Source organism: Canis lupus, chromosome X (assembly GCF_011100685.1).
Source record: "Canis lupus familiaris isolate Mischka breed German Shepherd chromosome X, alternate assembly UU_Cfam_GSD_1.0, whole genome shotgun sequence".
Lineage (NCBI taxonomy): Eukaryota > Metazoa > Chordata > Mammalia > Carnivora > Canidae > Canis > Canis lupus.
Window position 1 is genome coordinate 102042594 of NC_049260.1, and position 288358 is coordinate 102330951.

Consider the following 288358-nt stretch of genomic DNA (forward strand, 5'->3'; position numbering starts at 1 on the left):
CTGTGAAAGAAGCCAAAAACAAAAAGCCACAGATATATGATTTTGCTCAAATGAAATATCCAGAATAGGTAAATCCATAAAAATAGAAAGCAGATAGGAGGTTGCCAGAGGCTAGAGGTAGGGAACAAAGAGGAACAACTGCTTAACAGGTATGGAGTTTCATTTTGGGGTGATGAAAAACAACCGTAAAAGGGGGGAAATAATAGCACTTAGCTTATGAGATCGTTAAGAGTATTAAACACGTTACTATTTGTAAAATCTTCCGAACAGTGCCTGGTACATACTGAGCCATATATAACTGTGTTTAATGGGATCCACGAGGGGAGAGACGTAATCAAACCCTTGCAAGTAATAAGTTTGGTGATCCCTGGTGAAGATGAAAGAGGAAAAGTGCTCCATGTGTTTCAGTGTATAGTCCAAGAGCCCGCTGTTTTCTAATTCCCAGTAGACATTGCTGGAAATTCTGAGTAGGAGGCACCACCCAGACCTATTCAGGAAGATCCTGGGTGGAAGGGTGCCTTGGAATTTGAATTTTAACAAGCTCCTCCCAGTGATTCTTATGTATATTAAAGTTTGAGAACATTTGGTGTGAGAGTTTAGGCTGAATGTATGTGACAGGCAGAACACTGTTCTCTGAATTTTTCAAAAACTTAAATCCCAGGTCTCAACTTATTTTTTGATCATCTTGGGACTTTCTTCCCAAAATGGACAATTCTTCCTCTAGAGCCCCTTGCAGTTTAATGAGCAAGAACAAGACACACAGGAATACATATAAACACACACGCCCGAAATAAGAATGGTATATTTACCAAGTTATCTATAGCAGCAAAACTATGTGCTTCATTCGGTGAATGTTGGAAGTGCTATGCTGGGCTGTGTGGACACAGTAAAACGTGGCCCTTGCCTTCTGGATGCTGACAAACTCTTGCATACAAGATGGCTACTGAAAAGGCTGGGACGTCATGTGAGAGCTGGATTTGAGAAGTGGTGTGTAAGTGGGGAATGGGGGGTTGGAAAACTGCATGCTGGGCAATACTTGAGGGGACCCATGCCCCCATTGAACGCTTACTGTCAATCACTCCCCAAGTATTCATGGAGTGCTGTCTGCTCAAACACTGCCAGGCATTGTGGGGGATGCTGCTTTCTGTGGCAAAGTGCCTGCCCTCAGATGGGTGTGTGTGTGTGTGTGTAGAACTAAGTCACACAGCACAGAAAATCACTAAGTGCTAAGCAGTACTTACCAGGCAAAAGCCTTCAGAGACAGCTCTGTGGAAGTGGGGCTTGAAGTATTTGGCCAGGTGGAACAGAACTCAAGTGTAGGCAAATGGAGAGGAGTGAGCATCGAGATGTGTAAGTTCAATAGGGTATCTCGGTCCCATGCCAACATCTCTGAGCCTACAAAGAATTACCACCATAGCCAGAGGAAGTGGAATTGAGTGAGCCCCCATAGAATGTGGGCTACTGAACTGGGTGCTATTCTCAATATCCTTTAGCCTCTTTGGGGGAAGAGAGAATAGTTTCGCTGAAAGGTCTTGCTAAATTTTATTCCATTCCCCTTGCCAAAAATACACCTTTTTTTCCTTTATGTTTGGGTTGTGCTTTTTTCCCCAGGCTTGAATTAAGCAGGTGCTCCCAAGTTCTGGACTCAAAAAACTCCTTGTGCTTGGGGTGCCTGGCTGGCTCAGTTGGTAGAGTGTGCAACGCTCCATCTCAGGGTAGCGAGTTCAAGTGCTGCATTGGACATGGAGCCTACTTAAAGTAAAAATTAAAAAAATAAATAAAAATAAAAACTCTCATGCTTAAAAAAAAAAAAAAAAACCTACTGCAGGGTATCCACTAGGTGCCAGGCACTGTTCTAAGTGCTTAACATCCAAGAACTCATCTGATCTTTGTAATATTTTCGGGAAGTATTTATTAGCCCCCATTTTATAAGTGAGAAAACTGAGGCTCAGATAGAAATTAAGGGTCTAAAGTAACATCACTAGGAAATGGCAGGGCCAGGATTCCAACCATGTCTGTCTAACTTTAGAGACTGTGTGTCGGCGCTAAATGGGAAGAGAAAGACTAAAGGAAGCTAACACTCAGAATTGAGTCTTTAATGTGCAAGAAGAGAAGCCAGGTCTGGGCCTCAGTTTCCCCACTATGGAATAAGAGGATTAGATTAAATCATCCATCTATTCATTCACTGACAAATTACTTGTAGAAGGCCTACCCCATGCCATAGTAAGAGATTTTGGCAGGAGAGAAAGGAGGCTGTGATAGACAGTTGAGAAATATTGGGTCCCTTCATCCAAGGAAGTGGGAATATTGTTGGAGAGTCAGCAAGCAGACTGTAGAAGTGCTTAATAAAGAGCCAACCAAGCTCAGTCTGTTGGGGGAAACCCCCAGGAGCAGTTAACTTCCATGGGGAGGGAGTGGGGACCAGGGAAAATGCATGGAAGAACCAGCTTGAGTAATGTTTGAATGGGATTTCAACAAGCCCAGAAGGGCATAGAAAATGCTGAAGGAGCAGTCAAGAAAGCGCTTATCTTGTCTGAGGAATGGTGAGAGGGCTGGTTTGGTGGTAACAGAGACTTTGTGAGGGACATGGATGAGAAGGAGGCTGGAACAAGATCAGGAAGGGCCATGGAAGCTAGGTGAAGGCTTATGGAGTTGATTTTGTTGGCGGTGGGCAGCCACCGCTGGTTTTCCAGGAGGCAGATGATATCTTAGTTTCTTCCACCTCTAACACTGTCTGTTTGATTAAAAACCTTGTTAAGGGCCTAGGAGTCTTAGGGAAGCAGGGAGGCTTGACCTCAAGAGGCCTCTGGGGTGATTTTAGCCCCCTTCCTCATTTTCCCCCCTTTGGCTATAAAATCCAGAAAGGCTGTTAGTTGTTTACAGAGTTAAGTTTAACCAGACATGCTGTCTCCCCATCTAAACCTAGGGCTCTTAGGGGGCAGAGAATAGGCTTTCCTCAGCATGCAGTGGGCTGTTGGAATGCATCTCTAGCAGCAACCTGCTGCAGTAGGGTTTGTGCATGAGAGATATATGAAGAGTGAACAGGGTCAAGGACTTCTCCCCCACGGCCCTTCCCAGGGCATAAAGGGAAACACTACCCAGCACATAGTGTGTGTAACTCTCAGTCAGCCCTGCTAACTTAGTACCATCCTCACTCTTTCTTTTCTGAACTTGCAAGGCTCTTTCTGTACCCTTCTCTCCCCTAGTCTGCTTTCAACTAAGGTGGCTTAAAATGAGCCCTTTGACAGTCCTGAAACTGAGTTCCAAATCTGACTTCACGTTCAACTGACTGGGGCCGGCAGGGGACAAAGAGATGACCAGAAGCTTCAAATTCGTTTCCTTCTGACACTCTAATGAATCTAAACCACTGAAATTGTTGTCATTGTTGTTGCTGTCCTTGTCACAGGACTGGGCTGTTTTACCAGAGACACAAGGAAGGCCTCTGATTTCAGAACAAAGCAGAGAATTGGAGCACTTATCCTATGAATTAAGTCAGAGGTTGGTTTGAGGTCTAAATTACCCGAGGGAACCCCAAATGCCCTGTTTTGTCTGGTTGGCTTCAGGAGGGCAGAGCCCAGGCCTGTGTCACCCCTAGATCTCTGCTCTAGGGAGGCTGGTGATGCTGATTCTGATAATAGTAACACTTGCTTGAGTCCAGTAGTTTATGGTGCACAAAATTCTTTCCCATACACTATCACATTGTATGCTCAGGGGTGCGCTTGTGAGAGAGGCGGGGCAGACACATTGATTTCCATATTTTAGAATTGAGAGGAAGACCCAAAACATAGTATCTGGCATTAAGCTAGCACTACTCCAATGTTGGGTCTTGCTTGAGGTCCTACTGCTAGCCATCAACAAGACAGAACTAGGATTTGGTTCTCAGAACTCTCTAAACAGTCCTCTTTCCGTTACACCATGCTGACTCTCTGAGAGTCCAGGCCAGTAGCTGTTATTGATGGAAGAAACAATTATTTAAAAATCTGCATGAAAAGGAACATTTTGGCATGACATGGGGGTGCTATGCCATGTTGAAAAGAACTCTGGATGTGGGATCAGGATTGCTGGGATTGAGTCCTGGTTCAGGAACTCACTAGCTATGTGACTTAATTTTATTTTTAAAAAATTTTATTTATTTATTCATGAGAGACATAGAGCGAGAGACACAGGCAGAGGGAGAAGCAGGCTCCATGCAGGGAGCCTGATGTGAGACTTGATCCTGGGCCTCCAGGATCACAACTTGGGCCTAATGCAGTGCTAAACCACTGAGCCACCCGGGCTGCCCCACCATATGACTTAAATAAGCCACTCATAGATGCTCAAAGACTCAGTTTTCTCAATTACAAAATCAAGAGTTGTAGTGAGAAACAAATGAAATAACACAAGTGGAAGGGCTTTGTAGACATCCTGACATTGTACAAGGGTATTATTATGATTGTGTTGTGGTTCTAGCCTCAAATAAAATAATCATTAATCTCTACTCTTTACAAGGTTTCCCACAGCTCTCCCTACCCTGCTCCTTGATTTCCCATCACCTCCCATAGGGCAGGAAGTGTGGCCCCCAACAGGAAGGGCTCAGAGAAGCTGGAGCTTGAGCCAGGAAATAACCATCTTGCCCCAATGTTCATTTCACCAGATAAATGATGCAGCCAAATGGTGAGATACAGATGAATGGAGAACAGAGGTGTCCAGAATCCATTTCAGCCTCAAAGCAAAGAAAAAAGTAGCCCCAGGGCCCCAAGACCCTTAAGAGAAGTGGAAATTTAGTAATTACCAGATGAATTAAAATCAGCAAAGACAGCTAATTTAAATCAAAGCAGAATCGGTGGGGCCTGCATTATTAGGCCCAATAGAGGTGATCCCTCCGACCTTAATAATACCTTTAGAATTTGTATGTTGATTAGTTTAAAGGAATCTTTTTCAAATTTTCACTTTCCCTTGGTGCAACTTAGGTCAAACATTTTTTAAAGTGTGTGTGTGTTGGGGGCGGAGTATGTACAGGAGGGTGGGAATGACCAAGTAAGACAGCTAGGGAAGAAGTTCCCAAAGCAAGCAAAATGGCAAGTGATATGTTCACGTTGCTGGCAGTACATTTTGAGGCTGTTGAGGACAATCCAGAGGGGTCACAGAACACCAGGCCTTAGACAACAGAAAAGCCACTGCTACCTTTGTGGCTTACCCTCCTCCACAATACTCCTCCTTTAAACCAGGTGAGGGAGACATAACCGGCAAGTCTCACCTGCCATCTCTAAAGTCCTTTCAACAGAAAGAAGACACCCCATAGCTTAGAGATGGAACCTCTGTGGGCCTGGGACAAAAGAGGGGGGCAGGGAGGAGGAGGAGGAGGAAGACATTAATCCATCAGGGCTTCCTTCTAGTCCAAATGACCCTCTGGCTTCCTTAGTATAGATAAATATATAATAAATAATATCAATATATCTGCACATAAAGATTTTTTTTTCAAATTCCTGCTATTCATTTTGCATTCCGTGTTTACAAAGCCCTGAACCCTCCAGGAACTGCTGGGCACCTCCCCGAATACCCTCTATGCTGAGGCGATGCCTTTGAAGTCCCAACCACGGGTTCAGGGTTGGAGCTGCTAAGAAACACCCTAATACTGAAAGCAAGTCTGCCGTTAGCTTCAGCTCCTTCGCAAGCTACTCTCCTCCTCGGAGTTAATGTAAAGCCATCAGAGTTCCAATGTGGACCGCAGGCTTTTCAGCTCTTCAGTCCTGGGGTTGGCAGGATGGCCTGGGATGTAAACACATATGAGGATTTATTCCTTTGGCCAGGCGGGGAGTCATTAGAGTAAAGGGTAAGGGTCAAGGGGGCTCGGTTTGGTGACTGAGGAACCTGGGAGGGTGGGGGGGGGGGAGCGGGCAGAAGCCAAGAGTTTTCCTCGAGCCAGGTTTTCGGCCCCAAGTCGTTCAGGCTTCCCCATTTACAGACCTTTCATCCCCCTCCTCCTCCCTCCTCCCTCCTCCCTCCTCCCTCGGGCCTCTCGCTCCAGGCACCCCCTCCCCAAAGGTGCCTCCACGCTCGGGCCAGGGGCTATCCTTTGAAAGCAGCCCAGAGGGTTTGCAGCACCGAAGGTTGCCACGAAGGGTGGGCCGCTCGGGAGACGCGAGGCAAGGCAGCGAGCCCCGGCATTTCCCCTTCCCCGGCACCTGTCCCACTTCGGCGCCGGGGCTGGGGCTGCGCCCGCGGGCGGCCTCGGTGCACGAGCGCCAGAGCCTTGCACCGAGGTCGCCCGGGTTAGGGAAGTGGGGGGCCGGGGAAGGGGCGGGGCGTCCGGCGGGCGCGCGCCGCCCCTTGCATGCAAGACCCCACGCCCCCCCATATACGGAGGCTAAACGGAGATAGAGAGTCACACATAAAGCACGAGCGAAAACGCTCGCTCTCCGACCCCGAGCGGCGTTGCTCTCCGCCCCCCCCTTCCTGGAGCTGGGGGCTGGCCGGGGAAGGTGGCTCCGTTCTTCCCTCGTGGCCAGTGCGGGGTCTGTGGCTGCCCGGAGAGGTTCCGGCTTCCCCGGGGCTGGCAGGGGGAGCCCCGAGAACTGCAGGCCCGCCCCCCCTTCCTCCTCCTCCTCCTTCCCCTCCTCCCCCACGTGTCCTCCCGGAGCCCAGAGGCCTGATCCCAGCACCCCCCCGCCACCTCCCTCCTCCTCTCGCTTCGCCCGCTTCCCCGGCGGCGTGGAGAAGAGCAAAGTTGCGACAGCGGCCGGGGGGGCTCTGCCCAGGTGAAGGGGCGCCGTGGGGGGTGGGGGATGGCGCGGCCCTGCGGCGGGGGCGGAGGGAAGATAAAGAAACTTGCTTTCCGCGGCCCCCACCCCGCGCGGGTTCAGATCTTGCGTGGACCGAGCCCTCGTGGCGAGACGCGGCAACGCCGCTGGGACCGAGGCCGGCACCGGGAGCCAGACCCGGACCGCGCGCCTGGGCCGGCTCGGCGGGCGCAGGCAGCGGGCCAGGCCGGCACCCAGGCAAGGGCGGGGTGGGTGGCCGTACACTGGACCGAACCAGAGACTCCAGTGGCCTGGGCGCGGGCCGAACCCGGACCGGGCCGAGTTGGGTGGCGAAGTAGGACGTGGATTCGGGGGCGGGGCGCGGCGGGAGGGGGAAACCAGGCCCCGCCGGACTGGCCTGGGCGTGGGGGCGGGGGGCGAGTTCGGGGCACTTGCTGGGCTGGGGACCGAGCGGTAGGGCGGGGCGGCGCTAGGGGCTGGGCCGGACCCGCGGGGAGAGGGCGAAGGGGGGAGCCGGGGGTGGAGTAGGGGCGTGGAGTTGCGAGCGGGGTCTGGCCTCGGCCGGGGGCGAAGGTAGATCCGCGGGGCCGACAGCGGAGGGAGGGAGGCCCGCAGCGGCGCGGCGGCGGCGAAGGCCAGCTTCCGCGGAGTTTGTGCCCGGGCTTCCCGGGCTCCGGCCGCCTCACGCGCACAAATGGGGCTAGGGGACTGACTGGTAAGCAACTACGAGTGTTAGACGGTGTTTGGCGGCGATTCAGGGAAAAGCAAGGAAAGACACCGTCTGCATTTATGCCGCACCCCCCACCCACCTCCTAGCATCTGGATTTTGCTCTCAGGGGGCCGCGGACCCTCCTTACCACAACCCTTTCACTCTCCTGCACTCCCACCGGCTCCCCCCACTTCCTAGGCCATCTGACTCCCCTAGGGGTGTGTGTTTGAGGGTGGACGACGGCGTGGCGGGGGCGGCAGTATACTCTCCCTCCCGCGGCAGCAGCCTAGTTCGTATCTTATTCCTATATGTAGCGTCGCTTCGAGTCGTGTGGACATTTGGGTTAAGATAACGTACCCCCTTTTCCCCCTCAAGCGATTTGATGGCTTCTAAGGAAAGGGAGGAATCCCTGGGTTTCCACGCCTACAGCGAGGTTTGAGGATTGAGATTCACCCCCAGCTCACTTCCACTACCAACCCCACTTTCCTTGTAAGCCTTTTCCCCGGGGATCTGAACTTTGGGGGGGGGGCGGTATTAATGTGCTTCTCTTCTCTACACAGGGTCGGCGTGGCCAAGGACGGCTAGTCTCTGAGAGAAAGTAGCCACCAATCCAACTTGGGTCGCCCCCACTATTACTTCGGTGAGGGGGGCAACGCTAAGGAGATACTGGTGGGTAGCGACCCAGTATAAAGGAGGGGGCTGGGTAGTCGCCCCCGGAGGGACTCCGTTTCTTGTGAGGTAGGAAGAAGCGAGCCCAGGCTTCAGGGGAGGGTTCTGGAGAGGGGCATGGGGGGTGGCGACGACCGGGGCGGGGAAGAAGGGGGAGTCACGCCCTGCCAGCAAGGGGGCTTCCCTCAGGTCCCTGGGAGAAGGGGACTGAATGTCTGTTTTGTGCTGCCCGACAGGGGAGATCTGGGGTCTCTGGATTTGCACATTGGATCGGGCACCAGTGGCCTGAGAAAGTCAGGTCGGGGCATATGGTGGAGAGCCTTGGGGGGAAAGAAACAGAAACCCCTGGCCTTAGCGCCCTGATCTTTTCCTTTCCTCAATCTTCTCATTCGAGGGGCATTGAGGGCTGGGGGCGTGGGGCTCTTGCAGCCCCTAGGATTGAGCGCCTCCGCCTCTCCTGGGAGTCTAGCTTTTTGCCCGGCTTGCTGCAGCCACTGCTGCTGCCTCCCTCTCCGGAATCCGCTTGGTCCTCGCAGCGATCCCCTCCTCCTCCCCTCCCCTCCCAGTGTCACCGGGGCTGCTTGGCTCTGCCCCCTTCGCCGCCGCTTGCTCCCTGCTTTCGTCCCTCCCTCTCTCGCTCGCTCCCTCCCTTCGCCTCCACCTCCCCATTCCTCCCCCCCGACAGGTGGCATTCTGGGAGTTGTAGTCCCGTGGAGCGGCGGCTGGCGCCGCCCGCGAACCCCGCCGGACTCCACTTCCCGTCGAGCCCTGCGACCGGCACCCACTCCACCAGGCTTCGCTCGCACACACAGACACACACACACACCGCTCTCCCCCTCACTCTTTCGCTTGCCGCGGCTGCTGCCAGTGTGTGGCTCTGTCTCTCCTCCGCTTTGCCGAGCCCTCCCTTCTTCCTCTCAGTTCCTAGAGTCCGACCGCCGCCGCCGCCGAGAGAGAGGAGAAGGAGGTCGGTGGCGATAAGGGGCGGAAGGGGGGCATCAGATCGGGGCAGTATTAGGCGGGTGGAGGCTCAGAGTGGGTGAGAGGGAGCCCGGGTGGCGGCCTGAGCCTCCCCGCGGAGCCGACCCGGGAACAGGTGCGTCTTTTTTTTCTCTCCCCCAATCCCTCCACCCCTTTTGACTCCCCGGCTTTTTCGTATCCCCCCACCCGCTTCTTTCTATCTTAAGCCTTTCCTCAACCCTGTCCCTTCTTCGCCCCGCGGCCGCTCCGCTTGCCCCCCGGGGGCGCCGTCCTCTTCGTGTCCCCGGACGTAGCGCTCCCTGGAGCTCGCTCTGCCCTCGCCCCTCCCTTCGGGACAGCTCCCCTCCACTTCCACCTTCGTACCCCGTCCCTGCCCTACCCTACCCCCTCCTCACCCCCTTCTCCCTTAGCCAGGTGAGACTTGTTCGCCACGATCTGAGAGTCTTCTTCCTGGCTGGGCGGGGGTCTCCATGGAAACGGGGGTCGGGTTGATCCTGGGGGGGAACCATTGGAATTACCCCACTCCTCAGAAAGGGAGGTGGAGGCTACGGTCTTGTTAACTACCTGGCCCTAACAGCACCCCCCCACCTCGCCATCCAAGGATCCAGTGATCCGAAGGGAGGCTGGCCAGGAGGGCAGGGCGAGAAAGGGCTTGTTTTTTTGGGGGGGCGGCTGTCCGTGATGAAGTCTTGAAGAGACCTGGAGAAAATACCCTCCAACCTCTGAGGGGAGGTGCGACGGTTGCTCTTCAGGGCTGCTTTCTCCTCAGTGTTGGGGTGCGGAAACCATAGGGTAAGGGGTACCCCTAGGTGGCGGCGGGGCCTGGGTTCGGGAGTGGGAGTGCTGTGATGGGGGCAGGGGCAATTATCCGAGTCCCTGGAAAAAAGGCGGGGGATGACTTCGGAGCACCCTGGCTCCGCTGCCCTCGCTGTAGGGGCGGGGGCCGCCGGGCCGGGCGCGGCGGGGAGGGGGCTTAAATTGAAGGAGGATGAGATGGGGGCAATTCATACTAGCCCCGGCAAGCCAGGGGGAGATTCGGCGTTCAAGCTCTCCACCCGCTCCGCGCCAGGCCTGAGGCAAGGGGTCTGAGAGCGAAGCCGAGGGGTGGAAGGAGGGAGGCTCCGGTTACGGGGCCGGGTTTCGGGATCAGGGGCAATCCCTCAGCCCTTGAAGGAGGGAGAGGGATGGCCGCGAACCCCAGGGCTCCCCACCCCGGGTCCTAAGGGGCGTGAGGAACAGACAGCAGGCCCAGCGGAGCTGGATTCGAACGGATCGCGGCTGGGAAGTGGGGGGGGCTCACTGGTGGGCTTCGGGGGGAGCAGTCCGGCGGCGGGGCGGGCGGGCGGGGCGTGGGGCTCCGGCGGGCGGCGGGGCGGGGCCGGGGCGGCGCTGCTGCCGCCGCCGCCGCTGCCGCCGCCGCTGCTGCTCCTGCTGGGGCCGCCGCAGCCGTTGCTGCCGCCGCCGCCGCCGCTTCTGGGCGGGGAACGGAGGCCAAAGGGAGTCCCGTGCCGGGGCAGAGGGCGCAGGCGGTGCGTGGTGGGGAGGGGGCCGTCCTGGGGGCGGGGGCAGGCGGGGGGTGGAGCCCCCGACGGGGGGCGGTACGAGCCCGGACGACGACGACGAAGAGCCCCGGGGGCCGGGTGCATGGAGGACGAGGTGCTGGGAGAAGGAAGGGGGGGTGGGTCCCGCGACGGGCCTCGTGGGCTTGGCTCCTTGAGGTTCTGCTTCGGGACAGAGCCCTGCAGGGGCGCCCAGAGGCCCGGGAAGGAACAGGGAGGTGAATTGGACGGTGGAGGGGGCCCTCCTCGCCGGGGTCCCGCCGAGGGGAAGGCTGGGCCAGAGGGACGTCCGGGGTAGGGCTGGGAGGAGCCGACCGCACCTCGGCTGGGGATTTCGTGTTATGGAGGGGCGGGAGATTTTTGTAGGGAAAGATGTGATCGAGGGGAAAGGCGAGAGGGAAGCACACCGCAAGCCGGGAGGCCAACAGCCCAGGCCATTGGAGGTGCCCTTCTGTTCCGCCCGCACCTCCCCCCTTCCCCAGGGCCAGCACTATGTTTTTGTTTTATTGTTTTGAAATTTTCAGTGTTGGCTGTAGGAAGCTGTCGATGTGGTGATACTTATTCATTATTGGTGTCTCCTAGAGTAGACAGTAAGGACAGGCGTCGCTTGGCGAGGATGCGTCTAGCCCGGGGTTTAGGGGCTCTTTACGCGAGAGCGGGAAGGGGGCTTGCTAACTTCGTGCTGGAGCTGAATACTCTCAAGGCAGTTTGGAGATTGTCCCCGTGGCACAGAGGTGGAGTACAATTGCAAAAATCTTTGATGAGACTTCTGGGGGTGCAGTTGTACGTTAGTGTTATCCTGGTTGGCCACATGGCTCTTTCAGCTTAGAAGGGGATTTCTCAAAGTCTGGCCCCTGACAAACGTTGGGAAAATGAACAGGGGACGAATTTGGTGTTGGAAGTGGACTAGGTTTGTAATAAAATCCCAAGGTTGGAAGGGACTTTAAAGGTCATCTCATTCTCTGTTTACCTAACCTGTCCTTGAATGTTGGGATAGAGGGAGCTTTATTTTAGGGGAGATGGAGCAGAGTTTAGGGTTACTCAAATTGGATGGCCATGTCAGCATGTGGTACTAAAGAAATTTGGAGGATCCCACTGGGGATTAAATGGGATAACCCAATCCCCAAAATCACCCAGAGGCTCCAAATAGAAGCAAAAGTTTGGGGGAGGAACCTGTAAAATTTTTATGGAAAAGCAAAGTTAGTAAGAAGGACTAGGGGAGCTAGCAGGAGCAGGGGACTTAGTGACTCAAGTTAAGAGAATCTGAAGGTTGATAGAGTTTAAGAGGGACATGGTCGTTTTACGTAAGCCGCTATGTGGCCATTGATAGGCAGACTCATCTCTTGATAAAGCAACTGAGGCAGCCACCTTTGGGATAGATGGGGAGGATAAGAGGCACAGGCCATTGGGCACAGAGCCTTACTCAAATTGACTTTAAGAGGGCTGACCCTGTTACCAGCTATGCAGCAAGGGTAGGTTTCTTTCTATTCTGGCTCCCGGTGTCTTAGATGGAGGAGGAGGTTAAGAAGGACTGTTTCCTTAGAATAGGCCATAAGGAAAATACAGCAAATTATTGGGATAGAGCAGAAGAAAGCTAAGTCCCTGGCGAGTTCTGTTGTTGGAGTCTGAATTGGGCAGAATGGAGGGGAGTTCCAGAGGAAATGGTGGCAGCAGCAAGGACACACAGCGATCTGGCTGTTTTGATGACCTAGAGCTGGTAAGGCATAAACTCCCTGTGGCCTAGACTTTTTGGGGAAGCAAGAGGGTTTCCTTCAGGGGTCTGTTTGCTTTATTCATGCTGTAGTTCACTACATAGGAAAAAAAAGTTTAGTACAGGTGCCAGAGAACCTCACATGATGAGTTTGGATTATGGGTTTCAGAGAGGGGCTTCTTTTAGGGGAACAGAATTATGGGAGGAAATGATTTGAATACTAGAAAGAAGGAAGACAAAAGGAAAAGTCAAGAGGAGGTTGTTTAGGCAGTGAAGGGGGAAGAAAAGTGATCATCACTGGCTTCATGTTAGGGCCAACTAAGGAAAAAGTGGAACCCTGAAATTTCCAGGCTAAGGTTTTCCAAAGTAAAAAGTTTGAAGAACCTTGAAGGCTCTTTACACTTTCATGCTAGAATCATTAAGGTTGGTGCAAGACAGAGGACGATCTTGAGTAACAATAGGGTTGGAGAGAAACTGGCTTATAGGAAGAAATATACATGTATACCCATAGGGAAATAGAGAATTTAGAGATAGTATATAGGCTAAAAAATGCAGAATGTGAAAGAGGGTGGAATAAGGAGCCAAAGGGGGAAGATGTTTGTTTGCTCACATGTCATGTAGAGCTAGTGTCAGGGAAAGTAAAAAGTTGCCTTGGATAGCTGTTGTCCTGGGAGAGCCCAGGAAGTAGAGGTTAGCTGAGATCCAGGGCTCACAAGTCTAAGCATTAGTTAGAAAATTTAGACTAAAATAAGGGTACTGGATGGGGTAAGGAATTCACTGACCTAAGTAGAATGGCCTTAAAAGAAGGAGAATGTGGGAATACACCAGTTTTTCCATCTGCAAGTGGAAGGAATCCTAGATATAGGGAGGTGAATTATGGAAATTCCAGAGTGAAACAGGATAAAGAACAGCGGCCCTAGAGCCTTGGGCCAGAATTGAGGGGTGGGGTGGGTGTATGGAGGAGAGGTGCTAATCAAGGGTTGGGCATCTGGACTGGTTCATTGATTACAAGCTGAGCTCAATTTGAGAAGGAATAGAACGGCCACAGTAGGGTAGAGAGCTGTTTTCCAGCACCAGCCACCATCTGGGATTGAGAGAGGAGGAGTTCATGGTTAAGATTGGTGGGAAAATGAACACTAACTAGAGTGGCACAGAGAGAGCACGGGGAAAGTGGACATTGTTGGTATAAAGCAGATGGGAAAGGGGAGAAGCCACTGATGATTACGTAAGTGGGGAAGGAAGACCCTAGACCTTCGAGTTTTCAGAAGGAAAGGAAATTTCTTAATGCTGGAGTTCCAGTGAGGTATGAGTCTGTGCTTGCCAGAAGGTTTAGTGTCAGGATGGCCAAAGAGGGAGGTAATAAGAGGTAATCTATCTTTTGGCCACTAGGATGCTAGTACAGTATTTTACATAATCTTACATACTAACTGGGATTTCTTAATGCCAGTTTTTGAATGGTTATCCTTTAAGTAATGTAGAAACTGTTCTTTTTCTAAATTGTACCCTTTCCCACTGTTCATAACTTGAAAGCAGTCTTTCATGACAAAAACTTTCTTTGGTGAACTGAAGTTGAATTTTGGTCAAGAGTAAAATTTAACTCTGCCTTCAATCCCCATAATTCAAATATGCTGTTCTTTTTCCCTCTCCCCCCCCTTTTTAAAAAGATTTTATTTATTTATTCATGAAAGACACAGAGAGAGGCAGAGACATACATAGGCAGAGGGAGAAGCAGGCTCTCCGAGGGGAAGCAATGTGGGACTTGATCCCAGGACCCTGGGATCAGGCCCTGAGTGTGAAGGCAGAGGCTTAACCACTGAGCCACCAGGCATTCCCCCACCCCTTTTTAAGCAGAAGCCATCCTTTCCCCATAAAACATTTAAAAATGGATAATTGTTTAAAAAGTGGCTGCAGGCTGCATGTCAAGGTCATATTTTCCCTGGTCAATGAATTGTGATGAATTTGAAGAGTGATGATTTATTATTTGTAAAATGTGGTGATTTTCAGATTTATTCGTTGAGAGTATGTGAGGCGGGATATGTCTTCATTTGGATTTTAAGAAGATCTTAAGTTAAGTGTCCGTGAAGAATTGAGAGTACTGAGGGGCAGCAAAGTTTTGTGTTTCAGGATTCTTTACCAACTGTCGGCTAAGGAACAAAATTTGTTACCTCATTGCTAAGGTATGCCTAGAAATCTTAGTGCCATTTAAGGGTATAGTCAAGTTTTGCTATAATGTTTGTGTCCCGGGACCAGGAAAACAAGCAGGCTTTCATTTTTCCAAGTTCTATAGAGAAGTGCACTGTACATGACTCTGATCCCCAGGATGAGTCAGTGCACTCTATACCTGGATCCATGAGGTGATTAGATGTCTCATGATGATGAGGCTTTACTCAGTTTAACTTGGTCGCACCTCATATAGGTTAGTGTCTTGCAGTGGTTCTCAAACTTTAGCATGTCTCAGAATCACCTGGAGGGCTTCGGAGACATACTGCCTTAAGTTAGAGTCCTTGCTGTTGTACTCCCTAACCGTGTGACAGGAAGCAAATCACTTAACTTTCTTGAGCCTCAGTTTTCTCATCTATAAAATGAGGATGATAACCCCAGTTTCACGGTACTCTGAGGATTGCACAAGATGATATCTACATAGCAGACCAGGTCCATAGCAGGAGCCCAATAAATGGCATCTATTATTATATTATAATCTAGTTTTTCTTATTCCGTTGAGTCCTATGACCTTTTATATTACTCTATGGTAAACATGGTGGCAGAATAAAAACCATAAATGGCTCTTGAGCACTCCCCATATATCTTGATTCTCTGTGCTCTTTCTCCATATTCCTGTTGTATTAGTACATATTTAGCATTTACAGTGTGATAGGAAGAAATAGCTTGGCTCATCACTCCATTATTGCATCCACCTTTGAGGTGGAAGTGGCAGCTTCTTTAGCAGCTGTGCTGTAACACTGCTCAGTATTTCAGGGCAGGAACTGAAGACTGTATATCCAGTTGAAACTTTAGGGGACATTTTGGGCTATGCTTAAAAAATGACCCAAGCCTAGTTTACTAGGGTGACATTTTAAACAACCATTGCTTTCTGAAAAGGGCTGCTGTATTTAATTATGACTGGTTGGGCTTTCCAGATGTCTCTGACATCTGGAAGTTCTACAAAGGCTGGTAGATAGAGCCTGGGTCTCTTATGGCTCTATGACAAGGATGTTCATCAGTGATTGGATGGTTGAAAACGTGTTTCAAATACTTCAGGTATCACCAAACCAAACTTCTCAACACTGAAAAAAGATGGACTATAATATAGAGATCCTTTCTGCAACCAGAGTGGACTTTGATGCCAACAGTCAGCTATGCCAATATAGGGAGAGAGTGATAGCAGGCCAATTTCAAACAATAGATTAGTTCACAAATTAATAAATTTTTTTTGGCTTGGAAATGTGTTATTATTCTCTACCTGTCCCCCTACCCAGCAGATTTACCTTCCAATTTATATTCTGCTCAGGCAGACATTAAAATGCGTTGTTCCCTGAGTACACATCTACTATAAGTAGCAGAAGGCAGTCCATCAATTGGCTGGGTTTAAAAATTAGCTGCGGCTAAACCACGCTCAGATAACTGGAAGTTGACTTTGTTTTGCCCTGGCCTGATTGTATTTCTGTGACTGTCTTTATTGTGGAAGCAAGGAAAAGAAGGAAGAGAAAGTGTATGTGAGAGTAAGGGAAGTAAAAGGCATCCACAGACCCAGTGCTTTTTACAGGGATTCTTGGTTTCCATATGACCTAGAGAGGATTTCAGTTTTTCCCAGTAGTTTAGTAAGTATTCACTGAGCACATACTATATGCCTTGTATTATGCTAGACACTATTGGGAGTGGTGATTAAAAGAAATAGAAAATATTCTTTCTAGCCTTGGGGAACCTGTAGATTGGTAAGAGGTTGAGTCAATACTGAGAGTTCGAAACTCTGTGAGGTAATTGTGTGTGTGTACCCACATACTATATATATATACTATATGTTATTATATACACATACACATTACATATACACTATGTGTATGCATATATATTATATAATATATATGCATACATTATATGTATGCGTATATATTATATAATATATATGCATACATTATATGTATGTACTATATATTATATATACACATACACATAATGTGTATAAATACTATATACTGTATATACACATACATGTGCATTATATGTATATACTCTATCGTATATATACTATGATAAGTATATATGTGTATATATACTATATATGTATGTGTATATATTTATATATATGAGTAATTTATATAAAATGAGTTGGTGAGAGTAGAAAAAATAGTCTGATAATGGCTTTTCCAAATATTTGTGTGGGAGGTCCAGGAGACAAAAAAAGGCAAAAGTTTGTTGAGGAGGAATCCTCTTTAGATGAAAAATTCCATATCATGAATGCAGTATATTGAAATGGAGATGCCCAAGGGCCACTGTCAAAGTCCGTGGCATGGAAGACACAGAAGCTCCCAAAAGGGATTCAGGTCTCAGATGGCAATGATCCAACTTTCAAGTGTGAAAGACACACCAAATATTCACATGGTTCTTCTGAAGACCGAGACTGAGGAAAGCCAACTCTTATTTTTCATCTAGGAGAAATGAGAAGTGCTAAAAAAAAAAATGACCATAGTTACTTAAAGTGCCATTTTGAGGTGGCTTTGCATTTTGAAAAGGACTGATGAATTTCATGGTGATCGCTTAGGTTTTCTAGCAATTGGTGATATCTAGAAGTGGCATAAAGTCTTGTGGCTAGATCCTAGGTCTAGCTAGTATAAAGCTATGATGAGATGTTTTCCTTAAATGGGGTAAAATTATTTCCTTACAGCAGGAGATGGAAGTACTATTTGAATAATAGGGAAAAAGTACGGCAGTGGGTAGAAAAGCTAAACAAACTGGTGGTATGAAAATGGTGAGAGATAAAAAAGAAAATGGTGAGAGATGAAAACTTTTGCTTTTTTCCTCCTTTATTGTTGGAATTGATTACCTTTGGTCCTTCAACTTTATTTTTTTAAAGCAAGCTCCACACCTAACATGCGGCTTGAACTCATGACCCTCAGATCAAGAGTCACACACTCTCCTGACTGACCCAGCCCGGTGTCTCCTATTCTCAACTTGAAGTAGGGACTCATTTATTCCCATTTTGCAGATGATGCAGTAAATGGACATAATGGGGGACTAGAGAGGCTGGCAGGTAGGGGCTGAAAATGCTCTCCCCAACCACCCTCCAACACACACACAGTACAGGCTCTGGATAATAGACTATATCACTCTTCAGCAGTGTTGCTACTGTGTGACTAGATCTAGGCTCTGAATGGATTTTGGCAGGGTTGTTTTGTTTTGTTTTGTTTAAGATTTTATTTATTTATTCATGAGAGACACAGAGAGAGAGAGAGGCAGAGACACAGGCAGAGGGAGAAGCAGGCTCCAGGAAGAGAGCCTGACATGGGACTCAATCCCGGGTCTCCAGGATCACACCCTGGGCTGAAGGCGGTGCTAAACCACTGAGCCACCTGGGCTGCCCGATTTTGGCAGTTTTTAAACATCAAATTGCCTCTGAATGAGTGGGGATCCAGCACTAGTGAGGCAATTGAGAAAGAGTATGGTTGGGATTGGAAAGGGTTAGGATGGTAATAGTAATCTCCGAAGCGTGCAGGGAGATTGCAAGCCCTGGCCAGTCAAGGTAACTACATTCATTTGAATGAGTAAGCTCTTGTATGTTTGTTTGTTTGTTTGTTTATTTATTTAAATTTTTATTTATTTATGATAGTCACACACACACACACACACAGAGGCAGAGACACAGGCAGAGGGAGGAGAAGTGGGCTCCATGCAGGGAGCCCAATGCAGGACTCGATCCCAGGACTCCAGGATCACACCCTGAGCCAAAGGCAAACGCTCAACCACTGAGCCACCCAGGCGTCCCAAACTCTTGTATGTTTAACAGATAGTTAAAATAGTTTTGTATCCAACAGTCTCATAAATGTTTATGGGCCAGGTTTTTAAACATGGAAGTAGCAAGGAGTCTATGAAGGTGTTCATGCTATAGCCGCATGCGGGCAACTACTTAGTCTTCTCAGTAAATAGAGGAATTAAATGTATCTGGGAACAAGATGCAGTGTCTCCTATAAGACTTATCCCTTGGGGTAGAACCAGTAGAAATATTTGGGTAGAAAAAACCCCCCAGGGGAACTAGAAAGTGCTACAGTAGATTAGTCAGGCAGAAGGCTGGGATGAACAGTGCAGAGGGCCCCTTCCTCCTTTCAGTTGCCCAGCAGATTATTTCTAGTTGATTGTGTGTGTGTGTGTGTGTGTGTGTGTGTGTGTGTGTGTATTTGTGTATGGTGGTGTGTAGTGATAGAGGAATCTATTTGCATGAAGGGAAGCAAAGTAAAGTGATTGGGGCATGTATAAGGGACTCTCGAGTTTCAGGGAATGATATTTGGTTAATGGTAGGGAAAGGTAAGGGGATGTAGATATTGGAGGGAAAGCCTGTGGAAGATATTAGAATATCTTTCTATGGGAAATCATTAAATTAGGACAATTTACATTGGGAGAACTTCCTCATGAGGGGATGAGGTTTGGGATATACGATTAAGTAGGGAAAACAGGAACACTAGTCTCCTGTTGAGTACACATGGAAGAAGGCAAAGCAACAGGGAGAGTCAGATCTGTGGTAGGGGTTCCATATCTAAAGGCAGGTAAAGTTATCCTTATTAGGTATGGGTACACTTTCCTGTTGAAAACACTGATTTTGAGACATTTTGACCTCTCTCTAAAGGCACTTCAATGACTAGACGGAAGTCCTAGCCTCTTCCCTTCAGCCCTTGGATCTAAATGCCAATGGTCTCTTGGATCTCCTTGGGGGTGTCTTAGAGGCCACTTTTTCCAAAGTGGGGTAATGGGCTGGCTTCTCCTTTGATTTTGTGAGGTTTGAAGGTGGATGTCTCTGTCTTATGGGAGCTGTGCCCAGAGCTCTGAATTTCTGCTGGAGCAATAGGTCCCAAAGTTGGTTTTCGTTACACATTAGTCATCACTGACCCAACCCTCCTTCTTAAACATCTACTGGCCCCGCCTATTCTCTTGAGAACAGATTCAGGGCCAGGCTTCAAGAAGAATATTTTCCGGCTCTTTCATTTTTTAAAATCATAATTGCTTCCAGGTCACCAGACAATATGAACCAAAAGAAGCCTGGAGGAGTACTACCAGATTTAGTTAACTGAGACCTTAATCTTGAATTTCTAATGTATTGGCTAGGTGGTAAGAGTCCAGCCATGAATAAACGGGCAGGTTTCGTGCTATATGTAAGGGGCCTAGTTGTATTGCATATGTTACCAGCGCCCAATTGTTCTGCACATAGAGGGTCTTTGGTTACCAAGAAATCTACGTGATTCTGGGGAACTCACTGGAGAAACACCCTGTCCAGCCATGTTCAAGGTTAACGTTTTACCAAGGTAAAGACATTTTGTCAGATAGATGCTGTGTTACCACCTTTCATGCCCTTCTCTTCCTCATACGCATGATGACCATACTTTTGCTTGTAGTTGTTGTGAAATATGCTTGTTTTGGCATCTTCATTTCAAAACAAAACAAAAAATGTCCACCCAATCTGTAAAATCTCCTTTGAGATTTTTGTGCTGCCCATCTCCTGTTACCAGCTCCCCTAACCCTGACTTGGATTATAATTTGATGTTCTTCCCCTTTTGATAACATATTCTATCTAAACTTTTCTAAAATGTCTGTGTTCAGTGCTTCCCCATAGTGTTTCAGTTTGGCCCATGATGGTGAAATATCTCAGGTTCCCCTATTTCATTTTTTCTCTTTTAGTTGTTATATTCTGTGGGCTTCTCTTTTATGCCTTCCACACCTGCCCTTGTCTTCTAGTGTTTTTTTCTTTTCTTTTGGATTTTCTGGGGGAAAGATCTCTGCTTCATTATGGTTTGTCTTCTACTACCTGCTCGCCCTTAGCTTAGCTGCTATTTTCACCGTTTTAAAGTTATTGCTCTCCTGTTAGTCCATTTTCTTTTTGGCTTCCCCTGTTTTGTGGTGTGCCAATTATGTCTGACTGCTTACTTTCTGCTGTTGGCTTGCTAGATTCATCCCCTTGGATCTTGGTCGGTCCCTCTACTTAAGGTGTGTGCATGTGCCTGCTAAATCGAAACGGTGCATGTCTTTATTTTTTCAGCCAGTGCTTTATCCCGTCGGGTTGGTGGAGCATGTGCTCTCCTTTGTTCTCACTGTGAGTTGGATGTGCCTTTTGAGTTTTTCCCTCCAAAGTGGGGATAGCTCACAGTGGTCCCACTGCCTTCCAGGCAGTGACCAGCATTTGAGTCTGGGGCCATGCAGCTGTTCATTTCTTAACAATTACATGGTTGTGATATCTGGGAAAGTCCTTTGAGGTATTTTGTATCCTTGTGCCTGTGCTTCCTGAGCCACTCGGGATTACCAGGTTTCTTCGAAGTTCCTTTTAGGAGCTTTGCCTTCAGCCTTTCATGTGATGGTTCCCATCGGAAAGAGCAAGAGAGACATTGAGAAAGCATACCACATGTCAGTCGGGCTCTGTGAGCAGAAGCAAGTCGGTACCTAAGTGTGTACACCAGCAGAATCTACCAAGTGTGGTATGTCTGTAGGGTTTTTCCTTTTTTCTTACCTCTCCTGAGAAGTAGTGTACAGTAGAATGGTTACTAATTTGATTGGATATGATAAGGACGAAACAAAACACTAGGCCTACTGAACCAGAATCTCCAGGGCTGAAACTTACGAACCTCTAGTTTGAACAAGTACCTTGGTGATTCTGGCTTAGGAAACATTGGTGTACATTAGCCATTTTGACTCCTCCTGTGCTGTGTGGACATTGACACCAGTCAGTGCTTCTTTGGAAGTTCCCTTTGCTTGTTCTCTGACTCAGGAGGACTAGTCTTGTCTTCTTATGTAGACCATTTAGCTCAGTGCCCTCTTGTCTGTGAGTTCTACCCCTCTCCTCCCCTCCTCTGCAAAGGCTACTGTTAATAGCAGCAGTGGGCTCTACATAGGAAGAGAGGTTGCCCTAAGAAATTCCTAACAGAAGATTGGGAAGCCAAGGTGAAGGAAATATTCTGTCTTTAGGATCTTGTGAAAATGACGGTGCCTCCAGGTAGTGCTAAAATGTGTGGTTTTGTCTAGTAATTACTTTGGTTTTTGCTTGGTTTTCTTTTTGTTGTTGTTGTTGTTATTGTGGTTTTGGGGGATCTAAAAACTCCTTTATCTAGGTGGAGATATTTTGTATGTTCTGTTTTCAAGTGCCAGGATTCATTCCCTGCCTGCCTCTGATTCCTGTCCCAGGCCCTACAAACTACCAATCCTCTCTAAATAGAACAAAAATAAGCCCAAGAGTGAAAAAGCAATGGTGACTGACTTATATCTGCTGCCTACAGGTATTCAGATAGATACTAAAACTTATACTTTGTGTTAAAATTCATTTTATGCAAGTATGACCCCTTTTATTGCTTGATTCTTCTAATGCTTCATAGGGAAAAAAGATTTTTTAAAAGTACCTGGCATATCAGTCAGTAGGCTGAACTGTTGTTGTGTTTTGGTTTTTTATTTAAAGTAGGCTCCATGCCCAGCATGGAGCCCCAACATGGGCTCAAGCTCACTACCAACCATGAGATTAAGACTTGCGCTGAGATCAAGAGTTGGACATTTATCTGACTGAGCCACCCAGGTGCCCCTGAGCTGTTGTTGAGCTAGGATATTCCAAGATATTCTAAGAAAAAGTTAAAACTTGATTGACCAGGAGGCTCAGTGATGGGATGGGGTCCTGGTAAACTGATGTGAAACAGGGGGGACAGTCAATCCATTTGTCTTACCCTTTGTTGAAATCTTTCTAAAATTATGTGTTAACCCACATAACTGTCTTAGGAATGTTAAGGATAATTGTCAGAAAAAGGTAAAACCATGAGTCTTGTACAGATATAAAAATGAACATGCGTTGAAGATTTTATTTTACTCATTAATCAACAAGGGAACCAGATAGATGTTAGAGCTGGTTCAAAGAAAAAGTCCAAAAGCACAAATTTATATGGAGTAAAGGAATTGAATTGCAAATGGAGGCAAAACTGGTTTTTCCACAATGGGGAGGGAAGTCAATCCAAACTCTATGGGACAAGACAGAGTTTGCATATCCATCAGTTACCTGCAATTTACAGAGGTGCAAAATAGCTCAGAGACAATGAACTATGCTGGAATGGCGTAGCTGCCAGGGGTGAGCTATGGGCAATGCATGGTGCTTTCAGGGAAATACAGCATTCTTGTCTACAGTAACTAAGCCTGGTGGACACTTTTAGGGGGGGTTGATTTTGCTTCTTGTAATTTCTCAGGGTCACCACCTCAATTTCTCATCCAGGATTCAGTTCCACATAACACTCATTTACTGAGTACTTACTATCTGCAAGACATTGCAGAGAAACCAGAGACAGAAAAGACAGAATTTCTTACCTTAAGTAGCTTGATTGGTGGAGACACATGCCACACCCCTGGCTAACCACACTGCAGAGTAAGAATCAGTGCCGTGAGGAGAACCAGAGAGGGAAGAGTTAACCGATCAGGGGCCGGGGAGATGACACGATGACATTTAAGCCAGGCTTTGAGGGGTGACAGAGGAGGAGGGGCGCAGAAGAGGCCATTTCAGGGTTAGTGAGGAAACAGCAAAGTCCTGAAACTGGATGATCTATTCAGGGAAGGGTCAGGAGCTGGGACGGCAGAGGCAGCAGGAAAATAGCAGGATGTGGCCAAAGAGGAGACCAGAGGAGGTTTGAGGCCAGGTCAGGGAGGCTTCTTAGCCCACGTTGCTGTGCTAAGAAATTTGGGCTTGATTCTGAAGACAGGAAAGCTACTGAAAGCTTTTGAGGAGGGAGGGGGTGACGTGATCGAACTGGTGCTTTAGAAGATGAATTGATTGTAAAATCAAGAAATTGGAGGCAGAGGGACCAGTTAAGAGGCTATTGTAATATTCTGGGTGAGAGATGATGAGGGCCTACATCAGGGTGGTGGCAAGAAGGGGCAGAAGGAGAGGATGGAGATGGCATTATTAAGGCTCGACTCCTGATTGGCTGTGGGCAGCGATGGAGTTGAAGACAAGCCGCTGAAATTTCCAGGCGGGGGGATAGTGGTGCCATTAACTAAGATAGGAAACATGCTGGGCGTGGGGGGTGGGGAGCAGGTTTATGAGAACAGATAATGAGTTCGGTTTGAGACACATTGAGTTTGAGGGGCTTGGTGGACATCCAATTAACAGCGAGTTGCTGGCAGCTGGAAATTCTGGTCTGGGTCTAAGGAGAGAGGTCAGGGCTAGAGATACAGATTTGGGAGTCTTTGGTGGGGGGGGTGGAAAGGGAGAGTTACAACTAGGGGAGCTCAGGAGCTGGAGAGAAGGAGGGACAGGGTTCACACACCCACCTGCCCCCACACACACTCATGAAGAGAGGTGGGGTAGGGGAGGGGTAGGGGAGAGCCAGGCTGAGCTAAGAGAGACAGAAAGAGGCAGAAAAAGGGCAAAGGAGACAGAAGGAGACTGAAAGACTAGAGAGGGAGACTGAAGGCTGTGGCGGGGACAAAGAGTAGAGGGGAGGAGGCGCAGGGGGAGGAAAAAGGGAAGGAGGAGGAGGAGAGGGAGGAGAGAGGGGAGCCTGGAGGGAAAACAAGGATGAGGAAAGAAAGGAGGAAAGGATGGGCAAGAAAGGTGGGAAGGGGAAGAAGGTGGGGGTGCGCCAATTGTGCCAAGAGAAATGGGAGAGGGAAAGGAGGAGCAAGGAAGAGGGGGGGCTAGGAGAATAATAGGGGGAAGAGGGAGGTGAGGAGGAGCAATAGAGGGGACTAGAAAGAGAAATTGAGAGGAAAAGGGGAAGGGAAAGAGAGAGAAAGTGAGATGGAGGTAGGGAAAAAAAGAGGCAAAGGGAAGAGATGGGGCCTGGCAGAGGTGAGGAGAGACAAGCAGGACTCAGGCTAGGGTTCTGGGGAGGGAGGAGAGAGAGAAATCCCTGGAGAAGCAAGCAGGCACCAGGTCAGGAAAACCAAGAGATGGGCAAGTACAAAGACAGGCAAGGGCAGCAGTATCCTATGCTGTGGAGAGAGGAAGCAGGATATGGACAAGGACGAGAATGGGGGGCTGTGGCTCTACTGTCCCCATATTGCCTCCCTCCCTTGCTTGGAGCCTCTGCACCAGCCATCTGGCCTACTGGCTCTTTCTTGATCTTGGCACATAGCCTCCTGCCCTAGGACCTTTGCATAGATTATTCCCTCTATGGGAATGCTCTTCCCCCAGATATGCACATGGCTCACCCCTTCGCTTCCTTCAGGATGTTTATTTGTTTGTTTATTTATTTTCTTTAGGATGCTTAAATGTCTCCTCAGCCAGGCCTACGCTGATTACCCCCCTCTGAAAACCATAGCCCATTCTGTGCGCCCCCACCATCGCCATGCCCCTTAGTGTGTGTTACACCACCTTCTAACATCCTATAATAGGAATCATTTAACATGTGTATTGTCCGTCTCATCCCGCTAGAATATAAATTCCATGAAGGCAGGGGTTTGGGGTCTTTTTGGGTAATGGTTGACTCCCCAGTGCCTAGGAGAGTGCTGGCACATAGTAGGAGTTCAATAAATGTTGAATGAATAAGTGCTCTTATGTTGAACATGGACAATCTCTGAAAATTATATAGAGAATAAGTGAAACAAACCCCTGATGTGACTGTATTGTACTGATTTACTTCTTGGGAAAGTGGAGAACAGCAGAAAATTCTGATCACTGTAGGGTTCTGTTCAGTCGAGCTTTGATGAAGAAGACTTTTAGCTAACTTGGGAGTTAAAGGGTCTCAAGACAAGCTCATTGGGTAAACCTCTTTTTCCCCGATGCGTCTTTCTCTAGGTGAATTGGCTGTGCAGTGGTTGTCAACAGCGACAGCTGGACATTAGCTGCTGAAGGGGGTGGTAGGTCACAGGGATGACAAGGCTGATAGGGACAAGGACAGAAATGTGTGGTTTGTGATGGAACATTGTTTTTTGTTTGTTTGCTTGTTTGTGGTCAGAGTAGAAGGAGTATTGCATCTGATTTTGAGGGAGCTTTAAACCCGCTTAAATATGTGTGTTAGATCTATAGAATTCCCAAGTCAAAATCAGAACAGTATTTTTGAAGGACTTATAAAGAAAGTGTGTGCTTCCTCTGGAGAACTTAAATTGGTACGTCACTCAAATACTTCAGTACCCATGGATTAGAGAGTTGACGAGAAAAAGATCCCCAGTAGTCTTTCAATGCATTGTTCATATATGGGAACAACCCTCTAATTGTAGTTGGTTAGGCTAAATGTGTGTGGAAAAATATACTGTCATCTCATTTGTCTGGAATAGATTGAATTTCCTTGAACACTCTAGCATATCTGTCTTTAAGATAATTTTAAAAATCGCTCTAGGTGATTAACAGCACCCTTGTCTCCATCCTGAAACCTATGGATTCCTGGAAAGCTGGTGTGGCCTCATCCTCATTTGGACCTTAATTTTCCATAGCAGGCTGGCTTGTGGGAGAGACTGCTTTGCCATTTTGGTGCTATTATTGCCTTTATTTCAATGTTTCCCCAATAAAGGTGGTTCAAGCAGCTGTCCCTGTCAGGAGTTTTGATTTTTTGGAGTTCTTTTTCCTCAGGGGGAGCGGCCACAGCAGGTCCTATCTGGTGGTGAGTGGCTGTCATGATCTCGACAGCACCACTCTACAGCGGCGTGCACAACTGGACCAGTTCTGACCGGATTCGCATGTGTGGCATCAACGAGGAGAGGTGAGGAGGCTGGGAAGGTGGCCGTTCTGGCTCCCTGTGAGCTGTACCTACTCACCAGAGGGCCAGCTGCGGCAAGGTCCTGGGAGGGACCCTGGGGCAGAGCTTTCCGGTTGTTTCTAACTCCCCTGGGATGGGATGGAGCTGGGGCCGTGTGAATGGCTTGCCCTGCCTTGCTGTCCCTGTTCAGATGAAGGTGAGGAGGCCAACATATGACCTTTTGCCAACTAACATTTGTCTACTCATTAAGGACTGTCAGGCTGTAGAGTAAGGGGAAGCTCAGGCGATTGCAATTTTTATTTGCTGCATCCATGTTCGGTGCTCAAGGATACGCATAAGATATTTTTGGTCCTTGATCTAAGCCTGGAAGAAAGGCAGTTTTATTATTCAGCTGTATACTGGGAGCTGTTAGTGGGTATTCTGGTGATCAGCGCTTTCCTGCCTCACGAGGCTAATGACGATTCGCAGTACGATCCTTATGAAGTATCTCAGGAAGATCCAACCGCTTAATATAGTTGTCATACGAAATTGAGAGTTGGTGATGCCTGCCTAATCCGCGTGTGTTTTAAATGTTCTGTTCACCAGGATATTTGGTTGGCCAAGCTATGCCATTTACTGATCATGCCCTGTAGGAAGGACACTCAAAATGGCCTTCAGATTTTATATTTGACTTTCATGACCTTTGGCCAAAGCAAGAGCTATGTGTGATAGTTGCATTGTCTCTCTCATTTTTAGAAAAGGCACACTTGCTGGTGTTTAGCTGTTGTTTCAGTCCATCGACTGTTTATTTTTTTTAAAGAATTTTATTTATTTACTCATGAGAGACACAGAGAGAGGTAGAGACACAGGCTGAGGGAGAAGCAGGCTCCATGTGGGAAGCCTGATGTGAGACTCGATCCCAGGACTCCAGGATCATGACCTGAGCTGAAGGCAGATGTTCAACCACTGAGCCACCCAGGCATCCCTCATCGACTGTTTAAATCCAAATGCATCAGATCAATCCCTTAGAACACGGAACATTTATGGCTTTTCCTGGGATTCAAATCCGGTGTTTCCTTGGGTGAATCTCGGAAGTGTGCATGGCTGTGTATGCACATGGGGGATGTTGGCAATTTTGAAGGGTAAAGGAATGTGTGTCTTTGTGCGTATCTTCTTTTTTCTTCTGCTCTCCACAGGAGAAGTGTGTACTTGTCTGAGGTTCAGGTTAGGAGAATAGACCTTTTTATTTTTTTTAAAGCCATTAGTGCCTAATAGTTTAATGTTCTCTATACTGAGGAACAGGTTAGAGATGGACTTAAAAGGAATTTTATTTTAGAATATAAAAGTCAGGACTAAAGAAAATAAGACAGAATTCTTCTCAGATCTGCAGAAGAAAGATATTTTCCTTTGCATGTGAGGTATGTCCTTAGATAATTACCAAGAGGCTGACTGGGGGAAGACAGGGTGGTGGTACTGATTTGCGTAAGCATTCACTGGCCACTTGTTCTAGGCAGTTGAGCCTTGGGTGCAGAGATCTAGATTAGAGCCTTTAACAGATCAGTGTACAGGTTGCCTTGGTTCACTCTCCATTCTAAATCCCTGCTGAAAAAGGAACCAGAAGTGAGCCCCAAACTTGCTTTTCCCTCTTTATGGACCTTTCTTGGGATGTTAAATTACCAAATATGCCTACTAGTTAAGATGACCTTTTAAGCATTGTCACTTCTGATCTCATCTACCCTTTATTGTTGCCTTCCTCTACAGTCTAGGCTGAGCTAGAGCTGCATTCCGAAATGTGATCTCACTTTATTTAAAAACCATCTTCCTCAGCCCTTTACAACTTGTAGAACTTATAAATTTTGGCTATCAGGCTGTACAAGGGGGTCAGCTCTTAAAAGTGTTTGAGAAACCTGCCCATCTTCACCAGAGGCATTTGACTACAGGAACAGGGACAGGGGCTTCCTATGGGCCCTAGGGGGCTGACTGTAATTAGACCTCCAGCTAACTCTCTGTCTCCTCGCTTTGCTTGCTTGCTTCCTTTCTCGTATCCATTCACTTCTTCATTGGACACACATCTATTAAGAGCAAACCAGCAGCAGTAATGGGGCACTGATGGCGAGTGCTGTAGCGCGACACGTACAGGTCCTGTGGGCATCTAGATGCAAGAACAGCTGGCTTCCTGGGGGGAATAAGAGAAGGCTTTCCAGAGGTGGTGGTATCTGAGCTGGGGCTTGAGGGATGAGTAGGAGTTTGAGGTGAGGGTTGGTATTTCCCACATGGTTTGTTTGGGGAAGACCCTGGCTGGCATGAAGGTGGTCTTGGGGTGTGGTGGGACTCAGGCAGGGAAAGTCTGCAGGGGCTGGAATATGAGGAGCCTAATGATGTGTGTGGTGAGGTCAGGACCCAACGGGAATGAGAAAAGGTCTGGTTTAACAGTGGTGCTAGCCCTTCCTAATTAGGAAAACAACCCTGATAGGTTATGGACATTTCTGGTTTAAGTTCAACAAAGCCTTGAGCGCAATAGCCTGGGGTCATCTCTACTGGGAAGAAACATAGGGATTGATTTTCAGGCCTGACCAGAGCCTGCTTTGACCCTTGCTCCCTCCTCCCTGCCCGCCTGCACCCTCCTAACCTTGCCTGGCTGACCCACTTCTCTTTGTGCACCCCTCCTCTGTAAAAGCTATTCCTGTCCCAGGCTCTTCTCTCCATGGAGCAATTTAATGTTTGCTTAGCTTTGCATACCCCTCTCCTCAGAGAATTTGAAACATGGCCACATGATGATTTCCCAGAGCCTTGGGGACTGGCACTCAGGCTTGGGTATGGCTAGAGTAGCCAGGACTGCTGCTTTCACTGCTGCTGCCACCTCCAGAGTCCCCAGGCCTGGCCGGCTGTGCTGGTCTGCCTTTGAGGGCAGGTGGCTGCCTCTGAGGGTGGGGTTTCTGCCTTCAGTTCAAGGTGATTTTATGTGGGGTGGGGGCCTGGCAAGGGCAGGGGGCGAGTATGCAGCTGGCTCCCTCTTTGAATGGTCAGGACAGGACAGGATGGAAAGAAATAACATCTTTCCCCTGCAGTTGTCAGGTGGAGTTAGTGAAGGGAGGTGGTGTCACTTGTTTCCCCTTGCTGCTGTCCTCCCCAAACCATCACTGGCCAGGCTAATTGGAATGCGCTTCTCCCTGGCCCAAGGCTGAGTGTAGGCCTCGCTTTTCTGGTCTCCCGAGAGCTGATGTCCAAGTGTGTTTTCCCTTTCCCTTAGGGCCCCCTGCCCCTTGCCCCCTCCCCTGCCTCAAGACCCCTGACTGCTTCTCCAGCCCTTGCCTGTCCTTACAGTCATTTCTGTTTGTCACCAGCAGTCATTGCCAGCAGTGGAACCCTCCCACTTCTGCCAGCCTAGCTTCCTTTTAAAGGGAACAGATCTCCCCCCGACCCCAGTTAGCCCCCTCCAAAGCCTTGAACCGATGGGGAGAGGCCTATGGTGACCTCCCTTGCCTTTTTTTGCTTCTCTTGCCCCAGGTACAATTTTGGATCCATCAGTGATGGCCTCTTCCAGTGAAAGGGAAGGGGTTAGCAGGACCTTCCCCATTTTTGTGGAGGTTGGCTGTGGGCTCCCTGACCGTCCTAGGCTGGGGTGGCTGGTGAGGTGGATGCTGGCTTCTTCCTGGGCTGTTGTAGAGCTGAGGGAAAAGAAGAGGGGCAAACTCCAGGGCAGTCCCCCTTCCCAGAGGGCTACAGAGCATTCCTGTGCTTCTCCCTCTCAGAACTGCACCACAGCACTTCTGCTGGAGCTTTATTCTTATACTGGGACCTTCTGCTCAGCCACTCACCTGGGCTCTTGCCCCATCAGTGTCCTCCCTTGGGCAGACAGTGGTAGGTTTCTGCTATACCCAAAAAAACTAAACTTCTAGTGGGTGTTTGTCCTGTCTTCAACTTCACCCTCCTAGTCTTTAGTTTTTTCCCCTAAGGTTCTTGCTGAAAATCTGGAGAAGACTTTTTGTGTAGCTTGGGGTTCAGTTAGGTTTTCCTCCTTTGTGACCCAGCTCTCTGTCCTTGAGCCCTTCTCTTTACAACCTGCTGCATTGAATTTGGGGTATGTGGCCTTGAAGGCCTTCCTTTAGGATAGGAAAGAATGTGGTGGTGTGCTGGGAGAACCGAGGGAGAGTGAAGAGCTGGTCAGACATGGGATGCAGGAAAGGATAGAAAGGTAGGAAGTCAGGCACTGGCTGGAGCTTGGTGGTACCCTGGAGGGAAAGAAGTCCTGCCCTTGAAATGCTCCTCAGCACCCAGTGACCTGGTGGCCTCGAATCAGTAGCATTATATTGCACTAATAAATGGGTATCTGCTCTAGGTAACCCCATCGGCTGAATAGGTGATGATTCAGATTTAGAACATGACACACAATGGAGGTGGTTATTTGTTTTAGAAAAGGATTACCCTTATAATACCAGCAGCCAGCTTCCCATATAGACTTAAAATAAGATTGCACTTAAGAAAAAACTGGTTTGCATATGCCTTTTGAGATCTTCTGTGATTCACCTATCCCTTTTTGGCCATGCCCCATAACTCCTGGTTGGTCACCTTGACGGGTAAGCTCTGGGGACAAGGCAAAAGGGCTGGGCTATTCCCCACACTTCTGGTGAGAGCCCCAGAGAACAGGATACACAGCCCAATAAGGGTAGTCTAGTCAGATTGAGCTCCTTTGCAGGAATTTGCAAAGCTGGGTTTGGAGGCTCTGGCTTGCAACCTGCTTCCCCACCCCTGATTCCTTATGCTTTCGTCCAAGTCACCCAGGGCAGTGAGACAGTAAGGTTTCATGGGAACCCAGGCAGGCAGGAGGCATTCTGCCGAAGGTGGTGGTGGCCGAAAGACTAGGCCTCATGGCCCTTCTCTGGTTGTGTCTTCCATACTAGAAGAGCACCTCTTTCTGATGAGGAGTCCACGACAGGTGACTGCCAGCGCTTTGGATCTCAGGAGTTTTGTGTCAGCAGCAGTTTTTCCAAGGTAAGGGGCCACGTGGAGCCACATGTCACCCGCCAAAGGGCGGAGCTGAACTGTCCGGGCGATGTGCCCAGTCTGCCATCCCAAGAAGGGGGGCAGGAAGGAACAGGGTATTTCCCGAGTTGCTGTATGTGAGACAGAAATTGGCCAGCTGCTCTTTGCTTCTGCCGAGACCCGGTTGGTCGAGTTGCAAAGAGGACCCGCAGTCGCCTCTCCTGGGCCTCGGGACACTTGCACCATCCACAGAGAGCTAGCTAAGACGGGCACGCTGCTCTGTCGTTACAGGTGGAGCTCACGGCAGTTGGAAGTGGCAGCAATGCCCGGGGGGCAGACCCAGATGGCAGTGCAGCAGAAAAACTTGGGCACAAGTCAGAAGACAAGCCTGACGACCCCCAGCCGCAAATGGACTATGCTGGGAATGTGGCGGAGGCTGAGGGCCTGTTGGTGCCGCTGAGCGGCCCAGGGGACGGGCTCAAACTGCCTGCTCCTGACGGCACTGAGGCTGGCGACAGCCGGGCCAACTGCTCCTGGGCTCCCCTCGGCACCCAAATGAGCAAGCAGGTGGACTGCTCAGCAGCTGGGGTGAAGGCTTTGGACTCTCGGCATGGCGTAGGGGAGAAGAATACTTTCATTCTGGCAACTCTGGGAACTGGAGTCCCCGTGGAGGGAAGCCTGCCTCTGGTTACCACTAACTTCAGTCAGCTGCCTGCCCCCATCTGCCCCCCTGCTCCCAGTTCGGCTTCGGTGCCCCCATCTGTTCCAGATCCGTTCCAGGTTCCCCTTTCTGTCCCCACCCCGGTGCCCCACTCTGGGCTAGTTCCCGTCCAGGTCGCCACTTCGGTTCCGGCCCCTTCCCCTCCCTTAGCACCGGTCCCGGCACTGGCCCCAGCACCACCGTCAGTGCCCACGCTCATCTCTGACTCGAACCCCCTTTCAGTTTCAGCCTCCGTCTTGGTGCCCGTGCCAGCTTCGGCTCCCCCCTCAGGTCCTGTTCCCCTGTCGGCTCCAGCTCCAACTCCCCTCTCAGTGCCTGTTTCAGCTCCTCCCTTGGCTCTGATCCAGGCCTCTGTGCCCCCTTCAGCCCCAACCCTGGTCCTCGCACCTGTCCCCACTCCGGTTCTGGCTCCCATGCCGGCATCCACACCTCCAGCAGCCCCTGCCCCTCCGTCAGTGCCGATGCCAGCCCCAACTCCATCTTCCGGCCCACCCTCTACCCCCACCCTCATCCCTGCCTTTGCTCCTGCGCCGGTGCCTGCACCCACCCCAGCCCCAATCTTTACTCCGGCCCCCACGCCCATGCCAGCGGCCACACCAACTGCCATTCCCACTTCTGCACCCATCCCAGCCTCCTTTAGTTTGAGTCGAGTGTGTTTTCCTGCAGCTCAGACACCAGCTATGCAAAAAGTCCCCCTGTCATTTCAGCCAGGGACAGTACTAACCCCAAGCCAGCCGCTGGTCTACATCCCGCCTCCGAGCTGTGGGCAGCCACTCAGTGTGGCCACACTGCCGACCACCTTGGGGGTCTCCTCCACTCTTACACTGCCTGTCCTGCCTTCCTACCTTCAGGACAGGTGTCTCCCTGGTGTGCTGGCCTCCCCAGAGCTACGATCTTACCCATACGCATTTTCTGTGGCCCGGCCTCTGACTTCAGATTCCAAGCTGGTCTCTCTGGAGGTGAACAGGCTTCCCTGCGCATCCCCATCCGGCAGTACCAGCACCCAGCCTGCACCCGATGGGGTCCCGGGGCCTTTGGCAGATACTTCCCTCTCTACTGCTTCTGCCAAGGTGCTTCCAACCCCACAGCCTTTGCTGCCAGCCCCCAGCGTGAGCTCGGCCCCACCGCACCCCACCAAGATGCCAGGTGGTGGTGAGCAGCAAACAGAAGGGACTTCCGTCACCTTCTCTCCCCTCAAGTCACCTCCACAGCTGGAGCGAGAGATGGCCTCTCCACCTGAGTGCAGCGAGATGCCCCTCGACCTCTCCTCCAAGTCCAACCGCCAAAAGCTTCCATTGCCGAACCAACGCAAGACGCCTCCCATGCCTGTGTTGACCCCCGTGCACACCAGCAGCAAGGCCCTCCTCTCCACGGTCTTATCTAGGTCACAGCGCACAACCCAGGCTGCCGGTAGCAATGTCACCTCATGCCTGGGCTCCACTTCCTCGCCCTTTGTCATCTTTCCTGAGATCGTGAGGAATGGGGACCCAAGCACCTGGGTGAAGAACTCAACCGCACTGATCAGCACCATTCCTGGCACCTATGTGGGAGTGGCCAACCCAGTGCCTGCATCCCTGCTGCTGAACAAAGACCCTAACCTGGGCCTCAACCGAGACCCCCGCCATCTTCCCAAGCAGGAGCCCATCTCCATCATCGATCAAGGAGAGCCTAAGAGCACCGGTGCCCCCTGTGGCAAGAAGAGCAGCCAGGCTGGGACTGAGGGACAGCCAAGCACAGTTAAACGATACACCCCAGCCCGCATTGCCCCTGGGCTGCCGGGGTGCCAAACCAAGGAGCTCTCTCTGTGGAAGCCTACTGGGCCAGCAAATATTTACCCCCGGTGTTCAGTTAATGGGAAACCCACCAGCACCCAGGTCCTGCCTGTTGGCTGGTCACCATACCACCAGGCGTCTCTGCTTTCCATTGGCATTTCCAGTGCTGGGCAGCTCACCCCGAGTCAAGGGGTTCCCATCAGGCCCACCAACGTCGTTTCTGAGTTTTCGGGTGTGCCCCCACTTGGCCCCAGTGAAGCTGTGCATGGACTTCCTGAGGGGCAGCCACGGCCTGGGGGCACCTTTGCTCCAGAGCAGGACACTGGCAACAAGGGCAAAACCTGCCGGATTGCTGCGAAGCCTTACGAAGAGCAAGTCAACCCTGTCCTCCTGACCCTCAGCCCTCAGACAGGGACCTTGGCGCTGTCTGTCCAGCCTAGCAGTGGGGACATAAAAGTGAATCAGGGGCCCGAGGAGTCAGAGAGCCACCTCTGCCCTGACAGCACTCCTAAGATAGAAGGTCCCCAGGGGGCTTGTGGCCTGAAGCTGGCAGGAGACACGAAGCCTAAAAACCAAGTGCTGGCCACCTACATGTCCCATGAGCTGGTCCTGGCTACCCCCCAGAACCTGCACAAGATACCTGAGCTGCCTTTGCTACCTCATGACAACCGCCCCAAGGAACTCATCTTGGATGTGGTCCCGAGCAGCAAGAGGGGCTCCAGCACAGAGCTTTCACAGCTTGGAACCCAGGTGGACCTGGGGCGGGTGAAAATGGAAAAGGTGGAAGGTGATGTGGTCTTCAATTTAGCCACCTGCTTCCGGGCCGATGGCCTCCCAGCAGCTCCCCAGAGGGGCCAAGCTGAAGTTCGGAATAAGGCCGGGCAGGCTCGAGTGAAACAGGAAAGTGTAGGTATCTTTGCTTGCAAGAACAAGTGGCAGCCAGACTCAGTGGTGACCGATGGGGTGACCGAATCTCTGCCGCCCAAGAAAATGAAGTATGGCAAAGAGAAGGATGGTGAGGAGCAGCCACCACAAGCCAAGGTCATAGCCCGGAGTTCCCATGGACCCAAGGTGAGTACCGGGTAGAGGTCGAGGGCAGGGCCAGGACACTAGAGGTCTGCTTTATCCTGCAGATGTCAACCTCCCCATGGCGGTGTTCTTGAGTAGCTCTGTGAACTGAACTGATTGGAAGGCTTGTGTAACGTGAATAATGACCTGCTGTCCCCTTTTTTGAGTCACGTTGTCCGTATATGGTATTGTAGCAGGGAGGGGCTGGCTTGGATTTGTAGGATGTGGGAAATGATTTGGTCCCTGAGGCCAGGGAAGCCATTGTCCCAGATGAGAGGTTGGAAAGCGGAAGAAGGGATTGACGAGGGAAATCAATTAATAACAGGCCCTTCCCCCATAACCATTCTTCCTTTTCCTTTTCTGAGATAACTGCTGGCCTTGAGAACTGGGGATTCTCAAGGGGAGGCAAGGGGCCTTTGACAGGGTTGTTCTCTGTACCACTGGGGGAACCTGCTCGGGGTATGCTTGGAGTTTTGTGGGGGCTGAAGCCAATTTGGCTTCTGTGCTCATCTGCCAGTTTCCTGTCCACCCAGGGCTTGGGGTGGAAGCCTTGTGTTTAGGCCCATGGGGAATTTAGTGTGCAAGGCAGGTGGGCATCTGAGTCTGGGTTCTTTTTTTTTTTTTTTAGATTTTATTTATTTATTCATGAGACACACACAGAGAAAGGCAGAGACACAGGCAGAGGGAGATGCAGGCTTCCCGCAGGGAGCCCGACATGGGACTCGATCCTGGGTCTCCAGGATCACGCCCTGGACCAAAGGCGGCGCTAAACTGCTGAGCCACCCGGGCTGCCCCATGGGTCTGGGTTCTTTTTTTTTTTTTTTTGGGTCTGGGTTCTTAATGGTGGCAGGGATCTAGGAAAAAAGGTGGACCAGGAGGACCTGACTTGAATCCGTTGGTGCTCCAGAGGGGGCCCAGAAGCCACTGGTGATCCAAAGAGATTCTCAAAAACGTGGAGTGTTTTAGGGGCTCCTGGCCAGCTTAGTCAGAAGAGCACGTGACTCTTGATCTCGGGGTCATGAGTTCGAGTCCTGCATTGGATTTAGAGATTATTTTAAGTAAATAAAAAAACTTAAAAAAAATGGAGCAATTTGAAATTATGTTAAATCTTTAAATTGAATGTTTTTTTTAAATGTATTTATTTATTTGCTGGCGGGGGGACACAGAGAAGCAGACTTCCTGCTGAACAGAGAGCCTGGCGTGGGGCTGGACCAGGACCCCAACATCATGACCTTAGCTGAAGACAGATGCTTAACTGACTGAGCCACCCAGGCACTCTGCTTTTTTTTTCGGGCTGCTGGTTGCAATATTGTAAATTTCATTTTATTATTTTTTTATAAAGTTTTATTGGAATGCAGCCATGCTCTTTTTTTTTTTAAGATTTTTCATTTTCAAATTGAATGTTGACATACACTAGTAACAGATTTCTAGCCAGAGTACCATGAATTCGGGTTTGTGGCAGAAGCTTTTTCTTTTCTTTTTTTTTTAGATGCCCTCCCCAAAGGAAGGAGCTGTGAAAAGTCCCACTTATTTTTTTTAAGATGTTTTTATTTATTCATGAGAGACAGAGAGACAGAGAAGCAGAGACACAGGCAGAAGGAGAAGCAGGCTCCCTGCAGGGAGCCCAATGTGGGACTTAATCCCAGGACTCCAGGATCACGCCCTGGGCCCGAAGGCAGGCACTAAACTACTGAGCCACCCAGGGATCCCCCAGAAGATTTTTCTTAATCTTTTTTGGATCATAGAGTGTTTGAGAAGCTCATAAGACCCTGTCCACAGAAACATGACCTCAGAATTTTGCTAGTAATTTTAAGGAATTCATGGGCCCTCCCCCTCCACAAAGCCCGCCCATGGGCTCCAAATTAAGAACCCCAGGGATAGAGTTTGGGTGGGTTTTCTCAATGACCTCACAGCCACCTCTCTATGGCAGAGACATGCCAAGTAGGAACATAGGTCATGACATAATCATAGTTACTTTGCTCAAGTAACTGATTTGGCTTTGGTGGTAATAGGAATAACAATTCATGTCATTAGTACTGTATGCTATACACGCACACGTGCACACACATATATACAGCATATATACTGCATGCCAAGTGCTTTCTACAGATGTCCTCTAACTTAATCCTTACAATAACCCTATGAAGTGAGTGCTGTACCCAATTTACAGATAAGAAAATGAAGGAAACCGACTGAATGGGTAAGCTACCGAAAGTTGCACAGCTACTAAATGGCAGAGCTGGAACTCAGACGCTGGTCATTGGCTCCAAAGTTGACATTCATCTTCAGCTATCTTCTACTGTCCTTAGGCACAACTGTTTCACTGACCATTTGGCAAGTGTTTATTGAGTGGTTACTACATGCTAGCCCCTCCCAGGCTATATCTTTAGGAGGGCAGTACAACATTGTGGTGAGGAGTATGCTTTCCAGAGCCAGGTGCAGTGCCCAAGTTCAAATCTCAGTCCTACTTTTTCTTAACTGTGTGCTGTCAGTCACATGACTTAATCTCACTAGCCCTCAGTTTTCTCATCTGTACAACAAGACAGTAATAGCATCTCTTCACAGGGCTGTGTCAAGATTAAATGAGATGGGGATCCCTGGGTGGCTCAGTGGTTTATTTATTTATTTATTTATTTATTTATTTATTTATTTATTTATTTATTTTTTATTTATGATAGTCACAGAGAGAGAGAGAGAGAGAGAGGCAGAGACACAGGCAGAGGGAGAAGCAGGCTCCATGCACCGGGAGCCCGACGTGGGATTCGATCCCGGGTCTCCAGGATCGCGCCCTCGGCCAAAGGCAGGTGCCAAACCGCTGCGCCACCCAGGGATCCCTGGCTCAGTGGTTTAATGCTGCCTTCAGCCCAGGGCGTGATCCTGAAGACCTGGGATCGAGTCCCATGTCGGGGCATGGAGCCTGCTTCTCCCTCTGCCTGTGTCTCTGCCTCTCTCTCGGTGTCTCTCATGAATAAATAAAATCTTTAAAAAAAAAAGATTAAATGAGATGATGTGAAGTGTACAGAATAGGCAAATCGATAGAAACAGAAAGTAGAATCGTGGTTGCCAAGGGCTAGAGGAGATGGGGAAATGGGTGAGGTTTCCATTTGGGGCAGTAGAAAAGTTCTGGGAACTAAATCATGGTTATACGACTCTGCAACTGTACCAAAAGCAATTGACTTGTAAACTGAATCAAATTAATTGTATGGTATAGGGATCCCTGGGTGGCGCAGCGGTTTGGCGCCTGCCTTTGGCCCAGGGCGCGATCCTGGAGACCCGGGATCGAATCCCACATCAGGCTCCCGGTGCATGGAGCCTGCTTCTCCCTCTGCCTGTGTCTCTGCCTCTCTCTCTCTCTCTCCCTCTGTGACTATCATAAATAAATAAAAAAAAAATTAAAAAAAATTGTATGGTATATCTCAAAAAAAATTACATATCAATAAAGCTGATGTTAAAAAAAAGCAAATGAGGTGATACATATGAATGCTTAGAACAGTGCCTGGCACATAGCACGTGAGTGCTCAGTAAATTTTCATGGATGCTGGTTGTTATTGTTAGTATTACTAACTAAATAGATGTGCTCCCTGCTCTCGTGGAGCTTATGTCTTACAGGCCACCAGCCCTTTCCTATAATAAAGCAAGCAGGCACTGCCCCTTGCTATATTAGATGACCAGTTCACTGGGCCCACCAACAGATGCCAAGAGCAGAGAATAAAGTTAGAAGATCAGGGTGTCTTGCAGCAGCTCTGAGCAGCTTCCTGGAAGGATTTAGCAACTGTCCATTTTTGGGGAGAGAGTAAATAACTTTGATCTTTTGTTTCTTATCTTCCATTTTTCCCAAGAAAGAAACTGTTGATAAGCAAAATAAGATCAGTGTTTAATTGCAAATAACCCCTTTCAGGGTATGGCCTAGAATCAGAATAGTCTCCAGTCCCCTACACCACCTGCCTCAAGGCCTCATGGAATCCTGAAGGGCTGGCTGAATCATCCACAGAGCAAGAAAGAGTTCTGCTTCATCTGGCACTGGGTGTATCTTATTGTCTTCTCATCCTTTGGAAAATTCTTTGGAAAACCTTTCAAAACTCAGTTAACCAGAACATTCGTCTTACATGGTCTCCCCATCCGCCCAACTTTTTGCCTAAGTTGGAGCATGCAAATACATTTTTCCTTTCGGTGCTGCCCTTGCAGAACATACAGACAGAAATCCCTTCTAGATGTTCTGTTTTACTTGTTTATCTGAGGAAATAAAACTTAATGATCTGCACTTGAAAGAGCTAGCTAAAAGTGGTATTCAGAAATAAATAGGACATGTTCAGATTCATGTGCATTTAACTTTTCCCCCCTGACTTTAAGTGGTCTCTCTCTGGCCATTCCTGAAGGTGAGATTTTAAGCAACAGTTCCCCATATTTCTCTCCCCCCATCACAGTTCTTTCTTTTTCCTAGCACTTTGGTGCTAGGAACCAGCAGCAAGCCAAGGGGGAAAGTGAACTTGAATTTTTAGCTCAGCCCTCTGCTGAGTAAGAAGCAGGAGTTCATGGGATAGTAGGAGTCCCGGGAATTTGATGGGGAACAGTCACTCCCTATCCCTGGAGAATTGAGAAAAAAACTCCACCCACCCACACAACACCCAGAAAAGTGTTTCATTGATAAGACATCTGCTATCCCCTTAGTTGGAACTAGACAGTGATAACCTTCTAGAAGGTACACGTGGGTCTGCTTAGGGGAAAGACAACTCTTCCTTTCTTCCTAGGGCCCACTTTCATTGTTAAAACATTTTTCTTATTCTACACTCCCTGGATGCTAGAATAATGGAAATCCCTACTTTGCCCTATTTCTTGTTTGGTGGCGTGGAGAAACCTCAAAGTTTGGGAGCATATGCCACTGCTAGGCTGCAAGTGTCCTTATGCTGCATAAGCATGGCCATTGTGCCTATCCAAGTGAGCAGGCCTGAGCACAAACAGTAGAGGACAGAGTAGGGAAGGAGAAGAGTAAGAGCTGCTGCAGAGGGCGGCCCAGGCGGGGAGCCAGGAGTCCTGGGTCTCAGTCCCACCTCGGCCACTTGCTCACTGCATGCACAAATGAGCTTATTTGCAGATTTGCCTGGTAAGCGGCAGCTGCCCTCAAGTGAGTGGACGCCCAGGGTAGTATGTTGCCCCAGACAAAGCATTTAAGCTCTTGTCTTGGAGCCTCAGTTTCCTTGTCTGTTCAGTAGAGATGATATTAGCTTTTCCTTTTGGAGTTGTCAGGAAGATCAAATCAAATAACAGAGAAGAGGACATTTTGAAGTGTCAAAGATACTGCAGAGTATAAAGTGGCATCATTAACGATGCCTCGGCCATTTCCTTGTCTTCCATACATACAGGGAGATATGAATTGTTCCCGTGTCATGCCTTTCCTCTCGCCTTCACTGAATCTGTTACACATGGAGATAGGCCATTTCTTGAGTGGGCCCGGATGAAGAATTGTTTTCAGTTGTTGGTGTCTGTATCACTTGCAGTGAAGTTATTTGACCAGTGTGGTTACCTGACTTGCCAAGGAGGCATTTTTGTTCTCTGCCAGTCTCTCTTACTGTTTGGATAGAGAGCATGGGCGTAACTTTGCATCTTCGAAAATGACTTTGGAGGTCGATGTGGCTTGTGAATGCATCCTCCATAGACCTGTAAAAATAATGGTGTATGGATGTCCATGGGGGTTAGTTAGACCATGGGGTTCAGGCCCAGAAAGCCTTGGTAGCCCACAGTGGTGGGCAGTAGGCAGTCCCTTCCCCTGTACCCCCCTGTTTCCCCCACCCAGCAGCTCCTGTCTGTATCAGAATGGGGCACCAGACTTACCAGTGGCAAAGTTTTCTTAGGACAGCCAAACTGATCTCAGACTTGACTCTCTCTCTACCTTTCCACAGTGCCGGAAGCCACCTAGTGACCCCCAGGAACCCACCAAGAAAAGCCCCAGGGGGGCTTCAGATTCAGGAAAAGAGCACAATGGAGTCAGGGTAAAGCACAAGCACCGGAAGCCAGCAAAGCCAGATTCCCAGTCTCCAGGAAAACGAGCCGATGGCCACGAGGAAGGTAGGCTCCACAGGTCCTTGCCCTTTGGACTGGGCTGGAGAGGTCCCTGTGGCAGGTCGGTGGCAGGTTGTGGGGAGTGGAGATGGCTCTGGACTGCCCAGAAAAGTGAGACTTCCTCAGTATGGAAGGAAGATATAATTGACACCTCTGAAATCCAAGGGAAGGGATAAGGGGCTGATTCTCTTCACCCTGGTCACTAAGGATAAGGGACACCCTGAAAGCCAAAGAAGGCGGTTTTCAGACAAAAGTCAGTCCTACAGTGGAGGAGCTGACCCATTACCCTGCAATGGGTCTAGGCTCAGAGAAGAAACAGTTCGCGGGGATTGGGACTAAAACAGCAGGACGGGGTTCGTTATTACACCTTTTTTTCCTACCTTGGTATATCTGAAAACTCCTATTATAAAAAGTTAAAAATTAATACCCAGCTAGCTAGCCAGAAGTGCTTAGGGAAATCTTGAACCCTTACTATTGAGGGACACACAGTCTGTTTGGAGTAGGGAGGTGTGTACTTAACCTGTACGCTCTACCACTACCAGTTCCTTGGTGCCCTCATCTGAGAGAGACACCCCAGTGTTCCTGTGCATGGTAGCCTGTTTTCATGGCCTTGCCTGTCTGACATGACCTGCCTTTTTCTAGTCTGTTCTTATACAGTAGTTTTCCTTTGTCCACCACTCCCTCCTCCCATCTTCCTGCCTCGCTCGGTGCTCTACAATCCATTGAGGTTGCCCTTGTCTGGGACCTGCCACAGCTTAGTTCTAACCTCGTAGAGGTGCTGTGGCCTTGTAGTCAGACAGGCAGCCAGGCCTTCAGCTTTTGGGCATGCGGCAAATCGATTCTGTACATAGTCTTTTCTTGGGGTCATCAAAAAAGACTCAACTCCCAGTTTTCGAAAACCACCGGGGAGTGCTCCTCCTTCTCCAGGAGATGTACAGAGGTGAGAGCAGCATCAGGAGAGCTAATAAATGTGATCCAGGGAAAACACAAACCCTCCCTTGATTTTTCCACCCAAGCCTCTCCAGCGGGGCTTTCAGTTCTTGGACTCCTGATTGTGATATTTCTGCCTTCTGCCCTAAAACCACACATCGCTCCAGGTTCCTTGGAGAAGAAAGCAAAGAGCAGTTTCCGTGACTTCATCCCCGTGGTTCTGAGCACGCGGACGCGCAGTCAGTCTGGTGAGTGAGGCGGAAGCCGTGGCCCATCTTGGCTCTTCTCTGCAGAGAGAGGTAGAAGTCCGGTCAAGCAATTTTGCTGTTGGCCCAGGTGGAGAGTTGAGAATTGGACCAACTGTGCTTAGATGCTCAGCTCCTTGCAGAGTCAAGAGAGCCCAGGGTGGGGAGGGGAGACATGGCCCAGAATTGTAGGACTGCTTGCTTAGCTTTTCCAAGCAGGGCTTTTCCGAACAGAGATTTGACATCTCTGGTTGGCAGCCAGTGGTGGAAAGAGGAAGGGCCTGTGCCACTTGGGTAAATGTGCCTACTCCAAGCTTTGGCACCTCCTGATTATCAGGGCCAGTCTCATGCACAGATACACAGCCTTTGGACTTACTGCCCTATGTGACAGGTATCAACAAAATAAGAAATGGTCATTGAGTTGTCAGGGCCCATAGAATCACATTTGGTTCCCTGGTTTTGTATTCAGTGTCTAAAAAAAGATAGTTCTCTCTAGCCACCACTGTTGTCTGCTAGTTTCCACATTGGTATGTAGCACTAGAAGTGGTTGCCCTGGTTCACCCGTATTTCCATGCAAAGTGGATAGAATGGGGAAGCAGGGCATGGTGTAAACTCGGCTATCTGACATTCTATTAACTGGCATCTCAGCACATGGAAAGCGCAGTGGTAATTGGGGCTCGTAATGATGGCCTGGAGGCCTTGCAAAATCCTGAAGTGTCTTCTGAATCATCAAAGAGTGATTACATTATGCCCAGTCCCGTTTTACTGTTAAACACATTGTACTGTATTTGATTCTTTGGAAATTGGTGATCCCTGTGTGATCTCTATGGTGATTCCGCATTAACCAGAATATTAGATTAACCAGAACACTTCGTTCCCTGCCCGGTCTGTATATGGAAATTTTACTGGATATTTGCTGTCTTTTAAACAATCTGACTGACTTCAAGCTTTGGTTAAGGGCTGCTCTGTTTGCCTTGAAACCATTTCTTTCTTCTGCTGACCTCGCTTGTGTTTGGGGATTGTCGAGTTAATAGCAAGTCCTTGGGAGAAAGATGGTGGTGTCTCAGAGCTACTTCTGAAGAAGATTGTCAGATCTGCTGTTGTGCTAAACTGGGCCAATTTAGGGTCATATTTTTGTGGTTAGCAGAGTTGAAGGAGGGAGTGGGGATGAAATGGCCTCTGGGCAAGATGATGGAGGTGGGCAGGAAGGGTACCATGACACTAGGGTCCTGGGGAGAGGGGAGAGCAGTGCCTGCCCAGTGGCAGTGAGTAACAGCTGCAGTGGGGAGGAGGGGGCATGCAGGGAGGGAGCTCCACCCCTGGACTCTTGGCCACTTAATAGGAGGTGGGGTCAATGAAAGGGAAGAGGGCCTGGCTGGAGGAGCTTTTGAGTGGGACTAACCCAGGCTGTGTCACATGAAAGGGACTCCTGGCTTCGATCTTCCTGAGACTCTTTTGTGACGATTCTGCTTGTCCAGAGTAGCTCTTTCAGTGAGACTGGTGGTCACATAGTGAGCAGGGGTGGGGGTGCCCTGCTGATCTGCCCTCCCTCACCTACTGCTGAACCCTAATTTCCCGAAGGGCAGGGACCTATGACCCCCTCTTGCTCCTCACATAATGCTGGGCAACTTGTAAGCCACTAAGTCAGAGTTTGTGCAATGAATTAAAGTCATGGCAACATGGATAAGGAAGGGCATGTGGCTTGGATTCTCAATATTTGTGTGGTATACTGGACTCTGTAAAGTGCTTATGGGCTGATTATCTCATTTGAGCCTCATAACAGTCCTGTGAGGCCAGTAAGGCAGAGAACAGTGTCCCTGTTTTATAGAGAAGGAAACAGAAGTGAAGGAACTTTCCCAGAGCACACAACTAATAACTGGCAGAGCCTGAACTTGAACCCAGACCTTCAAGCTTCTAATCCAGGGCACTTGCTTCGACATCGTACTCTTTGTCCTTTGAAGAGGTACCTGACCGTCCTCTGTACATCCCGTCCACAGGAAGCATCTGTAGCTCCTTTGCTGGTATGGCAGACAGTGACATGGGAAGCCAGGAGGTCTTCCCCACAGAGGAGGAAGAAGATGTGACCCCCACCCCAGCTAAGCGTCGAAAGGTGAGGAAGACCCAACGGGACACCCAGTATCGCAGCCACCATGCCCAGGACAAAACTCTGCTGAGCCAGGGCCGCCGGCATCTATGGCGAGCCCGAGAAATGCCCTGGAGGACAGAGGCTGCCCGTCAAATGTGGGACACCAATGAGGAGGAGGAGGAAGAAGAGGAGGAAGGCCTGGTGAAGAGGAAGAAGCGGAGACGACAGAAGAGCCGAAAATATCAGACTGGAGAGTACCTGACAGAGCAAGAAGAAGAGCAGCAGCGGAAAGGGAGAGCAGGTAAGGCAGGCTGGGGGCTTGTGCCCCAGTGAGCTGCTGTCACTCGTCCCCAAACCACAGTGATGTTGGCCTCTGGGGACCCTCGGGCATTCTGGGTGTTCCCATCTCTGCCTTCTCTTCGCCAGCCAAAGGCCTCTGCACCCATAGAAACCTGGTGCTATGAGCTCCAGCTGCCAGAGGGGGTCACTCAACTCCAGTCCCAAGGTTTTGGCTTGGGGTTCAGATCGAATGAGTCTGGACTGACCTGCAGGTGAGCGGAGGACATGAAGGCCCGAGCCCTCGTATAAGAGTCTGAACCTGTGGGCAAGGCCACAGTGGCATCCTTGGCCTAGAACAACTCGTTACCAGGGAGTTCTCTGGTTGGCTTGAGGGGAGCTGGGTCTTGGGAGGTTGGATTCTCTCTCCTAGAATCCTGGGTTCAAGAAGAAAGAGGCATTGGCTGCCTTTCCTGGGATGCCTCCAGCCCCTACACTAAAAAGAAGTACAAAGTTTCCTCAAGTTAACAGAAGAACTTCAAGTAGAAGCGGGCACAACTTTGCTTTCTCAATTAAAGCTACAAAGGTTATTAAGAGGCAGAGTGAAGCTTTGAGGTGACCTGAGGTGGCATCATTTTTTGTTGGACCTGAGTTGGAAAAGCAGGCAGACCAAGGAGAAACCCAGGCTTTCTTTGGCTACATCAGATGCATCATATGTAATCGTGGAGGCACAGACTGTCACCAAAGTTAATTTATCAGTGTATCAGTATGTTCGGCTAAGTACTGTTTGGGCCCATTCCTCATGGTTTTTTTTTTTGGGGGGGGGCACATTTCTGTAGTGGATTTCTAGATGAGCAAAAAGTGTGTCTCTGGGTTCCATAAGAGCACATCTGTCTCTTGCTCTCTCCCTCTGACCTCTGCCCTTGAAGCAACAATTGATTGTCTCTGATAATGTATGTATCTTGAGCCACTGGGAAATATCTACAGTCTCCCTTTTCTTGAAAACTGAATAACTGCGTTCTGAGGGGGTAGTAGATTCTGGCTTTGCTGCAATGCAAAGACGGCTAAACCTCATTTCCAGTTCTGTTTAAGTAGAGATGTATACGATGCCATCCCTACACTGCAGAGGACAATGGAGCTCATTTTCATCAACTGTATGAGAGAATGGAAATAATTTTCCCTTTTTCCTGCCAGAGCCATAAGGGATCGGTCAGGAATGAGGTGTCAAGCCATTGGTCTCAGCCACTTGTGTTAGGATGAAGAGGAACTTTTGTGTCACCCAGTCTTCTCTAAGGAGAGCTGGTTTCCTACAAGCTTGGACGCTTCCTGTGGAACTTACTGGTTTTGGAATCAGAAGGACCTTCGAGGTTACCTGGTTCTGTTTTCCACCCAAAGCAGAGATCTCTGGAACACTGCACTGTTGACAGGTGGCCTTTACTTAAACACCTCCAGGATCATGGAGAACACTGCTTAGCAAGGCATCCTGTTTGATTTGGGGGCAGCTTCAATTGTTGGAACGCAGGTTATTATCCCTCCACGCACATGTCTAAGGGTCTTGAGTCAAGGCTGTTGGCTTTGGCTTATGGTTTGGTTATCTTTCTCCAGACTGATGGTGACACCTTCATGAAGAGATTGCCTGGCAAACATCTCTCTTCTCAGGAAAGCTCGGATCCTTCCTATTACTACCTATCTTTGAGGTTGACATCAGGTAGTCAGGCAGAGGCCAAACTATAGATAGGTCACCCTACTTCTGTCTGAATCTCATGGCCTTTTCGTTTTTTTTTTTTTTAAGGATTTTATTTATTTATTTATTTGAGAGAGAGAGAGAGAGCATGTTGTGCACTAGTAGGTGGGGAGGGGCAAAAGGAGAGGGAAAAGCAGACTCCCTGCTGAGCGTGAAGCCCAACGCTCCTCCATCCCAGGATCCCGAGATCATGACCTGAGCTGAAGTCAGACGCTTAACCGCTTAACCGGCTGAGCCACCCAGGCACCCTCATGACCTTTTGTTTTGTCCTGGACTTTGGTATCTCCCTCCTTGACCTGCAGAGGGGATAGGAAGAGCCACTTCCACTCACACACCTACTACTTCCACTCTGTTTCTTTCCGTGCTACTCTGAAGTTCTTGCTCCACTGCAATTGAATAAACTCTAGAGCCTGCCCTGCCCTGGGTAAACGGTGTAGGGAGCTACTGCTTTTCCTGTGGTGGTGAATGCTGTAATATGGCTTCCCCATGTTTCCTGAGGTCCTCCCTCACAAGGCATAGTTCTGTTCCTTCCTCTTTTGCCTCAGCCCAGACTTGCATCAAAAGCCCTGGTTTAGAATGTTCTGGTTGGAATTGCCATTAGAAGCCATGTAACACAACAGTTATTGGACAGATGTGGGGACCCACTGGTGGGTTGGGGCTAGTTGGGAGAAAGGACTGGTATGACAGCTGGCCTTCTAAGAGCTGTATGTAACCTAGAGCCAATTCCTCATACTCTAGTGATGGCTCCAACATCTGGATTTGCCCTTGGTAATGTCATATGTAAGAATACATGCCATAGTCGAAGGAGGCGAGTTAAGAACTCTTGGATCTTGCTTAACCCCCTTGGTTCACAAATTGGAGAAACTGAGGCTGCAGTTATTCATTTCCTAGACATCCTGATCTTTTGCCATCTGTTCAGTTCTGTGGGGGAAATAAAGAACACATGGGCAAGGCCCTCCCTAAGTAGCTTGCACTGTGATAATACGATAAGGATGACTTCTTTATAGCACCTTATAAAGGGGTTTTGTATATGTTACTTCATTTAATTCTCACACCAATCCTCTGAGGTGGAATGTATCTTCTCCATTTTACAGACATAGAAACTGAGGCTGTAGGAGATTATGACTTGCCTCCAGCCAATCATACAGTAGTGGCCAAGCCATGTAACACTAATATTAGTTAAGAGATGAGGGTAAACCCAATCTATCCCCTCTATACATGGGGTTTAGGACTGACCTGTGAGATGAGGCTGTTGGCACTGAAGCTCCCAGTGCCACTCAGGGATCTGTGCTCTGCATGTGGAAAGAGCTATAAGAATCACAGCACACTTTCTCTTTCATTGTTTTTTTTTTTTTTTACAAAAGATTTTATTTATTTATTGTAGACAACAAGAGTATATGTGAGTATGTGTGCCAGGCAAGTTGGGGGAGGAGCAGACTGTGAGGGAGAGAGAAGGGGAAAGAATCTCCAGCAGACTCCATGCTGAGCTTGGAGCCTGACTCGGGGCTCAATCCTACCACTCTAAGATCATGACCTGAGCTGAAACCAAGAGTCAGCCACTCAACTGACTGAGCCACCCAGGGGCCCCTTGAATCGCAGCCATGCTTTTTGAATCCAGAAAGTGCTTTGTCTAGTGAGCTGTGGCTGAGATGTTGTCCAGTGTATTCCAGTGACTTGATTTTCAACCAGGGCAGACAGCAGCTTTCTGTGACTGCCCACCAGCTAAGTAGGCCCATGGCACCTTATGGTTTCAGGGAATTTTTGTGGCTTCGATCTTGGTATCCTCAGAGAGTGACCAACCAGGCAGTCAGGTAGGAGAGCTGAGGCAATGAAGGAAGACTTCTCCATTTACGCCCCACCCTAGTATACTTCATACTTTGCTTCAGCAGAGCTGCTAAATTTGTTTTCACACTGGAATGGAGAGAGAGACCAAAGCGATGGGGGAAGAGCTGAAAAGAAAGCTCTGATTTGCTCTGGGCTACGGGGGAAATCCTTTTAAAATTACCCTCATCTTGGGGACAGTTAGATGGGCTGCCCCCTGCTGGCAGGGCTGGGAGTCATCACCAGCTTGGAGAGAAGGGATTTTGATACTGAGGTAGTGTCCACTTGAGAGACATTTAGTGGAATTGTTGGCACCACACTAGACACTGGTAGCTGATAGACAACTTGGCATTGAGATTCTAATCCCCAAAACCTTCTGATTCATCTTAGAGGAAGGCATTGCTTTTCTGTGTTCCATTTCCCTGATACCCATTTTTTCCTGTTTCTTGCCTTCAGATTTAAAGGCCCGTAAGCAGAAGACTTCCTCCCAAAGTTCGGAGCACCGCCTCAGGAACAGGAACCTTCTCTTGCCCAACAAAGCCCAGGGGATCTCAGATTCACCAAATGGTTTCCTCCCAAATAACCTGGAGGAGCCAGCCTGCCTTGAAAATTCAGAAAAGCCATCGGGAAAACGAAAGTGCAAGACCAAGCACATGGCAAATGTCTCAGAAGAGGCAAAGGTACCGTTGCCATTGAGGGGAGTTGATGGGAAGGGAGCAGGCTAGGATGGCGGGCTTTCTAGAGGCTCCCCGATCCATAGTCCTCTGAGTGAGTGAGTGAGTGGATGGGGAGGACCAAATTAACTCATATATTGTTTTAAGATTTTATCTCTTTATTTCAGAGAGAGAGAGAGAGAGAGAGAGACAAGCATAAGCATCAACAGTGGGAAGGGCAGAGAGAGAAGCAGACTCCCTGCTAAGCAAGGAGCCAGACACAGGATTCAATCCCAGGACCCAGACACAGGACTCAATCCCAGGACCCTGGGATCATGACCTAAGCTGAAGGCAGCTAGTTTACTTGACTGACTGAGCCACCCAGGCACCCCTTAACTCATATTTATTAAAGTATTTTGAAGTGGTTCTAGAAGAGTTGGGGGTTGCATTTGAAGAATGGAAACTAAAGTTATAGTTAACAAGAGTCTGCAAGCTCTCAGGTTTGGTTCTTAATGGCTTTTCCTCAACAGTCCTTGGATCTCCTTTGAGTTAAGAAAGAGTTGAAGAATATGGCAGGATGTTAGCCTGAATAGCTTGTTAACATCCAATCAAGAAGCTTTTGTCTGAGCTTAACTCCCTGGAAACCAGTCAGAGTTTTCTGAATCAATCAAGGTAGAAAACAACTTGTAGAAGCAAGGATGTTGATGTCCAGACAAAGGTTACTTGAGGGTAGAGCTGAAGGAGTTATAGCTGCCCTTCCCCATCCCCAGCTCACCAGTTCTTTGCTTCTACAGGAAGCAGAGGAACAGGCAAGTGGGCACTCACCAATCAGTAGCCAGGCCAGCATTCTAGAATCCCTGTTCATAATTGACATCTTTTTGGGGGTCTGATGTTCACATCATGGGTTTCGGGTTCTACATTGTACCATTTGAAAAAAAAAATCACATAGTCCTCAGTCCTCAGTAAGCTTTACATTTGAGAGAATCAAAGATCCAGGCTCAAATGTCATTGGCGACCCCCCCCCAAAAAAAAAGATCATACTGGGTTTGTTTGGTGGTTGGATTTTTCTAGCTCTTTCCAGCTCCAGAGCAGGGATCCCTGGGTGGCACTGGCAAAAGGTGGGAGACCCAGGTGTTCATCTCCCCCTCTTTTTTCCCTTCCTCCTAGAATCTGGTTCTAGCTCAGACAAGGTATTCAAGCTTATTTCCTCATCCTTAAAAATGGAGATGATACTTCACATCCTTTCTATCTCACAAGGGTGCTTGGAGGAACAAAGGAGGCAATGGACTTAAAAGGCTTTGATAACTGTAAAGTGCTCTTTGAGGTTGGTGTACACTCTTGAGCTTCAGGTCAAGGCAAGGATGAGAGAACAGAGGCATGGAGTGGCAAGATAGTAGTGACCATTCCCTCAGACCCCCGGGGCGGGGGAGGAAGAAAGAACTCTGCTTTGTGCTGAGAGCTCCGTTCACATGGTTGTCCTTAATTCCCACAACAGCTGTTAGAGGTGGGCATTGTTGTCCTCATTTTATGATGAGGAAACTGAGGCTCTGGGAGGCTAGGGGTCTTGCACGAGGTCACCCAGTGGTTCTAAGTGACAGAGTGGGGACACGAAACAGACCTGACTGCCCAGGCTCTTTCTATGGGCCTCCACCCTATGAATGGGTGGCTTCTGTCTGTATCTGGGAGACATCGGGGGTGGGGGCGGCCAGTCAGGGACACACTGCAATGCTGAGCAGCTCTGGTGAAAGGTGGGTGTCCCCCTCCTCTTCCCCTGCTACTCCTCCCCAGACACTCAGATGGCCCTGTCCCACACAAAGGTGACCAGCCTCCTGACATTCAGCGGCACACGCTGATAGTTGTGTCTGGTTATTCCGCCTGGCACTGTGTCTGCTGAAATGTTCCTCCGAGAGAGGTTCTGTCCCTTCACAGAACCTCCCTTTCTCCCTCCTGCCTTTCTTTCTTTCCCAGTCACCACCACCTGCTCTGGATGCCCCCATGGCACGGTGCTTTGTAGTGGGAAGTGAGGTGGGGGGAGGGTGGGGGATGTGCCTGCAACACTAAAGCTGGGGCACTGGCCAAAGACTTCTTCCCACAGGGGCTCTTAGCCAGGGGGGATGAAGGGAGGGGCGGGGCCCCCCATTTATCCTTGCTCCTCCCCTTCTCAGGCAGCTTCCGTTGTCTCTGGCAGCTCTTGCCCCCAGAAGGAGTGTTACCCTTTGGCTCCTGACTTGGCTTAGCAAAAACCTGGGAACTTTACCCTGCATTCTCCAGTATTGCCATTATCTACCTCTGTCCTCGTGGCAGTAGAGCAAAACTCTACACTCATAGGCAGTGCCTTCCTGCTAGTGACTGGGCCTCTCCTCCCTTTAGGAACAGGGATGGATAGCAGCTCTGGTTGTCTTGGGATTTACTAGAGGAGACAAATGCCCTGGGCTCTGGTCTTTTCCCTGCTGCCATTACTTTCTGGACTTTATGATTTTCTAGGTAACTTTTCTGTCTGCCCAGGGCTCTGCACAGAGATGGCTTGAATCAAGTCAACAAATATTTGTTGTGATGATGTGTCCAGCCCCGAGAAAAGTGTGTAAGGAACAAAAGAGAAGATGACAATATAAAACCAACCCTGAAGGAGCTTCAAATCTAGAAGGGGAGACCAGACTTGTCCATGAAATAGTGGAAGGAAGTTAAAAGCCTGGCACCAGGCACCAGATTGTTGTAGGCTAGGTGTTCTGAGTATGCGGAGAAGAAGGCTAGAGTGTTGTAGAATGTTATAGAAGACATAGGATTTTCATGAGATTTGGATAAGTGGTATGTATGAGTTGATTATTGTGGTCTGACAGATTACCCTCAAACTTAGCAGCTCAACACAACAAACATACTATCTTCCACAGCTACTAGGGTTCAGGGACTCATGAGCAGCTTAGTTGGGTCTGGCTTAGGGTCTCCCATGAGGTTGCAGTCAGGGTATCATCCAGGGCTCCATTAAACCAAAGGCTTGACTGGGGCAGGAAAGTCCACTTCCAGAGGGGCTCTCCCACATGGCTGGTCATTGGCAGGAGACACCTTCTCTCCTTGCCCTGTGGGCATCTCCAAAGGACTGCTTGAGTGTCCTCGTGATGTGGCAGCTGGTTTCCCCCAGAACAAGTGATTCAAAAGAGAGTGAGGCCGAAGTCACATTGTCTTTTAGGAAATGGCTTTGGGAGTCACACACTGTCACCCTTGCACTCTCCTGTTGGCTACACCAGTCAGTCCTGTCCAGTGGGGCGGCAGGGGGTGCTATGTAAGAGCACAAATATCAAGAGGGGTCATCAGGGACCATATTAGTAGCTGGTGAGGGCAAAGTCTGCCCCCTGGGTGCCTAATGATTCATGTCCCTCCCACATGCAAGGCTGACCCACCTCTCCCCAAGGCCCCCTGAAGTTTTGTCCAGTTAGGATGTCAGCTCCCAGTTTATTTATTTTTATTTTTTAAATTTTATTTATCTGAGAGAGAGAGAGAGAGAGAGAGAGAGAGAGAGCATGAACAAAGGCAGAGGCAGAGAGAGAAGCAGACTCTCTATTAAGTGGGGAGCCCGACACAGGGCTCCATCCCAAGACCCTGAGATCATGACCTGAGCTGGAGGCAGATGCTTAATGGACTGAGCCACCTAGGTGCCCCCAGTTCCCAATTTAGAATCTCATCATCTAAATTAGGTCCAGGTGCAGATGAGGCTCCTTGGGTCTGGTTACTTGAGTACAGTTGCTAGAACACAGTACTTCCTCATCTGATGAGCCCATGAGGGAGAAAGTGAAGCTCAGAGAGGTTAGGCCTTAACCCAGGTCTTGTAGCTAGTGGGTGGCATAGGCAAGATTCCAGACCTAGGTCTGTCTGACTCTTGAGCCTGAGTGCTTTCTACTACCCGATGTGGGCATGAATGTGATCTAGGGCTGTGGTACAGAGGAAGGTGGGAAGAGGCTGGGGCAGGTTATTAAAATTTTATTTATTTATTTATTTTTAAAGATTTCATTTATTTATCCATGAGAGACAGAGAGAGAGAGAGAGAGAGAGAGAGAGAGAGGCAGAGACACAGGCAGAGGGAGAAGCAAGCTCCACGCAGGAAGCCCGATGTGGGACTCGATCCCCGGTCTCCAGGATCATGCCCTGGACTGAAGGTGGCACTAAACCACTGAGCCACCCGGGCTGCCCAGAAGGTAGGCTTTTGCAACAAGAGTGAAGGCCTTAGCAGCTATGCCTCTCCAGTCAAAGATACCTGTCTCCGCTTCTCTATTCTCAGTTCACTTCGATGATTTAGAAATAGGACTTGTAAAAACAAATGGAAATTGAGGCAGGTAAAGAAGGCACGCAGGGTCCTTGGGGGAAGCTGGGATGTCTCCTCCGTCTCTGATTTCCAATCCCTTGATCATTTGCTGGCGTATGTGATTGAGGAGTTGAGTCCCTTGGCATCTACTCCTTGGGTAGGAATAGATGGGAATCTGCGCTGATCCAGGACCCCATTTCTGCTTTCCAGGGCAAAGGTCGTTGGAGCCAGCAGAAGACACGATCTCCCAAATCTCCCACTCCAGCAAAACCCACGGAACCATGCACACCCTCTAAGTCCCGAAGTGCCGGCCCAGAGGAGGCCTCTGAGTCACCTACAGCCCGGCAGATCCCCCCAGAGGCACGTCGGCTCATAGTGAACAAAAATGCAGGCGAGACTCTCCTGCAGCGGGCGGCCCGTCTTGGCTATAAGGTAGGGAAATCCCCCAGTGGCATGATGCCACTGCCCTGGCATCTGCAGAGAAGCTTCCATGACTCTTCTGGGGCTTGGGCAGGGCTTTGTTTGGGGCTTCAGCCTCCACTGGACTCTCTTCTACTGCCCACATGGCCTCTGGGGCCACCTGGCTGCCCTCATGGAGTATGGGAATGCAGGCTCGTTTGAATATCAATTGGGAATGAAAATAATTGAAAAATTGCTAATCCAACACATTCTTAGACCAGAAATGGGATTTTGATGTTGTCTTGAATTTTTCTTTGTGGTGCTTCCCACCCTACTCAGAGAGGAACAGGGGCTCCTGCTTACTCTTCATACCCTCTGGCTCCCCCTCATTTCGGCTTCCAATAGCAGACGAGTCAGTAGTGCTTCGGAGGGCCAGGGCTGGGCTCCACTTCCGAGAGGCTACTTCCCTGTGGGTTGGAAAGAAAGCAGGAAAGGAAGCTGGCATTTGTCAAGCATCACTTTTGTCCCATTAAGAGCTCTGAATTCTTCATATCATTTTATCTTTACCACTGACCTATGGAGATAGGTTTTATTAGCCCCGTTTTACACACAAGAACATCAAGGCTTAGCACTACTAAATGATGTGTCCAAGACCATTCAACTAGTCTGAGTTCACACCAGGGTGTTTTTGATTCCCACATGCCAGGGTAGGGTGGAAGCCTACTCCAAGACCATAATTCAATTTTGTTGTCAGATATTTTTGTTGATATGAACTCCTTGACCAGGAATCTTTGCCCACCACACTGATGAGTTCCTAAGGATTTGCCCTTAAGGGTAGAGCTGCTGGGTTTTAGAGCAGGCCTTGATTTCTTTAAGGCTTCCAATACATATAACTGACTCACTTAAAGATGGTTGCACTCCCAGCCAGGCTGGTCGGCACAGGAGAACTGCCTTGACAGTGTCTCACTGGCAAGCTGCCCATCTTTCTTGAGCACCTAGTGTGGGGGCCGGGATAGGTGCCGAGGGAGATCTAAGGAGAAAAGATGACCAACCCCTGCCCTCAAGTTTAATCTTCTTTTACCTGGGGCCAAACCAGCAAGTAAGAGACCACAGCAGAGAGAACCAACCAAGACAGGCCAGGAGCGGGTTGGGCAGCCTGCCACGGGAGGGAGGAGTAGTCTGAGGCCTGAGGGAATAGGTGAACGCTGTCTGCATTGGTGCGGGTAGGGGGCCTTGCACTCTCCCGGGTACAGGGAGCATGATAGTTCCTATATCCAAGAGATGGCAGCTCCAGCACAAGCGCACACTCCCTTGCATGTTCGCTCATTTCCTCACTCACCCGTTCTAGCCGACCAGCCTGTGAGCTAGCTGTCAGACAGGATGCTTAAGCCACCCATGTTGCCCAGGCCTGGGAGAAGGCTGGTAATGGGCCCCTGGTCCTGCTGCCCACTTCTTCCCCTCCCCCTCAGCTTATCCACTGACTTCATGCCAGACTAGCTGGGGTGCTTGCTTCTAGTCCTGGAGTCCTGCCTCAGGTCCTATGCTGTAGCCCAGGGAAACTAATCACTAGTATATGAATGAATGGCCACACTGGATTATTCTCAGAGCAATCCCGATTTGAGGGGAGGGCTAGAACTGGGACAGCGCTTGAAACAATTAAAACCAGCATCCATGGATAGCACTCAAACCAATTCTTTCCTCCTTGTACTCCAATTACCATCAGAGGCTGTGCTTGCCACCACCTGCCTTATCTCTGGTCTTCTGCTGCCTTGCAAAGCCCCAGACTAGGGAACCAGTGCTCAGGGAGTTGAGGCCTGAGAGTTTGAGCTCTGGGCGGGCAGGTGAGTCTCTCTGCGGACCTCACAACAACAACTCACACCAGATCAGTGAGTATTCTTGGTCAAAAGAAATGTCTCCCCACTGCTAAGGAAATAGCCCAGAATGGAGACCCTGGCCATGGCATCTCAAGACTGACTTTGTCGACAAAAGATTTCAAGACATGCCCCTTAGTCCCTGGAATAAAGTGCAGGCCCTACGACTTCCTCTTTGGACATTTGGAGACCTTCGAACCTACTTGGGGTGATTTCAAGAATTTAGGCCTCTCTTTGCTCACGGAGCCATCCCTGTCCCTATAGGACGTCGTGCTCTACTGCCTCCAGAAGGACAGTGAAGACGTGAATCACCGCGACAACGCTGGCTACACGGCCCTGCATGAGGCCTGCTCCAGGGGCTGGACTGACATCCTGAACATCCTGCTGGAGCACGGGGCCAATGTGAACTGCAGCGCGCAGGATGGCACAAGGCAAGAAGGCCACTCCCCCCCCCTCCTGTCGTGTCCCGTCCGTCCGTCCGTCCCCCCGACCTCTCTCCAAAGAATCTGCTGCAGCCTGGACCTTCCCAGCACACCAGGCCTCGTCAGGAAGTATTTCTTGGGAAGACCCTGGACTGCAGGGGGAGGCAGTTTAGGGCAGGAGGTGGGGGGAATATATTCCTAGCTGGCCAGTCCACACTGGCAACTAAAGGGAGGTGAGGGTTATCCAGGGATCATCCTATCAAATGTAGCTTTACCAGAAACAGCACTCAGGTGTCCCTCCCAATCCTCCCGGTGGTGCATCTGTCTCAGGTAGTGTCTTGGGCTCTAGGAAATGGGAGACTGACGTAGGGTATAACATCCCAGATTTGACTCTTGATTTGATGTCTGTATGCTTTAAAAAAAAAAAAGATACCTGCTGTGTCTTCAAGAAATCACACTCATTCCCCTCTGTCAGAGGACCTACTTCCTGGGCAAAATTGAGACATGAGCTGCTTACCAAGCAGGGGCACTTGGGTTAGAAGATGCAGGTTTTGCTTCACTGCCACCTGGCATGTGGAGTCACTCTGCTCAACCCTGCTCCTGGGTGGTCATTCAGATCTTTCTGTTCATACCCCTAGCATCTGCTTTAAGTTTATTTTCAGGTTATCCTGAACTCCAGAGCTTCCAGTGGAGCTACATTGTTACCTTAGGGACTGTCCCAAAATATCGAGGGAACCTAAGAGAGAGAGATGGGAGAGAGGAGAAAAGAGGCAGAGGAGAAGGAAGTGGGGAGATCTGAGTAAGGGGTGCAGTTCAGAGGTGGTTCTTCCACACTGACTTACCCATATGATTCTGGGCTCATCTTATTTGGCTTTTCCCTGATAAAGTAGCTCGGGGCTAGACATCCACGTTCCCACTTGGGCCCTGTTGTCCTCACCCTGTATCACCTCCACAGGCCAGTTCATGATGCGGTGGTCAATGACAACCTGGAGACCATCTGGCTCTTGCTGTCCTATGGGGCTGATCCCACACTGGCTACCTACTCGGGACAGACAGCCATGAAGTTGGCCAGCAGTGACACCATGAAGCGCTTTCTCAGCGGTAAGCACAGCCCGGGCTTGAAGCCATCATCCTTGGGGCTGGCCTCTGATTCCTGAACTCCTGAGGAGATTATCTTTCATCTCCCTCCATCTCAAACAGCTCCCATGAGGGGCGTCAGCCCTCTTTACAGGCTTTCCTTGAAGTGTCTCAGAAATCTCTATACACTTTGAAAAGCCCAGAGGTCCACTTCCTCTTGTTCCTGTGCCATGAGCATCCATATCGCATGCATCTTCTTCAGGAACATGGCAGCCCACAGGGACCTGTTTCCCAGCGAGATATGTGGGGTAGGTGTGGCCCCACTGATAGATTGAGCTGGGGCAAAATGTGTTGACCCCAGTTCTGAGTGGGATGTTAGCTACAAAGAAATGACACTTGGCATTTACCTTTGTCTTTGTACTTTCTCCTTTTTGGTGATCAGAGTGGAACCCTTGGGACCCATCCTGATGCGTTTCTTTTTTTTTAAGATTTTATTTGTTTAGAGCAGCCCAGGTGGCTCAGCGGTTTAACGCCGCCTTCAGCCCAGGGTGTGGTCCTGGAGACCCAGGATCCAGTCCCACGTTGGGCTCCCTGCATGGAGCCTGCTTCTCCCTCTGCCTGTGTCTCTGCTTCTCTGTGTGTGTGTGTGTCTTTCATGAATAAATAAATAAAATCTTTAAAAAAAAAGATTTTATTTATTTATTTGAGAGAAAGAGAGCAAGCATGAGCAGCGGGGAGGGGCAGAGGGAGAGGGAGAAGCAGGCTCCCCACTGAGCAGGGAGCCTGACTCCAGGGGCTTGATCTCAGGACCCCAGGATCATGACCCAAGCTAAAAGCAGATGCTTAACCCCCTGAGCCTCCCAGGTGCCCCTTGATGCTCAATTTCTCACAGCCCCTACCTATGGTCACTGATGTTGCCTCTGCACCCCCGTTCCTTTTTCTTCCTCCCTCACCTGGCCTCTCTAGAAAAGTACCTTATATTTAGGCCCATGGCAAGGGCCACAAGCCAACATGCATTTATCTTCTCATTAGTGGAGAGCCACTGTTTGTCTACAGTTAGATAGCTCTACTGAGCCGGGCAGCAGGGCAGAGGGCAGGACGGACGTCTAGTATGGGCATGCTCACTGGGATTCTCCTCAGACTTGATCTGATAAAGGAACCCCCCCTCCTTAGTGACATCACAACTCGGCCCTTGCTCTAGCAGTTTCTTCTTCAGACTGCCAGAGTGCTGGACAGATGAAGCAGCTGGCTGTTGTCTCATTGACCCTGTGTGGAGGGTCCCGTGTTTGTGGTGGAACCCCTCTTAGACCGGGAGCCCATAGGACCAAGGGTTTGCCCAAGGCCACTCACTCTGACCTAGGCTGTGGCCCTCATTAGTCCTGGATTCCTACCTCCCCGAAGATCCAATTCAGGGCTCCCAACCAGGGGATCATTTATTTACTGAACAAAGATTAACTAGATAGCTGATGATGGAGGGAGAAACAAAGGAATGTGAACTAAAGGTCCCATGGAAGGAGGACTAGGTGAGAAGCACCACTTCGATACTAATAAAAACTGAGGGAAAGTGATGGGAGGCTGTGGAGGGAGGCCTTGACTCCTGCTCAGCCAGCCTTCATCTAGTCTCCAGTCAACCTGACTAAACCCTATAGTCACCGTCTACAGGCCTCAGGCTTCCTTTGGGACCCAGTCCCTGCTTAGGGGCAGAACTGCCTTTTTCTTCCTCCCAGCTCTGAGGTCCGAGGCCCCTGTCCGTGAAGGGCAGAGCAGTTTGGGGATGCTCATTCAGTCATTTGTCCTGGGCTAGTGATGACTTTTGTTTACTTTGGGTGCACCATCATGAGAGCGCAGGCTCAGGGCAAGCCACACTTTGTGGCCTTTTCTCACATACCATGTGCCGCACGGACTGTTTTTACACACACACACACACACACACACACACACACACACACACACACACACTTTGTGGCCTTTTCTCATATACCATGTGCCGCACGGACTGTTTTACACACACACACACACACACACACACACACACACACACACACATTTACATTCAACTTGATTCCCAGGAGAAGCTGGCACTGAGGAACACCTAGAACTTCTCTACATGATAAAAGTACTGCATGAAGCTCTGTCTCTGATCAACAGATTTCATCCAGGAGCCTCTCTTGGGGCTAGAAACTGTCCTCCTGGGGGTCTTGGGCTGCTCTGGATCCAAAAAGAGCCATCTCTGACCACATTAGTAAGCAGACAAACTCTTTTCTTCCCTGACCCGTTCTCCAAAATCCCAAAGGAATTCAAATGTTGAAACCATTTTCAGTAGTTAAAAATTTAGAAACACGTTTTTTCCTACTCTCATTTCTGTTAGTTAATTCCAACTACTAGCCAGCCTTTTGATGCCTCTTTAAGCTAACCCGAATGCCAGCCCACGTTGCAGAGTTAAGAAAAGACTTTTTTCTTTTTTTTAAGATTGTATTTTTAAGTAATCTCTGTAACCAATGTAGGATTCGAACTCACAACTCCAGGATCAAGAGTTGCATGCTCTACCAACAGAGCCAGCCAGGTGCCCCAAGAGAAGACTTTTCTTAATTCTGGCACTTGGTAGCCTGTCCAGGCCAAACACCTTCATTCAAATCTTAACATTGCTTCTCGACTTCATAGGCACTGAGCTATAGCCTCCTAGTGGGGGCCAGGAAATGAAAGGAGTGTTAGAACAGGGCCACCTCTCGACCATGTAAATATCAAGTGCTGGTCAAAGGCAGACCTCTGGCTGGCTGTTTGGGAAAGTGCTAACAAGCCAGGCTAGGGCCTTGGCTCCACACTCCAGGGAGACAGTCACTGGCAGGAGTCAGCTGGCTCCTGCGAGAGGGCACTTGGGGCCCAAAGTCTGTTTTGGGGGAATGAGAAGACAATACTCAGGTTTTTTTTAATTGAGGTGAAATCCACCTAGTATAACCATTTGAAAGTGAATGGTTCAGTGGCACTAAGTATTCACAATATCATATACACATCATTAGGAGCTTAATTCCTTGAACAGAGTATTTTCTTCTCTTTTTGAATCCCGGTAGCCCCCCACACACAAACCAAATCTCACAGAACCACTGGATAGGGCCGCATAGTGGCTGTAGGAGGCACCATGGGGTTGGAAGTTTGGGAGGCGTTTCCCTCACTGCCCCACCTCACCAACCCCTAAACCTGGATGCATTTGGGTGGACTTCTGGATTTATTTTTTTTTAACCTTGCCTGTCTGGCTGAGGTATTTAAAAAGGTTTTTGCTTTCCATCCCCAAGCATTTGCCTGACCAGACTCTCTGTAGATTAATTGTCTTCTTCCTCCCCTGGTGGAGATCCCACTGGGCAGAAGATGAAGGCAAATCGCTGTAGGGTGCAAAGGGCTCCATTTTCTGCAGGTGGAAAAGCTGAGCAAGAGCCTCTGTGTTGCTCCTGCTGTAGAGCTCCCCTCTCTTTTGTGTGAGGCCGCTGTTTTGGAAAAGTCTGGGAATCGAATCCTCTTTTAAAATACACAAAGGAATGTCACTATTTACAAGTATCCTGTAGTGAATCCTTTTGCAAAGCAGAAGATGCTGGCAATTCATCTGGGTCGTAAGTGTGGGTTTTTCTGTATTGAGTTGGCTTAAAGTTTCTCATTTCTTTCCCTCTCATTTCTCCTGAGACCAGGAACTGTGTGGTGACACCCCTCATCCATTCATTCATCTGTGTGGTTAGTGAACCCCTGCTGGGTTTTGGGTACAGCACTGGGTACCGGAGGTCAGGCAGTGGACCCTTTCTCTCTTGTCCTCAGGCTGGAAGCACTAAGCCATCCAGACCCTTGGGGAGGTCTTTGAAAGACCTCCTCCTTGAGCCAAATTACAGGCAGGCATGTGATTGATTTGCCTTTGACCCTTTGAAGAAATGAATAATATCCACACTAGTCAAGGGAAAACAGATTTGTGTCCCTCTTCTGTCAGAGAATGTGGGGGCTGAGGGAAGTTGCCGCCGTTTAGTTTGAGGCCTCCAGGGAAGTATCGGGACTGCTTTTCCTTTCACCGACGAAAGGGTTAGTAGGATACCCCTTGGGGTCACTGCATCACAAGTTCTGTTTTTCCTGCCGGAGACCTCTGCCATGTGACCCCATGTCGAAGACCAATTGTTTTTGGTTTTGGCCTCCTTTCATGTCCCTTGGGCTGGTGACTTGCTTGGTGACACAAGGAGTGGTATGGTGGGACTGTGAGGAAGAGCGAATCCCTGATGACTAGGGGGCCGCTCCACAGTGAGTACTTAAACATTTTCTTTTGTCAAGGTGAAATTCACAGAATGTAAAATCAGCCACTTAAGGGAGCAATTGAGTGGCATTTAGTGCCTTCACAACGTCCTACAGCCACTGCCACTCTCTGGTTCCAAAACCTTTTCATCAGCCCCAAAACAAAACCACAGCCCATGAGCAGTTGCTCTCCATTCCCTCCAGCCCCCCAACAACCACCCATCTACTTCCTATCTGTGAATTTGTCCCCTCTGGACATGGCACACAAGGGAATCACACACCGTGGGGCCTTGCGCCTCTGACCTCTTCCACGTAGAGTCACGTTTTCAAGGTCCATCCACGTGGTGGCACATCTCAGTACTTCCTGCCTTCTGATAGCTGAATAGTATGCCGTCGTCCGGCTCTGCCACATTCTCTATATCCATTCATCAGCTGGTGGACATTTGGGTTGTATCTGCCTTTCAGCTATTGCGACTAGTGCTGCTGGGAACACAGTCTGTCAGGGAATGGTGTGAGTGCCTGTTTTCCATTCTTTTGGATAAATACCCAGGGGGTGGGGCTGCTGGGCTGAGGGCCTGTATTGAAGAAGGGGAAAAGTAAAGGACTGAACATTGTGAGAGGGCGAGTCAAGTTTCTTGTGTGTGGCTTGTGGGCCTGCTCCTGCGTCTGCATCTCTGCTCCTGCCCACTCATGTTGGGCTGTTTCCAGAAGGCAGATCCACCTGCAGATGACAAAGATTCACTGGCAGGAGCATTAAGGCATGTGCTGGGGAGGTGGGGCAGGCAGGGGTGCTCCGAAGGCAGGCCCTAGAGAAGAGCCCCAGGAATGTGGTGAGCTAGGGTTGCTGTGATGGAGTTGTCGTGTGGCCTCCCAGCAGTTGGGGGTGGGGTCAGCAGTCATCAGGACCACGTGTTCTGGCCCGTGCTGCTGAAGCGAGTATATTACTTTTTGGTGTCGCCTTGTAGTCATTCCTCCCTCCCTCTTTTCCCTGTGTAGTTATTACACTCCTACTACGTGCCAGGCACCCGGGTTTAGGCCATGGGGAGATCATGATGAACAAGACAGGCATGGTCTGTGTGTCTTGGCAACTTACGATCTTGTGCCACTGTCTCCCAGGACACCTAGCACAAGGCCAGGTACAGAATGGGCATCTGCCTAACTGATGCTTTTGGAAGAAACCCCTTCCAACTCCCAAGGGACATGGGGTACAGAAAAGCACATAAACTGGCAGTCATGACCTCCAGAGTTTTTTTTGCGGAGTACATAAAAAAGATCTCTTGTACGTGACTAAAGGTTTTCCACTGTAGCTGCTCAGCCATTATTTTGAAAGCTCTCTCTGGCGGCTTTTTCCTACGAGAAGAAACCCTTCATCTCCTAGAAGGTTGCTAAAAAGTTACTTCTTTCAGTAGCTCACAATAGCTAATAGGCATTTTTGCTGATAGCATGTGTGACCCAAAAGGAGAGGAAATAGCGCAGCGGCACCTTTCACCGGGGGAAACTAGCTTTGTGCCTTGAGGAGCGGCCACCACGTACCTGCTGGGGTTTGGCTTCCCGAGGGCACCCTCACATCACCTGTACACTTTGGACTCTCGCCTGTCCTTTCTCCCAGGTGTCACTTGAGGGCACGTAGCAACCACACAGAGCTCAGTCAGCTTGCCAGCCGTGCGAGGTGGCATATTGGCAACCACCAGGCCATGTGCCCCCAGATGACACAGTTGAATTTGTCAGGAAAACCTGCTTCTTGCCCATGTGGGGCTGCACGGTGAGACAACAGCCTAGGTGCTGTTGAGCCAGGAAATGAGGAGGCGAGGGGGCAACCTGCTGTCTGTCCTCAGGCCAAGTAAGAGAAGGTGGTTAAAAATGTGTTTATTGCGGCAAAATACTTATGGCAAAAAATGCATTATTTTTAACCATCTTCAAGTGCATAATTGAGTGACATTAAGTGCATTCATCACCCCAAACGGAAACCCTGCACCTATTAGGCAGTCACTTCCTGTTCCCTTCCAACTACCAGTCTTTCTGTCTCTCTAGATTTAACTATTCTGGACGTTTTATATACATGAAATCATACAGTATATGGCCTTTTGTATCTGGCTTCTTTCATTTAGTGTAATGGTTTGTTCATGTTGTAGCACACGTCAGTACTTTTTTTTGTTTTTGTTTTTGTTTTTGTTTTTTACAACTGAACAGCACTCCATTATATGGCTAGACCGTGTTTTGTTTATCCCTTCATCAGCTTAACAACATTTGGGTCGTTTCCACTTTTTTTTTTTTTTTTTTTTTGGCTATTGTGAGTAGACCTGCTATGAACATTCATTTGTGTATAACTTTTTGTTTGAACACCTGTTTTCAATTCTTTTGGGTATATACCTAGGAGTGGAAGCAAAAGGTTTTTATGAGGATAAACTTGGCCCTCTCCCCCATGTTTTTCAAAGATGAAACAGAAGGAATTATGCTCCCTTATCTTACTTTGAATTGGAGAGATCCTGATTGGCTCTGTGAACATTGTAACCTGCGGGAAATTGAAATCTTGGGATAGGTCTAAGATTCTGCTGGCAGAGTCCATTCCCTACACCACTGAAAGTAGGGATCACAGACCTAAATGCCTTTAGGCTGATCATGTAAGAGAGCAGAGCAGGCTGGGTGGGGACTGTTGAAGCAGAGCACGCACATGTCGCTTCTGCCTCCAGCCAACTGTTGACATGCAGGAATGTGGGACGCAGTGTTGCCAGATTTTCTGATTTTTTTTTCAAGAAAAGTTGGAAATCTGGATTTTTAAGTGAAATCTCTCAATTTTAAAATCTTTGACGTTAATTAACTTTTTTTGGGGGGGGGTTAAAACACTGGGCCACACCCCAGGTGGTCAGTGGGCTAGATTTGGCTCCTATTTGCTGTTTAGCAACCTCTAATCAATAGCAGGAAACATCTCTCTCTGGTAGCTCCCAGGACTTCTTGTGGTCCTTCCTTCCCTTCTCCCATCCTCCTAGCCCCCTATGGACACAATTTGTTTCTAGATTCTTCTGCAGCCTACCCTCCTTGTCTCACTGCCTTCTCTTCTTTCATCAGATCACCTCTCAGATCTTCAGGGCCGGGCAGAGGGTGACCCTGGCGTGTCCTGGGACTTTTACAGCAGTTCTGTGTTGGGTAAGCTTGGAGTCAGATTCCTCCCATGCCTCCCATGCTTGTCTATGGCTCAGAGGCTCAGAGATAGGGGGTGGCTTTGGGTTTCCTGGATTCTTCTCAAAGACAGGAGTGACCCTGTGGAGGCAGCCTTTCTCCACCTGTTGGTAACTTACAGACCCTTTCAACGCAAACCCTAGCCCATGCTTCCCCCCGGACTCTGATGCCACAAAGTCACCCCTCAGTAGCCCTCTCCCACTTCTGCTCTGGGTATTGTTTTCATTCTCTGTCCCCCAGGTGCCCTCCTCCTCCCTTGTTTTGTCTTAACACTGCCAGAAGCCCCTGTGTGCATCATCCTCTCTTTTGGCGTTGTTTACAAGAGCCCCAACCCCTCACCTGGCCGCTCTCAAGCCCTCCCTGCCCTGCCCCCACCACACACGCTTTCTGAGGCAGCTGCTGTCTCCGGAGCCCTAGCCCCTGATCCAGGCTTTCCTCTCTTGGGAGAATCTTTATCTGTGACCGTCAGCTAGCACTCATCCCTTGGGCCAGGGCCGCAGATTGGGGGAGGTGCCCACCCCGAGCCCCTGGGAGGCTGGAGTGGGAGAAGGTTGGGATGGAATGAACTGAACCACACCCAGACATGCCGGCTGGAGAAGAGAACTGGCTGAGGGGCCCCTCCGGGCTTCTGAGAGCCCAGCAGGCTGGGCAGGTGTTTCTACCTTGCCTTTGACTGCTGGTTATATCGGCAGGCTTCATCTCCAACAGCCGAGCAACTCACCCTTTACATCACCTGGCTTTTTTCCAACTGAAAGGTGGAGGAGGATAATGAATTTCTGGCCACAAAATAATGTCTTCCAGGGATAGAACTTTCATGTGCCCTCCCACCCTTGGGATCAGCCGTGGGATCAGCAAAACTGGGCCCCGACCAGGGGTGTGTGGGTTTGGCGTCTAAATCCTAATCACCCACCTTCACATCTCTTTTCTTGTTGGAGCATTTCTTTTTAGTTTTGTGCATGTAGCGAAGTCCTAATATCCTATGTGCTCTCCTTACAGAGGAAAAAGATGGCTTTGCCTGTGACCTCCTGCATAACCCTCCTGGGAACTCTGATCAAGAAGGAGATGATGTGGAAGAGGATGATTTTATGTTTGAGCTCTCAGACAAGCCTCTTCTCCCTTGCTACAACCTCCAAGTGTCAGTGTCCCGCGGGTAAGTGTCTAAGAGATCTCGAGGGACCGAGTGCCAGGATCCTGGCAACTCCTGGCCTGCCTCCCTGGGAAGGATGGAGTTCTCCAGAAGGAAGCAGCCACCTGGTGAACAAACGCTGGAGCTTGGGAAAGATGCCCTATGACCAAAGCCAGCCTGGCTTTCCCACCCCGGTCAGTTATGTTCAGAACAGAGGCTGTAAACTTTAGATATACTGACTATATGTATTTCCCAAACCCTAAAGCTAGATTCGCTCTCTGAGGGATCCTGTGCTGTTCCTGGGTGTAAGAGATGATATGGGAGATATTTGGGCTGATGAACTATTAGAATCTCTGGAACGTTTTTGTGGTTTCTGGGAACAGCCAGACAGAATATTTGAAATTGAGATTCTTGGAAAAGCCACAACATATGGTTGCCATAGCTAAGGGGCTGCTGGGGTCCTTAAGTAATCCACAGGCTGCTTCCTCATAGCCTTCATGTTGGTGAGGTGATGGCACCAGCACTGTCCTCTCAGATTACTGTGTATGTTATTAATGGGTGTCACCCAGCTTCGGGGACTAGACTATACCTGACACCATTAGATGGAACCCGGTCTAATCTGTGTTTGATAGTCCAGAAAGGGATCGGACAGCCTGCAGGGCCATGGTTCTGGCCGGCTTTCACCGGGTGGCAGAGCGTGGCAGTGCTGCTTGGGAGGATGTTGGATGGACTGTCCTCTTGTTCTTGGCATCCATCATCAAGTGTTTTCTTCTCCTTGCTGTCTTCACATAGTTTAAATACCTTTGTAAACACTCTTAAGGAGACTTTTTCTTTGATATCTATTTTTAAAATATCAGACCCTGTTTTTTTCAAAAAATGAAAGCACATAAAGCGCGCACGGGTTGGAGAGGGGTGGGCAAGGGGTTAGGAGCCCTTCCTGTGAGTCCCTCCCAATCTGACAACTCTAACCATTGGGCCACCAGTTTCTGTGCATCCCTTCCCCCAGGGCCTGATAAGAATAAAAATAGCCTATATGATGATACTAGTTGGCTTCAAGTTTCAGGGGCTTTTGGTCCTTATTCTTCTGGGCATCAGTTGATCCCTGAGGGCAGGGCGGGGCCTCTGGGATATAGTATTGCACAGTTAATTAATTCCTCCAGAGTATTCAGCACCTCCTTCTCTGAAACAGGATCTTGGGACCCAGGCAGTAAAAGGACCAGGGTAGTGTGCATTAGGTGTGGATGGAACACAGAGCAACCGAAAGCCACTTGCCACTCAGCAAGCCAGGCAGCAAGCAGCTTTTCAGTTGAGATCTTGGCACAGGCAGAGCTGGTTCTCCTGATGTTAAGTCCTCCCATGCCTCTTCTGAATCTGTCCTTCCCCACAGCTGCAGCACAATGGGAAATGTAGGTTCTTCAAGAAGTAGGGAGGGTGTAGGAGCGCCTGGGTGACTCAGTCGGTTGAGCTCCTCACTCTCGTTTTTTGGGTCATGAGATTGATCTCCCAGTTGGGTTGTGCACTCAGCCCCTGAGTCTGGTTAGGATTCTTCCCCCCACCTCCGCTCCTCCCCCCACTCCTCACTCCTGTGTTGGTAGGTGTGCACACGTGTGTGTGTGCACACTCTGTCATAAACAAAATCTTAAAAGAAGTAGGGAGGGTGTAGAATGATGACCTTGAGGCCCTGCAGAGTTCGGAACTGCCTTCGGAATCATCAAAGCAAAGCTGAATTCTGATTACCAACTGTTAATGTTCAGGGGCTTCTTTTCCACTGTTTGAAAGTGATGGTCCAAATGTATGGTATCTGTAGTCCTTTTCTCTGAACCCAGAGCACCCCATTTCCTGATGGTGTGAGAAGAGCATTTACTGTCACTGGGGAGAGTGTTGCATTTTAGGGAGAAGGGGTGTGGGTCTGGGTAGAAGTGGTATGTGTCTTGCAAGACACTCGCTTCTATAACTGTCTTCAGCAGGCACACCAGGTCAAACCATGAGGGCCAAAATACAGCCTTAAAAAAATCTCCAGTCTAGTGGAGGATACAGACAAGTATGTAATCAGCTCTAATAAAAGACAAAATTTCCAAAGCAGATTTATTATTATAAAAGTGTCACACAGTTCAGAAAGGTATCGGGCAAATAGTAGAAGTTCCAGTCTACCCTACGCCACGGAGAGAACCGCAGTTTACATGGCTTTTGTATCCTTTCTGAAACAAGCTGTGTTAGAAGTATGATAAAAGGGATGTGAACCAAGTGCCATGAGACTATGGAAGATGGGATGAGCGACCAGTTTCATGGGGAAAGGCTTCACAGGTGATCCAGCATCTAAACTGGGCTGAGGATATGGATGGAGGGCACGGGACAAGCAAAGGCTTACAAGTTTGGAAAGTTTAGATAGCAGGGCTTATCCATCAAATGGCTGGCACTTGAGAGGTGGGGGATACACTGTGTGTGTGACCATGAGTGTGTGTGTATGTTATGGGGGGAGATTGGGCTGAAGAGGTTGAATGGGGTCATGTTTGAAAGATCTTATAGGGGCATCTGCCCTAGGCTTACTTAGGTCATGATCCCAGGGTCCTGGGATCGAGTCCCACGTTGGGCTCCCTGCTCGGTGGGGAGCCTGCATCTCCCTCTCCCTCTGCTGCTCCCCCTGCTTGTGCTTGTTTTTTCTCTCTGTGTCAAATAAAAAAAAAGGTCTTGTAATAATATCGTGGTAAAGAATTCGGATGGTTTTTTGGTCTTGGTTTTTTGGTCTTGGTTTTTGGTTTTTATTGCTGGAGGTACTGGGGATCCATCGAAAGCAGTTCAGAGAGTGAGAAGGTCAGATTTTCTTTGTAGAAAACAAATAGTAACAGAGGATCCAGTGAGGGTGGGTGGGGGTGCAGCAGAGTGACTCTTGGCAGAGGGGAACCAGTTTGGAGGCCGATGGGGACGCTGGGAGCAGGACAGTGCAATGGGAGGAGGGAACGCCTTGGAATGGAGACTGTTAACATGGGGATGCAGTATGTCTTCCTGGTTTGGTCAAAGGGAGCGCGTGGCCCCTAAACGGCCTCCCCAGCACCCCTCCCAGCTGTCCCCAGGCCGCCACCGCCACCGGGCTGGTGTGCTCAGCAAAGTCAGCCTGGCTGTAACGTGAGCTCTGGCCCTGCAGAAAGGACGGTGCTGCCGCTGGAGAAAAAACTTGTCTAATGCATTCCAGAGCCAAAGAGAAATGCCTTTTAGATTACCCACAGTTTAGGCCTTTCTCCACGGCTCCCCGTCTGTTGGGGAAGGTCTTGGAGAACAAGGGGAGGCAGGGGAAGCAGGAGTGAGAACAGGAAAAAGAGACCAGGTGGGGGTAGCCGGGGTTGGTTGCGGGGGGGGGGGGGGGGGGGGGGGGGGGGGGGGGGGGGGGGGGAAGAACTGGCCCAGATGGTGAATTCCAGGTTGTGGGGTGTGGTGGAAGGCCTGGGGATGCCTGCTCTGACTTAGGTTCTGGAAGGTCCCTTTCCCTCCTGCTCTCCCACTTTTTGGGGAGAGGTCAGTCATGGGGTTGAGGGCCTGTGACTGGGCTGAAAGATGGTTCGGCCACTGTAGGGAAAGGGAGAGTTTGCCTCAGCAACATGCCAGGCACCTTGGTTGAGTTTGGTGGGGAGTAGCCGGACTGGCAACCTGCCCCGGCATTATAGCACCCCACTGCTTCCCCCCAACCCCTTTCCCTAACTCCCACTCTTGCCTCTTCCAGGCCCTGCAACTGGTTCCTTTTTACCGACGTCCTGAAGAGGCTGAAGCTTTCCTCCAGGATCTTTCAGGCTCGGTTCCCGCACTTTGAAATTGCCACCTTGCCCAAGGCTGAGTTCTACCGGCAGGTGGCCTCCAGTCAGCTTCTGACCCCAGCCGAGAGGCCCGGAGGCATGGACGACAGATCCGCTCCAGGCTCCTCTGAGACTGTGGAGCTGGTGCGGTACGAGCCCGAGCTCCTTCGGCTCCTGGGGTCCGAGGTGGAATTCCAGCCTTGGAACAGTTGACGGGGACACAGCCCCTCCCTTTTCTTTCTCCTCCCAAGTTCGCCCTTCCCCACCTCCCATGTCTTTCACCCCCACCGAGCACCAGACTGCAGAATGAGGCAATAATACGGACCAACAAGAAGCCGCCTTATCAATGCCAGCATTAGTGACTGGATTTTGTTCTTTCCGGTTATGATTAGTTCTCATCTCCCTGTCATCGTCTTTGTTGTTGTGGTTGGTGATGGGGGTGGAAAGTTGAACTTCACGTCTGAGGGCAAGAGGTCCTGGGGATATTTGGGAGGTGGCGCCAGGGTCCCTTGGACTGGCCTCCTGGTGTATGAACAGGACCACACGTGGGCCCTGGGTGGCCTTGGCCTGTCCGGAGGAGAAATGAGCAAAGCCCAAATCTCTGAGCGCCCCCTCCATTCCCCTGTGTTCTTCTGTCTTCCATAGTATTTATTTTATTAGTATTTAATTTGTATTGTTTCATTGGTTTCTGATAAGTCTGTATCACTGTGACGATTTGAGACAACTTGTTGTATTGAGGGACTTTCTTCACCTCCTTTCTTTGTCTTTCTTGATCAGCTCTGGAACTGCCCCTTTCCTCTGACAAAGTGATGCCCAGGTTTGTTTTCACCCCACTGGGGAGGGGGCAGGAGAGGTGGGGGGGGCTCCCCCCCCAGGACCCATGACTAATGAAGGTGGCTGGTGCTGGCCTGGGGCTGGGGGGTGAGGGTAATCCTGAGGCTTTGGTGCTTCCCTCCCCCCCCATTTTTTTTCTTGTTTCACCACTTGCCCTTTGCAGCAGCCCTACTATATTGAGATGAGTGTTTCTGGGGAGGGGTGGGTTGTGAGGGGGAGGGGTTCATGGGTTACTGTATTTGGGGAGAGTCAAGAATGGGCCCAAAGGCTGAGGTCTCCCCCTCCTCACACTTCCTTCACTGCTCCCCTCAGAGGGCACAATATGGGTTTGTTCCCACATCTCCCCCCACCCGCCGCCTCCTCCAGCCACCTTGCCCCTTTCTGCCTTCACCCTTTCTGGATGCTGAGCCTCTCAGCCCCAGCCCTTGACCCTCACCTCTCCCCGTTGCCAGACTCAGCAACCCCTTCCTCCCTGCTCCCTGCTTCTCCTGCCCCCATCCTCCTGTGGAATGTGCAGAGGGCTCAGGGATGGATTGCCAGATGTGAGATCCAGGCCTCAGCTGTTTCCTGGGCGAGGGCAGGAGGCAGAGCTCCAGCTGGGCTCCACTTCCACCTAGGGACCCGGGGGCTGATTGTGTGGCCCTGGTGGGCCTCCCTTTTGGCCTCCAGTGCTGGGTTTGTTCTGGGAGAGAGAGGGTGAGAGGGAGGAGCTTGGGCCCTTTCCCTGTCCCTGCCCCCTCTGTGGCATTGTCTTTCCTACTCTTGTTCTTATTTTTCTACCAATTGCTATTTTTTCCAAACAATCCTTGTAGAGAGTATGTACCATCCAAAGGCAGGAGGGCCTCGCTGTGGCCGGCTCTGGTTGGAGATGGTACAGTTTTATTGTACAGGTGCTAAAACAACAACAACAAAAGAAGAAAATGGAAAAAAAAGACAAAAAAAAAGGCAAAAAAAAAAAGCCAGTTTGAGGATGGGACAATCTGTTCTCTGGAGACTCCTGACCCATGCAGGAGCATTGGTGGTTATTTTCTTTGTATTGTGTTTGTTCTTTGTTCCCAGGGGGATGTTCTCGGCCCCCTTCTGTAGGACTGCTCCCCACCCCCACCATACTGCCCAGTTGGTTTTGAACAGTTGTTCTCCCTTTTTAAAAAAAAATATATATATATAAAGTTGAGGGGTTTTGGGTTTTAATTTTTTGGTTTTGTGGGGGTTCATGGTATCGTGTGGTTTATTTTATGTTTGCCTTTACCTTTTTGCATTTGGGTGTGTATTCTGGCTGCCCTTTATGTTTCATTTTAAGCAACTGGCTGTGGAGTCAAAAACACTTGCATACTGAAAAACTTGTGTCAGGGCTTCTGTCTCCTGTCTTTACTCTGCTCCCCGTATTGGATTCTCTGTGGTTAAAACAGACGGGTGTCCTGATGAAGTCGTGGGAAACCTCCTGATCCTGCCTTGCAGTTTGGGTACGACGAAGGAGGACAAGGTGACAGGGCTGGTAAACATTTGGGCCACTGGGGCAAGATCTGGAAAGAAAGGACAAGGCAGGGGCACATCCTGAGGAGAGGGGAGCGGTGGAGAGAATTTGACCTGTATCCGTTCAGGCACACGTGTGTGTGCATGTGTGTGCACGTGTGCGTGCATGTGTGTGTGTTGCTTGTTTGCTGTAGGAGTAGCAAGACTGGAAGGAGGAGCCCTTTTAGGTGACTATACGGAATGATCCTCTTTAAGTCAATCACTTGCCTGCTGGTTCTCTTGCCCTGGGCCACCCACATCGGCATCTGACCACAGTCTTATTACCGCCCTCACTGTTGTGCTCCCCCTGCTCACCAGCACAGGTTTTCCACTTATGAAAAACAGTGGTAGAAACTCCAATTCCTTCTGACTCCTGCCTCCAGAATGTACCCATTACTGGTTGAGGGGAAGGGGATGTTCGACAAGTCTGGAATGTTTCAGCTATATTCCTAGGACCTCTCCCTGGGGCTTAACTCTCTGGAGAGCCCTGTGAGTGTACAGGTGAGGGGATCTATGGGTCTGGCCAACTGTAGTCTAGCCAACCCCAGGAGTGAACTGTGAGCTGCCCTTTACCCAGGCCCCAAGGAGCATGCTTCGAGCCAGGTCTTTCTGCCTAGACGGAGGAACATGTATTCGTTCTTTGAGCCACAGCATTAATTTTCCTTTTTGGCCTTTGCTTACCCACTTTCTGATCTTGTTCCCCTGGAATAATTGTTTTCTCATGTTCCCAAACAACCTCACAACACTGATTTTAGCTCAGTCCTCTGTAACTTGCAGTCAAGAAATCCGCCGTGTCAAAAGGTCATGAAAGCTATGTGGTGAGTGCAAGGATTCAGTTCAAAGGGATGAGCAAGAGCACTGGGGTGGTTGGAAGGAATTCCGGGAGAGAGGCTGCCCAGTTGACACTTTAGTAGAAACACAGGAATTAGGGGTAGCCAGGAAGAGTCCCTGAACTGAGGGGACAATCGGGGAAAAGGTTTAGAGACAAGAGGGTAGTGTGTGCAGGGAACTCCAACCCACTTGAGTGTCACTGCAGTTGGAAGGGACAGATGTGGAGGGAGGGGCATGAGTCCTGCCAGGCGTGCCAAGGAGCACAGCTTGGACTTTTGCCTTAGGTGATGGGGAACCATGGGAAAACTTTAAACTGGGTAATGAGAGGGGTTTTGTTTTTGTTTTAATAAACTGGTAAAAATGTGTTAGAGGTGGGTCAGATGGAGAGGAAGAAAGGAAAGGCTTGAGATTCACAAGAAAGGCTGAAGGGAGAGTGGTGAGGGTACTCAGGCTTCCATTTAAGAGAGAGCGAGATGCCATGGGCAGTGTCACAGTGACCCCAGGGGATTAGGCCAGGGTCCTTTGGGGAGCCGTGGACAGCCATGGGCATCTGGGTTCAGGTGTGTGGGCACACAAGCCCCTTCATTTCCCTGCAGAAAGGAGGCAAGTTAAATGCAAAACCAACCAGCAGTTCCTTGTTTTCTTGCCTTCGGGCTCATGTCCCCACACCTTTCCTTAGAGCATCTCACTGCCCCTCTGCCAATGTGGGAAGATCAGGATACTAAGCCTGCATCCCTGCTCCAGACTGGGGTGAGGGCAGTGGCCTCTTTTCCAATAAATCTCTTCATCCTTCCGGTGAGGCCAAGGGGAAGGGGCCAGCTCCAGCTCAGCACCTACCACCTAGGCTGACCTCCGGTGAGAACCTAACTGTTCTGTTTTCCTTGCTCCATCTGGCAAACAGGGCTCCGTTTACCCACCAAGGAAGAGACTCCTACCGAGCAAACAGCGTTGTTTAGCTGAAGTTAGTTCCTCCTGCGCACCGAGGTCGCGGGCCTACAGTTAATGATGGTTTTACCAGAATGTTCCTCTTTGGGGTGCAGGGTTAAAGGGAGGCCCTGTTCAAGTCTCCGTACTTCCGGGGACAGGACCATCGGCTTTCCTTGCGTCCCCACCTGGGCTGGAGGGGGGTTGATTTGGGCAGTATAGTGTCCGTTCCATAATCTAACCTGCAACAGGGAAGACTGCTGAGTGTTCTGTTGTGTCCCGCCCCCGCTAGGACGAGAGTGTGTGTTGGGGGGGGGTGTTTAGGGAGAATGGGGTCCGCCCTTGGGGCGGCCTGCTTAGCGGCCCGGGGGAGGTAGCTGCTCGGGCTTTCGGACCCCGCAGCGGGGCGGGCCGGGACCGCTCGTGCTCCCCAGACCCCGGGGGCCACCGCGAGGGGAGCTGGCACGCCGCGGGGCGCCCGGGCTCACGCCGCCGGCGGTCGGGGCCCTCCGCCCGCAAACGGACGCCGCGCTCGCTCTCTGATCTCAAGGTGGAAAGCGGCGCCTCGCGGATGTGCAGCTAAGGCGGCCCCGTGGGGAGGCGGGGAGCGGCGCTGGCCGGGGCCGCCGCGTGCTCACCTGCGGGTCCAGGAGGCTGGGGGAGGGGACCGCCGCGGGGGGCGCGCGCGACCGGCCAATGGGGAGAAGGCATTCGGCCCCAGCTAAATGCTCCCTGGAAAGTGGAGGGGTGGGGTCCGGGAGGGGAAGTTCGAAGCTCGGGAGCACTGGAAGGCCTGGGTGGGGGCTGGAGCCACCCAGGGACGGTCGGGGGCGCAGTCAGGCGGGAGGGGCGGGAAGACGGCGGCCCCACCCCAGCCGCCTCTCCCTTCCCGGGCCCTGCTGGGCCGTCAGCCCCCCATCGCCAGCTCGACAGCGCCACCTGCTGGACATTGGTCCCTACGCCCGGCGCCCCTGGGGCCGAGGCTCTCGGAGGCTGCGACCTTCTGGGCCTCTCGGCCTTGGGAGAGGGGAATGAGCTCACCCACCCCGGGTCACGGCTTTGGAAACAGCGACAACCGCCTCTTGAAAAATACGTGATGGGGTCAGAGAGAGGCACAGCTGATAGCGGTCTAGGGCTCCCCGTGGACCCCGTTGCGGGGGGAGCGTAAGCCTGGGCAAGGAAGAAGGAAGCAGCTGCCTGCAGTGTTACACGAAGGGCCAAAAAGCTGTGAAAGCTCTCAAGTGTGGCTTGCCTTGCTCCTCCCCCTTTTGTCTGTCACAGTCTAGGGCTGAAATCCCCATGATTAGAGACAAAATTCATTCGTTCTTTCAATAAACATTTATTGAGCACCTACTGTGTGCCAGGCACTGTGCTAGGCGCTGGGGATACATCAGTGACTAACACACAGTCCCTGTCCTTGAGGAGCTCACAGTCTATTGGAGGGGAAACGTACATAAACACATAGCTAAGGAGCTACCATGTGCTAAGTGCTACAATAAGAGGTATACACAAAGTGCTGTGGGAGCCCAGAGGAAGAGTAATACATCGGCTGCTAGCAGGTGAGGAGTGTGTCTCCTGACTCCATTACACACCATCACAAAGGCAAGGATGTTGTTGCCCCGTGGCTCTGGTGCAAATGCACCTGTCTCCTGAGGGTCTCCTCCAGCCCTCTCCCATAACTTGATCAGCACAGGTTAGTCGACCAGATTAGCTAATTTAACACTTTGAATTAGGAAAGAAACTGGACAGGGAAGTTTCTTTAGGGGCAGGGGACGTTCAAAGTAGTAACAACTCTTGGGTGCCAGGCTGGGGGGTGGGAGTGAGGATACTATGAGGGCACTGAGCCAGGGAGGCCTGGCCCTGGGCAGTGGAGCACCTAGGGTGAGTGTCTATGCAGAGGGAAGGTCAGACAGAGGTCACCAGCCTCAAACTTTGGTCCCCGTCTCTCACCAGCTTAGTTCAACCCATGATATCTGCTGGTGCTCACTAGATGCTTCATAGCGCGCCCTGCTCTGTGGGTGATACAGCCCCCCTGCCCTCAGAAGGTAACACACTAACTGCGGAGACAAAATAGGTCCAGGTCATGGAGATTTAAGTAACAGTTTGTGATCTTAACACAGGAGATGTCACAGGCTGTTCTTGATCAGTTGCCAAAAGTGGCAATTTGCTACAAATCTAAAAAGACTTCATGTAAGGGTAGGCTGGTCTGGGGAAGCAGCTTCCACAGCGTCTTAGAGGATGGATATGATTGAATTGGTACCAGCAAGGTGTGAGGAGCATCCTGGTCGAGTATAACCAAGTAAAGCGAAACCACAAAAGTGAGAAACTTGGAACAGAGGCCCGCTCGGAGGACAGCAAATCCCTGACTCTGACTGAAGCACTACTTTGGGGGTCAGGGAAACGAAGTGAGAGATGACGGGGGACTTCATGGGGAAGGGCCTTGTCAGGTCAACGACTTGAAATGAAAGCCTTGAGTCCTCCTCCCAGACCCCTGGACTGCATCGAGATTCAGCAAATACGGGGTTAATGCCCAGCTGCCCAGAACAGCCTGGCAGCTCCCTATCTTGAGCATCACCTCCACCGATGGGCTATGGGGTGCCACCGGAGGCTTTTTAGAAGAGAAAAGAACAGAACTGGTGCCCTGGCAGATCGGAGGGGGTGAAACAGGTCACGGTGCAGGGCGTGTTGATGTGTCTGGGAGCGGGGACGAGCTCCGGGTGTAAGCCAGGTTGGAGGCTCTGGGAATGTGGAAGAAAGGCTAGATGTCAGAGATGTGGCAAACAGTCTGACTTCAGGAGCCGGGGGAGGGGACAGGGTCACACGAAGGCGGCCATCAGATGGCTCTGAAATGTCAAGCTTAGAAGGTCAGGAAAATGGTGGTATGATTCATAGAAGTAGGCAAGTCATGAAAGCTTTTCCTTTGGCTTTTTGAGGGGAAAGGTGGTGTGTGTGTGTGTGTGTGTGTGTGTGTGTGTGTGTGTGTGTGTAAGGAAAGACTCTAAAGTCCAGTATGTAGGGACGCCTGGGTGGCTCAGCTGTTGAGCATCTGCCTTCAGCTCAAGGCGTGATCCTGGGGTTCCAGGATCGAGTCCCGCATTGGGCTCCCTGCATGGAGCCTGCTTCTCCCTCTGCCTATGCCTTTGCCTATCTCTTTGTCTCTCATGAATAAATAAAATCTTAAAAAAATAAGGTCCAGGATGTATATAAAGACTTCACAATCCATTTCTGATAGAGGGGCTGGCTTTGGGGCACAACAGGAGTCTGGATGGAAATGTCCAGCAGGCAGGAGCCGAGGACAGTAGTAGGGGCTGCTGCTCTCAACTCCAGACCCATTCCCAAAGAGCCAAGCTAGAGCCAGGAGAACGGGTGAAACCCTTCGGGGGCGCACCCACATTCACGGTGGCAAGTGGCAGACATGGAGCCACCCCAGGCACAGGGAGCAGAGCAGGCAGCGGGGGAAGCACAAGAGCCCAGCTAGTGCGGGAGGGGGTAGTAAGTAGTGTCATGAGCCGTGAAGGCTCATGGGGACCCAGAACCGTGAAGAAGACATCTGACGTCACTGTGAGGGTATCAATGACCTTCAGCTGATGAGTTCTGTGGAATTGGGGGAGGCAGGGCCACCCCTAACCCTAACCATCGTGCAAATTTTTTACAGGTGACTCTTGTGGGATGTTTCCCTTTCCACCATCAGCAATTTGTCTTGATAAACTGATTATATTAGAAAAAAGCGTTTTGATACCAAGTGCTGGAGACATGTGATAAATGCACGTGCATGCCCATAAATGGTTCCTTCCCAAGGAGGGAAAGGGGAAGAACAAGAAGAGGGTGGGAGAAGACTTCAGAGGCTTGGCAGTGACCCGAAGGAGAGAAAAATCTGGGGAGGTAGTTGGTCAAGTGGATGGTTTTTTTACTGAGGACGTAGCAAAGGGCCCGAGGCACCAATTCACACTAACCAGATTCACCAGATAACAGAATTGTTTCTGAGGCTGATGTGTCCTAGCTCTTAGCCTTGCCCCCAAATTTGGCTTGAGAGAGGTGAGCTAACTCAAAGGGGAAGGAGAACTTAAGCAGAGAGAGGTTCACCTAAGAGAGGATTGGCTGATGCTTCCTCAGGAGGAGGAAGGAGAGAAGCAAGGAGCCAGGTAGAGACAGGAGAAGTGGCAGGGGCGCTCACATCCGCTGGCTCCTGTCTTCCTGGCGTAAGAGTCAGGGCTAGGTGCGAAAGTTGGAGATGAGGGCCAACGGTCCACTTGAGATCTGCGGGAGCCATCGTGTAGGTAGGTGGGCTGGTAAACCTACAAGGTGAGTAGAAGGCAGGCTGAACAGCAGGCACGCACAAGCACGAAGGGAAGCAGCCCTGGTGTGCATCGCTACACGACTACCCCAGCCAGGCCAGAGAGCAGGGAGCTAGTGGGGCAACACGGACCGGCAGCGATCCCCGGCTCGGGGGGATAGGCTGGTATTACGGCCCAGGCCCTTGTCCCTTTGAACACCATCTTCCCCAGCACACATGCCCACTGAAATTCTCCTACCCTGGACCTGCTCCAGCTGTGACATCTCACCCAGTTGGGGGGATCCAGCCTGTACCCTGTAGCCTCAGAGCGACTGAATGGTTTGTACAAAGGGAACTAGAGAATGCTTTCTCTTCAAAACAAATCCTCATCTCTGCAGCTGACCTGTGGAGACACACACCCTCGAAGATCTCACAGCTACACCCCCATCCTCCCCAAAGAAACAGAGATACAGACCCACGAGTACACACAAATACATACAGAGATATTCACATATGGGATAGGAGGTTCCCCTCGGAGCCCCTGCATCGGCCCTGGCCACAAACTTCTCAGGAGGTTCTCCCTCCGTCACCAAGTCAGCCCACTACCCTGACAAGAGCATATCCCCTAGTGCTCTTGAAGGCCATGGTCTGACACCAGGGGTGCTCCAGCTGGGCATGGCTGGGCCATGGTGACACCGGGCAGGGGTCGGGGACAGGGGATCCGGCGGACTGAGATCCCATGGGAAAAGAAGGGCAGGTGTGCTGCTTCAGTCTCTGCTATAGAAAGTCCATATAAAAATGCTGCTCAACTTTGCCTGGTGAGGCATACTGCCCTCAACCCCTTTGCTTACAGGTCATGGGGCTCCATCTTAATAAGAGAAGTGGGGTTGAATGGGGAGAAGGGGGCTGGGGTCGGGGATCTGGTCAGCAGGTTCCCAGATGTGGTCACGCCAGGCTCAGTCATGAACAGGGACCCTGAGCCTGAGGAGAGCTCAAGTTCAGCCACTGGGGTCAGCCCAACAGTGGGGCAGCTGGGAGAAGAGAAAGTCTGGTTCCCCAGAAGGCTCGGATTGTGGGAACCCCTTGAAACCACCTGGGTTGGAAGTGGCTGAAGGTGAGCCCGATCCCTCAGGAGCTCCCTCAGGGTCTCTTCAGGAACCAGCAACCCCTCCATGGGGGCCCCAGTTACCATCCCCTGCATGTACGAGGAGGGCCTCAGCGGCCCCTCCTTGCCCCCAGAGGCTGCCGTGGCACCGGAAGTCCTGATGAAGGCAGCGATGACAGTCCCAGGAGGCTGAGAGCTGGGCCCGGCCGGTCCGGCCCCAGTGACGGAGGATGGCACCGGGTTGGTTGGACGGTTGGCCCCGGCCAGAAGCTGGGGGAGACCACTAAGAATCAGCGGAGCCCCCGGTGCTGCCACCTGACTTTCTTGGAAACTTGTGTTCAGGGGGAAGGAGGCCTGCAAAGTGAAGGTGTCCTTGAAGGTCGAAGCAGGCGGAACGCTCTGGAGGACAAGCTGGGTTGAGGCAGTAGTACTGGCAGGAGGCCCGTTGGTCAGCACTGTGGTCAGTGGAATTGTCTGCAGGGTCAAGGCTGAGCCTGACCCCACTGGGGCCACTCCTAGGTGGATGTTGCTGGGCACTGAAGTACTGAGAAGAGAGGAAACAGATTTGATTAAGGCAAGAGGCATCTCCCAATTGGCCAGGAAGGAGCACCTGTGAGGAACAGAGCCAGCTGAAGGTGTTCGGTTCCTCTGTGGTTGGATCAGTGAACATCTACCGAGTACCTAGTAGAGTTTGGGAATCATCCTAAAGGACTGGCATGCACTATTTTGAGCCATCTTCCCAATAGCCCACATGCTGAGTAAGATTAATAACCTAACTTTACAGCTTGCGGAAACAGAAGCCCAGAGAGGTTATGCAACTTGCCCTAGACCACACAGCTAGTTGCAGGGACCCACATCTAGGCCTTCTGACCCCAGAACCCATGTTCCTCACCACTCTGCTCTATTGCCTTCCGTCCCCAGAAGGGCACATCGCCCATGCCAGTATAGTGAGAGCAACATACACATATCTCACAGCCCAGCCTTCTCAAGGAGAATCTGGAGACATGTGGCATGGATAAGAAGTAGCAAGAGCTTGCCTAGAGGGCCCAAGGAATGCAGAACAGGCATCTCTGTAACATTCTCTGTTGCCTCTTTTCCAGAGTGGAGGAGGCTTGGGGAGATGGGCTCAGATGTGGAGGTCCCTGGTGGCTGCTGGGGGAGCACTCAGAGATAACTGGCACAGCCCGAGCTGGTGACAGATGCCACCTAGGCCAAGTGCTGGCTTTGCCATTCTTTTGGTATATGACCGTGGGCAGGTCACTTTTCCCTTCTTGACCAACAAGTGCCCCAGGGGCTTCCCAGGGATTCTGTGAGGTTCCCACGAGACTGGAGACATAGCAGAACTTTGCAAGATGTTGAAAACTCTCCCCACTAACTGCCCCCGCCCCACCAACACAGGTATGATGGGAAGACGTGTACTTTGGGGCCCTTACCTCACGGTTTTGGCGAGTTTGGGCTGGCTCTCAGGTAGAGAGGCAAGCACACTGGAGGTAGTGGGGGTCTCCTCATCTACAGACAGTCCCAGTTCCAGATTCGCAGATGGCTGTAAGCCAACATTCTGAACCTTTGGCTTTTCCCAGGAAGGGCCTCCCTTGCCCTGGGGAGCAGCTCTGGCGGAGACCCTGGAGCTGGCTCGGCGGGTGGTGCTGGTGGAGGACGTGGAGGGAGTGGAGGCCTGAGGGGAGGCCGCCGTGACTTCACTTCTCTCCTCATCATCTTCAATCACCACCAGGTCCTTGGGCATCTCCTTAAACTGGTACACCAGCCTCTGCCCTTCCACTTTGGCAAGGATGCCTCTCTGGTAGTAATATCTGGGGGACAAGGGGCACAGAGTGGGGAGTTAGGCAGGGCGGGCAGTAGGAGGAGGCTGGCTAGGTGGCCAAATGGGAGCCCCAAGGTCAAAGGAAGGGGTAAGGTCAACTCTTGGACTTAGAAGGCTTTTATGAAATTTCTAAGGTTTCCCCCTGAGGACACCAAGGGCCATGAAAAGGGGTCTCAAATGCTAGCCATGCCCTGCTTTGGGGAGAAGGACAATGGGTGAGCAAGGGATGGGAGGGGATTGCTGATGGGGAACTCCGCTGTCCCCCAGCCTGAGAGATCCCTGATGGGTAACTCGGGCCTGTCTCCCTAGGTCTCTGGCGGGCAGAATGCCCTTCGTGGGGACGAAAGGCCCTAAAGGCTCTTCTGCTATAAAAAGAGGAAAAAGCTAGGACACAGCTATTCAAGGGAGGGAATTGTGCCTCCCAGGAGGGGCCAGGGGATGGGCATAGGGGCAAGAACAGGGGAGAGTTAGGAGACCCTAAAGCAGGAGAGACTTCTGGGCCCCCAGGGCAGGCACCAGGTGCCCCAGCATCCCCTACCTTAGTGCCCGCCCCATTGTCTCATAGTTCATGTCAGGCTTGTTTTTCTGCTTCCCCCACAGCTTGGACACAGCTTTGGAGTCCACCAGCTTGAAGATGCCTTTCTCTCGCTGGGTCCACTTGATGTATTTGGGGCAGGTGTTCCTGTCTTGCAGAAGCGCGAGGAGGAACTCCCAGAGATAGATGGTGCTGCCTGCGGGGGAGGGGGAGGAAGCAGGTGGTAAGGCACAGCCTGGGGCCCTGGGCCCCCTTCCCACCCAGCTGGCCTCCCAGCTGTACCTTTGCCATCCTTAGACTTCTTCCGTATGGGGATGCTGGGGTCAGTGACTGGTGAGGTACTGCGGTTGCCCTTGGTCTTCCGGACTGTGAGGGGAAGGGAGGCGGGGTGCAGGATGAGAATAAGGCCACACCCAGTCCTCCAGGGCAGGCTCCCGGGAGGGAGGGCCCCAGGGATCACTGGAGTGGGTGCCATGCCAGAAGGCAGAGTGGGGGAGAGCCAGGTCACTAGGCCCAGAGGCCTGAGATCCGTCTCTGCCACCACAGCCCTCAGGTTCCTGCACCTGCCCAACGGCCTGCTGTCATTTTCAGGCTCCCAAAGCACAGCAGAACCCTCCTGCTGATGCGGGGCAAGGAATGTAGTGTTTACAAATGAGTCACCTCTAGAAGAACCCAATGGGCCCAGCCCAATTTTGGAAACGAAAAGGTAGCCTAAAGGTGTAGCTGTTGTTCAAGTAAGTGTGGCACTGGGGGTTTGGCTGCCACACTAGCAAGGCACTATCAACCAGTCATTGCCTGAGTAAATCAATAACACTGGGGCTTGGGAAAGCCCAAAGTCCTCTCCCACAGATGGCCCCAGTTCCACGAGTTCGGAGAAGGAAGATAAGCACGCAGCCTAAGGTGTCTTTTACAGGCAGAGGGCACTCTCCAACCCCCACAGAGGGCCAGGGACTGGCCAGGGGGCCAAGCCTGGTGTCCGAAACACCTAGACTAGGATTCAACCCATGTGGGGTCATTGGCATTTCTGCACGATTTTCCGTACATGCCAGGCTGACAGGAGTGGCATGGGAAATGTCAGGCTTTGGGCAGGCCAACCTATGAGGCCAGGTTTTACAGGAGGGAGGACTTTTCATCCATCCCTGTCACACCAGAAAGCTGTCCCCTTAATGTGTCTATGATCCTTGACCCACTCATCCCTTATGGTCTCCCTGACCTGCCCCCCTTCCTACTACGCGCCCCCCCAAGCCATGTGCGCGCGCGCGCACACACACACACACACACACACACCCTCCTTACTTCTCTTCTTTGATTTTCCAGTCTTCTTGGCACCTTCCTCTCTGGGGACTGTCTCCTCCAGACAACGCCCCTCCTGGTCATCAGTGTCACCTGCCCTGTTCAGGGCATCAGGCTCAGAGACAGGAAACAGGTAGTTGGGCAGAGTGGCAGCCGGAGCAGGGTCTGAGTCTGGAAGCATCTCGGAGGCGGAGGCGCTGACTGCAAGGAGAAAGGCCTGAGGCGCCCACCCGAGGCCCAGTGCTGGGCGAGTGTATGATCCACCCTCCACCCAGCACTTCAGAGGATGGCACGCTCCCGGGGAAGGCTGAGGAGCCGTTCCCCATAGCCCCAGATACAGGATACACCTGAAAATGCCTCCTGCATCTCACACCATGAGGAGAGGAAACATCTGCAGGGCTGTGGGCATGAGCTGGCCCCAATCACAGCTGCCACATTCACAGCCCCCTGCTGGGAGTGGGGAGTTCCAGGCAACACCCAGGGTAAAAGGCCACCTTGATTTAGTCATTCACTTGTTTTACAACTGGAAGGTGCCTTAGATATCATTTAGCCCAATTCCTCTGCTTTCCTGATAAGAAAACTGAGATCCAGAGATGGCAGGGCATGTGTCCAAGGTCACACAGCAAGTCAGTATCAAGTGATTCATCAAGTATTTGCTGAAGCCCGAGGGAACATGAGTGACAGGATTGGAATAGAAGTGCTAGGACGCTTAACTGGCAGCTGCAGGCTCTCTTCCCCCTTGCCGGATCCTAGCATCCCCTTGGGAAGGGGCAGTTAGGGCCAGGAGTCCTTGTGTCCATGAATCAGGGAAAGGCCTCAGAGGGAGCTGGGGCAGGAGCCTCCCTTGGGGGCCTTCTGGGGTGATGGGAGGCCAAGCTCCGAGCCTGGCACATTTCTAGATAAGCCATCCCCTGCATAGTCTTCCTGAGGGCCCGGCAAGAGAGCAGAGAGGACCGAAGAGTCACCCTGGCCAACAGTAGTCAGCCTTAAAAAGGAAGGCAATTCAGACATACGTGACAACATGGACAGACCCTGACGTCATTATGGTAAACGAAATAAACCAGTCCCCAGAGACCACTACTTCGTGATTACACTCATGTAAGGTCCCCAGAATAGTCCAATTCATGGCGACAGAAAGTAGAGTGGTGGCTGCCAGGGGCTGAGGGGAGGAGGAAATGGGGAATTAGTGTGTAATGGGCACATAGTCTCTGTTTTGCAACATGGAAGGTTCTGGAGGTGGATGGTGGCGATGGCTGCCCAACAATATAAATGTACTTGATACCACTGAACTAGTCACTGAAAAATGGTTAAGGCAGTCAATTCAGTCAATTTTATGTTATATGTGTTTTGCAACAATTTAAAAATTGGAAAAGGGAAGTCCCCCTGGCCACCTTTCCCTTGTCTACAGTGCCCCTCTGCCCTCTCCCATCCTGTCACAGCTCAAGAGCACGTTGACATGTGTCAATGCCCGTGTGCACAGGTGCCTGGGACTCTAGTACACAATGTGATATTTTTAAATGGCGTTTTTTTGTTCCCTTGAGTTAAGGCACCAGGGTTCAGACTTACAGATCTGCTTCTCATCCAGGATGTCGTTGGGAGACTCGACATTGAGCAAGACTTCAGTGGTTGACATGGTTTGTGAGGTTGCTTCATTGTCATCTGGTTCCAAGTTCCATGGTGTGGGGTGGGGGAGTGAGCAGAAAAAAAGTTCCCTCAGGATATATAGGGCAGGGGTATAGCTATCACCAGGGCCAACCCAGAGGATAGTGTTAAGGAGCCAAGGGACCCCTGGAAGGGGCTCGTGTGCCACCTACTATAACTCTCCAGCTTTTCTCTACACTCACCCCAGCTGATCTCCACTCCTCCTTGTCCCACTCCATCCTGAAAGACCACAGATCCATTTGGATGGTTTCCTCCTCTACCACCTTTTGCTTATCCTAACCACCCTATCTATAATCTCCAACTCTTGCGGCCTGGCTCTTGCTGCATGGGGTCACTGAAAGCCATCGTGGGCTACTATAGTTCCTGAAGGCACAATCCCTTTCTCTTCCCACACTTCCCTGCTCAGGAAAGAAACAAACCTGCCAGCAAAATACTGCCCTCCAGGATCTGATCCTGTGTCATGCACAAGGTTCCATCTGTTATGATGCCATTGTGAACGTCGTCTAGCTCCAGTCCTGAGTACAGATGCAGTAATTCGGGGTAGGGCACCTGCTCCACGATCACAGCTGGGAACACTGAGGGGTCTTCCAGCTATGGACAAGAGAGGGATCCGGTTTAAGGCTCACCTGCCTCTCCCAAGAACCCCTCCCTACCAGAATCTGGCCCTTCTTGCAATTCCTAAATCTTGGAGCCCTCAGGGTTGTCTTTTGTATGGGATGACATTGCTCTGGGTCCAACCTCACTAGGTGATGCTTTGAGTGGATTCTTGATTAACAGAGACATGCTAGCTCTGTGCCACTTGCACTCAGTCAAGAGCAGACATTTTTAATTGGTTGTAGTTTTCGGGCTCAGTCTCTGGCAATGAAGACAGAACAGAGGCATTATAGAGGTAAGGTGAGGGCCCAGTCCCTGTCTGGATGGAGGAGAGGGTTCCAATTTCCAGCTTGATTCACTGGGTGCATAGGGACACTGCTCATGTGGAGGAGGAGAAACAGGTTTTTGGAGAAAGAGAAGGGGAACAGTGTCTGGATATTGTGAGTTTGATATTTAACACAGAAATACCTATCAGTGGGTCAAAAATACGTGTCCAAGAGCTTAAAAGGGTGGTTGCTAAATCCCTTAGAGCGGATAACAATGATCAGGATGAGAATTTGACCCCTGGAAGACGTAGCTGCTCTCAAATCAAACAAAGCTAAATGAAAAAGGAGTGTGATTGGGGCGACTGGGTGGCTCAATTGGTTTGGTATCTGACTCTTGGTTTCAGCTCAGGTAGTGACAACCTCAGGGTCATGGGATAGGGCCCTGAGTAGAGATTATCTCCCTCTCCCTCTGCTCCTCCCCTGCTCATGCTCTCTCTCTCTCAAGTGAATAAATAAAAGCTTTTTTTAAAAAAGGAATGTGATTGCAACTGTCTTCATTCATTCATTCATTCATTCACTCATTCATGGGAGACACAGAGAGGCAGAGACATAGGCAGAGGGAGAAGCAGGCTCCCTGCAGGAATCCCAGGATCATGCCCTGAGCCAAAGGCAGTTGCTAAACCACTGAGCCACCCAGGCTGTCTTTAAAAAAAAACAACGGTCTTTAAAAAAAAAAAGTTATTTATTCATTTATTTGAGAGAGCGAGAGAGAGTACGCTTGAGCAAGCATGGGGGGAGGAGGGGCAGAGTGAGAGGGAGAAGCAGACTCCCAACTGAGCAGGGAGCCCAACTTGGGCTTGATCCCAGGACCCTGGGACTATGACCTGAGTCAAAGGCACACGCTTAACCAACTGAGCCACCCAGGTACCCTACAAACTCTTTAAAAATTATGTAGAGAAAGGATTATATCAGGAGCAACTTTGGGTGACTTTTTTCCCTTTCTTTCAAATTTTCTGTATTTTGCAAATTTTATTTCATGGGGCTGTTAATTCTTTTTTCATGAAAAAAGAATGAGAATGCTCAGTTCTGCCTAATGTTTCTGAACAATCCAGAAAAATAAAAATTGATAAACCGCCATTGGGTTCGGCCAGTGGGCAATCAACCCGGCTAGAACACTTTCAGGGGACACTTTACAATGGATCTCAGAGAGGCTGGACTGAGTGCCGTCCTACTACACCACTACTGGGGTGTTGTGATGAAGGCCATGGAGTTGAGGGCCATCTGCCCAATATGGTACCCACTAGGCATGGGTGACTATTTAAATGTAAATGTAAACATTTTTCAAAATTAAAAGTCCAGTCCTCCAACTGCATTAGCCATAGTTCAAGTGCTCCATAGTCTCTTGTAACTAGTGGCCCCATAACTGGACAGGGCAAATATAGAACACTTCTAGTGTCTCAGAAAATTCCATTGATTTGTCCTAATCTAGAGCCAGACAGCCTGGGCTTGAAAACAAGCTCTGCTACTTACTAGCAGTGGGGCCTTGGGCAAGCTACCTAATCTTGCTGTGCATTGCTTTCCTCATTTATAAAATTGGGGTGGTCATATTAACCCCATAGGGTTGTGTGAACAGATCAATGCACATAAAGCCCACAGAACAGGCTCGGTGTAGAGTAGGCTCTCATCGAGTGTTTTAGGTATCAGGGATTTCTGGGATACTAGTAATGCTTTATTTCTTAACATGGGTGGTGTGTGCATGGGTGTTCGTTTTATAATTATTCTTTAATATATATATGTATACACCCTTCTGTATTAATGACACATTTTTCAATACAAACAGTTTCCTGAAAAGGGAGAGAAAGGAGGTAAGAATGTAAGCACAGAGTGTGGAGACCATACTGATGAAGAGAAAGGAGTTAAGGAGGCAGTGTTTTGAAGGAGGTAGGTAGAAAGGAAAGAAGGGTTTCTTCCAGGGTTGGGGAGATGTTCTAGGTTGAGGAAAAAGGTCTGGAAGGTCTTAAGGACTTATGAGAGAGATGTTGGAAGTGACCATTGGGTTGAGTTCTTGGAGGCAAGAGAGAAGTATAGGTAGGAGATATTGCTGGAAGGAAGAGGGACAGTTCTTTCTCCTGGGCCCACGGGAAGGAAACTGTTCTTGTTATTTCCTTATCAGTAAAAGGAAGAAGGGAGGGAGACAGAGGGTGTCCTTGGCTTTGAGCTTCTCTGTGAATTGGAGGAGAAGCTGGCTGAGGGCAGAGGGGCAAGTGTGAATGTGGAAGGGAACAGCCTCCATGAAGCACAGTAACAGCGGCTAAGCAGACCAGAAACAGGAAAAAATGACTAGCAGTATTGAGAACACAGAGATGGTTAGATTTTTCTTCCCTTTCCCTTTTCTTCCCATGATACCTTCCACAAGGGAAGGCATAGCCCAGGTGTTGGATCAGACTGAGCGCTTCTAGGTGAAGACCCAGGACAGAACATGCAATGCGCTCAAGGCCCGCTAGGGGGCAGCCCTCGGTAGGCCGCTAGAGAGAGGACAAAGTTTTCTGTCCTCAAAAGGATTTAGCACAGAGAATGGCAGTATTAAGCTGGGATGCCCTTAGAGATAATCCAACTGGATCTCTTCTTGGTGAAGATGGGGAGATATCAGCCAGATAGGGTAGGGGATGGGACTTGCCCACGTGACTCTGTGGCCAAACTGGGATGAGAACCCAGGACTCCTGACTCTTAGCCTTCTGTTCCTTCTACCATACCTGGCTGCCTCCAGTTTGTGGAAGGAGAGGAGTTGAAGGGGCCAATGAGTGTGCCAAGACACCATCCAGTGGGTACAGTCAAGCGCCTGGAAAGCATGCTCTCTTAGCCTCAGCACATAGCAAGATACAGAGCGGTGGGGCCTAAGTGCCGAAATTCTGTCCTATTTTTCTTTCACCTTTCCCCCACCAAAGAAACTCATTTCCAGATCTGAATCCTCCGATTGAGGCTGAAAAGATGGTTATGGAAGGGCCCATCAACCAGGCTAGACAAATGAGTCTGAAGGGACTGGGGGTTGGTCTTTGCCCTGTGGGTCCAGCTGGCAGCGCTCACTCTTGCTATGTGGGTGTCCCAGCAGCTTTCTCACTGTGACATTACAGGTGAGGGGAAGGGGATGGACATGCACGTGAGGGTCCATGTGCACCGGTGCATTCAGCCCACATTGCTGCCTGCCCGACAGCTCGGCTGCTGTGTTTAATAGCTGCACAGCTGGCTTGGTGACTGTTCTCTGGGGCCATACCTGGTGGATATCATCCATCCCGTTGCTTGCAAACTCAAAGATCAGGTCACTGGGCTGCAAGGTAATAGCCATGCTGTCTCCTCAGAGAGATGACAGCAGGATTCGCAGGGCCCTCTGGAGCTGCAGGGGGTATCCTTGACGAAGAAATGCTGCTCAGGTACCTTGGAGCTTAGAGCCTATACCCCGAGCCACAGTAAAATAGGGGGTGTGGAGAGCTGGAGTAGGTGGTGGCCTAGGCCAGGTTCAAGGCTGCATGCTGGGCTGGGCAAACCGCAGGAGTGACCTAAGGAGAAGGGAGAGATGGGCAATGAGCAAGTCACCTTCCTTGAGATTTGTTCCCAGGACAGCTAGCCAACTACAGGGACCCCACTGCCCGGGGGCAGACTGCCATCTAGCCTGGGAGGGATGGGAGAAGAAAGGGGAAGAAGAAAGGAAGCAGGTAAAAAAAAAAAAAGGGAAAAAGAGGAAGTGAATTGAGCTGCGTCCAGTGGGAAGTGGAAGCCTGTCACCAGCATCTGCCCCTGAGCTGGCCCTCCCTTCCTTCTCTCCTGCCTCCTCTGGAGGTGACAGAGGGACTCTAGGCTCTCTCCACCCTGAAGATTAATCCCCAGGGTGTGGCCACTGGGGAAATCAGGGCACCCCATACGTCCCTATAGATGGGACAGCAGCATGAAGAATCCATAAGATTTCCTTGGCTTAGAAAGAATCTTGTGTAAATGGGTGTGGGTTAGGGATACATGGGTGGACCAGGTGCGCTTCCAGACTCTGCCTGGCTCAGTCTACCTTGGAACTGGAGGCCAGTTAGCTCTGAGGGACAGAGTCTATAGAGGAAGAAATATCTCACCATGTGGGGGGCGGGGGGGGGGGAGGTTGTCGCCAGGACCAGTGCTGATCTGACTCTGCTCCTGAGGAGGGGACTCTCGGAATTGGCCATGCCCCCAGACAGCCCTGAGCTGGAGGGACAGGTGGGCCTAAGGCTCTGTGCCCTTAGCCCTTATCGCTGCCTGGCACCCTTGCTAACCGCAGGAGAGGGTGGCTTCTGTGCCTTGTGTGGGTTCACGCTCTTGGTTCAGCTTTGCTTTCAGTTTCAAGACTGAACTGTCACCCTGGGAACTTGAGAGGAGAGCCCCAGCTTGGGGAGGGGCCCCCAGAATCTTCTCTATCCTCCAGGGCTGGCTCTGGCCCCCCTCCCTTTCCAGGAAACCTGTGTGCTGCAGCCCACATGCCTCTCCAGGCCCCAACTGGCCCCAAAGCCTCTGGTACTCCCAGTCTGCACCTCAGGTGCTCACTCACTCGACACCAGGCCTCCAATTGTTTCCTGTGTTTGCTGCGTGGTCACACCCACGCCTCCCTCCCCCGTGTGTGTCCCTCCCACCAGCCCACTCTGCTCCTCTACTCCTGAACACTCAGACCTCGCCCCGTCCAGGTACCACAGCTTCGGTCCTTGGGCTTGTTTTTGATGGTATCCTCATGCTGCCTCCATGCAGTGGGTCTGCGAATGGCCTGGTTCAGCCACCAATGCCTGAGGAACTGGGTCCACGGCCCACAGTAGGAGCAACACATCTGACTCCTATCTCTCTGACAACACCTTTACCGGTGCCAGGGTGGCCAACCCTTCTCCTGGCCCCGAAAGAAAGGAGGAACTGCAGAGAGGGGCAAAGGGGAGGAAAGGGAGGAGGACCACGGGTGACCTCTGTGATGACCGCTCCCCCCACAGGAGACACCCAGGCCTCTCCCACTTCCTTTCCGTTAGCCCACAGGGCTGGCTCCGCCCGCTCACCCCCCCCCCCCCGCTCACCCCCACACCTTTCCACCCACCCTGAACACAAAACTTCAAGACTGTCACCCAACTCAACCTGTCAGGTCTGAGTTTCCCTTGGGCAGAAGGAGACCGCCCTGCTAGGACGAAGAGGAGGCCCTGGGGAAAATACGGTCTACAGTCGGGGCCTGAGTCCCCCCTACCCCCACCCCACCCCACCCCACCCCCACCGGGGCCTGCCGGTGACCCGGTCTCCTGTGACCCGCTGGAGAAGCCTCCCAGGACCATTTATGCTTGGAAGGTCTGTCTCTGCTAGCCCCAGCGCCCCGAGGCCCCGCATTCCGCAGCTCCCCGCCCTCCCTCAGGCCGGCTGTCTGCCCCCAGGAAGCATTCTCATACTAATCAAATGAAAGGGATCACTTTCACCTAATCCCACTTTGTCTAAACACGAAACTCCAGTGTCTACCCCCCCACACACAAGGTCATTCTGCCGCAGCCCTTCCCTCCAGGTTTGCTCATCTCTTAAGGCTTCTCTTCACAGATCAGCACCTCACGTTTGCGAGTTCACTGGTGCTCTCTGCCTACGACCTCCCTTCCGTGCACCTTCCCGACCTCCCCCATTAGGCAGTGGCTTCCTGGAGGGCAGGGACAACTGTGCTGGTCATCAGTGAAACAGGAGCACCTCACACTGTGCTGCCTGTAGCAGACACTCAATTTATTTTTGCAGAACAAACACATGAATGAACAAACGAACGAACTAATGAATGATATTGGTTGGTCAGTACCGGTGAGGTGTATTTTCTGGGCAAGAAGTATTTCCACGTGGGGCGCCTGGGTGGCTCAGTCAGTTAAGTGTCTGACTTTTTTTTAAGATTTTATTTATTTATTCATGAGAGAGAGAGAGAGAGAGAGGCAGAGACAGGCAGAGGGAGAAGCAGGGTTCCCCGTGGGGAACTTGATGCAGGACTCAATCCCTGGACCCTGAGATCATGACCTGAGCCAAAGGCAGAAGCTCAAACACTGAGCCACCCAGATGCCCTAAGTGTCTGACTCTTGATGTCCGCTCAGGTCACTATCTCAAGGCTGTGGGCTGTGAGATAGAGCTCTGTGAGTCTGGCTCTGTGGGGAGTCTGCTTGAGAGTCTCTCTCTCTCTCTCTCTCTCTGCCTCTCCTCCCTCCCCCTCCCTAAAAAAATATATCCATGTATACATTGGTTGTGGGGTGGGTGTTGTGTACTCAGGTTTATGAGAGAGAGAGAGAGAAATGTGTGCTCTGTGCATGTTAGTTACATCTGTGTATTTTTGCACTGTAATTTACAATGGGAGCTCTCACTGTGGGTGTGCAAGCACACCACAGATGTACTTGTGTGCAGGGTGTGCTGGTGTGTCCCCAGTGTGGGGATGTGTGCCTGAGGGCCTCTGTGTGTCAGAGGGCTGCCCTGGTTGGACCAGCAGCGCCACAAGCTTGCTTGTGGGTTCCTCCTCCAGGCCTGCCTTCTCCAGAATAAGAATGAAGAGCCTGGGCTAATGCTGGCTCCAGCAGGCTGTGGCAAACAGGGCTGGAATGGGCTGCCACCGCTAGCACCCCCCTCCACCCCAGCTACCGAAAATTCAAAGTCCTATGCTTCCTGGGAAGAAAATGCCAGCCGCAGTATATGGAGGTGGTGGGAGAAGGAAGGCAGCCCCACAGAATATTGGATGGAATCCTTGGCCATTGATGTAGAGAGGTTTGAAATAAAGGAAGAGACTAATCCAATTGCATTCTTTAAGTGTCTAAATGTCTAAGTATCTAAATTCAGGACTTGGTTGGTGCAGGTTCTGCTGACCCAGGGTTGGGGGGCATTGTGAGGCTGCTGCACTCAGCACCCAAGGCTGATCCTGGTTGTCTGGAGCTCCAGCCTACAGCTAGGAAGGTGAAGGGGTTGTGGGGGGAGGAAGTAGCCGTCCTACTTTTCGGCCAAGGCTAAGAAAACTCCCATCCCAGCCCCACCACGGAACCTTCCAGTCCAGAAAGTTTCTCCCCTCCCCCCTCAGATGTTTGAGGATTTGAAAGTGAGAGGTGGGGAGAGGCTCATTTGCATGTTCACTCACTCTCCCCAGCAGAGGAGTGAACCACCCCCTCCCCAGTCCCTCAAAATAACCTCCCTCTCCCAGGAACCTGAAACCAAAAAAACCACCACCCCAGAAGGCCCGCCCTGCTGGAGGCCAGAGAGGCCCACACCAGGGGCACTCCTCCCTGCTGTCCTTACAGACACTGAGACACGATGGGGAGTGGGGCACTAGGTGGGTACACACAGATACTTGGCTAGACGCGCTTGGGAAGCTCCCCACCCGCCCCATCATTGTACAGATCACAGCTGGCTCCAGGCAGAGCCTGCTCCCAGGGTGGCAAGAGCTCTACTCCCTTCACTCCCCTGGAGGCCACTGTAGGATCCCTTGCTCCCAGGGCCTGTCCTACTTGCACAGAAAGCAAAGCGTCTGGAGAGCATATGGCCCCGGACACCATGTGTGAGCGAATGAGTGCCACAGGAGGGAGCAAGCAAGCGAGGGCGCCTGCATCCCCAGCCTGTGAATGCACACCTTTGGCTCACTGTGGTTCTGAGTGCATTTCAAAACCAAAAGCGCTAAATAGAAGTGGTTTGGGCTGCTCCTGCGTCATCACAGCTGGGCCCCCTTCAGACGTACAGACCCTTTCTGAGGTTGTCACTGGAGCGAGTCAAGCGGTGTCCAGCGCCCACCCCTGCGGGCCTCCTCTGTATACAGGAAGCAGCCCCTATGTGAAAGCCACATCCACAGGCTCTGTGGAGCTACTTTAAATCTACAGCTGTTCAGCTGAGCCAATGGCTCTCACAAAATTGCTGGTAACACCCGTGGCATTTTCACGCACGCCAGGAAACATGGGAGCCAGATGGTCAGCCAGGCCACAAAGCAGAGTTCTCCTTCTCCGGTTCCTCATCCTCTCAGAGCCAGCCTTCACTCCCGAAATACCCAGGACTCCATGAAACCTTTCTGGAATTCTCTGGAAAGGAAGTGACAATTTCCTTCATGCCATTTCCCACTCTCTCAACGCCCCTCCCCCACAACCACAAACAAAATGGAAACTACCCCAGGAACAGCTGTACCCTCCACTTAAAAACAGCCCCTCCTCTGGCTAATAGTCATCCAGAAGCAAATTTGCATGCGGCACCACGTGACCAGTGGTGTGTATTTAAGAACCAGAGGGCCAGAGTCAGGGGTCCAGTCTGTAGTCATGGTCTGAGCAGAAGTAATCCGTCCATGGGACTCCCCCACAGCCTTGACTCCCATCAGCAAGCAGAGCCCTCCTCCTTGAGCAAATGTCCAACAAAGGGGCCCCAGCCACAACTATTTGGTCAGCTCCTTCTCCTCTATCCCTTTCTTTTCACCACCCCCTCCATTTGAGAGAAATCAGGAAGAGGGAGGAAAAAAATAAAGGTTTTGCAAGCTCTGTTGGTTGGGGTTTCTCTTTGCTTATTTACAAGAAACCCAGTTTCCTTCCTTGGCCCTGGGTCACTGCCTGCTTCCAGTGTAGAGTTTGCCACAACTCCAATGGCGAGGGAGGTCCAGAGCTCATCTCCAATTGCCCTTTCTTTGCCTTTTCATAGTTCTAGCCTAGCCTCTACCTTCCCAGGCCCTGAGCTCTCCCAGTGGAGGGACCATTAGGGCCGCAGGAGGTGACGGGTCTCCCCTTTCTCCAGGAGTCTCATAAGCTCACCCCACGGTGTGCGCTGCCCCGTCCCAGGGAGGAGGAATGATGTATCCCAAGCAGATGTGAGACCCTGGAAAAGTCGGCCATCTTTCTGGGTTGTGGTTTCTGTCACCCTTACTGTGGGGGAGGGCTGAGGGTAAGCCAGCTTTAGCAGATGCTCACTGGGGAGTCTCGGGTGAATGAAGATGGTGGTGGGAAAGCACTTTGGAAATTAAAAATCAGTCATCCATAAGATGAGTTTCAGGTGACCTCCCGGAGAGCAAAGGGGGCTTGGCCCCCCCACCCCGTGAAGCCCCCGGAAGTCCCCTGTTGGCTCCAGAACATAGACAGGGCAGGGCTGGAGGCTTCCAGTTGTTGACTTTGAAGGGGCTGGCTCCTCGAGGGGGTTGGGGGCCCCCCCGCGGGGAGAGGCAGGCTGCTTTGGTCAAAGAGGTGTTCCCAGTCTGCTGTCCTCACCACCTTCACCCCGCCCCAGCCCTTGGGGTTGTGGTTATGTGGCAAGAAGAGCTCTACAGAAGCCCCAGTACGGGAGGAGGGTCAGGGGGGGAAGGGTTACTGACAAAGCGAACCTATTTCTCCAGGCGTCCTGACTCCCAGGGGCCTTGTCTGAGAAAGCCAAAAGAGCACCCCCTGGAGGTGCCTGCGGCCTCCACATCTTTATCTCTACCGCTCCAGGGACCCACCAAGGGGTCACTAGGCTCTTCTGGGAAGTGAAGGACAAGCCAATTGCAAGGAGAACACATTACAGGAAAGAAAGCAAAACCTAGTCCAGAGCAGCTACCGAAACCCAGTACTGTGGGCTGCCAGTACAGTCTAGGAGGGGACCCCAGAAGTCCCTGCAGACCATAAGGGCATGAGCCTCCCAGTGAGAAGATCTAGCCTTGCCTTGAGGTTTGGCTAGGTCACCTTTTGCCTCTGTGAAATGGGGACATCCTTCCTAGCTCACAGGGTTGTCGTGCAAGGCCAGTGAGTTAATGTAGGTGAAAACCCTTTGTTATGTCCCAAACATGTTTTTTCAATTTCCTAATCTGATTTGTGTCGTTTTGGCTACAGTCACTCATCAAATATTCAGTATATCTTTACCTAGACAGACGGGAAGACAGCGACATGGAGATGATGGGGTGAGCCGAAGGTGAGGGAGGACATAACCGACAACCACAAACCTCATGGAACAGAGAGGAAACCAGCCTGGCTATGGGGAAGACAGACTTGCTGGGAGGTCTGGGAAATCAGAGGGATAAGTGCATAGGCCCAAGATCCACCAGTTGGTGGAACTTGAACTTAACATAGACAGCTACTGAGAGTTCCTGGAGATTCTTGAGCAAGGGAGCGGCCTAAGGCAAGCAGTTCTTTAGGCAGATCCGTTCAGTCTGAGTGTAGGGGTGGAGTAGATGGAAGGAGACCTGGTGATGAGGCAGCTGGAACCCAGGAGGTGAAGCCCAGAGCCACCCTGAGGAAATAAAATGACAGAGTGTAGGGCAATACAGTAGTGATAGGGCCCCCAAGATGTGGAGCTTGTTCTTATTGTAAACAATGTTAAAAAATAAGAAGTGATTGGGGCAGGAAAGATGGCAAGAAGATAAACTCACCTTGGACATTCTGAAGTTGGGATTATCTTGAAAAACCCAGGTGAAAAAAGAGGACCTGGAGAGTCATTTTGCTACACACACACCCACCCACACACACACACTTACGCGCACGCAGATGCACACACCCCATAGGCAGGAAGGATCTCTACAGGCCTTCAGTGGCCAAAGGAGCAGGCCTGGCCCCGTGAGGCTGGGAACCCAGATACAATACTGTGGTAGAAAGTAGCATGTGATGAATGAAAGGTGGCCTCAAATGGCACACACCTCACCCCTGCCCCCAGGAAGGCCTGCTTGCTTCCATTGGTGGGGGGAGGGGGATAATAGAAACATTGACCAGAGACTTAATTAAATTCATTAGTTGGTTTTTTAGAAGCTGGGGTAATCTGTGACTCGGCACCAACAGGATATTAAGTCAGATAACTTTGATTGAAGGGACAGTGTTCTTTGTCAAGGCCCGTGCCAGCCCGTGTCCTAGAAACTGATGCGGAGGCTCCTTGCTCAGCTCTGGGACTCCTTCAGATGGCAGGGGCTGGGCTGGGTTCTCTGCTTGCTCGGGTGCCCCTTCCAAATGCCCAGTACCCTACCCCACCCACCTACCCTTGGGACCCGGCTGCTTCCCAGGCCAGCAAAAGCAAAGGGTAGTCCAATGTTGCTTGCACAGAGGGGAGGGTGGAAGCAGAGGTAGAAAGACAGCCTATTAGGATACAGGCAGACAGGGAGGGCAGCTTCAGCTCTGATGTCACCATGAACTCTTGGGGTTCCTCCTCCCCCACTCCACCCCCACTGCTCAAAGCCTCTTCCTGACTCAGAGTTCCAGGGTATCAAAGTTAAAAGGGACCTGAAAGATCATGGCATCTACCCATCCTATCATCCAACTGCAGACACCAAACCCCTGAGGGAGGATAAATGACTTGTCCAAGGTCACACAACCAGTCGCTATGACTCCCAGGTGATCTTTCTTCTTCCCCTCCTCATTGTCTCTCGGCATCCTCAATAAAGCCAACCCTTTCCTCTGGTGAGAACAGACAGCAGCCAAAGACCCAGGGCTGGCAATAGCAATGAGGCTGCACTGTGCAGAACACATTTAACTTTTGCAGCAACTCCCCCACCTCCATGCCTTTGCTCACACCATGCCTTAGGCCTGCTGTGCCCTTCCTCAAATTTCTGCAGCTCCAATTCCCACCCAGTATGCAAGATCTGAAGCAAATATAGCCCCCTTTTCACAGCCTTACCTGCTTCCTCCCCACCAAGTATATTCTCCCCCTGCCCTCCCAACACTTTAAACATCTTAGACTAAAGTACTGATTGGCAAACTACGACCTGTTATGCCAAATCTAGCCCACCGTCTGTTTGGGATGGCCCATCAGCTAAGAATGGCTTTGACATTTTTTAACGATTAGGAAAGAAATAAACAGATGAATAATATTTCATGCCACATGAGAATTATTCGAAGTTCAAATTTCAGTGTCCATAAATAAAGTTTTATTGGGATGCAGCATGCTCATCCTTTACATATTGTCTGTGGCTGCTTTTGCATTATAAGTTGAGTTGTTGTGACAGAGTTCGTAGGGGCCATAAAGCCTAAAATATTTACTATCCATTGGCAGGAAAAGTGTACTGGCTCCTGGACTAAAGGCTTCACCACCACCACCCCCCAGGGTGAATAGATTGATTAAGTTCATTTCTGAGAAGAATGTCACAGAGCCCTCAGAGGCGCCAGGAAGGAGGTGTAGAACACCAAATACAAACTCGGCAGATTTTCATCAGAAAGAAAATCCTGGCCTCTGCTCAGCCCACGGTGTGACCTTGAGCAAGTTGCTTCTGCTTCGTGGGCCTCAGTTTCCTCCACTGCCCAGTGAGGGGTTTTGGGCTGGATGGTCTAAGTCCCTTCCTAGACCTACAGAGTCAGCCATCTGTTGCATGTCCAACTCACGCAGTTTTGAGCATAGTCCTGATCATCTTCTCTCTGAATAAGAGCTTACAGAAGGTTCCCCTGCCCAATTGTGGTTTTCCGCTACCACTGCGTGTGCGTGTGCGTGTGTGTGGGGGGGGATTCACCCCATACCCACCTGCCCCACCCCACCTTTCCCTTCTATCTGACCTGTCTGCCCTTCTCTGTGAAGTCCTCTCCCGTCAAAATGGAGATGGCTTCCTCTGGGAGCCCCCCACCCCTCCGATCGGGTGGGCCAGGAGCATCCATTTTTGGTGGGGGCGGAGCCAGGGGAAGAAGGGTGTGTGGCTCTCCCCAGCCTCCCCAGCCCACGGCAGACAGGCAGTCAAGCAAGAGAGAAGGCCAGCTCTCACTGCACCCCTGCTCTGCCAGAGGAAACAGCCCCTCTCTGCCACTTCCTGTCCCAGGGGTTTCAGTAGTTTCCCCTCCAGGGCCTGCAGGCCCTCCTGCCCCGCCCCTGCCCCACACAGGTCAGAGAGTGCAGAGAGGGGAGGAGGGGCCCTGCGGGGGATGGGGGGAGGATCCCTAGCAGGAAGGCCTAGGAGACAGCTGTCTATACAAGGGGACGCCCCAGCAGTTCCATTGCCTGCCCGCCCGCTTGGGCCGGGCGTGGGGACCGGGAGGGTGTCTGGGCAAACCCTCTCCTGCTAGTGGTTGAGAAGTGGGTTTATCACCTTGCCTAGCTGTCGTCTTGAGGGAGCGGGCACAGAATGAGCCTGGCCTTTCAGGATTGGTTGCAAGACTGGACTCTGTGCTCAGGTCAATGTCCACCTGGGCTGAGGACCAGCCCTCAGTGGCTTAGGATGTAGGGGTGGGCTGAAGCAAGAGCCCAGGGAAAGCAGGCTAACAACAATGGTTAACTGGGAGGGGCAGGTGACAGTGAAATCGATGCCACTTCACAGTTTTGCATACTTTTGTTCCCAGTACCAATGGCCAGAGACAACAATGGAGAACAAAGTATTATAGTACATGTGGGTCAAGGGTAGCGGCATTTTCTGGGTGATGGAACAGGAAGCGATCACATTCCATAGCTGCTACTGATTTGGTGTGGTGACTTCCACTTGTAAATACCTCCCAGTTGCCCTTGCAAGGTGGAGCTCTTAGCACTGGGGCTATGTGCCCGTGAGGGATCTGCAGGCATGCAACCAGATCTGCCAGGCCTTCCCTTGGCAATGGGTCAGAGGAGCAGTAGAAGCCCGAGGCCCTGGCCCTCTGCCTAGCTGCCAGTCCTCCTGAGAACAGGTTACAAGTACATGATAATGGTTCTAAAAGCCTTGATGCTGGGGACAGGGGCCCAGTAGTAGATAGACACAATCTCTTTGGTCCCCCTGTGGTAATATTGTTCCTTGAGCTCCAAGCAGCAGTAAGAGAAGTTAAAGGGACCCCCTAGACATAATGGTACTGAGTGAGCCAACAAAAATGGATGGGAAGATGGTCTTGATACCTCTCTCAGTTCTGAGAAGTCATCCTCTTGTGACTTAGCTCTGCCCAGCCAGTCCTCCTGTCAAGAGAACAGAGTCTCTCTTTTCCCTGTCCTCTCTCCCTACATGACCCCCGACCAGGGCAAACAGGACCCAGTGCCCCAGTGATAGGGCGCCACATAAGCCTGCGTCTCCACCCTTGCATTTTGGAGTATATACTGTTTCACAGCTGGTATGGGGGATGCCAAGGAAGCCTTGGAGACAACATCTGGATGTGCATCTGGGCTTTTGCCAGCCCCTCCTTACATCTGCAGTGCAAACCCAGAGCCAGGGTTTGGTTACAAGCCCGACTCAAAGCTGGTGGCACGTGTTTGGAAAGAGCATCTAGACTGGGTGGAGGGGGTGGAAGCACTTGAGATCAGTGCCAGCTTGGGGCAAGTGCTTGCAGGGTTGGCACTGATCTGAGCTGGTGCTGGGCCTGGGATGGCGGGTGTGGCCACTGTGGCCTTGCCATGGGCCTGCTGGGGGAAGAACAGAGGGGTTTGGGTATTGTTTAAATGTGGGTAAGATTTTCTTGTGTGCCCTCTGATATCACTTCAAGTTGTCCCCTCTGCATCTGGGGAAAGGGGCCAAATGGCAAAAATTACAGGGTGACTGGGTGAAGCACAGGGAAGGTGGCAGGGATTTACATTTATTGGGGATGAGCTGTGGAGCTCGTGTGGTGCCAAGCACTTCACCGAGACTATCTTCTTTAATTCTACAAAATCCTTACAAAGTAGCTAGTCAGTGGCAGAGCTGGGGTTTGAACTGCGGTTTATTTCCAACTGCTTTGCCCTCTGAACTTCATTTTTAGTGAAATCTCTATTGATAATTATCCCATTTCAATAGTTCCATTTTAAAAACAGCAGAAGTGAGGCTACGAAAGGATTAGGTAACATGACCAAAGTCACACTGCCCGGCAAGGTGGCGGGGAAGATGGTGGCCATTGGGACACAGTGCACCTACCGAAGGCAGCTGACGGTCTTTCAAGATAAGAGGGTCCTTCTTGGAGAAACTGGCAAGAGGACACTCCCGCGATATTACAAAATCATCACTCTGGGCTTCAAGACACACAGCGAGGCCACTGAGGGCACTTCTACTGGCAGGAAATGCCCCTTTACTAGCAATGTCTCCATGGGAGGGCGGATTCTGTCTGGCATGATGACGGAGATGAAGATGCAGAGGACCAGTGTCCTCCACCAAGACTGCTCCCATTACATCCGAAAGTACAACCGCTTCAAGAGATGCCATAAGAACATGTCTGTACACCTGTCCCCTGTTTCAGGGACCTCTAGATTAGTGACATGGTCACAGTGGGTGAGTGCCAGCCCTTGAGCAAGACTGTGCTCTTCTACGTGCTTAAGGCCAGCAATGCTGCCAGCACCAAAAAACAACTCCAGAATTTCTGAGACTCGGCAGCTGCCCATATCTCCAAACAAACCTAAATTATTTTCCTAGTCCAAAAAAAAAAAAAGAAAGAAAGAAAGAGAAAGAAAGAAAACGAAAAAAAGAAAGAAAGAAGGAAAGAAAGAAAGAAAGAAAGAAAGAAAGAAAGAAAGAAAGAAAGAAAGAAAGAAAGAAAAAGAAAATGAATGGAGGCAGAACTCAAACACAGGCTGTGTGCCCTTTATCTCAAAGTCTGTGCCTTTCCCACTGTCCCATGCTGATGACCATTTGCTCAGATCCCTAGGCCAGGACTTGCTCACAACACACAACTTTGAAGGCCCAGAACCTCTGTGATGCCCCCTCAACAAAAGCTTCCCAACCTCAACCAAAGTTCCATCTAATAAGTGAATCCTAACTTTCTGGGCCAAGTCTTCACCAAAATGGTGACAAGTTGAGCCCCTGTGGCCAGCTATAGGGGAAGGGTAAGTGGAGTAGGAGGCTTTCAGCTCTGATGATGAAGGACGCTGACTCTATTCCTGTACCTCAAGGGGCCTACTGTTTCCAGAGAATTCCTGGATCCAGACCTGGAGTGGCCATGTCATGGCCCTGCCCCATAAATATACACTTGCTCTCAGCTTACACATAAGTCTAGGTTCTTATCTCGGGGTGTTGATTAACATGTTTATTCAAATATTTATGGAAAGTCAGCCCTGAGCACCTCATAGATGGCAAGCAGGCCCATGGTCAGGGACTTATCACCAGGCCCACCCTATTCTTCTCAAGGTAGGTTCTCTTTCTATCTAAGTTCCCGGTAAACTGGGCTACCCCATCTGCGTAATCAATATTGCTGGGGTTTTCTCCCCAGAATACATCTATAGCAAATATCTCTCCATAACTGAGGCCCAGGGGTTGGCAGAAAATGGAGAGTGATTGCTATTGGGTAGAGAGTCTCCTTATGGGGTGATGACAATATTCTATAATGGATTGTGGTGATGGAAGTAAAATTCTGTGAATATACTGAAGCCATTGAATTGTATACTTAGATTATATAATTGAATTATATGGCAATGAACTAAATCTAATTAAACTGTTATTTATTATTTTTTTATTTTGAAAGAGAGAGCTGGGGGTGGGGAAGGGCAGAGGAAAGAGAAAGAATCTTAAGCAGGCTCCATGCCCAGCACAGAGCCCAATGTGGGGCTTGAACTCACAACCCTGAGATCATGATCTGAGCCAAAATCAAGAGTCAGAGGCTTAACCCACTGAGCCACCCAGGTGCCCCTAATTAAAATGTTATTTAGAACCAGCAAACAAATGATGAGGCCCAGAGAGAGGCAGCAACTCACTCAAGGCCATGTGCAAGTTGACAGAGCAGTTCAGGCCAGACTCCAGACTTCTGATTTCTGATTTTGAGGATCTTTCCTTCTGTCAGCCTCCCCACAACCCTAAGCAAGGATAAATGCTGAGGTTCAGCGAGTGTGCAAAGCAGGCCGGCTGCAGGCATGAGGGCTGGTAGCTGGGCCTCAAGCAACAGGGTAGGCAGTGGAAAATGCTGTAGACCAGGGGCTTTAATTTAGGTCTGCCACGGGCATCATCAAGTCTCTGCCCCTCTCTGGATCCCCGTGTGCCCATCTTTAAAGTAAAGCAAATGAATCTGATGCTTCCTTGTGAAAGGCTCTGCGAGCTCTGACCCTCAGAGGTTCTAATTATAAAGTACTACAAGATGCAACAGAATGGCGTGTCAAATATGTGCTTCTTCTCCAAGGGCTGCAGGAGGTCCTGGACACAATTAGGTGTTCCAATTGATGCGCCTCACTGATAGTGATGACCGGGACTTTTCTGTGAGAGTGTGAGAGTCAGATTCTCTCAGACAATTCCACTGCTGGGTTTCTCCGTGGTGGCAGGGGGTGTGGTGGTGGTGGGGAGCTTGGTTCTGATTCCCCGACCCCCCCCCCAGCAGCGTTAGGTGGTAGAAAAACCCATAATAGAGACCCACTGATCATGTCCTCTGGAGATGTGGGGAGCAGGGTTCTTGGCTTAGTGCCCCAGCAGCCCCACCTCGTGCTGAGCTCACCTCCTTGGTAGAGGGAGTGATTGCTGAGGGCCACAGCTCTAGCCCCTGCTGGACAGGATATTTCCACATCAAGCCCCACTTCCTGCCACTAGGCCTGGGCTCCGGTTCCCCCCTTCTCCTGCCATCTGGTGGCCTGCCCTCTGCCCCCTCCCCTTGCTGGGTGTTTACAGGCCATCTTATCAGCCTGGGGAATCTGGGCCTCGCCCAGCCAGGCTGCCCCGCCCCACCCAGCCCAGACAGCCTGCCCAGGGCCCTACCTGCTGTGGTTTCATCACTAGAGGCACTCGTGTCTGGAACCCCCTTGCACCTCTAGCAGTCAGGGGGTGTGGATGAAGGCTTACTGTCTGCCAGAGTGAAACCTGAATATTCACGGCACTTAATCCACTTTGCCCAAGCTGGAGGAGGGCATGCAGTCTTTGTATGTTGTCATTATCTCTATCTGCAGGCTATGAGAACAGGAATGAGGTGCTTGGGTCACTGAGGATTACTTTGGCCTGGAAGCCTTGCCGGCTCTTCTATTCTCAGCCACCAAAAGATGAGCAGGGGCGATGCTAGGCTCTGAGAACATACAGGCAGGTTTTCTTTTTTCTATCTGAGAGTACTGTAAACACTCCATGCTAAAGGTGGGACAGAATGAGGGGCCACAGGCTGAGCGTGGTGGAGGACGGAAGGCTAGGGGAATCTGTGGGCACAGCCTCAGCCAATCCATACCCACTTCGGAGTCTCAGGAGCCCCCAGTCTCCATCCCATCCTAGGATCCACTCACCCACCAAAGGCTGGGATAAGGCCAGAGCTAACCACTGAGCAAGTCCAATGATTTTCTCCGGGGAACATAAGAGCTTAGATTTTTCCAACAAAAAAGTTTGAACCAAGGAGGGGGACTGGGATAAGGACAGCAGGCAAATGAACACGTTGCAGGTGACGGACATGTCTTTCAGCACTTTGGGCAAAGATACTGAAAGTGTAAGTTCTGACCTGTCCATAAGCAGGTCTCAGAGGGACAGGGCCTGCTTGCTAAAAGCTGACCAAGTGACACAGCAGGAGTCAAAGCCGCACTCCAAACCCAGGGCATCTTTCAGGAGCTTCCATGTTGTTTGCTGATAAATCAATTAAAATATATTTAGACAATAGGCTGTGCAACATTCACACTTATAATAAAACGCCATACTGGGGGATCCCTGGGTGGCGCAGCGGTTTGGCTCCTGCCTTTGGCCCAGGGCGCGATCCTGGAGACCCGGGATCGAGTCCCACGTCGGGCTCCCAGTGCATGGAGCCTGCTTCTCCCTCTGCCTATGTCTCTGCCTCTCTCTCTCTCTCACTGTGTGCCTATCACAAATAAATAAAATAAAATAAATTAAAAAAAATAATAAAACGCCATACTTCAAAGAAATGTCTGAGACTGTGTCCTTCTAGGCCTCTAGGAGATAATTCAATAGTTTGAGGACACTTAGGTGGGAAAGTTTGGAAAAACTCTGCTAAGGCAATTTTGTCATTAATGGGCCCTATAACCACAGGCAAGCCAAGTCACATGGCTCTCCCAGCCTTGGGCCTCCTGCCCTCCTCTCCACTATAGACTTCATGCTCCTGAGCTCTTCTGACTGACCCAAGTAGCAGTTGGGACTCCATAGGCCACCATCCCCTCTCCCCAGGAATGACTTTCCCACCACTCTGAAAAAGCACAAACCATTTGGTGTTAATATGTTTATGGGTGATATTAGGTTAATGTGTCATGTCACCTCCCTCCTTGACACATTTTCATTGAAAAAGGCCATCTGGAGCTACCTTGCCTTAGCCTAAAGAATGACTCTGGGGCAAGAGTAGGGCAGGCCAGTAGGCAGGCGAGCCAGGTGGGTATTTTTCAGTGGTTCTGCCTCCCCTCACACCATTAGCTATGGAGTGATATGGCCTTCACCACCCACTCCCCATGCCTGAGGTCCCTGTTAGGAAGCTGCATGGAGCAGATGTGAAAGGCTTCGAAAAGCTAACAACCAGACCTGATGCAGCAGAAGGCCCACTCAACTGGGTGTGAGGAAGATGAACTTCCAGTCCTGACCCTGCCTCTGCTTAGCTCCTTCCTCAGCCTTTGAGCTGGCACCAACTCCTACCCCAGGGCACACATTGAGATCTATGGCTGTGGCCTTACCAGCTGTACTCGGCAGAGATTTACAGTCCAAACTCATCTGCTTGGTTTCCAAAGGTCCTTCACAGTCTGACCCCACCCTACCTACTCAGCCTTGTTTCCCATGATTTCTCAACTCAAGCCTGGGCTTGAAGCCCAGTGGTCTCCTCATGGTCCCCTGAGGGAACATTCCAGGCTCATTCACGGAGTTTCTCAGGCCTGCCATGCCCTTGCTGCTCTGTTTTGGTTAATCAAATAATGCCCATCCAGCAAGGTCCCAACCAAGTTCCCCAAAACCACAGAGCTGGTTGCACCCTGATAAGTAGAGTGCACACCTATGGAGCACCCTTTTCTAAACACTCATAACCCAAATTCGACCAAATGATCTCTTAATGCCACACAGGCTTGAATTGCTCTTTATTTCATGTATGTATCTTGTTTCCCCAACAGGCAGGCAGATCCACGGGACCAAGGCCTAGCTCTTCTTCTCCTGATTCTAGCACAGACAGGTCTCGGCATTCATGAATTAAGTTCACATAAAGTATCTGTCCAAGTGAGATCTCTAGAATAGGGACCCCAGGTACTGACAGATCTGAGAGCTACAATCTAAGAGCAAGGATAGGGATAAAGTTGGGGGACAAAGGTCCCCAGCCACAAACATTACTTATCCTCGCTTGCTCCCTGTCTCTGTTTGAGGAAACACATACCAGCTAGTGTCATTTATTCCAAGCTGCATTGAGAAGGTGGTTGATGATCAATAAAGTCATCTCTCTTTGTACAAAACCACAGCATTTCCACCGTGGGAATATTAGGTGCTGATTTGATCACTGAACTCTCCGGAAAGATTTCATGATTCTGGATCAGGTCTAAGACTTAAAATGATTCAGAAGAACAGGGTTGGGTGCCTGGGTGGCTCAGTTGGTTAGGAGTTCTGACTTTTGATTTTAGCTAGGGTCATGATCAAGCTCTGTGACCAACCACATGCTCAGTGGGGAGTCTGCTTGGGATTCTCATTCCCTCTACAACCTGCTCTGCTTGCATGCTCTCTTTCTGGAAAAAAAAATCTTTAAAGAAAAAAGAATGGAGTGTCAGGGTAATTATACAAAGATAAGCTTTTTAAAAAAGAGGCCTTATGTCATCTAGACAGAAAAGGTTGGAAAGGGATATGATTGACGTCTATAAAATGACCAATAGAGCAGATAATCATGGACCCAGTCACCAAACATGGTTTATAAATGAAGGGCAAATAATAAATGGTCCTATTTTGCAAGTACATAAGTCTGTAGGGACGCGTGGGTGGCTCAGTGGTTGAGCATCTGCTTTTGGCTTGGGTCATGATCCCGGGGTCCTGGGATCAAGTCCTGTGTTAGGCTCCCTGAAGGGAGCCGGCTTCTCCCTCTGCCTGTGTCTCTCATGAATAAAACAAATAAAATATTTTTTTAAATACGTAAGTCTGTAAACTTATGGAACTTTTTAGCTGAAGAACATCAATGAAAAGATTAACCATCTTCTAAAACGACAATTACGTCAGGGTCACCCATGATTATAAAATAAGATCACAAAAGCACAGCCAAGCATATGTTATAACAATTACTGTAAATAGGATAAATTTGAGTATTAAAAGAAAATGATATTGACAATTTCATTCTAAAATTCATATGGAATTGTGAAAGAATTAAAATAGGCAAAAACAACTTTGAAAAAGAACAAAGTTGGAGGGCTAGCACCACCTGATTTCAAAAGTGATTATAAAGTCACAGTAATCAAAAAAATTGGCATTGGCGGAAAGATAAACAGACTGATCAGCAGAACAGAATATAGACGGGCACCTGGGTGGCTCAGTCTGTCAAGTGTCTGCTTTCTACTCAGGTCACGATCCCAGAGTCCTGGGATTAGAGCCTGCTTCTCCCTCTCCCTTTGCTCCTCCACCCCCCACTCCTGCTCTCTCTCTCTCTCTCTCTCTCTCTCTCTCTCTCTCTCTCAAGTGAATAAGTAAATAAAATCTTAAAAAACCAAAAGAACAGGGGCACCTGGGTGGCTCAGTCAGTTAAGCATTTGCTTTCAATTCAGGTCATGATCCCAGAGTGCTAGGATGGAGCCCCATGTCAGGTTCCCTGCTCAGCAGGAGAGTCTGCTTCTCCTTCTGCCCCTGCTCCTGTGCTCTCTCTCTTGCTCACTCTCTCTCGCAAATAAATAAATAAAATCTTTAAAAAAGAACAGAATATAGAGTCCAGAAATAAGCCCACATTTATAAGGACAACTCCAGTAGCCTAACAATAGCTTTTCCAACAAATGGTACTGGAATAATTGGATATCCATATGTAAAAACAAAAAAAAATGAATGTGAATTCATACCTCTTGATATATAGAAGAATTAAAATGGATCAAGGACCAAAATGTAAAGCCTAAAACTATAAAAATTATAAAAGAAAACCTAAGATAAGGAAGGTAGTAGTGACCTAGGGCTAGGAAAGAGTTCTTAGAGATCTCACCAAAAGCATGATCCATAAAAGTAAAAATTGATTAGTTGGACTTCAATGATATTAACACCTTCTGCTCTGGGGCGCCTGGGTGGCTCAGTGGTTGACCATCTGCCTTCAGCTCAGGTTGTGATCCTAGGGTCCTGGGACTGAGTCCTGCATCAGGCTCCTCAGGAGGAACCTGCTTTTCCCTCTGCCTATGTCTCTGCCTCTCTCTGTGTGTCTCTCATGAATAAATAAATAAAATCTTTAAAATAAATTAAAAAATAAAACCTCTGCTCTTCAAAAGATACTATGAAGAGAATGAAAAGGCAAGCCACAGACTCAGAGAAAACCTTTACCAAGCACGTATCATCTGATAAAGGTCTTGTATCCAGAATATATAAAGAATTCTCAAAACTCAACAAGAAAAACAAATCAATTTTATTTTATTTTACTTATTTACTTTTAAATATTATATTTATTGGGATCCCTGGGTGGCTCAGCGGTTTAGCATCTGCCTTCAGCCCAGGGTGTGATCCTGGAGACCAGGGATGGAATCCCACATCGGGCTCCCTGAGTGGAGCCTGCTTCTCCCTCTGCCTGTGTCTCTGCCTCTCTCTCTCTGTGTCTCTCATGAATAAATAAATATAATCAATCATGAGAGACACAGAGAGAGAGAGGCAGAGACACAGGCAGAGGGAGAAGCAGGTTCCTCCTGAGGAGCCTGATGCAGGACTCAGTCCCAGGACCCTAGGATCACAACCTGAGCGGAAGGCAGAGACATAGGCAGAGGGAGAAGCAGACTCCATGCGGGGAGCCCGATGTGGGACCTGATGCCAGGACCCCTGGGATCACAAAGGCAGATGCTCAACTACTGAGCCATCCAGGCACCCCTAAACAAATCAATATTAAAATGGGCAAAAGATTTAAACAGATATCTCACCAAAGACTATATATTGGTGACAAGTAAGTACATAATTAGGGAAGTACAAACTAAAACCACAATGAGATACCACTGCACACCCATTAGGAGAGCTCAAATTAAAAAGACTCACCAAGTGCTGGTGATGACGTGGAGCAACTGGAAGGCACACACACGACTGGTGAGAACGTCAAATAGTACAACCACTTTGGAAAAACAGTTTGACAGTTTCTTAAAAAGCTGAACCTACAACCCTTGTATGATTCAGCCATTCCATTCCCAGGTATTTAACCAAGAGAAAAGGACATCTAAGAGCTCTGGAAAGATTTGTACTCGGATATTCATAACAGCTTTGTTTGTAATGGCCAAACATGGGGAGAGAAAGCCACCAAATGTCCATCCACTATGAATAAACAACGTATGGCATCTCCATACAATGGAATGCTACTTAGCAATAAAAAGGAATGAAATATGGATGTATGTAACAACATGGACAGATCTTAAACACGCCAAATGAAAGAAGCCATACAAAAAGAGAGTACATGGTATATGACTCCATTATAGAAGAACCTAGAAAATGCAAACTATTACAATGAGTAGTAAATAAGCCCTAGAACTCTAATAAACAGTATAGTGAATATAGATAAAAATATATCATCATCAAACTTGCTAAGGGACTAGAGTCTCTTAATCCCACACAGTCTTGCATTGCTCTTTAATCATGAAAAAGAAAAGATAATTAAGGGAACCCTGGGTGGCGCAGCGGTTTGGCGCCTGCCTTTGGCCCAGGGCGCGATCCTGGAGACCCGGGATCGAATCCCACATCAGGTTCCCGGTGCATGGAGCCTGCTTCTCCCTCTGCCTGTGTCTCTGCCTCTCTCTCTCTCTCTCTCTCTCTCTCTCTCTCTGTGACTATCATAAATAAATTAAAAAAAAAAAAAGAAAGGATAATTAGGTATGGTGATAGAGGTGCTAATTATCATTACAATGGCAACCATATTACAATATGCAAATAGCCCACTATGAGGCTAAGTGCACGTGTATTACTACAGCTCTAAAACTGGGTTTAGATTCTTCAGAGCAGGGGGCTGGGCCTGCTGTGGTGGTTTGTTGTTGTTGTTGTTGTTGTTGTTGTTGTTTTGGATCAGCGTGGCACCAAGAAAGTGGTCACTGAATGTAATGAGATAGGGGTTTTCTGTGCATGGATTCTCACAGAATCAGCAGAGCTGAACCAGCCTCTTTTATCCTCTGGGGGCATTATGGGAAAAAAGGCAGATTATCTCCTAAATCTATGTCTAAGTACCTCCTTGCTATCAGGTCATCGGGACTTTGGGGAGGTTAAGACTAATTGCCCACTCTCCCATCCCCCCAAGGCCTAGTAGTTCTAACCTGAGGTACGGAGACCAAGGGACTGAGTGAAGTGGCTCCCAGGTGGTCCATGGGTGATCCATTTTATCCTGGGCAAACACAAAATCCATCTGATAGCAGATGGAACCTCCAAGGAATCTTCTGGGAGGCTTCTGGAGTGGGGATGGTGCCCAGGCCCTGGGAGCTCTACTAAGCAAACGCAGTACCCCAGCTCCAACCCGAGACCTCTGGGCACTGGCCCAGAATGGATGCATCATCTAATTCTAGTGAAAGGAGGGAGAAAGTGAGGAGTGGTTGGTCAGTTGGCTCCCAGAATTCAACACCCAGCAGGGTAATAACAACAGACTATGGTTGTTAAATTCTTGCCAGCGGTGCAACAGGAGGCCTTCTCTCAAAGGAACTAACTTCTCCCTATTCCTGCAGCAGGTGATACTCAAGATGAGAGTGGCCAAGAGATAAAGATGGCAATGTTAATAAAGACATTAAGGACTTGATTTTTGGGGACGCCTGGGTGGCTCAGCGGTTGGGCATCTGCCTTCGGCTCAGGTGGCTCAGGTCGTGATCCTGGGATCCAGGATTGAGTCCCGCATTGGGCTCCCTGCGAGGAGCCTGCTTCTTCCTCTGCCTATGTCTCTGCCTCTCTCTCTCAGTCTGTGTCTCTCATGAATAAATAAATAAATAAATAAATAAATAAATAAATAAATAATAAATCTTTTAAAATACTTTTTTTTTAAAAAAAGAACTTGAGGGATCCCTGGGTGGCGCAGCGGTTTGGCGCCTGCCTTTGGCCCAGGGCGCGATCCTGGAGACCCGGGATCGAATCCCACATCGGGCTCCCAGTGCATGGAGCCTGCTTCTCCCTCTGCCTGTGTCTCTGCCTCTCTCTCTCTCACTGTGTGCCTATCATAAATAAATTAAAAAAAAAAAAAAATTAAAAAAAAAAAAAAAAAAAAAAAAAAAGAACTTGATTTTTGGTCTTCACAGCACCACTGCCTGCCACTCAAAAAAACTATTACACACACACACACACACACACACACACACACACACACATCCCCTCCTACTCCTGTGTGACAGCAGACTTTAACAAAGGGTTAGCGGAAAGAGATGGACAGTCTCCCTCACAGTTTGGAGAATGAATATGGCAGGCCCTGCCAAATGATCCCTGGAGTTAGCAAAGCCAAGGGTGTGCGAAGGGAAGTGACAGCAGCAACAGCCACAGGAATAATAACAGCTAACACCTGGGGGGCAGTAGCTATGTGCCAGGCACCGTGCTGAGCGCTGACCCTGCACTATCTCATTTAATCCTTATCGTGACCCTGGAGGGTGGGCACTTAGACCCAGGGTGCTTAAGAGACCAGCCCACTCTCACACAGTCACTAAGCGTAGGTCTGGAATATTAATATAGAGAGACTGTGCTCTTCCCCACTTCTAGACAACGCACTTCTCTGGAAGATATTAGGTTAGACTGGAAGAGGAAAGGAAGCTTCAGGAAGGGCAGCTGGCCTAAGAAGCAGGAAGTACCAGTTTTGGGACAATAAAATGGTCCTCCAAGAAGGTGGGAATCTAAGGCATAGCTTGCTCAACCCGGGTAAGCTGCTTAACCTTTCTTCTCGTTGGTTTGAGAAATGTTCCAGCACTTTGCCTTGCAGACCCTCTTGCGTGAAACACCTTTCCCTGAACCTCCTTCTCCGATGGAAGGCTGAAGTCTCTGCTAAAAAGCTCACCTTAGGACATGATTCCCCAGCCAAGAAGCCAGGGCACTCTCTGGTGTGTCCCAGTGGTGTTGCAATGTGCTGGGGAGGGGGCAGGGAAAGAGGGCAGTGGGAGAGGAAAAGTGATGTGGGGGAGGGGAGGATATGTGTGTGTCTGAGTGTTTTGCTCCAGTTAAACCCAGAAAGAGCCAAGTTCCCCTGTACAGTCAGCCATGGGAGACACAAAAGCAGCAGAAGAAATGTATAGCTATCCCTTGCCCTTGCCAGGGTGGTCTTGGTAGAAACATGTGGGACTCTCTAGACTCTTGGGTTCCCAGCTGGCTGAGAAAATGAAAATCTCTGTCCTCCACCTAAGCCTCCTGGCTTCCAGAGAAATCCCAACACCCTAGGGAATGGTGGGACCTGGCCAGCTCATGCCTGCTGCAAACACCACTGGTGTGTCAGTTTTCCTGTCCCTTTGGTGCCTTCTACCTCTCTTCCTCTCTCTCCACCCACCTTTCCCAGGGTCCGTGTGTGTGTGTGTGTGTGTGTGTGTGTGTGTGTGTGTGTGTGTTGTGGGGGGCAGCTCGAAATCAAATCCCCTCAGCTTGGGTGGCAGGGAAGCCTGCCTACCCTTTGTGTCTTATCAATACCCGCCAGGCTCCCCCGGCTCCCCGTCTGGGGTCTGGGCCGGCCACTTTCTATCTCCTGGAGTGGAGATCGGGGGTCTGCCCTGAGCCACCCACGCTCGCTGACATGGTCTTTTATGTGACACGCATTTGCCAAACAATTATCCAGCCTTCGAAGGTCAGTCTGTGGCCAGGGAAGACAGAGAAAGGCCTCTTTTCTCCCTTTTTGGCCCAGCCAAATCTCCCCCGCGCCCCACCCCCAAGGTCTAGCTTGCCTAGGCCCTCACAAAGCCTTCCCTCCCTCCTCCAGATGCCGACCTCAGAGCCCTGGCCGCCTCTGGCCCCTGCTTGGAGGAGCACAATTAGCACCTGACCAGCCACTGACCTGGCTGCCCGTCCTCGCCTCTGATTGTTTCAGCATCTTAGTCATCTTTCCCCAGCACCTCCTTGGCTCAGCCCCTCCACCAGGCCTAGCACAGGTTGGGCACACAGTAGGTGTTAATAAATGGCTGTTGAATTGAAACTCAACAGCGCCTGTGAGGTCAGAACCCTCATGAGCACCCCGACCAGCAGTTCCTTGGCAACCAGCACTGGGGCGGGAGCTATAGGGCATTACTGGCGCAGCCACTATTACCGGCCATCCGTGGCTCAGCGGCCAGAGGTTTGCAGGCAGGTTGGTGTTGATGAGAAAAGCCCCTGACCTCTAGGAAAGTGCCCATGGGATTCTGGGTACTTCGGATGAGTTTTCTTCCTCCCCTGCAGAACTAGTTTTCAGTCTGAAAACCACAAAGGGAATAAATCGGCAGTGAAGCCAGAAACCTCTTTGCAGTTTAGAAATCCTGGAGAGATAACCAAGCCCAGGCTAGGGTCAGGCCCAAGCTTGAGGAGAGAAGGCTGCCTGAAGCCCTTCCCAGCTCAGCAGAGGACCTCCGGGAGGTGGTGGGGGTATGGCAGAGGGCTAGAGGGGTGTTTGGGGATGGCGCTAAGTAAATGTGCATCCTGCCCTGGAACCCAACAAATCATGCCACCTGCAGCCCATGAAGAAAGCAGGTCTCCATCTCCCCATCATTCATCCAATTCCCAAAGCAGTTCAGAGGGTACAACCAGACCAAGACCCAGCCAGGGTCCCCAGGCAAGGAGACCTAGGATGCCTGGTTCCCCACACTAGCTCAAGTATTCCAGCCTGGCTTTGAATTATGGTTATTTATATATGACCTTGCCACTGTCCCTGGCTCCCTCCCACGCCCTGCACCCCAACTCTGGCCTACAGCAGAAGCTATACACAATCCTGGAAGGCATGTGGAGTCTTCTTCACCACCATATTTCCTCATTGCCACTTCACCCATGCCTGCCACGGGGACTGGCTCTCCACAAATGTTTGCTGAGTGGAATCTGAGTTTTAGACACTGTATTAGATAATACTATAGTGCTGGTCCCTGCTCACTATGTGCCATACACTGTTCTAATAAGCAGCTTATGTTTCTCGATATATTTGATCTTTGCAGCAATCTTATGAGGTAGGGCTCATCTGACAGATGGGTAAACCAAGGCATACAATAGACTGAGGTCACATTGCTAGTAAATAACAAAACTGGTTTTTAGACCCAGATAGTCTGGCTCTAGGCATGGAAGTTGGGGCTGGGGGTGAGGAGTGGCAAGGCCCAAGGCCAAGCTGAGGAGCCAGGATTTCCCTGGGCAAGCAATCCCCTCAGCCTGTGCCTGGCTGGGCCTCTTCAGAGACAAAAGCCCTGAATTTTGCAGACTATGGGCATTTTGGATAGTCTATCAATCAGGCGTATGAATGACAGACCACAGCACCTTCATTTTTAGATCCCAACATGGGACAGAGAAGACAGAAGCCACCGTGCTACCACTTAGCATTTGGCAGGGGGAGAGTGGATTGTAGGCCCCCACCTTGTCCTGGGGTGGGCGCCAGCTCCTGAGCAACCACGAGCAAACAGTGGAGCAGTGGGAGGAATGCCAGACATAGTTGCAAACAAGCCACTCCTTCGGCTCACAGTTAGAGGCTGGGTGAGGGTGGCAACGTGGAGCCTGCTCAACACCCCCCGAAAAAACATCCTGGAGTTTGAACAGAACCCAGCTCCAGAAACTACCACATGCAAGGCAGCCTCTTCCCCACATCGGTCAGGATAACCAGTCCTCCAAGATAGTGAAGCCTTTCACTTAACTCAAGACAGCACCCCCACTAGGCTCTGGGTCCACTGAATCAATGGTTGAGAAAGCGCCTTCTAACCGGTAAAACCCTGTGTAACCAACTACAAGGAGGGATTTGCATTCTTACTGGGCATACGTGTTCCCTGGCCATTTTTGGTGCCAAAGTGTCCTGTCTCCCCCAAGGGGAGAGTCAGATCTGTTCCCTTCACCCCTCTCCAACCTGGCACTCTGGCCAGGGGTCAGCCTGCAGGGGGTGAGTCCCCGATGGGCGTGCCCACCAGCTGTTGGGGCCAAGCAGTGGTGGCTCAGGCCCTGAGGTGGTGACCTCACTTCCGCTCCTACCTCCCCACCTCCCTTGCACTCCTCCCATTTGAGGCCCCACCAGGCCAAAATCGAGAAGTCCAAGGTTAACTGTTCCTCCCCACTTTAAGAGCTAATTAAAATGATTAGCCACAATGAACTGTCAAACATTAACCATAAGAAGCTGCAGGACCAGACAGGCCTCAATCTCAGGCACAGGGATGAGGGGCAGGAATCAAACTGCCATCAAATCCCAAGGCTGGGGTGTGTGTGGTGGGGTGGGGAGCAGCCAGGGAGAACCTGGCTCAGTTTTGAGGTACCAAGGGGTCAGGAGGTGACTCTGGTGAGGAGGTCTATTTCCCTACACACAGTCCAGAGGAAAGCACAGCAGAGTTAGGGCGCGGTGGAGGCACCAGAAATTCATAAAGCAGACACCGCCCGGGCAGTTCCCCAAAGCAAGGCGCTGCCGGCAAGGCACCCCGCGCTGTGTGGCCGCTCAATCCCCTTGCCTGCAGCAGAGGAGGGAACCGAGAGGCGGGAGAAACCGGGAGAGCGGGAACGCGGGAGCGGGAAGGCTGGCGTCTTGCTCACACGGAAACTCTGGCCCCTGCCAAGAGGTCTCTATTTTGGCAATCCAATTATTCAAGTCATAGGGGAGTGTGTGTGTGTGTGTGTGTGTGTGTGTGTGTGTGTGTGTCCGTCCGCGCGCGCGCGTGTTTTACACTAGTGAGTGTGTGTTTTACCAAGGCGCCTGGCCCCAGAGGCGCTGGGGGCCGCCCGATCAATCTGGCAGCCCTGCCGCTTCGCGGTCTGACCTCCCGCCCTCGAGCACCGAGCGCTGAGGGGGCCTTCTGTCACCATCGGCCCCGCCACGGAACCCCCGGGGCCCGGGGCGCGGGAAAATCGGCCCCCCACCCCCGACTTGGGAATTCGATTCCGTTTCTAACCCTGGCTCAGAAGCCCGGGTTCCCCAACACACACGCGGTGGGGCGAGGCAAGGGCGGGACTCAACACGCCGCGGCTCTCCCACCATTCCCTGGGCCCCCAAGCCCTACACTCCGGGGCCCCAGCGTCCCCGATCCCGCCTTCAGGCAAACTTTTCGAGGTCCCCGAAAGCTCGAAGAACCGGCGCCATCGACGTACCTGAGGCCGGGTGGGCTCGGTTGCAGGGCTGGGGTCAGTCGCTCCAGTCCCCTCCCCGCTCCAGGGGCCCAGCCGAGGGTCCCCAGCGGCCCCCACCCTGCCCCCAGCCCGCCTACTCCCCTCGGAAGCAGGGCCGGGCCAGTGGCGCCGGGACCTCGGCGCCGGCGAAAGGAGAAGTGGAAGTTGAGCGCGGCGCCCGGTCGGTCCCCGCAGCCGCCGGGGCCACCGTCCCCCTCCCTCCTTCCCTCCCTCTTTCCTCCCTGCCCGCCTGCCCCCGCGGCCCTGCGCCCGTGACTCACCTCGGCGCCGGGGCAGGCTGGTCCGGGCGGGCGAGGCGCAGGGCTCTCCCACACGTCGCGCCGCCAATGGCAAGTTGGAGGGCGAGATGCAAATACCAGGTGAGACGGCGGCGCCCCTGATAAAACGACTCCGGGGGGCGGGGTGGAGTGCGGGGGGGGCCGGGTGGCCGCCGGGGAGGGCCACGCCGAGGGAGGGGGCGGCGGGGGCGCCCGGGGAGGGGGCGCGAGCCAGCGGAGACCTGCACTGAGACACCCGAGCGAAAGGGGAAATTGCACTAGAGACACACACGTCCCCGCAGGCGGCGGCTAGGGCGGGCGCGAAGGAGGCAGGGCGGGAGGGAGGGAAGAGCCGGAGGGAGGGACCGACGGGAGGGACCGCGGGCGGGCGGGCGGGGTGGGTGAGGGAGCGAGGGAGGGACGAGGCGTCTTGGTGGAAACAGCGCCCCTCCACCCCCGGCCCGCCGCGGTCGCCAGCACGGCAGGGGGAGCCGTGCCAGGGGCCCGCGCGGCCTCTCCTTCCCCTCACGGCTCGCTCGCCCCCGGGGACCGCGAGAGCAGGGACCCTGCAGAGCCCACGTCGCGCGCCCCTTTCTTGGCCCGCGCCCGTCATTCCCCGGCACGCGGCGGGGTCGGGGCTCCTGGCGCCCTGTCGGGGCCCTTCCCGCCGGGAAGCCCCCACACAATGCCTCGGAGAGAAATCTCTTCTCCGGGGACCCTGGATGGCTATGTCCAGCCCCCTCGGCCTCCACACGCCGCTGGCTTGACGCCTTTGGCCCACACCCTTGCACTCCAGAGTATTGAGCGCCTGCTGTGTGCGGACCTGGCGGGAGGGCGGGCGGAGCGCGTGGTGAGGCCAGGAAATGCCCAGAGGATACAATTCGGGAGCTATATGCCAAACACTGCAGAATCCTGGGCCAAATGCATCATCCTCGCTTGGAATGACTGGAGGGCTTGGAGGACTTCTTAGGGAAGTGGAGCCTAGGGCTCCTGGTGGGGGAGACCCGGCAGACAGGAATCAGGGTGGGGAGGCTGGGGCGGGGGGCGGGGGGGTGCGAGACTGCCACAGCAGGTGCAAAGGCAGCCAGATTGGGGTCCTGGGAAAAAGCTCATGCCCCCTTCTCTCCAAAGACAAGCTGCCCTGCTTGAGGCATCCCAGTCTCCCATCCTGTCTCCCCCTTTCCCTCTCTTCTGGCCTGCCTGGAATCCATACAAACCCCCACATCCCAACCTGGTCCCACATTGAGGAGGCTCTAGGAGGAAGATGGCTGGAAATAGTCACGTCTTATGGTTCTACATGGTCTGGAAGAGGGGCTCATCCATGCCTCAGCCCTGGCAGCTCCTTGGCAGAAAGCAGGAAAGCTGAAGGGGCCCTCTGAGGGGCAAGTGTGGCCAAAGGGCCCGAAGTTCAGGGATCTGCCCAACCACCAGCATCTACCTGCTTCCCCAGCCTTGGGAAAGGATGGTCCCTGGCACAGGACTGGGGGGGGGGGGGACAAGAATGGTGGTGGATGATGGCTGTGAAGGCAGCTGCAGATCATAAGTTTCCAGGGAAAAGCCAAGGGGCTGAACTGGGGCACTGACCCTTGAGATCTCTTGGCGACTGATAGCCAAGGCCCTGAAATAAGCACCAAGAGCAGATTTTCTTTTTTTTTCCTCTCTTTTCTAAGTGGCCATGCTTTCTCCACGGGATTCCTGATCTTGGAGCCACACCATTCTCTGCTGGCCTCTTGTCCCTGAGGCACCCCTCTTGAAACTGTGGTAGCTATCCCTAAACCCTCTTTATCTTGACCTTGAGACTCACTGATGGACACAAACACACATACTCTTCCATTCTGCTAAGAGTTCAGTGGTCTCTAACGTCAGACAGACCTGGTTTCCTACTTCAGCTGCATCACTTAACAACTGTGTGTCTTTGCGCAAGTCACTTAAACTCTCTGAGCCTCACTTTCCTTATTTTTAAGTTGGGGATAATAAGAGCCTACATCCAAAGGCTGTGGTGGGGGATGCCTGGGTGGCTCAGCAGTTGATCCTCTGCCTTTGTCTCAGGGCCTGATCCCGGAGACCTGGGATCAAGCATGGGGCTCTCTGCGTGGAGCCTGCTTCTCCTCCCTCTTCCTATGCCTCTGCCTCTCTCTGTGTGTCTCTCATGAATAAATAAATAAAATCTTAAAAAAAAAAAAAAACACGGGCAGCCAGGGTGGATCAGCGGTTTAGCACCGCCTTCAGCCCAGGGCGTGATCCTAGAGACCCAGGATGGAGTCCCGCATTCGGCTTCCTGCATGGAGCCTGCTTCTCCCTCTCCCTGCGTCTCTGCCTCTCTCTGTGTCTCTCATGAATAAATAAATAAAATTTTTTTAAAAAGTCTGTGGTGATTGGACACCTGGGTGGCTCAGTGGCTTAGGCATCCGACTCTTCATTTTCGCTCAGGTCATGGGATCAAGCCTCTGCCCCTCCCCACTTCTCCCTCTCTAAAAAAAGAAAGTAAGTAAGAAAGAAAGAAAAGAAGAAAAGAAAAGAAAAGAAAAAGAAAAAAGCTGTGATGATGAATGAATGAGATAACCTATGTTTTTGGCAGTGGCACCTGGTGCCTAGTAAGCCCTCAATCGATGTTAGCTACCTTCAGTGGTATCTTCAACCTCATTTCAACTTTTCTCAACCCCAGCTTTTGGAGAAAGTCTGATAAGGCTAGGCCAGAAGCTGCTGAGGACTTAACGGTGGATCCCTCCTAAGAGTGTTTGTGGTTTAAACCAGAGCTGAAGCCTAAGGCATGGAAAAAGCAGAGGAGAGATCTTCCTCTTGGAAAGGGCAGGGAGAGAGGGCAAGCACTGCGCTGACCAATTAACCACTAACAGTGACTGGCCCGGATACCCGCCAATGACCTGGAGCCCACCTGTGGGAATCTCATAGGTTCCCACCTTCCCCAGCCACCGGGAACTAAACACAGCCCTAGGATCTGGGAGTCACAGCCAAAGCAAACCCCACCCCCCTTGACGGAAATCTTGTGCTGACTTCCCCATGGGGAGCCACGGGCCACAGGAGTGACTTTCCTGGCTCAAGGCTCCAGGTCAGCCAGGCTGCCCTTCCCAATGACCTTGCTGCTCCCCAGCCTGCCAGCCCTTCCCCACCTAGCTCCTTGCTCTTCCATTTACCCATTGAGTGAGCCCCAGCCAGGTGGGGCCAGCAGACTGAGATCACTCCCCCAGAAGACAGCCAAGCTGTCTCTGCCAATGGCTCATTCCCTGACTTGGCAGGAATTCCCCTTCTCGAGTTGCCCACGGATGCCCAGGCTGCACCATCCATGGTGCACTCTAAGCCTCTTGCCTTCCAGTCTTCCTCCACCCCCACTCTCCAACTCGGATTCAGTCCTCTCAAGCCTCAGAACCTGGGTCCTTCCAAGAGTGACAAGCAGGGGGCCTCCTGGCTTCCTGGCTGCCCATGGCCCGTGCAGAGTCAGGTCGCTGCTTCTGTATTCAACATGCCTTTCCACCTTGGCAGTTTTCTCAGGCCCTCTTTTTCCCCTCTTTCAAGCAGCACCTATATTCTTCTGCAAATCACCCCAGGTTCTTTAGAGACAAGGTGGCCAGTTGCTTCCCCCTCCCTTAACCCCTTGGCCTCAACGAATTCTATTCAAACCTGTGGCTAGAACAAAATACCACAGTGCCACAGCTTCTATAGCCATGGCCCTTACTTTGCACCACAGACACAGGCTAGGAAAGTCTACCCATGAATCAGACTTTCAGAATGAGAAGCATATTCAAAAGCCAGAAGAGAAGTTATAGTTTAAAAGAAATCCTCCCATCTGTAAAGCTGAGAAGCCCCCTATAATCCTTTCTGTACAAACAGCAACCATTCCTCTGATACGTTCAATAGTTCCAGATTTGCCTCTATTGGGTTTGCATGACAAGGCCCTAGAAAGCTCCAAATGACAGACAGAAATCTCTACATCCCAGGTTGTGGCTGAGCATCATAAAGAGTATTTGTTCTAAAAAGATTGTTGAGAAAAAAATAATAAAAAAACCAATAAGATTGTTGGGTAGCTGCAAAGGATAAGAATTCTTTGCGATAAGTTATACCAAAGTGCTCCTTCCCTGGATGGCAGTCGCTTGCCCAGGTCCACATGAGGACTGGAGGTTAACAGGGGTGGGAGTGGGGTGTGCCCAGGCCAGAGCACAGGCATGCAGATGCGAAGGTGTAGTTGGGAGCAACTTCCCTGATCATGACTTTTATCTGCCCAGCCACCTTCCTTTGCTGAGTCTCTTGGAAAGCCACTTGGTCTCCCCACCCCCACCCCACGCTGCTCTCGTTAAAATGGAGAGTTATTCATTTCCCCTCCAGGCCTTTGCTGGGACACACTTTGGCACCATAATATCCCCTAAAAAACTTCAGAGGACCATCGGGTTTCACTTTTCTGAGGGCTGGATGGCAGTTCAGGGGTCTGCCTGGAGTGAGAGGACAACCTGACTTTCAGGTGCTGTGGGCCTTGAGTCAGTGCTTCATATGTCCATCCTGGGGAGTGCTGCTGGGAATGTTTGGGAAACCAGAAGGGCCCTTCAGGCCAGCCCTCTAGGGTTGGTGGGAGATTTTTGAGATGGGGTGGGGAGGAGGAGGGACCGGATCATTTGGTTCATTTGCCAAAACCAGGAAGAAGTGGCTTCCGGCAGACTTCAGCAAATGAGGGCAAGTCCCCCAACATCTAATCCTACTGGCCCCTAGTCCCTATCTTGGAGTGAGGGATCAGCTTGGGAAAGTCCCTGGGACCAGATCCAAGGGCAAGCACTTATTCAGGGGCACCTATCACAGGCAGAGTGGCATCCAGTGTTTGAGGGGCACTGTCCAGTGGAGCCAGATTTAGGTCTTCAACCTCTGCCATCTGCTAGTCCAACACCTATCTTGTGTGGCTGGCAGCCCCACTGTGCTCCACAGCCTTGTGGAGATTCCAAGTGACTGACACTCTAAAGGGGCTTCCCCTCACAACATTCAGGAAAAAAACAAGTGGGCCTAAGGGGACCTTGGCCTAAGGGGCTGCTGCTAAGGGCCAGAGACTGGGATGGGGGCACAGAGGGATGTCATAATATAAAGGCCTCTCTTTTTTTATTTTAAATATTTTATTTATTTATTCATGAGGCACACACACACACACACACAGAGACAGAGAGAGAGGGAGAGAGAGAGGGAGAGAGAGAGGCACAGACTCAGGTAGAAGGAGAAGCAGGCTCCATGCAGGGAGCCCCACGCAGGACTTGATCCTGGGTCTCCAGGATCACACCCTGGGCTGAAGGCAGGCACTAAACCGCTGAGCCACCCAGGGATCCCCTAAAGGCCTTTCTTGAACAGGGCACCAAGTGATTTCTGTGGCCCCTTGAGTGTGCTGGGGGACAGGGAGCAGGCATTCATCAAGCTGGGTGTTCCTTTCTCAGTTGGAGAGGAGGCTCAGGGGAGTGGATGAGGCACCAGTCTCAACCCTTGGGGTGATGCATATTATAAACATGGTGAATGGCGCCCCCTAGAGTTGTGCTCAGAGGTGGCAGTCCTGACAGACCCAGGAGGGGTGGGAAGGGGTGCTGGATGGAAAGGGAGATCAGGAAGGGTGGAGACTGGGACCCCAGAGTGGGGGCACCAGGCCCGACTCCAGAGAGTCTGGGGATGAAATGGAGGAGTGGGGAGAGGCTGTGAAGGGGGCTGGTTAGCCAGAATCTCACCCACTGCACATCCTGCCTAGGGGCGGTTCTGGGCTGAGGTCTGTATCAGGAGGGAGCCATTCTGCTCTTTCAGGATCGCCCCCTCCCACAGGGAGGCAAGGACAAGCCAGAGATGTGCACCAGACAGAGACCCAGTAGGAAGCCAGCCATGAAACTTCCCCACCCTGCCATCACAACGGGGGTTGTTGTTGTTGTTTCATCCAGAAAAATACAACATTTAATGTCTATAAAGGTGCAGTATGAGTCATTTCGCGGAATGTCTAGGCCCCTTCGTTGGCAGCAAACAAACTTTCCAGCCTTCTTTTGAGGAAGCCATCCAACTCGGGCTGCTGCTGCTGGTCTGTGTGTGAGTGTCTGTGTGTGTTTGCGCGCGCGTGCGCGTGTGTCTGTGTGTGGGACGAGTCTCTGTAGGGCCTTGCCTGCCCATGTGTGTGTCCGTGTGAGCCTCTCAGACGTGAGTGAGGGTGCAAGCATGGCTAGGAGGGGGGTTGTGTGTGTGTGCGCGCGCGCATGCACGTGTGTGAGCTTGACTCTCGGAGGGGAGTGGCGAGTCCCCTCCTGCGTGCGTGTGTGTCTGTGGAGGGCGTGCGCATGTGTGTGTGTCTGCGAGGCAGCGTGGTATGTGAGCCTGTGCGTCCGAGGGTGTCTACGTGTACATTTTTTCCTCATCACTGCCAAATTATCTTCCCATCTCTCCCCTCACAGAGCGAAGGGCTGGCCGAGGGAGGCTAGCGATCCAAAAGGGGGGCAGCTGGGGAGGAGAGAGGGCCTGGACGCAAAGCAAAGCAATTCCACTCGGCAGCGGAGGAAAGTGTCAGCCAAGGATGAAACTGAAACCGAGGCACCAGCGCTCTGGGATCGGCCGGGGCTTCGGTTCCTCCCCCTCCCCCTCCCCTCCCCCTCCAGCGGCCGTGGGCATTAGTCAGCCAGAAATTCCCATCCCCACAGCCTCCACTCGGGGTTGAGGCAGTGAGGCCGGCCTAGAAATTGGCCTGTGGCTAGCACGTGACCCCATTAGCGCCCATTATCACATTAACACAAATTAGTATATCAGCTCCTCTCCCGGTCACCTAGCGGGGCGCAGGGCCAGGCCAGAGGGAGAGGCCGCGGCTCAGGCCTTGTTCCCAGAGGAGAAGCCAGCTCGAGGGCGTCGAGACAGTGGGCAGGCCCGGACCGCCACGGGTCACGTTAGGGCCATAAAGAGGGGCTGGGGACCTCAGGTTTGACAATACAATCCCTTTTCTCAGGTCGTGCTCTGGGAGGAGACACCTTGGGGAGGGGGTTGGTGGAAAGGAGGGGGTTTCCAGGAATAGCTGGGCACCGCCCTGTAGGAAGGAGGCCCGGGCTCTGAGGTCTGGGCGGGAGACAGACGGTATTTCTCCTGGCACACAGTGAACACAGTGAAACGTTTAGGATCCTTTGGTGTTTTTTTTTTTACCCCTTTCCTCTTCGTTATGGAAAATCCTAAGGATAACTTTCTCAGATGGTTTTGCACATCTTGAAAGCCGGGGAGCTGGACTGATAGAGAAGACGCACCCGGAACACTAGCAGAGGGCATAGCCCTGATGTCTTGGCACGAGACACACTCTACCCATATATTTACATGTGAAGTTGTATCATGGGAATAGCCAGGGGAGCCTCTGGAAAGGATGAGGCTGGAGCCCCCAACAACTTTTTTTTTCAGCTTAAAGTTGTCTGGCCACAGGTTATTTTTGTGCCTTGATACTCTCAATATGTTAACTAAAGAGCCACCACATAACCATGAACCAACATGGGAAGGTCAGCAGCATCACGACTTCTAGAGCTCAGGGCCTGCAAAGAGGTAGAACACAAGGGTCCATCTACTGAGAACAAAGTTGCAAGTTTGAGCCCCAAAGGGGCCTCTTAGCTTTTTTCTTCTATAGCTGCCAAAGACTGGATTGACCCACGCGGAATCCCTAAGGCTCGCCCTACCTCCAGCCCAAAGCTGAACCCCTGCCCCTCACCTAGGCTGAGCCCAGGCCCCAGACTGCACCCCAGCCCCAGCCCCAGCCCCAGCCCGTCCCTGTGCAGGAGATGCATTCTGGGTCTCCGGGGGGCCAGGCTAGAGAGTTCAGGGAAACCCACCCCCAACGCCCGAGACGCGACTCAAAGTTTCCATTCTACTGCCCGCGGGTCAAGAGCGCCATCCGCGGAGAGGAAAGACAGCCCCTAAACCACAATCCCTTTGCCGAAGGTGAGCGCCCTAAGCTCTGCGGGACCCGGGAAGTGGCCGCGGGGACTAACTATTAAGAAGCACGCGGGAGCCAGCCCCATGCCGCGGTGCTAGCGCAGCAGGTCGGGACTCCGGACTCTCCCGCCACTTGGGTGGGAGCACGGGATCCGAGAGGCAGTGGAGGTTCTGGCGGCCCCTCCCTCCTCTCTCTGGCCGCCGAACCCTACCCCCGACCCCGCCCCGCCCCGCGCCCTCTGGGCTCGCGCGCCTTCCAAACCCGGGATCGCAGCTGGGGCCGAGCTCCACCCCCGACCCCCAGCGGTGCGCCCAGGGCTCCTCTGCAGCGCCACCTGCAGGCGGAACGCGCGCTGCACGACGTCTCGGGCCAAGGCGGGAACTGGCGACCGCGAGGGTGGAGGAGGAGAGGAGAGAGGTCGTCTCCTCTGCCCAGAGCTTTCCTGGCCCCGGCGTGGGCCTCCCGTCCCCGCCCCAGCCCCCCGAGCGACCTGGCCAGGTCCCGAGCTCTTGCCCGCGCCCTGCCTGGCGCAGGCGGCCAGGGGCTCCGACCTTCCACTCCTGCTGCTGCACTCTGAGCGGCCTTCTGCCCCGGGCGCCTCTTCTCGGGAAGCAATGAAGTCACACTGAGCTAGCTCCGCTGACTCATGAGAATCCTCCCCCATCCCCGGCACACCCCTTGAAACTTCCCCCTCAGTCCCTTCTTTCCTTCTCCCCCGCCCCTTCTTCCAGTCCTGTCAGAAGAGCATGGGAGGACTCCCGGGGAGGATTCAGTGGGGCAGCTGGGAGATGGCGGGAGAGGGTCATCTCACCGAGACCTCTGCGCTTCAGTCTCAGCCCGGCCACTCCGCGCCTTTCTGGGGCGCATAGGGAATGCTGGGGGAGCTGCGTGTTTGCAGCCTCCGGCAAAACTCCCAGCAAAGTGTTTTTTTTTGCAATTATCCACTTCACAACAGGGCAAGCCTGCTGAGACGAGGGCATCTGGGGGCCTCCTTCCCTCCTCAAGGGCCAGGAAGTTCACCTGGTAGCTGAGGTCTCTTTGGAACCTCCTGTTGGAATGAACAGACCAGCTCCAAGGACATTCACCACCAAAGGGACAAGTGTAGAGTGCTCTGAGCCTTGTGCTGCCCTCCACTCCTGCATTAAGTCAAGCTGATCTCCTGAAAGGTCACTGTGGCCCTTCCTCCTAAGACTTGGTACTGGCCCAGGGGCACCTGGGTGGCTCAGTGGTTGAGCCTCTACCTTTGGCTCTGGTCCTGATCCCCACATCCCAGGATCCTGGGATCCAACTCCCACATCAGGCTCCCAGCAGAAAGCCTGCTTCTCCCTCTACCTATGTCTGTCTTTCTCTGTGTGTCTCTCATGAATAAATAAAATCTTAAAAAAAAAATAAAAACTTGGTAGGGGCCCAGCCCAGGCTGAGGTGGGAGTGACTCTGAGACCAAGGATTCCCTGTTTGTAGCACTCCTCTCCTCCCCCTACCCCTATTGTGCCACTAGTTTGAGGACTTCCATTAGGGTAGAAGACCAGAATCCCATTCCAGTTGCTTGGGATATTAGTCTCAACCAGGTGGCCAGGCATTTCAGGGCCTGGTCAGGGTAGGCTTCATGCTGGAGGGGTTCTGCTGGCCTCCTCTGAAACACCTGAAGCTCCCCTTTCCCTCTGGAGGGGCAGTGATCCTTTAAAAAAATTTTTTAAAGACTTTATTCATTTAATTGTCAGAAAGAGAGCCGACACAAGCAGGCAGAGCAGCAGGCAGATGGAGAAGCAGGTTCCCCGAAAAGCAAGGAGCCAGATGCAGGACTCCATCTCCCAGACCCTATCTCCCAGACCTGGGATCATGACCTGAATGGCAGGCAGATGCCCAACTGACTGAGCCACCCAGGGGTTCCAAGGGCAGTGATCCATAAGCATTCTTGTCCACCCAGCAAATCATGATGCTGGATTTTCTTTCCTTCCCTGTATACAGTTCCCAGCTGTCTCTATGGTAAGAGCTGGGTGGTAAAGCTTGCAAGCTTCCTGGCTTGCTTGTTACTGCACTTCAGGGCAAGGTTCTGCCAAGGCCATAACCGGTGTAAAATGGCTATGGACCAAGAGCAAAGTGGATGTACAGGCTGGTCTAGGGGATCAGGGCTTATGTGGCATGAGAGGTGGCATTGTGAGCTCCTCTGTCAGCATCAAGGTGACAGCTGCCCTGGGTTATGGTGGCTATCCACCCGCCAGCTCTGCAGGGTGTGTTTGTTAGGGACTGGGAGCCATTAAATGGTTGGGTAGGGATGTATGTGCTAAGATCACTGCTAAGAACAGTCCCATCATAAAGCCTTTCTGGGGACATTCTGGGCTTGAAGCCAACATTTGTTAGGGGCTGAAGGATGCCACCTTTCATGGATCCCAGTTTTGAGGCTGTCAACCTCTCCGTGGAGAGCAAATAAAGCAAGATGCAATTCCTAGGAGTTGTAGGGGTTCTGGTTATAACTTGCTGAGTCAAAAGAGAATCACAAGTCATAAACTAAAAAACCACACCAAAAAAACCAAACCTGTAAATCTAGTTGAGCTAAAGGGACAGCAGAGGCCATGTGGGAGACATTTGCCAAGAGCTTTGAGTCCATTTAGCGTCTGCTCTAGACCTTAGAAATGAAAGGCAACTGAGTCCAATGCAAGGTGAGTACCTGTAGAAGTACTGAGAGATTTTTCCATACACAGGAGGTTAAAACTGAGGGTGGAGGGATAATCTAGTCTGTTCTCCTCATTTTACAGATGAAGCTATAGAGACCTAGGTAAGTAGCTGCCCTGGGCTATCCAGGCTCAAACAGCAGAGCTGAGATTCAAATCCAGGGGTCCACTTTCCACTGCACTCTACTGCTTGAGAGGAAAAAAAATATGGGCAGAGAGCACTTACTGGCACCTGAGGAAGACACATAGGGAGAAGGAAAACAAGCGGGGGAGACTGCAGAGATTCTGAGAGGAAAGAAGGAAAATGAAGGGGCTGAGGAAAAGTGAAGAGAAAGAGGTATAATCTCTTCAGGCAAGAAGAACATTAGCTGCATCCTCTGTAATAAGCTTATCATACATGTTCACTTAAGCATAAACATATTCATGTTTTGTTCAAAGAGACGACAAGATACAACCATAGGATGGAGTGATTTGGTCGGTGAAAGAAAAGCCTAGACTAGATAGAAGCAGAACAATGGAGCAATCCTGAAGCTCCGACTTGAACTCACACGTCATACTCCTAGCACTGGTGCTGCCCATCCTGTGTCCACCACTAGGTTATACGGCCATGAGGGCAGGGACTATACATTACTCACCCTCTTATCTCTAGGGCCTATCGTACCGTGGCATGCAGTAACTGTGCAGCACATGTTTGCTAGCTGACCAGTAAATCCATTTATGAGTTGGTGTGTTTATAAATTCAACGCCCATGTTTGGTGCTCTTCCAGAAGCATCTCTGTGTTGAGTAGCAAGTGCCCAAGGCATCGCAGTAGGTAGGAACTTGCCCAGGAAGCCCGGCACCTCTGTCCACAGACAGCAGATGCGACTCCTGGGCTTTTCCCAAGTGACACACAGCCCCAAGTGACCTTGGGGGCTCCACTGGGACATCTTGGGGCAGGTACAAGATGAGGAAAAATTCAGGAGGGTCTCTTCCTGGTGGCTTCTGGCAGGTATTTTGGCTTTTTGTCTCCAAATTGCCAATGCCCACCAGCCAAAGAGCAGTGGGATGCTCCTGGTCTTGGACAAGTTATGTTTAATGCTCACTGCTGTGATGGGGAATGCACAACATGGGGAACCACAGAGCGGGGCAGAAGGGTACTAGGAAGGATTTATTAGAAGATTTGGGCCAGGCTGGGTGACTGGGGGGAGGGTTGAAGGAAGCAGGGCTTTGCTTTGGATTGCACGCAGTTAAGAAGCACGAAAAATCCAACGATTGGATGCCTTATTCAATAAATTTTATCCTATAGGAGGGCAGACTAGAGTGAAGCAAAAGCTGTAATTGGTAAAGAAGTAGCAATCGGGATCCCTGGGTGGCGCAGCGGTTTGGTGCCTGCCTTTGGCCCAGGGCGCGATCCTGGAGATCCGTGATCGAATCCCACATCAGGCTCCCGGTACATGGAGCCTGCTTCTCCCTCTGCCTGTGTCTCTGCCTCTCTCTCTCTCTCTCTCTCTCTCTCTCTGTGACTATCATAAATAAATAAAAATGTAAAAAAAAAAAGTAGCAATCGCTCACATCAGACAGTATGGGGGGTTGGGTGTTGGTCATTTCTGTGGTTTGGTCAACGTTCATGTTTTTGCCTGTATTCACACATGATGATGAAGTGGTCTTGTTTCCGTCTGCATCCACCATGGTCAGAATGGCCTCATATGAAGCAAATGTCTTGCGAGTGTGTTTACATTAAACAGAATATCCGGACCTAATGGTGAGTGCCAGGCCCATTTGTCGTAATGCCACTGCCTCGCCACCAGTCCCAGGCCCACCCACCTCCGGATGTCAGGGGCTGCATTTCTCTTTCTCAAAATATCCATTTTGAGATGATTCCTGTTTTCCAACCAGGGCTTGGCAGTCCAGTATCTAAATGTTAGACCCTCCCTGTACTCTGACCCAGTCACACCCATCTGTAGAACCAGCCAGGCAAGGGAACGTCATCACTGGCTTGGGCTGTGTGTCTCTGTGTGGTTTTGTGTACATGTGTCTGTGCCTGCCAGAAATTCCCTGATAAGTTGGCAAAGAGGCCAGAAGCGGTTCTACTTCACCTCTGGGCCCAGTAGGACTTCCCCTCTGCCTGGAGAGCGAGGTACTAGGATGGAGTTCTAACAATCTCCAGGGAAGTAAGGGTGCCCAGCCTTAGGTGGGGTCAGGGAAGGACAGGAGGGGATATCACAGCAGCCAAACTTTAGAGGAGTGGGAAAGGGAAGGGGTAATGGTGGAAGGGAGGGGGGAGTTCTTTTGTATAAATGGGTCTCCAGAGAAGCTGCGAACTTTCCTTCAAGGAAGCAGCCTTGCAGTAGGTCACCATGAATCCTCGCCCCTACCCCTTTCTCCTCCAAGCCTCGTCTCCTAAATGGGCCCTCTTGATTAGAACAACAACCAATCACATATGTTGACCTCATCCTCCACTAAGAGGCTTACTGTGCCTCTTTTCCAGACAAACATGCTTTCCTCACTCAGGTCCATCTCTCCAGCTAAAGTATGAGGACATCTCCCGGGTACCTTACAGGTGGCCAGGCAAAGGCCAGGACCACCATGATGTGGTGCTGAAGTGCCATCAGAGATCCTTGGCAAAGTGGCAAAGCAAAGTAAAATTGAAGTCAGGCAGGTGGGCTCCAAACACCAGTGTTTTGGCAGAGCCTCAGCCCTTCTCTGCAGGGCATGAGGAGCTGTGTTCTGCACTGTGCTGTGGCCCAGCTACTCACAGGCCAGCTATCAAGAGTCAGAATTCAACTGGTACTGCTCCTCATCTGTATGGTTAGAAATAGGTCCCTGCAATCCTTGGGGGCCTGGACAGAACAAATGCATCGTGGGTATATGTGGTGAGTCTTGGCAGTGGGTGAAGTGATAGGGGTGGGGGTCTGATAACCTGGATTAGAGAGAACAGAGGTTACAGGGTAGAGGGTCACTTTTGCAGTAAGCCCTGTTATCTACATTGTCCAACCAAGCAACCAGGGACTTGTTCAGGACTCTGCCAGGATTCAGGGGGATGGGGCATGCTGTCCTCCTTCTGAGAAAAAAGAAAAGTCTCTGTTCTGGGATATGTTACTATCAATTTAGGGAGTGAACACTAATAATGCAGAGAATGACTTAATGAACAACAATCAAGCTCAAAGGTAATAGGTACAATTGGGAGTTCAGAGATGAAATCATGCACGGGTGCTAAGCCAACTGGTACCGTGTTACCAAGTGCGATTTCATCTAAGCAGGATGGGTAGGTAAAAGGGAATGGGGATGAGCATGTGAAGATGTGAAGAGCATGAACCTAAGTGTAAAGGTGTCTACCAAATGTGTATGTGTGCACACGCATGTGTGTATGTTGTGGGAAAGGAGGCTGGGTGGGATGGGGGCAGAGTGGGCTGAGATCAGGAGCTCTATGGAGGACTTTGGACTTGGTATGGTTGGTGACAAGGAGTCACTATACGTTCCTCAGTGGGGGGTGGGGGTGGGAATGTGGCTGGGAAGACGTGGACCAAGGGACACTTCAGGAAGTGATCTAGCAGCAATAGTTGACGAAGGACAGTTGCGCTGGCTGGTCTCCATCCTTGGTGTGTCCACAGTATTTTGTCTTTTTGTGGACACATCCTACTGTATTATACTCCTGTGTACACGTGTCTGCCTTCCTCAGCTGATGCCAGGAGTTCCTGAAGTGGTCATGTTTCCTCCATCTTACTGTTCTGACATCTACCTGACTCACACTAGGCACTCAATGAACACTGACTAGGTGAGTAAGTCATTTCATTTTACTTAACTGAATTACAATGACACTCCATACAAGGATAACAACTGTCAAAAAATTGGACGAAATTGCACAGAACACTAAAAAAAAAGACACATCACAATTTGATCTTTTTAAATCTTTGATTTGTGAAGCGCTTCAGGATCTTAGAACTACCACCATCTTTGTAAGTAGTGATTATTACTGTAGAATAATTCCTATTTCATAGGATGCTAGGTGAGTTTTCTACATATGGATTTGGGTGTGCCACGCATCAGATCCTATTTCACTAAACCTGTATACATATAGTTAAGAATCTGTCCTAGTGCAGCAGATTCTTTTTTTAAGATACTATTTTTAAATAATCTCTACACCCAACATGGGGCTTGAACTCGACTCTGAGACCAAGAGTTGCATGCTTTTCTGATTGAGCCAGCCAGGCACCCCAAGATTTGATTTTTTTAAAAGGTTTTATTTATTTATTCATGAAAGACACAGAGAGAGAGAGGCAGAGACACAGGCAGAGGGAGAAGCAGGCTCCATGCAGGGAGCCCGATGTGGGACTCAATCCCGGGTCTCCAGGATCACGCCCTGGGCCAAAGGCAGGCGCTAAACCGCTGAGCCATCCAGGGATCCCGCCAAGATTTGATTTTTAAAAGTAATTTGAGATGTAAAAAATAAGTTGATTTATGAAACTCTGACTTCTGTTCTCAGGAAATCATCTGTACAGCAAGGCTTGTCTATAAGCCTATTATGTAAAAGGAGTTAGGGGAGAGCGAATTTCTAGTTTGAGGGGCAGTGCATGGAGGGATTGAGACGGGAGTTCAGAGATCATGATCCCTCAAGGAGTCTGTCTCCAGGTCTAGCCATGAATCACCAGGTCTCTGAACCCTTGTTTCTTTTGCAGTAAGTGACCTTTTTGACCCCTCGTGGGTCCAAGCCAGTTCTGAACAGGACGACAGGAATTGTTCTGGGTAAAGCAGAGTCTATTCCATGTTTATGTGTTCGCTCATTCAACAATGGATGGGGCAAGAGAGACATTCAGGGAACTGAAATAGTTGAGAGTGTGGAGCAGGGACGACAAAGCTGAGAAAAATCATGCACTTGCTAGTAGCTCCGGTGTGCTTGCCCGCTAATATGCACAGCTCTCCTCCCTTCACCCACCCGTTCCCTCTCAAAGAGAACAGAATTTAATTTAGAAGAATCAGGTTTTATTTAGTGATGTGAACATTAAGAATTTGCCTACATGGTTGAAATATTCACAAAGGACTTTGCCATTCACACTCATACATACAGAGGGAGTCTGCTGAATAAAAAATGCTCCTTTACTCATCCAAGCTGCCATCAAGGACAGCAGGGAGTTTGCCTGTTCTGCTGGGGGCTTCAGTCTTCATGAATGTTGAACAGTTTGGCTACTTCGTTGAGATCTTCGTGTTGCTCACCATCCTTAATGATCTGAGGAAGAGAGTGACAAGGGGTCACTGACTCACTTTGCGTGCACTAGGGCTGGCCTGCACAATGGGGCAGCCCAGGCCAGCCCCCGCATTGCACCGGGAGGAATCTGTGTGAACAGCTTTGTCAACCCCAAGTGAGTGCATACCAACTCCTGAGCCACCCAGCCAAGTCCTGCGTGAAAAAGAAATGCTCCTGAGCCAAGGCTACACCTTTGTTCTGCTCAGGCACAGTCTGACCCAGGTGGACAATGCATAGCAGGGCACCCGCTGAAGTCCCAGGTGCATACTCTGGCCCGTGCTTCCCATCTTCCTCCAGGAGCCCTGGCAGGTACCCACCTTCCTTGCTATTGGCATTCGGTTGAAGATGTTCCACAGCACAATCCCCACCACCACTTTATCCCTGAGGTAGAAGATGACACCTTTGCCGTAGTCTTCCCCTTGGGCAGGGGTCTGGGGGACTGCAGGATTGCTGGGAGGAACAGCAATTTCTGAGGCCTCAGACTCTGTCTCACTCTCTGAGCGGATACCAGTCCCTGTGGCCAACCCCCAAAACAAACAAAATCAAAACACAACAAAGTCAGTTACGAACTTAGGAAATTCTAGCAGGCAAATATCTTTTGACACCTGCTTCAAGCTGCTCCTAGAGGATTTGTTTTTTATGCTCCCCTCAGTAAACACTGGCCTTCAGCTCCTCTCCATTGACAAAGCCAACAAAAGCTCTTCCTTGCTGACTCTGGGGCACTGGGTCTAGTCTGACCCAAAACTTCCCCTATTATCTCATTTTAAATTTATGCTATTAATGATTTCCTGGTATCTGGATTTCTTCAGACTGAAGAAGACTTGCTTTTGTCCTCTGAGAAACATTCTAGAGCTGCACAGTCCTGTACAGTAGCCACTAGCCACAAACAGCTTTTCTAATTAAAATTAGTTAAAAATTAATTAAAATTTAATCTATTTTAACCAAAATTAAATAAAGTATAAAATCCAGTTCCTCACTTGCACTAGCCACATTTCAAGTGCGAAACAGCCACATACAGCTAGTGGCTAATGTATTGGGCAGAGCAGAAATAAAACACTGCCATTAGAGAAGAAAGGTCTATTGGACAGTGCTGCTAGAGAGGCACTCTGGCCAAAGCAGGAGAGGGCGCTTCCATATGGGAAAACCACAGTAGAGGTGTCTCCTCCTGGGGAGGGAGCATGTTGTCCTTTGAGAACCACCAGGCTGCAAATAATACTATCCGGTGTACAGAGTAGTGATCCGGAGTTTATAAGTCTCTGGGTCCCTCTCCTGGATCTGATTCTCCAGAGAGGGCTGAATGAAGGAGTAGGTGTATGTCATCCACCTGGAGTACATGGAAAAAGGACCTATATGTCCATATAATATCCTGCTCTCTCCTTCCTAAAGGACAGCCTGTTCTCAAAAAGCCTCTGACAAGAGGACACAAAGGTTAAATAACTTCAGCTAGGGTCATGGAAGGGAGAGAGAGCAGGTCTAAGAGTTAATGAAAGAGATGTATGTGGGAGAGAAATTCATTCCATGAGAGGTGCCTCCCATCTAAAGAAAACCCGGTGGGAAGATGTGACAAATGGAATTACAGGCAGCTCAAGAATCACTCAGCCCAGTTCTTCACCACCCAGGTCCCATGGAGGATAGAAGGTCCTACACTAAGGTTCTCAGGCCTAAACTAAGGTTCCTGCGATTAGTGGGAAGTAAATAAGAATGATAAAAAATATAAAAATCTTAAAAGTTCAGGTTTTCTGCAGTGCACAGGGCATCCCGGTCCCTAGAGGCACACTGAGCAAGAGTGGCTGAACTCACTACCGTCCAGAGGCGAGGACGAACACCCACATCTGAGTCTCCATACTCACCAGGGTAGCCTGATTTTGCTAGCTCTCAGACCACAAAGGAGTGTGGACTTCGGGCTGGGTTTATTTTAAAGCACAACATGAAGAAAGGCTTTCACAGACACTCTGGCCAATACAGAAAACCCTTGTTTGGGAGGACTTGGACCACTGTTTCTCAGCACTCTTCCAAGGGAAGCAATTGGCTTTCCTTACCTGACTGCTCTGTGGCAGATTTGGGGTTGTCTTGTGCAGTTGCTTTTGCGAACACACCAACTGTGGGCAAACTACTGTCCACAAGACCAATAGCTTCATAGCCAACATCGGGACCCAAGTCACTCCTAAGGAAGGAGAGAGAGAGAAGAGGGTGTTCTGTCAAGGGACTGCAAAGAATGACACGGTGCTGTATTTTAATTTTGTCTAAGACACCACATTTTGGGTTGTGCCAACCAAAGAATTTGGTATGTGCAACAAGAGAAACGCCAAACCGATCAGTCAGCTTGCTGGGGCATCTGGGGACAACTGGGAGAAAGCATTATTATCCCAAAGCAGCTTCTATTTTCCTTTCCTTCTATTTTTCTATTATACATACATATCCATACAACGATCTACACTTGCTTAAATGTAGCCACACTTTTACCCCATACCATACTTGGAGAGTGATGGGTTCTTCAACTTTACTATTTCCTACCTTCCTTTATGTCATCCTAAAACTGCGTTTTTGAAGCTTTAACGAGTATTCCATACTTATGGAATTCACAATCTGAGATATTTTAAAGCTTCGTTAATGGACAGTATTTCCTCTGAGCCTTCATTTTTCAAGATTAGAATGCCTCTATCTACTTGGTTGTTTCAACTGTTCTTGGAAACTTTTCCTATCAGCATCACACTATTCTTAATATGCCAGCAACTTCAAGAGTACTTGTGGCACAGACACCATGGTTTTGTAATCATGTGAGGCCACTACTCGTGGTTTTGTTTCTGGTACTCTACCTTTTGTCCTCATTTAATTAAGTGATTAAAATTTGAGTATAATTAACACACCACGTTACAGTAATTTCAAATGTACAACTTAGTGATTTGATGAGTTTATGTATTATGCTGTGTTCACACAAGCATAGCTACCATTTGTCCCCTTACAACACTATTAGAATATCATCGACTAAATTCCTTATGCTCTGCTTTTTATTCCAGTGTTGTCATTTCTTGACCACAGAAGCTCATTGGACTGGTGTCTTCAGGGAATGGTGTACAATAACTTCTTGGATTCTGCTCCTGTGACCTAACTGCTAACTCTATAGCTATGGACTATTTTTTTTCCTAACTGTATTCTTATATGTGTTGACCCTGAAATCCATCTGTTATGTTTCTGCTGCCCACTCACAAAACTGTGTGTGATTGTCCTAAAATGTATTCTCACCAGCTGAGAATTTCCTCAACTGAAACTGCTTAGAGGCTTCTGAAACCTTGAAGTTTTTTATGTATCCCATCTTTCAAAGTAACAAGATGAGAGTGTGTCGAATAAGGCCAATCCCAGTACTCAGGAACATCCATTGGTAACTTTTTGTTATCCAAGTGTCTATATGTGCCTGACTTTGAACTGCTGATCTTAAGGACATATGGGTAGGCTGCCTTTTTTTTTCTTTTCTTTTTTTTTTTTAATTTTTTTATTTATTTATGATAGCCACACAGAGAGAGAGAGAGAGAGGCAGAGACATAGGCAGAGGGAGAAGCAGGCTCCATGCACCGGGAGCCCGACGTGGGATTTGATCCCAGGTCTCCAGGATCGTGCCCCGGGCCAAAGGCAGGCGCTAAACCGCTGCGCCACCCAGGGATCCCTGCCTTTTTTTTTCTTAAAGTAATCCCTACACCTAACATGGGGCTCAAACTCATGACCCTGAGATCAAGAGTCTCATGGTTCCAGTGACTGAGATAGCCAGGCACCCCTGGGCTTCCTTTTTTTGTCAGTATGTTGTGCTCATTAGGGTTAGCACTAAAGAACAAATAAAAAATATGCTGCCATTTATAGCTAAGAGTACATGTTTGTATCACCTACTGTAGCTCAAATTCTGAGCTATTTTATCAGAAGTGTTGATGCCATCTACACTCATTCACCCAGTCTAATTTATGCCAGGTGAGGCCTTTTACCAGAAGGCTGCTTGGGTGGAAAATGCATGGAAAAATGGAATCTCTCCCTCTTCTGCATGAAGCTAATTGGCCCACATGGAAAGGAAACTAACTGAGTTCCATTAATTCTATGTTCTAAGCAGCTGAGTCCACAAGGTACAAAACTATTACCAGAACATTGACTGATGCCAATATGGCTTAGCAGCTCCAGTCATATTTTCTCCAGCCAATCTTCCACTCACGACAGCATGATCATGATGCTCTACTCGCCTCCTACCCAACTTTATATCGTAGAAGCATGCAGCATCTCCTGCCTTTGGAAACAAATACATTACATGAGCACACGATAAAAAAGCAAACTAAAGACAGAATATATATTTTGAGGGCTCAAAAAAAAAAACCTTGTATTGTTAACAAATTAGTGTTTTCCATTTATAGGCCAGAATCGCACCTACGCTATTAAAAAAAAGTTGTGATTCCATCAAAAAAAACCAAAACTATTCTATGCTAACCCCCCCAAAACAAAAAACCATTCTATGTTTCCACAAAGTGAAGCTAAATCTTTTATGCTGCAGCTCACACCTATTTCTGCTCTCATTCTGCCCTTAGCAGAGACCAAATATTTAACAACCATGATTTGCAGAATATTTTTTCCTGTGCATGGAAACCATTTTAGGTGTGAGACCTAGAAATCTTTCCCAAGATACGATTTTCTTTCAGTCAATTCAGTATCTATTCGTTCATTCACCAAATATATGGAGAACTTATTTCTGTACAAAGTACATACTGTCTGGGTGGCTGAGACAAACCTGGCCCCCCACAAAGAGCATAAAATCTAGTGGAGGAAGATGCAGTGTCATTCCTCACTATAGTGCAATGCAAACCAGCAGGGTGTCATGGGACAGGTACAGATGAAGTGAGATCAGGGTTTCAAGCAGAGAGAGAGAAAGCGAGCGAGCCTTGGCTTGAAGGTGAACAAGGCCAACTTCACTGAGGATGTGGCATGTGAGTGCTCTAAACCTTTGTGGTTATTCAGACTCCCCCAAAGCAACCTAGAAATCCAATGTGTGAGCAATGGTGAAGCAAACTATGAAATCTATGTGGTGGACTATTATACAGTTATCAGACCACAGAATCTGAAGCAACATGGAAAATACATGAGAATGGTAAGTAAGAACAAGGATACAAATGTTTATATATAGCACATTTATCATGACCAACTACAACAGGGAAAAAAACCCTATGCACAAGAAAACGAAGGGAAGGAAATACACCAACATATTGGTGGTTGCTATAGGTGATTTCCTTCCTTTTCCATTCTTGTCTGTGTTTTCCACGTCGAGCACATATTGCTTTTTTATCGTTTATTTTAGAGAGGTGAGGAGAGGGGCAGAGGGAGAGAGAATCCCAAGCAGACTCCCTGCTGAGCACAGAGAAATCAAGAGTTGGACTCCCAATCAACTGAGCCACTCAGGCGCCTGTGCATTTGCTTTTATAATAAGTTTTAAAAAATTCAGTACACTTTAGGGGTACCTGGGTGGCTCAGTTGGTTAAGTGTCTAACTCGTGATTTCAGCTCAGGTCATGATCTCAGGGTCCTGGGATGGAGCCCCTAGGTGGACTCTGCACTCAGAAGTGGGGAATCTCCTTGGGATTCTTTCTCTCTGCCCCTCCCCCTGCTCACACACACTCTTTCTCTAAAATAAATAAATATATATATTTTAAAATCCAGTACACTTTATCTTTAAAAAAAAAAAAAGCTTTAAGGGAAAAATACCCTTCAAAGTTTCTATGTCCTTAGTTGCAGAGTCCATAATCAAACACAATACACTTGTAATGATCTAACAATGGGGAAATTACCTCATGGTTCCTACATACTATAGTCTTGTTTGTGTCATAACGGATTTTTTTAAAACAGCTAAAAATAGTGCTCAAAGATAATGAAAACAGAGTAATTTTCCCTTCTAGAAACTGTTCTAAAACTGCCTCATTCTCCATTCCCTGGGCTCACTTTCGGGCAAAAGGAAGAGCAGATCAATCTGAAAGTTGGGCACATGTCCATCAGGGGAATGCCGATGGTGGCTGCCAACCGTAAAACGGGAAGAACTCTATTTCTGTAGGCACACACATTGTTCATTTCCTTTTCCACTAGCTTGTGGCATGAGGCCATACCTGATCTTGTAAATCAAGTAGTTGGATTTCTGTTCTTTACCCTTGGCCTCCAAACATTCTGACTCTATTTGGGCAAGGTGCTGATGAGCTTTCACACACTACCGGGCAGATGTGCTCATGGGCTGGGGACAAGGAACCATCCCTGCCCGTGCTATAGCACACTTACCACCCAGATGTTGGAACGTGCTTGGAGCTCTGCATTTACTCGGAAGCCACCAAAATCAGAGTCTATCTCTAGTCCACCAGTCTTGGCCAACTCAACATTGGGCTCCAGGCCCACAGCTGCCACTATGTGGTCAGTTTCTACCTGAGGGGGAAAAAAAGGGTAATTCAGCTAATTACCACAGTTTTCATGTATGTCTATCGACATAGCAACTGCATATTATTTTACTAAGAATTGGACCTTTAAAAACAAATCACTGATTAACTTACATAACCCTGGTAAACAGATTTAATGTTCTACTTTATAAAGATCCTCTGAACACAAACATACCCCACATCATCAGAACAGAAATCTGCCACCCTTGTAAGATCTCAAAAATCTGTGATATAGACAGGAAGGGGAAAGTAGTTCACAGGTGTCTACTCTGGCTCTCATCATTCTTATTTTTTTTTGTTTTTTTTTATAAATTTATTTTTTATTGGTGTTCAATTTGCCAACATGTAGAATAACACCCAGTGCTCATCCCATCAGTGCCCATCACCCAGTCACCCCCACCCCCCGCCCACCTCCCCTTCCACCACCCCTAGTTCATTTCCCAGAGTTAGGAGTCTTTCCTGTTCTGTCTCCCTTTCTGATATTTCCCACTCATTTTTTCTCCTTTCCTCTTTATTCCGTTTCATTACTTTTTATATTCCCCAAATGAATGAGACCATATGTTTGTCCTTCTCTGATTGACTTATTTCACTCAGCATAATACCCTCCAGTTCCATCCACTTTGAAGCAAATGGTGGGTATTTGTCATTTCTAATGGCTGAGTAATATTCCATTGTATACATAGACCACATCTTCTTTATCCATTCATCTTTCGATGGACACCGAGTCTCCTTCCACAGTTTGGCTATCGTGGACATTGCTGCTATAAACATCAGGGCGCAGGTGTCCCGGCATTTCATTGCATCTGTATCTTTGGGGTAAATCCCCAGCAGTGCAACATTCTTATTTTAATGGAGGGAACAGTTCATTCAGAAAATTATGACAGGCTAATGGTGGCTGCCATGAAAACTGTCTACTGTTATCAAATGAAGGAGTAAGAATGAGAAAGGGGAGGGCAGACCTGGAAGGTCTGGCAGCCCATCTTCCCCTCCTTACCTTCCGGCCGTCTTTCAACTTGATGAGTAACCTGCCACCGCTGACTCCAACTGATTGCACAATAGCATTGGGAAGCACTTTAACCCCCTCTGTGAAGGCAAATAAGACCTGGGGCTGAGCCTGTGAGCACCTCCCCTTCATGACAAGTAGGGAAGCTGACTAAAGGCACCCCATCATAAAACCAGTAATCATCAGTACACAGGCAGCCTCAGAGAACTGTAAGAACTTACACCCACAGCTCATTTCCAGTACTTCTGGGAATTTGGTGCATCAGATGCAGAACACCTACATGAACTTGGCTGAGCAGAGAATGGTGGAAATATTTCATCTGCCAGGTGATATGGCATATGTCAAGGGAGTTCCCACAGAAGCCAACTTTGCATTAGGCCTAACTCAAAGGAAAGAGTGGCAGCATATGGAAAGAAGTCTCTCTACCTCGTCTGACTTTTTCTGTGGTCCAGTTGCTGAGGTATTCAGGGAGGATCTTTCCCATATTTCCTTTCTCAGGAAAGAGTTGAATCACTTCTGTACCCAAAGCTCGAGCTGGGAAGAAGAAATAGAGTAGGTACAACAGGAGGCAAAAGCCAATCCTGGGAAGATAGGAGGAGAAGTGAAGGAGCAGCAGGTAGTCATTCACTACACATAGGACAATGCTGTGACCCAGGCCAGACCTCCTGTTTTTGGGGCACTGGGGCACGAGGACACCAACAGGGCAAACACAACAGGTGCCAGATCTGTCGTCCCTGGATTTAACTACACACCATGAACTGAGTGCATTATACCCAGGTGTCAGCTCAGGCTCACACATGTGCTTTGTGATCTCTGAAGAGGAAGCACCCTCCTGAGAAGACACCCTGATTTCACACAGCTGAAAACTAACATTAAGGAAAACGGTTGCCATGAAACATTCAAACTGGAACACAAAGATCTGCCGAACTGGGAACCATCATGTATCTGAAGAAAGTCTTTTATAGGGAAGAGGAGTTCAGATATACATACAATTCTGTAGTCTACGTTGCCCTCCCCTTACCATCTTAATAACTCACTTTCCTTTATATTTTCTTTTTTTTAAAGATTTTTAAAAGAGATTTATCTATCAGATGCTTATTGGGCTGAGCCACCCAGGTGCCCCTGAAGATTTTATTTTTAAGTCATCTCTGTACCCAATGTGGGCCTCGAACTCACCACCCTGAGATCAAGAGTCACGTGCTCTACTGATAGAGCCAGCCAGGGATTCCCTTAATATATTATTTCTGAGGTGTCCTGGCTTAGAGTCTAGAGGAAGGGAAACAAAGCATTTCTGCTCAGTTGCTCATGACAGCTTTTTGGTCACTAAGGGATTCCTCATGAGAACTAAGCTCCATGCTTAGTTTTTCACCATATAAGTCTTTTTTTTTTTTTTTAAAGTAAACTCTGTCCCCACCGTGGGGCCTGAACTCACATCTCCAAGATCAAGAGTCACATGCCCTACTGACTGAGGCAGCCAGGTGTCCTTTACCACATAAATCTTAATCAAACTCTTTCTACAGATCCTGGCAAATGCACCTCTGGAATTTGTGAGAGCCCCACAAAGTATGGGATATAAGACAAGAGAAGAGGTGGCTCAGTCAGTTAAGCGTCTGCCTTCAGCTCAGGTCTTGGTCCCAGGATCCTGGGATCGAGCCCTGCATTGGGGGTCCTGCTCAGCAGGGGAGTCCGTTTCTCCCTCTTTATCTGCCTCTACTCTCTGTGTGCACACTCTCTCTTTCTAAAATAAATAAAATCTTTTAAAAAAAGACCAGAGAAAGAAAAATCGAGGTCACTGCCCAGTACTCACCCTTTCTGCCAAGAGCGCAGGCGAGTTCGCTACCAAGGAAGCCCCCACCGATTATCGTAATTGACTTGACTTCCCGGGAAATCTTCTCTAAGGTTCTAAAGTCTCCAATCTGCAGGATCACACCAGTTTAGTCCACTGATTTCCCAAAGGGGCATAGGATAATACCAAGAAATATTTTCTGCTAAATCTTTGATATGTAATTTGCACATAAAATTATCTCCTTGTATGAAGTTAACACAATTATATAGCCTCTGTTATTGATGTAAATATCTCTCTCCATTGTAATATTCCTTCTAGCATCAGTTGATTCTCAACTGGGGGCAGTCTCGCCCCCTCTCCCTCACAGGACATTTGGCAATTTCTGGAGACATTTTTGGTTGTCACAACTGGGGGTGAGGAAGTGCTCCTTGTAGCTAGCAGGTGGAGGCTAGGGATGCTGCTAAATATCCTACATGCACAGGGCAGCTCCTCACAACAAAGTTATCTGGCCCCAAATGTCAATGATGCAAAGGATGATAAACCTTATTCTATCAAAAATTTAAAAGATGAAACCAATCTTTTCAAATGTCTGTAAGAGTGGCTGGAAAATTTCAGCAGGTGTCATGAGTAAAAGCACAGTGTTAAGAAGCAAAGCCGCCTCTTCCTTTTTCACTTAGGTACTTGAGTTTTCTCCTCAAAGTCTCCACAGTAGCATTTGCAATGTAAAATGCCAAGAGGCTATAAGGAGTTTCAATGACTCAAATACATCAGGAAAAAACCCACTATGGAGGGGCAATTGGGAGGATCTAGAGCAAGCAATAAAAACACTAAATGTATTTTTCACCCAGGAGCTGAAAACTCTTGAGTGAGATATTTGAGGTGCAGGGAGAGGCATTGACTTGCTCAAGACCAGATAACAAGTCTATAGAAGAGCCGTAAATAGAATTCCCATCTCCCAATTTCTAGGTGATCACTTGGGGATCATAAGATTATGCCACCTCTTCAAAAACCAACACATTGAAGGCACTAAAGCAATTACCTTTCTGAAAAGTGTTGTTCTACTCTTTACCTCCGCTCCAGCCCTATCAATGGCAGACAGACTTCTTGGAGTGCCTCCTGGAAATAGGAGGAAAACCCTTTAGCCCAACAAGCGGGAAGCTAGTTCAAACGACCCCCCCCCCCCCACACACAAAGGTAACACAGTGGCAAGCATGGTCCTTGCTGGTGTCGCCTAAGCATCCACAGGGCGGGGAGGCTTTGTTTCCTTTTCCCTGTCCTCCCAGCAGGCTTCTGTCAATTTCTTTTGAGAAGCCATTTCGAAGTCTCTCTACAAAAGGGCCCATCCTCCCCTGAGATGGCCACAAGGCCTCAATTTTTGCTTCCCCAACCCCTTCTAGGGGTGTCACCAGAAAGCATGCTATGTTGGTTTAAGCGACTGCTTCAGTCTCCTTTCTTGATTTCTGGTTGGAATCCCGGCAATGAAGCCATGAAGCTGTGTCACTTCCGGGGCACAGGGCAGAGAGGAGAGGGCGAGGGCTAAATGGCGAGAGGGGAAAAAAAAGGCCATCCTCTTCCGTACGCATCTGTGCCCTTACTGGAAGGAAGAGCAAGGATAGTCCAGAAGGATTGCTGATAAGATCCCTGTAGTTAGCTGGGCTTTGCACCAAAAGAAGACACCCATTTCAGAAAGATTGGGTTTTGGTTTTCTTAAGATTAAGTAATGCCTGCTACATTAAAACTCGAATGAGTCCTACCAGGGAAGGAATTCGTCTCGAGAGACACTCACCTGTTGCAATCAAGCACTTTTCATAGGTTATCTGAGAGCCATCATTAAGTTTCACCATGTTGCCTCTCACATCAAGATGCACTACCTGGGTCATTCACAGAAAGATGGAGAGATGAGTTAGCTTAAAACTCTTTTTATATGGAGACATAATTCACATAACATTAAAGTTACCATGTTAAAGCAATTCAGTGGTTTTTGGTATATTCATAAGGGTGTGCAGCCACCACCACTATAATTAGAGATCATTTCTATTACCTCCAAAAGGAACCCTTGTACCTTTCAGCCATCAGCCCAGCAAGAAGAATTTGTTCTTGACCTAAGGTGATCCTTAAGAAGCAGGCTCCCTGCAGGGAGCTTGATATACGACTTGATCCTGGAACCATGGACTGAGCCAAAGGCAGATGCTCAACCACTTAACCACCCAGGCGTCCCAAGTAGTCATAGTTTCTTAAAGCAGCCAACATGAAAACAAATCCCCATAGTCCCCAAAGTCCCTTCCCAATCTGTGGAAATGGCAAACAGAGACAGACTTTCACTTGGCTTATTTAGAAACCTTATTTGTTAATAACGTTCCCATATCCTCAACATTTTTACAAGATGTTCAGTTTAACTCTTACCCTTCCCTCAAACTCAGCACTCCCACCAAGGATGGCTCACATGTAGAGGCTGCTCATTCATGCACACTTGTCCCCCATCACACCCAGGGGTGTGGGTACTGGCTGCTGCCTCCAAATTCTTGCACCCTCATGCCCCTCTGAGAAGCATCAACCTGCATCCTACTAATCACTGTTATCCAGCCATCTCCCGGTCACTCCTCATTCACTGAAGACGTTGGAACCTGGCTCATGCTTTTCCTCTGAACCACACCCAGAATCCCATCTCTTCAAGCTGTACTTCTACCTTGAATAGCCCATTTTGGGGTCACAATTTTCCATTCTTCCAGCTTTTTTTCAGTTCCGCTGTCACCTGTACTTGTTTTGATTTTCTCTGCTTACCCAGTGGGCTGGCTGTTCCATTCCAAGTAATCTGGGCCCATGCTAAATCACCTGAACTGTTCTTCTGCCACCACCTATAATTTCCTTGCACCCTACTCTTTCTTACGGTGAAAAGACTGAGATCTGGAGTCAGAGAGACTAGAGATTCAGTCTCTACTACCCTTCCTACTAGCTGCGAGGCCATTCATTCAAGACATACTTATTAAGCACTATGTCAGGAACTGAGGTAAGTGTTGGGGACACAATGGTGAAAAAAACATACATTCCCTGTCTCCAGAGTCTGGTAGCCAAGGCAGACAATTTAACAAATACTATAATCAAGAGTGAGAAATGCTCTGGTAAGGGTAGTACAGGTAGTTTTAGAAACATGGGATAGGTGCCCTCAGTTGAGCTTTCTGGAGGCAATGACATACACTGAATGACATAAATAATAGGATGGGTGACATAAATGACATGAAATGATTAGATGGGTGAGTAGCTTCTACAGCCACCTTTGGTTTGTCCTTGGGTAAGCTCTCTCTTCAACCCAACCTTACTAACTCAACCATCACGCTGCTCACTCTCAGACAACCAACCACCTGGTATCCTACTTTATTATAAGAACAAGTGAAGCCATTAAATATGATCTTGCTTGGCTTCCCACCTCCCAAGCCCTAAAGAAAAACTTACTTACTTCCTTCCAGCTTCTGGGATGAGGTGTCCTTTCTGTGCTGTTTCTGTGCCTGACACCCATCCCCCTCCCTTCTCACCTAGAATCATCTCCTGGTAGTTACCACTCATTCCCCCTTTCTCTGTGGCTCATTAACACACTTACCTCTTTCTCATCCTCAGGGTCACACCTCTGACTCTATGTCCTCCTCAAGCTCCGACTAACTGCTGTCTTTCTTTCCTCATTTAAACTTTTTGAGGGGGTACTTTAGCCTCTTTTCTGACTTCATGATGACATCTGAGCCACTAAGTCTTTATGGCTCATTTTACAGTTCTTTTCCTGCCAGACCTCTTTGCTGCAAGGAGGACTCTTTCTAACCTCGCTAAGCCCCTGTCCTGGTCTTTCCTCCTTTAACTTCTTTCCTAGTTTCCTCTATGGTCTCTTCTTCAGCCTGCCTCTAAAAGTTGGGTTCCCCCGGGTTCCATCCTTGCCCCACTCCCCTCTGACTGCAAAATTCTCCACAGGAGCTCTCATCCACTCTCATGGTTTCAATTCCTACACATACGTAGATGATTCCCAAATCTCTGAGCCCAGACCCCTTGTCTGAGAGTCATTATCACATAACCAACTTCCCACAGGCCATCTCCACAGAAATATTCCATTTCATATCCAACGCTCCAAAACTAAATTTTCTTTCCCCCTTAAACTAGGTCTTTTTGTAATGTCTCTCTCAGCTGGGGCTACACCACCATCTACTACACAAGCTGGAAATCAGAAAGGCAAGTTTGCTCCCTCCCTCTCCCTCATATTCCACCTTCAATCTATCACCACAGCCCATCAAGGCTGCCTTCTAAGTATGTCTCCACTGTCTCCCACTCCGTCATTTCTCTATCAGGAAGTTATCCCATGGTGTTATTATGAGCTTGGGCTCTGGAGTCAGAATTCTGGAGTCAGACAGATCTGGGCTCAAATTCTGCCTCTACCATGTATTAGCTGTATGATATTGGGCAAGTTAGTTGACTTTTTTTTTTTTTTTTTAGTAGGCTTCATGCCCAGCGTGGAGCCCAATGTAGGGCCTGAACTCAAACCCTGACTGAGATCACGACCTGGGCTGAGATCAAGAGTCAGACGCTTAACTGACTGAGCCACCCAGGAGTCCCACAGTTAACCTCTTCTTTTTTTGTTTTTGTTTTTGTTTTTTTTTTTTTGTTTTTAGTTAACCTTTTCTTAATCTCAATTTCTCTCTATATAAAATGGCAACAATAATAGTACCTGACAAGAGTATTATGAGAAAATGAGAACGCTCATAAAGCATTTTAAAATTGTACTTACTACTGCTACTACTACTTCTTAATCATCCTTGCCACTACTGCCCTAATTCGGGTTCCCATCGTCTCTCACCTGGATTATTGCAATAGTCTTCAAAATGGTCTCCCTCTAGTCTTGTCCCCCTGAAATCCATCCTCCTCAGAGGCAACAGAGGGAATGCTTAAAATTCAATCTGCTTTATAACCTTATCTAAAACCCAATAGCCCCTTGGTGCCCACAGGATAAAGCTCAAGTTCTCCTCCATGACAGAGTTCTCCATGGTCAGGCCCCTGTGCAACTTCTTGGTTTCATCTCTTGCTGTTCTTTAGCCTACACTTTCTGCTCTGTCAGTAGCTAGCTGTTTGTTGCCCTGTACGAAAGGTGCTTTTTCATACCCTTGTACCTTTGCTTATGCTGTCTTTTACTTGAACTCTCTTCACTTATCAGTAATCTGGTCAATTCTTCATTACATAAAATTTCCCATTCTATCAGACCTCTTCCTCCAGGAAGCCTTTCCTGAAATCACAATACTGGGCATGTTTCCCAATGATTCCCACAACACATTATGCCTGTCTTTCTTACCCCACATCTATGTGTTATGATTGTCTGTTCATGTTTTTCCTTAAATACTGTTAAGCTGGGAGACACCTTGGTAGCTCAGCTGTTGGGAGTCTGCCTTTGGCTCAGGGTGTGATCCTGGATCTGGGGATCAAGTCCCACATTGGGCTCCCTATGAGGAGCCTGCTTCTCCCTCTGTCTATGTCTCTGCCTCTCTCTCTGTGTCTCTCATGAATAAATAAATAAGATCTTGAAAAAAATACTGTCAGGCCAGGCACCTAGGTGGTTCAGTTGGTTAAGCGTCTGCCTTCAGCATGGGTCATGATCCTGGGATCAAGCCCCAAATCAGGCTCTCTGCTCAGTCAGGAGTTTGCTTTTCCCTCTCCTTCTCCCTCTGCCTTTCCCCACTACCACTCATGCGCTCTCTCTCTCTCTCTCTTTCAAATAAAAAAAAAATAAAAAAATAAAAATAAAATAAAATAAAATAAATAAAATAAAATAAAATAAAAAAATAAAATAAAATAAAATAAATAAAATAAAATAAAATAAAATAAAATACTGTTAGGCCCTAGAGGGTAGGGCCTGTGTGTTATTTACACACAGAGGATACTTAATACCTAACGCCTCATTACCAGCTTATCCATAAACCTATATCCACCTCCTCTGCTTAAGTCTCCTTATAGAAGTGGGCTTATCCCTAGCAAAGATCAATCCCTCCACTTGTGCTCTGGATCCCATCTACTCTGGACTTTGCTCCTTCTGATAACCCTTCCCTCTCTACTGGAACATTGCCATTAGTTTACAAACACTTTCTAGTACCTCACATTAACAAAAATGAAACATAACACAACAAAATACCCTCCCTGGACCCCACAAATGCCCTCCAATAACTGCCCCCATTACTCAGGCACTAGTTTTTGTAAAGTCTAATGATATTTCCCATGCTGACCTAATGCTTATTTTACTATCTTGAATAATATAGTCTCTTGTCATCAATAATCTCAAAGAAATGTTAGTGTGGAAAGTAGAAAGAAGAAAGAAGGGCAGAGGAGCAAATCTGCAGAGGGTACAGCTTCAGGGCCACTGTCTTCCATGGTTTGACTTCTCTTGGAAAGTTGACATGTGACTCTAGGCTTTAAGATTAGCACTTCCCCCAGGAAGAAACACTAAGCAGTGAAGATTGGCAATATTAAACCTAAAATGACTCCATTCTTCTTCGATGAACTACAATGGCAGGACAGACTTAAACAAAAGTGGGAATACAGGTCACCATACTTGCTGCCCACATGGCGCTTGACAAGGGAAGCAGTCTACTAGCTCACCTTCTTCCCGGTGAGGACAGCCACACCACCATTCTCAATGTGAGGCAGGTCCTGAGCAGCGACGTAGAAAGATGGTGGCTGGAAATATATGCTGTGCAGAGAAGAGAGATAAAATGCTATAAGCACTTGGAAAATGTTATAGCAGTTCCCCCATAGCTTTAGTAAAACTGTTGCAATCATGAAAAACTTTTAGGAACATTTTCCAGAGTAAAGTTTCCAAGGCTGCTTTATCTTGGTCATGACTTATTTACACAGAGGTATTTCAGACCAGTGGTTCTCAGCTGGGGGCAATTTGGCAAGGTCTGGAAACATTTCTGGCTGTAACAGCAAAGGGGAGGGAGGCTTCTGCTATCTAGTGGACAGAGGCCAGGGATGCTATGAAACATCTTACAATGCACAGAGCAGCCCTCACAACAAAGAATTATCCAGCCCTAAATGCCAATAGTGCCAAGGTTGAGAAACTCTGCTCTGGATTTAGGTTCATTTCAAAACTAGACGAAGAAAGGGCCCCTGGTGTGGCTCAGTCATTTGAATGTCTGCCTCTTGGCTTTGGCTCAGGTCATGATCTCAGAATAATGAGATCAAGCCCTGCATCAGGCTCTGTGCTCAGTAGGGAGTCTGTTTGAGATTCTCTCTCTCTCCTCTCTCTCTCTTAAATAAATCTTCAAAAACAAAACAAAACAAAACAAAAACAAAACAAAATTAGAACAAGAAGACCACCCAAAGAGACCACCCATTCACACCTCCACCCAAATGTGTGTCCAGAATGGTGCTGGTCAATGGACAGCTAGGTAGGTCTAGCTCCCGAGAAGATTTTGCCTTAAATAGTAGACATTACCTATGAAGTATTATTTAAGGGATGGCTAACATAACTGACAGTATGCATCCTGCTTGACAATAGAAGATGATAATGGGGGTGAGGGGGATGGGCAGAGTTGTACAACTTAGTCCAGTATCAAAAGTATCACTAGTGAGAAAAAACGGACCCAAAACATGGTACTGGAATCAAGAGATCCATGGAGTCCTTTAGAAGGAAAACGCTTCTGGACTTGTATTTCCAAGTCTTCTGTGCAAATGTTTTAATAAAGAGTTTCTTCCTTACAGTGTTCCCACTTTATTCCTGCAATTCTGAATGCCTGCTAGGGTGTCAAAGAAAATGCCAGAGAACAGTGTCTTTTCTTTTGCCTTCATGGGAGACACCTCAGCAAGTGGAAATGACAACACAGGCCAAGTTGATCTTCACAGCAGAGGTCCTGGAAATAGGAGCATTCGTACTTCAGAGGCCAACATTACAGCTTTACTTGTTGGCAGATCTGGTAACAGAATCCAGGACTCCTGCCACGGGAGCCTGCTGCCTCTAAGTTGTACCAAGTGTATACCCCAGCAGACTCCAGTGTGCAGCCAAGACATCTCTCCTATGCACTGTACACAGTCTGTAAAATCCTGACTGATCCCCTGTGCTTAGATGAAGTTGCTAGTCAGGCCCATTTTATTTAAGTGAACACACCTTCTCTCTTTTCCATTCCACTGTCTGAATCGCAGCGTCTTTGTGACATTTGGATCATCTGAAAACCACAGCTCTTTTGAAAGAGGAGGTCGCATGTATGGCAGCTCAGGATCTTCAGACACAATCAGTACCTTCAGTGTAAAATAATGATACTTATTATGGCCAAGTCACTTAAGAGGCAGATGTCAAAGGTTTTACACTGGCCAAGTGCTTGCAGACTATACCCTCCGTGCCAAGCAAAGTAGTGTGTGCCTTACCCTGGCCCCAGGATCCCGAGCCCGGATGGATCTGGCTGCAGCAAAAGCAGCAGTGCCTCCACCGATGAGCAGGAATGGAACATGACTTGGTACCCTGACTTGAGGAACTGGTTCTCCTTCTGGAGCTGTTAGCAACAGATCAGACACAGTGAATTTTCTTAAAATCTCAGATGACTCCTTAACACTATTTAAAGTTTATTTATTTACTTTTTTAGTAATCTCTTCACCCAACATGGGCTCGAACTCATGACTCCAAGATCAAGAGTTGCAGGCTCCTCTGACTGAGCCACCCAGGTACCTCTCCTTGCTGCTATTAAAAAAAAAAATCACCTTTCACTTATTTCAATCCTTTACACAAAGCTAATAAAACACTGTACCTATATTAATCTTGGCAAATTCACAGGAGCCTGATGGGACAAGAAAAGCACATATCTTTTTCATTTCATAAGTAAAAAATATCCCCCAAAGAGGTGAATGATTTGGCCAATGTCATTCATTCATTAAGTCTTCACAATTAGAACCTAGCTTAAATATCTATTTCTAAAATATGTCAGGAAGTATGTATCAGAAAGCTTCTGCTCTTTCCATTAACTTCCTAATGACCAACAGGAAAATATTAAGCTCAGTTTCACATTTTGTTAGCAGTAAGGGGGGAAAACCCAGCAAGTCAACTGGGGATGATTATACGATGTTCAAGAAAAAGGAGTTATTCTGAAGAAAGCAATGTAAATTGCCCACCTAGAGTTGTGGGGCTTATTCAAGGATTAAAACATTCCTCTCTCTGAAAAATTAAGCCAGTCATGGGGATGGAAGAGGATGGTTAGGGCTATTTGCTTTAGGAAAACAAATATATTTTTAACAACTTGAAACTCCAAGGACTCTAAAGCAGAACAAAACAGACCAAAATAATTTCTTCATTGAAAAAAGGCCTTCATGTCTTTCCCAACAATTTTCTTCACCAAGCTTGCCTTTTGAATTTAAAGTTTGCATTTTAAGAGTCTAATATAGAAAACCAACCAATCATAATCATCATTAATGACTATTCTCAAACCCAAATTCCAGTCAAATACCTTAATAAATTGCTCCCAGGCGTGGGGTAATTCCATAGTTTCTAGAGCTTACAATCTCACAGAATCATTGTGTAAGACATCCGCAAAGCATAGCACCCAAACTGTTTTTAACTTGCCCCTCAAATACTGAGTCTCAAGTAATACTCACCAGGTGACGTGGCCCTTTTCTGTTTCTCTTCTGGTGTTAGCCCTAACCCTGACATTCTTTCATCATATCTTTTTTGATCATCCTTTATAGTCTTGTAGGCCTGCAGATCCAAACATGGAGAAAATTTCATCATAGAGCTAGCTCGTATCATAAGTAATATCATTATCTTTCAATTAAATGAGAAGCTTTTGTCTAATGAAGTTTTTCTATGTTAAAATCACTAAGGCAAAATTATTTTCTCAAGAAAAAAATAATCGGTATATACACACTTGGTCTAGAAAGAATAAAGGTATGCAGATAAAAAGGTTCCAGTTTCAAATTTCCTTAAGCTACATGTAAAGAATTTTCCTTATATTTAAGTCTGAAGGTATAGCTAAAGAAAAAAAAAGAAAATCATTTTATACTAGAAGAATAAAGGACTAAACTTCATTGGATTTTAAAGTTTTATCTATTTATTCAAAAGAGAGAAAGAGAGAGCAAAAAAAAAAAAAAAAAACGAGCAGGGGGAGGTGCAAAGGGAGAGGGAGAAGCAGACTCCTTGCTGAGCGAGGAGCCTGATGTGGGGCTTGATCCCAGGATCCCAAGATTGTGACCTGAAGATAGTCGCTTAACTGACTGAGCCACCCAGGTGCCCCAGGGTTAAATTTTATAAAAAGGAGGTTTGGATCATGCTGGAAATCATGCTGTGAAATCAAGCTATACAGTTCTGGATAGGAAACTGGGACATTATGTTTTCCTAGTAGATGTCCAAAGTTTTGCTGGGTACTCCGCTGCTGTCCTGAAACATGATTGCCTATATCCTAGTCTCATAGAATAACTCATCTTTCCCTTAACGGTCTATCCTTCTTCTGACACTTACTGATATTTACCAAGTGTCAGACACCTTCCTTAATCACCTATTTCAAATCTACTATCTTCTCTAGCTGTTCAACTTGAAGATAGGTCCCTTAGCATTATGACTAGTTTTTTTTTAAGACTTTATTTATTTATTTATTTGTTTGTTTGTTTGTTTATGAGAGAGAGAGAGAGAGAGAGAGAGAGAGAGAAAGAAAGAAAGAAAGAAAGAAAGAAAGAAAGAAAGAAAGAAAGAAAGAAAGAAAGAAAGAAAGAGGCAGAGACACAGGCAGAGGGAGAAGCAGGCTCCATGCAGGGAACCCGATGTGGGACTCCATCCTGGGTCTCCAGGATCATGCTCTGGGCCGAAGTCGGCACTAAACCACTGAACCACCCAGGCTGCCCATAATTTTGTTTTGTTTTGTTTTGTTTTAAAACATATAGCATTGGAGTTTTTTGGAGATTTAAAAAATATGGGCAAGAATGACTTGTTTTAGTTACAACACTTTTGCTCTTTTGTACCCCAAAGGCTTAACAAGACAGAAAATTAAGGCACTGATGTCAACTGAAATCCCAGATCATTAATTAATCAAAGGAGAAAGTAAGGACATAAAACCTGTTTGAAGAATATTTCTATGAGCCCTTTACAGAGCAGCCTGTTAGGCAGTGGGCTCTAATGAGGAACCTGGACCCTGAGACCTGGACTTAACATTTATCAGCCTGGAAATATCTAACATATAATATGAATGGATTAGAAAATTAAGCACTGAGGTGCTTGGGTGGCTCAGTCAGTTAAGTGTCTGCCTTCAGCTCAGGTCATGATCCCGGGGTCCTGGGATCGAGCCCCATGTCAGCTCCCTGCTCAGCGGAGAGCCTGCTTCTCCCTCTTCCTCTGCTGCTCCCCTTGCTTATGCTCTCTCTGTCAAATAAATAAATAAAATCTTAAAAAAAGAAAATTAAGTACTGTACATTAAAAGTGAATGGCTATTCCTTGAATTCACCACTAAATTCATAAAATTAATAAACTGTATTCAACTGATATCTATTTCAGGAAGAAAGCTTTTACCTTGCCATCAGATACTACACACGAACCCAGTATTTATCCATACCTAAAAAATTTTCTTTTAAGAAAGGAAATTTGACCTAAACAGATGGCTTAAGCTGGTCAACATGAGTGAACAGAGAAATAAACTGGGGTCATGTTCAGACAGAGATATCCAAAAATAGCCTAGGCTCTCTTACACCTCCTAATGCCTTCACACGTGAAGGGTAAAGCAGACCAAGAAATACCTTGAGGTTTAGTGGAGAAAGGACAAAAATGAGGTTTGTCGTATATTTCTATACATATATATTTATGTATCTAGCTTTTAAGTAAATATTCTGATATGAAACTGTTTATAGACATACTAAATAAAAACTTACTTTTCCCCCCAATTTGCACAGATTTCCAGTTGGTGACATGAATACATGTCAGATTAAGAAAAACTACAAATCTGTGAAAAATATCACTGGACACAACTTTTCTAAACAGATTTATATGGTGGTGTTTATCTGCCATGAAGAAATTTGAAAGGAAAAAGGTCATTTTGTGAGGCAGTTGGACAACAAGTTGGACAAAGGGCCCCAACTCTAAATCTCATTAAAAAGTTTAAAGGCCACATAGGTCTGCTCACTGACAAATAACAGGACTGAGGTCAGAAGATCTGCCTTCGGTCCTAGAGAAAGTCACTAGAAAGAGGAGGAGGAATGCCCACATCCATGCCAATCAGGAGTTCCTATTTGCGAACTAAGCCAAAGAAGTGCTATTCAGATCAGTGCTTTTCAAACTGAGGTTGCAACCCATTGGTGGGCTATAAAATCAATTTAGTAAGGTTATAATCAGCATTAAAAAACAAACAGAAGAGAATAAAACTATCAGAGTATATCATATATCACACCTACTAAGTATTATTTTGAATTTTGTTTGGTTTAATGTATTTGTAGTTAGATAATGGGTTGCCAGATAAAATGTAATTTTCTGTGAACTGTGGCAAATAAATGTAAAAAAATAACTGGTTTAAAGTACAGACCTCAAACAAACATTTCAGAAAAATGTCCCTTGTTCTAAGTTCCACTCCCTTGGTTTTGGAGGGTAGAGTGGGTGATAAAGAGATCCCAAGTCAGGAGTCCCTAAAGTAGTGTTTGTACTCAAATTAGGAACACTTCCTCATGTGAGAGAGAAGTTATGAAGGAATAGCACTGTGTATTGAATGTCTGTGTCTTCCTCCAATTCGTGTGTTCGAAGCCCTCTCAATGTGGTGGTATTTGGAGATGAGATATATGGGAGGTGATAAAGGTTAAATCGGGGTGGGGCCTTGATCCAATAGGGCTGGTGCTCTTATAAGAAGAAGAAGAGACTCCAGAGCTATTTCATTCTCCCTCTCCCTTCCTCCCTCCCCTATGTGAGGACACAGAAGAAGGTGGTCAAGCCAGGAACAGAGCTCTTACCAGAACCTGAGCATGCTGACACCCTGATCTTGGACTTCTGGCATCAAGACCACAAGAAAATAAATATCTCTTGTCTAAGCCACCCATTCTGTGTTCTTTTGTTATGGCAGTCAGGGCAGACTGACAAACAATAAATAACTTATGGCTACATCTCATCAAATCTGAACTCCGATTTTTAAGTTACCAGTTCTTGTGAGACTAAGAGCAATTTTGGAGGATAAAAACCTAAGTGACCTCAGATCACATTTTAAATGATGTAAAACCTAATATAAAACTTTACAGAATGGTTCAATAACAGTGGTAGGTAGACAAAAGCTTATCATTTAACCTGAAACCACTATAATCTAGCAGCTTTACTATTACCAGTGTTGGATAAACACAGAGGGCAATGAGGCATTTAAGTGAATGGCTTGAGAGGAACTTGTGCTGTGGAGGTATTTCCAAGGCGGAAGAAAGCAACAGTGACTTGTGGCTCTGACTTGTGGCCTGGCATCAAGAAATTTGCCTGGCCAGCTCTGTGAAGGCCATCCAACTCTGGTACAGCAACATAAACCAGAGGTTTAATAGGTTTCAGCTGTTACAAACATATCAGATGCAAACACTTTACACCTATTTTTGAATGAATGGGGTGGAACTGATGGCAAAAGTCAAGAGCTAGGAAATGGAAAGGTAAAGAATCAGAGGGTAGTATCTAAATTGTGAATGAGAGGCATTTACAAAAGCAGTCAACATGAACGTGTTAGCTTATACCACTTCAGCCACTAGTTTGACCAAATTAGAGATTACAAAAGGGACACTGCCAAATGAATTTACTTTGAAATAGAGGCTGGGGGTGGATGGGGAGAGTACTGTAATTCTGTGGCTTTTTGGACCTCCTCAGAAGCATTCAATAAAATGCCTTTTCACAATAAAAGTGGGGTTATTTCTGACAAAACACAAAAATTAAGTTTTACCTAGAATGATCCAAAATGGATGGCATTCAAGCTACTTTTACTTGCTTATTCAATATTTACTCTTTGAGACTATCTTGTTAGGTATGCAGCACTAAAGCACAATATAATTTAGCATCTTAAAAAAGGTTTATGAACTTGGTAAAAGTTTCAAAGGAAGGGTTAATGATGAGGTTTTAAAATAATCATTAAATGTATGGCTTTAGATATATCTGGTAGGACTTCAACAGTTTGAAAGATGAGGTCTGAGGGCTCCCTAGTGACTGACAATGTCCCTTTAATAAATACCTAGAAAGCACATGCTGTGATATTTCATTATATTCTAATGGATCAAGTTTTCATTAGTGCCATGGTCTCACCCCCCCACCCCAAAATATATTTTAGTGTAAGCATCTTACATAATAAACTCCTGCCCCAGTGACTGTTGCTCCTACAATTAAGAAGTATACTAGGCTGCTGCCATCTTTCACAGAAGCACCTGTAGACGCTAGTGATCTAGAAGGGGATCCTAGATGATCACACTGCACGACTGTAGGTAAAGATAAGGCCAAGAAAGAAACAAAAGGAAATAGAAAAAGCACTAAGCATTAATGAAGAAACATTCCACACAAAGGCAGGGAAGCATTTTTGGTTACCCTGTGCTTAAAAAAGAAAAATGTGCTGCTCCAGGACTGGAAGAGGATGTGTACTTCCTCAGAGTCTGTTATCGGCCAGAGCTCCCCTACTTCTGACTCTGGGTTGATTCACAAGTGGCAAAAACTGTCTCTTTGTGCATTTGGGAGTCAGGTCAGGGAATGACAATCTAGGTAACTTTAAGTAATTTTCATCTCCCTGTTTTTATAATCTAGTGACCAAGGAACAAAGATAATTTCACCATCTTACCAATGTGGAAAAAACATTGTAATGGCATCCAACCATTCACTCTTGGGGAGTGAAACAAACAGCTTCCTTCAATCAAGGGTATTACTAGGTGTTATCTAAGTTGGTTCACTCAACCTTACGTGATCCAATTTTAGATGATCTGCTTAGTCACAGTAAACTCTGCCAAGTTAAAAAAAAACACCCACAGAATAATTCCTCTGTGGCCAACTAAGCCAATCAGAGTTCATTTAAGGAGATATAACTGTGTTAATATTATATAGCATTTAAAACTGTATTTCTCACCTCACACAAATTCCATTCTAAAATTGTAGATCTTAGGCCAACTAACTTCCATAATTTAGTCTTTGGGTGAGATTCTTTGGGTGAGATTCAGGGATAGTTCTCCTTTTAGGAACATTTAATATTTTGGATTGAAAGCTGTTGTTGTTTTTTAATGTCTATCCCAAGCTGAGGAAGAAGTATTTGACAAATGGGTCAAAATCAAATATTGTGCTAAGGAGCTGCAATGCATTCTGACCTATTCACAGGTTAGTGTGTCATATCCAAGAAAATGGGTACAATATTGTGTATTAGTCCAATCTAAGAGAACACAGTAGCTTTCAAGTAATGAGTAAAAAGACAAGTGAAAAGAGCAAAGCTAATCAACACGAGATTAAAGTTCCGTCATTCCCAAATTGGCTCTCCCAGGATTATTAGACAGTAGGCACTTTAAAGAAGGCTCTTTGGAAATTTTTCCAAAAGGAGAAAGGGGAATTAGTTGCAAAAGTGTTAAAGCAGAGTAGTACTGAGTCTACTAATGGGAGCTGTTTGGCAGCTTCTTCACACAAGCTGCTTTTCTACTTACATATGCACCAGCTCCTATTGTTGATAAGCCCACAATAAGGACTAACACAGAATTATCGATTTTGCCCCCTGATGCACCAGAGCTAGCCATTTGTCTTGCCATCTGGAGTTCTAGAGGAACATGCCATCGCTGGAACAAGTTGCCTAAGGAACACAATTTATTAAGACACACACACACATACAAAAATAAAATAGTTAATACATGTTTATGACGAGAGGTCAGTGCATTGTACAAGTAAAGGCTTAACTGCCCAATGGGCTGCATGATGCTCACTGTTCAATGACCAAGAAAAAAATAATCAAAACTGTACAAATACTACAGGTATTATAATCTACACACTTAAATTGTTGGAGTTTTTAAATAAGAGTATAATTTAATGCTGCCAGGGAAGAAATTTATAGCTTCCAGAAAAGATAATTAAAAACAAATGGGACCTTCTCTGATTGACTTATTTCACTTGGCACTGAGGGGGCACTTGATGGGATGAGCACTGGGTGTTATTCTATATGTTGGCAAATTGAACACCAATAAAAAATAAATTTATATAAAAAAAGAAAGAAAAACAAATGGGCAGTTCATCAAAAACCCTTGTCTCTTCACATTCTCACTATAAATGAAGTAAACACAGAGAGATGACTGAATATGTACAAAAAGTTAACTGTAGGCTGCCTAGGGCATTATAACTACCACTTAAGGAGTAATTTAAATGGCTGGCTCAAACCTTGCACAAAATAATAAAGCCCTGCAACACAACCTAACCAGGACACGGTTCAGTTTTTTGTGAAAGGTGACGTGTTCTGGAAGGCAGAAATGTTAAAGCACAAAATAAGAAATAAAAGTATTTTTTAAGTGGGTATATCTTTTCCAAAGAACTAAAGAACTTCAGGTTATAAAATATTTTTAAAATATTTTTTAGAATGATGAAATTTAAAATATCAACTACTTGGCTCTTAGTCCTCCAAAATAATGCAAAAATTATGTTGATGTAAAACTCTGTACATCCATGTAATTATCTGATAATTATAACAACTCTCATACATGGAAAAAAAGGAAGGTCTCAGTACCTTCTCTGCTTATGATAGTCCTCATGTTGACTACTGACCTTGAGCAGGGGGTTGCAATTTTTTTCTGTAAAGGACCAGACAGTAAAGATTTTCAGCTTTGCAGGCCATACCGTCTCTGCTGCTGTTGCACAAAAGCAGCCACAGACAATGTATATGTGGGCACGTATGAATGGGCTCGACCATTTTCTAATAAAACTTTATGAGCACTAAAGTGTGAATTTTAAATAATTTTCATGTGTCACAAAACAGTTATTTTTAGTTTTTTTCAGCCATTTAAGAAAATGTAAAAACCAATCTTAGTTCAAGGTGCATGCATACAAAAGCATGTGGGTTGGGCCTATGGGCTGCAAATTGCCAATGTGGATCCAGAGCAGTGGTTCTAAACCTTGAGCATGCATCAGAATCCTCTGCAAGGTTTGTTAAAACACAGATGGCCAGACTCACTCCCAGAGTTTCTGAGTCAGGAGATCTAGAATGGGGCTCAAGAATTTGCATTTTAATAGGCTCCCAGGTGATGCTTATGCTGCTGGTCTGCACTTCTAGAACCAGCGGTCTAGAGGCAGATTCCTGGTCTGACCAGGCTTTTAAAGACAACAGAATGGGCACTGGTTGTAGCATCTCATAGAAGAAATATGGAGCTTCCCTCCTTGCTTCTACAATTTCAGGGCACGGAAGAGTAAAAAAAGGTCCAAATCAGGTCTGCAGTCTCTTACCTGAAATCCTTAGGAACATATGTATTCCAGAACTCAGAACTGTTTAAGTATACAGCATATATATCATACAGTAAATAACGCCCAGCACAGAAAGGGGCAGCAACTCACAGTCACACACATTAATGTTCCATGAAAAATTTCAAAGTGGGATGAACAGAAGATTATAAGCAGCCTTTCACTCCAGTTTGGGTCAGGTTTCACTGGCAAATGAGTCATAAAAACCTGATTTTTAGTCTTATTGATTCCTGAATTATACATAAGAGACTATAAACCTACACCCTTAGAAGTGGAAATGCATTTTTCTTTACCGTTTTTATTTCTTACCTGCTTTAGAATCCTTCATCATATGAAAAAAATGGTTTATATTTGGAAATAACAAATCATGAAAATAAAAATGTGCAAGGGTAGAGAAGCGTATCTCATATGGGCAAGCTTTTGATTTTCAGAAACCCATAAAATGATTAAGCACCAGAAGTAGAAACTGACAACTCCCAGAGCTTAGTAAATGAAACTGGGTAGAAAAAAATTCCACGTGGTTTAGTTAAACAAATCTAGTTGTGTCCCCCACCTCCACCCCAAGTTTATTTACTGAAAATAAGTTGTTTAAAACAATTTCCATTTATTATCCCTCTAGAAGATCCCACATCCAGATGTAACAACGTTGTTTTAATGTGATACTAATGTGTTCACTCTGTTTTTGCTGGCTTTTCACAAACCGATAAAACAATGTAGATTTGGGAAAGTTCAGCAGTTTTTGCCTTAATTTGTCAAAAAAGACACTTAAAAGTAAATTAATTTTTAAAAAGTAAATTGGATAACATTTAAACTACTTCCTGAAAAGAAATGTAATATACTATTATTATTAACAAACCAAATTTTTACATACCTCCCAAATGACTTTAATTTTGCAAGAGTGTGGTAAGTATTGTATGGATGTTTATATTTCCCTTTCCCTCCCTCCCCCACCGCCCCTAGTTTCCTTTTACCCATAAAATTACTCCCACACCTTTCCCTCATATCTTCAAAATTTTAGGAAACTTTACATCGTGGCCAAACATGTCTTTTCACTTGTCTTGCTAAGGTGGAAAGGAAGCCAACTTACTCCTTGACTTATGGAACCAGTGTGTTTTAGATTTTCCTTGAGATTTTCTGCAATCAGACCACACAAAGCAGTAACACTTTCTTCTTCACACTCGGGATTCAATTTTTTTAATTTGATTCATTTATATTATGATTGCCATTGTAGCAATAATCAGCACCTCTATCATATAATTATTTCTTTTTAGTGGCTGGAATAATTAAGGTCTAGAATCTTAGCAAGTCTGATTAGAATACAATATTGTCTATATTCACTATATTGTTCAAGGATTTGATTCTTGAATTGTTGTTACAATTGTATTTAGTGCCTAACACACAGTAGGTGTTTGCTCAATAAATATTTGTTGAACCAATTAATGCAGGAAGGAAAGAAACTCTTTCCAATTCTACAATAAGTACTGAACAATTGATGAATTCTTTGCAAAGAAGTTTAGCCAGATCTCATATATTTCAGGTTGCTTAATAATAAATTAGTAACCTCAAATACTATAGACTAGCATTAGAATAGTACCTAAATCAGCAAGTTCATTTCTGTAGATTTCATAATCTCTTGTTTTTCCATACTCCCAGAAAGCCTTTTCCAGAAACACATCCACAAAACTGAAGCTCCTAGGGTTCTCAAATTGTTAAGAGGTCCACATGCTCTTAAGTCTTGTTTTCTGAATGTCAAACTGATTTTTCTTACATGGATAAAACACAAGACAGGACAAGCCTACACGATCTGTCCACTGTAACTAGGTACCTCTTTATAAAGAATGTAACAACTATTTCCCTTCATCAGCTCCCTCATTTTTCTTTAGCATCAACCCCTGCTGTTATTTTATTTTATTTATTTTTTATTTTTTAATTTTTATTTATTTATGATAGTCACACACACACAGAGAGAGAGAGAGAGAGGCAGAGACACAGGCAGAGGGAGAAGCAGGCTCCATGCACTGGGAGCCCGATGTGGGACTTGATCCCGGGTCTCCGGGATCGCGCCCTGGGCCAAAGGCAGGCGCCAAACCACTGCGCCACCCAGGGATCCCCCTGCTGTTATTTTAGATGAATCATAGTAGTAATAACTAGACAGTAGTGTGAACCACACTGAAGAAAGGCACCAGAGGAAAAATGATTTAGATGACAAAAAAGAAATCTCACTCTGTTCTGCAAATTCCTTCACATTACTAGGGTTCGGCCACTGAGAATCTATTACATGCTAGAGACTATCCAAAGCGCTGAGGACACAAAAATAAATGGGACATAATCTCTGGCCTCAGGTAGCGCGTGGTATAGGATGGGACAATGGCTGTCACTATTCTGAGTATCAGAAAATGGACTTAATACAAACCATGAGACTCAAGGTTGCTCAGTTTGTTTAAGCCTTAAAACAGTATTTCCCAAATTGCCTGATCATAAGAATTACATCAAGGACCTGTTAAAATATAAATTCCCAGGGCTGTCTCTAGGTCATTCCCATTCAGTAGGTTTGGGGCCAGCCCTCCACTTGTTTCACAAGATCAGACAGCTTTTGGAAACATGATCTAGAAAAAAAGTTACACTATGCAGCAACTCCCTTAAAATGTTAGAAAATATAACTTATTAACTGGATGCAGAAAAGGCTGACTTTCCACAGATTTTTCTCCTGGAAAGCTTTGCCTCAGCAGAAAAAGTGGGGAAAGGCTCAACTTCTAGGCTTCTAGGCTTTGGGGGAAAAAAAGTATCATTTGCCAGTTCTCAGAAAGTCTGGATCCTTGCCCACAAGGAGTCCAGCTTCCTTTTTAAGGAGGTGAGAAGGATTCCGAATAGAGAAAAATGTTCAAACATTTGACCCTCAGGTCAGGGGTCGGTGATCACTTTGATCACATGGGCAGCACAATGTTTGGTAACCAAATAAGATACTACAGAACAGAAGATATCTATTACCTAACCTATCGGCTCCTCAGTGCCAAATGCAGGCATAAAATAGTCACAATTAATTGCCTTCAATCGGTTCTGGAAAGAGCTAGAGCATCCAAATAAAATAAATAAATAATAACAATCATGGTTTTAAGGCAAAAGGCAGCATATAATGAAAATGAACCTGACAATGGTGACAGATATGGATGAGGTCACTTTAAGATGGGTGTCAAGTGGGCCGCCCAGTGGCTCAGCGGTTTAGCGCCGCCTTCAGCCCAGGGCCTGATCCTGGAGACCTGGGATTGGATCCCACTTCGGGCTCCCTGCATGGAGCCTGCTTCTCCCTCTGCCTGTGTCTCTGCCTCTCTCAATCTCTCTGTCTCATGAATAAAAAAATAAAATCTTTAAAAAAAAAAGATGGGTGTCAAGTTTGCTAACATCCTGACAAAGAATTGGGGATAGGAGGAGAAAGGAGAAAACTGAGGAGAAATGGCATATAAAAAAAGAGGGCCTCTCCTCTACCTATGCAAAAACATACGGGAGATGCTATGATGTGAAAAAGAAATCAGATTATAAACAATTAGTAATCAAGCTACAAAACAGGGCTAATTCCTACAATAACAGAATCATTTCTTTTTTAAATTGTAACCCCACCCCGCCCATTTTTAAAGGCATATGATGTTGTACTGTGGAGCTTGGCCAAAGGACAGTAAGTGTATACAAAGAGATGGATAGGTATGTCAAGAAGTCAGAATATATTCTACAGACTGCCTTTAAACAAAATAACGCAATGGAAGAAACCATTTTGAGTCTGTATTTTTCAGGAGTTCTAATATCACCAACCACCTTCAAATATCCAATAAATCAGTTTAGCTTTGCGGATCCATATTATTTAAATAAGAACTTTTGGTTAGACTTCAGAGTGCTGGTAAAAGTTGTGAACTGTAAGCAAAATAAGTACACAAAGTTTGAAAGGCTAGTATGGATGATAATCTTCAGCTTACCAAAGTTTCTGTGTAAATTTCTATACAACTTACATGGAGCACTATCATTTCAATGCATAAAACCCATACAGATTATACATAGGCAGGGTGTTAGTTTACAAGCTAAGGCAGAGGTTTTTTAAGTTCCAAAAGCAATTTGTTTCAGTGTATGTCTTCAGGAAGACAAATTAGGAAATGCTTTCATGAGGCATAGCAACTGAAAAAAAAAAGCACATTTGCAAATACTCTAACATTCTAAGGGAAATAGTTTCCACATTTTATTTTTAAAGCATCCAGAAGGTGGTTCCACATTGGAAAGGCCTCCAAGGACAACTTCTGATGTAGCAAATGTGAGTGTCCTAGGTGGTCATTCAAAAACAGATCTTTAAAAATCCAGCATTTCCTACAGGTGGATAATTCATTATCCCCATTAAGTTGTGCAGGCTGAAAATGAGCAAGCTCAAGACATGCTCAGATAAATTCATGGAAATCTCATGCACAGTGTGCTAAAGGGGAATTGGGTGTATTGGTGTATTCTTAACTTTTTGAGGTCAAAATATAGGAAGCACATGGAGTTGTGGCAAGTGGATTAGGGGCATAAAGACTGGAAACTATCCTTTGCCCCACCTATTAGTTAGGTATGTGACCTTGGGCAAATAATTTCACCTATCTGTGTCTCTGTTTATTATCTATAAAGTGAGTGGGTTGAACTTTACCACAAAATCTCTTCCAGCTTTAAAATCTGGTGAAACAACTTCACGGAGGGCAAATACAATGCACTCTGCAAACTGTTTCTTTGAAGCCATAAAGACTATCAAGAATAACACGGACCAGACATTTCAAATTAATTCTGGGTCGACTCTCCTGGTGTCTGGCGCACAACCGACTGGCTCCTTACTTGAACTGCACTGTTTCTCTTTCACAGGGCACTCAAATCTATGGATCTCATCTGGGGTTTGGAAAGTAGAACAGGTAATATCCTCATTTACAGAAAGAATTAAGGCATTGGGCTTAAATGCCTTGTTTCAAGTCTCACAATCGGCAAATGACAAAGTCTGCTTGACCTCATTGCTCTAAAAAGGCAGACTGGGGGTGGCCGGGAGGTGGTATTGGACAATACGAGACAGCCAGCTCTTCTGTTATCTCTGAACAGCAAACCCTCCCAGGAAAAGGCCCCAAGCGGACTACTGGGTTCAAATCCCTTGAAGGTCAGGTCGGCACGGCTCGCGAAACTCATGGTTTGGATCCCGCCAATTCAGAATTCACGCGGCTGTGAGTGGGTTAAGTTTTGCCCGGGGAGGAGGCAGGGGGAGGACTGCGAGGCACAGGGAGCCTATGGAACCCAGGCCCTTGGTCTGCGAGGTCGGGATTGCCTGGGATGGGTCAGTCACCTGGGAGCCGGTTCCGCTGCCTCGGGCCTCGGACGCACACTGTCCGCACCAAGGGCGCCAGCTTCTGCTTGAAAGCACCTGCTGCCAGACTTCCACACCGGAACATTTCTGCAACCGCTACTCTGTACCTTCTCCTTTCCTTTCTTCTCACGGACCGACTGATGGGTCAAACACCGTGGGCCCGGCCAGTTCCCCTCTCAGCTCCCTTCACACGCACTCTACGCAGACTCCTCCTCCCAGCCCCGGGAGGGCATTGGACAGTTAAGCCGGCCTGCTAGAGCAGGGGAAAGGAAGAGCGACTGGAGCCCTACTGCGCAGGCGTCATACTCAGCGCGCATTGAGATTGGCTCGCACGGCGAGAGGTTTGCGCACGCGCCTAGCTGCCCGCCCTGTTGCAAAGAGCCCGGCGGGAGGTGTTTGCAAGTTTCTACGGCTTGGTGGTAACGTTTTCCGCTGAGCAAGTTTGGAAAGCTGTCCGAGGAGAGAGCCGTGGGGCCGCCTTGCTTGGCGGTTGTGGCCAGTGCGGCCCCGGTGTCGATGGCGGGAACTGATAACAGCACCTCACAAAGCTTGGCCGTAGCACCGCATTTTGTTCTTCTATTTTAGGCTACGAACTATTAGGTACACTAAGCCTTCCGGATTCTCCCGCTGTAGTCCACTTCCAGTCTTTCCATGGGTCCGAGCCAGAGTACCTGGCTTCCAGATTCGGAGTGGACTTCTTCTGCCTTTTACAAATTGCTGGCACTTTCCCACCCAGCCCCTTTTTCTAGGAGAAGTAATCATTCCGTTCTTTCCCCATATCGTTTTTATATTGTGCAATTCTATTCCTAGATGCTGTACCAGGTGCTGCGGATAGTCTCCTACTATTAAGGCTTCTGTGCTTGAAAGCAAGGATGATGGCAAAAAGTTTTTTTGCTTTGCAGAGAAACCCTAAGCAGGACCTTCTAGTTGTGGGAGGAGTAGAGTGAGGGGCTGAGTGTAAATAGGTGTTTTGATTCTCCCAACTGTAAGCTAAATTGGAAATAAATTTTTGACTCTTGCAAAACATAATCATATCCCTTTTTCGAAGTTTGGGGTATTTAACACGTATTTACTGAGCACTTGCCACTTGAACTATACTATGAGAGGGGTTCTGGGGCATGTGGAAAGTATAGGAAGTAGTCACTAGTTGGGGAGATGACATATACTATCATTTAAATAATACAGAATGTCTTACTCAGTGCCAGAGCAAGAGAAAAGTGTATAGGATGGAGTAGCTGAGGAAGGACTTCATAAAACTATTACTTGAGCTGTGGTGTCTGGAGGGATGAATAGTAAAATTCAAATAGACAGTAGAGGCGGAGGAATGACATTTCAGATGGTGAATACACTGGGACCAAAGGTAATATTTTTAGTGGTTAGGCACCCCTTGACTTTAGATCCAGTCTTGCCCAATTGAATCCTGGTTCTACCACTTGGACAAATTGCTTAACTCTCTGCCTCACTTTCCTCATCTACCAATCTCCTAGGGTTGTTGTTATGAAGATTAAATGAGCTCATAGTTGTCAAGTATCTTAAAGGAAGCACCATACTGTTTAAAAGGATTAGAGGTATAAAACAAGTAAACCAACCCCAGCATGTTTTTTGGGACAATGGCAAAGAATACATACTAGTAAATAGATAAGGGCAGGCTAATCTGGTGGGGCCAGATCTGACCCCGCAAAAGAGTTTGGCCCTAATCATGTAGGTGATGAAGTTATTATTATTTGTTTTTGTGGAATAGGGATAGAGAATGAAATCACAAAGTCCTTGTTTTAGGAAGTTTAACTCAGGAAGCAGTTTTAATTGGGTGAAAATGATCTAGGGTTCTCTTACTCATTACAAATAATATTCAGAAGTACAAATAATGGGTGACTTTTTAGGGCTGTTTAGGGGCATAAATATTGAAAATATCATTTCTTCAATAAGGTAAAATTATATTTGTTTAATATATTAAAAGGCCTTATAGACGTTGATATTTATTGCCATTTCTAGAAGCTAATAACAATAATAATCATGGAATACACAATCATATCTGTTGGTGAAAGAGACTTTGGAACACACTGTCACAATCATGATCAGGTGCCTATGAAAACAGCTGGGTAGGGACACCTGGGTGGCTCAGTGGTTGAGTGTCTACCTTTGGTTCAGGTCGTGATCCAGGGGTCCTGGGATTGAGTCCTGCATCAGGCTCTTTGCAGAGAGCCTGCTTCTCTCTCTGCCTATGTCTCTGCCTCTCTGTGTCTTTCACGAATAAATAAATAAAATCTTTAAAAAAGAGAGAAAATGGCTGGGTATATTTGAAAGGCATTTAGCGATGCACAATTAACACAAAGAAAAGGTGCTGTATAGCACATTTATTTTTGCAATAGGTGCAATGAAGTAGTTAAAAAAAACATATTTAGTGGGACCTGGGTGGCTCAGTCATTTAAGCGTCTGCCTTTGGCTCAGGCCATGATCTCATGGTCCTGGCATCGAGCCCTGCATGGGTCTCTCTGCTCAGCTGGGAGTTTGATTCTTCCTCTCACTATCCCTCTATGATCTCTTTCTCTCTCTTCCTCTCTCTCTCAAATATATAAAATATTTGAAAAAAATCTCTTTATTTTTTAAAAGATTTTATTTCTTTATTCACGAGAGACACACAGACAGAGAAGCAGAGACATAGGCAGAGGGAGAAGCAGGCTCCATGCAGGAGCCCGATGTGGGACTTGATCCCGGAACCCTGGGATCATGCCCTGAGCCAAAGGCTGACGCTTGACTGCTGAGCCACTCAGGCGTACCTGAAAAAAATCTCTTTAATTAAAAATTGTATTTCATCATTTTTTTTTTGCAAAAGCAATATACACACAACAAATTAACTCCAAAAGTATAAGTGGAATTTCCCCAAAACCTCACCCCACACAGGTAACGAGCACTTTTTATTAGGGCATGGTGCCCATTTTGAGATACCATATTTCCAGCAATCAATGTTTCTACCTTACGACTATAAACTCTTGGACTCAGTGACAAGTTTTTGCTGGAAGTGTATAAATAAATGTACTTCTCTAAATAGTCTTATGCAGATGTAACTTCTTTTATATCACTCAGAAAGCATTGATTCTGGCTATGAGTTGGCAGAGCTTCTTTCCACTGTACCTACTGGATATGCCTAATTAATAGTTACCCCTCCCCTTTTATAACTACTCTTCTGTAGATAATGATCACCAGGAGCATTGTAAATACAGAGGAGAATGATGCAGCAAACTATATTTAGACATCAGCCAATCAAAAAACCAAAATACTGTACAGTGAAGATTGCTATTCATACTGTACAACAGTAGCTGGTATTCATCATGATGACCTTGGATTAGCCACCTAAGATTAAATCCTTCTCGAGTTAATTCTGTTCTCGAGATGGTTTTAATACTGAATAGTATAGTCTAGGGTTTTACAAATGGGTGACTCACGTGTATTGGAAAAGAGTTAGCTATAAATATATCTGCTAACTCAGCTAAAAAGCTTATTAACTAGAAGACCCCAAGTTTTCCCAGCCATTTTGAGTAACTTGGACTTGGCTGAGGAATCACGTTCCAATTTGCTTACAGATCTATCACCGATGCACTAAATTGTTTTTCTCATAGGGGGAATGGACTGCCAGGTTTGTCTCTTCTGCCACTCAGCTTCACACACAAGTAAGATGGCAGTGCATGTGCACTGCTGGAAACCTGACTTTGATGGCATTAGCAAATAACTCGTATGTCCGTGCTACTGACATATGTCAATATTGCCTTGCCTTAGCCTATGAAATGCGTTAGAGGAGGGATAAAGTCGTAAAAGCAAACAAAATGGGTGCACTTTATTGTATGTAAAATGTACCTCAGTAAAGTTGATTTCAAACAAGCCAATTATGAACCTGCAAATCACCCTCAGGAGAAGGAATGCAGGTCTCCACCAAGATGTATGATGCTTAGTAAGCTTTGGGAAGCTGCCCCTTAATACCGTAAGAAAGTTCTGTTCATTTATCATCTTCCAAGCATAATCCAGGCTTCTGGCAAATTAGACCCAACCACTTTGTTCTACATTCAGTTGCAGAGGGTTGAACCCTCCCGTGTGTGTGTGTGTGTGTGTGTGTGTGTGTGTGTGTGTGTTCCAATTCCTTTTGAAACTCCACCATTCTGGAAGGACTTCTTATCCGGACGTTATATCATATGGGAGACACTGTGAGGTTTATGCCAGTTCCTGAGATCCCTCCACCTGGGTCTGTAATGGTTAGCCTTGGAAACAAGGTTCCCTTTTGCTGGAGCTGCTACCACTAGCTTCCCCCCTTCTCCTACCCCCTGTATGGCCCTCTCCGGCGGCGGGCCTTCCCCATTGGCCAGCCAGACACAACCGACCGCGACAGCCAATGGAAACCGCTCTCCTGAACATTCAGAGGATGGGTGCTCGTGGTGTGATAAGGGGAGGTTGGCGCCTGGCACGCGCCCCCCTACATCTGGCAGTCGGTGACAGAGACAGTAACTCCCCCTACACACGCACAACCCGTGCCCCTGGCTCCTTCGTGTCAGCTGCGCGGGCCCCCACAGCCCACGGCACGTCTTGGCAGCGCCCCCCCCCCCCGGCTACTTGGGGCGCGCGAGTGCACCTGCTTACTCAATAAGACAGTATCTCTTTATCCCAAGGCCTGGGAAGGGGCCGAGGAGACGCGGGAGGTGAAAGAGGTATCTCTGCCCCTCCCCCCCAAGTAGTGTAGCTCCGGGCCCGAAGTGCTCCAGAGATGCTTTAGGGTGCAGCTCTCTTTGTCCTCTCCAGCTGTGCTCCCAGCCCAATGGCCCCGTGCGCTCCGAGAACGTGGGGGCGGGGAGCCCGCAACCTATAAAATAAATGGGGACAAGGAGAAAGGAAGACCTTTCCCTCGCGGCGTGTGCCGCTCTCACCCCCTCCTTTCCCTCCTTCGGCTTCCTCCCTCCGGTGTGTCCCTGGGGTCCAGGCAGGGGAGGGTCTAGGTGGAGGCGCGGCGGCGGCGGCGGCGGCGGCCTCTCGGGGAGCGCCATAGGAGCGCCTGCCCGAGCGTCCCGTCCGAGGGCACAGGCAGAAGGGGAAGGCTCGCGGCCGGCTCATTCCCCTCCTCTCTCCCCGGCTTCCTGGCTTTTGTGTTGGTGCCTGGGAGCTGTAAGGAGGGTGCGCTGGCGAGGGAGGGGGGCCTGGGGTGAGAGGCACCCCCTTCACGCGCGCGCGCACACGTTGCGGGCGCACGCACACACGCGCGGACATACACTCACAGACACGCACACACACACGCACAAAGCTCGCTCGCCTCGAGCGCACTAACGTGGCCGTGTGGAGCCCTCGAGGGGGGTTGGGGCCCGGGTCCGGTCCGGGGGAGATGGCGCAGCCCATCCTGGGCCATGGGAGCCTGCAGCCCGCCTCAGCCGCGGGCCTGGCGTCCCTGGAGCTCGACTCGTCGCTGGACCAGTACGTGCAGATTCGCATCTTCAAAATCATCGTGATTGGGGATTCCAACGTGGGCAAGACCTGCCTGACCTTTCGCTTCTGCGGGGGTACCTTCCCGGACAAGACAGAGGCCACCATTGGCGTGGACTTCAGGGAGAAGACCGTGGAAATCGAGGGCGAGAAGATCAAGGTGATCCAGATGGTCAGGTCCGGGAAGGGAGGGGTCTGGGAGGGGGCTTCGCCAGAGGCATTGCTCTCCTGGTTTAAACCTCCAGCGCGTGGCCCTGTCGCCGCTCACAGAGCCCAAGACCCTCAGCACCTCCTCATTCCCTCCCTTTCACCTTTCTCAGTGGCCTGGTTTCCACCTCGCCGGGTTTTGTTTTGTTGTTTTTTGGGGGGTTCTGTTCTGTTTTGTTTTTTAGGGCTGGCGAGAGTGGATACACTCCTGCCCTTTGCCCCTACCTGACATCTGCCACAGGGAAAGCCTGTCTGATCCCATCCTTGACCCTGAGCCAGGAGCAGTGGCACCTGTGGGCAGAGGGCAGAGGGAGGCATGAGGCATCTCTTGGTCCTGGTGTGTGGGATAGATCCCAAAGCACTTTACACATCCTGGAGTCTCTTTTACCTCTTGGGTGTGAATGGGCTGCAAAAACCCACTTTGGCTTAGCCCTGAGGCATTAGCTGTGTGTGTGTGTGTGTGTGTGTGTGTGTGTGGAAATTCACAGTGAATGAAAACCACTTTATTTTAAAATGACAGCCTACCGGGGATCCCTGGGTAGCTCAGCAGGTTTAGCACCTGCCTTTGGCCCAGGGCCCGATCCTGGAGTCCCAGGATCGAGTCCCACGTTGGGCTCCTGGCGTGCAGCCTGCTTCTCCCTCCTCCTGCGTCTCTCTATATATGTCTATCAAATAAATAAATAAATAAATAAATAAATAAATATTTAAAAAAATGACAGCCTATGGTTAAGATTAGGGCTGAGGTGGAATAGGGGTGAAGTGGGGTGGTTCTGGCACAAAGCCATGAGCCCTTTTAAAGCAATTGAGACAGGGTCACCCGCCAGTCCTTCATAACAAACTTGTTCTTTTGGAGCAGTCTCTTTCCAACGCTATCTTCTTTTTTCTGGGATACCTAATGAATGAACTGCTTCATTGCTCATTCTGTTGGTATTGTCTTCAGCAGGTCTTTGTAAAAATGCAGAGCAACTTATCTGAAGGCCAAGGGAAAGTGTCTTGCTCCTCCCCCCTTCATTAGTTTATTTATCAAATAGGCAAAGTACGATATTCTTGTCTGACCATTTATGTTCATTTTGATTCAGAAAAGGCAGAAACTCGACAGGGCAGAAATAGTTCATTGTGCAGAAATATTCCTATGTGCAGAAGGAGGACATGGCAAGGGCGGCTTCATGTGTCAGGGGAGCAGAGGGGGGCAGGATGATGGGCAGGAAGGCACCTCAAAAGGCACTGAACATTAAAGACCAACTCCACCAGGCCCACAGCTGGTCTTCTCTTGAAGCTATGGTGTGACCCTATTGGGTGAAGGTCACCCTCCCTCCCGCTGGTCAAAGAGCCCAAATGATCCTAAGGCCCCTCTTCTGAGTGATGTGGAGAGAAGGGCTGAGTAGTAGTAGGGAGAATGATGAAGCACTCTAAACCGTGCACAAGTCTGGAGTCCTTGATTATTAAAATGACTGTGTTTTTATTTTATCATTATTTCTTAAATGGATGTATTTTAAAATGGCCTCAGAGACTGGGCAGAGGCACTGGATGTCAGGAAGATGGGCAGCTCAGTACTGGTAAGGGAGAGCTCTGGAGAACAATTGAGCCCCAGCATCAGTAAGATAGGGCACCTTTTTAAAATAGTGACCTTTTAATCCCTTGCATTTTGAGGGGGAATTGCTGTATTTCCTTTTTAAAGTCAAAGTAGCTATCCATATCTATCCTTTCCTAGGGCTATCATGTTGAGGTTTACTTGGTTTGGACTTTCTCTGGTGTGTCTAACTTCTTTACCATAGGTTGTAAGGTTCTGGAATTTCTAAAACATGTCTTTTTAAAATCCAAAGTGGAAACATACTTATGGGTGTTCTCTTGAACCCTCAAAGATCTTAAAATTTAATGCTATTGCTTGCACATTGAGCCAAAGAGTTCTCTGGATTGAAAAAAGGGAGAATAAGCCTGTCTGAAGTTCATATGGAGGAATAAAAGAAGTGTTTGGGAGTTTTGGGGAGGAGGGAGGAGAGAGGATGGGAAGAGAGGAGAGGAGGGAGTCAGAAAGTGGGAAGTGGGAGGGAAAACAAGTGGAAGTGGGCCACTGCCCAATGGCCTTGGGGAAATTTTGGAAAGACTCCTTCCTTTCCAACACCCCAGTATTTAGCTAAACTGGATTTTACAGTCCTTGCCAAAGATTCCAGACTTTTTCCCAGAGGGCAGAGCCTGTGACAGTGTGACTCACCAGAAACAGCTCAGCATAACACCATGTGCCGATAAGTGCTTAATACAGGCTTTTTTGGGAAGATGATATTTTTGAGAGGGCAAAGCCTTGTGACTCTGCTCATGGAGGAGCCCTCTGAGTGCAGATTCTGAGGGAGCTCAGGGTGGGGTGTCAGAGCCAGGAGATAGTGACCCTGCCTCCTGTAAATCTGCTGCAGCTTCAGGACCAAAGGAAGCAGGCAAGAGCAGCATGTCTGTGGGAAGATGGCAGAGCATGGCAGCTAGCACATGATCTAGATAGGAGGAGATTGTGCCCCACACTCTGGCTGGCTTGGAGTTTTTCAGGGAACAAATGCCAAATCTGTGTTAGGAGATGACTGCCAAAGGCTTCTCCCTTCGGGGGAGGGAGAGAAGTCCAGTGTGACAGGCTGAAGTAGACCTAGACCACAGCCAGCCATAAGGCTGTCAGGCTGCAAGTGCCAGCCCTCAAAGGAGAATGGTGGAGAGGTCTCTGCAAGCTCTTTTCTTGGCACAAGAGTAGGGTGTGGCCTCTCCTGGGCTGCCTCCCCATTTCCAGGGTAGCAGGGACATCAAATCCTGCAGGGCGCTGACAGAGTTAGCCAATTGGGGGCCACTGTCTTAATTACCAGGGCCATCTCTAGGGTTTCAAAGCCCCATTTGGGGTATCCAATCCATGTATCCCCACCCCATCCCGATCACAACATTTATAATCCAGTGTTTCCTGGTTGACACGAATGTCCAGAAAAGCTTTCAATGAGTAGGCAATAATAATAATAGTAGTAGTAATAATAGTAATAATAATAATAATAATATTTCTTAACTAAAGAAATTGCTATTTCTTAACTAAACCAAGAGCCGGGCTAGGGGCTTTGCTTGCACCATCTAATTTGATCTTCACATCTAATTTGCCCTAAGCAAATTGGCCTATTATTATCACTCCTATTTCATAGATAAGGAGATCAAACTTAGATTAAATAACTTGCCCAAAAGCGCCCAGATCTGAGCTCCAGTCTTTGACACATGAGCCCACGCACTTCTCTCAGTAACCTGCCTTCCCTAGGACAGGGTTGGGATTTCCACATGCATTCAGAGCCCATGCTCTTTACTGCTGTTCTGCTCTGGGGGGTAATTTCTGGCCCTGGGCAGTGTGCTCAGTGGGTGGTGGCAGGCCAGGCAGTGAGCATTGTGGGCTCTTCTAGGCCAGGAGCCCAGGGTCATAGCCCTGAAACTCAAGAGCCTTCAAGATGTCTCTCCTTCTGGCCGCCCGGGTGGCTCAGTGGTTTAGCGCCTGCCTTCAGCCTGGGGCCTGGTTCCACAGTCCAGGGATCAGGTCTCACGTCACGCTCCCCACGGGAAGCCTGCTTCTCCCTCTGACTGTGTCTCTGCCTCTCTCTCTGTCTCTCATGGATAAATAAATAAAATCTTTTTTAAAAAAGATGTCTCTCCTCCAACTGCACCCCAGACACTGAGCTGAGTGCCTGGGTTTTACTTTACTATCTCCCTGTGGATATGAGAACCAGAGAATGTTCAGAGATGGAAGAGACCTTGAAAAATCTCTAGTCCAAGGTTCCTCGTTTAACAGATACGAAGCCAAGGGAAAGTGACTTGCCCAAGATCACATAGGGGGACAGGCCTACCACTCAGGTCTCCCCATTCCCTGGCCGGTGCTCCTCCCTAGCAATTTGGGCTAGTCTCATGGTGTGTCCAACCATGCAGTTACCTGTGACAGGGGTGTGGAGGGACATTGTCTAGGAAAGATCACAGCTCTTCCTGACATCAGCCTAGGAAGTGCAGAGGCATTCCCCGACCCCAAAGGAAGTTTGGAGCTTCTTTTAATGACATGATGTGTCCATCTCCTACAGATTTAGCTAAATCATCTTGAGCTTGCCTCAGTCTAAAAGCACTGGAAAATGCCAGACAGGAGTGTGTGGGGAGTGGGACGGGGGAGGTCACAGAGGGGAGGCTCAGAACTAATTTGTGAGCCATTCTTGGTAAATGCTCATGGAAGTACCCCTGCTCCAGTCTAGTTTGCTTTCCCCCACAGCTGGGCACCCCCTCTGCCCCAGCCCCCCGGAACCAGGTCAGCGATGGCCGTGGGCAGGTATCCCCCAGGACTCTCTTCCTCTGCTGATGACTTGGACCAACACCTTGCCGTGTTACATGACTGCATGGACAGAGGCTGAGCTAAGCGTTCCCTCAGAAGCTGCCTGCAGTCACGATGACATCATGTCTTCCTTAGGGCTTCTGAACTTCCATCCTCTGCCAGTTCACTTAATGGCTAATTATCTATCAGTGTATGTCTCTGTCTGCCTTGTTGCCTCTATCTCTGCGTGTGAATTTCTCCTAGTCTCTGTCTTCCTTTGCCATTCTCTGTGCCAGTCTTGTGTGTGAATGTGTGTGTTATCTTAGATGCAGATGGGACTGTCTGGATAGTTGAGAAAAGATTTTTTAAAATATTTTTTCTTTATTTATTTATGATAGTAACACAGAGAGAGAGAGAGAGAGAGAGAGGCAGAGACACAGGCAGAGGGAGAAGCAGGCTCCATGCACCGGGAGCCCGACGTGGGATTCGATCCTGGGTGTCCAGGATCGCGCCCTGGGCCAAAGGCAGGCGCCAAACCACTGCGCCACCCAGGAATCCCCAGAGAAAAGATTTGTTTTAGGCTTTTCCCATCATCCACTTGGGCATCCTCCAAAGGTTACAGATGTATTTGTCTCCCTTTTTCCACTTCTGCCCTCCCCCACCAGCCTCCAACAAAAGGACATTCATGCCTCATCTCTAGAAAGATGCCAGATATGTTCCACAGGGAAAAGAAATACCCATGTCAGCTTAGAGTACGTGAAGGGATGGGGCACTTGCTGAAACTTTCTCAGGCAGTGGTAGCCCCAGGAAAATGGTTTAAAAGACTAGATTTATCTTTGGTAGCTCCCCACGCTGTGCCCCTCGACCCTTCTCCAACACCTCTGTCACTTTGGGCCTGCCCCCCAACACCTGTGGCATGTTGCTGGCATTACTCTCTCCTCCCCCCTCCCCAGTAACTGCCTTTGCCTTGGCTTGAGCCCGTCACCAAGAAGGCAAACTCTCTGTGCTTTCCAGGAGGAGAACCAGTGGCTCCAAGGACCAGGCTACCAGGATGGCCGATGGGCCTTCTGAAACAATGGCCAACAACTAGCACTTGCAGAACACTTCTATTTTGCAACAACTCTTTCCCGTGTGTTATTCAATTTGCCTAATCATTTACTCCCACTACCAAATAGAGGAGCTGGAACCGGGGTCTCAATTCCAAGGCTGCCGCTTGCTGCATTGTCTGCAGCACTGCTCAATTAGTTGTCAGGCCAGACTTGGTGATTTCTGGCCAGGGAGGGAGAGTTCGCATTAGGCACTATGTCATGTACTTCTAAGCAACACTAACCCTTCCAGCATCCCCATGAGACTGCTGAGGTTACCCTCCGTCTCCAGGGGAGGACACTGAAGATAGAGTAACTAGCCTATGGACACCTGACGAGGAGCACAGGATTGTGCTGAGGTTTGTACCCTAATTGGCCTGACTCCACTACGCCCCCACTAGTCCTTGCAGAGAAAAGAGGATCTGGGGAGCATGTATGTGGCTAAGGGGAGGTTGGTACTCCGTGCTACTGTGTGGATGCAGTTCCCACAGGAAAGGAAGAACAGATGAGAGGAGTACCAGCTGGAAAGCAGAAGGAGATGCTTTCACTGGCTGGCAGGGATCAGGGGTTTGTGAGGATGCTAAGAACAAGGACACCAAACCCCCAAACAGAAAATGAGGTCATTTATGTGCAGTGAACCAACTGCTGCACTCTCCCTTTGTGATGACACTGAGGCTGTGCCATCTATTCTGATTTTCTGCTGTGAGCAGCCCACATTCCTGGCTCACTGCTTGCCACAGACAGGGGTGCAAAGAACTTTAGGGCGGGGTTTGCAAGGAGCTTGAATGGGAGCAGTGCTACAGTTTAAGTTCTGAGCCTCCAAGGATGCCTGGGTGAACAGATGAACGTCTGCCTTCGGCTCAGGGTGTGATCCCGGGGTCCTGAGATTGAGTCCCACATTGGGCTCCTTGTGGGGAGCCTGCTTCTCCCTCTGCCTGTGTCTCTACCTCTCTCTCTCTGTCTCTCATGAATAAATAAATATTTTTTAAAAAAAGTTCTGAGCCTCCAAACAAAAGCTTCAGGGTTCCCCATGGCATTGGGAAGGCAAAGGAGGTCTACGGCAGTAAGGGTCTTCCCCTCAGCTCTGGCAGTTTGGATGGTGTATACAATTCCGAAGCCAAAGAAAAGCCAAACAGCCAACCTACTCAGCCCCAAACATCTCACACATCCCACCCGTGTTCCTGCTAGTGACAGGTATTTTTAGAGTTCTGAGCTCATGGTGTTAAAGCATCTGCCACATGCCTGAGGACTGGTAGGGATTCAGCCTTACTCAGAGGCAGGAGTTAGGACTACTGGAGAGTGGGGGTGGGGATTAGAAACCAGGTGGTAATGATATTCTTGTGCTATAACCGCTCTCTTCCCACTGACCTCCATTCCTTTCCTGGCCTGATCTCCCTTTCTTCCTGCTTAGAGCACTGGAGAGGTGGATGAAATATTTTATGTTTCTGCTTTCTGAAGCAAATCAGTATTCAAGGACTTATATTTTTCTGTGTTACCAAAGTAAAATGTTTTCTCTGAAATCGCCTTGGCAGAAATGTAGGATGCCAGACTGCTTGTAGTTCTGGTGGCTCAGGGCAATACTGCTTTTTGATGATGATGATGGCAACCATGGTGACAAGTGATCTGATGCAGAACAAAAACTGTTTGCAAGTTTGGCTGGAGAAATGCCAAGAGCAGTGATGAAACAACTAGAGAACAAATAATATATTCTAAATGGTGGTGTGGTCTGGAGCACTTGGGTAGCTCGGTTGGTTAAGCGTCTGCCTTTGGCTCAGGTCGATCTCAGGGTCCTGGGTTAGAGCCCCGCCTCAGGCTCTGTGCTCAGCAAGAAGTCGGCTTCTCCCTCTCCCTCTGCCCCATCCCTCCACCTCAGCTCGTTCTCTCAAATAAATAAATAAAATCTTAAAAAAAACAAATGGTGTGGTACGGACTCAAAGTGCACTAGAAAGTTTTAAGAAAAGAGAATTTAAGAGAAATTGGAGAAAAAATGGAATTTTGGGAAGAAGGCGGACATGAGCTGAGCTGTGAAGGATGGGTGAGATGCGGATAGGGTAACAAGGGGGCCGCTATTGAATTCTTCAGGGGAAGGAGGGACTAGCAGAGGAATGAATCGGTGTAGCCAAGCAGCCCCAAACCAGGCTGGGTGGGGTCAAATTATGACAGAAATTTTTCCCTTTGGTGCCACATGCAGAAGAGGTTGGTCATGGTTTTCCGAAGAGGAGGATGCCACGCTGATCTAAGCAGAGATTTAGGAATTCTAGTTTGAAAGAAGTATGCAGGAAGCACTGGAGTGGAGACATCTAGAATCCAAAAGACTCTGCTGTAGCCCTGGAGTGAGGAGAGGAGGGTCTGGCCTAGGGACATGGAAATCAAAATAGAAGATGGGGTGATTCTGACAATTGTGCCAATGGCATGTGGCAGTTATGTCAATAGAGGAGATGAGGAGAGCCTGGACAATGAAAATTGATGTTCAGAGTGATGATGACTCTGGAGCCCTGTAAAATCTTCACTCAGTAAACAGATTTAATTATACTTACCAGATACTGACTGCTAACTCCAAATAAAGGCTATACTTGGTTTTAAGAGCCGTAGTAGTCAATTAGTGACCATAATCCGATTTTCTTTGATAACTGAGAATTTTATAGGGCCTTGGGACCATCTTTTGAGTATGAATTTCTCTTGTCCAAGACTTTGGAAGTGTAAAGGGAAACAGATGGGGATGAATGTGTGCGAACTCCACGGTATCCCTTGGGAGTTGTGTCTTTGTATATGTTACTGATATCAGCATTTTTCCTTCATAATTTGGCCTTTATCCCAAAAGCTGAGATGCAGAAGGAAAATCCAGCGAGCTAAATCCCTTTTACATACCAAAGAAGTGAACTTAAAATAAATTAAGCTAAAAGGGGAGATTTTAACACTTTTTCTTTAAAACATCATGCAAAAAACTTAAGACAAAGTATAGTAGAAACTTTGAAGAATATATAAAAAAAAGAAGAAAATAAATACCACCTATAGTCCTGCGGCCCATAAATAACCATTAATGTCCTGGTATGAACACTTCCTGTCTTTCCTAGGCATAAGTCTGTTTAATATTTTTCTTAAAAATTGGGACCATCGCATATGAAAAATGTGGTATCCTGCTTTTTTCACTTTCTGATATTTTACGAGAATTTCCTCCACCATTTATTCTTTGAAAACATTATTTTTTTAAAGATTTTATCTGACACAGAGAGAGAGTGCACAAACAGGAGGAGGGGCAGAGGGAGAGGGAGAACTCTGAGATCATGACCTGACCTGAAGGCAGATGCTTAGCCAACTGAGCTACCCAGGTGCCCCCAAATTTTATTTTTAGTGTCTGCATAATAGTCCATTATATAGATATGTACATACACTTTAGCTCTTCTTCTCTTACTGAGCTTTTAGGTTGTTTCCTGTTTTTTTTTTAAGTATAAATAACAATGAAATTAAGACCTTTGTACAGAATTTCGACCACACCTCTGCTATTTTGTATAGATTTTTGGAAGTGAGATTATCGGCTTGAAGAGTTATGAACGCTTTCAAAGTTCTTTATAATACTGCCCAATTGCTCTCCAGAAAAGTTGACCAATTTCCATCCCACTTTTTCAACTAAAAGCCTTAAGATTTTTTTTTTGGCCTTAAGATTTTTTTTGACTCAAGATTTTCAACTAAAAATTTTAAGAAAAAAATAAAAATTATAGGAAAAATTTTACAAACCCTGAGAGAAATTTCTGTCTATACTTTGGTAAGTCCACTCTGCCAGTCTGTGTCAGGGCTTCTCACATTTTTATAAGATCACAGAACCACGTTTTCTTCGACACATTCATGTTTCCTTTTCTGACTCCAGATACTGGTTTTGTATCTTTCAGGTTCAGGTGTGGGACACAGCAGGTCAGGAACGCTTCCGCAAAAGCATGGTTGAGCATTACTACCGCAATGTGCATGCAGTGGTCTTCGTCTATGACGTCACCAAGATGACATCCTTCACCAACCTCAAAATGTGGATTCAAGAATGCAATGGGCATGCCGTGCCCCCACTAGTCCCCAAAGTGCTTGTGGGCAACAAGTGTGACTTGAGGGAACAGATCCAGGTGCCCTCCAACTTAGCCCTGAAATTTGCTGATGCCCACAATATGCTCTTGTTTGAGACTTCGGCCAAGGACCCCAAAGAGAGCCAGAACGTGGAGTCGATTTTCATGTGCCTGGCTTGCCGATTAAAGGCTCAGAAATCCCTGCTCTATCGTGATGCTGAGAGGCAGCAGGGGAAGGTGCAAAAACTGGAGTTCCCACAGGAAGCTAACAGTAAAACTTCCTGTCCCTGTTGAAACCAAATGGTGTAAATACAAGATCCATTATTACTGGAGTTTTTTTCTTTCCCTTTTTTTTCCGTGCCTGCATAACGCTGACACCTGCTTGTTTCCATACAAATTGATATCAAAATAAAATTTGTATAGATTATAACATGCCTTTATGTCTTGCTTTCCTCCAAGAAGACATTTCTGATTGTGCTGAGTAGAAGAGCAGCCAGCCCTACTAGAATGATACACTTTGCCAAGGCACACCCCCTACCAGCCTTCTATGCCACCTGAATCATTCAAGTCACTTCTTCAGGACTTAGGCCTTGTGTTGCTCGGTGTCATCAGTGGGAAGAAACACTCAGAGGGGTGGGATACAGGCCAGATATGTTTTTCTAGGGTGCCAATGGAGGTAGATAGAGAAACCTATAAAGGAGATGTTGACTCATAAATATTTCCTAGGTTCTCTGGAGGTTGAGAGTAGGTGGCTCTCTCCTTATTTCCCAGAATTTAAAAATAAAAAGTATAGGTTGCCCAAGGGGCCCAGTTGCTTGCAAAGTAGCGAAATCCTGCTTCCCATGTTTCATCATGCAGTCTCTGACACCCGGAGTGGTCTTTTCTTCCTACTCTTTCTTGAAGAGGGCAGGGCTCAAGTCAACAATCTATTATGCCCCCAGATCCCAGGTGCTAGGGAGGAAACATAGCAAGAGGAGGATTTGCTCCCTATGTTCAAAGAAGTGGAAACAATGTACGCACTGAAACTACTTGCAAGCAAAAATTAGACAACAACATCATCACGTTGGAGGCTGTGCTGTGGGAATTGAGAGTGTTATGTACTGGACATCAGGGAGGAGCCGCTGAAAAATAACTGACTTTATTTTGTGTGTTGAATAAAATGTTACATTTGGATTGGTAAAGTGAGGGGAATGGGCCAAGTAGGGAGGCTGGAATGACCTTGGGAGTTGAGTGAAAGGACTAGAGCTGAGCAGCCCTAGTGGGGAGCTGAGGTTGGGGATGCTGACACAAGAGGCTGGATGGTTTGTTGCTCTTTGAGTCAGTGGGAGTTTCTGGTGGCTCTCCAGCAGGAGTCCTGCAGGTATTTTTTAAATGTCTGTTCCTATGGATGTGAAAGCCCCCTGTCTGATTGTTAAAGTCACTAAGAGCGGCTATAAAGACGTAGCTACAATAGCCCCAGATAGATTTGTTTCGGGGTGCTCCTTAAGGCAGTTCTCCTGTCAGGAGCCCAGGGAAAGAGGGTCCCAGGCAGACAGCCCTGAGCACCTTCCTCTGGTAAGTGAATGTCCCCTGTCCTCCCCGCCACCCCAGCGAGAGATAATACATAGCAGATGCACTTCCCACCCAAACAAGTAGCCTGACTGGTCCTGCCTAGTTGTCCCTACAACCCTCTTCATCCAGAACTGGCTAACTCCCCATCACCTCCCCATCCTACCCTTCACTTGACTTCAGGCCAAGTCCCAGCCCCCAGTCTGGTTTTCATTACTTGGCTTCTGCCTGGATCTGTCTTTGGAGCCTGACTACTATCTCAGTTAGGGCTATGTTTTCTTACTGGTTGTCCCCACCAATGCTCCGCCCCTGAATCTCACCTGAGGGCCTGGGCACCTGTTGTCTGATGGTGAGCTGCCTGCTGAAACCCCTGCTGCTATGCTTCTTCCCAACAGAAAAACCTTGGGCCTTGTCTCAGACTTCATGCTGACTCCTTACCCAGGACAGGACCTGCTGTTGTGGTGTCTTTTGGCTCTTGACCTGGCTGCAGGGCTAGGCCATCTCACAGTGGCCGCAGGTACACTGGTCCATTCTAATGGGTACATTTCAGTCCAAGTTCTGGTCTTGGTCAGGAAACTTCTCTGCTGTAACAAGGTCAAGAGAACAACATTCCAGGTCTTCTAATCAGGATTGCCTCTTCTAGACCCAAATTGCCTCTGATACCTTTTAGGCATTCAACAAACATTTACTGAGCATCTACTAGGAGCCACTGTGCTAAGTCCTGGGGATATGCAGGTGAACAATATAAAATACTGCTCTCATAAAGGAGATAGACATTAAACAAGAAACGAGATGCATAATGAGAGAATTTGAGAGTAATAAGGACTCTGAGGGCCATAAAACAGGGTAAATGGATAGAAAGTGAGGGAGGTGGGGGAGGGCAACATATTAGATAAAGTGAACACAGAAGGTTCCCCTGAGGAGATAACGTTTGAGTGGAGACCTGAATGAAGAAGAGCAACCAGGGATGAGGTCAGAAAGGACCACAAACAGAGGAAACAGCAAATGCCAAGGCCCTGAGATGTAAGTGAGGTCAGTGCATCTGAAGAACAGAGAGGAGGCTAGTGAGAGCAAGGAGGAAAATAACGGGGTGAGGCTGAGAAGTAGGTAAGGCCAGGCCTTTTGGGTTGGGATTTTATTTAAGCACAGTGGGAAGCCAGAAGAAGGTTTTAGCATCATCTAGACTCAGTAACCTTTGGAAAGATTCAGCAAGCTTGCTGACCAGCAAGAGGGAAAACTCTTCTACTTTTCATAGCTCCTCTGAGAGGAACAAACAGTCTTCCTGGATGATTCCTGAGTGTGGACCTCATGGCTGTCATTTCCATGCTAGCTGGTCCCCATCTTAAAAACCAGACTCTCAACTTCCCCAAGTCTGTCATCTTTTGGTCCTGCCAAGACTCTGGTAATTTTGCTGTGACTAGCAGGCACTCACCAGTCCTCTGAGCCTCACCTTTGTGATCCTGTCCTTTCCTGCAGTAATAACACTGCTTTCCCTCAGGTGCCTGGGAATAGTCAAGAAGTCTTGGAATCCTGAGAATTTCTGGGTCCCACTCTCCCAGCCCTAGAACTTTCTGCTGGCATCAGCAGGGTGGCACAGTGGCACTCAGCCCTCCATCAGATTGAGCAAAAGGATTTGGGAATGGGCTGTTCCCAGAATGCAACCAGAGGAAGGGGACTCAGGAGGCCAGAGAACCATGATACTCTTGTTGCTGTGAGGGTGGTGAGGAGCAGGGAATATAAAGTGAAGTGAGGTGCCTCCAGGCCTCTCATTCAGCCTCACTATGTGTCTGGAGTGATCCGAGATGGCCAGTATGTCTCCTCTACAGCTCCTCTTCACTTTTCGGACTATGCCCTTGAGTCTTCACCTGTTTAAGAGATAGGACCCAGAGAAATAACTAACATTTGAATGCCTGTTACATGCCGGGCCCTTGCTAAAACACTACATTCCTTTACTAGCTCACTTAATGCTCCCTCAACCCTAGGAAGTGGGGATGATTTCCATTTTACATATATGAATATAGATGTGCTGACAGATTTAGTGACTTGTCCAATATAGTACATGGTGAGGCAAGATCTTTTATACTTCAAGTCTAGGCTCCTTCGATGATATTATATGACTTTTCTAGCTAGTTCCAAGCTCCAGAACCCTTGCAGGGATTGCAGGTTCACTCCAGCCAGTCCCCCTGACCCATAAGGGTTTGGCAAGCAGGTCATTATCCAGGAGTCCAGAATGGGAACATTCCTCCTTGAATGGGCTGCCCTTGACCAGGTCTCTGCAAGATGCCCAAGTGGTTGACAAAATTGTCAGTTCTGAGCCAAAGGAGTCCCAAGATATCCCTGCTGTGGACAATAGCTGAGAACCACAAAGACAGCTGGATTTTGCTGCTCAGCCTTTGGGGCTGTAGAATATTGTCACTTCCCCTCCCCCCAGAACTAGCCACCCTCTAGTGTCTGTACATTTTCTCAGGCCTCCAGATTCAGTCTGATGACCTGCTCTGGCGAAGCTCAATGAGGCTGAGAACTATATTAGCAGGATCCTTCAGCCAGAAAGCCCAAGACCAGATGCTGCTCTGAGCACCACCACCTATAGCAGTACCTGGGAGGGATACCCAGCCCAGAGGAGCTGGAGCAGCCCACCCCTCGAGTGAAACTACTCCAGCCCATCCTGAGTGCAGGGTGGGGATGGAGGGTGTAGAAATATGCTGAGAGCTCTCTGGATAGCAGGGCTCAGCTTTTCTAGCCACTATGAGTGGCAGATGCAGAAGAGGTAAATGATTATCCTCTTGTAATACCTGAGGGGACAGTCACTGTCTTAACTTATAGGCTCTCCTCCACTCACCATCCCTCATTCTCCTCACTGGGAGAGGCTTTGCTTCCTCTGGAAGGGCTGGCCTAGGCTCCACTGGTTTCAAATCTTGTCTTGACTCCAAGTCCCTTTAAATATCCAGGACCCTAACAACTGGCACTGGGGCAGCAGGACTCAGATAGCAGGCCCAGAAATTCCCCTAGATTAGTGGCTCCTAAACACTGGCTCATAACCAACCACATGAAATCAGTTGGCAACCTGTTAGAGTACAGATTCCTGGGACACTAGCCCCAGACACTCTGATCTACCAGATCTGGGGGCAGGGCTCAGGAATTTGTATTTTTAAAATGTCCATGGTTGATTCTCACATGTCTCCAGGTCTCTTCTCTCTGGCAAGTTTTCTCTCTGTGTGTGGGTAGGTGGGTGTCCCCAGGCTTTCTGATCAACTCTCAAATCAGAAACTACCTTTCCCAAGCCAGAGCTTCAAAACTCTGGTGAGGCAGATCCTTTCAGGATCCTCTTAGGATAGATGAAAATATTCAGTCATACCAAATGTCCTCAGGATGTTTGTCTGAAATTACTAGGCAAGAGCCTTTTCACTCTGAGACAACTGAAGAACTAATCCAAGTATAAACACCTCTATGCTGTGAGGACCACTCAATGCAAGACACAGATCTTGCACAGATCAAATAGAGATTTGCACGTCTGCTGTGTGCCCTCTGCTGGTTAAAATTAGTGAAGTTTGGAAAGTGTTTACCAGTAGGAGTTTTTCTGACTGGTACTGACCATTTCCTGGGTTGGAAGCCCGTACAGAAGGAGCTAATCCTGGTCCAAGTCTGGGCACTTAGACACCTGAAACTAGAAGGGTTACTAATTTAAAAAAATAGCTTTATTGAGATATAATTAATATATAAAAGCTGAACTTGTTTATACAGTTTGATGAGTTTGGATATAGGCATATACCCATAAGATCATGACCACAATCAAGATAATAAACATATCCATCACCTCCAAAAGTTTGTGTCCTGTGTGTGTGTGTGTGGTAAGAACACCTAAAATTTGTTAAGAAGGGAGATCTCATGTTAAGTGTTACTTTTAGAAGCTACCTCTACCAAATCACTGGGGCTCATCTCTCCTAAGGGAAATCTGTGGACCCTGGTAGGAACTACTAGCAGCATCAAGGAGGAAGAGGAGACATTGAGAAGCACCTCACCTTCCCAGGGAAATAGATTATGAGGCTGGGTAGGTAAGGAGCCCTGAGAATCTTAGGAGGTACCATCGTGGGCACAAGAATATTCCTCTACGCCAGTTGAAATAGACTGAGAAATGGATCTCATGACCTGAGCTGACTCTAGTTGATACTTAGTCCCTTCCCTGGTGATAAAGTAAGTATTAGGACCCTTTGCATTTGATCTTAAAGTACTGGAGGAAGCATCAGGTAAAAGCATGGGTAAGAAATCTGACCGACCTGATCCTTACCCACCAATCCCAGGCGGAAATCCCAATGTTTTGGGATAAAGAGGATGCATCCCAGATATTGTGATTTTGCCTATCCTTCTACGGAGATCATTATGTGGGAAGAATATCAGATCTGGCCTAGTTTCCAACCTCTATTCCTCCAACTGAAATAATGGCAATTAAAAAAAATATTTTTATTCATTTATTCATGAAAGACAGAGACAGACAGACAGACAGACACAGGCAGAGGGAGAAGCAGGCTCCAATGCAGGGAGCCCGATGTGGGACTTGATCCTGGGACTCCAGGATCATGCCCTGGGCCGAAGGCAGGCACTAAACCGCTAAGCCACCCAGGGATCCCCAATAATGGCAATTATTAATGGCAACCGACATTGTTTACTATGCACTAAGTACTCTGATATGTTTAACATGGACTATAATGTGTAATCCTCACAATAACCTCTGAGGTACGGAATGGTCAAAGTAGCTTGCCCAGGGTCACAATGCTGCCCAGTATTAGAGCAAGGTTTGACTAAGATCTAGCTGCAGAGCTAGAGTCATGATGCTAATCTCTCTTATTCTTCTCTATTTCTCTTAAGCTTGAGAGGAGGAGGATGTGCTCCTGGCCCTGGGACTAAGAGCTCTACTCTTGCTGCATTTAGGACTAAGTGGTAGATGAGGTGGGAGTTGATGCTAGATGCCAGGTCTTGAATGGGTTTAATCACCATTAGCTCAGCTCAGGTACAGGCCCAGAACTTGGGGGCAGGGACAAACTAGGCAATTGAGGATCCAACTGTCCTTCTAGGAAGGGAGGGCCAGAGAGGGAGATGGAAAGTCTAGGAATGGTCTGGCTCTAACAAACGGAACAGTTTTCAAAAGAGGTATTTTATTTTATTTAAAGATTTTATTTATTTATTCATGAGGGATGAGGAGAGAGAGAGAGAGAGAGAGAGAGAGAGAGAGAGAGAGAGAGAGAGAGAGAGAGGCAGAGGGAGAAGCAGGCTCCATGCAGGGAGCTGGATGTGGGACTCAATCCTGGGACTCCAGGATCACGCCCTGGGCCGAAGGCAGGCACTAACGCACTAAACCACTTAGGCATCCCATCAAAAGAGGTATTTTATTTTATTTTTTATTTTTTTCAAAAGAGGTATTTTAAAGAGCTTCTTGCACCATTTGAGATGGGAAGACATGACCTCTAAGATTCTTTCCAGTTTTCCATTCCTATTAACAAACAATGTGATCATGCATTAGCTTTTTTTTCAATGTCCTTATGTATTTTCCACCACCTATGAAGATAATGCAGTTTTAGGCCTCCTAATAAGGTTTCTTTTCTATAGATCCGAAGTCACTTTTGAAATTGCCCATAACTTTCTTTTTTTTTTTTTTTTTGCCCCTAACTTTCATTAATGAAAATGCTCAGATTGTATGAAAACCGGGGCAGGGAGGATAATGTTTCTTTTTTTCTTAAGATTTTATTTATTCATGAGAGACACGGAGAGGCAGAGACACAGGCAGAGGGAGAAGCAGGCTCCATGCAGGGAGCCCGACGTGGGACTCAATCCCGAGACTCCAGGATCACGCAACGAGCCAAAAGCAGGCGCCAAACCACTGAGCCACCCAGGGATCCTGAGGATAATGTTTCTGTAATGTGAACAAGTCAGGACATCCTGATACTATTTTCAGAATTACAAGTTAACTCAGTTTGCTCATCTGTAAAACGGGATTGAAAATCATCTTTACAAGACTTTTTTAAAGATTTAACTAAGATAACACATGGAAAATGTAGTTCATGGAAAAAAGTTTGTATATTATACTTATTCAATTCCTCTGATATAAAGAGCACTGGGAAGAAATGAAAATGGAAGACCACTCAGATTTTTCCTGATTATTCGGTTTTGAAAATAAAGCTGCATTGAATATATTCTTCTTTTAAATTATTCATAACTGAAGTAATTTGACCACAAAGCCACTTGAAAGTCACCAAAAGGGCAGCCCTGGTGGCTGGGAGGTTTAGCGCCGCCTTCAGCCCAGGGCAAGATCCTGGAGACACGGGATCGAGTCCCACGTCAGGCTCCCTGCGTGGAGCTTGCTTCTCCCTCTGCCTGTGTCTCTGCCTCTCTCTCTTTCTCCCCTCTGTGTGTTCTAGTGAATAAATAAATAAAATCTTAAAAAAAAGAAAGTCACCAAAAGAACTAAATAAACTTTTAAAATCACTTCACATTGTGGTCTTTAGGACATCCGATTTATTCCATAAGAGACAATTGGTTAAACAGCCTAGTTTTCTAAGCTTGAGGTATTTACTGATTCACTCAAGAATTCTTATTCTCCAGGGGTGCCTGGGTGTCTCAGTCGGTTGGGTGTCCGACTCTTGGTTCCAGCTCAGGTCATGATCTCGGGGTTGTGAGATTGAGCCTGACATCAGGCTCGATCCCAGGATCCCAGGATCACCATCTGAGCTGAAGGCAGACACTCAACCATCGAGCCACTCGGGCGCCCCCAATTAATTAAAAAAAAAAAAAGGAATTCTTATGCTCTGAGGCTCTCAAGACTTGCTAGATAGAATTATCCTATTCTCACCATTTTATCAAGAAACTTGTACAACTTAAAATGTTCCTTCTATGTTATAATTAATCTAGTCAGGTTACATCTACTGAAGATGGAGAAGGAGGAAGGAGATAAGGTGCAAGTGGAACAATTACAAGACTGAGTAACAATATCCTTAACCTCTGAAAAAAGGGAACTTCTTTATCATTTTAAAAAAGAAAGGCTGGGATGCCTGGGTAGCTCAGTGGTTGAGCATCTGCCTTCGGCTCAGGGTGTGATCCTGGGGTCCCAGATTCCAGTCCCACATCAGGCTCCGTGTGGGGAGCCTGCTTCTCCTTCTGCTTATGTCTCTGCCTGTCTCTCATGAATAAATAAATAAATTTTTAAAAAGGCCACTTTACTGCTGGTGTTTACAATTAAGCTTTTCCACAGAATCAATAGTATTGAATAAGTAGCCAAGATTCCTGGAAATGGTAATAATTACTAAAAAGCCTCCTGCAAGGAAAGGACTCTCTAAGTGCAAAAGACAAATTTTCCTCCAAAGCAGATTGGATTCTATACTAATTTTCAACAAGACAGTGCTGTTTCATAGCCTATGGACAGAACTACACTCATTTCCAAAGTTAAAGAATTATACCACATGTAATTGAAGCTCTGTGGTGGAACATCATCCACCCAGCAGTTCTGAGGAATGTATGTATTGCAAGACCTGGGAACTGGAATACAAAGTTACAGATAACCACAGGGCTGATGGACTGCCACTAAAACTGTCAAGGAGAAGATTCCACTGAGGAGTAGCTTCCAGGGTCTCCTCTGAGCAATGGTAATAGTAGTAACAGCAACGAAAGCAATAACAGCAATAGCAGTTGCAGGAAAAGCAGTAACATGAGTGGTAGTAGTGGGAGAAGCATTTGTTGAATGCCTTTTTGTCAAGCCAGTGCCAAATCTTACACACGCACTCACTCACTCTACTTGTTACAGCAAATTTATGAGGAAACTGTCATTACATACCTTTCACTGATGAGAAAGCTGAGGCTTGAGGTAGTTTATTTGAGGCTACACAACTGGCTAGACACAAAACCAGGATGTAAACCTAGGACTGTCTTATTTCAAGGCTTAACTCCATGTATACCATCATGTATCACAGTGGTATGGATAAATAGGTATTTTTCAGCATGAAGGATTAAAAACAGTAGAAGAGATACACCTTAGCTTCTGAGTTTGTTGATGACAGCAAGCTTTTCCAGGTGGTCTAATAGCAAAGTGACAGGAGTGAGGCTGCTGATCTCAAAATGAGAGAAGTGAGGGGAGTTTGAGTGTGAGGTGAACCATGGTGTGGTCAAGGGTATAATTTAGGGAAAGTATAATTTAGGGAAAATACCTTAATACTATTTAAAAAGGCAGTTTGGATTCAACCTAGGAGCATTCATAGACATTCCATATATATAGAAGTCTGGTGAGCTTGAGACACTAAAAATCTAATGGCATGCTGAATTTTAGTACTATGTGTTCCACCAATGACTTTCAAGAAAGACACACTGGGTTAGGTAAAGAAAATTACCAAAAATGATTGTAGGAAGGTCATAATGAAAAACAGGGTGGGGGCACCTGGGTGGTTCTGTTAAGCATCTTTTTTTTTTTTTTTAAAGATTTTACTTATTTATTCATAAGAGACAGAGACAGAAAGGCAGAGACATAGGCAGAGGGAGAGGGAGAAGCAGGCTCCCTGCGGGGAGTCTGATGTGGGCTTCAATCCCAGGACCCCAGCATCACAACCTGAGCCAAAGGCAGATCCTCAACCACTGAGCAACACAGGTTCCCCAAGCATCTGACTCTTGATTTCAGCTCGGGTCATGAGACTGAGCTCCAGCACAGTTTCCAAACTCAGTAGGGAGTGTGCTTGGGATCCCCTCTCCCATGTCCCTCTCCCCACTGTTGCACATATTCTCTATAAATTAAATAAATGAATTAATAAATAAAAGAAAAATTAGGTGAAGTTTAGAAGTTTATTCTATCTGAATAAAATGAAAACAAAAATAAAATCAGGAAGGGTGGTAATAAGCTAACAACAATGGTAACAACGGTGATTTATATTCTTGTGTGCCAACCACTGTTCCAAGTGCTATACACATGTATGTAGTCACTTAATTCCCTTAGCCTTATGAGTTTGTACTGTCGTTTGCAGTTTACAAATGAAGAAACTGAGGCACAGAGCTCAAAGTCACACATATTTAGTTATTGGTAGGGTAGGAACTCCATCTACCCAGGCAGTCTGCTGCAGAGCCTGGTTTCCTAGCCACTGCAACACACTGCCCCTTTTAAGGTACAGGGAGGGTTTACTCTGGAGTTGGGTATTGAAACTCATAATCTTAGTATCAAGGAAGATCTCTTGAAGTGTATAAGCAGGAAGTAAACTTTACAGTGGAAGAAACTCCTTAATATATAATAATAGGCTGAAAATAGTAATGGTTTCAAGAAAAGTAGGCAAGTAGATTGATAAGCTAAGCATATTAAGTTATGGAGAGAAGCTAGACATTATTACGGTAAGAGTCTGAAGCTTCTGGAGTTTGAATTTTTTTTAATTTTTATTTATTTATGATAGTCACAGAGAGAGAGAGAGAGAGAGAGGCAGAGACACAGGCAGAGGGAGAAGCAGGCTCCATGCACCGGGAGCCCAATGTGGGATTCGATCCCGGGTCTCCAGGATCACGCCCTGGGCCAAAGACAGGCGCTAAACCGCTGTGCCACCCAGGGATCCCAGCTTCTGGAGTTTGAAATGATGTAAAATGACGATCCCCTTCAACACAAATTACTGGTCTGTTCCATTAATGTATTTCTTAGAATTTTTAAAAAGATTTTTTTTTTTTAATTTTATTTATTTATGATAGTCACAGACAGAGAGAGAGAGGCGCAGAGACAGGCAGAGGGAGAAGCAGGCTCCATGCAGGGAGCCCGACATGGGACTAGATCTCGGGTCTCCAGGATCGTGCCCTGGACTGAAGACAGCGCTAAACTGCTGAGCCACCTGGGCTGCCCTATTTCTTAGATTTTATAAACATCATAAGGAGCATACAATTTTCTCCTGATATAATTTCTAAGACTATGAAAATGGATATTGCTAGTCTTCAGTTACATCTGCCACCTTACAAATGATTCACGAACATGAATGAAATGTCTAGAAGTTCATCTTAGTCAATCCCTTCATTCAACTATTTTTTTTCAATTCAGAAAATCTGACAATAATTAATCTAGGTTAGTATTCTCCACACTGTATCTTATGAAGATTAATATTTAGAAGTTATTAAGTGTGTGTGTGTGTGTGTGTGTGAGTGAAATTCCAAGGTCCAATAAGTGCTTACTAAATTCTTCTAGAGAAGCACAGACACATGTAGCATGAACAATCCCATATTAAACTATGCAAATGTAACCCAGTATTTCCTACATTTATTTGACCATGGTACCTTTAGGTTATAAACCACTCATAAATTATGGATATTCATTCCAGATCTAGATACTTTCTTTTGGACAAGTGGAAGAGTGTTACTTTTACAAGATCCCATGTAGGAAGTTAACTATGCCTAGGAGTAATCGGGGTATTTCAATCTCAATGTTGAAAGACTTTCTGTTTATGCTATTGGGGATGGTGGTAGGTGGCATTCTGAACTCACTTCCTCCTAAGAACAATTTGTAAGTGATGTTTAGATATAACCAAATTAGCATCACAGAATCCAAGAGCTCTAGAACAACTTAGTGCCCACTTGTACAAATAGGGCGTCCGAGATCAAGGACACTGTCACTCCCCCAGCATTCATCTCACATTACCAGCCACTCCTCAGTCTCCTCTGCTGATTCCCTCTCATCTCTCTAACCTCTTACTGTTGGAATGCCCTGGAGCTCAGTCTGTGGACCTTGTCCTTTCTCTATCCCTGTTCTATTCCTTGGTGATCTCATAGTCTTGTGACTCTTTAATAAATTTAAAGGTTACTGACAGCTTGGACCTCTCCTCTAAACTCCAAACTCACACATCAGGATGTCTATGAAATCCCCTCCTAGGTTATATTAGGCATCTCAAATGCAAACCTGTCCCAAATCAAAGTCCTCATCTTCCTTCCCAAATCTACTCTTCCTTCAGTCTTCTCTATTCTCCATTTCAGTTAATCATTTATACCTCAATAATCTTTCCAGTTGCTTGGGCTAATGACTGCGCTGTCCTCCACAGCACCTTTTCTCTCATACTTCATCTCCAAACCATCAAATTCTGTTGGCTCAACTTTCAGGATATACCCTCACTTGAGCCACTTATCACTTACACTCTCACCATCCTAATGAAACCTCTATTATCTCCCAACTGGATTATTAAACAGCTTCCTAGCTCATCTCCCTGATTCTGTCCTTGGTCCCTTGTGGCTTAGTCTCAAGACAGCAGCTAGGGTGACCCTGTTAAGACTGTAATAAAGAATTTTTGTGGGGGTGCCTGGTGGCTCAGTTGATTAAGCATCTGACTCTTGATCTCAGGGTCCTGAGTTCAAGTCCTGCACTGGGGTCCACAATAGGTATGAAGCCTACTTAAAAAAAAGAATTTTTGTTTTTCATTGAGATAGAAAAGACTTCTCCATTCAGAATCCACTTACGGCTTCCTATCTCTGAATGAAAGCCAAGCCCTTATAATTGTCTAGAAGGCCCTTTACTACGTGGTCCACATCACCTGCAGGCCCCATCTCCTACTACACACTCCCCTGTCCAGCCCCACTCCACTGTAGCCCCATCAGTCTTGTTGCTGTCCCTTGAGCTAGGTATGATCCTACTTCAGGACTTGTTCTTTCTACCTTTCATCATTATGTTAGCTGATTTTTATTAGGTTAGTTTAAAAAGATTTCCTTCATCATCCTAATTTGCTAAGCTTAAGGTTTTTTTTTTTGTAGAGGTGAGGTTCACATACCTTACAATCAAAATTTAAAAAGTCAACCATCTTAAAGTGAACAATTCAGTGGAATTTAGTACACTCACAATGTCATATAACCATCTTTATGTAGTTTCTAAACATTTTATGAACATGCATATATGAGTATCTGAGTCCCTGGCTTTATTCTTTTGGATATATATTTGGGAGCAGAATTGCTGGGTCATATGGTAATTCTGTTTTAACTTTTTGATGAACTGCTGAACTGTTTTCCACAGTTGTTGAACCATTTTACATTCCCATCAGCAATGTGTGAGGGTTCTAGTTTTCCCTTCAGGACTTTTTGCATTTGCTATTCTCTCTCTGGAATGCTCTTTCAATAGATAATCCAGTGGCCCACTTCCTCACTTCCTTCAGGTCTTTACTCAATGTCTTCTTCTCACAGAGGACTAACATGACTACCAAATTTAAAATGGCAGCCTCCCAACCCCAGCCCATACTTACCATCCTCCTTGCCCACTTTATTTTTCTCCATAGCATTGATCATCATCTAACATACTACTTAATTTTCTTATTTTTTTATCGTCTTGTCTTCCACCACTGAAATGTAAGCTCCACCAGGGAAGAGATTTCAGTCTGCTTTTCCAGCACCTAGAATAGTGTTAGGCACATAGTAAGTGCTCAATAAATATTTGCTGAACAAGTAAGTGAGGCCCAAAGAGATGTTTTGGCAGTTTGACAAAAAAGAGCAAGAGACTAAGTCTCTGTAGTTCAGAGGTTATTTTTCTAAGAATGGTGATGGATTAAAACTGAGCCAATAACACCTTTATTCAGCAGTAACCTTTTAAAAAGCACACATACAAGAGATGGCTATTTCTGAATCAAATGAAAGAACTATTTAGAAGAGCCTGAGGGTAATGGGATCAAAATGTCAAGCTAAAACTCATTTATACCAATTAAAATTCAACTAACTGCCTATAAGCAAGTGTTTAGTGTTTGAAATGTTTTATTCAAATAAAGTAAAAGAAATGGTGCTATAGGGACATAGAACTTTAAGAGTATTATACTTTATGTTGAAACCACAAAGAAGTTATATCTGGACAAAAGTTTAAAACTTAGTATAATTAATCAGTGCTGAATTTTTCACTTGAGAATGGTTACGATGGCAAAGTTTATGTTATGTATTTTCTTTTTTTAAAAGATTATTTATTTATTCATGAGAGACAGACAGAGAGAGAGAGAGAGAGAGAGAGAGAGAAAGGCAGAGACACAGGCAGAGGGAGAAGCAGGCTCCATGCAGGGAGCCCGACGCGGGACTCGATCCCATGTCTCCAGGATCAGGCCCTGGGCTGAAGGCGGCACTAAACCGCTGAGCCACCCGGGCTTCCCCTGTTATGTATTTTCATCACAATTTTTGAAAAGTAAAAAAAAAGTGGATAGAAAGATGGTGGATGGAAAAACATTCTGGGGTCAGGTATGGAAATAAAGACTTGAATATTGTTAAGTCTACTATTAAGAAACAGGTACTAGTAGAAACACTACTAAGAAACAACACTTTTGGAAATTTTGGAAAATCATTTACAGTCTGGAAAATTAAAACTAATGGATTCAACTTTTTTGAATTACAAGAAGTAGACTACGTAACAGTTGGTCATTGGAACTGGTTTTAATATGTTTCTGCTATAGGCTGAATGTTTGAACTCATATGTTGAAAACTAATCTCCAATATGATGGTATTAGGAGGTGTGGCTTTTGGGAGATAACTGCACCATGAGGGTGGAGCCCTCATGAATGGGATTAGTATCCTTGTACATGAGACCCCAGAAGAACTCTCACCCCTTCTGCCAGGAGGATATAGCAATATCCTTCTACGAATGAGGAAGTGGGTCCTCATTAGACACTGAATCTGCCAGTGCCTTGATCATGGACTTCCCAGCCTCCAGAACTGTGAGAAATAAATTTCTGTTGTTCATAAGATACCTAGTCTGTGACACTCTGTTATAGCAGCCCAAAGGGACTAAGGCCATTTCAAAGTACAATTATAAGTACAAGATACAAGAAGTTTTCATGTTAAGATGAAAAAAAAAAAACACTCATGGCTGAGTCAAATCGCTTCAGAACCTGACCACCTTAATTGTTATTAAAGATCACAAAGGGACTTTGCCAGCCTCTAAAGTTCAAGAAATTAGTAAAACATATACATAGTGATCTTTTAACTGTGCCAGAGGAAAAACTGCAAGATGCACACAGTAAAGCTCTCAATCTGCAGGCCAAGTAATCAGGCTTCCATGTAAGAAGCAAAGCAATGCTCCTACTCATATGATAAGTTCTACAGCTTTCACATGAATAACTCCTGAGGCACTTTACCAATACAAATTTTATTAAAAAAATAAGTAATAACATCAAACTGTTCAGCAAATCTATATTCAATGTAACCAAAATAAACAAACACCAAAATAAAAAAAATATACATCTATATATATATGGGCAAGAAACAAGTGCATTTTTTGGTCCCAATATTTTATGAATATATTATCTTTATCCAAAGGAATTACATTAATGGCTAAGAAGATATTATGTATTAGATGTACAGAAACATAACTTTAAAATTTGTTTTAAGGTCTGTAAGAAGTGTTTTTTTGCCAATTCTTTATGTCTTTGAACTGATAATTACTAAGAGAATGATAATCCCAAGATAGTATGGTAATAATGTCTAATGGTCTGAATAATTACCAAATCTAGAAGGTATCAATAGGTAGCTACAAGAAATTTATAGAGAATTCTAAAGAATTTTGAAGTTATTAACAAAACAAAACAAACACAAAACAAAAGTTTTAAAGAGAAGAGATAAAAGTGGACATAACAAAACACACATCAATAAATCTGGTAAAGAACCACGTAAAACCAAGATAAAATTAAACTTAAAAAAATTGAATATTAGTATTGCTGAAAACTCCTAGGGTTAATACTGGATAAAACTTTAAATGACAGTACAAATAACTATAACTTTGGAACTGTAATTTTAGAAATTTGTTTCCAAGAACATGAAAGTAACCTTGGTTCCTTACAAACCAGTTTTTATATACCTTGGACTGCATGCATACTAGACAAGGATTAAAGGGCAGCAGCCAAAATGATTAAACTTCAACTTGGATGTTGAAGCATTGATTTGATGGGTCTTTCTTGGTTAGAACGAACCCATAAGCATAAGATCAAGAACCAAAGCCCCCAATGGGAAGTTGTGCTCAATTTGGTGGGCCTTGAGGTCATCTCTGGCCAAATTAGCATCAGCCTTATGGGAGGCCAGTCATGAAGGAAGGGACTCTCCCCAAGGTCTGATTTCTTAAGGCCACAATCTAGAGGAGGTCTCACAGTCAAATAATTCACATTCCTTGGAAAGAGAGAACAGGCATCAGTTGTGTCCATCGAAGGGGGACACTGACCAGGAGTATCCTGGACATTTTTTGAAATTTCTGTGTTGCTTCTGCATCTGAAAAATATGAAAAATAGAACAATGACAGACAAGGAAAGAGGAAAAAGACAGCTATCTGACCTAAAAATGTAAGACTTATAAGAAATTAACTAAGAAACCAGACAAAACAGACAAAGAAAATGAATAGCCATTTCATTTGGAATGCAATATTCTGAAGGCAAGTACAGCAGAGAAAAACACAAATTATTTTAGGCAAAGCAAAAAAAGACCATAGCAACAAAAGTTATTTTTGGAGAGAGCCAACTGGAGAAAAAAGCATATGTTAAGATATGTTAACCTGACACAAAGATAAGGTGGAATAAGAATCTAGTGCCATCTGAAAGCTGAAAAGAGCTGAATCAGAGCTAGTGTCATGAACTTGGCTGTTTAACCGCCTTCGTGAGAGAAAACACTTCAGAAGTTTGAACTTAGGAAACTGCCTTTGTGTAAGAAAACACTTCAGAACTTTGAACTTAGGAAATTCCAACTTGTCTTGCACCAGGTTGCACGAGCTCCATAGAGCAGGAATCTATTTCAACAAGCGGCTTTAAAAACAAAAACAAAAACAAAATACTTTAATATTTTTCATTTCTATTAATGATACATTTAAAAATGCAACAGTGCTAAAATCCATCAAAGAGAAATACACTAAATGAAAATTAAACTTACTCAGAAGTGGATTCAGAAGTTGAGGTACTTTCAGGAACTGAAATTAGAAGAGTTTTACATTTAAAATAGTGTAGATAATGAGTAAGGCTATCACTTTAATACATAAGAGCCATATTGTGGCTGATCAAAAACATTGGAAAAAGTATCAGAAATTCAAATTAACATAATTATAAATACATACCATGCTCTATTATAACTTGGCAAGTATGAGTTTTACGTTGACATAAGTGTTTAGCCATACGGTCTAAACTGGAAGAATCAGCTAGGAAGTCACATTTAAGGCACACCAGAGTAATGCCCCTGTGAAGGAAAAAAGAAAGTAAAGGTTTTTAATCTTTTATGAAAGCCATATGCAAATTCAGTAATTATTTTTCCATGTAATAACTCTTGATTTGCTTTTTGTGTGTCATGACCATCAATTTCCAATTTTGTTATACAAGCCTGATTTATCTGAAACAGTACTCTAGAAAATGACAGAGTATGCTGAAGTTATGCTAACATTTAGTGCTTTATAAACTGTTCCTTCTCATATCAATTGCTGAAAGACAGGAGTTAGACCTAAAACCCAGCCATGGCTCCACTAACAATTGGTGCAAGTCATCCCATTCTTTCTGTGCCTTTGCCCATCTGGAAAGCAAGCATATAATATTCATTCAATATACATTTTCAGGGATCCCTGGGTGGCGCAGCGGTTTGGCGCCTGCCTTTGGCCCAGGGCGCGATCCTGGAGACCCGGGATCGAATCCCACATCGGGCTCTCGGTGCATGGAGCCTGCTTCTCCCTCTGCCTGTGTCTCTGCCTCTCTCTCTCTCTCTGTGTGTGACTATCATAAATAAATAAAAATTAAAAAAACAAAAACAAAAACAAAAAAAACAATATACATTTTCAGAGGATCTTTTTTTTTTTTTTAATTTATGATAGGCACGCAGTGAGAGAGAGAGAGAGGCAGAGACACAGGCAGAGGGAGAAGCAGGCTCCATGTACCGGGAGCCCGACGTGGGATTCGATCCCGGGTCTCCAGGATCGTCCCCTGGGCCAAAGGCAGGCGTTTAAACCACTGACAGAGACAGGCAGAGACAGAGAGGCAGAGACACAGGCAGAGGGAGAAGCAGGCTCCACGCAGGGAGCTCAACGTGGGACTCAATCCCGGGTCTCCAGGATCAGGCCCTGGGCTGAAGGTGGCGCTAAACTGCTGAGCCACCCGGGCTGCCCATCTGAGGATCTTCTTTACACACTTCGTTACTACTAAGTGTTGTGGATGCAAAAGTGAACAAAAGAGGGTAAACTCTGTGGAGCCTATAATCTAGTGTCTTATTTTAGTGGTGATAAAATCAGAAAAGAAATGGGAAGGTTTTAAAAATACATCATGTAATTTTGTTATTATCAGTCAGTTAATGAGCATAAACATAGTTTTACAGTTCACTGGATACTTTAATTTTAAGTACTTCATTTGTATAGGAATAAAAACCAGTAGCGTACCTTAGACTGACTTCTCCCCCTGTGGCTTTAGTCTTTTTTTTTTTTTAAGATTTATTTATTTATTTTGAGAGACACCGAGCGAGCACGAGCCTGCATGGGAGTGAGGGCAGGGGCAGAGGGAGAGGATCTTTGACTCCCCTCTGAGCGCAGATCCCACCCCTACCTCAGGGGCTTGATCCCATGACCTGTGAGATCATTACCTGAGCTGAAACCAAGAGTCAGACACTTAACTGACTGAGCCACCCAGGCACCCCTACTGCAGCTCTAGTCTTAACAGCCTGCTATATATTTATACTTGGCTGTCACACTGGCACATCAAAAGTGACCTTCATAAACTGAAATTATGTTTTCCTCCCAACCCCCGAAAACCATTTCTCCTAACTAATCTTTCGTATGATGTCATGCTCCCAACACAAAGTCTCAAAATTATCTTTTTTCTTAAAACAGTCAATATTTCAAATATTTTATAATATCAACAATTTATCGAGCATTTACTCTGTGCCAGGCTGAGAGTTTTAGATATATTTCATCTGAATCCTTTAACAAACCAAAGAGGTAGGTGCTATAAATTATAATTTTATAAAGGACAGGGTCAAGTTTAATAACCTACCAAGGCCAAAATTAGATTGAAAGTGAGCCCTTTGATTCCAGAGCCCATGTTCTTAAACAGTGTGATACCACTTCACCACCTGAACCCAGATTCTTACTAAATCAGTCTTAACTACAATAGTCTTAGTTTTTAAAGATTTTATTTATTTATTCATGAGAGACACACAGAGAGAAGCAAGCTCCTTGCAGGGAGCCTGATGCCAGACTTGAACCTCAGACCCAGGAACAGGACCTAAGCCAAAGGCAGATGCTCAACTGCTGAGCCACCCAGGCGTCTCACCATAATAGTCTTAAATATTCTATGTGTCTCCTGCAGCTGCATCTTACCTCATATACCCTCCAAATTGATCTTGATTCTATACAAAACTCCAATAGTTTGTCCAATGGGTCCAAACTCCCTAGCCTAGTTTTCAAGGATTCCACATCTAGCCCTGAGCTCAAAACTATTCCCCTGACTTTAATCTCAATACTAAGTTATATAAACTTCATGTTCCATCTAAATTGCACCACTAGTCATTCATTTTGTATGCCTTTTCCTCTTTCTTTTCTGTACTTTTATTTATACTATTTCTTCTAACTAAAATGCTCTTATGCTTCTTTTTTTGTTTTGTTTTTCGTATATTTTTTTATTGGAGTTCGATTTGCCAACATATAACACCCAGTGCTCATCCCATCAAATGCCCCTCTCAGTGCCTGTCACCCAGTCACTCCATCCCTCTGCCCACCTCCCCTTCCACTACCCCTTGTTCATTTCCCAGAGTTAGGAGTCTCTCATGTTCTGTCACCCTCTCTGATTTCTCCCACTCATTTTCTCTCCTTTCCCCTATAATCCCTTTCACTATTTTTTATATTTCCCGTATGAGTGGAGCCATATATATGTTTGTCCTTCTCCGACTGACATATTTCACTCAGCATAAGACCCTCCAGTTCCATCCACGTCGAAGCAAATGGTGGGTATTCATTGTTTTTCTTTTTTTTCGTATATTTTTTTATTGGAGTTGGATTTGCCCACATATAATTCCCAGTATGCTTCTTCCAAGTAGAAATCTCTCCTCCCTTTGAAATCAGTAGCTCTAACTGTACTTATTATGAACCTTCCTATATTACTGTAGTTACTTATATTTACACCTTATCATAAATTGTGCATTCCTTGAAGGTTGGTACCAAGCCTTCCTCATCACTGTCAACTTAATGGGAATTGCTACACTGTGTTATACATAATAGGTGTACAATAAATAAAAAATGAATATTGCATTTTAACAAAACACTAATTACAAAATTTACTGTTTTATAGAATTATAAATATGCTAAGTCCCATACACAGAAATTTATCAACTTTCTTTTTATTTTTTTATTTATTTAAAGATTTTATTTATGAGAGAGAGAGAGAGAGAGAGAGAGGCGTGGAGACACAGGCAAAGGGCGAAACAGGCTCCATTCAAGGAGCCTGATGTGGGACTCGATCCCGGGTCTCCAGGATCACCCCCTGGGCCAAAGGCAGGCGTTTAAACCACTGAGCCACCCAGGGATCCCCTCAACTTTCTATTTAAATCTGAGGCCCACTCAAGTTAAAAAAGCATCTCAGATCTTAAAAGTCATAGAATCAATTCAAGAATCAGCACAAAGCATGCAACTGAGCTTGACAACAATGAGGTAAAAATAAAATTAAACTCTCATCTTTAGAATTAATAAAACTCTTTTCATTCTTATAAAATTTTTCAGTAAAATTCTACTTCCTTAAATGTTGTAATATTTTAAAAATAGCATTAGTATATTTTTTACAATAGAATCAAACTTGCCTCTACCTATGAGCTGTTGGTGATGTTGACATCATCCCCATGTCATCTTCAACATATACACTAACTTATTCAAAATATTTACAGAATGCCTACCATGTGTCAGGCACTATTCAATGCTTGGTAAACAACTGGCATAGACAAGTAACCAAACCACACATTCTGGTGAGAAGACACAGATAATAAACAAAGAGTGAAGTATACAACATGTTGGAAAGTAAAAAGTGAAGAAAAATAAAAAAAAAATAAAAGGAGAAAGGGAGTGGTGGGAATGGGGTCCAGGGGAAAGGATGCTATTTTAAATGGAGTGATCAAAGAAAGGCTCACTCATTGGACTAGAGACTTGAAGGAGGTGAGGGAACTAGCCATGCAGATATCTAGGGAAGAGTAAATGAGGCAGAAAGAATAATAAATACATGGGCGCCTGGGTGGCTCAGTTGCTTAAGCATCTGCCTTTGGCTTGGGTCAGGATTGCAGGGTCCTGGGATCGAGTCCCACATCAGGCTTCTAGCTCCATGGGGAGCCGGCTTCTCCCTCTCCCTCTGGCCTTCTCCCGCTGCTCCTGCTTTCTCTCTCTCTCTCTCAAACAAACAAATAAATAAAATCTTAAAAAAATAATAATAAATACCAAGATCTTGAGATATATCATCCCATCCTCCACTTTCCCACTAAATCAGAGCATCTAAACAAGTACTGGCTAAACTTAAGTCTATGTCTTAGCCTGGTGCTATCAAGACCTTGGTACTTTAATTTTAAATATCAACAACAACATGAACAAAATAATTAAACATAGGAAGATGAAGTCAAAAGAAATCAGAAGAATGTGGAAAAAACGATGCTTAGTGGGTTGTGAGCTAAGTATGTGTGGTATCATCAAAGTTATGCCTTTAGAAATGCTCATCAGCAATTCCTTTTGTGAAGAGGCTGTGTACTTTTCTTTATTTCAAAATTTAAAAAAACCCCAAGAATTATGAAGGCTATATATTAATCAAAACCAATAAAGTATTAGTCAATTTACTAGATAACTTAAACATCTTTTTAATCTTCAAATATTGTCAGAGAGCCTTATTTTTTTCAGTGCAAATCCATGTAAGTTTCATGGATTAATGCCTAATACCACTGAAACAAAATTTAGCCAGAAAACACAGATTATTTCCTCCTTGATCTATGATATAATGAATAGAAGTGTATTATGTCTGGTAGCAATCATTCATTTTCCAAACTAGATATTTAAGCATCAGATTAAAAAAGTTACTACAATTTTTCAATAGAGATAATGGAAAAAGATCAACTAGTTACCTGAGAGTTCCAGAATGCTTCTTAAAAATATAAAACCGTCTAGTTGGATGGTTGCTATGAGAGCTGGAGAGATAACAGACAAATGAGATTTTTATTATATAATAAGTCATAATAATTTTATGACCATATTTCAAAGTCCATGTTTAGTTTCTTAGTTTTGAATAAAAAATTTTGACCTAAGTTATTAAATTCTATTCTTTTAATCAAGTTTTTTATCTTACATTTTGCCTGTGTATGTTCTAACAACGTATTTCCCTGAGAATATTTTTTCCCCTGAGAATATTCTTTTTTTATTTAAAGATTTTATTTATTTTTTCATGAGAGACGCAGGCAGAGGGACAAGCATGCAGGGAGCCTGATGTGGGACTCGATCCCAGGACCCCAGGATCACGCCCAGGGCCGAAGGCAGGTGCTAAACCGCTGAGCCACCCAGGGATCCCTCCCTGAGAATATTCTTAATCAGTACCCTCACCATTACTGAAAAAAGGGCTCTCAAAGTTAAAAATGCAAAGAACATCAATTAAATTTTATCAACTATTAAGAGTTGAAGACAATTTAAAAAGTATTTGTTAATAATGTGTTTTGCTATAATATAAATTGTTATGAATAATAATTATCACTTTCTTATCTTAATATATTTAGCAAGGGGGGAGAATCCGAATGATCCTTGAAGTAAATGCTACTTGGGCTAAATTACATTATTTGCCATCAGTAAAATGAAACATGTAAAGAATATTTTTTAAATATTTGATTTATTTATTCACGAGACACACACAGAGTGAGATAGAGAGAGGCAGAGGGAGAAGCAGGCTTCATGCAGGGACCCTGATGTGGGACTCAATCCCGGGTCTCCAGGATCACGCCCTGGGCCGAAGGCAGCACTAAACCGTTGAGCCACCCGGGCTGCCCACATGTAAAGAATCTTTTGCAATTTTTAGGAGAGCCTTTACGGAAAGCAAAACAGAGCTCATGAATTAAAACAATAATTCCCCTATGCACAGAACAACAACAACAACAACAAAAAACACTAACTAAAGTTTTCAGCCATGGCAACAGCTTTTATACCCCCTTTTATTTTCATTTTAAAAAAAGATTATTTATTTGAGGGTGAGTGAGTGAGCGTAGTGGGAGGAGCAGAAAGAGAGGGAGAGGGAAAGCGAATCCTCAAGCAGACAAGCAAGGAGCTCCATCCCAAGACCCTGAGATCATGATGTGAGCGGAAAGCAAGTAAACTACTTAACTGAGTGAGCATCCCTCTACCCTCTTTCAAACTGATAACCAAAGCTTTCCTGTATTAAAAAGCCAGGCAGGATTAGCCAGGACTAGCATTGCACTGGATTACTCAAAAGGTGATTCATGGACCAGTAACATCCATATCACCTTCCCACTCAATCAGAAATAGTCTTGGGTCCCACTCTAGACCTGCTGAATTAATCGCTGCCAGTGAGGCCCAGAAATCAATTTCAACATATTTTTCAGGTGATTCATATGTAGGCCAAAGTTTGAGAAACACCAGCCATCACACCAGGTCAATGATTATCCTTAGATGAATGGAAATGATCACCAGCATACCACATATGCACAGGAAAAGAACAGTTCTGGCTAGCTCTAGCCCCATGAAAACAGCTGCAGAATAGATGCCATGCTGCATACAAAGAACTGCTCTTTCAGGTAGATAAAACTGACACATATTTAATGAGGCAGAAGAGCTGAATGGTACAGAACTCAAAGGAAGGAATGATTCCTATGAGTGATCAGATTCTTCACAGGTCAACTGAGAAGGGCATTCTAAGGAATAGCACAGAATAAGGAAAGCCACTTTAGATATTGAATATGAAATAAACTCAATGTTGGGGGAGGTTAATTGGCAGGCCTGACTTGTTAGAGAGTTGGTGTGGGCTGACAATAAAGGTCCACAACTTCTAAGAAAATGAGACTTCTGCAGGTACAGAGCTCAAGTCTATGACAAAAGTCCACACTGGGTGAGGGTGTACCATTCAGGGGGAGGTACCCAAGGCCACAAAGGAACCAAGGCACCACTGAATTAGGGAAATGCAAAGACCCTTAGAAAAGTAGAAGTGGAAGTTTTCAGTTCTTTATGAGGCTAATAATGAGTAAGTGATGACATGTGTGATGACAACACAGTGCAAAGTTGGGGCTTACTGGAAATTAGGAAAAGGTTATAAAGGAAGCCTGAGGCCAATTGGGAATATTTTGGGATAGGATGGTATTGGAGATCCTGCAAGACAGTTGAAGAACCTATGAAAAATGGGAGACAGGAGGATGGAATGACCAGGGGTATAAAAAACACTAAAAATATTTTCCAATTTAATCTCTTATAAATTAGGGGCAGAATTAAAGCTCCATTGGGGCAGCCATGTGCTTGGCACAGAATAAAAGACCAGCATTCTTCATCACTATCAAAATACCAACAACAGGGGCACCTGGATGGCTCAGTGGTTGAGTGCTGCAACAGGCTCTCCGTGGGGAGTGTGCTTCTCCCTCTGCCTATGTCTCTGCCTCTCTCTGTGTGTGTGTGTCTCTCATGAATAAATAAATAAAATCTTAAAAAAAGAAAAACAACAAAGCTCGAGGTATCATGATTCCAGATTTCAAAATATTCTACAAAGCTGTAGTGATCAAAACAGTATGGTACAAGAACAAAAAACAGATACACAGATCACTGAAACAGAATAGAGAGTCCAGAAATAAACCCACACTTATATGGTCAATTCATCTATGAATTGTAGGAGGCAAGAATCTACAATGGGGAAAAGACAGTATCTTTGACAAATAGTTCTATAAAAACTGGACAGCTACATACAAAAGAATGAAACTGGACCACCTTCCTACACCATACACAAAAGTAAACTCAAAATGGATTAAAGACCTAATGTGAGACCTGAAGCTAAATTCCTAGAAGAAAACATAGGCAGTAATTTCTTTTTTTTTGGGGGGGGGGCAGTAATTTTTTTTTATATCAGCTGTGTAGAAACATTTTTCCAGGTATGTCTCCTCTGGTAAGGGAAACAAAAGCAAAATTAAGCTACTGGAGCTACACGAAAATAAAACACTTTTCTTTTTTTTTTTAAAGTAGGCTTTATACCCAGCATGGAACCCAACATGGGGCCTGAACTCATGACCCTAAGATTAAGGCCTGAGCTGGGATCAAGAGTTGGAAGCTAAACCAACTGAGCCACCCAGGTGCCCCCCAAATAAAAGGCCTTTACAGCAAAGGAAACCATCAACAAAACAAAAAGGCATCCTACTGAATAGGAGAAGAAATTTGAAACTGATATATCTGCTTCTCCCTCTGCCCCTCCCCCACCCCACTTATCCTCTCTCTCAAATAAGTAAATCTTTAAAAAAGAGTACACTTGATGAGCACCGAGCAATGTATAGAATTGTTTAATCATTTTATTGTACACCTGAAACTAATATAACTGTATGTTAATTATACTTTAATTAAAAAATACCAGCATTCTTCCTAGCATGTACTGAAAATAAGATTTGCTAGGGCCTGGTTTAGAGCAACTAAGATATGGGAAGAAATCCTTGCAGAAGTTGGGAGGCAGAGTGGTAAATTGCAGAAGGTGGACATTCAGGAAGCCATTATGAATGGTGGCAGATCAAGAGAGCGCCAGAGGCTTCAGAAACTTAAAGTGTATTATTTTCAGTTGATGTTCCACATTTCCATAAATGATACCTTGAGACAAACTGAGCTTAAAGATAGTAAAGAAGGGCAGCCCCAGTGGTGCAGCAGTTTGGTGCCGCCTGCAGCCCGGGGTGTGATCCTGGAGACCCGGGATCGAGTCCCACATCGGGCTCCCTGCGTGGAGCCTGCTTCTCCATCTGCCTGTCTCTCTCTCTCCTTCTCTCTCTCTCTCTGTGTGTCTCTATGAATAAATAAATAAAATCTTTTAAAAAAAGATAGTAAAGAAAACTCTTTAAAATGTAGATAGTAAGACAAGAAGATATGCAAAGTGAAGGCAAATCTCCTACATCCTAAAAAAATATCTGAAGATATGTGCAGGTGAAGGAACGTGGATAGAAAGAGATGAAGGTACAAAATAACTGAATAAGGTTGTGAAGAAAGTGGAAGAGATGAGGGGAAGGATTTGCTTTCAAAAAGCAAGAAATGTCTTTTTCTGGGACTAATGTCTGGACAAAGGGAGAAAAACTTTAGGTAGAAAAAGTTAATCTTTGGAAAAATGAGAAGGATGACCTCTGAGTAATTAGTAGGAAAGAGACTAACAACTAAGAGACTAGAATAAAATCTTGAGGGTATTGAAAAGAATTTAAACAGATGTTGTAGATAAAGAAGAGTTTTTTAAAAACCCAGAACCAAATTAAAGTTAAGAATCACAAATCCAGAGATAATTATATCAAGCAATTTGGTAGTTTGGAAAGGCACACAGAGAAAAGAGATTCATGGATAGCAAGGCTAAGCATGACTGAAGATATAAAAGATTCTAGAACAAAGAGAAAGCAACATTCAAAACAGGTGACTATAAGGATGAGGTTGATAAGTTAGAGTGGTGCCCTGGACTGGAAGGGAGTCAAGACTCTGAAAATTGTGGGTAATGAGAATTCAAAATGAATCAATATTGTATATGTTGAGCTAAGCTGGGACAGTGGTAGGGAAGGGGGTACAACATGTAACAGAGGTCTTGTTATGATCCATAAAAAAACCACTTCAATTGGCTTCAATTGGCTTCAATTGGCTTCAATCTTCTTTCTGACTGAAAATAAATGGAACTACCTCAGTTTGAGTAATCATCTTAGAGTATTTATATCTGAACAATTTGTACATGTTAAAAAAAATCCTTCCTGAAAGAATAAAGTTGCTACTAATGAGGTCCAAATGAAAGTAATGTAGTCTTTGAAGTCTTTCTCTAGCAGAGAGTACATGATAGGTGCTCAAATAATATAAATTGAATTGATATATGAAAAGGAATTCTAACAGTAGCGTCATGACTAGAATATCCCTATAGTCTCTCATTTAACATCTCATTGAATGAATGCAAAGATAAATGGCTTGAAAGACTAATGGACAGAAAGGTGTATGAAAGGAAGGGAGAGAAGGGAAGGAGGGTGGGAGGGAAAGAATGCACTCATGTGAGTGCCAGTAATATTCTTAGCATCTCTGACAAACCTGGAGTCTCTCAAAGTGAATGCTTTGAAGAAAACAACACTCATGTGGTTACATGTATTTATTTGATAAATATTTTGAAAACATTAAAATTTTTATGTTTAAAAATAACCACTTTTTAAAAGACTTTGAAAAACAAATTTCCCAAACAAATCTATTCTAATTTCATTGGTCTGTTCTTGAAATTTTCTGTCCCCCTAATTTAATGATTTATTACATTGGAAAATAATATTAAATAATATCCTAGAAGTTCCCTATTAGCTCCCTGATGTGACAATTAATAAGACAACTTTATTTTTAAAAAACAAACATCTTAAATGGCAATTTTGATTGGCAGTGTACATATTTAACTCACCTCACCATATGATTTATAAAGGCTTTGTTACAGTTAGTGTTATATTTGCAAAAATTACAGTGGATATATATTGAAAAGTGGCTTGCAAAATCTTTTATTTTGGAATGACACTCAATGCACTTGTGAACTCCCCGACGACACCTTATAGACACAGAGAAAAAGATGAAAATATATTACGAAACAAAAATAAGGTAAAGCCTTATTAACTGAAGCTAAGATGTTTAAATTAATATCTTTAAGCAGAGACAGAATTTGAAAATTTGATTCAAAACAATAAGCTAGAATAAGTGTCAAAAATCAAACACCAGTTAATGTTTCCTTAGAATAAAAAGGATCACATTAAGAAATTCAACTATCACAAGATATAAGCACAAAATATTAGGGTAACTGATAATTATACAATGAACACTAATTCCAGCTCTGCTCAGCAGTTGGCCTTTATGCCAGACAGTGAATGGCATGTAACTGTGTAAGGGAGCTTTGTGATATGGTAAATTATATTAAAATAAATATTTAATATTTAATATTCAATTAGTATTATGTACAAGGAATAAAAGATATTACCTTAAGTTCTTCAAAGCTATGCTGATTTTATTCTTTCTGTTGCGTTGTTTCTTTTGCTTGTAAGTGGTTTTTGTCTTGCATTTAGATGCACCTCTACCTCGCTTATTGGCATTAGGTTTACTTGTAGTGGATGTAGTTGCATGAGGCTTACTTGTCTTAGATTTACTTGTATTTGATTTGGTCGCATTTTTAGCAGTTGTACTTTTAGACTTTGGAGGTGAGAGCTGAAAAGAAGAGGTGCTTGGAACGCTACTACTGGGAGATGAAGTAACTGGTTTTGAATGAAGAGGTCCAATTGAAGCTCGAATAGTAACCTATAAGAATGAAGGCAATATATAATAAAGGCAAAATATATACATATATATTTTAGAAAATTAATCACATTAATATTAAAAAGATCACTGCATGCCTTGACATTATAGTCAATTGGTTTTTGACAAGGGTACCAAAACAACTCAGCAGAAGAAACAATAGTCTTATCAAACAAATGGTGCTAGCACAACTGAATATCTAGATGCAAAAGAATGAATCTGGACCCCTACCTCATACTAGATACAAAAATCAACTCAAAATGTATCAAGGATCAAATCGTAAGAACTAAAACTACAAAACTCTTAGAAGAAAACATAGGAGTAAATCTCCATGATTTGAAGTTAGGTAATGATTTTTTATATACAATAACAAAAGCACAAGTGACCAAAGAAAAAATAGATTAAATGGACTTCATAAAAATTTAATCTTTTGTATTGCAAAGGACACTGTTAAGAAAGTGACAAGACAACCCACAGAATGAGAAAAAGTACTTGCAAATCATATTTCTTTTTTTTTTGCAAATCATATTTCTAATAAGAAACTTGTATACAGAATATATAAAGAAGTCTTACAACTCAATAAAAAGACAAACAACTGAATTTAAAAATGGACAAATGGGAATGCCTGGCGGCTCAGTTGGTGGAGCATGTGACTTGATCTTGGGGTTGTGAGTTTGAGCCCCACATTGGGGATAGAGATTACTTAAAAGTAAAATCTTAAAAAGAGAGAGAGAGAAAAAATGGGCAAATTATCTGAATAAGCATCCCTTTAAAAAAGATATATAAATGGCCAATAAGCACTAGAAAAGATACTCAACAATCATTAGTCATCAAGGAAATTCAAATCAAAATTTCAGGGAGGTATCACTTCAGACCAACTAAAATGGCTACAGTAAAAAGCAGATAACAAGTATTGACAAGGATGTAGAGAAACTGCAATGCTCATATATTTCTGGTAGGAATGTGCTTTGGAAAACAGTTTGGCAGTTCCTCAAAATGTTAAACTTGAGAATTATATAAGCTAGGAATTCTAGTCTTAAGTGTTCCACTCCTTGCAATTCTACCCAAGAGAAACGAAAAAGCATGTCTACACAAAAATTTGTACATGAACTTTCATAGGAGCATTATTTATAACAGCTAAAAAGTGGAAAAAAACCCAAATGCCCATTAAGTAATAAATGGATATATAAAATAATAAAGTATTGATACAGCCATAAAAAAGAAAGCAGTACTTATCGATCCAAGCCTTAATACTGATGAACCTTAGAAATGTTAAGTAAATTTCATTTTTTAAAAAGATTTTATTTATTTATTCATGAGAGACACAGAGAAAGAAAGAGGCAGAGACATAAGCAGAGGGAGAAGCAGGCTCCATGCAGGGAGTCCGACATGGAACTCGATCCCAGGACTCCAGGATCACACCTTGAGCCAAAGGCAGATCCTTAACCACTGAGCAACCCAGGCATCCTGTGAATTTCATTTTTATGAAATGTCCAAAATAGGAAAATCCATAGGAGTAGAAAACAGATTAAAGTTTGTCTGGGGTTGGTAAAGGGAAAATAGGGAGTGACTGCTAATGGATATAGGGTTTCTTTTGGTAGTAAAAATGTTCTAAAAATGGTTTGTAGTGATGTTTGCACAACTCCATGAATATGCTGAAAACCACTGAATTATATAAACTTTATGTGAGTGAATTATATGATATATAAATTACATATCAATAAAGCTGTTATAAAAAAATCACTGCAACTCAAATTTTAAACATCATTTTGAAAATGGCAAATACAATCAGTTAAGTTTCTCAGTTATTCTAAACAGTCATACCAATTAAATGATGTTTACCCTTGACATTTATTTACTGTCATATATTATAGTTTTGTATTGATAATGTTTATATGTTAACAGATATTAATGGATAACTAGGAGTTAGTGAAAATTATATGAATAGCAAAAAAAAAATTCCCTCGCTATTTTATGTTCTAATACAACTAAGTAGCTTTCACAAACGTAGAGGTCAAAATTTAAATCTCAAAACTAGAATAACAACTCTGGAAAGTTCTGCATTACTCTTTGGTGACTATGAAACAGATCTCCAGTAAATGTGACCTGCTCTGTTTAGCTTACTGGTCAGAATTGATAATTAGGTTATTGTGGAGGTTACATCAATTCATTATACAGCATGAAGAGTTTAACAATATTCAGAATTTCCCTAAAGGGAGCTAATGGAACTTTTCTCATTTAGTATTCAGAAAAAGAAAATGTTCGATTATACCCACTGATTAATAATGAAAACACACTCACCTACTAACATTCTCTTTAATCACTTCATTATATTATTCCCATGTACTTGAGGACCAGCCAATGAGCAAGGTCCTTTGAAATACATGTGATTTGGTATCATGCAAAAAGCACTGAACTAGGAGTCAAAAGACCCAGGTTAAATTTCAATACTGCCTCTTTCTAGCCATGTGACCTTGAGTAAGTAACTTATCCTTTCTAAGCTCCTCATTTATAATATAGAAATAATACCTGTCTTGTCTACCTCATTAAATTGCTATATGGATTAAACAGAATGTATGAAAAAGCACACAGAGCTTAATTCTAAAGTGCTACATCTATTATTATGATCATGATTATCATAACATACTTATTGTTACATTATTATTTTTTTAAAGGTTTATTTATTTATTCAGAGAGAGAGAGGCAGAGGGAGAAGCAGGCTCCATGCAGGAAGCCTGACGTGGGACTCAATCCCGGGTCTCCAGGGTCACACCCCAGGCTGCAGGCAGCGCTAAACCACTGTGCCACCAGGGCTGCCTTGTTACTATTATTATTAACAAGGGAAGGTATGAGAGAGGACTGCACTACTTATATTAATCTTCTGCACATCTAGTCCCAGCATGGAATGGATTATAGGGAAGAATACTGGGACACTGTAGGTGTCCAAAGCATTGCTTTACATTATTTTAATTAATTCAAATAGCAGACATATTTACATTCAAAGGTAAGTACTCAAAAGCTAAATATGTGTTTGGGAATTATTTTACTTTGGATTATGTATCCCTCCATTGGTGCAAATAATCAAGAGTTGACTTTACATAAAGTCAGAGAAAACAGGTGTATGTAGGGAAAAGGAAATTTGTAGTCAGATGTGTGTTTGCTCACTCAACATAGCAATGCTATTCAGGAGGAGAACTTGCTTTTCTGAGAGTAGACTCAATAATATCAACTTAACAAAGTATGGCATTCAAGGTACTATGATAAATGCTAGGGACACAAAGATAAATTAAACATGATTCTTAACCTTACAGTCTAGCAGCTAAAGCAGACATATATGCTGCCAACTGGAAGAGCTCATAAACAGCCTATAGAAGACTGAACTCACTGGCTCAGTCTACACTTAATCTAGTTGCACTCACTACAAAGGAATATGCTCCAATATAGCACATGTCAATTAACTAAAAACAAAACAAAACAAAACAAAAAAACCCCAAAGGATATTAGTTTTTCTTTCCAAACTTAAGAATGATAAAACCTAAATTAAATCTTAGTGACAAGCAGAAGTTAATTTTTAATATTACAGATAAATATTACTATATTTAATTTACTTCTATTATCACACAAAATGTTAAAATACAACATATTTAAAACTCACTTTTGGGGACGCCTGGGTGGCTCAGCGGTTGAGCGCCTGCCTTCGGCCCAGGGCATGACCCTGGGGTCCCGGGATTGAGTCCCGCATCAGGCTCCCCCCATGGGGCCTGCTTCTCTTTCTGCCTGTGTCTCTGCCTCTCTCTCCGTGTCTCTCATGAATAAATAAAATCTTTGGAAAAAAAATAAAACTCACTTTTGTACCAGGAGGCAGTCCTTCTAGCTCTTTAGGCTTTATAAATGTCCGATGTTGGGTCTTATGATCCAGTTTCTCTTTGCAGGTCAAAAATTGTAGTCGGCATTTGGTACAACGATGAACTCCTTTTTTCTGTTTACAAAAAACATAAAAAATACTATCAGAAATAATAAGTTCTACCACCACAAATCCTGGGACCTGAAGTTGCTCTTAATTGTAATAGCTAAATAATTTTAAAAAATCAGTATTTTACCATATCGCATCATAAATAATACCAAAATATTATTTCATTTTTAGAAACACTGTTTGCATTAATATTTGGGTTTCAAAAGTATTTGGGGGGGGTGCCTCCAGTCTCAGTAGTACATACAACTCTTGATCTCTGGGTTTTAAATTTGAGCCCCACATTGGGTGTAGAGATTAGTTAAAAGCAAAATCTTTAAAAAACAAAGTATTTGTTACTATATAGGCAATCAAAACAAAAATTTCATCACTTAGGTTCAAGTGTGATGAGTCCTATATCTTTGTAGTGTGAAAGCTTTTTTAACTAAATTAGAAGTATTAGCCATTAAGTACATGATACTGTGAATGTGATCCTAGAGAAGACCAAGTTATTTTCAATTTTTTAAATTTCTATTTGTTTCACAAAAAATTGAAATTCCTAAAACCAAATTATTTTTTTAAAGATCTTATTTATTTATTTATTTATTTATTTATTTATTTATTTATTTGAGAGACCGAGAGAGAGAGAGAGAGAGAGAGAAAGGCAGAGACACAGGCAGAGGGAGAAGTAGGCTCCATGCAGGGAGCCCGACGTGGGACTCGATCCTGGGACTCCAGGATCATGCCCTGAGCTGAAGGCAGGCGCTAAACCCCTGAGCCACCCAGGGATCCCTCAAATTAATTAATTTAAATTTAAACAGACACAGGTGGCTAGTGGTTGTGATATTGGACAGCATGAGGGTAGAAGTACAAATCAGAACTGATCCCAATCTACTGTCTACTGAGAACCCCTTGACTAGGTCCCTTCTCAGACTAAGGCCTATTATTTTATTGATGGGAAACAGGACCCAAGAGAAATCTAACTCATTTGCTTACAGCTAGTTGGTCTTCTACTATATATTATCAATTGCAATCTTTATGTATACACTCTCATTAATTAAGCAGTTACTGCTACACAGCAGGCACTTGACAAAATAAAAGTTCTTTAAAAATTTCAAAGCAGGGCAGCCCTGGTGGCTCAGCGGTTTAGCATCGCATTAGGCCCAGGGCGTGATCCTGGAGTCCTGGGATCGAGTCCCACGTCAGGCTCCCTGCATGGAGCCTGCTTCTCCCTCTGCCTGTGTCTCTGCCTCTCTCTCTCTCTCTCCTCTCTCTGTCTCTCATGAATAAATAAATTTTAAAAAAATTTCAAAGCAATATAGAAATATGTTTGTATAATACTGCTTTAATTTCATTTTAAAGACAATTTTAGAAGTATGGTACATTAGATCATATCATAGGTACAGGCAATGTAAACAGATTCACCTCATATGTGCTCAAAAGAGAGAAGAGGGGAAAAAGATCTCAGTCAAGAAACAGATAGCAAGATTACAAGATAGATAGAAAATTCCCCAAAGTACATTTCCCAGATGTCTTTTCTCTGCCTGTACCTATACCTCATTCCGCTTCATGATTTAAATAGTATCTATCTAGCTGCCTACTCAGCATCACTACTTGACATCTAATAGGCATTTCAAATCAACATGGACAAAACTGAACTCTAGGTTTTCCCCCATCCACCTTGCAAAAAGAAAAAAATCTGTTCCTTGCCTAGTTTTCCCAATATCTCAGCATATGGGAACACCATTCTTGGCAGTGGCTCAGGACAAAAGAACTTGGTTACTCTTAACTCTAGTCTTTATCTCAAACTCCACATCCATCAACCCATTAATAAAACCTGTTGGGTTCACTTTCAAAAACAATCTTTCCACTTCTTATAACCTTTTCAGCCACCCTATCAGTCCAAGCCACTTACCTGTACTCTGGCAACAGCCTCCTGCCTTCTCCTCGTTTCCACCCTTTCCTCCTAACAGTCTATTCTCTCCATAGCTGCCAGAGTCATCTCTCACATGCTTAAAGCCTGTAATGGCTTTCCATACCACACCAAAATCCTAACTCTGGCTCACAAGACCCTACACTATCTGCTTTGCATTCTTTTGGTACAATCTCATTTCCTACTACTCCACCTCCCACTTGTTTACTGTGCTCCTTCCCACTCCTTCAATACCTAGATATATGCTCACCTCACTGCCTCCTTAAAATTCCCTCTCGTTGGAATGTTCTCTCCCAGATATCCACATAGCTAACCCTCTTATTTTCTTTGGAAAGGCTCTCTTTGACCACCCCATATAAAAAACAAACAGCTCCTTCACCTCCAAAGTCCTGGCACTTTCTACCCTCATGTATTTTCTTCCCATGGTATTTACCATCAGCTGGCATACATATACATTCAGCCACTATTCAGACATATACTTTCTCCACTAGAACACAGATTCCAGAGGACATAAACCTTGTTTCGTTCACTTCTGTAGAAACAGTCCCTGGCATATATTAAGCACTCAATAAATATTTGTTAAATAAATAGTGGGGAAGACAGTAAGAGATTGAGAGTATGCACATGAGAAGCAGGCACAATGTAACTAGTTCAAAATGTCTGCCATTTCATTCAATAAGCATTTCCCCAGAGCCCTGAGATGGGAGACATTAATCTACTATTCCTTTCGTTGGACTCAAGTCTTGCATATCACTCTTATGCATGTAATTCCTGAGATGTGGTAAAGAAGATAGATAATACAGTACATCTTAAAATAATATGACATTCAACAAAAAAAATTGGTATCTGTTCCAGGGATAGAGAATAACCTGTCTGAGTTTAACTTTTTGACAAATATACTGTATTGTATGGGTGATTTGAAGAATTTTCAAGGCTAATTCTAACTATATCTCCTTTAGATCTGCTTTAATGTCAGTGAAGGATATGGCTCTATAGTAAAACCTTGGGCTTTAAGTCTATTTTTGGCTCTGCCATTTATTAGAGAATGTGACATTGGACAAGTAACTTACTCTCTATAAAGCTTTGTTTCCTCATCGATGAAATGAAAATGATCACATACCTGCTTTGTAGGGTAGTTGAGAGGACTACCTTACAAAGTAAAAATACTGTGCAAGTAAAAACACTGACTATCATATGGCCAGTGATTAGTATATATTAACTACCTGTGATCTTTATAAAGATCAAATAACAATATTTAACATATATAAAATCCTTCATCCTTCTTAAAAGTTGTACAAACTGTATTTGTTAGCTCTAAAATCACTTGAGACATGATAATACATCATTTTTAGGAAAAGATTACTAAAGTCTTCAAAAAGAATAAAATGAGCCATATATTCATTTCCTATTATCTAAAATCACACTTACATTACCTCAATTACAAGTTTATAATTCTGCTTACCTATGGTTTTTGAGTTTTTTTTTTTAAATATTTTATTTATTTGAGAGAGAATGTGCACGAGCATGAGAGCACAAGTATAGGGAGTAGCAGAGGGAGAGGGAGCAGCAGACTCTTCACTGAGCAGGGAGCCGACACAGGGCTTGATCCTGGGACCGCGGGTTCAGGACCTGAGCCGAGGGCAGATGCTTAGCCGACTGAACCACCCAGGTGCCCTGGTTTTTTAGTCTTTTGTGAACAACTGTGTAAGTTGCAAGTACCTTGAAAAATGCCTGATGATCCTCCTGATTAATAGAGTCTCTCCTCTGTTGACTGCTGATTGCCTACCTCTTAGGTACTCCAAACTCACAAAAACTGGGCACCAATGGTCTGTCAGTAGTCCTCAAGACTACTCCCAGGTTTCATCAATCAGGAGAACTTATAGTACTTAGAAGTTATACTTGTAGATATGATTTATTCTAGTGAAAGGATACAGAGCAGGATTAATAAAGGAAAAAAAATGCACTGGGTGGAGTGTGGAAGACAGTGGCACCAGTTTCCAAGTGCTCTCTCCCAATGGAGTTGCATAGGACATGCCTTAATCAATCCCCTAGCAACTAACTGCAGCAACATGTACGAAGTGCTTTTTACTAGGAAAGTTCTCTTGGGTTTAACAGGCCAGGATTTTTTTTACAGGGTTCAGTCACTAAATCTTCAGTCTCCCAGAAGAAAAGCAGGTGCTCACCATAATCATACTTTTTGTACAAATGATCTAGAAAAGTTGGTACAATATGGCTCAAGGTTCCAGGCACATAAAGCATTAATCAACTAATAGCAAAGGCATAGTTTCCAGAAATTAGCCAAAGGCCAATTATGCAAGTAGATCCTTCTGAAAATGTACATGAAAATTCAGACCTGCTACGTTTACTCTTTACTATATATACATGGCAAGTTAAGACACACAATTCAGGGTATGAAGAGTGACTACAGATCAGGTAAACCACTTAAGAGACATTTCTCTCTGGAGCTTAGGAAAGATAAGAGATATTTCTCTCTGGAGCTTAGGAAAGCATGGCAGAAAGAATTAGGTTAAAACCCTCATGATGAAATAGATCTACTGTTTTACAGCTCATTCTTCCTTTCAAAATCAAAGGTCAAAAGAAATAGAGCACCAACCACCAGCATTTTCTGAACTATTTCTCAAGAAATGTTAATAAGTATTATGCAAATAGTTAAATAAGTCTTGGGAACAATATATAAAATATCCCTTTCCTTAGAGATTTATGAAGTTTTCAAGCATATTAAAAGCCCTAATTTTAAAAATAAAAAGCTGCTACTTTTGTAAATCCAGCCATCTAATGAATTTTTTTTTTTCCAGGAGTGATTTTAGAGTGAAACATCTATTAACATCTGATGGAACACTGTTGGGGAAACTCTAGAATAGAAAGATTTTGCCAGAGGTTCTTAAGGGTGAGATGGCATATAAGCAAGTTGGAATCACCCCAATCATAGCATAGGTGATCCTGAATGTATCTGGATTTTTTTACTTTTATAATTTTTTTTCAAGTAACAACTACAAGTTGATTTCATGATCATCTAATGACTGGAACTGAAAACAATGTTAGCAGCAGTACTGAGTAAACTGGCCACGACAATGCAAACAATAATAAGAAAATGTAATGAGCTGATCAGTGAAGAGACAAAACTTGATTACATAATCACATTAGTAAACTCCGTGACTTCTAATTTTGCCAAAGGTACCACTGCTCTTTCAAACACTCAAAAATAGGCTTACTGTTTCATCAGAGTTTTCAGCCTAACTAAAGGATGGTCTACTTGTGTCAGGAAAAGACCCAGTAAGAATAAAATGAGAATTCAAGAGAAAAGTGCAAGTACTAACAGTGGTATCCCAGAAATTACATAGCAGAACTGGCAAAAGTCATCCAGGAAACAAGTTATAACCTAAATATAGTTCTCTGGCATAGTTCACATATCTAGAAGTAAGTGTCATTGCTATTTCCTTTGTCACTGGTTGCTACAAAAGACCATTCTGGGTTGCTAATGACAACCACATGTCTTTTCATAATAAAAAGTGAGCTAGAAAGTAGAAATAAAATTTGAAGAGAAGCAGGGGAAAAAAAGATTGAATCCTCAATCTTTTCTTCCCCAGTTCAAACATATCCCTTTCCCTGCTCTTAATTATCAAACAACCTTCAAAATCATTCCCATTCTCAGGATGCCTGGGCAGCTTAGTGGTTGAGTGACTGCCTTTGGCTCAGGGGTGTGATCCTGGGATTCTGAGATCGAGTCCTGCACTGGGCTCCCTGCAGGGAGCCTGCTTCTCTCTCTGCTGTCTCTGGGTCTCTCATGAATCAATAAATAAAACCTTAAAAAATAATTCCCATTCTTATCACTCTTAGACCCCTGAAATATTTTTTTAAAGATTTTATTTATTGATTCATGAGAGACCCAGAGAGAGAGAGAGAGGCAGAGATACAGGCAGAAGGAGAAGCAGGCTCCATGCAGGGAGCCCGATGCAGGACTCGATCCTGGGACTCCAGGATCACACCCTGGGCCAAAGGCAGGTCCTAAACTACTGAGCCACCCAGGGATCCCCCCCTGAAATATTCAACTTAAAAAATATTTCACTCAGGGATCTCTGGGTGGCTCAGCGATTTGGTACCTGCCTTTGGCCCAGGGAGTGATCCTGGAGTCCTGGGATCAAGTTCCGCGTCAGGTTCCCGGCATGGAGCCTGCTTCTTCCTCCTCCTGTGTCTCTGTCTCTGTCTGTCTGTCTCTCTCTCTCTATATATATATGTCTATCATAAATAAATAAATAAATTAATTAATTAAAAAATATTTCGCTCATTTTCCTTTTTTCCCCTCCACTCTAGGGTTCCTATTTCTACCTATCTTTCCAAATTTTCACTAGTCAACGGCCTCATCACCACCAGGAAGCAGACAAAAGAAGTGGAAGTTTCACAAGTTATTCAGCAAAAACTATAAATTAATTGTGTCATTTAGAACCACTTAACTTTGTTTTTAGAGCAAATCTAACCAATACTCAAAGTTTATATACCTACCGTTTTACAACGACAAAATGAACCAATAACTGCTAAATCTCACCTGATGCTTCATGTAATGATTCATGTAGGGAGTTGCCATTCTACTAACTTTGAGGCAAAATGGACATAGCAAATTCTTAGTGTTTTCATGGGTTGATCTAAAATGACTTTCTACATCAGAAAATGTTGATGATCTAAACTGGCACACCTAGAAATATAAAGAAGGTTTAGTTTAACTTGAAAGTTTATAACTGATAGCAATTACATCAAAGTAGCAATGAAGAGTCATTTGCTTAGAGGAACATTATGCACTACAAATTCATCTCTGTTGCCTATACAACCAAGAATTCTATTGCTGAAAATACCAAGTATACTCTTTGAAGTAGAAAAGTTATCTTTCAAAGTTTAGGGATATATTCCTAAATATAACTTAGCATTTCGTTTTTCTTTTTTTTCTTTTTTCGCATTTCCTTTTTCTTTTCAGATCTACAACTCCCCCCACCATCTTGCTTGAATTTTCAAACTCTGACACCTCTTGTCCTAGAAAGTTTTTCCTGCTATTAAAATAGACCATTCTTTTCTTTGGATTTTATTTATTTATTTATTTTTTCTTTGGATTTTAAATACTATCCAGGCTCTGATAGAGGCAATTTTCCTTATCTTGCTATCTTTTTGGGAACCACTTCAAATTCTGGAAAAATACTGGTCCTAAAGCATTTAGTTGAGTTCCCCACAACTAATACCATTTCCTATTTCTCTGCCATGTCTATATTCTTCTCTATATGGTAAGAAGATCCATATAGAGCAGGGCATTTTGTTTGTCTAGTACAGGGATCAGTGAACTATGGCCTCCTGTCCAAGGCCAAGCCACCATCCCCACATACAAGAGTTATATAAAGGGAGTTTCCACTATTGAAGAGGGTCTTCAATTTTAGTAACTCATTTTATTCAAATGGTTAAAAAGTTCAATAGATTAATACTATTTTGTGGCACATAAGAGTAAAACAAACACCTAAGTAGATGATAAAATGTATGTATACCTGGCAAATATATGGCATTTCACCGGGTTTATGAGTATCCTTCATATGTTGCAAAAGAGCATGTTCCGTTTCAAATGATAATTCACAGATTTTACAAATAGCTGAAAGTGGAAAAAAACCACATTATACAATTTTAAAGATGTATATGAATAAAAGATTCCTTTTGTACATACACAACAACGGCAATAAGTAATAATAGTAACAGTGGTGCTGGTTCCAACAGTTATATGGCTGTTAACTCTGTAGCATTGTTCTATGGACCTTACTTATATTAACTTACTTAATTCTCATGCCATCTCTGACAGAGTACTGCGACTTTACCCCCATTTTGCAGATGAAGAGCCTGAGGCACAGAAAGATTAACAGCTTGTCTGAGATCTTGCAGCTATATTAAGATGCAGAACTGGAATTTAAATCCTAGCTAACCCCAGACTCTGTGATTTTTAACTATCATTGCAATTATTTTTATTAGAGTGTATGTAAATAAAGGCCAATGATTTCATAATTACAAACCAGGGAATCTGAATTTTCTAACTTAGCCCCCTGCATACAATGAATGCATGTGTTATACAAAGGAAGTTTCTATTTACAAGAGGGACTTCAATTTTAGAAAGCAATTCTATTGAAAAGTTTATACAAGTTAAAATTTGTTTTTCAACTGTGCCTTCAAATCTAAAGTCTATTTCTTATTCTTAGGATTCTTATCAGAATTCTTAAGGATTCCTCATAGCTTAGATGATCAAAATCATTACTGTTCAAGACTTCAATAAAACTGTGACTTACTAGAAAACTCATGGGGAGTGTGAGTACTCTCAATGTGACACTGCAACTGGAATGGTGTAGGATATTGACGGTAGCAGTGCTGGCAGGTGGTATGATTTTCCCAGCTCTCACTGTTCTGCTTCTCAAGTTCCAAATGGTGCTTCATGTGGTTCATGAACCTATAAATGATTGTCAACAGATGCAAATATTCAGATTTATAACCAAGGAAAAAAACTCACAAATAAGGATTTGAACCTAAATGTTAAAAATGCAGCCGTAGTACTCAAAATAGTATCTCCAAAGCCTTAAAGTCCTCTAGGACAGTGTGCAATTTTAATTTTTTAAAAAGATTTTTATTTATTTACTTGACAGAGAGCACACAAGCAGGGGTAGTAGCAGGAAGAGGGAGAAGCAGAATGCCCAGTTAGCAGGGAGCCCGACTTGGGGCTTGATCCTGGGATCATGACCTGAGCTGAAGGCAGATGCTTAACCAACTGAGCCGCCCAGTATCAAAAAGTGATCACTTTCATTAAATGGCTCAGTAATCATTTTTCCTTGTATCTTCATTTTATTTTTCTTTAAATTTTTATTTATTTATGATAGTCACAGAGAGAGAGAGGCAGAGACATAGGCAGAGGGAGAGGCAGGCTCCATGCAGGGAGCCTGATGTGGGACTCGATCCTGGGTCTCCAGGATCACGCCCCAGGCCAAAGGCAGGCGCCAAACCGCTGCGCCACCCAGGGATCCCGTATCTTCATTTTAAAATAAGCCATTGATATAGTTCCTATGAAATACCATTAATTTGCTATAACTCTTTATTATTTCAGATTTTAAAAAATTTTGTTAAGAACAATAGGCTTTGGGGTGCCTGGGTGGCTCAGTCAGTTAAGTGTCTGCCTTTGGCTCAGGTCATGATCTCAGAGTCCTGCTTCTCCCTCTTTATTGCTTCCCCCTGCTCCTGCTCTCTCTTAAATAAATAAAATATTAAAAAATAGAACAAGTTTCTTTTCCATACATGAAGTAGTATTTACATTTTAAAATAAAATCCTTAAAGAAAGAAAACCCTACCACCAAAAACAGGTAGAGTCATAAGAGAAATCTTTTATTTTTTAAAGATTTTATTTATTTGAGAAAGAGAGAGGAGAGAGCACAAGCAGTAGGAGTGGCAGAGGGAGAACCAGGCTCCCTGCTGAGCAAGGAGCTCAATGTGGGGCTCAATCCCAAGACACTGAGATCATGACCCGACCTAAGGCAGATGCTTAACCAACTGAGCCCCGCAGGCACCCTGAGAAAAAAACTTTTAAAGGCCTTAAAGGCATACAATAAGTTTCAGCTGCTTAAAAGACAAATTAGTATTTTTATTTGTGTTTTGGTTTGTAAATCTGTGTAAAAGCAATTTAAAAGAACTTTTTGTTTTATTTAATGATGCTGGTTTACTGTGAGCACAAACACTGCATTTTTCACAGACCACAACCTCTGAAGCATAGTCCATTTATTAGCTCTACATTCTGCTGTGTCAGATTCTAATAGGTTTCTTATGAGAAGGAACTAAGACCTTTCAATGGAGGGGGTAAAATATAAAAAGGCAGATGTATTTCAGAGGGCTTGTCGAAACTTTTTACTGAATTTCAAAGTAAAGTTACTCAAATTAACTTTAATAATGAGTCAAATATTAACTTATTCATTATGCATCCCTAAAGGATATAATCTTGAAGTGATTATGTCATCAACCTAGATAGCAATCATAACATGCAGGCTTTAACATTTATCTTTTCACATCTCCTGCTTATGGTACACTTTTTAAAAAAGATTTTATTTATTCATGATAGACACAGAGAGAGAGAGAGAGGCAGAGACACAGGCAGAGGGAGAAGCAGGCTCCATGCAAGGAGCCCGATGTGGGACTCGATCCCGGGACTCCAGGATCACACCCTGGGTTGAAGGCAGGCGCTAAACCGCTGAGCCACCCAGGGATCCCCATGGTACACTTTGAAATATCTTTTTTCCTCCTTTAATTTTTTTTTTTTAAGTTGGCACCACACTCAATGTGAGGCTTGAACTCACAACCCTGAGATCAAGAATCACATGCTCTGCCAACTGAGCCAGTCAGGTGCTCCTTCCTCCTTTAATCTTAACATCATCTCTATTAAAATGTTTTTTTTAAACTAGTTTTGCCTAAATATTTACATATAACGGTCATGGGCCATTAAACTTTCAGCTCACAACTTAATAAATAAAATCTGTTTAGAACTCATTAAACTCAACAGCAAAGAAACAAACAATCTAATCATGAAATAGGCAAAAGTCATGAACAGAAATTTCACAGAGGAAGACATCGACATGGCCAACAAGCACATGAGAAAATGCTCCGCATCACTGGCCATCAGGAAAATACAAATCAAAACCACAATGAGATACCCCCTCATACCAGTTAGAATGGGGAAAATTAACAAAACAGGAAACAAATGTTGGAGAGCATGTGGAGAAAGGGGAACCCTCTTGCACTGTTGGTGGGAATGTGAACTGGTGCAGCCACTCTGGACAACTGTGTGGAGGTTCCTCAAAGAGTTAAAAATAGATCTGCCCTACGACCCAGCAATTGCCCTGCTGGGGATTTACCCCAAAGATACAGATCCACTGAAACGCCAGGACACCTGCACTCCAATATTTATAGCAGCAATGTCCACAATACCCAATCTGTGGAAGGAGCCTCGGTGTCCATCGAAAGATGAATGGATAAAGAAGATGTGGTGTATGTATATGATGGAATATTACTCAGCCATTAGAAATGACAAATACCCACCATTTGCTTCGACGTGGAGGGACCTGGAAGGTATTACGCTGAGTGAAGTAAGTCAATCGGAGAAGGACAAACATTATATGGTCTCATTCATTTGGGGAATATAAAAATTAGTGAAAGGGAATAAAGGGAAAGGAGAGAAAATGAGTGAAAATATCAGTGAGGGTGACAAAACATGAGAGACACCTAACTCTGGGAAATGAACAAGGGGTAGTGGAAGGGAAGGTGGGCGGGGGGTTGGGGTGACTGGGTGATGGGCAATGAGGGGGGCATTTGGCGGGATGAGCACTGGGTATTATGCTATATGTTGGCAAATTGACTCCAATAAAAAAATTTAAAAAATCTGTTTAAAGTGATCTGTTAATTAACTAGCTATCTCTCAATTATTACACTGCCCCCAATCAGCAGTGCACATTTGTCAAACCAGCAGATGGAGATGTGGAAAAAAGCAACCCCCTCACAAAGCTATTCTCAGAATAAAATGGCCCTATCTGGTTTTAGTGACACTTAATGTGGGAAAAAATGATCCTACAATATCTTCACAGGGCAGAGAGTAGAAATCTTGAACTATCAGCTTCTATCATTCTCTAAAACCATTGATTTGCCACCCTAGATTTTACTATTAAGGTAAAATGTTATTTAACACATATTAACATCTTAGTTACCCAGTGTCTATTGTTGAGGTTTTATTTACTAACCAGTATGTCAGAAATGCTACAAAATTTCTAAATGTTATAAAATACAGTTAGCTTAAAATTTCTAAATATTCTGGTAGTCTAGAAATCTGTAGCCAGTCTTTTGGGATGAAAACAAAAAAAAGGAGATTTCATTTTTAATATTAAATGGAATAATCTTACAGGAAAAACTAAAAAGCTACTGCTGATAAGAATTTCTAATATCATATGTCTAACATTTAAGTATAAGGAACTTAAACAGTGACTCACTTTTCTCTGAATTTTACCAAATTTATTAATTTAATTTCCTGATATAGTTTACTGTAAAAAGATAAAGATATGGAAGCAGGTCACAGGGTTCTATTTTAACAGTGTTTCAGTGTTATATCTCAAAGCACAATTTTCTTTTGTTAAGCTACTGGGCCATTAGCAATTGAAGGCTGTTAGGGCTTGATAAAAGGAGATAAGGAAGTATGAAAACTCATATGAATAACATATGTAAAAGATCTCCAAACACTATAAAGCATTACTACAAAGGTAGCATCCATAATTGTTTTAGGTTTATGTTACAGTGTATTTCAGGGTTTTTCTATGTACTATCATTTTGGACTTAAGAATTCATCAGTAAATAAAATAAATTCTAGGCTTAGAAATGACCTATAGGATACTTAAGAATGCTAGTTACAAAGGAAAGTCATCAAGGGTAAATATCTTGAAAAATATCAATATGTCCTGTAACTTTGCTCTGGTTACTATCTTACTTAGGACAATAGATATGTAATATGCCATGTTACTCAAAGAATGCAAAGTAGAAATTCCTAAAATGTAAAGCATACATGCATAAATCTCCAAAATCTTCAAAATTGAGAACTAAATCTCTACTTTTAAAATGTGTTAAATTATAAACTCAAAGCAGACATGTTTCATAAACTAGTACTTCTCTAAAGAAGACCATCTAAAAAAATCACTTTCTCTGCAAGGTAAATGTGGTCAAAATGAGAAATATGAATTGAAAAACTGGAGCATTAAATAAGACTAATATGGAAGAGCTCAAATTGGATATAGTAGCTCTTCCTGTGATAGGAAAAGTAGATTCAAAAGAAGCTAAATAATAAAATATCTCATTGAAAATTCTGAGTTCAATGATAGAGACAAGTGATTTTTCTCTGAGTTAAAATAAATTTTGCCCCTTCTTAAGCTGTATTAAAGAAATACAACTAAGTGGATCCAAGTGTCAAATTCTTAAAATACAATAAAAGACAAAAGCTTTAACATTACAATCTGCCTTTATTCTATCTAGAATAGTACAGGAAAATAAAGATATATTTACATCAGCAGCATTCCAATTTTCAGATAGAAAGAGAAATAAGTGTTTACATACCTAATGTTGTTTTTAAGAACTTTCAAGCAACTGAAGCATTTAAAGGTTGTGTAAGTCTTCTGTTCATCATCAACAGCTCCTTCATGTCTTCCATAGTAAAAGTCACTAACTAACATAATTAATTTTCCTTTCTCTGCACCAGTCTTATTTTTATTTTCAGTAATTGCAAGTTCTGCTTTAATCATTTCCAAAAATTTATTTACCATGTCTGGACAACAACGCTGAAAGAGAAAAAAATATATATGTATATTTTACTAGGTCTCTTTAGAAAATCAGATACCAAAAAATGATTCTGTATTTATAACTAGGGCCAGCTAATGTAAAAATATGCTTGGCAAGATATCTGGGGAGAGTCACCAAAATGTTGGCTTCTTTCTTTATAGTCTAAAAAATTCCAACAATAAACATCTCTTATCTTAATAAAGAAATAACTTCAAGGGATCCCTGGGTGGCGCAGCGGTTTGGCGCCTGCCTTTGGCCCGGGGCACGATCCTGGAGACCCGGGATCGAATCCCACGTCAGGCTCCCGGTGCATGGAGCCTGCTTCTCCCTCTGCCTGTGTCTCTGCCTCTCTGTCTCTCTCTGTGTGACTATCATGAATAAATAAATAAAATCTTAAAAAAAAAAAAAGAAATAACTTCAAAAACAAATTAAAAACATAAAACCAGGGATGACTATATATCTAACATTATTTTCCTTGTAATTATAATTTTCAGATATAAATAGTTAATAATTTGATCCTTGGCCAAAAATCATTCATTTCATATCTGTTAAGATACAGCTTAAAAGGAAAGGTAGTTTTATATGCCATTATGTACATGCTAAATTATCAAATAATACAGTAGTATTTTGGTAAGGCCTGGTTGAAACTAGACGTTGAGCACAGATGACCTGCCATTCCCCAGACTCAAGGTACTGGAAAACGTATGGGACAAAAAAAGAAGCATTAGTTACAATTTAAAAACTTCAACACATTCTACCTAGAATGCTGAAATATGTGAAGGGGAAATCTACCTCATGAATAAAATCAAGACCTCATACAAACTGACCCTAATATGGAATACCTTCATACATAAACTTTTAATTTTTGAGGAGATAAAACTGTTCATTTAATGTACACAATTTTCAGTTGTGGAATTTCTCTAGAAGAATTCTTTGAGAATAACCAGAGAGCAAAAATATAAACTTCTCTAAAAACCCAAACAACAGGGAGCATGTGCCTTTGGCTCAGGTCGTGATCCCGGAGTGCCGGGATTGAGTCCCACATCAGGCTCCCTGCAAAGAGCCTGCTTCTCCCTCTGCCTATGTCTTTGCCTCTCTCATGAATAAATAAATAAAACCTTAAAAAACCCAAACATGCTCACAATGCAACCACAAAGTGAAAATCTTAGAAAAATAAAGCACAACAAAAAACTGTGACAGAATCAAGACCAATTAAATCTATCCTATCAATGAATATAAATAGGTGGATTTAACTCCGCTACTGATGAAAGAAATTTCACATAGGATTACAAAAGAAAAATGATTATGTAAAAGAAAGAAATATATCAAAAACAAAGTGATTTGGAAGGCTTGAAAATAAAAAGATAAAGAATATAACAGGCAAATGGTAATAATGAGAAAACAAGGATTGTGAAATTGATGTTAAACAAAATAGAATCCAGGCCAAAAATGGAACACTTCATAAGAATGCTAAAGGATACATTCACAATGAAGTTAAAAGAGATAGATCCAACAGATCTATTTACTACCCTAAATAGTAATGGGTATAAAACAGAATTGGAAGATATCAAGGAAAATATTGCTAATTTGAGACTGAAGCTTACTCAAAAAATAACAGAGCAAGTAGATGAATATAAGATACAGCAACCTCAATAACATATTAGTATGTTAGACCTGATAGATAACTATCAAATCCCATACCCTAAAAACAAAAAACACCCCTTATTTTCAAGTTTCTATATAACATTCAAGAAAACAGCCCATACGGTTTTCAAAATGGGGAGAAAAATGTGGGAACCTGGGCTTTGCCATCAAAGTGATTGAGGTTTGAATCTCAGCTATACCAGATAATTGGCCATAAAGCAAAAAGAAAAAGATCTGGCCTAAAGAATTTCCTAAGGATTAAATGAAATAATACTTCAAAGCTTAGTGCTGTGTCTTAGATGGATAGGATGTTCGACTTACATTCTAAAAATTCTTCCTTTGTTCTTTTTTTTTTTTATGATAGTCACAGAGAGAGAGAGGCAGAGACACAGGCAGAGGGAGAAGCAGGCTCCATGCACCGGGAGCCCGATGTGGGATTCGATCCCGGGTCTCCAGGATCGCGCCCTGGGCCAAAGGCAGGCGCCAAACCGCTGCGCCACCCAGGGATCCCAAAATTCTTCCTTTGGATGAAAATATTATCTCTGTGGTATACCAATCTACTTATTTGTAACAGCAGCAAAAGATCATTCACAAATAATCTAAAATTCACTTTTTCAAAATGGAAATCCTGACAATATTATATAAATATAACTGATATATATGAAAATGCATAAGCTAAAATGTAAAAGTCTCATATAGTTTTAACCACTAACGATGCTACAAGAAATAAAAACTACATTTTAGAGAACATTTGTCATTTTCTTCAGGTGCAGAAATATATATAATATGCTATGATTTGTGTATAAAATAGATGGAAACATTCATGTGTGAAACATGATTTGTGTATAAAATACACAATGATTTGTGTATAAAAAATGTATATAAAATAGATGCAAACATTCACGTGTGCCTGTATATTCAGAAATTAAGTCAAAAAGGAAATAAAACAAGTTAATAAAAAATGATTTCCTTTGCAAGTCATATTGGTAACTAGACAAATAGGGTGGGATTCTTTTTTTTTAATTCATGAGAGACACACAGAGAGAGGCAGAGACATAGGCAGAGGACAAAGCAGGCTCCCTGTGGGGAGCCTGGTGCAGGACTCGATCCCAGGACCCCAGGATCATGACCTGAGCCAAAGGCAGACACTCAATCACTGAGCCACCCAGGCATCCCATGGGGTGTGATTCTTGACTGTCTACCTTCTTTTTTTATTTAAAATTTTTATTTTAATTCAAGTTAGTTAACATACAGTGTTATATTAGTTTCAGGTGTACAATATAGTGATTCAACACTTCCATACAATACCTGGTATTCATCACAAGTGCACTCCTTAATCTCCATCATCTATTCTACCCAATTTCCCCTCTGGTACCATCAGTTTGTTCTCTATAGTTAGGAGTCTGTTTCTTGGTTTGTCTCTCTTTTTCCCTTTGCTCATTTGTTTTGTTTCTTAAATTCCATATATAAGTGAAATCATACGGTATTGGTCTTTGAGTTATTTCACTTAACATTATACTCTCTGGCTCCATCCATGTCATTGTAAATGTCAATATTTCATTTTTTTATGGCCGAATATTCCATTGTGTATATATTCCACATCTTTATTCATTCATCAATTGATGGACACTTGGGCTGCTTTCATGTCTTGGCTATAGTAAATAATGCTATGAATATAGGGGTGCATGTATCTCTTTGAATTAGTATTTTTGTAGTCTTTGGGTAAATACCCAGTAATGCAATTGCTGGGTGTAGGGCAGTTCTAACTTTTTGAGGAACCTCCATACTGTTTTCCACATCAGTTTGCATTCCCACCCATAGCGCATGAGGGTTCCTTTTTCTACACATCCTTGCCAACACCTGTGTTTTTTGTTTTGAGTTTAGCCATTCAGACAGGTGTGAGGTGATATCTTATTGTAGTTTTTTTTTTTTTTAATTTTTATTTATTTATGATAGTCACAGAGAGAGAGAGAGAGAGGCAGAGACATAGGCAGAGGGAGAAGCAGGCTCCATGCACTGGGAGCCTGATGTGGGATTCGATCCGGGGTCTCCAGGATCGCGCCCTGGGCCAAAGGCAGGCGCCAAACCGCTGCGCCACCCAGGGATCCCTCTTATTGTAGTTTTAATTTGCATTTCCTTGATAGTAAAGGATGATGAATATCTACCTTCGTATACTTTCTGATTCACGTGACTATATTACCCTTCCTACCAATTAAATAAAGAAACTAAATTACTCAGCCCTTTCTTTTCTCTTTCCATCTATGATGCAAAACATAAATACATCAAGTATCTCTATACAATATTACTTAGACAGGAAGATTGAAAACACTGGTAGAATTTTATATAAAACCAAAACCCCGAGCAGCCCGGGTGGCTCAGTGGTTTAGTGCCGCCTTCAGCCCAGGGTATGATCCTGGTGACCCGGGATTGAGTCCCGCGTCGGGCTCCCTGCATGGAGCCTGCTTCTCCCTCTGCCTGTGTCTCTGCCTCTCTCTGTGTCTCTCATGAATAAATAAATAAAATCTTTAAAATAATAAAAAAAACCCCAAAACCCAAAGTCCAGTTCACAGGAATCACTCAGGGAGGTGGAAATAGTGATAGATCAAATATGATTTTACTCAAGAATAAAGTAACTGTATTTGGAATTTTACATTCCTTTCTTTCTACATTTTTTTGTAAAATGCTAAATTTCAATGAAAAATTTGCCAATCTTGAAACAGCAAGCAATAACTTTTCCTAAGTTGCTTCTTTGCCTTGCACTCTTCTTATCCCCTTTCCTGAATATAATCTGCATTGCCTTTTTTCTTGTCTCCTTTCCCACTTCCTGCCATTTATATTGAGCATGCAAGAAGAATACAGACTACCTTTCCACAGATACACAGAACACTGCAATATCTTCTAAAATATTTTAAGTGGAGTAATACCTAGACCTTATACTTTATTAGTACTTTGAAAATTAGTACTTTGAAAATTACGTAAAGAACTTCCTACACCAACATAAAGCTAGAATTTATAACAATTAAAACTGTATACTGAAAGTGAGTTAACGCTATCATTTCTTGTGAAATGCTCCACCATTAGGAGTTTATGTCTGAGTGTTAGACATCAAAATGTAAGACTAAGATTTTGAGTAATGTGACATGCATATGTCACCAAAGAAAAAATAACTTAAAAAAAAGGAATTTTTAGGTTACAGGAAAGATTAAGCACCAAACAAAATGCCTGTCTTACAAGAAGTTTGAAGAATGGCATGACCTAGTCAATAAAATATTCTGATTAATACATTATTTTCATTAAAAGCTAAAATACAATATGCAAAGAGATTCTTTTTTTTCTTTAAGTAGGTCCACCCTGGGCATGGGTCCACCCAACACAGGGCTCGAACTTACCACCCTAATATCAAGGGCTTACCTCAGCCAAGATCAAGAGTCAGACATTTAACTGACTGTCTTGCCCAGGCACCCTACATATACATAGAGATTCAAATGCCACATGTGTGTGCCAGCTGCCTGGGGACCCTACCGGACAAAGGTTGCAGCTCCTGCATGACTCAGTGGCTGTCGTGTGCAGGACTCACTTATCTGGGAACCATCTGGGAACCTGGACCATTTTTGCTGGTTGGGGGAAATGATTTTACAAATGAGATTTGCCCAGAGATCTGGGCAATGGCAAAATGCCAGAAATGGAGAGAAAGAAATGTTAAGATCTGGGAAATAAATTATTTACCTGGGAAAGCTCCAACATCTGCACTCTTAGGGCTGTCACTAAGATAAACACCGGGCTTTTTACAAAGTCTTCTAGATATAATACTTTAAAGAGGTCAGAGACAGGGAAGATCCCCTCTTCACTTAGGTCTATTTCTTCCATTTCTTAAAGTACTATATACTGTGTTTAATGTATTTTCTCAAGTCTCAGAGAGATCAATGACAATCACAACTCTCAGACAAAGCAACAACTAAAGCTTTGATCTAGCATCCTTAGTTTTAAAGCAACTCCCACACATTGTCAATTTCACCTTACTTCGGCATCCAGTTCCAGAAAATGGATATTTTTACCCATAATTTTATGGTTGATAAAGTCATTTTTACATCTAATAAAATTATCAAGGATTACTTGGTATTTTCTAATACTCATCCCCAAAATATATGCATATACTATAGTACATATAAGCCTAATTTTTAAGATTTCATGATTGGGAAAGATTTTAAAATCTTGTATAAAGATAGTCATCATGAATATCAATTTTTACTTAAGTTATATAGAAATACCAAGGAGAAGATTTCTTATTTAAATACCTGGACAAACTAGCATTTACTATATTCCAATCTTTAGTCTTTTCAGAGATTTGTCAATATTTTTAAAAATTAACCTTTGAAAAAGATTTACCTTCATGTGATATTTCAAAGGATCCAGAAGATTAAATTTCACATTGCACTTTGGACAAGATCTTAGAAAAGGTGTTCCAGTTTTATGGGGAGATGATGAGGTATTTGTACCTAAAATAGATTAAGGACTTTTAAGGCTCAAATTCTTTTTTAAACATTAAATAACCAGTAATAAAAGTTTAAAAATTCATCACAATTTCTAAAATTTATGTATAAATAATATAATTTCTATTTTATATCCCAGATTCGTATTTACCTTTTGATATCATAACATGGGAAGATGTCGCTGGAGGAGAGTTAGTTAAAGACAATGAAGCACAAGGACTTATTTCAGAAACACTTTCGTTGGTCTTTGGCTTTTTTGGAGTAACACTGTTTACTTTAGAAGCAGAAGAACGTTTTAATATAGGTAGAGTCTGATCTATACCTACAATATTTAAATAGTGGGAGAAATATGTATAAATACTTTGGTATAGAACACTGCTTACAAATGCTACTAAAATGGCTTTATATTTGAATTTAAGTAAAACCTTTTTGAAGCTAAATTAAATAATCTAATTAGATAATACAAATGACAGAATGATCAAAATTTATGATCAAAAAACTTATAAGATCAATAGGTAGAAAGAAATTGTACAACAGCTATTTTGAACTACACATATTTGAACAATTCATGAAATAAACTTTTTAATATAAGAAAATTCTAAAAATACTTTCAAATAAAGAAATACATATAGGAATCATAAAAGAAGTCAGACCAAAAGAGTCCTAAGCAAAAAAAGAAAAAAAATTAAAGCACAAAGAATGTTTTTTTTTATTTTTTGTTATTTTTATTTTTTTACAATGTTCTAAACTCAATTCCCACAAATGAATTTATCTTTAGATGCTCAAATACATTTGTCTTTGGGAACAAAAACAACCTTTATTCTAAAAATTTGGAGAAACCCTTTAAGATACTTAAAAAAAAACTTAAGATGTCTAATGGAAAACTCAAATTGGTTCTTTTCCCACTTATTAACAACATGATGGGTTTAAATTTTCTGTTTATTCCTTATGAACAAACAACTAATCTTGAACAATACTTTGCTCATTCATATGAAAAGGTTTAAAAAGCTAGTAATGGTCTTCAAACTATATTCCGAGGCAGATATAAAAACTCTTCTTTTACCTTTGTTTTAAAAAATTAGACTTTTTGAGGAGATTTCATTACTACATAGCTCTGAGCTAGAAAATCATCACTTTAAAGGCTAAAGGATCATGTAATTCAGGGCATTTGCAAGACAAGTGGGCATATTTAGGTAATAACCAGACATAGCAAAAGTCTTTTTGAAAATAACACACAATTGTACTTTGTGATATTCTAAAACTGCACATGACAAAAAAAAGATAAATAAAAAATAAAAAAATAAAACTGCACATCATATTTTAATGCTCCCAACTGTACACTAAGAGGAGGAGTAGAATAGAGAAATACAAGGAAGATGAGAGCATTGTGGGCTCCTCTGTCAAATCTGTGTTTCATTCTTTGAGATACCACAGAAATGATTTTTCTCCATCTTCAAGCACATGGTTACTGACAGCTATACTGCAGGCATTTGGGACTGATTCTGTGTAATCACTAACATTCCTAGATGCTTAGGTTACCAATGAGTACTGGTATTTTGGCAACTAGTTATCTCGCAGGCTGTATAGTAAAAATAGACTGTTGTGTATATAATTTTTAAAACCACGAGTGAATCTCCAAGTTAAATAAAATCACTCTGAGCTCAATAGTTTTAAATTTTAACCCTTTAACTTGTTTATCTCTATTGTCTCCAGCTTGTGCTGTTCACTATTTTCAACAGTGCCAGTAAAAATCCTATTCTCCTTCAAAATCAAGTTCAAATCAAACCTCCAAGAACTTTCTGTGATCATCCTTGACAGGAGTATATTAAGCATGCTTCTGAACACATAATACATATTACCATTCATAATTATTATTCTAAGAACTGTTTATTATCAAATCCTTTAAAGGTTTAATGCATTTTTCATTTGTCACTTATCTCATTTGAGCCTCAAAACAGCCCTGAGATAAGTAGAGCAAGAATTAAAATTATATCTTCAAATGGACTTCAGGTCTGGAGAATGAATGTATTACCTGAGAAAAATAAAAGCACATATTTCAATAAAATGAGAAAATTGAAGTGTAAAGAGGTGACTTGATAAAGGCTACAAAAATCTTTAGGATACAGGCTCAAACCTACACCTTTCTAATTAACTGTCACCCTATTTACCATCAAGGCAAAGTTCCACTCCCTGAAATACAACTTAGAGAGATAGTAGGCCTCACTGTCATTACCAGGTAGAATCTTCAATAATTCAGACTTTTTCTATGAATAATGATCATGTACTTTATAAAATCAAATTTCAGACTACTTTACCTCCTCGTTTATTTTGGTTCTCGGCTATTTTACTAACTAGGTAAGTGACATGTAGATAAGTAACAACCCACATTTATTAAAGTGGGAAAAAGTATTTTTGGCAAACATATCACTATAATTTTTTCTATTTTGATTTGGTAAATATATATGAATTTGTTAGTAAACAATTTAAACATTAAAAAATTCTATGTACATCTGTCCATCTAGTGAAATTTAACAAATTTACTAATATACTAAGCAATTGCTTTGATTATGGGGAATTTTTCAACTAAATAAAATTCCTTCATGGTATACTAATTTATTTCAAGTTAATGAAGAACTTTGTTATTGTACACAAAGAATTGTAATTCTTCAATTGGAAATTTTCATTATTCTTTCAATGGATCTTTACTGTGTACAAATTACTATTTTTATAATATTCTCTTTTTATAAGAATACTCTTTAATCATATTTAACTATCATATCAACATAATTTATTCGGAAAGAAAGACACTAGCCTATTTAAAAAATAAACTATAACCATGTACTCATATTCATGGCCTTCTAAATGATCAATACTTTTTTTAAAAATAGTTTTAGGCCACCAGGAGACTGCCTAGACTCACAGAAATTATATTAAGATTTTTCAGCCCATGGCTGGTTCCAAGTGAGAACAAGCTCAAGAAATACATGTTAGCTAACTTAATAGTAAGAAATACAATATCCTATTATTAAGTAGAAATTTATAGAAAAAAAATCACACAAGAAAGGCATTCATGGTTTATTAGCTTCTATCTTACGGTATATGGAAAAGCTTAACATGAAGGTATGGGTTTAAAATAGAAATGCATTCCACAATGTATATTCATCAGGTTTCTTTTTATTATATTCAGAAAAGTGCTAAGCCAAACCTTCTATATAAACTGTTGATCCCTCTTGAGACAATGGAATTGTATCCTGGGTCAAGTCAAACAGTAAATCTGAAGAATCATCCGATTCAACTTGCGACGAATTCTTTGTAAAATCCTGTAAAAAGTTATATTTTGTTTCATAAACTTTTATAAAGGTAAACTTAACTATATAACAATACTATAAAGATAACACCTTAATAATTTAATTACTAATAAACTATAAAACACTGAGATAATTATTACTCTCAAAATTAGCATTTAGCGGATATGGGTTATATGGGAACTCTGGATTACTTCTGTAATTTTTCTATAATTCTTAATTTAATTTGAAATTAAAAGTTATAATTAAAAAAATCACAATATTATTGGCAAAGTAGACATTTTGGTACAGCTTTTCTGCGAGAAAATTTTGGCAATATCTTATCAAGGGCATTAAAAAGTTAATATCCTTTATTTAAAAATATTTTTCTTTTATCTATTTGGCAGAAAGAGCAAGAGAGCACAAGCAGGGGGAGCAGCAGAGAGAGAGGGAAAAGCAGACTCCCCACTGAGCAGGGAGCTGGACTCAGGGCTGGGATCATGACCTAAGCTGAAGGCAGATGCTTAACTGATTGAGCCACCCAAATGCCCAAGTGCCCAAAAAGTTCATACTCTATGACTCAAATATTCCACTTACATGAATTTATGTTAACGAAATGAAAATATTTAATGGAGAATTATTTATAATAGGAAAAAATAAAAACCTGTATGTCCAACAATGGAGGAGAAATTATTAGATAAATTAAATGATAGACTAATGTAACATCATGCTTTTGAAAAATAACCAAAAACAAAAATGTTTCCGATATAAAATTCAGTGAAAAAAAGAACAGATATCTGTGTATGAAATAATTCTAATTGATATATTCTATACACACTAACCATCTGCCAAAAACAAAATCGAAGTACAATATGTATCATTTTCTGTTTCTTTTCTAAATACCACCCCCATAAATAGTACCTTTACAATAGGAATATAAGGCTCTTGCTTGCATGTTTTGTGCTTACAAGTTGAGAAAAATCAGGTTTTAAGAATTTTACTTTGTTATTAAATTTTCTGTTTACATGGGTTTAGTAAGAAGTTATGGAGGCACATACTAAACTGACCCAAACCATTCCACTCCTAGAATTTGAGCATAAAACAGATTTCTGCATTTGAGCCTTGACATTTATTACATAACATGGCTATATGAGTCGATAATGGCTTTATGACTTAACTGTACCCAAGCATAATCTTCCTGCAAGGTACATATTTTCTCCAAATATTTGCACTTAAAAATGGAAAATATTCACTAGCAATTCTCCAAACAGCTCTTTCACAAAAGTTCCTCCAAATAAAGTTAATACTTTAAACCTTTTCCTAGGTGATAACTCTGGCCAATTAAGTATCACCATTTCAGAGAGCAGACATATTATTCAACAAATAACTTATTAAAATAATTCTCCAATTGGGAAGTTTTTATATCTCACAAGATAGTTCAGAAAGATAACAAATAGAACAGCGAGGTACAAGAGGCAAAAAACTGGGATTAAAAGACCTCTATTTAGGGACGCCTGGGTGGCTTAGTGGTTGAGCATCTGCCTCTGGCTCAGGTCATGATCCTGGGGTCCTAGGATTGAGTCCCGCATTGGGCTCCCAGGAGGGAGCCTGCTTCTCCCTCTGCCTATGTCTCTGCCTCTCTGTCTCTCATGAATAAATAAAATCCTTAAAAAAAAAAAGACCTCCATTTATTTAACTGTGAAGCCTTGGGCCATTCACTTCTGAGATTCAAGTTTTCACCTTTCCAACTGAAATAACAGCCATCAATTATTGTCTATTTTAAAATGTACTTGACTCTTTTACAGTACATGTATTATATCAAGTAGTTATCACAACAGTACTAATAAAGACCTAATATTATTTCCTACTTTATAAATAGGTAAACTAAAGTTCAATAAAGTTAAGTAAGGTTCCCAATACAACCCAGCTTGTTATTGATGCTAAAGCTGGAATTAGAACCAAGGCTGGCTTGATTATAAAGCCTGGGTTCTTGGGATACCTGGATGGCTCAGTGGGTTAAGCATCTGACTCTTTTTTTTTTTTTCTCTAAGGAGGCTCCGGGCATGGAGATCACGACCTGATCTAAGAGCCAGAAACTTAACTGACTCAGGCACTCAAGGCATCCGTCCCACCTTATCTCAGATCAGGTCTTGATCTCAGGGTCCTGAGTTCAAGCCCTATGGGCATGAAGCCTACTTAAAAAAAAGCCTGGGCCCTTAAACTATATCACACTGACATTAAAAGGGACAATAATAATCTTCTAGACTGCCCTAAAGAGTTGTTGTGGTAAAAAGAAGAAAAAAAGCTTAAAATTTTCAGAGAAAATTTCCTTACATAGGATTTTCAATTTATTTAAAAATATAGATCGGTCATTCTCCACCCTGGCTCACATTAGAATCACCTAGAGAGTTAAAAAAATATATATTACGTCCAGACCTCACTCCAGATCAAATGACAAAAATCTGTTTTTAAAGGTCTGGTGGACTGAGAAATTGATTGGGGAGCCTGGATTAAACAACCATGCCAACAAAAACAAAAAGTCCTGAGTCTGAATGAGCTCTAGTTTCTAATTTTTTAAATATGAAAGATACTACCCCCTCCATTTGTTCTCCTTCCCTAGGTCCAAGGTAGGACCTAATAATTTTCATCTGTCTCCATGTAAATAATCATATTCCTTTTTTGTTTTGTTTTTGATTTTGCTTTTCTTAAATGCCAAACACTTATGATAGCATGAGAAACCACTGAATCAGTCTGATTCCAGCTAAAATAAAATAATTTTAGCATTTACGGCAGCCTGTCGTTATCAGGAACACCTATTAAGTTTTTATTAAGAACAGCTGTGGTTGCCTAGAGGATCCAAGTTTGAGAGCCAGTGGTTTGGGTCCAGATTCTCATTTTAAAAACGAAGAAAGCAGGATGCCTGGGTGGCTCAGTGGTTAAAGCACCTGCCTTCAGCTCAGAGCGTGATCCTGGAGTCCTGGGATCGGGCTCCCTGTATGGAGCCTGCCTCTGTCTCTCATGAATAAACAAAATCTTTTTACAAAATGAAGAAAGTGAAGCCCACTGAGGTTATAACAATGCTTTAGCTAGAAACAGAATCAACACTCAAGTCTTTCATTTTCCATCTAGGTTTCTTGGACTACTCCAGGACTCATATTACTATTAATTGTTTCAGAATGCAGATACAAGTTTGCCAAAAATCTAGTTTTTAAAAAGGTTTTATTTAAAGCCCCAATGTGGGGCTCAAATGCACGACTCCAAAATCAAGAGTCACATGCTCCTCCAACTGGGCCAGCCAGGCACCCCACCCACAAAAATCTAATTTTTGCTTGAAAGCTCAAATCTTATCACTTGCAAGAATACAATCAGGCTTTTTTTTTTCTATCACAAGCATGCTTTGTACATTTTTAAGGACTGAAAAACTGTGTGGCAGATTCTAGAAGTGGCCCCCATGACTACCTCCTGATATTTACACTCTCGTGTAATCTCTCCTTGAGCGTGGGGGGAGCCTGTGATTGCTTCTAACCAACAGAATGTGGCAAATGTGACTGAACGTACATGATTGTGTTAGCTCCTTTTGCTGAGGACTCACTTTTCACAGCTGGCTTTAAAATAGCCACCATGTGAGGAAGGTTTACATGGCAAAGAACTGAGGGCAGTCTCTGGCTGACAGCAGCAATAAACTGATGCCCTCAGCCTGACAACCCACAAAGAACTGGATACTGCCAATGACCATGCGAGTTTGGAAGCAGTATTAAATGATATGGCAGCTCTGGCTGACACCTTGATCACAGCCTTTTGAGACCTTGAAGCAGAGGACCCAGGAAAGCCATGCACTGACTCCTAAGAGAAACCATGAGATAATAAGTGTATACTGCTTTAAGCTGCTGAATTTTGTGATACCATTGTTACGTTGCGATCATTAATACATGGTGCTTTGTCGATCATCCTTTCAAGCAAAAATGGTGTTCCATTAAAACAGCAGCTAGTTCAGTTTGCAATTCAAGTGGTTTTCCTCAAGAAAACCTTCATAGTGTAGATACAGAAGTCCTTTATGCATACTACCCATTTCATCGCAGAGTATTTCAAAATAAATTTTAATAAAAATAGTAATTTATCACTTCTTCAAAGTTATTCTCAAGTGAAAGTGAAATTTTTCTACTGTGAGTGCTTGATGGTCATTAATGAAAAACTATCAGTACCATTTGGTGCCATTGCCTTCATTCAAATTAAGGCACCAGCAGTTTTACCCTCCATTGCTTTTGCATCTTCAGTACAAATGCTGACACACTGAAAAGAAGAAATGTCTCAGCATAATTATCACAACAGTTTTAACTTCATGAACCCCTGAAAAGGTTTTAAGGAAACCCTAATACTCTGTGAACTATAATGTTGCTTTAAGGCAATATTTCTATGTATAGCAATACTTAAATGTATGAATGGATAGGTGTACATGCATTTTTAAAAACCTCTGGGCTGGGGCACCTGGGTGGCTCAGTTGGTTAGGCATCTGACTTTGGCTCAGGTCATGATCTCAGGGTCCTGGGATTGAGCCCTACATCAGGATCCCTGCTCAGCAGGGGAGTCTGCTTGTCCCTCTCCCTCTGCCCCTTCCCCGCTTATGCTCTCTCAAAAAAGTAAATAAAATCTTAAAAAAAAAAAAAAAAATAAAGCCCCTGGGCTAACCTGGATTGAAATCCCAGATCCATCCTTGATTTACCAGCTATGGCCTTGAGTGGTTTATTTAGCCTGAGTCTGTTTCCTCAACTATTAAATGGAGATGATAATCATGCCTACCTCATAGGGAAATCAGAAGAATTAAATATATTAATTTATATACAGCATAAAGACTTACCCATAATAACAGAATAACAAATGTTAAATAATACCATTAAATATTACTTCTGTTAAAATTTTTAAAAGCTAAGCCATGAAAGTATGTTTTCAAAGCAAACAGCAACAATGACCTCAGAACAATCTTCCCAAATAAGAATACGGTTCTGTTTACCCTCTCAGGAATTTTGTCATTATACAACATTCATTACTGATTATTTTTTACTCACCTTTAGATAGCATAGTTTTCAATATTATACCTAGTTAATTTAAGCATATTACCTGATTTACTGACAAGTTGGTTAGTTCCTACAGTTACAGGTATTGGTTGAGTTGTCATAAAGATAGTGACATTTTCTGATTGTGATTATGGAATGGTGACTAGCTATGATAGTCCACAATTCTAACTGGGTATTATAATATTCAATGTGTCCCTGAGCTAATTGTGTAGTTTCAGAAACACTTACAGGTTTAGACACATTCTGAACAATAGAGTTTTGTGAAGATTTAGATTCAGGATGACATCTAGGCAAGGCAGCCACTGGATTTGATGTTGGATCTTTGTAGTGTTGACTTGCAGGCTTGAATGGATCAGTAGCACCTGCATTTTAAAATTACACAATATATTGAATATTTTTCTATACAACCAATTTTGTCAAAATATTTTACTTTAAGATTAAAATGGTATAATAATGCTATACCTTGAGTGAGTGTCTCATTCTTTATTCCCTTTGAAGATGAGCTGGGGTTACCTCTGTTCAAAATATCTACAAAAATTGTATTTATTTTAAAATTCATTATTTGTATATTAAAATAAGAAAACTCCAAAAATATATCCACAGACAACTAATAATTGAAGTATATTTCTTTCTCTCAATGGTGATTCCAGATCAAACCCTTCCCCATTCCCCATGCCACATTCATACCCCTAAAACCCTGTAAGTTTCATCATGGATAAGCTGATCATATTATCTGTAACACTGAAATTCTGAAAAGACACTACTGAAGACTGCAGACTAAATTTAGAGTTTACCAGAGTATCTCAAATCTACTATTATACCAAAAGTCAATTGGAGTCTCTCACAACCCTATGTATCAGTTTATGATTGCTCACTCTTGTACCCATGTGAACCCATAACTTCTAGGTTATTGAGGAATCAAAAATTTGGAAAAGTAGAGATTTGCCTAAAATTGCTCATCAGGAAAAGGTGGAAGCATTTTAAAAATCCCATAAAACCTCAAAATTTTTCCTTTTTCTCCTCCCAGTAGAAAAGAATCAGATGTCATAGAATAATTCTATAAAGTAAAGGGTCACACAACAGTAGGTTGTTTTATGATAATGGAAATTCAGTTCTCTAAGACTGGGTACTACAGAAGTCTTCTAGGAGAAAAATCTCAACCAACTTGATATTGTTTTCATTCAGAAATTTAAAATAAGTATTTACTCAAGCCATTAAAGAGTTAAACCTATAGTACTTTTTGGTGACTGTAATCTATCAAACACAACTTTTTATCATCTCCCCAACTTCATGATGGTTCTTTTTTAAAAAGATTTTATTTATTTACTCATGAGAGAGAGAGAGAGAGAGAGAGAGAGAGGCAGAGATACAGGCAGAGGGAGAAGCAGGCTTCAGGCGGGGAGCCTGACGTGGGACTCGATCCCGGGTCTCCAGGATCAGGCCCTGGGCTGAAGGTGGCGCTAAACTGCTGAGCCACCTGGGCTGCCCTATGGTGGTTCTATATAAATATTTAGCTCATGTTCCATATACCAAAAATATTTTATGGCTCACACATAAAACATCAATAAAATCATTTAAATTTTGAGTTCATTTAGAAAAGAAATTTCACTGGGGTCAAGTTTCTTTCTGATAGAATCACTTAAAACTAATACACATTATCCTAGTTAACAGTTAGCTGTTATTGAACATGTTATTGAACATGTTGATATAAATCCAACATGAACGGCTATGCTTTCAATAAGATGATCTGAACAATAATTTTGAAATATGGTAATATTTTAGGATAAAAATAATCACAGCAACTAGGAAACAAAAATAATAATATTCTGTTCCACTATCAGCAACAAACATGCCAACATACTTACTTCATTTTATAATTGAAGTGGCATTCCACTTAGCATCTCTCAATTTGCCGCAGGAAATGATATTGAGAATTAAATTATATTATTCTCTCTCTGATAAAACTGAATAGAAGTGCTATTCGAAGTTTAGAGTCAAGAGAAGAACAGGGTTTTCAAAAAATTAAAAACTCATTTCTTAACCACAATATTACACACTGCCTAGGTAAGTAAGAGAACACTGGTATGCTGGCTACATTCTTTGCTAAATTATCCTGGCTTAAAAAAAGTAAATATAATGAAAAAGAACCTACTTCATCTTTGTACCCCAAAATTCAGTATGCTGTTCCTCTGCAGTTTACACACTTTTCACTTTGACAAGTGTCATCACTATAACATTATCACAATATCAAGTCTAATTACTCTAACTGAAATCTAACAATCCACCAAATTACTGGATTCTGCTAGAAAGCCAAGATGATTAAGTGTGCTAACTGCCTGCACTGTACAAGTACAGTGGCTAAAGACCAGACCTTCCTTCCTTCATGAATATAATGAGGAGTTGCTGGAAGATGGGTGTGGCCAGAAACTATAGCCCATAGTGGTACACATACTAGAGATTGTATAATCATGCAGTGCCTGTTCATTTTGTAGCCATGATTCAAGATGACACTGTAATGAGGTAGTTGCCTGGATATGAGAACCCCCATCAGAGACTAACACAAACTTATTTAGTATTCTGATATTTTAAGCAAGGCATTCCAAACACTTCCTTTTCTAAGTATGCTTGGGCTTAAAGGAGAAAAAGAAAAATTAACAATTAAGAGGTGAATAGGGGATCCCTGGGTGGCGCAGCGGTTTGGCGCCTGCCTTTGGCCCAGGGCGCGATCCTGGAGACCCAGGATCGAATCCCACATCGGGCTCCTGGTGCATGGAGCCTGCTTCTCCCTCTGCCTGTGTCTCTGCCTCTCTCTCTTTCTCTCTGTGTGACTATCATAAATAAATAAAAATTAAAAAAAAAAATTAAAAAAAAAATAAGAGGTGAATAGGCTACTTAGCTCCACTAAACTTATGATTTCCAATTTCAGAGGGCTTATAGTGCTGTTAGGTAATCTTAATCTTTAGTTAACTTAGTTAACATTTCCCTTTCCTCTGAAATGATATTTCAACCTCTTCACCCTACTCAAGTCCCCAACCACATCCTCCCTCTGATTCTCACAAATTCTTACTGACCTGTATGCTCCAACTCTTTATAGAATAACAAGGATGTATAAGACAGTCCACGGGTTTTCCTATTAGAAACAGCAACTTATAAAACTTTACTTCCCTGAAATAAATGCTTACTTGAAATGGCTGGTTTTGAACTTGATATCTCTCCAACAAAGATCAGCTCATCATCATCTTCATCCAGAATTTCTTCAACTTTCTTCTGCCATGGTTCCAGCTCTTCTTCTTCACATTCCATAAAGAGTTCTGCCATTTTTGAATTATCTAATTTTCAAAAGGAGAAACATCTTATATTTTTTAAGATTTTATTTATTTATTCATGAGAGACACAGAGAGAAAGGCAGAGGCAGAGGGAGAGGGAGAAGCAGGCTCCATTCAGGGAGCCCTATGTGGGACTCGATCCCAGGATCAGCTCAGGGATCAAGCTGAAGGCAGACACTCAACCACTGAGCCACCCCGGCGCCCCCACATCTTATTTTTTAGATAACTTTTTTGCAATGCATAGTATGATACTTAAGATATAAACTTAACAATCTTAATGTTAATTACTGAATTGATATTTGCAGTCAGTACATGCTACCAAAAGTAAGAAATGCAATTCAATTTCTAAGATCTAGACTAGTAAAATTAAGCTAGCCGGCTAAGTAACAGATGACAGTAGTTATTAGTAGTTGCCAATAAATTTTAAGAATAATCAAATCCAAAACTTGTAAATGAAAACTACAATGAGGGATCCCTGGGTGGCGCAGCGGTTTGGCGCCTGCCTTTGGCCCAGGGCGCGATCCTGGAGACCCGGGATCGAATCCCACATCGGGCTCCCGGTGCATGGAGCCTGCTTCTCCCTCTGCCTGTGTCTCTGCGCCTCTCTCTCTCTCTGTGTGACTACCATAAATAAATAAAAAATTAAAAAAAAAAAAAAAAAAAAAGAAAACTACAATGAGATATCACCTCACACCTGTCAGAAGGATAAAATTAAGAACACAAGAAACAACAGGTGTTGACGAGGATATGGAGAAGGGGGAACCTTTCTGCACTGTTGGTGGGAATGCAAACTGGTGCAGTCCCTCTGGAAAACAGTATGGAGGATCCTCAAAAAGTTAAAAACAGAACTACCCCATAATCCAGCAACTGCACTACTAGGTATTTACCCAAAGGACACAAAAATACTAATTCAAAGGGATACATGCACCCCTATGTTTATAGCAGCATTATCTACAAGAGCCAAATTATCAAAATGGCCCAAATGTCCATTGACTGATGAATGGACACACACACACACACACACACACACATATATATGGTATGTATATACAGTGGAATATTACTTGGCCATAAAAAGAATGAAATCTTGCCACTTGCAACAATGTGGATGGAGCTAGAGAGTATTATGCTAAGTGAAGTAAGTCAGAGAAAGACAAACACCATATGATTCCACTTACATGTGGAATTTAACAAAACAAATGAGCATAGCATAAGGGGAAAAAAGATAGAGAGAGGCAAACCAAGAATCAGATTTCTAACTATAGAGAACAAACTGATGGTTTCATGGAGGAATGAGTGAAGTAGGTGATGGGGATTAAGGAATGCACTTGGTTTGATGAGTACCAGGTGTTGTATAGAAGTGCTTACTATATTGTACACCTAAAACTAATATTACACTGGATGTTAACTAACTGGAATTAATAAAAACTTTAAAAAAGAATAATCAGATCCAATCAAAAGGAATTTCAGTTTTATGAACAGAATATGATTATAACTATATATAATTATATTAACAAAAAGGAAATAAAGAGGTAATAGGTTGGAGATATACTAGAAAAACTGAATTAGGTTCAGAAACACCAGGGCTGTACAGAGCAAAGCAGGGATGAGGTGCAAGAATGAAAATAGGGGACTTACGTGAGGTTTGTTCCATCTCAGGAAAGATGAGACATTTCTCACCTGAAGAAACTAAGCAAAAAACATACTGGGAATACCACCAGTCTACTAGTGCTGGCCAAGCAGAGTTCTAAGGAAGCATTTTATTTTTTATTTTTTAAAAAGATTTTATTTATTCATTCACAAGAGACAGAGAGAGAGAGGCAGAGACACAGGCAGAGGGAGAAGCAGGCTCCATGCAGGGAGCCCAACGTGGGACTCGATCCCGGGTCTCCAGGATCACGCCCTGGGCCAAAGGCGGTGCTAAACTGCTGAGCCACCTGGGCTGCCCCCAAGGAAGCATTTTAATGCCTCATTCTTAAATATGGGTAGACAACCAGTAAGTACCAGAAATATGACTAAACCTCCAATGTGGCAGGTGAGAATTCTACCATTGAACCACCAATGCTACTAAACCTCCAATGTGAAAGACCAAATCATTAAAACAGATTAAAAGATCTGAAAGAAAACAGAGACAGTACAGAAAGCAAGTTATTAGAGAGAATGTAATTAGCATTTTCAGAGAAATAAGACAAGAATGTTATAAAAAGTATCATTCAGAAAATATAAATTTTAAAAATAAGACAGCCAAAATTCAGTAAAAGAACAACCCCCAAACCCAAACGCCAAAGTTGAATAAATATCCTATAAAAGGAACTAAAAGACAATACACACACACACACAAAGTAGATGAAGTTATTAGAAATCAATTTCAACGGTACAACTCACCTAATAAAAGTTCCAGAAAAATAACAGAGAAAAAGGAAAGGGGATGTAATCAAAGGAAAAACACAAAAGAAATTCCCAGGTCTAAAGAACATAAATGTCCAGATTAAAAAGGCCTACCAGAACCCAGCAAAATAATCAAGAAAAAAATCTACAGAAGAATACATCATGAGATTTGAAAATGCTGGAGACAGAAACTATCCTAAAATCAGAGAGAGAGAGAGAGAGAGAGAATGAGTAATGCTTTCAAAAGTATTAGTGGAAATAATTTTCAATTTAGAATTCTGTATCCGCCAGCCAAGGTTTTCATCAAGCTTAAGGTATATATTCTTTCATCAAAAATAAAGATCAGGGATCCCTGGGTGGCGCAGCGGTTTGGCGCCGCCTTTGGCCTGGGGCGCGATCCTGGAGACCGAGGATCGAATCCCACATCGGAGCCTGCTTCTCCCTCTGCCTATCTCTGTGACTATCATAAATAAACAAAAAAATTAAAAAAAAAGAAAAAAAATAAAGATCACCAATATCATGCAAAATTTACCCTCCATTCACCCTTTCTTAGGAAGAATCCACCAAAATACGGGATTTCAGAAGGAGGAAGATAGAGAATGCAGAAAACATAACATTCAACACAATACAGAGAAAGTTCCAGGATAATAGCTAGTCAATAGGTCTAGATAACAACCAGCCAGAGTAGAGCAAGAGAACATTATTCCCAGGAGGAATGTCTCCAGGAGACCACACACACACAAAGATCGAAAAATTAAAATGTTAGATTACCTGATCAGTTTTACCGTGTAGAAAATTGAGTTAAGAGGCTACAGAAGGGTGTAAGAAGACTTAGCTATATATTTTAATAAAACTTAGCATATTTAGTCAACTATACTTCAATAACAAATAAAAGAAAATAGCAAATCTTAAAAAATGTAAAATTTAAATATCTGGGTATACACAAGAAAGAGAAAAAGGGAATTTATCCATAACATTAATACCATAGTACTATACTAAACAGTGAACAATATTTGGGAGATGCTTGGAGGGAGGGGTAAGCATCAGTAGACTAAAATCATCTTGTTCTGGGACACCTGGGTGGCTCAGCAGTTGAGCATCTGCCTTTAGCTCATGGTGTGATCCTGGAGTCTGGGATCAAGTCCCACATTGGGCTCCTTGCAGGGAGTCTGCTTCTCCCTCTTCCTATGTCTCTGTCTCTCTCTCTCTCTGTGTCTCTCATGAATAAGTAAATAAAATCTTAAAAAAATCATCTTGTTCCTTGGGAGAAAAATTATTGGATAATGGCAAAAAAAGTTTGATTTAAGAGACAGCAGTATGTGAATGTGTTAAAAATTTATAAATATGGGGATCCCTGGGTGGCACAGCGGTTTGGCACCTGCCTTTGGCCCAGGGCGCGATCCTGGAGACCCGGGATTGAGTCCCATGTCGGGCTCCTGGTGCATGGAGCCTGCTTCTCCCTCTGCCTGTGTCTCTGCCTCTCTCTCTTTCTCTCTGTGTGACTATCATAAATAAATAAAAAAAATAAAAATAAAAAAACAAAAATAAATAAATAAAAATAAAAAATTTTATAAATATGGAAATAACTATTAGAAAAAAAGTTCAACTATTGAAAATGAATGCCTTACAAAAATAGGGAGTAACAGGCCCAGAACACATGCACACCACTCTCTCTCACACTTACCGTTCAAGAAACTGGTTATGTACTTACAATTTTCAGATTATTTCTTTTCAAAAACTATGCATGCATTGTTATGCTTTTTAAAAAGTAATGAGGGGGTGCCTGGGTGGTTCAGCATCTGCCTTTGGCTCAGGTCATGATCTCAGGGTCCTGGGGTAGAGCCCTGCGTTGGGCTCCCTGCTCAACTGGGAGTCTGCTTCTTCCTCTGTCCCTGCCCCTGCTTGTGTTCTCTTTCTCTCTCTCAAATAAAGAAAATCTTTTATTTATTTTTTAAAATATATATATATATTTTATTTATTTATGATAGTCACAGAGAGAGAGAGAGGCAGAGACACAGGCAGAGGGAGAAGCAGGCTCCATGCACCGGGAGCCCGACGTGGGATTTGATCCCAGGTCTCCAGGATCGCGCCCTGGGCCAAAGGCAGGCGCCAAACCGCTGCGCCACCCAGGGATCCCTATTTTTTAAAATATTTTATTTATTTATTCATGAGAGACACAGAGAGATAGAGAAGCAGAGACACAGGCAGAGGGAGAAGCAGGCTCCATGCAAGAGCCTGATGTGGGACTCGATCCCAGGACTCCAGGATCAGGCCCTAGGCCGAAGGCAGGCACTAAACCTATGAGCCACCAGGGATCCCCTCAAATAAAGAAAATCTTTTAAAAAAGTATTGAGGGAGCCCCTAAATATAATAGCAATGAGAACAGATTAAGTGGTACTGGATATATGGAGTGAGATGTGGATGGAGAAACAACTAAAAAATAACAAAACAAAACAAAATAACTCTGGGATTCTGGCATAGAGAATAATCATCTGTTTTTTTCAGACAATAATATCTTTATTTGTTAAATGCAATCATTTCTAAAGGTAATTTTACTAGATTAAATGTCATTTCTAATTTTGACTCAAAATTAGTGTGTGAAAATAGTGATCTGGGGATGGCTTACAAAAGAAACACCTTGGGGCGTCTGGATGGCTCAGTCAGTTAAGCGTCTGCCTTCAGCTCAGGTCATGATCCCGGGGTCCTGAGATGGAGCCCTGAGTCAGGCTCCCTGCTCAGTGGGGAGTTTGCTTTTCCTTGTCCCTCTCCCTCACCTTCTTCCCCACTGTGTGATCTTTCTTTCACTCTCACTCTCTACCTCAAATAAATAAAATCTTTAGAAAAAACCAAGCACCTTAACATATAGGCACTATTCTTTTAAATTTTTTTTAAATTTAATTTCCTCATCTATATAGATATGCCAAAATCATTTCTCAGCATAATGTTGTTTAATGTTTAGTGGTTTACTTACCAAAATACAGAACAAAACAAAAACCTTCTCACTCTTCCAAATGTAACCAGTTTTATGAACTTTCTTGTCTAACTTTATTTATTTTTATTTTTTTAAATTTATTCATGAGAGACACAGAAGAGAGAGACAGAGGCAGAGGCACAGGCAGAGGGAGAAGCAGGCTCCATGCAGGGAGCCCGATGCGGGACTTGATCTTGGGTCTCCAGGATCAGGCCCTGGGGTGAAGGTGGCGCTAAACCGCTGAGCCACCTGGGCTGCCCCTCTTGTCTAACTTTAAAAACACATATACAGAATGGTCTACGTCAAATAATTAAAAGAGTAACTTACAGTTTAGCATTTGCATATTCTGAATACTTGAAAACACCATCCTCATTGTGCCCCCTCGAGTCTTCCTTTGTAGTGTTTCTTCTATCTAAAACATTCTTCCTCCTTACCTTATATTGGCCACGTTATTCAAGTATAGTAGAAGGAACATGAACTTGACATCAAATTGAATAGTTTAAATCTTCATTGCACCATTTCTAATCGTGTGACTGGAGAAATTACTTGAATCTTGTTTTTTCAACTCTATTATGGGTACAATATCTACCTAATAGAAGTGGCAATGTAGACTGAGAAAAATGTTACATAAAATACTAACCGAACCTCAAGCAAATACTCAACAAAATCTTAATTCCCAACTCTTGGTTCAGTTACAGCTTCCTCAATAAACCAGTAGACCTTGTTTTAGCTCCACCTTTTACTACATTGGCATTCTATGCCATGCAGTTCAATATTTACTATATATGATCTCAAACTGCTGTTTCTTTTTTTAAAAAAGATTTTATTTATTTATTCATGAGAGACACACAGAGAGAGAGAGAGAGAGAGGGGCAGAGACACAGACAGAGGAGAAGCAGGCTCCATGCAGGAAGCCTGATGTGGGACTCGATCCTGGGACTCCAGGATTATGCCCTGGGCCGAAGGCAGGCGCCAGACTGCTGAGCCACCCAGGGATCCCATGCTCACTGTTTCTTAAAGTGGATTTTTTTTAAGTCGGCTCCACATCTAATATGGGGCTTGAGCTCATGACCCTGAGATCAAGCGTCAGATGCTCTACCGACGGAGCCACCCAGGCATCCCTCTTGATGTGTATTTCTTAACTGTACACGTTTCATACCAAACTAAGATACAAAGTAAGAGTGAAGAAATTACTTTCTTCTTCCTTTGTATCTCCTCCGATACATGGTAGTCTATTGGATATTGGTAGTCTATTGGATAAGCATCAGCACTTAACATGATAATCAGTGAACTAAGAAACTAGGCAGTCAGGCAATGCCAAATTAAAAAAAAAGGCACATACATACAGATAATAGAAAAATCAATAAATAAAATCTTTAAAAAATATAAAAATCATTTATATCTATGTCAATGCCATAGTCTTGATACCACGTCTGACACATAGGTCTTCCTTATTTTTTTAACTGGGTACTACCACTGTCAATATTTCAAGATAGATTGTTGAGTAAGAAAATTTTAAAGGCACATAATAGCATATATAATATGGTCTTATTTAGAAATAATTTATTTTTTGTCTATGCAGAGAAAATAGTTTGTTATTATGTACAACAAACCAATAATAGTAGTTACCTCTGGAGATGAGAAACACTTCATTTCTACTTTACAGACATTTTTATTATATGTTGTCTTCTTTTACTATGATCATGTATTACTTTAATAAATTTAAGTATTTTTTAAATGTGCATACTTGTTTCTCTCATCTATTCTCATGAAGCAAGATTATCAGTACAAAAGCCACGCATACTAGTATCACTTGCAGCAGCAATACTTACTTTTTGATTGAGAAGGGTTGTCGTTGTCGTCATCCATCAAGTTGCAGAGTCACCTAGGCACCAACACATAACATCCATCAATTTTATGAGTTCCTTTATTCCTTTAACACCAAATATTGAAACATGAAACTTGGGATTCAGAAATCTTTGGGTCTAATTTTGATCTCCAGCAAACTCACCATATGACTCAAGAGAAGACAGCAAGTTAGGTCTTAGTTTTCTGCGCTATAAAATAAAGATACCTACTGTTAGAGTGGATTTATTAAATGTATTCACATTTAATCATTTTCTCCTACAAAAATCTTACCTTTTGAGTTTGATATGTTTGATATACACATGCTACTCACTTAACCTAATTGTAAATGCAAATTTAGCAAATAAAATGTTTAAAGTATTAAGTCTTTATGACTTGAAGAAATCTGATAGATTATTAAATTACAAATAAGTTTTGAAAAGCACCTTTTTGTAAATATGAGTAATTAATTTGTACTACATGTTTTAGTTAATCTCAATTTTGAAATGCTAAAGTGACATTAATCTTTAACCATTACTTATTTTCTGTATTTCAGAAATAAATATTACAGGAAAACACATACAAAAAAGTTTTAGTTTATATATTTTTATTTCTTATTAACACTAACTGCAAGGAAGAGAACAAGGAAGAGAAAATTAGTTGCATAAACTTCATCATAGATTAATTCATTAATTCATTGTCTTCTGTGCTCAAAGTGATATGCTCAGTTCTAGGGGAAAAATAAGATGAATAAATCATAGTCCTTGCCTTTAGTCTAATATATCTATAGTTCTTTGGGCTTTCAAAAAGGCACTTATATTAAACATTATCAATTTTTTTCAATTGCTTTCTTTAAAGCAGGAATTTGTGTTCTGAATTCTTATGCACATATATTCTTTACAAACAAAATAAATGTGTTTTTAAAAACTATTTCAGGGATGCCTGGGTAGCCCAGTCAATTAAGTGTCTTCCTTCAGCTTAGGTCAGAATCCCAGGGTCCTGGGATCCAGTCCTTCACTGGGCTCCCTGCTCAGTGGTGAGTCTGCTGCTCCTGCTCCTGCCCCTGCTCCCTCTGTGTGTGTGTGTGTGTGTGTGTGTGTGCACGTGTGTCCTCTCTCTCTCACAAATAAAAAAACCTATTTCAGTTATAAAACAAAAAAAGTAAAAAAAATAGTCATCAGAAATCTAAAGTATTAGGATAAACAGAGCTGAGCCTTCACATTTGTGTTTATTTTCAGACTGGTAAAAGCAAGCTTTGCTGCTTTTTCCAATTCCAAACTATTTAGACTGAATTAGACTAAAGGAAAAAAACCTACTTTAACTTCAGAAGAAGTTACAGGTATGAATATTTGAATTACTATCACAAGATCTCAAGTGAATCCTGTACTTAAGTAAATTTCCCTGGTTCTGAGATCTGACTATTCAAATATCTTTAACTCAATTATTTGAATAGTTACCATTTCTCCCTAAACAAGAATTAAGGTAATGCATATGTCAAGTGAATAAATACATGTCAATTCTTGCTCAGCATTAAAAGCCTACTGCTACCAGGAACAACAGATTTTTTTTTAAAGAGACACAACTACATAGCCAATGAGGATTCATGTATAACACTTTTTTATTAAATGCTCACATAAAATATCTATTGGCATAAGTAACCTAAAATTAGTATTAAATGTACAAGTAGTTTATATAAGCAAGTCATATCCACTGCCTGTGACTAGAGATGAATTTTGAGGCCTGTAACAGCCACCAAAGAGCTTCAATTGGTACATTTATAAACACTCTAAAAAATCAGAAATCCTCAAATGTCATTAGAATAGTAACTTCATCTAAAGCTGTGCTATCCAATAAGGCAGTCAAGCCCTCCAAAACTATCACCACACACACACACACACACACACACACACACACACAGAAAAAACCTCTCAAGTCATAATTTCAGATTTTTGGTGGCAATGCAAGGAATTATATTGGAGGTCAAGTCACCTGTCAAAGAAATGTCAAAGAAACCCAGCAAAACAAGCAATGGGGACCTTAGAGCTCCCATAATAGCAGCCCCAGAGGGTCTCTAGTTTCTGCAACTCGGAGCTGGCACCAAAATAGGCAGAACAGAAAAGAACTCTCTACTTCAGCTATTGACTCAGATAGAGATACTATGCCCGTACTTAATACACTATTCCTATTGGGGGGGGGGGAATGAATTCCAAGTAACTAATGGAATATAATCCAGTTTTTGGAAACTGCTTATATAAATAATTATAATTACTATTTAGATGTTTTACGGTTTCAGTTTCTATATATTTAAAATTCATCTATTTTTTTTAAGAGTTCAATTCTACAAAATTCTCAAAAATGTTAATAGATCAAAATAGTTAAAATGGTAAATTGTATGTTATGTGCATTTCATACCTACTAGGATGGCTATAATCAAAAAGGCAGATAATAACAAGTGTTGGCAAGGATATGGAGAAATTAGAACTCTCATATGCTGCTGGTGGGAATATGAAATGGTGCAGACACTGTGGAAAATACTTTGGCAGTCACTTACAAAGTTAAACCAAGTTACCATATGACACAGCGATTCCACTCCAAGTAAGAGAGAATTGAAAACATATGGTCATATAAAAACTTGTACACGGGAATGTGCATAGCAGCATTATTTATAATAGCCAAAAGTGGAAACAACCCACATGCCTAACTGATGAGTGGATAAACAAAATGTGATCTACCTATACAATGGAATAATATTCAGTCATAAAAAGAATAAAATATTGATATATATACCATAACATGGATGAACCTTGGGAACATATTAAGTGAAAGAAGCCAATCAAAAAGACCATGTATTCTATGACTTCATTTGTATGAAATGTCCAGAAATGGCAAATTCATAAAGAAAGTACAGTAGTGGTTGCTTAGGGCTGGGAGGGTTGGAGGAGAAGTGGGGAGTAGCTCCTAATGAATATGGGGTTTCTTTTGGGAGTGATGAAATGTTCTAAATTGACTGTCGTTATGGTTACATGGCACTGTGACTATATTAAAACCATTAAACATCGGGGTGCAGGTGTCCCGGCGTTTCATTGCATTTGTACAATGGAATATTACTCAGCTATTAGAAATGACAAATACCCACCATTTGCTTCAACGTGGATGGAACTGGAGGGTATTATGCTGAATGAAGTAAGTCAGTCGGAGAAGGACAAACATTATATGTTCTCATTCATTTGGGGAATATAAATAATAGTGAAAGGGAATATAAGGGAAGGGAGAAGAAATGTGTGGGAAATATCAGAAAGGGAGACAGAACGTAAAGACTGCTAACTCTGGGAAACGAACTAGGGGTGTTAGAAGGGGAGGAGGGTGGGTGGTGGGAGTGAATGGGTGACGGGCACTGGGGGTTATTCTGTATGTTAGTAAATTGAACACCAATAAAAAATAAATTAAAAAAAAACATTAAATTGTACACTTCAAATGGTTGAATTGTATGTTATGTGAATTTTTAAAAGATTTATTTATTTATTTTAGAGAGAGAGAGAGTGCGGGATGGGGAGGGCAGAGAAATGGGGGGAGAGAGAATCTAGATCAGACTTCTGCTAAGTGCAGAGCCCAACACTGGGCTTGATCCCAGGACCCTGAGATCGTGACCTGAGGCAAAATCAAGTTGGATACCTAACCAACTTGAGCCACCCAGGCGCCCCTATTATGTGAATTTTCTTTCAGTAAAGTTGATGAAAAAATAATAAGCTGGTAGGATATAACCCTGGGAGTGATGGAGTCACTATGTGGAGAAATAATGTCTAAGAAAGAAACCAACAAATACCAAAGCCATAAGATTCTGGGGTAGAGGAAGAGAAGGTAGGGTAGGGAAATATTCAAGTTCTGATAATACCATTTAAATACCTGAAGCTAGCCATGCTTGAAGTAGATGATCTATTGAGAATTTTCAGCTTCTTAAAAGAAGGAATAATTGTTTATTTTTGGTTTAATTTACCTTGAGCTAGGTTTCTGGTACTTGCATTCAAGAGCAGTAACACACTCATCAGTGGCTTATTACCCCTATAGTTTTCAAACAGATCTCTGTGGTAAATAGACATATTGCAGATAGCGTGAGAGCTCTATCCAAAACAATATACTTTTTAGCTATCTAAAAATGTTCATATATATAATACAGTCTTATTAACTGCAGTCATTATGCTATACATTACATCCCCAAGACATATCACAGAAGTTTGTACCTTTTGGCTATCTTCACCAAACTCCCCATCCCACACCCCCAGCTCTGGCAACCACCGGAGCTGTATCTAGAAGTTCTCTGTGTCGTTATGTCGTTATGTCTTTTATTTTAAATAGTCCACATATCAATGAGACCATACAGTATTTGTTGGTTTATTTCACTTAGCATAAAGCCCTCAAGGTCCATCATTTTGTGGCTGAATAATAGTCCATTTTATATCTATACACCAAATTTTCTTTATCCATTCATCCAATGATGGACACTAGTTGTTTCATTGTTTTGGCTATTGTAAATAATGCTGCAATGAACATGGGTGTGCAAATATTATTTCGAGTTTGTATTTTCATTTCCTTCGGATAAATTCCCAGAAGTGGAAATTGCTGGATCATATCAGAGGTCCAGTTTTTGTCTGTCTTTACTACTCCATTTTCATCAAGTACTATCAGTTTTACTGCTGCTAGCTAATAATAAACTAAAGAATATAGGAAGAAAATATCTAAACGATAAAATTGCACTAAAGGAAGGAGAAATGACAGTATGGTTAGATATAGAAATGATGGTATTGAAAAGATTCAAATAGAAAAATCTTGTCATTGTTTAGATAGGTATGAAAAATGCAATACAAGTAGGTAGTAACTTTGTTTCATCAAAATACAATACTCAATGTATTAAAGTTGATTCAAATTCAAACCAATTGCATTGGTTTTGTGGTTTTATTTTGTTTTATGATTGTGTAAGAGTTCTAGAAATATTTAATTTTTTTAACATGGTACTGCACTTTTAAAAAGATTTTTATTTATTTAATCATGAAAGACACACACACAGAGAGAGAGAGAGAGAGAGAGAGAGAGAAGGGCAGAGGCACAGGCAGAGGGAGAAGCAGGCTCCATGCAGGGAGCCTGACGTGGGACTCGATCCCGGACTCCAGGATCACGCCCTGGGCCAAAGGTGGCGCTAAATGGCTGAGCCACCAGGGCTGCCCGAGATATTTAATTTTTTAAAGGACTTTATTTGGGGGAGAGAAAGAGAACGAGTTGGAAGAAGGGCAGAGAGAGAAGCAGACACCCTGAGGAGCAGGGAGCCTGACACAGGACTCAATCCCAGGACCCTGGGATCATGACTTGAGCCAAAGGCAGATGCTTACTCGACTGAGCCACCCATGCACCCATCTAGAAATATTTAAACCATTTTAAGTAGGAAGATGAGCCTTCCGCTCAGGTCATGATCACAGAGTCCTGGGATCGAAATTCACTTAAGTCTCCCTGCTCAGGTGAGAGCCTGCTTCCCCGTCTCTCTCTGCCTGCCATTCTGCTTATTTGTGGAGTCTCTCTCGCTCTCTATCAAATAAATAAATAAATAAAATCTTTTTTAAAAAAGAAAATGCTTTCTAATAAGAGAAATCGGTATGGTACTCAAATGCAAGAAACACTGGATTATACCTTGGTTCCTTAGACAATTTCATTGGTATCTAAACAATTAAAACTCTCAAACCAGGTTTTTGGAACAAATCACATACAATTTAGAAGGAAAACTTAGGCTCACATCTTATTTCTGTTTTTTTTTTTTAATTTTTTTTCATTTATTTATGATAGTCACAGAGAGAGAGAGAGAGGCAGAGACACAGGCAGAGGGAGAAGCAGGCTCCATGCACCGGGAGCCTGATGTGGGATTCGATCCTGGGTCTCCAGGATCGCGCCCTGGGCCAAAGGCAGGCGCTAAACCGCTGCGCCACCCAGGGATCCCTCTTATTTCTGTTTAAGAAGTTTTTATATTGTGGGAATTTTTTTTGAAAGTCTGAACACATAAATCCTTGCATATTTTGAGAAAATATTTCTTTAATAACTGTAATAACTATTCTCCCTTATTTTATTTAGGTTTTCAATTTTTTATCTATGTCAACTTTCAGATTTCATCTATTTGTGGAAAATAGCTGACATTATGATTTAAGTTCATTAGCATAACACTGCAAAGATTGCTTATATTTTAAAACATTTTTTGTTAGTTTTGGGGATGAAGCACTATAATAAAATTTACGTTCTGCTAAGTAATTTTTAAAAATATTTATTTATTTGAGAGAGAGCAAGTGAGAGAACACAAGTGAGGGGTGAGGGGCAAACGGAGAGGGAGAAGCGGACTTTCCCCTGAGAAGGGAGCCCAATGTGAGGCTCAATCCCAGGACCCCTGAGATCATGACCTGAACCAAAGGCAGACACTTAAATGACTAAGTCACCCAGGTACCCCACAAAGTAATTTTTGTATCATATTCAGGGTAAAGATTTTACCTATAAGAATATGTTTTTATTGTAATTCATACATAAAGAGCATAACCTGCAGAAAAGACTAAAATAATTGACTTTTCAAAGCCAAATTATATAATAAAATATTTTATATAAGTTTCATAAGATATTCTATAACCACTAATTACTAAAGCAACCTCAGGAAATATTATTAGTTAATTCACATTTATAGGAGTTAAACTTACCCACTATGGAAAATGTCAAATAAAAGAGTAGAGTATAATAATGAAAACACTTGACATAGGAGCTGAATAACAGGATTTTCAATCTACCACTTTCTGATTGCCAAACATAAAGGATGTTTAATCGACCTCTCTGAGCTTAGTTTTACTACCTGTAACATAAAAACAGTAATATCTTCCTTGTAGCACTATTGGGAAGATCAAATAAAGCACAAGAAAATTTACTGTACAGTACTTGGCTTTATTTTGCTCAAGTTTTCCTTCTTTACTGGAAGTCATGCAAGTTGATGAATGTAAGCGCTACAAAGAAAATACTCTAGTTCATATAAAGAACTATAAAAGATACTGTTACCAATAAAGTATACCATATCAGTAGTTCTCAAGCTTTGTGGTCTCAGGACATCTCAGGACTTCTTTGTAGTCTTAAAACTTGAGGACACAAATGAGCTTTTTTGTTTATATGGAGATCTATTGATACTTACCATATTAGAAATTGAAAATGAGAAAAAAGTTCAATATGTATTATTTAAAGTAATAAATCCATTACATGTTCATATAAATATTTTTAATGAAGATAACTATTTTCTAAAACAAAAAATTCAATAAGAGTGGCATTGATTTATTTTTGCAAATGTCTTTAATACCTGTTTTAATAAAAGATAGCTGAATTATTTTTATCAGTTTCTGAAATGTATTTTTTCTAAATATATACAAATAAATAAACCATGTTTCAATCCTTGTTAAATAACTAATAAAGTTGACTTCACTATTTTTATGAAAATTATTTGTAAAATGACTTAAAATATAAAAAATAAAGTAAAAATGGTCCATTTTATCCAGATGATACAGTGATCAATACTTTCCTTGACATAGTGAGAGTTAATAAAACCACTCCTTAAAAGAAAACTGCTTTGCAGAGAATGAATCAAAAACACATTTTTGATACAAATCATTGAGTAAACCACATCTTCCTGAGTCATTATTTAAAATCTGATGAAAACCAAACATTTTTAAGTCCTTCTCTGAAGCAGGACAGAAAAAATTATTCAGGATTATATATTTAATGAGTGAATATATCATAAATATTTCTGTTCTTTGAAAAGTTACTTTTTAAAAAATATTTATTTATTTATTTATTTATTTATTTATGAGAGAGAGAGAGAGAGAGAGAGAGAGAGAGAGAGAGAGAGATAGATACAGGCAGAGGGAGAAGCAGGCTCCACGCAGGGAGCCTGACATGGGACTCGATCCCAGGTCTCCAGGATCACGCCCTGGGCTGAAGGCGGCTAGGCGGCACTAAACTGCTGCCCAAAAAGTTACTTTTGAAATAACAAGCTATGTTTTCAGTAGAAGTTTCCTATATCCTCTCACTAAAATATGTATTACCTTCTATTCACAAAAATCACTTCTCATCTAAGTATTTTTCCTGTACAATTAGTATAACAACAGCAACAAAAATTTTTTGGTATGGTTCTAAATGTCCTCTGGAATTAAAAAAAAACCAAATGGGAGAGAAGCAGGGGTACAGAATTATATACTCTTTCCACTTAACTCTCCTTTTCTACCAAAAAAAAAAAAAAAAAAAGCCGGTGCTGGGTAGTAAAACATTGTGCTGAAAAAACCAGATTGGACTAGAAAACGTAAGTGAGGAAAATGGGTTGAACAGGGACGCTGAAATTTGGAGCCCTTCAACATCATAACTACTTTTGATGGAAGAATGGGCTATTATTCAACTTTTCTTTTTTTTTTTTTTAAAGATTTTTTATTTTTTTTAATTCTTATTTATTTATGATAGTCAGAGAGAGAGAGAGAGAGAGAGAGAGAGAGAGGCAGAGACATAGGCAGAGGGAGAAGCAGGCTCCATGCACCGGGAGCCCGACGTGGGATTCGATCCCGGGTCTCCAGGATCGCGCCCTGGGCCAAAGGCAGGCGCCAAACCGCTGCGCCACCCAGGGATCCCTATTATTCAACTTTTCAATATGTTTGAAAATAGTAACGGGATTAGTTAAATACGAAAAAGTTGAGAAGATATGAAGCCTTAAAAATGAAAACATAAAAAGGAAAGGGGGATTGAAAAATATCTCATGTATTTTTTTTAGATGAGTGTCCTTGCTTACTCTCCTTGACCACCTCATTCCCATGAAAAGTAGGGCATAACAGTGAACTGAGCATTGGAGGAGTCAGAAGACCTAGGTTCAATAACTGCTTCTATCATTTCCTATCCAAGTGGCCTCAGGGAAAGTCTTCTCCTTGAGGCTATCTCCTCACCTTCTAAACAGTTCTACCAACCCTCCACAGCTCACATTAAAAGGAACGTTTATCAATGAATATACAAATGAAAGACGCAATTATAGCGGGATTTGTACCGAAGTTAAAGCACCAAGGGCACACACTCCTAACTTATAAGCAAACCAGTTCCCTCATAAGCTCAGTAAAGCTCTGTCTCCTTAAGAGACAACTTGAGTTTTTACAGTAACCCCCAAAACAGGACATCTCACAAATGCTTAGAGGAGACTTTTGTAGTTTGAAACTCTATTTCTTGGTTTCAATTTTATGTTTAATGGCCCTAAAAGACATTAAAATTCAGTCCAAACGTGAAAACAATAAAGGCAGAATTTAAGTTCACAGATTAAAAAAAAAAAAATCTTTGCAAACAAAGAGAATCCCTTGGATGAAGATCTCCTGTGCTAGCAGAAGCTAGGTACACTTGATATTTTCTTCTATGATTTCTCCTTTAAAAAAGCATTAAAACTGAGATAACTTAAGAGGAACTTCCTCTGTGTCTAGGGAAGGATAAAATCTCAAAATGAAATAATTTTTTCCATCTCAGCAAAACGTGCAAAGCTCCCTGCTAGAAAATTACGTATCTAACTCCACGTTTCTCCTTAGGGCTCTTCTCTTCTAGACAATAACTGAATGGAGCACGATTTCTACAATGTGCAGCACAGTCCCTTTGCCAAGAACAAGGGTATCAGCACTGAATGACCAGTAACCTGGATGAGGAAACCTGTACTGAAAGGAGGGGCCTAAGGGACCCAGAAGCCAGAAAGTTCGGAACCTTCTCTGGTCTCTTAAGACTGAAGAGACTTGAGGGTGGGCGGGTCTCGCCAAATATTGGTATCAAATATACAAAAGACCAAAGGGAGTTGTCTTGAGAAAGAAGAGCCAAAACCAAGCTGAGGACTGACAGACGCATAGGCCCTGCGTGGTGAGGAGGCAGCGGTGGCGGCGGCCCGCCCGGCCACGGCCTGAGCGGGCGGCCTGAGCGGGCCGCCAAACCCTGCCGCCGAGCAGCTACCTTCTCGAGATCCCTCCCCCGCCGGGGCTGGCGCAAGATGGTGGCCCACCCGCCACCGTGCCGCCAAGTTCGTCCCCTCCCCCGCTCCCTGGGCGATCCTAGCAACACACACCAGCATCCAGACCCTCAACCTGCCCCCCTCAGAGCCGAGCCGGCGCGGCCACCCTCAGAGCAATGAGGCCTTGGCCGTGTGGCGGAGCCGCTGCCTGCATCAACGAGAAGCAGGCGGGGGCGGGGGATCACTTACCGCGAGCTGTGCAGGTCGCCCTGACTGAGACTCGAAGGAGGAGGAGAAAGAGGAGGAGGAAAGGGAGGAGCGCGAAGACACTAGGCGGCGGCCACAAAAACAGTGGCGGCCTCGGCGACTCCCAGCGCGGAATGAGCGCCTCAGACCACGGCAAAAGTATATAACTACGCGCAGTGCCTCATGGGTAGACGCCAGCTCCTCCCCGCCCCTGCACATCCGGGTTTCTTTTCTAACCGACAGTGGAGGGTGGCGCGCACATGTGCGTGGTCTTACACATTCTCGAAGGCAAAGGTACTCTTACAGTGGGCCGTGGGACTTGAGCTGCTGGCAGAGGGCCAGCATTAAAGGTCCCACGGTGTTGCCAATCTCCTCAGTGAATTCAATGTTCAACCTGAGTTGCAATCCTGAAATTTGGGCTGCACACTATGAAGATGTGTATTCAGAACGTCTTTTTATGTAAGAGATAGAAACACCAATAAAAAGAAATATTGTACCTGAGAGGCAAAGACATAAACCAGATGAGTAAAAGGAATAAAAGATTATTTAGGTTATTGGTTACTTTCATCAAATTTGTTTTAAATAATATAGCTTCGCTTGCAACTCTGTTATTCCTGTCATAAAGATGTCTATTATGACATAATAACTATTATGTTATTAAAATGTTAAGAAAAGTATACATTTACCAAAGAAAAACCAAAACCATGTTCCAAGATACTGCTTGCACAAACACTCTCTAAACACGTTGTGTTCTGAACAGTAAAGAAAGTTTCTTCTCCCAATAGACCTTCAGAAGGTCTATGGCACTAGTTGCCCCATTCTCAAATTACCCAGACTTAAAATCTTAACAGGTACACAAATTCAGTCGCTGAATCACACCAACCTGCAGCCTGCCCACCATCTCCTTTGGCACAGACATGAAATTTAAGACTTGCAAATCTATAGCACATGGAGGGAAGCTTTTCCCCACTCCTATTCACTAGACACTAAAGACCCAACATACTTTTCTCTGCCTCCACATCCAAACTAAAATTAGGAGAGGGGAACATCAAATTGCCTCAGTGGGATGATCAGAAAACATTTACAAACCAAATCAAAATTCCACTCCAAGTTATTCTTTTTTCGTGGAAAATATAACAACCAAGAAGATTAGAAAACCCTGGTAAGCAAATTTTCTCTCAAAAGGAAATGTGCAGGGCAGCCCTGGTGGCTCAGTGGTTTAGTGCTTCCTTCAGTCCAGGGCGTGACCCTGGAGACCCAGGATTGAGTCCCACGTCGGGCTCCCTGCATGGAGCCTGGTTCTCTCGCTGCCTGTGTCTCTGCCTCTCTCTGTGTGTGTCTCTAATGAATAAATAAATAAAATCTTAAAAAAGGGAAATGTGCACAAGAAGCCAAACCATGATTAAAAGGATGCCTGGTGAGAATGGAATCAACACATGGGAAATTGTTTGAATGGTTGACTCTCCTTAAAACTCCTCCCCAAGCTTCTAGAAAACCATTCTGTTGGTTCTCTTGATTAACTGGTGACTGGTTCTTTATTCTTTTTTCAGGACTGTCATTAAATGAGAATTTACTCCTATATAGTTTTTTCAGGGCAATTAAAAAATGAGATAATTTAAAAACTCACCATTTTATTTTTTTAATTTTTTTTAAATTTATTTATGATAGTCATACAGAGAGAGAGAGAGAGAGAGAAAGAGAGAGAGAGAGAGAGGCAGAGACAGAGGCAGAGGGAGAAGCAGGCTCCATGCACAGGGAGCCCGACGTGGGATTCGATCCCGGGTCTCCAGGATCGCGCCCTGGGCCAAAGGCAGGCGCCAAACTGCTGCGCCACCCAGGGATCCCCCTAAAAACTCACCATTTTAAAGTGTACAATACAGTGGCTTCTAATATATTCACAATATTGTGTAACCATCATCACTATCTAATTTCAGAACATCTCCTTCATCCCCCAAAAGAAACCTCATACTTGGTAATAGTCACTCCTAATTCCCTGCTGCCCACATATCCTGATCATCCTTAATCAAATTTGTGTCTCTACAGATTTGTCTGTTCTGGACATTGCATATAAATGGAATCATGCAATATGTAGCTTTTTGTGTCTGGCTTCTTTCCCTTAGCATAATGTTTTTGAGGTAGGTTCATCCATGTGGTAGCATGTATCAGTATTTCATTCCTTTTTATGGCTGCATAATATTCCACCATATAGATTACACCATATTTTTGTTTATCCATTCTTCAAGTGATGGATATTTGGATTGTTTCCAATTTTGGGGCTATTATAAATAATACAGCTATGAACATTGGTGTGCAAGACTTTTTTAAAAACAGCTTCATATTCCATACAATTCACCTGTTTAATTGTATAATTCAATGGTTTTTAGTATAATCATAGATATGTGTGATCCTAACCATAGTCAATTTTAAGATATTTTCATCACCCCAAAAGGAAACCCCATACACATTAACTGCTATGTCCCTATCCACCCACCAGTTGCTCCCCAGCCCTAGGCTACCACTACTCTCTCTCTCTATATATATATATAGAGAGAGAGAGAGAAAGAGAGAACATGAATAGGGAAGAAAGGGAAAAGCAGGCTCCCCTTGGGTCAGGCAGCCCAATGTGGGGCTGGATTCCAGGACCCTGAGATCATGACTTGAGGCAAAGGCAAACACTTAACCGACTGGGCCACCAAGGCACTCCCATTACTATGCTTTCTGTCTCTAAAGATTTCCCTGATTTGGACATTTCATATAGGTGAAATCATATAATATGTCATTGTTTGTGATTGGTTTTTCTTTCCCTTAGAATAGTATTTTCAAGGTTCATTCATGTTATAGTATGTACATCATTTCTTTATCTGGCCAAATAATATATCATGGTATGCATGTGGCATATTTTATTTAGCCATTTGTCAGTTGATGGGTAATTGGGTTGTTTCCACATTTGGCTATTATGAATAATGCTGCTATGAACATTCATATACACATTTCTTTAATTCTCTTGGTATGTACCTAAGAGTGTAAATGCTGGATCATATGGTAACTCTGATTAACTATTTGATGAACTGCCAATATTTTCCACAGTGGCTACACCATTTTTCATCTCCACTAGGATTTATTATGATTCCAATTTCTCCACAATTTTGTCAATACTTGCTCTTTTCTGTTTGGTGGTGGGGTTTTGTTTGTTTGTTTATTTTTGCTATAGCCATCCTAGTGGGTGTGAAGCCATCCTAGTGGGTATAAAGTGGTAATCCATTGTGATTTTGAATTGCAATCACTTAATGTATGTTGAACATTTTTCATGTACTTATTGGTCATTTGTATATCTTCTTTGGGTGAATGTCTATTTAAATCCTTTGTTCATTTTTACTCGGACTGTTTATCTTTTTATTGTTGAGTTGTAAGAGTTCTTTAAACTTTCTGGATACTAGATTGATACTACAATATATAGTTATATGCTTGGCAAATATTTTCTCTCATTCTGTGGATTGTCTTCATTTACTTGATAGTGTCTGTTGATGCACCAAAGTTTAATTTTGATGAAATTCAGTTTATATTTTTGTTCTGTTGTTTATGCTTTAGGTATTGTATCTGCTGCCTAATCTAGGTCACAAACATTTACCTATGTTTTCTAGTTTTAGGTTTTACATTTAGGGTTTTGATCCATTATGATTTAATTTTTATATACAGTGTGACATAGGGGGCCAACTTCATTCTTTTCATGTGGAATAGTCAGTTGACCCTGTACCATTCTCTGAAAGGACTATTCTTTCTCCATTGAATGGTCTTGACATTCTTGTCAAAAATCAGTTGACTGTAAATGCAAAAATTTATTTCTGGCTCCCAATTCTATTCCACTGATCTTTATGTTTATTGTTATATACCAGTACTGGACTGCCATGATGCTGAGTGCAGAGCCACACTCAGGGGTCAATCCCTCAACCCTGAGATCAGGACCTGAGCTGAAATCAAGAGTTGGATGTTCAACCGACCTAGCAACTCAGGCACCCTGATCACTGTAGCTTGTACTAAGTTTTGAAATTGGGAAGTGTGAATCCTCCAACTGTTCTTTTTTTTCAATATCTTTTTGGCATTTTAGGGTCTCTTGTGTTTCTATATGAATTTTAGGGTCAACTTGTCCATTTCTGGAAGAAAAAGCCAGTTGGAATTTTGATAAAAATTGCATTTAATCTGTAGATCATTTGGGTAGCATTGCTGTCTTAATAATATTAATTGTTCTAACCCATGAATCCAGGATGTCTTTTCATTTATTTAAGTCATATTGAGGATTTTTGAGTCTATATCCATAGGGACATAGGTCTGCAATTTCTTTTTCTTCTTTTTTTAAATGATGTCTCTCTCTGGTCTTGGTATTAGGGTAACACTGATCTCATAGAATGAATTGGGAAGCATCACATCCTATTCAATTTCCTGGGAGCATTGGTGAAGCACTGGTGTTAATTATTCTTTAAATGTTTGGTAGAATTCTACAGTTAATCTATTTGATCCTGGACTTTTCTGTGTGGGAAATTTTGAACTACTAGATCAACTTCTTTCCTTGCTAGAGACCTATTCAGATTTTTCCATTTATTCTTGCATTTGTTTTCATAACTTGTGTCTTTCTAGGAATTTGCCTATTTCATCCAGGTTATCTAACTTGTTCACATAAAATTGTGCATAGGAGTGCCTTGGTGGTCAGTCAGTTAAGTGTCCGACTCTTCGTTTTGGCTCAGGTCATGATCTCACGGTCATGAGATTGAATACCAAGTGGGGTTCCACAGCATGGAGTCTGCTTCTGATTCTCTCTCCCTCTTCCTCCCCCTCTGCCCCATCTCCCTACTCGCTCTCTCTCATAAATAAATAAATAAATAAATAAATAAATAAATAAATAGTGAATAATATTCCCTTACACTTCCATATTGGTGATAACTGAAATTTGAACCATCTTGTCTTAGACTAGTGTTCCTTTTTTTTTTTTTTTTTTTTTTTTTATTTTTTTAGACTAGTGTTCCTTAAACCAAACTCTGGTAAGTTAAATGTGTGAAGATTTTAAAATTTATTTATTAATGTTATTTATTAATAGTTTTAGCAATAGTAACATCTATTATATGTTAACATACATGACAAATGCATATGTAGTATTGATTATGATTATGGCTAAGGGTTGTCAGCACAGATCCTGCAGATATTGAATAATAATAAGAAAACACTATGAATAACATTGTGTCAACAATTCAACAATATAGATGAAAAGGGCATATTTCTTGAAAAAATACAACTTACCAAAATATACTTAAGGATTAGAAAATCTAAGTATCCCTTTATCTATTAAACAAATAAGATGTGTTAGAAAAAGATTTCTCCAAAAGAAAACTGACAGATGGCTTAACTACTGAATAACACCAATCTTACAAACAATTTTCAGAAAACAACCCCAAGATTGCTAGAATTCATACGGCAATTAGGCAGTGTGGCAGGATACAAAATCAATGCCCAGAAGTCAGTGGCATTTCTATACACTAACAATGAGACTTAAGAAAGAGAAATTAAGGAGTCAATCCCATTTACAATTGCACCCCAAAGCATAAGATACCTAGGCATAAACCTAACCAAAGAGGCAAAGGATCTATACCCTAAAAACTACAGAACACTTCTGAAAGAAATTGAGGAAGACACAAAGAGATGGAAAAATATTCCATGCTCAGGGGTTGGAAGAATTAATATTGTGAAAATGTCAATGTTACCCAGGGCAATTTACACATTTAATGCAATCCCTTTCAAAATACCATGGACTTTCTTCAGAGAGTTGGAACAAATCATCTTAAGATTTGTGTGGAATCAGAAAGACTCCGAATAGCCAGGGGAATATTAAAAAAGAAAACTGGAGCTGGGGGCATCACAATGCCAGATTTCAGGTTGTACTACACAGCTGTGATCATCAAGACAGTGTGGTACTGGCACAAAAACAGACACATGGATCAGTGGAACAGAATAGAGAACCCAGAATTGGGCCCTCAACTCTATGGTCAACTAATATTCGACAAAGCAGGAAAGACTATCCACTGGGAAAAAGACAGTATCTTCAAAAAATAAAACAAAACAAAACAAAAAGCAAGCAAACAAACAAAAACCCGACAAATACCCACCATTTGCTTCGACGTGGATGGAACTGGAGGGTATTATGCTGAGTGAAATAAGTCAATCAGAGAAGGTCAAATATTATATGGTCTCATTCATTTGGGGAATATAAAAAATAGTGAAAGGGAATAAAGGGGAAAGGAGAAAAAATGAGTGGGAAATATCAGAAAGGGAGACAGAACATGAGAGACTCCTAACTGGGGAATGAACTACGGGTGGTGGAAGGGGAGATGGGCAGGGGTGGGGGTGACTGGGTGATGGGCACTGAGGTGGGCACTTAATGGGATGAGCACTGGGTGTTATTCTATATGTTGGCAAATTGAACACCAATAAAAAATAAATTTATAAAAAAATGGTGCTGGGAAAATTGGACAGCAACATGCAGAGGAATGAAACTAGACCATTCTCTTATACCATACACAAAGATAAACTCAAAATGACTGAAAGATCTAAATGTGAGTCAAGAATCCATCAAAATCCTAGAGGAAAACACAGGCAATACCCTTTTGGAACTTGGCCACAGCAACTTCTTGCAAGATACATTTTTCAGAAAACAAAGAAAGAGGGAACACTGTCCAGCTCTTATTATTATGAGGCTACCAGAGCCTTCATACCAAAACATAAGAAAAGTATTTTTTGAAAAATTGCAGATCAATATCCCTCATCAATACATGGGCAAATTTTCTTTGCAAAACATTAGCAAATAATATAAGCAGCATATACAAAGAATTATACTTTAATATTTAGGAAGGTTTATCCCAGAATGCAATGTTAATTTAATATCTAAAAATCAATCAATGTAATTCACCATATCAACAGGATAGAGAAAACCCATATGATCATTTCAATAGATGCAGAGAGCACGTGACAAATCCAATATCTATTCCTCACAAAAATTTTTAGAAAAGTAGAAATGTTAAGGAACTTTCTCAAATGAATAAAGGGCATCTATAAAACACCAACACATAACAATCATGATAAAAGTTTGAATTACTCTTTTTAAAGATAGGAACAAGGCAAGGATGCCACTATCACCAATTCTATTCAATGTGGTACCAGAGATCCTAGCCATTGCAAAAAAGAAAGAAAAACATATTGAAGGCATTAAGGTGATTTTTAAAAAAAAGATTTTAAGAGAGTGTGCAAGCACAAACAGAGGGAACAGCAGGAAGAGTGAGAGGGAGAAGCAGGCTTCCATAAGCAGGGAGCCCCATGTGATGCAGGGCTCGATGTGGGGCTCAATGTGGGGCTCGATGTGGGGCTTGACCCCAGGAACCTGGGGTCATGACTTGAGCTGAAGGCAGATGCTTAATCGACTGAGTCACCCAGGTGCCCCTGAAGGCATTAAGATTTTTGAAAAGCAAAACTGTCTCTATTTGTAGATGATATAATTATTAATGTAGAAAATCTTAGAGGACCTAGAAATCAAATGTTAAAACCAGTGAGTGAATTTAGCAAAGTCAAGGGATACTGGGTTAATGTGAAAAATAAATTGTATCCTTATAGTCTAACAGCAAACAGTTGGAAAATGAAATTCAGTATACAATTCTATTCACAAGAGCACTAACATGTCAAATGTTTATAAAAAAATCTAACTAAATTTCTCTACATGGAAACCACAAAATGAAGATTAGAGAAATTAAAGAATACCCAAATACAGAAATATACTATGTTTATGACTCATTATTGTTAATATGATGATTCTTCCCAATGATCTTTATGTATAACACAAACACAAGCAAAGCTCTAGCAAGTTTTTTTATCTTTAAAATATACCATGGAGAAAGTGAAAAGGCAAGCCAGATACTGTGAGAAATTATTCACAACACATATATCAAACAAAGGACTTAAATCTCGAAAAAAATATATGTACACACATGCAATAATAAGGAGACAAAACAATAACAGGCAAAAGACTTGAACATATACTTGACAAAAGAAGATACGTAAATAGCCAATAAGGTAATGAAAAAATACTAAACATCATTAGATATCAGAGAAATTAAAATTAAAAACCACAATGAGGGATCCCTGGGTGGCACAGCGGTTTGGCGCCTGCCTTTGGCCCAGGGCGCGATCCTGGAGACCCGGGATCGAATCCCACGTCGAGCTCCCGGTGCATGGAGCCGGCTTCTCCCTCTGCCTGTGTTTCTGCCTCTCTCTCTCTCTGTGTGACTATCATACATAAATAAAAAAAAATAAAAAAAATAAAAAATAAAAACCACAATGAAATTCCATCACATTCCCATTAGAATTGATAAAAATTTTAAAACTGGGATCCCTGGGTGGCTCAGCGGTTTGGCGCCTGCCTTTGGCCCAGGGCGCGATCCTGGAGTCCCGGGATCATCGGGCTCCCGGCATGGAGCCTGCTTCTCCCTCTGCCTGTATCTCTGCCTCTCTTTCTCTCTCTCTGTGTCTATCATAAATAAATAAATAAATAAATAAATAAATAAATAAATCTTAAAAAAATTTTTAAAACTGACCATACCAAGTGTTAGCAAGGGTGTGGAGCAATTGGAAATCTCATACTTGGCTGATGGGAATATAATATGATACAACCACTTTGGAAATGTCTGTCAGTTTTTGAAAATTTTAAACATAAACCAGATACAAAGATAAACTCAAAATGGGTTAAAGACCTAAATGGGAGACCTGAAACCATAAAAATCCTAGAAGAAAACACAAGTAGTAATTTCTTTGATATTGGCCATAGCAGTATTTCTATAGATATTTCTCCTAAGGCAAGGTAAACAAAAGCAAAAATAAGCTATTGGGACTATATCAAAATAAAAAGCTTTTGCACAGTGAAGGAAACCACCAACAAAACAAGATCCACCAAAAAAAGACAGTGTACTGAATGGGTGAAGATATTCACACATGATCCATCTCATCGGGGATTAATATCCAAAACATATAAAGAACTTATATACAATTCAACACCAAAACCCCCCAATAATCCAACTAAAAAATGGGCAGACGACATGAATAGACATTTTTCCAAAAAAGATATGCAGATGGCCATCAAACATATGAAAAGATGCTCGACAGCACTAATCATCAGGAAAATGCAAATCAAAACCACGCTAAGATATCACTTAATTTCTGTCAGAATGGTTAAAATCAAAAAGACAAAAAATAACAAGGGTTGGCAAGAATATGGAAGGAAAGGAACCCTTATATACTGTTGGTGGAAATGTAAATTGGTATAGTCACTGAAGAAGACAGCAAGAAGGTTCTTCAAAAACAGTTAAAACGGGGGCAGCCCAGGTGGCTCAGTGGTTTAGCGCCGTCTTCCTCCCAGGGCGTGATCCTGGAGACCTGGGATCGAGTCCCAAGTCAGGCTCCCTGCATGGAGCCTGCTTCTCCCTCTGCCTGTGTCTCTGCCTCTCTCTCTTTCTCTCTCTCTCTGTGTCTCATAAATAAATAAAAAAAAACTGTTAAAAAGGGAAATACCATATGATCCAATAATTACACTACTGGGTATTTATCCCCCAATGAAAACATTAATTCAAAAAGATATGTGAATCCCTATGTTTATTGCAACAGCCAAGATATGATGCAACCTAAGTGTTCAATGATAAACAAATGGGTAAGGAAGATGTGGTATATATAAATACATATATACATATATACTATATATGTACAATGTGGTATTTATATATGTGGTGTATGCACACACACACACACGAATATAATGCAGGATGAAATAATGCCATTTGCAACAACAGAGATGGATCTAGAGGGTATTAACACTAAGTAAAATAAGTCAAACTGAGAAAAACAGATACCATATGACATCACTCATATGTGGAATCTAAAAAAACCAAATTAATAAACAAACAAAAAGCAGAGTCAGAATGATAAATTCAGAGAACAAACTGAGAGTTGAGGGGATGGAGGTGGGCAAAATGGGTGAAAGTGATTGGGAGATACAGGATTCCAGTTATGGAATGAATAAGTCATGAAAATAAAAGGTACAGTATAAGGAATACAGTCACTTGATATTGTAATAGCATTGTATGGTAGTAGATGGTAGCTACACTTGTGGTAGGCACAGCATAATGCATAAACTTGTCAAATCACCATGTTGTATACCTGAAAGTGATGTAATGCTGTCTGTAAACTATCCTCAACTAGAAAAGTTTAAAATAAACCTACCAAAAATTTTTAAAAATCCTATACCTACCATATGACCCAGTCATTCCAGTTCTAGGTATTCACCTAAGAGAAATGAAAATATATGTCCATACTTCTATAATAATACACTTATACTTGGAGACTTGAACACGGGGCTTTCTGCAATTGATAGATATTCTAAGCACAACATCTCTAAAGAAACAAGAGCTTCAAATGATACACTGTACCAGATGGATTTCACAGACATTTACAGAACTTTATATCCAAACGCAACTGAATACACATTCTTCTCAAGTGCACATGGAACTTCTCCAGAATAGACCACATACTGGGTCACAAATCAGGTCTGAACCGATACCAAAAGATTGGGATTGTCCCCTGCATATTTTCAGACCATAATGTTTTGAAACTAGAACTAAACCACAAGAAGAAGTTTAGAAGGATTTCAAACACGTGGTGGTTGAAGACCATTCTGCTAAAAGATGAAAGGGCCAACCAGGAAATTAGAGAAGAATTAAAAAGATTCATGGATATTAATGAGGATGAAGATACAACCGTTCAAAATCTTTGGGATACAGCAAAAGCAGTCATGAGGGGGAAATACATCACAGTACAAGCATCCATCCAAAAACTGGAAAGAACTCAAATACAAAAGCTAACCTTGGACCTAAAGGAGCTGCAGGAGGAACAGCAAAGGAAACCTTCACCCAGCAGAAGAAGAGAGTTAATAAAGATTCGAGCAGAACTCAATGAAATAGAGACCAGAGGAACTGTGGAACATATCAAAAAAACCAGGAGTTGGTTCTTTCAAAGAATTAATAAGATCGACAAACCATTAGCCAGCCTTATTAAAAAGAAGAGAGAAAAGACTCAAATTAATAAAATCATGAATGAGAAAGGAGAGATCACCACCAATACCAAGGAAATACAAACGATTTTTAAAACTTATTATGAGCAGCTATATGTCAATACATTAGGCAATCTAGAAGAAATGGACGCATTTCTGGAAAACCACAAACTACCAAAACTGGAACAGGAGGAAATAGAAAACTTGAACAGGCCAATAACCAGGGAGGAAATTGAAGCAGTCATCGAAAACCTCCCAAAACGGAATGAAGGGGAAAGGAGAAAAAATGAGTGGGAAATATCAGAGAGGGAGACAGAACATGAGAGACTCCTAACTCTGGGAAACGAACTGGAGGGGGGGGAAGGGGGGGGAAGGGGGGGTGGGCGGGGGGTGGAGGTGACAGGGTAACGGGCACTGAGGGGGGCACTTGATGGGATGGGATGAGCACTGGGTGTTATTCTATATGTTGGCAAATTGAACACCAATAAAAAATAAATTTATATAAATAAAAAACAGCATGCAAACATGTATTACATTAAAGGTATGTATATATTTTTATTTTAATGTATAAATAAAGGTATGTATATATTTAAAAATAAAACCCTCCCAAGACGCAAAAGTCCAGGGCCAGATGGCTTCCCAGGGGAATCCATCAAACGTTTAAAGTAGAAACAATTCTACTAAAGCTGTTTGAAAAGATAGAAAGAGATGGAATACTTCCCAACTCGTTCTATGAGGCCAGCATCACCTTAATTCCAAAATCAGACAGACCCCACCAAAAAGGAGAATTCTAGACCAATATCCCTGATCAACACAGATGCAAAAATTCTGAACAAGATACTAGCCAATACGATCCAACAGTACATGAAGAAGATTATTCACCATGACCAAGTGGGATTTATCCCTGGGATGCAAGGCTGGTTCAACACTCGTAAAGTAATCAATGTGATAGATCATACCAATAAGAGAAAAAACAAGAACCATATGATCCTCTCATTAGATGCAGAGAAAGCATTTGACAAAATACAGCATCCATTCCTGATCAAAACTCTTCAGAGTGTAGGGATAGAGGGAAAATTCGTCAACATCTTAAAAGCCATCTACGAAAAGGCCACAGCAAATATCATTCTCAATGGGGAAACACTGGGATCCTTTCCCCTAAGATCAGGAACACCACAGGGATGTCCACTCTCACCACTGCTCTTCAACATAGTATTAGAAGTCCTAGCCTCAGCAATCAGGCAACAAAAAGAAATAAAAGGCATTCAAATTGGCAAAGAAGGGCAGCCCCGGTGGCGCAGCGGTTTGGCGCCGCCTGCAGCCTGGGGTGTGATTCTGGAGACCCAGGATCGAGTTCCGCGTCGGGCTCCCTGCATGGAGCCTGCTTCTCCCTCTCTCTCTGCCTGTGTCTCTGCCTCTCTCTGTGTCTATGAATAGATGAATGAAATCTTAAAAAAAAAAAAAACAAGTTGGCAAAGAAGTCAAACTCTCCCTCTTCGCAGATGACATGATCTTGTACATAAAAAACCCAAAAGAGGCAGCCCCGGTGGCGCAGCGGTTTAGCGCCGCCTGCAGCCTGGGGTATGATCCTGGAGATCCAGAATCGAGTCCCACATCGGGCTCCTTGCATGGAGCCTGCTTCTCCCTCTGCCTGTGTCTCTGTCTCTGTCTCTCTCTCTCTCTGTGTCTCTCATGAGTAAATAAATAAAATCTTAAAAAAAAATCCAAAAGACTCCACCCCAAGATTGCTAAAACTCATACAGCAATTGGCACTGTGGCAGGATACAAAATCAATGCCCAGAAGTCAGTGGCATTTCTATACACTAACAATGAGACTTAAGAAAGAGAAATTAAGGAGTCAATCCCATTTACAATTGCACCCAAAAGCATAAGATACCTAGGCATAAACCTAACCAAAGAGGCAAAGGATCTATACCCTAAAAACTACAGAACACTTCTGAAAGAAATTGAGGAAGACACAAAGAGATGGAAAAATATTCCATGCTCAGGGGTTGGAAGAATTAATATTGTGAAAATGTCAATGCTACCCAGGGCAATTTACACATTTAATGCAATCCCTTTCAAAATACCATGGACTTTCTTCAGAGAGTTGGAACAAATCATCTTAAGATTTGTGTGGAATCAGAAAGACTCCGAATAGCCAGGGGAATATTAAAAAAGAAAACCGGAGCTGGGGGCATCACAATGCCAGACTTCAGGTTGTACTACACAGCTGTGATCATTAAGACAGTGTGGTACTGGCACAAAAACAGACACATGGATCAGTGGAACAGAATAGAGAACCCAGAATTGGGCCCTCAACTCTATGGTCAACTAATATTTGACAAAGCAGGAAAGACTATCCACTGGGAAAAAGACAGTCTCTTCAAAAAATGGTGCTGGGAAAATTGGACATCCACATGCAGAAGAATGAAACTAGACCATTCTCTTACACTATACACAAAGAGAAACTCAAAATGGATGAAAGATCTAAATGTGAGACAAGAATCCATCAGAATCCTAGAGGAAAACACAGGCATCACCCTTTTAGAACTTGGCCACAGCAACTTCTTGCACGATACATCTATAAATGTAAAAGAAACAAAAGCAAAAATGAATTATTGGGACTTCATCAAGATAAAATGCTTCTGCACAGCAAAAGAAACAGTCAACAAAACTAAAAGACAACCTATAGAATGGGAGAAGATATGTGCAAATGACCTATCAGACAAAGGGCTTGTATCCAAGATCTATAAAGAACTTATTAAACTCAACAGCAAAGAAACAATCCAATCATGAAATGGGCAAAAGACAGGAACAGAAATCTCACAGAGGAAGACATATCCATGGCCAACAAGCACATGAGAAAATGCTCCGCATCACTGGCCATCAGGGAAATATAAACCAAGACCACAATGAGATGCCCCCTCACACCAGGGAGAATGGTGAAAATTAACAAGACAGGAAACAACAAATGTTGGAAAGGATGTGGAGAAAGGAGAACCCTCTTGCACTGTTGGTGGGAATGTGAACTGGTGCAGCCACTCTGGAAAACTGTGTGGAGGTTCCTCAAAGAGTTAAAAATAGAACTGCCCTATGACCCAGAAATTGCACTGCTGGGGATTTACCCCAAAGATACAGATGCCGTGATATGGCAGGACACCTGCACCCCAATGTTTGTAGCAGCAATGTCCACAACAGCCAAACTGTGGAAGGAGCCTCGGTGTCCATCGAAAGACGAATGGATCAAGAAGATGTGGTCTATGTATACAGTGGAATATTACTCAGCCATTAGAAATGACAAATACCCACCATTTGCTTCGACGTGGATGGAACTGGAGGGTATTATGCGGAGTGAAATAAGTCAATCGGAGAAGGACAAACACTATATGGTCTCATTCATTTGGGGAATATAAAAATTAATGAAAGGGATTAAAGGGAAAGGAGAGAAAATGAGTGAAAATATCAGTGAGGGTGACTGATAATATGAGAAAATATGAGAGACACCTAACTCTGGGAAACGAACAAGGGTAGTTGAAAGGGAGGTGGGCGGGGGGTTTGGGTGACTGAGTGATGGGCACTGAGGGGGGCACCGGGTGGGATGAGCACTATATGCTATATGTTGGCAAATTGAACTCCAATAAAAAAATTTAAAAATTTTAGTGAAGAAAATATTTGTCCATATTAAGATTTGTACACAAATGTTCACAGCAGTTTTATTCATAATAGACCAAACTGGTAACAACCTACGTGTCTATCAACAGATGAATGAATAAACAAATTGTAGTATACAATGGTAATTGGGCCATATCTATACAATGGAATACAGCAATAAAAAAGAACAAATTATAAATACTTGGGACAATATAGATGAATCTTAAAATCACCATTGTGAGTGAGAGTACAGTGAATGATAGCATTTGTTTAAAATCCTATAAATGAGAACTAATCTCATAAGACATATTCTTTCTTTTTTTCCCCTTGAACTTACATTTCCATTCCAATTCTCTACAGAATTTTATCCTAATGAAATATATTTCTATATTTGGAAGTCTTTAATTAAACATCGTCAAACACTTCTATGCAATAAAATCATAGGGGTATCCTCAAGCAGATAAATTTTAGGGAAAATTTCATAATTAAGCAGAGAATCTGGAAATTCTAATTTAAGGATAATGAACTATAACATTCATTTTGTGTTTACTACCTTAAATTGCTAAATAACTGATCTGTATATATCTTATTTGACCAGGTGATTAGTTCCTTAAAGGCAAGGATGCGTCTCAGATCTTCTATAGCACAGAACCTGGCTCTCAGTAAATGGCTCATTCATTCATTTTTCTCATTCATCCATGCAACAAGAATTTCTTCAGTATTTATATGTAAGGTACTTACTAGGCTTTGAGCATATAATGATGGGTACATGCAAGGCTCAGTAAATTCCTCTTGATGATTGATAATTACCAAGTATATTTCAGAAAGGGTGCAATTCTCTTTTCTTTTGTAACTGCAGTTGTGCTATAGGTCCTATTAACCCTGTTGTAAAGTGGGGACACCAAGACACAGAGATAAATTAAGTGACTTGCTTGGAATCATGCACTTCATTGTGAGTTAAGATTAAGACACTTACAGGTTCTTTCCTGAACTGGGGTGTTGGAGAATTCATTCAGATTGCCTGGGAGTCATATTTCAGTTAAATACACTCATTCCACATCCATCTTCTCAGACTCTCAGATTTCTAAATTGGTTTAGTTCCACTTTGGACACTGTCAGAATAAATGAGAAACCAAGGTCCATGATATCATCTGAAGCAAAACTACTGTAAGTAGAAAATATTAAAAAACCAGTATTGTAGTTCCATACAATGTAGCTGTTTTTGTGAAACATTTTTTCTGAGCAAAAATGATAAACTTGGGTGAATTTTGAAACATTAAAATAGAAAATAAAATTCTATTTTACCATATATTCTCCAGTAAGTATAGCCAAAAGTAGGGTAAATGCTTTACCTCCTAAAAACACATCTACAAACTATTCTGTTAAATAATCAGATCGATTTTTAAATATGAGCAGAGAAAGGATAACGACTCTGATGGCCTGTAGACTTGGATCAGATACAGGTTCCACATTGGCTGTAATCATCTAACCTTGGCTTAGCCCAGTCGGATGACAAGGCATGTTGTTACTAAAGCATATTGTACCACAAGTACATTGCCTTACAGTATTTGTTTATCTTGTTGGAAACTGTAATTGAAACAATGCCCTCAGTGAAAATGTGATATGAGTTGTACAAATATCAAAATGCTTTAAAAATCATAGTAGTTGCGAAGGATTAAAATATGAGTTATACTGTATAGAATTAATAACTCAGCTTTGTTGTTAGGTTTTGTTTCCATTCTGGTCCCTGCCAGAAAGCCATGAATTTCAAGCCAAGTTTTATGAGAGAAACAATTTCCTCCACCAAAAAGTAAGCTTCATGATGGTTGGGAACCCTGATTCACTCACCAATGTCTGCCTAACATTTTGTTCTTGAAACAGAGTTGAACATTTGTTGAATGAATAAATGCATCAGTGAAGTGTAAGACAATGGAACAAGTTTCAAGCTCAAGCCAAGTCATTTTCAGTCATTCTCAGATCTCCTCCAGGATGGGACATAGAAAATTACAGTGGAATTCAATTTCCAGGAGATTATGGCTGGTGGGGAAAGGAGTGGGCCCCAAAACATACCCCAGTCAAGTGGTTGTGGTTACCACATGTCACTCCTACATACCAGAGTTGGACAGAGAATCCTTGGGTATAGAACTCTGGTAGGAAACAATACAGCATGTTCTTGATTCTCCATCCCCACTCCTGCCTTACCCTATAGGGTTTGAAAGTGTTCTTGAATCTTTAAATTTGTATACCCCTGGGACAAAGAAAAGGGCTTCAGATCTTCTCTGAATTTCAGTTATGGAATGCCACGTGGAGCAGCCTGTAGGTGTGGTTCAGGAATTGCTGTGAGGAACTAGGACAAGAGCAAGGTCGAGGATCTATCAGATACACAGAGGGCCAGGTCTTGAAATGGAGGGTTATTACCACTCAGATTTATAGTACAGAATCTGGGTGAAGACAGAACAATATAGAGGTGATGAAGAGGGTTATATACACAAACATTTTACAGTAGAGTACGTACAAACCTTTAAAGTGGAGGAGAGGGAAGGTGAAGGAACTTGAGGCCTAAGCCACAGCCACCCTTCCTTATTTCTGGAAAAATCTGATGTTGGAGCCTACTCTGCCACATGTTCTGAGAGGGTGATTTTCCTCCTCAGCATGAGGAGCTGACTATGATTAGTCTCATTCCCTTTACAAGGAATTAGTTTAGGATGGGTGCGTGACACAATTTTGCCTAATGGGACCCAAGGGAAATTCTGCTAGAAGCCTCCTGAAAGGTTTTTCCTTTCTTTGTTGAGAGAAAGAATGTAGGGAATGAATCACAGGTCTGGAAGGCATCGTCCCTCTTTGCTGGATGCCTCCATTTGCATCTGATGCCAAGGAATGCTGAAGCAATGGTGTAGTCCTGACAGGAGATATTATCATCATGCTGAGGATGGCAGAGTAGAAAGAAGAAATTCACCAGGGTCTTCGACTATGTACTTGAGCTACTCAATTAACCAACCTTGGAATTATCTTCCCCCAAACATATAAGAAAATACATTTTTTATTTTTAAAAAGTCACTTCTAGTCAGATATTCTGTTGCTTGCACTTTTGTTGATGCCTTGATCCTTCAAGTAAGGTAAGAAATGAGAGCATGTGTAATAAATACGAAGTTTGGGGTTTGAAAAGTTTGAAGCAGATACTTCAGCTTTTCTCTATAGCCCTCCTCCCTCTTCTTTCTCTTCACTCCATCCCATCCCATCATCATTTGAACTCAGACAAAGGCCAGGAGACAACAAAACTGGGCTCACAGGATCTCTCCCTTCTGCTGACCTAGTCTTTGTTTTTGGCTTGAGCTTATTGTGTTTGGCTTCTTCTTCCTAGAGGACATATTCTCTCCTAGGAGGCTCCTCAGTCTCTGGAGTAACCAGAGATGTCTGAGTCCCAACCCACAACTTAGGATCAGGTGGAGGAACCCAACTTCCACACTGTTTTGTGCCTGTATATAGAATGCTCTTCAGCCTTTGAGCACAAATAGAAAGAGAATGAGGTTTATATGTGTGCCTTATCAAGTTAAAGAAGTTCCCTCTCTTCCTAGTTTACTGAGAGATTTTATTCGGAATGAAGTTGGATTTTGACAAATACTTCTCAGCATCAATTGATATGATCAGAGGATTTTTCTTCTTTAGGCTGTTGAAGTGGTTGGTTGCGTTGAATGATTTTTAAATGTTGAACCAGCTTTTCATACAAGGAATAAATCCTGCATGGGCTGTGGTGCACAATTCTTTTGATAAACTGTTAGATTTTGTTTGCTAGTATTTTGTTGAAGATTTTTTTGTTCAAGTTCATGACAGATATTCTTCTGAAGATCTCATTGTATTGTGTTACCTCCTATTCTATTTTCTGGAAGAGGTTGGGTGGAATTTATGAGCACTGGGTGTTATTCTGTATGTTGGTAAATTGAACACCAATAAAAAATAAATTTATTAAAAAAGATAAATGGTAAAATTATTCAATAAAACCATCTGAGACTGCAGATTTCTTTTTTTTGAGGAAGTTTTAAATTATGAATTAGTCTTATTTAATAATTACAAGAGCATTCAGAGTATCTCTTTTGTTTTTAGTGAGTTTGGTAGTTTGTGATTTTCAAGCAACTAGTTTACTTCATCTACATCCTAAACTACATGTGTGTAGAATTTTTTGTAACATTTTTCTATCCTTCTGATGTCTTCAGAATCTGTAGTGATATTCCCTGTTTCATTCCTGATATTGGTAATTGTGCCTTTTTCCCTTTGCTCGACTTGCGAGAAATTTGTCAATTTTACTGATCTTTTCAAATCTCCTCTTCGTTTCATTGATTATTGTCTGTTTTCAGTTTTGTTAATTTCTTCTCTTAGACACAGGACTTTTGGGAATTCATATATAAAGAAAAAAACTTGTATAGCAAATGATTATGATTGAATTATCCTATTTATTTGAAATGGCCAGAAAAAGCAAATCTATAGACAAAAAAGTAAATTAGTGGTTGCCCAGTCCTAAGGGTGGATATGGGGATTAACTGTTAATGGGCCCCAGGGATCTTACTGGGATGAAGAAATGTTCTAAAACTGGGTTATGGTGATGGTTGGACAACTTGCTAAATTTGTTAAAGTCATTAAATTGTACACTTGAAATGGGTCAATTTTATGATGTGTACTTTGTATCTCAGTAAGATTATAAAAAACAATTATGAAATAACGTGAATAAAAGAGATAGTACAATCATGTAGTTTTGTCCCCCTTTAGCAGCTACGGAAACGGAGACCAAGTGATTTCCCAAATCACATAACTGGTTAGTGATAGGGTGGGTATACCAACCTTGTCCTATTAAGCCAAGACCAACCATCACCAGAATAATAAAAGAAGAGACATAGAAATGTATGCCAAGAAATAGATATCCTTCCCATGGGTGGAGGTTTCCTCTCTCTTAGAATGAAGCTCACCCGATGAGGCAAGGCAAAGGTGACCCTGAGTGGTGACCTGATAGTATCTTACACGTATAGTGCCAACAGACAGTGCAGTACAAACTAGCCTCTGGCAGATCTTTTGGCTTGATCAGAAGTCTTCGTTTCAAGCCACAAAGATCAATTCTGAGTGACTGAGGTAGGAAGGGAATTGAGCAGCTCACAGAATCATTATAAGAATTAGGAACCAAGTTCAGAGCTGTGCAGTCAGGAACAATGCCTAAAATCATGCTGCAGATTCGCCCCCACCCCACCGCATCCCCGAAAGGACTGCTGCTACTGATGCTCCTGCTCGTGTTGGACTCTTCCCCTTCTTCCACTACTCCTACCTACTGCCCTGGGACCTCATTATGGCCACAGCTCCGTCTCTTGTAAGAGACACAACTCACTGCTCTCATAGTTTTTATATGATACTCATTCTTGACTCAGATCCCTTTGTAGGGGCTTCTGATTGGTTCAGTGTAGATCATAGAACTACATTCAGGCTGCAAAGAGTGAGAGAGGCTGATAAGAAGAGTATTTGACACCTTCTATCAGCTTCCATAGTGGAAACCAGACTCTACTTTCCTCCAGGAATCGTACACTGGTGAATTTCCTATGTGTCGAAAGTGAGTTCCAATGCTGGGCAGCCAAAACCTGTGTTTGCATATGCGCGTGCACCTCTGTGCGTGCGTGTGTGTGTGTGTGCATGTGCATGCATTTGTGTACACACACACTCAATTTTCCACCACAGCTTTGCTCAAATGGTGGTCTATAGACCAGCATTGTCAACAGCTGTTAAAAATGCAGATCCTCTGGTCCCACTCCAGATCTTCAGAATCAGAATCTAATTTTTAACAGCACCCCAGATAATTTGTATGTACGTTAAAGTTTAGAAATGCTGCTTTACAGGTGCCTGTGTGGCTCATAAGGTTGGGCATCCGACTCTTCATTTCGGCTGGGGTGGTGATCTTGGGTTGTGGGAACAGGCCTCTGTCCAGCTCCGCACTGGGCAAGGAACATGCTTGGGATTCTCTCCTTCTCTCCTCCCCCCACCCACCTGAGCTTCCCCTCTCTCTTTCTCTCTCTCAAAATAAAAATAAAAAATTAAAAAGAAGTGTTGCTTTACATTATACAATATGTAGTCCTTTTTAATTTCTAAAGTTGAGTCATGGGGCGCCTGGGTGGCTGCTCTGGTTAAGTGTCTGCCTTTGGCTCCCTCCTGGTCTCCAGATCCTGGGATTGAGCCCCCAGCCCCTCCTGGGTCACTCTTCTCTGGTGGTGCCTGCTTCTCCCTCTCCCTCTGCCTGCCACTCCCCGTGCCTGTGCTCTCTCTCATTCTGTCAAATATAATCTTTTTAAAAAAAAGTTCTTTTTAAAGATTTTAAATTTTAAAGACTTAAAGATTTTTATAAAAGATCTTTTTTAAAAAAAGATTTTATTTATTCATGAAAGACACAGAGAGAGAGGCAGAGACATAGGCAGAGGGAGAATCAGTCTTCCTGTGGGGACCCCAATATGGGACTCGATCCCAGGACACTGGGATCAGAACTGAGTCAAAGGCAGATGCTCAACCACTAAACCACCCAGGTGCCCTGAATAAATAAAATCTTTAAAATTTTTTAAAAAAGATAAGTCACTATTACTCTCTATTCATAAGTAGGGCTGTCAGATTTAGGCAAGAAAAATCAAGACTCCCAGGTAATTTGAATTTCAAGATAAACGATACATAGTTTTTAATGTAAGTATGGCCTGTATTTTATCTGGCAACTCCACTCATCCATATACCCCTCTCTCCACAATTAGCAAAATGAACAAAAAGAAAAATTAATACAGCCTACAGGAATGTATGCAAACCAGTTTTATGTCTTGCCACGGTAGACTATAGACAGCATGACAGCAGAACATGTTAAATTCTACACAGATTCAAACACACTGAGTTCTGTTATAAGCATTCCATGCCTGGGGTCTCTATAATTTTAAGGGCGAGTCACTTCCCCTATTAACTATTTCAGAGCATGAAGTCTTTTTTTTCCCCAAATACACTATGAATTGCAACTACTTTTATTTAATGAAATTTGACCAAAAGTACCTTTATCTCATAGAACCTGACTTACATTTCTTTCAAAATACAGATGAAATGAGTCTTCAAGTAAATAAAGAAAATACGTGGTAAATTTAAAAATATATGAAAATAGGGGCACCTGGGTGGCTCAGTGGTTGAGCATCTGCCTTTGGCTCAGGTCATGATCCTGGGGTCCTGGGATCGAGTCCCCATAGGGAGCCTGCTTCTTCCTCTGCATATGTCTCTGCCTCTCTCTGTCTCTCATGAATAAATAAATAAAATTTTAAAAAAGGAAAATATGTGCTGGCATTTCTCTGGAGAATGCTTCATTTTCTTCCTAAAGAGTTGTTGCACATGTCTAGGAGTCTTAATAATCGCTCTCAAACATTCTAAGAGAGAGAGTTTATAACGTATCAATAAGAATTAGAAGTATCACGTTCAAAAATTTTAAAAAATTTAGTACTCCAAAATATATGCCAATTGCCTTTATATATATACTAAGTATGATATGGCTTAATTCATTCTAACATTTTAGCCAATACAAATATCACCAAGCAACCAAATAGGTAATTTTAGGTGGTTGGGAGAGTGACTTTCTGTTTATAATTCTTAGGAGTAAGGGAGTAGTTTTCTAAATAAAAGCTTCTTGCAGAGATGAACAAAAAGTAAGCCACCTCCAATGAACCTTAATAACAAAAACACTCCAAGGCATCTTATTCCCATTGTCGTATCTTCCTGGCTAGTGATGAAATGTCCAGGGACTGACAAGGGAATATAGTACCAGGAAGCAGAACATCCTTAAGGGCAAATGAGTATTAAGGGACTAAAAATACATACTTTTCCTTTCAGAGATTTTATTTCATATTTCCTGCCACCTTTTAAAAAAAGTTTTTTTGCTGCCACCTTTTAATTCATCATTTGCAAGCCCCCTCACTCTAGAAGCAGATGCTTCTAATAGATTAATGATGTCCATTAGTTTATGAGTCAGGCCATAAATGAGTCAACTGACTAGGCCTGTATTAAGTATTAAATAATAAAGAAAATATTTATAAGCATACCATCAGTCAACTTATATATACTATTTGTATAAAATAGCTCAGTATTTAATTTATAATACAGAACAATTAGAAACTATCTAAAGCTCTTTCCCTCCAAATAATGGACTGGTTAAATAAATAATAGTACACCCATAATATGCAGCCATTAAGAATCATCTTTTCCAGGTACCCTTGGAGATATAGCTGACTTTAGGATTGGAGCAGAAAATTACAAGATGATCCTGGAACATTTTGTCATATCAGCAGTTAAGTATCAAAGACCACTGGATCATGCTAAGGACTCAAGAGACTTGAGTGCTCTTGGTGAAAGCCTGAAATCCTGTTGATGCTCAAAGAGGAGACAATTTGAGTAGTCATGAGAAAAACAACTAATGGATTGAAACATATAAAATCTATTTCTTTAGGCCAGACTGACACTCTAAAAAATTGCTAACTTTAAAAACTGGAAAATAAAAAAGGATGAAGTATCTTATCATACCTTTCATACACATATTGTACCTAAGGGTATCCACAGAATTAATAAGGAGACATTTCTTTTTTTTTACAGATGTATTCCAGATAATAAGTGAAGAAGATGATAGAATGTCATAAATTTATTATCTTTAGCGAAAAATTACAGCTAGGACAGGATCTTCAGTGGCTGTTAACTTTCCCAAAACAGAGACAAGCAGACATTAATTGCTTCCTGATGGCATGTATACAACACCACATATGAAGTATTCTTAAGGGAAATAAAACCGGTCTATTAAGACTCTAACTCTAAATAATAGTTCACAGAAAATACAGAGGACAAATAAACAGTAAAGGACACAATGAGAAAACTCAGACTATGGAAAACTGTAAGATAGATGACCCAGTATTGTTTCAACAAATGCGTTGAAAGAGAAGGAGGGAGATGCTCTGGATTAAAAGACACCTAAAGACCTATCAAGCAATTGTAGTATGTAGATCTTATTTGGATCTCAGTTTGAACAAACTGTATTAAAAAACATTCGGGGATCCCTGGGTGGCTCAGCGGTTTAGCGCCTGCCTTTGGCCCGGGGCGCGATCCTGGAGTCTCGGGATCGAGTCCCACGTCGGGCTCCCGGCATGGAGCCTGCTTCTCCCTCCTCCTGTGTCTCTGCCTCTCTCTCTCTCTCTCTCTCTCTCTCATAAATAAATAAATAAATCTTTAAAAAAAATAAAAAAAATTCATGACACGATTGGAAGAATCTGAACACGACCAAAAGGTTGATGCTATTAAAATTATTATTAAAATTATTTTTTAAGATTTATTTATTTATTTATTTATTTATTTATTTATTTATTTATGATAGACATAGAGAGAGAGAGAGAGAGAGAGAGAGGCAGAGACACAGGAGGAGGGAGAAGCAGGCTCCATGCTGGGAGCCCGACTCGGGACTCGATCCCAGGACTCCAGGATCGCGCCCTGGGCCAAAGGCAGGCGCTAAACCGCTGAGCCACCGAGGGATCCCCTATTATTAAAATTATAATACTGGTATTTTTGTTGTGGCTTTAAGACATACCTCATACATATATATATGGGATATATATATATACACATATATATATGCTCAATATTTATGGATAATATGAATTGATGTCTGAGAATTGCCTTGAATTAAGCAAGAAGTGAGGATGAAGGAAAATTGGCCACGAGTTTAACATTTGTTGATCCAGATAGTAGATTCATGGAGGTTAATTATACTGTTCTATTCATATTATAAGGGTATGCATTTCTTAAAAGTTTTATTTATTTAAGTAATCTCTACACCCAACATGGGGCTCGAACTCATCACCCCAAGATCAGGAGTCAAATGCTCCCCCAACTGAGCCAGCCAGGTACCTCAAGGGTATGAATTTTTTAATAAAATATATTTAGGTTGAATTATATTTGAATCTGATCTCACGTTTAATTTTGAAATATATGCTATATATGTACACACACATACAGATTAGAAGGGAAAGAAAACCTACCAAAAACTCCTTATTGGCTGTTTGGTAGGATTAGAAGTGAAGTATATTTTTGTAATTTGTTTATATATTGCTCATTTATAGAAAATATAGTTTTATTCTTTTTTAATTTATTTTTTATTGGGGTTCAATTTGCCAACATATAGATTTTATTGAGTTGTAGTTCACATACCATAGAATTAACCATTTAAAAGTGTATATAATTCAATGTTTTTTAGTATATTCAAAATATTGTGTAATTATCACCAATCTAATGTCAGAACATTTTCATCACCCTAAAAGGCAAACTTGTACCCATTAGGAAGTCACTCATCAACCTTCTTTCTTTCCCCCTTAACCATAAGCAACCTCTATTCTATTAGGTGTTTCTATATATTCGTCTCTTCTGCATATTTCATAGAAATGGAATCATACAACATGTAGTCTGTTGTATCTGGTTTTTTTCACATAGCACGTTTTCAAGGTTTATCCATGTGGTACTTCATTCCTTTTTATGGTTGTATAATACTGCATTCTATGGGTATACCTCCTTTGGCTCATTCTTTTTTTTTTTTTTAAAGATTTTATTTTTTTTAAATTTTTATTTATTTATGATAGAGAGAGACAGAGAGAGAGAGAGACAGAGAGAGGCAGAGACACAGGCAGATGGAGAAGCAGGCTCCATGCACCGGGAGCCCAACGTGGGATTCGATCCTGGGTCTCCAGGATCGTGCCCTGGGCCAAAGGCAGGCGCCAAACCGCTGCGCCACCCAGGGATCCCTCCTTTGGCTCATTCTTTCATTTGATGGACATTTGGGTTGTTTCCACTATTTGGCTATCAAGAATAATTCTGCTATGAACATTGGTTACAAGTTATTGTGTGAACATATGTTTTTCTTTTCTTAGGGTGTGTATTTAGGCATAGAATTGCTGGGCCATCAAAGAGCTGCCCACAGCCACAGCACCATTTTACATTCCCATCATCAATGCACGAGGGTTCCAATTTCTCCATATTCTTGCCAATACTTATTTTCCTTTAAAAAAAAATAGCCATCTTTGGGGCATCTGGGTGGCGCTTTCGGTTAAGCATCTGAGTCTTGGTGCTGGCTCAGGTCCTGTTCTTGGGGGTTGTGAGATCAAGCCTTGTGTCTGGCTCTGTGCACAGTGTGGAGTCTGCTTGAGACTCTCTCCCTCTCTCTCCTTCTTCCCCTCCCCACCCCCACCTCCCTCTCTAAAGTAAATAAATAAATCTTTTAAAAATATAAAAAATAACCATCCTAGTGTGAGTGGCATGTCATTGTTGTTGTGATATATCTCTTTAATGACAAGTGATCTTTTTACATGTGATTATTGGACATTTGTATATCTTCTTTACCACAGCTGATTATAGCATATTTTTATCACTTCAAAAAGAAACTCCCTATACTTTAGCTATACAACTTTCACTCCTAGGTGTCTCATCTGCAATCAAACACAAATATACCTGCTATCTCTATAAATTTGTCTTTTCTGGATATTTCATATAAATGGCATCATACTGTATGTGGCCTTTTGTGCTCTGGCATCTTTCCCTTCACAAAACGTATTCAGGGTTCCTCCATGTGGCAGCATATAGCAGTACTTCATTTCCTTTTAGGGCTGTATTTTATTGTATGGATTTACCTTATTTGTTTATCCATAAATCAGTTGGTGGACATCTGGGTTCTTTCTACTTTTTTGGTATTAAGAATAATACTGGAGTGTCTGGGTGGCTCAGTCAGTTAATGTCTGTCTTTGGCTCAGGTCATGATCCCAGGTTCCTGGAATCAAGCCCTGTATCAGGCTCCCTGCTGAGTGAGAGAGTCTGCTCTTCCCTCCTCCTTTGCCCCTCCCCCTCACTCATGCTCTCTGTGTCTCTCTCTCAAATAAGTTAAATCTTTAAAAAAAAGAAGAAGAATGCTGCTAGGGGTGCCTGGCTGGCTCAGTTGGTAGAGCACACGACTCTTGATCTTGGGGTTGTGAGTTCAAGCCCCATGTTGGGTGTAGAGCTTATGTTAAAAAAAAGAGTAATGCTGCTATGAGCATTCATGGCAAATTATTATATGAACATATGTTTTCAGTTCATTAGGTATATACCTAGTAGTGAAAAAAAAAACCCTGCCTAATCTACGAACACAATGATTTACACCTATGTTTCTTTGTAAGAATTTTAGATTTTCAAGTCCAACATTTAGATCTTTGATCTTTTTTTAGTTAATTTTTGCTTATGGTGTGAGGTAGGGAACAAAATTCTTCCTTTGCGCATGGATATCCATTTCTTCTAAAATCATTGGTCGAAAAGATAATTATTTTCTGATTGAAAGGTTGTGGCACTCTCATTGAAAATCAATTGATTATCAATGTGTGAGGTGATTTCTGTACTTTCACTCTATTTCACTCCTCTATGTTTTCCTTTCTTTTTTTTTTAAGATTTTATTTATTTATTCATGAGAGACACAGAGAGAAGGTAGAGGGAGAAGCAGGCTCCTCACAGGGAGCTCAATGTGGGATTCAATCCCCGAACCCTGGGATCATGCCCTGAGCCGAAGGCAGATGCTCAACCTCTGAGCCACCCAGGCCTCCCTCACTCCCCTATGTTTTCAATATGATTTTTGCTCTTTAGGGTACTTTTCAAGTCCATATGAATTCTAGGATATTTTTCTTTTGTCCATCTCTGCAAAAAAGGGCAGGTTGCGATAGACTTTTTACTCCTTAAATCAATTTGGGAAGTTTCCCATCTCAACAATATCATGTTCTTTAGTCCATAAAACTGGAATGGCTTTCCCCTTATTTATGCCTACTTTAATTTCTTTCAACAATATTTTGTAGTATTCAGTGTGTAAGTCTTTTAATTCTTTGGTTAATAATATTACATAGTATTTTTAAAATCAGTTTTGACTCTATTTTAAATGCAATTCTTTTTTTAAGATTTTTATTTATTTATTTATGAGAGAGACAGAGACACAGGCAGAGGGAGAAGCAGGCTCTCTGCGGGGAGCCTGATGCAAGACTTGATCCTAGGACCTCGGGATCATGACCTGAGCCAAAGGCAGACGCTCAACTACTGAGCTACTCAGGTGTCCCTGCAATTCTTTTCTTAATTTTGCTTTAGATTATTCTATGCAAGTATATAGCAATACAATTTAAAAAAAACACAACTGCTTGGCTGGCTCAGTAGTGGTGTATGCAACTCTTGATCTCAGCGTTGTGAGTTCAAGCTCCATGTTGGATGCAGAAATTAGTTAAAAATAAAATCTTTTAAAAAACCAGCTTTATTGACATATATTTATGAACATAAAATTCACCCATTTAAACTGCACAATTCAATAATTTTTAGTATAGTCATAGATATATATGCACCATCACCAACAGCCAATTATTATTATTATTTTTTAAAGATTTATTTATTTATTTATTTATTTATTTATTTATTTATTTATTTATTTATTTATGATAGACATAGAGAGAGAGGCAGAGACACAGGAGGAGGGAGAAGCAGGCTCCATGCTGGGAGCCCGACGCGGGATTCGATCCCGGGACTCCAGGATACGCCCTGGGCCAAAGGCAGGTGCTAAACCGCTGAGCCACCCAGGGATCCCCACAGCCAATTATTATTAACATTTTTTGTCATGTCAATGAAATTCTCATAGTCTTTAGCAATCATTTCCCTATCCTGTGAAACCTTTAATCATAATAAAAAAATAATCTACTTGCTCTTTCTTTAGATTTGCCCATTCTGAACATTTCATATAAATGGAATCATATAATGTTGCCTTTATGTCTGGCTCCTTTCACTTAGCATAATGTTATCAAGTTTCATCCATGTTGTAGCATTGTGTTAGAAATCATTCCTTTTTTAAAGTTGAATATTTCATTGTAAACATACACCACATTTTGTTTATCCATTTATCTGCCAATGGACACTTCCACCTTTTATCTATTGTGAATAATGCTGTTATGAACACAGGTGTACAAATATTTGTTCTTTTGGGTGTACATCTAGAAATGGAATTGATAGGTCCTATGGTATTGTTATGGACTAAATATTTGTGTCCCCTTTAAATTCAAATGTTGAAGTCCTAAGCCATATGTGATGGTATTAGAAGTTGGGGCCTTTGGGGAGCGACCGGGTGGCTTGGTTGAGCATCTAACTCTTATTTCAGCTTTAGGTCATGATCTCAGAGTGGTGAGATGGAGTCCCA

At 44.5% G+C, this 288358-nt stretch overlaps 6 protein-coding genes across 23 annotated transcripts; 3 read left to right on the forward strand and 3 right to left on the reverse strand.

Moving 5' to 3' along the window:
• Window positions 1-6594: 6594 nt before the first annotated feature.
• BCORL1 (BCL6 corepressor like 1) lies at window positions 6595-70979 on the forward strand. Of its 5 annotated transcripts, none has more exons than XM_038588278.1 (15): window positions 7307-7455; window positions 8010-8187; window positions 26099-26228; window positions 31106-31196; window positions 31479-34751; window positions 40646-40811; window positions 41903-41983; window positions 43978-44367; window positions 48364-48587; window positions 53065-53286; window positions 55389-55555; window positions 56502-56647; window positions 63950-64027; window positions 65057-65210; window positions 68902-70979. In XM_038588278.1, the coding sequence occupies exons 3-15, from the start codon at window positions 26143-26145 to the stop codon at window positions 69182-69184; spliced, it is 5361 nt and encodes a 1786-aa protein (XP_038444206.1). In that variant the 5' UTR covers window positions 7307-7455; window positions 8010-8187; window positions 26099-26142; the 3' UTR covers window positions 69185-70979. The 5 variants fall into 5 exon arrangements, with proteins under 5 accessions (XP_038444208.1, XP_038444206.1, XP_038444207.1 ...); XM_038588279.1 differs by having other exon boundaries at window positions 8010-8089; XM_038588280.1 differs by lacking the exons at window positions 7307-7455; window positions 8010-8187 and adding an exon at window positions 6595-6737.
• A 5983-nt stretch (window positions 70980-76962) lies between these two features.
• Window positions 76963-123458, reverse strand: ELF4 (E74 like ETS transcription factor 4). 3 transcript variants are annotated; one of them, XM_038588284.1, is made up of 9 exons: window positions 123410-123458; window positions 87894-88176; window positions 84182-84353; window positions 83667-83759; window positions 82104-82301; window positions 81090-81173; window positions 80811-81003; window positions 79884-80261; window positions 76963-78994 (listed from the first exon to the last, which is right to left on the reverse strand). In XM_038588284.1, the coding sequence occupies exons 2-9, from the start codon at window positions 87963-87965 to the stop codon at window positions 78193-78195; spliced, it is 1992 nt and encodes a 663-aa protein (XP_038444212.1). In that variant the 5' UTR covers window positions 87966-88176; window positions 123410-123458; the 3' UTR covers window positions 76963-78192. The 3 variants fall into 3 exon arrangements, with proteins under 3 accessions (XP_038444212.1, XP_038444210.1, XP_038444211.1); XM_038588282.1 differs by lacking the exon at window positions 123410-123458 and adding an exon at window positions 114950-115091; XM_038588283.1 differs by lacking the exon at window positions 123410-123458 and adding an exon at window positions 114651-114804.
• Window positions 99315-99787, forward strand: LOC100684832 (40S ribosomal protein S11-like). Its single transcript, XM_038588285.1, is given in 2 exon segments — window positions 99315-99648; window positions 99651-99787. Coding segments are annotated over 2 exon segments (471 nt in total).
• A 7010-nt stretch (window positions 123459-130468) lies between the features above and the next one.
• AIFM1 (apoptosis inducing factor mitochondria associated 1) lies at window positions 130469-162990 on the reverse strand. Of its 2 annotated transcripts, none has more exons than XM_038588287.1 (16): window positions 162705-162990; window positions 154250-154380; window positions 149581-149680; window positions 148363-148487; window positions 148106-148236; window positions 146599-146689; window positions 141767-141851; window positions 141020-141096; window positions 140002-140110; window positions 138621-138728; window positions 138186-138274; window positions 137040-137180; window positions 134874-135016; window positions 132792-132916; window positions 131070-131266; window positions 130469-130734 (listed from the first exon to the last, which is right to left on the reverse strand). In XM_038588287.1, the coding sequence occupies exons 1-16, from the start codon at window positions 162808-162810 to the stop codon at window positions 130663-130665; spliced, it is 1830 nt and encodes a 609-aa protein (XP_038444215.1). In that variant the 5' UTR covers window positions 162811-162990; the 3' UTR covers window positions 130469-130662. The 2 variants fall into 2 exon arrangements, with proteins under 2 accessions (XP_038444215.1, XP_038444214.1); XM_038588286.1 differs by lacking the exon at window positions 154250-154380 and adding an exon at window positions 155578-155720 and having other exon boundaries at window positions 162705-162987.
• A 4224-nt stretch (window positions 162991-167214) lies between these two features.
• RAB33A (RAB33A, member RAS oncogene family) lies at window positions 167215-178252 on the forward strand. Of its 2 annotated transcripts, XM_038588289.1 has the most exons (3): window positions 167215-167419; window positions 168045-168342; window positions 177656-178252. In XM_038588289.1, the coding sequence occupies exons 2-3, from the start codon at window positions 168085-168087 to the stop codon at window positions 178109-178111; spliced, it is 714 nt and encodes a 237-aa protein (XP_038444217.1). In that variant the 5' UTR covers window positions 167215-167419; window positions 168045-168084; the 3' UTR covers window positions 178112-178252. The 2 variants fall into 2 exon arrangements, with proteins under 2 accessions (XP_038444217.1, XP_038444216.1); XM_038588288.1 differs by lacking the exon at window positions 167215-167419 and having other exon boundaries at window positions 168043-168342.
• A 687-nt stretch (window positions 178253-178939) lies between these two features.
• Window positions 178940-259484, reverse strand: ZNF280C (zinc finger protein 280C). 10 transcript variants are annotated; one of them, XR_005386439.1, is made up of 24 exons: window positions 259326-259484; window positions 249231-249276; window positions 249052-249104; window positions 243499-243549; window positions 241717-241863; window positions 238997-239062; window positions 238763-238896; window positions 233384-233498; window positions 230330-230500; window positions 230075-230184; window positions 223823-224043; window positions 218989-219146; window positions 218206-218306; window positions 217227-217373; window positions 210628-210759; window positions 206470-206783; window positions 205906-206046; window positions 200399-200461; window positions 195396-195514; window positions 195215-195251; window positions 191578-191724; window positions 182958-183029; window positions 181146-181230; window positions 178940-179949 (listed from the first exon to the last, which is right to left on the reverse strand). XR_005386439.1 is itself a non-coding variant. In XM_038588291.1 (22 exons), exons 3-21 carry the CDS (start codon window positions 249086-249088, stop codon window positions 191595-191597), a joined length of 2394 nt encoding a protein of 797 aa, XP_038444219.1. In that variant the 5' UTR covers window positions 249089-249104; window positions 249231-249276; window positions 259326-259484; the 3' UTR covers window positions 178940-181230; window positions 191578-191594. The 10 variants fall into 10 exon arrangements, 2 of the variants coding, with proteins under 2 accessions (XP_038444219.1, XP_038444220.1); XR_005386437.1 differs by having other exon boundaries at window positions 180816-181230; XR_005386438.1 differs by having other exon boundaries at window positions 178940-179198; window positions 179804-181230.
• Window positions 259485-288358: the final 28874 nt, after the last annotated feature.

Excerpts from the sequence above, each read along its gene's own strand:
- BCORL1 (XM_038588280.1), top strand. The coding sequence starts at position 26,143 with ATGATCTCGACAGCACCACTCTACAGCGGCGTGCACAACTGGACCAGT. Across the intron at positions 41,984-43,977 it reads GCGGACGCGCAGTCAGTCTG|GAAGCATCTGTAGCTCCTTT; the intron begins GTGAGTGAGGCG and ends TCCCGTCCACAG. Across the intron at positions 56,648-63,949 it reads CATGAAGCGCTTTCTCAGCG|ATCACCTCTCAGATCTTCAG; the intron begins GTAAGCACAGCC and ends TTCTTTCATCAG.
- ELF4 (XM_038588284.1), bottom strand. The coding sequence starts at position 87,965 with ATGGCTATTACCTTGCAGCCCAGTGACCTGATCTTTGAGTTTGCAAGC. Across the intron at positions 83,760-84,181 it reads GGGCAGTATTTTGCTGGCAG|ATGACAATGAAGCAACCTCA; the intron begins GTTTGTTTCTTT and ends ACTTGGAACCAG. Across the intron at positions 78,995-79,883 it reads AAACTCGCCAAAACCGTGAG|TACTTCAGTGCCCAGCAACA; the intron begins GTAAGGGCCCCA and ends CTCTCTTCTCAG.
- AIFM1 (XM_038588286.1), bottom strand. The coding sequence starts at position 162,810 with ATGTTCCGGTGTGGAAGTCTGGCAGCAGGTGCTTTCAAGCAGAAGCTG. Across the intron at positions 155,721-162,704 it reads GCAGCGGAACCGGCTCCCAG|GCAACTTGTTCCAGCGATGG; the intron begins GTGACTGACCCA and ends TGTGTTCCTTAG. Across the intron at positions 146,690-148,105 it reads TGGAATGGAAAAGAGAGAAG|CATATATTTCCAGCCACCAT; the intron begins GTGTGTTCACTT and ends TTCTCTGCACAG.
- RAB33A (XM_038588289.1), top strand. The coding sequence starts at position 168,085 with ATGGCGCAGCCCATCCTGGGCCATGGGAGCCTGCAGCCCGCCTCAGCC. Across the intron at positions 168,343-177,655 it reads TCGAGGGCGAGAAGATCAAG|GTTCAGGTGTGGGACACAGC; the intron begins GTGATCCAGATG and ends TGTATCTTTCAG.
- ZNF280C (XM_038588291.1), bottom strand. The coding sequence starts at position 249,088 with ATGGATGACGACAACGACAACCCTTCTCAATCAAAAA. Across the intron at positions 206,784-210,627 it reads GACTGCCTCCTGGTACAAAA|GTTACTATTCGAGCTTCAAT; the intron begins GTGAGTTTTATT and ends TCATTCTTATAG. Across the intron at positions 191,725-195,214 it reads ACTTCTGAATCCACTTCTGA|GTGCTGGAAAAGCAGACTGA; the intron begins GTAAGTTTAATT and ends ACACTATTCTAG.